A 216,110-nucleotide genomic window follows, 5' to 3' on the forward strand; every position below is an offset into this window, starting at 1 on the left:
TCATGCAACAAATTTGGCAAGAGAAGTCAGACATATATATCTGGTCCATGTCACATATCTCATTTTTTTTTTACAGGAACCAGCTTGAAACTTTCTATTCACTTGGGCATGAGTATTCTGCAATCAACAGTATTAGGAAGATGTTTCTGTTTAAGCACAGAGTCATCACGTTTAGTTTGGGATGTCTGAAAGATCTAAGGAGGAGCTAGTTGCTCAGGGCTTATTTTATAATCATGGATGAGACACTGTCATTCTCCCAGGGGAACTGGCCTGTCCTTGCATTAGGCTCCAGCATGAGGATGAGATGAGATGAAGTGCCCTCTGCAGGTGCCTGCCTCTGTCCTTTGACTGTAAACGGAATTGAAGTGACAAGTCAAACTTCGCTGTTTGACTTTCAGATGCCTGAGTTGCAACAGATATATCCTGCGCAAACAGGGTATGATTAGAGTGAAACATATAAAATATGTTGGAAGCTTAATAAGGCTTAATGCATTTCCAGATTTGGAGCTTAAAAAGCTGCAATGGTGTGTGTCTCCCTCCCCCGGTAGCAATTCATCTTGAGGTAACACAACTCTTTCTTTTCCATGTTTTCTTACCTTGCCATTCTATATTCCTGGAGGAACACTATTCTTCCATAGTTAGAAGAATTAATGAAAAATAAGCAGAGTTGTAGCTGAAGTAAAATGGGCTTTTTGGAAACAAAATGCCTGACTGCTGGCAAATTCACCTTCTTTCCAGGAATTTTGAGGATCATGTTCTATTTTAGATACAGACTGCTTGGTCACTCAGGGAACAATGCAGTATAGTCTTTACTGCACCATTGATATAAATACCAACTGTCACATCATACATTCTAAATACTGATTGTAATGACAAATAAATATTTCCTGAGGGGCATAGAGGAGGCCTTGGGATATGATGAAATGTTCTAAATAAAAAATTGAGGACAAATGTTAATAATCTCTAAATTACTATTATTTTTGTACCTCTGGCAATATGTTACTCAGCTGTAGCTGAAGAAAATAGTAATTTCTTTTTATTAAATGGCATGATTTTTGAATATATGTGTCTAAATCTTATTTGAAGAGTTCTCCAGAAGGAAAATTTTGAGCTGCTTGGGGGCATTTTTAAACTATGTCATTTTTAAGCCAGACAGTAACATGGTTTTATAACAGGTCACATGAGTCTGGTTCAGCCGTGAGAGAAATGCAGGCATGCAGTGGATGTGCAGGAGCTGACCATGGGTAGCTTTAGGCTGGAGTGAGGCTCAGTGTGAGGCTCAGAGAAAGGAGTGAGGCAGCTCAGGGATTGAGAGAGGTGAAATCATACCACTGGCATTCCACCACCAGCACCCTCCCCACCACGAAAGCTGCCCCCTCCATGTCTGGGTGCACCTCCTGGCCTGTAGTGTCCTCTCCCCTGTTCAGGGATGACTAGCACTTGCACCTCTTCCATGCATCCTTGGATTAGCTACATTAATATACACCCCTGTAGCATTAACAAAATATGCCTTTGATGATTCCCAGAAATAACGGTGGAGCTACAGGAAAGAAGAATTGTAAGAACTTCCAGGGCTTTAAATCCAGGCTCACAATCAGAGTTTGATGGAACAGAAGAGAGGTAAGCATTCCCCACAACACACAAATTATTAAGTCAACCAAGAGTAAAGATAGCACAATCTTCCTTCATTATACCCTAATTTAATTGTCACAGATTAAAGCCTGGCAAATCTGAACACAGATTCCTGTTGTCAGACTTCAAAGAGAGCTCCTGAAGTCTGCTGCCAGAATCAATGATCATCACTATATCCTTTTCTCACGCAGCATCTGTATCTTCCCTAACATTAATGAACGTTATTTTTGCATGCTTCTGAGCAGACTTAAAAAATACACCCTTGAATCACATTTCCCATGTGAGGGGAAAAATGAACCCTGCTACATTTGTTATTCTCCTCTAACAAGGATTACACCATGGTGTGGATACTAATGAGTGACTTGCAGTTGCCCGCCTCTCACTTTAGTTCAGTCCTCAGGAATATTGAAGTTGAAATTCCTCAGCTGAGATCATAACATGCTCTATGGATTAAATGTTTCAGACCTGTTCTTATAACAAATAATCAAGCTGTCAAGATTGCTTGCGATGCAGACTTGCAGACCTCTTGGGTCATTGTTGCCAAGGAGTAATTTTCTTTAAAGTAGACTCACTTGTCCATTTTATGAAAAAGAAAAACAGAAATAGTAGGTTTCAAGGAACTTGATGTGAATGATACACATTAATTTCACATCAATTTGCCTCCTCTATGTGCTTTTTTCAATATGCACTGTAATTGCTAATTACAAAGAGAATTAGGCTCCAGAGCTGAATTAAGGTAGAAAATACCTGGAAGAATTTCTGATGAAGCTATAACTGATGATAACCTTGCTTCTTGAAGTATGTCCATTTTTGTTCTCATAACTACACAATAGTGAAAAGTCAATTACTACTGTATCATCATTGTCAAGCAGAGGTCACAGGGACAATTTTCCTGTGTGCATATGCGTGTGTGAGTCAGTGTCAGAGAAGTACAAGAAAAATTAGTATCTTGACTCTTTACTGCCCTGTTGATATTCCCTTCAGTACTGCAGCAAAGCTAATACACCTTTATTCCTTTTCTATCCGCTTACGACTTTATTTATGGGGTGGCACATTTACTACAGTGCAAAATGCTCAAGGCTGGCTGTAGGCAGATGCTACAAATTAAGAGATGTGCATTAGGCAAGACACTATATACCCCTTTCCAAATAACTGATTTCCAAACCAGCATTTGGCTACTTGAAGGAGCCAGGCATTCAGTTAACCAAAAGGATCCATTGGATGCAGGTGGCTCGTTTCTCGCCATTCTGCCCACTAAGTGGGGAGAACAGAATTGTAACAGCTAATACAGAGAAACATATCAATTGGTTCCAGCTGTTCTCATTAGATCACTGTCTTTTATGGCTCCAAACACCAAGACAACCAAATCTCACTTCTTCAGCAACTAGCCAACATAAGCTAGGGAAACAGTCCAGAAAGGTCTTAAATTTTCCAGGAGGACATCTAGAGCAGCAACAGTGAAACTGGAGGAAATCAGCCACTGTGCTCCCATCAAAACAGAGATTGCTGCACTTTAAAGTCACACTTTCTGGAAAAAATTGTTCCTCGGGAAGAAATCAGATCACAGGATCAGACAATCTGCTCTCTGGAGTCTGCCAGAGTAGGTTTGCCTTCAGAGCATGGTCAAAGGACAAGTGAGATCAGACCTGGTGGGGGAGGCATCCCTGGCAACTCTCTGGAAGGGACAGTTCTGGTATAAGGGCATGCCATTTCTCCTCAGAGCTTGCTGAATGCTGGAAAGACCTCTGATATAAAGTTTCAGGAGTTGTTTTTTTTCTTGTTTCAAGCCCTTTGGTCCATTATGAAAGAAAAGACTTGGTACCAAACTGCAATTCAGGTTTCATTTGCTCTTCCCTGGAGGGTTCTACCTGCTGGTTTATGACTTTTTAACAACTTGTTTGCACAAGATGCTGTTAAAGTTCAGTCGACCTGTCATAAACTAACTGTCATAAACTTAGAGAGGTGCTGCCAGGGAGACAGGGCTGTTGGGGCAGGGGAATTTGGGTGGAGCCCACCTGTAAAAGGAAGAGGCACCCTGGTTAATACATCATTAACTTGAGAAGCCCAGTACCACAGGCTGCGGCAGGCACTGGGAGCCTGGCATGATGCAAAAGGAGCAGCAAATACAAACATGCATATTTCAAAAGGGATTTAAAGCACATACAGACAATGCAAATGTCTGCAGTGAAATCAGAAGTGTTCCTATACAAGGAATAGAAACCCCCAAATTTTACCATGTAATATAAACATCCATGCCCTGGAGGTAAAGACAGTTTCCCTGCAGTAGGTCTTTCCATACTGGTCTATTATGTGGCTGCTTATACTTCTGAGGTTCAGTTTACCATCAGCATAATCCTCCATAATTTTTACATATAAAAAAGCAATAATGTACAGATTTCATACACCCCCAACAGGAGCAGTCATTAAGCTCCGGATCCATCTTTAGTTCTCATTCGTCCTCAGGTCTCCATGGTTCTGCGAGAAATAGGTGAAAATAAATAACAAACTCATAATGATATTTCAAGTGTAAAATAAAAAATGCTTACAGCCAGACAGAATGTTTGGAAGTGTTAAAAAGCTGGATAATGGTAAGAAAAGAAACCAAAGGTCCTCCCTGTGTCTCAGCTTCTAATGTCCACCTAACAATTTTTACCCTGACCTACATTTTCTACAAGTAAATACAGTCACTTGCATTTTATCATCAAAATAGACATATTCAGAGATGACAGGAAATCTGAGTATGATTCAGTTAGATAAGGCAGAGAATCAAATACATGGGAAAATGGATATTCACTAGAATTACTCATAAAACTACTTGATAAGGTAGGAAGCATAAGTAACCTACCTCTGGTAACCCATAGCAGCTGAACATGACCTCTGCCCTCAGCTCAAAATTATCACAATTAAAATCCTTGTAAGAAAAGAAAAATGTGGTTTTAAAATGAGGAGACTCCAGAGGGAGAAATCTCTCAGTAAATCCTGAAGGGAAAAAAATGCCAGAAAAATTACAGATTTTTTTTTTCCCAAAGCTTTCATGCTTTCCCACTGCAGAGATTGTGTGACACCAAGCAGCTGGTTACCTCAAACTCGGTATTCATCCTTACAGAAGAGTCCGTTGTAAGACCTGTCTCATGCCTTGCCAGAGCACAGTTTATAAGCTAAGATTATTTTCAAACACAGGTATGAGCATTACCCTTAGGACTGAGTTGTGCTACAAGGTTGTTGGGAAGAAAATAAAAAAAAGGCTGGCACAGGACAGAGCCTTTGAATGCAGTGTCTCAGGAAAAGAACCGTGGGTGCTCCAGGAGCTGTTTTTCTCTCTGTGGCTCTCTGGCTTTTCTCCTCAGCCATCTACTTCAGAGTTAACTGGCCCCTCTACAGCTCAGACCAGTGGATATATTTGTGGGGGTGATTCCCCACCCATTGATACAGGGATGTGCTGGATGACATTTATCAGTTAGTTCATGCTAGTGTCACAGTGAGGGAATGACCTCACCTAGTGCCCTCACAAGGAATCATTAAACTTTAAATAACAGTGGAAACAAATATCAGTAAGAAAATAATATGCTCCAACATTGCTTAGTTATGGACGTATTGGAAAGAGCAGAGTACTCAGACCTTCGTGATGCTGAAGGCTCCTCTCAGAAGCTGAGAGTCCTTGACTTCCTCTTCCTTACCACTCCCAGCCCATCTGCAGAATGATCAGTGTAGCACTTGGCTGAGCTCTGAGCCATGTTATGGGAACAGTTGCCAGGAAAAGTTTTCTGCTCCTGTGGCTATCACAAGCCTGAGTATATTTTGCCAAGGAACAGAGGATTTATCTCCAGGCAATCAGAAATACTCCCGCTGAACTATAGACTTCGCCCACTGGGATTTATACATGCAGTGAGTGCTGCTTAGGGAGCAGAAGTTGTGCCAATACACACAGTAAAGGCTCCCCACGGCTGGCCTGGGACTGCCACATCTGCTCTTGCAAGAGCTCACAAGGAAGAGGCTGGCACGGAGCAAAGGACAGTGTCAGCAAAGGCTCAGTGAGGACAGGGTAGAAGAGGTGCGTTTCACTTGCTGTGCTGCATGTTTATGTGAGCTGGCAGCAGGTAACGCTCCTGCTCACCCTGTGGTGGCTGGCTGGGGCAGAACATGTATAGTGCATCACTCCACTGAAGCGCTTGATTGCCGCTGTGTTCCATCTTGTCAATAAGGGGGTTTGCAATTAGAATTCTAATGACATGATTTCAGTTTTGGGATCTGACCCAGGTTCTCCTCCAGTTAATAACACAGTGTCCGTTGACTTCACTGGCTGCAATACCACACTACAGATGATATTGTTATTACACAAAAATATTTGTGACCAGAAAGTAGGCAGGTAACAACTTTCCTTTCTGGATAAACACTGCAGTTAATAAGGAGATGAAAACCATTTCAGTAAACCTTTCTCTCTGTATTTGTCTTTTTCTTTTTCCTTTTTCTTTCAAACACAAGTGGAATCTCCGGGTCATGGTGATCACTGAGGAAACAAACAACTTCCTTGAAAAGAGAAGGTGCAGATTCACAGAACGAGTGTGGTCTGGCTTGTGGTCTAGCGTGGTGCCTGCCAGACCTACATTGGATGAGGCTGAAAACCCGCCTTCAATGTCTTTTCCAGAGTCCTTTAGGCAATCTTTGTAAGCGGTTCTTATTGTTCTCTAGATCTGAGGCTCAACCAAGTCATGCATCCCAGCCCCAGCTACTGAAGAGGGTGAGGCCTGCTCTCTGAGGACTAATTACCTCCTCTCTCTGACTACCAATCTGGGGAGGGAGTGACTAGAGGTTTATAAGGTGAAGATGATGTCTACTGCTGGCTGCTAAAAGGTGGTGGAGAGGGAGGGAATTCATGTCACCGAAAACTTTTGCTCTCCTTTTCCCAAGGCGCATCTTTGAAGAGGCTTGCATTTGGAAGTTGGGTCAACTCACTTGACTCAGAGCAGCCCAGTGTGCAGAGCAGGAGCAGTCACAAGCACCAGGAAGCTAGAGAGGCCTTCTTTATCAAAAGAGTTCTTTCTGACCCAGAAAGAGGATTAATTTCTGCTGCAGCGTAGCCCAATGAGCTCACCGTGCTTCCTTAAATCTGTTTTTCTGGGTAGAGTCCTGTGGGAAGAATATGCAAGTTCCACAGCCTCAGCTCTGCAGTTTTATTACAGCTAAGTCAAAACGCTGTGGTGCCAATTCTCTTCCATTTTTGCTAATTGTTAAAGGAAATATCTTAATTGTGTAGAAGAACGTGCAAGTGTAACATATGACTTATTATTGAGAACCCAATTTTTTTATGCACTGTAAAACTCCATCTGTCCCATCATCTGGAGTTGGCTACTACTCCTCTAGAACGCAAATGCAAATCAAGAATAATAAGTTTTAAATATCCAGTGTATTAACCAAAGCAGGGACTGATTTTATTTTACAGAAAGGATTGGAATAGCAGGGTCATTGCTGTCCTGTGGGTACTAATGAGGGGATTATTATGTAGGAGTTTCTGTTCCTGACATCAGATAACTTAATCCCCAAATCTGTGACACTGTGGCCCATTCTTATGGGTTGCATAAGTATCTAGGTCCACAGGACTTTTTACTACCTTTGGAGAGAAAATAGCTTGGTTTTTTCCTATCTATCTGCTGCTGATAATAAAGGGGTGTTAACATATATGACCGTTCTGGCGTACATTGGCAGGATTTGTTTTCACCAACTCAAGGTTTTTGACCTATTAAGCATTGTGACTTTATGGCACTTGGAAAGTATGCTTTGCAAAGAGGCAGCCTGTCGTGTGCTTGCGAGCGCGGCATTCCAGGTCTGCACACAGCTGGAGCATGAACCTGGCCCATATGCTGGTGCATTAAAGGCTGTGTTGACAATCATTCTCAGTGACTTCTACTGTTACATTTTTAGCCACGTAAACTCATTTATTACACATAGATTTTGATCAGTCATCAAGGGTTAGAATAAGAGATAAGCCAAGGAGCAAAGTGTATGATGGGTAATTTAGTCTCTGACTCAGCAAAACCATGTAACTTTGCTCATCTCTGTTCCCAGTTATGGCCTAAAGACAAGTATGTGCTTAAATGCTGCACCAAACACCTGCATTTGGTGTTTGCCAATGACATCAAGCTTTGTGGAGCAGTTGATATGCTGGAGGGAAGGGATGCCATCCAGAGGGACCTTGGCACGCTTGAGAGGTGGGCCGATGCCAACCTCATGAAGTTCAACAAAACGAAGTGCAAGTTCCCACACCTGGGTCAGGGCAATCCCAGGCACAGCTACAGGCTGGGAGAAAAGTGGATTGAGAGCAGTCCTAAGGAGAAGGACTTGGGGGTGTTGGTTGACAAGAAGCTCAACATAACCTGCCAATGTGCACTTGCAGCCCAGAAAGCCAACCACATCCTGGGCTGCATCAAAAGAAGTGTGACCAGCAGGTGGAAGCAGGTGATCCTGCCCCTCCACTCTTGTGTGTCCCCACCTGAATGTACTGCGTCCAGCGTTGGGACCCCAACACAAGAGGGACGTGAGCCTGCTCGAGTGAATCCAGAGCAGTGCCACGAAGGTGATCAGAGGGCTGGAGCACCTCTCCTGTGAAGACAGGCTGAGAGAGCTAGGCTTTTTCAGCCTGGAGAAGAGAAGGCTCCAGGGAGACCTCATAGCAGCCTTCCAGTAGCTGAAGGGGGCCTACAAGAAATCTGGAGAGGGACTTTTACAAGGGCGTGTAGTGACAGAACAAGGGGGAATGGCTTTAAACTGAAAGAGGGGAGACTTAGATTAGATATAAGGAAGAAATTTTTTCCTATGAGGGTGGCAAGGCACTGGAACAGGTTGCCCAGAGAAGCTGTGGATAACCCATCCCTGCCAGTGTTCAAGGCCAGGTTGGACGGGGCTTTGAGCAACCTGGTCTAGCAGAAGGTGTCCCTGCCCACGGCAGGGGGTTGGAACTAGATGATCTTTAAGGTCCCTTCCAACCCAAACCATTTTGTGATTTTATGATTTTCAGTCATGCATGTTGTATCAACTAGGTCTTTCTTCAGGAAAGGAAAGCAAAATTCATCATGGCAAACTTGGCCACTCCTGTTCTTTCCAGCAAACTTGTTGTGGGATGATGAGTGTGAGATAGAGCCAGCAGCATCTGCAGACGACAAGCAGGATGATAACAGTGGCCCTTGAAGAAATGTGAAACATTTCACTTGTTAATTTTTTACATACAGTGTACATCTCTAGAATAAAGCACCAGTGGTAAACAACAATGTTCATTCCTAGATTCAGAGTAGTGGTTTTTTAAGAATATGATCAATAACTGTAGAATTTAATTTAATTCAGAATTGGTTTAATGGATATTTTCCTCTTGTTTTATATGAAGCAGATTCAGCTTTATGGTAATGAAACCAGCAATAGAGAACTCTGAGACACTTATGGAATAATAACAAGATTAAGTGCAACTATGTATTGCATAAATCTTAGATTTTCAGAAAGACCCTACATGGATAGAGTAAAAATGTACTTTGATGCTCCAATAGCAAAAAATACAACAAAAAACCCCCCTTCTTATTTTTTATACGACTGCTGAAAAATCAGCCAAAATTGTCCCGCACCATGGGACTTCTGCTGGAGGAAGAGGCCAGGCCCAGATTTTCTGCCAAATCCTAGTGGTTATGAGGGCTTTGCTCCTTTTCCCAGTTCCTTCCAATCTGAGGAGTTCCAGTGTGAATCTCCCACTGGAGGCAGCCCAAGACTTTCTGTTGAGGCAGGAAAACCCATGTAGGTTATGAATTCTGGTGCCTTGAGCATCAAACACGCATATGCTGCAAAGAAAACAAGCGTGAGTGTCAGATCCAGTCCCTGAACTGTTCCCAGTGAATGGAAGACATGACCAGGGCTACTTCAGGACAGGCATAGAGGAGTGGGCAGAAGGGATCTCTTGTCTCTGGATCCTCCCAATGCCACCTTGCTCTCAAAGGGTAGCTCTGGGCATGCATGGCAGCAGTGCTGGGGGGCTACAAGGCGTAAAACAGATGTAGGTGATCCAGTCAGCTATGTGTGTCCCTATGTAATAAAACTACATACAGAACAACAAATTACTGGGAGAGAAGTGATATAGGTGGTATAAACATTTTTTCCTTGAAGATATAAATATATAATATAAAAGATAAAGATTCCAAAGTTGGCAAGGAGCAATGCACTCATTTTCCCCCAAATGAAGTGAGGATGCGCTGTGCACAACGGATGTGAATTTCCAGGCATATCCAAAAAGAAAAAACTATGACATTCCAGCTACCCACCAAGTAATTTGCTTCAGTGCAGTTGTGCTGTTATTTAAGACAGTTTGTCCACCACTGGGAACTACCCTGCTGACCAGACATGCTGATCACTGTAGGGGTGTCCCACCTCTCGTTTTGTACCAGCCTGTACCAAAAGATGTAGGAAGGACTTTCTAAGGAAGGAAAAGAGGAAAGAACTATCAACTTCCATTAGGATCCAAACACAACAGCATCCGGCCCATCCACCAACTCCTTGCTCTGCTGAGCTGTAGGGCTTCCCAGGACAATCCTACCCACCCTCTAGAATTTAAAAGCATAAGAATTGAACTGTCTCAAGTTTAATGGCAATGATATTCTTGCCACACAATGATATAGCGAGGGTTTGCAGGGATAAAAGAAAGACAAAGGGAACTCAGGAAGACTGTATAAATGACAACTTGGGTGCAATGAAACCATGAATGCAGGCAGCTCCTGCTGCATTACTGGCCAAGTCAGTGGCGGCTGCCCCTGGGTTAAGAGCAGCTGGGCTCTGTAATCCAGTGTAACTCTCACAGCACCACCCTGCCAGGATCAGCTGAGGACAGCAGCTGCTGGGGAATCACAGGAGGGATCACCAGGGTAATTCCTCTTTCCTCGTCTCCTTGTTTGCTCTGGCTGGCAGTGTGCAGAGCAGGGGCAGGTCTGCAATCCTGCACACTTCCAGCTCTGCTCAATGGTGCATGTTTGGGGAAATTAACCCAGCAATCAGGAGTGCAGAGGCAATGCAACTGAGATTTGAACTGCTCCAGAAGTCCTTGCCTAGGTGTGAAAATGGTGACCTGCCGCAATCCCTTCCTTTCCCTGCTGTCAGCTTAGCAAGAGCAGGCTGTAGCCTCAGCTGAACTGACACCATTCTGTCAGGCTTGGGGCTGTTTGGTCATGTACACTAGTGTCCCTAGGATGTGCCTAAAGACCGCTCTTTACTTGTGACTCAGAGGAGAAAGTATGCATTTGAGGGACTGTAATGTTCTTTGTATTGAATCTGGGTTATTTTTGACAGAGTGAAAAGCTTGTTATAAATTTGAGCAGAAACTGGATTGATTTGACCAGTTGGTCCACACTGCAAACACATGTATGTGGAAATTCCCATATGCAACAGCATCCCTACAGAGGGAAATACAAGCAGCAAAGAAGCATTTACAGTGGAGGGAAAAAAGAAATCCAGATGTAGCTTCCTAATTTTAAGGTAAACTCTGTGCTAGCTCTAATGTAAGCGCTGGCCATAGCAGGTTGGTTGTTTGTTTTTTTTCTCTTATTGAGAATAACTGGACCACTGTAGTGCCAAATCCCATCTTTCCCACTAGAAGAACCAAGCAGCCCTTGTAGGACTGCCCTAATGGAGAGGGCGAGTTTGCAGTTCAAAATCTGCCTTGACTCATGGTGATATGCTTTTGTATTTTCTTCTTTCTGCCAATACCGCTGTGCTGCGCTGTGCAGAATGAAAGAGGTAATTTAATATGGCGTTAAGCCGTGCACTGCCTGCAGAGCCTGTAGGGACGGTTTCATAGGGGTGCTTCTGTGGCAGCGAGCCAAAATTAAGGCAAAACATTATGCTGCAGCATGGATCCCATTTGGTGCCCTGCCTCCAGCTGCCTCTCGCAGGGTGAACCTGCTGAAATTGTGCAGGTGAGGGGGATGGAGCTTTCTCTGATGTTTCGGAATAAATTTTCAAGTGTTGTTTTCTCAGCGTGCCCTTTCTGCTTTCCAAAAGGAATCAGCAAGCACCAGGGCTGCAGCTTGCCATGGCTGCGCTCAGCTGTCAGGAGTGGTTTTCTTACGGGCTCAGGAGAGCAGGCAGCACTTTCATTTTGAGAAAAACAGAGGTGATTTGATTTTAGAGAGACTTCAACACTGGCCACCCAGCTCGACCCTTTGTGGAGAGATGATCCTGCTCTACTTGGAAAGATGAAAAGCAGAAATGCTCCATGGATTCGGGGCCCGCTATGTGCATTCCAGTTGTGGTTCCCACCCCGCGGCTGTCCCAAGTCTCATCTTGGGTAGGTCTTTTTTTGCAAAAGGAAAAAGCATCAGGAATGACTGTCAAAACAAGGCAGAGTTTTGCCTGCAGGAAGATGAGTGATGTTGCTGCAACCCACAGTCTGAATGCTATGTGAAATGCCAGTTAAAATAGAATTGTTTGCAAAAAACGAAGCACAAAGTTTTCCTAAATCCTGATGTTATTTACAAATAAATATTCCCTGAATAATAAACCCTGGGCACATATAATGTGTAAAATGACAAAAAAGTCAATGATCACACAAGCTTATTTTCTACAGTGGATTTTTGGCTTGCTCACTGTCCCAACTATTAAATAGAAGCTCTGTATTTCTGAATGTTATCAACAACTACCCTTTCCTTGACAAAACCATAAGAGAGAAATAAATCTCATAAAGAGATTGCTAGGCAGCTGTTCGCCAATGGCTAAATGCTTGCAAGAGTTACTCAGTATTATCTCTGTGTTTGTGCAGCTCAGCACTTGAGGAGGAATCAGGGGATCTCAGCTCAGCTTCTCCAGACCACCTGGCTGCCTGGCAAATTTTGGTGCACTTACAAGCATTGGATCCCTTTCTAAATGAGTTATAAAACCCAAATCCTTCTACATCAGTGCAGAAAAAGACCCGGGACATGTAAGGGTTGAAATACAAGTATATTTCTGTATAATCAGTGAATACATTTTATTCAGTAGAAAACTCTGTATGCCTATCATGGAAAGCTGCTACACAGTTTATGCTGTTGTGAAGCAGATCTTCCCTCCTACTATCCAACAAATATATAGAAACAAGTGTAATAGGGCATCTGGAAGGGGTGGGTGGGGTGGCAGCACTCACGAAAAATGCCAGCAGAGCTTTGGTGATGCCAGTGGTCCAGCAGCCAGCTGAACTGGACAGCAGCGTAAGCATAAATGCACATGTGCTGCCTGACTGCAGTGTCACACCAGTGCAGGGACACAGGAGGATGCTCAGCCCACCTCTGATGGCCACCAGCCAATGTAGCCCTGCTGACGCCAGGGATGCTAACAGCAGATCAGCCTCACGGTGCGGCGCAGAGCAGAACTATGCCTGAAGAGGAGAGCTAATCTTTGGGTTCACTGGGCAGCCCCACCAGCCACAGCTGCAGCCCCACCGTCACCTCGCTCACCATCACTGCTGACTTGTGTGAGCTGAATGTGTTTGTCAAACCACTGCTGGAGATGCCACATGACAAGTGAGCGCCTGCGGCTCAGCTTCTCCATCACTCCACATTGACCCAAGCCTGCGCCGCTGCCAGTGGGGCATGCATCCCTGCCCCATGCCTTGCATCAGCACCAGCGCTCAGGCAGCCACTGGGGACCCCCGTGCAGAAGCACACCCCACTCACTGTGCAATCCTCCATGTCGCTGGTGAGGGAGCCCAGGGAGATCATGTGGCCAGCGAAAGCAGGACGGTTGCAGCATGTTTGTGTGTGGTCATGAAATTGGATCTGCTAAATGAGAGCAGTAGCTCTCATTGTAGATCCAAGTATAGCTGTGAGAGACCTGGATCTACAATGGGAGACGCGGATAATCTGCCCAGGGATGGTGCGAATCCCCATCTCCAGCAAATTTAAAGAGCAGACCATACAAATCTCTATTAAAAAGGGTTAGGGTGGAGCTGAACCTGTCTTGGGACTAGATGTGAGACTGTATGTCTCTCCCAGCCATGCCTTCTATGCTAGGGTCCACCAAAATTGCCTGTCTTCACATAGACAGGCAATAATAATCACTGTACAAATAACTGTGGTGTGTTACTGTTCCCTTAAAAGCAGAGCTGCAAGAGAAGACTTAAACAAAGCAGATTTAGGTTAATCAAGTGAAGCTATGCTAGTCTCATGCTTGACATATGCATGCACTCAGGCATGACTCACCCTTCAGACAATGATTCATCATTAGTTCTTCTTGTAGGTTTGTGTGTCTTTTGTCCATCCTTGTTACAGTCTCTTCCCATCATCTCACAAGTGCAGTGATGATTAAAACAGCACCAAAATTAGACTTTTAATTGGGGCCTGCTCTGTGGCACGTGTGGTAAAGAGCAGAGAGGTCGCATGCCTTTTGTTCTGATGAGAAACAGGAAAGCAGGCTGTAGGTGATGATTTTGAACGGGGGAAGGAGGGAAGGAAAGAGGCTGAGACAACTGTAAAAGTGTTGATTCTGGAAGGACAATGTTGCCAAGCAATGTGATCATACATTTGGTTACTGCATAAGGAGCTGCAGCAGTGAGCTTGAAAGGAGTGATTAAAAACCACACGTCCTGCATAAAGGCATTCTACATTTTGCGCTATATTTTCTTTGCATTAGCAGGAGTCTGAAGAGCTGAGTTGTGCAGCTGACCTCCAGTCCCATGGCCCAGCACGGCGCTCAGCAGGGGTGCCCCAGCCTGTTTTCCCAGGACATTTTCTGCAGGTCAGGACAGGATGCTGCTTCGACCATGGCCGTGGCTTCTCCTTTTGAGGTCGGCAACTCTCTCCCCCACAGGAGCAAAGGCTCTGCAGTCTCTGTTCACCAGGACTATCACCATCACGTGCCCTTGCCCATCTCTTGTAAATGTGTGCGTCTGTGAGTAAATCTTACCCTCTGCACACACTGTGCTCAGATGCATGCTGGATAAGACATCTCTGGGAAGCTTGAAGCACATGTTTTGTTCCTTCCCCTGTACCACTCCTGTGCTGTGCATGCAAGAGAGGAGCAAGGAGCCTTCCAGGAAGCTGGGTAGAGGCTGTGCTGGGAACAAGCAGTTCTTCCAGGCCACCATATCACTTGAGAAAGACACTACCCTCTGCCAAATTGTTCTGTAATCCTCCACATGCATTTCAGCAGTAGTAAACAGAATAGACAACTACATCTCCTAATAGTGGAAATACTGAATAAAACTATTTTCTGTTTAGACAGACCCTGAAGACCACTGTTTTGACCGTTTATCCTTTGGGAAGTGAAATTTGGCCAGAAGAGTGAGGGTCGCCATATGAAAAGAAATAAAAGACTCTTCTTATTTCAAGCACCCGGGTCTGTTTGTGTAAGCAGAGGGTAAGAGTTTACAGTGGATTACAGGTCATCATTTGTAATGGCATTTGCTCTTAAATGGTTACCAGCTTTATTATCTGCAACCATTAAAAGCGGATTTGAAGGAAGGGATATTAACAGCAATGCCAGACTGTACATATGTTTCGTTTCATACTGTACAGTTCTAAAGAGAGAAATGAACTCAGCAATTTTTATTTTTTTAATCTAACTTCTACATTTAATAATATTTTAAAACTATATTACATGCCCTCTTTCCTTTTGTTCCACCTGTTTCCATTTTCCACTTCATTTTCTATTACAGTTTATGCCTGTGCTTTTGTGTGTCAAGCTTGTAATGTATTTCTTTAACATGCTTCTTTAGATTCCAGTACTTTCCCCCCTTAGAATCAGCCTCCTCTCATCTCTCTTCCTCTGCAAGGAAGTCTCCTCTTTCTGATTGTGGCTTTCTTTAGCTCCTTGTTCCCCATTTCTTTCCCATTTAATACATTGCTAAGACTTCTTTTTTCTTCCTTTTGTTATACATCTCTCTTAAGGTAGTGCGCCTCACCTCTTCCCCATCTCTTCTCGCTTCCTCATTTACCTGCTCTTTCAAATGCTCAGGGCTTCTCTCCTTTGTTCTCTGCTTTCCATCCCTTCCACTCTTCACCTCTCCTTGTTCTTTCCTCACCATAGCTTCTCCTTTCCCTCTTCTCACCCTCTTCTTTTCTCTTCAGTATTGCACACACTTTTCTGCCTATTTCTCTACTTCTCCCCACCTCAAGGACATGATCAAAGCCTGAGCACTCCTTTTCTGACTCCCTAGGGGTTATTGGGGAATTTAGCCGTTTCCAGAAGACCCAAAAAAAGGAATACCAGGAGAGCTGGTGGGATCTTCTTTGTATCGCTTGCGACCCAGGGGGATGATGTGACTTGCTGAGAAACTTTCCTCTCTAGATCTGTGGTATATAAGCGTGAGCAAGGGCAAAGGCTTCTTTGGTATCACCCCATAGCCTCCACAAGCGTCCCTTTTCACCACCTAGATGGGGATCTAGCCCTGGTCCTCTCCACCATGATTCCCAGATGGAGGTGTCAGGCAGTGTGACATGACAGGGTCAGTATGTCCACCACTTGCTTTGTGACTCTTGGTGTAAGAGATGCCCTCCCTTCCCTTTGGCATGGGCAAGCAGTAAAGCTGCTCCACGGCCACAGGAGCATGTGTGGTGAGGGAGGCAGAGGGCAGGCAGGGCAGGATGAGATCGGACCCCTTGCCCCATGTGTCACCTCCAGGTGGCTGTTGATGCCCCAGGCTTGTCATCTGAGGAGACCTCAGATTGCCTTGTGCTTCTGTAATGGAGATCTCGAAATAAAACCCACAGGTGTCTGGATGGGAAGGTCCCGGGAGGCAGATATGGGCTTCTGATGTTTGCTTTGAGCAGCACCACAAACACAGAAGACATAAACACGTTTTGGGAATGTTTCTATAACAATAGTAAGTAGTTATAAATAGAAAAGTAATTACTTATCACTGCCATGATGCTAAAAAAAATAATCTTTATCATATTGCACTGAAAAGCAGCCAGAAGGGATTGAAGAGCAGAAGGGGTAGAAGATGAAATGAGGCTGTGGAGAAGAGAGACAGTGGAGGAGATCAGAGACACAGGGCACCGCAGAAAGGTCTCATCATACCCCATGCTCCCCGTGAACTACTGCCTAGGACAGCATCCCCATTTAGCCAGTGCATGTAAGTAAAGGCTGAGCAATTACCGCAGGACTGAGCCCAGTGTGTCATGAAATTTAATTAAGGTCAACAGGATCTGGTGTCTGGTGGGGCCTGAAGAGAGCCCTTTCACTGCCTGCGCAAACCGGGCTGTCATTATCGGTGTCCCGGGGCAAACAGCCCATTAAAAGTCTCTGGAAACACTCCTGTCCCTCGGTGGCTTTCTGTCAGGCCTAGTGTGAATACTACAAATTAAGCAGAAACATGCAACAAGATTCCCTGCAGACTTTTAATTAGCCGTCGTGCAGTGGCATTTCCCATCTGCAGAGCTGCTAGTTGTGGTGGAAGTGCCAGTGAGGGGGGATGCTGAAAATGGCCTTTCACAGGGATCCTCCACCGGTCTGGTGGCATAGTTTGCTGTGAGCGGTGGACCCAATGCCATGCTCTTGGTGTGCTGGTGACCACAACGCCACTGTATGTTGTATGGCAACGCAGCAAGGTGCTGACAGCATGACAGGCAGCATTAGGGCATCATCTCCACCTTCAAAATAACTTTGGTGCTGCCACCCTGAGCAGACCCACTACAGGCACAAGAGCAGCATGGGAAACCCAGCTGCATCATGCTTTCTTCACAGGGAGAGCTGCAGTTGCTGCTCCTTGAGCCATCAGCGCTGCCTGTGGAAGGGCAGGATCCACTCCCTCAGGTCCCCCTTTTGGGTGCCCACCACCCCCTTCCAGACCAGGAATGTTGGGCAGTATGGAGCTGGTCCAGCTCAGCACACAGTATCACGGAGGCGAGCAAACAATGAGACAGGTCAGACAGCTGAAGGAGAAAAACCAGGTTCTTCAGAGTCTTTTTAACTTACAGGATCAATATTTGTGTAATATGTCGTACGACTAAATATTTTCTATAGGATTAAATATTTCTGTGCTGCTTTAGTGACTTCACTAGCCTTCAGTGCCTGGGGCTGCTGGTAATGAGTTGGAGTCACATACCAAGCTGAATTATTATTACTAACACGTTTAGATGCAGCCTCATACCTGATGAATGACACCTGCTGTGAAAAATGAGTGATGCTATTTTTGGAAGGTATTTATCTGGTGTTTGGAGGGTAGCTTTAGACGTATGCAATTCAAATGCATTTATTTAGGTAGGATAATGATCCTTACATTATCATATTCAATGAAAGTATGCCTACAAGTACGTGTTCTGTATGTGCTGCATGTGTGCAAAATGTGTATCCTAGATACCTAATGGCAATAGCAGATTCAAGCTGTAAATAAACTGGTAAGTCAAATGTGTGTTACTGGGCCCAGATCACCAAAATCAGGAGGAGCTTAGAATGGAAAGGAGTGCAAGACTGGATCAACCAGAGTACAGACAAACATTATTATTTCCTTTTTGGAAATTAAAGTGATATTACAGATTTAAAATTGGATGACATTTTGCACACCATTTGGAAAATCATGTTACAGATTTGCCAAGGCACTTACAGCTTAAAACTGCCTTATGGAAGATTTCTTGATATTTCTTTTGCAAATTGCAGGTACATTCCCCCTCTCCCTCCCTCCTTCTTCCATTGCCCTTGCTCCTTCTAATTATGCTCCACAAGTAAAAAAAATAAGCTGATAAAATATTTATGGGCAATATTTACATGAGCAGGTGTTTGGGTTTTTTATTGGTATTTTTTCATTTTTTCTGACTTGCAGGTGAAATTGGGAATTATTAGGGGCACAAGTGTGTTTGCACAATTGTCTTGCTTGATCCCTATTGACAGAGACATTACCTGAACAGTATTTAGAGTAGGCTTGAAGTGGGATTAAAAATGTGGCTTTTGTGATTCTCTTGAGATACTACCTTGTTCCCAGTAGTGTCACTTGCACATTCAAAACAAACCAGTTTGTTTTGTTTTCCTCTCTTTGTCCCAGGAAAAAGCAACCAACATTTCCAAACAGCCAAATTTGGGCTGTCCCAAGGTTTTGTGACAGGCACATGCATTGCTATCTCTGGAAATGCCAGCAGTACTGGTGTCAGCAGTGTTCTGCTCAAGGACAGATACAGGAAGCAAATCAGACCTGCAGTATTCAACAGGCACTATCCGGACTGCAGGCTGGCAGGTCTATGAATTAAAACTAGAGCAAAACCAAAGGCTAGCATGATTCCTAAACCTCTCCTGCACTTACTGTTTTCTGTCTTAGTCGTGGTGTGGCTCAAAAGCAGGGTATTTCTTGGGCAGGTACCTGTGCCCTAGGCTGTCTCTTAGGAGCAGCCAGAGCACTGATAAGCCAGGTCTGGGTAAAGCACTTGGGCTCCTCTGTCACCAGGCACACCAGAGTCTCTGACACTGGGGACAGGAGGGAGGGACCTGTGCTCAGGGCTGTTTCCCTGCCTTTCCGACTAGAGCTGCCTGCTGGCTTCAGTCCCAAGAGCAGGCAGGGTCCCTTTAACTGTAATGTGGTGTACAGGGTCATGTCTAGATCATCTGCCTGAGACCAAAGTGCTTGCATCCTAATCAGAGCCTGTACTTCCATGCTTCACAAACTGTGGGTTTATTCTCAGTATCTTACTTGGTAGCCTTCTTCATATGAATTAGAGTTGTTCATGGGCTGACACTCATCAACGTGCTTTTGAGATGCACATGGTACTCTTGCAAATGTGGTTTCAATTTTTCCCTCCACAAGACAGCTAAGCTTTTTTTTTTATTATTTTTTTTCCATCTGCATAGCTCAAGACAATCACTTCCCTCTTCTTAATTAACAAATTGCTTATCAGCAAAGCAAAAACTGATTTACTCAATTTTATTTCGCAATTTCTTCTCCTTAACTTCCAAGCTAAATACCTTACTTTACAAAACTCTTCTTTCACAATACCATAATGGTGTATTATGGGATCTCAGATTTCTCTAAACAGCCTTAGGTACTTAACACATATATTCTTTAAACAGAGTAATTTTACTCTTCACAGTGGGAAGCAGGCATCATTCATAAAGTTCCTATTTCCTCAAGAGATTAGCACTGACTAATGCTTCGCACAATTAAGCATTTTAATTTAATTGTATATATGAAATGTTGAACCAGGAGCTTTTCCAGACAGGGTCATGCTTTGAAAAACTGTAAAAAAGGCAGGTTCTTCAGTAAGCTAATTTCTTTAAAATGGTTCATTTCCCCATCCCACTCAAAATATATGGCATAATGTAGCATGTCCCAAAAGAAAGGGTTCAGTGAAAAGCTGGGATTCAGTGATAGCTTTAACACACGCACAAAGCCAGGAGTCATGTGGGAAAAACAGGGCATTTACACCAGAACCCAGAATCTGAGATCCCGAGTTTTTCTTCAGAGATAATGAAGAAACCGGTGTTCTACAACAAATTGAGTAATCTGTAATTTATGCTGTGTTTATTGGCACTAATTTCTCATGCTCATCTATCAGTTTCCAATCTTCCTCTCAGTAATCTGCATTCAGTTTTTCAGTTCATATTCCTGTTGCCTGCTGGAATTATCTCTTGAAAGTACTACTTAGTAGATTTATTAAATATTTAAAAGTATTTACTGTAAAATTTACCTGAAATTCTTCTAATTTTCCCAAGTTGCATTAAGTAATGTGTGAATAATAAAACAAACAGAAGTGTATCTTCTCCTTATTTTGTCACTAAGTAGCACAGTTACCTACCAAAATGACCTAAAATAATAGACCTTCCTCAGCATATGAACCAAGACATGTACGCACCCTATCTAGAATTGCATGTTAATGATGATTAGGGCTGTGCATCTTATTATGCCTGTATTAAAACTTGCTGTTAAATTTGATATCCTGTGATGACTAAAACTTGTTAAGGCTTTAAATTATTGTGAATTATATACAAGTTTTATGTAAACTAGTGGTTTGCAATAGCCATTTACGAATATTTCTCATTTCCTCATTCCTTAGAAATGAAAACTAAAGATACCACTAGCAATGAGTTCAGCTTTAGGGGGTTTTGTGAATGGGTGAGAGTTTCATACCTTGGCTCTCATGTGAGAACTAAACAAACGGAGAAAGAGACTCCAGTCATCCTCTGCCTTGCTGTTTCACAGGAACCCACAGCCTATGTACTAAAAATGTCTCAGCAAATCAAAGGACTTTGTTGGGGGAAAATCCAGTATCAAAGCTCTGAAGGTATTTTTTTCCCTTCTAGATATTTTATATTCACTACTAATGTCTTTCTACAGTGAGCTCTTGCTCAGGTTCCTGGAGCTGATGCTCATACAAACTAGGGTCTCTTCAAATGTTTGCAACTATTATAAACAGCATTTGTTCTCGTAGAGGCAGACTACAATAGACATTTATAAAATCTGAAAAGTGATGGAGAAGGTGAGTGAGGAGTAATAGTTCGCTATTTCACCAGATGCTAGAACAGGGGGGTACCTCTGAGAAACACATCTGAAGAAAACCCAGGGATTTCACATACAGCACATTTAAACTGTGGAGCTTACTGCTGCAGCAGTAGGTCTTGAATTTCTCATCCTGAAGAAATGCATGTTGAGGGGGTCCAAGATATGGACAGATTCTAAAAGGGTTTGAATGACTTTGTGGAGGAGAGAGCCCATTGGGGCACTACACGAAGTTGCCTGGATGCATTCTCCAGCATACAAAGTGCCCAAATGGTTGTCGATTGCTGAAGTTGTGATGGCACAGAAAGGGAAGGATCACTGCTTTTTGGACTGTCTCCTGACTGTCTGCATTGAAAAGTGTGTGTGAGGTTGGATGGACCATGACTCTGGTCTAATTCAGCCTCTATCGTAAATGTTGGTGGCATTCAGCCCTGCCATTTAAAGACAACTATTTCAGGTTCATATTCTTCAGATGGTGCATTCAGGTATTCTTTCAGGCATTTAATTTTAGTTCTCAGGAATTTGAAATTTCAAATATATTTCATCTATATAAAGCATATTCTGAAGCAATTTATTCTGTTTTGAGATCTGTCACTTCAATGTTCAATCTTGACAATATCAGAAGTCCTGTACTCAGGTAATACATGCAGAAGAAGGCTACACACCTGCCCAGATGGGTCTGACCTAATAGGTCTTATAGAGAGGGATTTAATGCTGATATGGATGCCTAAATTTAGTTGAATGCAATACAGATATCTGTATGTGAGACGTGTGTCTAAGCTTCCATCTGAGTCAATGGAAATTTAGTCAATAGGGAATATAATTAAGAGAGATAATTCATAGTTTTGTAAGGTAAACACCATTTACTTAGCTGACTTATCCCTGGGTCCACTGACTGTAGTCGTTAGATCTCCAGTGACAATTGCAGAAGCTTAGACACCCAGTTGATGTGTAGACACCTGAACTTGGAGTAGTTGATGGGGAGCTCAACTAATTCATAATTTCAGTTAAACCCCATACAGTTAGAAATAATTAATCTATGCTGGATAGATTAGTTATGTTTAGGAGTGTCAGATCTCCCCCACACCGACCATGGCTCTTCCTTCCAGGAAAGGAATGGTTGCTTCAGGAGAGCTTGGTTCTTTAAGATGTATACAGTTCATTGCATTTCCTTCGTAACATCAGCTAGGAGCTCAGGTTAAGATAGCTCTTCTTGGTACAGACAAGGACGGTATCTTGGCATCAGGAAGCCTGAGTAGGCTACCAAGTGAGTTCCTGAGGTTGCATGTAAGTCTTTTTTTTCCTGGCTTTTTAGAAGATTTTTTAAAAAGTGGATACTGCCTCTCTGAAAGGAGATACACCAAGACTATGTCTACATAAACAGCTTGCAATTCCCAGACGTATTGGAGTCATTGTCTGAAAGTCTCTCAAACGGGTCTCTTAAAACTTGAGTCCTGGCACTGACATTTGGCTCTGAGTGAGCATGGGTACAGCACACTGGACTGGGGTGCTAGTTTGTGGAGCTATTTGAACAGAGAATGATGTGGTCAGGACCCAAGGCTCAATCTGCAGTGCTTCCTCACTGTGCTGTGTTCATACAATGCTCAGCCTTCAAAGCTAAGCTTGTGTAAACAAACTAATCCACCAGAGCACGATAAGGTGCACCATCACATACATGAGAACTGAAAACAAACTGGAGGACATAGCCTAGCTGATTTTGATTATTAAACAAAAAAAATAAACACAAAGCAACACCAGCATGTGTTGCTCATTGAGTACTGCTAAAGGAGCAGTTGAGCTCATTGTGCTCTGCCCCAACTCACAGGAGGGGTTTCTGAATGCCCATCCATCTTTAGCAGCCAAAGACCAAGAGAGACAGGCTTTATGTAATTTGGCTGTCCTACATTTATCTCTACCTGGCAACGACTTTGTCGTGCTGGCTGCGTGCTACACGTTCTGTATCTCATCCCCAGCATTGCTCTCTCCACATTTAGAGCTGAGAACATAATGATGTCAGATCTTCTGCTCAAGGTCTAGCTGAAGGGAGCTAACGTCATCTCATATCTTCCCCCTAAACCACACAGAATCATCTCGCCTATTGACTCGGGCTCCATTTCCTCATCTTTAATTCCCAGCACAATTTATCTTTCTTTTCCCATCTTCTGACAACTTGTTGTTGATGCTGATTTGATGAGCAGGAAGACATGGGGGGAAATCTGAGGCATGGGGAGGTGAAGTGACTTGCCAGAGGCAATAAGCCAGCTCACTGAACTTCTGACTTAAGCTAATGTCTCCAGGGTGTTGGCAAACTGCTCACATGACTAAGACACACCAATACCCTGCAAACCTTAGTCCATACCTCCCACCAGACCTCTGTGCATCTAATCCCAGCTTCTTGTCCTCTACTTCTCTCAATGCCCCAGATGCCTGTCAATGCCCTCTTCACCCTCACTTCATGCCTTGCAACATGTTGTCAATACCCTTCTCCCTACCTGCCTTTCCAAAAGCTTCCTTCTTTACCAGGCAGGAAGGAGTGGCTCCATGCCATCTTTCCATGTCCATCTCGTATTGTTGCAATTGTACAACACACTCAGATTTCTGTTTGAATAGCAAACTGTTACTCAGCTTCCACTGTGAATAGCAGCTGCCTGGGGCAGGCGTGCTCACAGAAAAGATCTGTGCTTTCTATCTTTCTAAAAATAAATAATCAAAGGCAGGCAAGAGTCAAAAGCTCATCATGCCCCAAAGAGATGTCTGCATCTCCATGGGAGACTTCCAAATATCTATCCCAAGACAGAGTGGTAGGGGTAGGAAATCTGCAGATCAAAGGTTTTGAAAACATGAAGTTCTGTTTGCGTGATGCAGACCAGAGCTGTTTGCTCTTCTCAGAAGTAGTGATCAGGCCAGCACGCTCCTGCCAATACAGCATTACCATCAGCTTTTGAAAGCTGAATGCCACTGCTGATTGTTGCAAGCAGAGCTAGAGCAGACACTATATCAGTTGAAATGAAGCTTTCAGACCATGTCACTCACTCTCATAAAGCATCTGGAGATACTTAGGTACAACTTTGGAAAGCCATTTTAAGGCACAGATTCAATATTTGTGCTCCACAGCACTTCGCTTGAGGTTGTCAGACTAATCCCACAGTGGAAGCAGCGAGTATGGGCCACCACTGCAGGAGAGGCTGCTCGAGAACGTGAGGGCAGACATCAGCTGGGGGCTTTGGTGGTTTGCTTGGTGGAGCCAAGTGGGAAGCCAGTTACACTGTAAGGAGGAAACGTCAGGCAGAAGCTGAGGTCATCACTGCTGGTTTTCTATAGCGCCAAATCAGTCTTACTTAGTACTACCAGCACAGATCATACTAAATTTGTAAGACATAAAATAACACACCTAGCAAGGATTGTGAAATGAAAATGGAACTGGGTAATGATGATATTTACAACAGTTTTCAAGTAATACAAACATCTGAGTACATCCTTAAAGCAAGGAGGATATTTTTAAATAAACATGCTTCCTTCCTGCAAGTAATAGATTGCAATAGCAACTGGCAGAAGGATTCATCTGTTATTTTCGTTGTTTTCATGGTTTCATGGGGTTTAGCTTTAACAAAAATATTTTTAAAAAGGGAGTATATTCTACTGCAGGGAAATTGTCAGAAGATTTCTTTTTATTATTTTATTCTATTCTATCCTATCATCCATTTATTTTCTCAAGCTTAGAATATTTTAAAATATTTTCTTTTGCTGTTCAACTTTTCTGTGGTTGATCCCCCTTCCCCCTCCAGCATGGTTATTTTTTGTATACATAACTTAAATATAACCCCTCCAGAAATCTTAGAAGTTACATTGAACAAGAATATTTTTGTCTCCAAAGCAATATTCTAGCCATTGTTTTCTTTCAATAGAGCTGAAGCTGTAAAAAAGTTAAGACAAATTTATATTATTTTGATTTGGAATCAGCAAGGCTATTAAAAAAAAAAAAAAGGGTAAATGGGAAACACTGGCTTTGAGCTCATGTAGTGTACTATGAATCTCAGAAGATCCTAAAGGCACAAGAGCAATTGCACCGTATTAGCAGTTATTAGGGAAGGAAAACCAGGAACACCTATACAGATTTAGTGTGTGTCCACTTGGACTGCCTGTTGAATACTACATGCAGTCTTGGTCCTTCCCTTAAAGAATGTATAATGGAAAACATTCAGGAAAGAGCCACAGGGATGATCAAAACCATGGAGCAGTTTCCATACTTCAGCTCTTCAGCCTGGAAAAGTGATGACTGAGGGGGATATGGCACATGTCTATAAAACCACGAGTAGCATAAAGAGGGTGGAGAGGGACTGATTGTTCCCCTTCTCTTCCAACACAAGAATGAAAGCGTGACAAATAAAGCTAGCAGGTTCAAAATGAGTGAAACCAGATGGCTCTTCATAAAGTATATAGTTAAGCTGTGGGGTTCCCTGCAGGAAGATGTTGCCCATGGTGGTTACATGGGCATACAGGGAGCTCCTGAGCATAAACTACTGACGGCTGAGAGAGCACTCCAGGGAAGTGCATGCTTGTGCTATTCTTATTCACTTCCTCAGACTTTTCTTTCTGGTCACAGTTAGAGGCAGCTTACTTTGGTCTGGCTCTGCATTGCTGTTCTTATTTTTTTAATTGCTTCCTCATAGAACTGTCCCTTTCTTTGCCCTAGCTACATCCCCAGACTCAGCTAGGAATAGGGCTGTTATTGCAGATATGTCTGTTTGTAAAGAGGTGCTGATGTCAATGATTTACTGAAATACACACAGCAAATCTAATCAGCAAACTGCTTTGGCATTAAGAACAGGAAAAGATCGTAGGAGTGTCAAGAATGAGAGAGTAATTCAGTTATTTTAGGGTCTTACAACAACTGGCACTGCAACAGCGCAGCCTGTGAAACTCTTGTTTTTAAAAGAAAAAGTGTTTTTCCATGTGAAGTTACAGCCATCACAATACAGAGGATGGACTGCTGTCATCTTTAATCTATCCTGGCAGAAATATGTGCTTGACCAGTGTTAGCACTAAGAAGGCTGAAACTCACTCCTCGTCCAAATCACAAAGGTGCAGACTTCCCCTCAGAGACATACTTCCCACAGGGAGACTATAAATAGCCCTTTGGAAAAATATTTTGCTGTATTTAGCATTTTATTGAAAGCATTGTGTAAAATGAATTCTCCATTACTCTGTGCTGTTCATCTGCATGTAATACCAATGGTAATTGATTTTCTGATGGTGCGTGAACTGCTAATGTAAAACCTCTGCAGAAGACTTAAAGGTGAAATCTATTTGCCCTGCAGAAAGCCTACATAATCGGGTTTTATACAGGAGAAATACATCTTAAAGGAACTGGAGGGGACTGCAATTCCCGCATCCCAGTGACTGCTCCAACCTGTGGCTAGGAGGTAGGTACCAGCCCAGCCTCCCCTTCCCCTCCGCAAAGGTGGTGGCATCAGCCACGCCAGGTGACAGTTTAAACTCCTTTTATTCAATATTAAATTGCTCACACAATTTTGCACCCGCAACTCCATTAAACACATATTCTGCCACTTAGCCTGTGTGTTTAACAGCACTTAGCTGCTGCAATTTTTTTCTCTGTGCCCTGTTAATCCCCTGGCTGCCCACTGATCCCGCCTTCAGTGGTGTGGAGAGGGAGGACATTAGCTGCTGCACTGGGCTCACATCTGTGTGCAATTGGTGTAACCACGTCAGGATCAGGCCCTGCAGGCTGAAACAACTTGCTGCCTTCTCTGCAGATGCAGCTGAGGGCAAATATTGCCTACAGTATCTGCTGATGCTAGAACACAGCAATTACTTCTGAAATCTAACCTAATTACAGTTGCTGAAGAATTTTTCTCCATCCTCCCTGGCTCATTTACAGTACTCTCACATTCTCCTTTATGTCTCCTTTCTTTGAGTCAATATTTACCTTTTTAACACTTTCTCTTCCTCTGCTTCCTTCCCTCCTGCAATGCCCTGTGCAAGCAGAATAGCACAGCCTCTGCAAGCAGCCGCTTCTGCGTGCAGCCTGCCCTTATGACAGAGACCAAATGCACCTTCCAAGTTTTTACAGCCAAAGCTCTGACTTTGCAAAAGCAACAGAGCACCTCACCTGATTTTGCATTAGTGAAATTGTTTTTGAGGGGTTGGTTTGTATTTCAATGCTCTCCTGGGGTGCTCACTCTGAAATCAGAACCATGTTTGCATGAATATCAGGGAGAGGAGCTGACAGCCACAAAAAAAGAAGAGCAGTCTGTGAAGCAGCCCATTTTCATTGACAACACGGGACATAATCTAGCTCAAAGAAAAAATATTTTCTGAACTTTTTTTTTTTAACTGTATGACTATGCTTAAACTAAGAGTTTAAAACAGCAAAGTAAACTGGTTTTAGATGCATGATTTAACTCGGCAGGGGTTTTTTTATTGTTACCAGGAATTTAGCATCTATTTGGACAGGCATGAGCATATTGCAGAACACTTCTAGTGCCTCATTGACATCTAGCGCCTACTGAATGCTGCAGTTCAGGCATCACCAGTCAAAACATTCAAAGAGACAACAAACAGATGAACCTGATTTGGATTATTTATTTTTAAGTCAAGATCAATGTCTTTTTAAAACATGACAATAAAATATTTGGCCAGATGCACTATGAGGAAATTCTGTGTCCTGGATTTGTGTCCCTACCCCTGTGTCCCAGGGGATTGGAGCTAGGCGATCTTTAAGATCCCTTATAACCCAAACTCTTCTGTGATTCGGATTCTGTGATTAGTTCAGCAGGTCAGAACCAATGGTCCTAGTAATCTCCTCTCATGTGTAAGGACTGTATAAGGGAAGGTAATAAGAAAGATCTGAGCATGTATGCTACAAACATCATGTAACAAAATCTTCTTAGATGATATTTTAAAGGCCAGCAGTTAAATTCAGACTTACTTACACATTGTCTTGATATTGACAGTTGTTTACTGCTGTTACATGACAGAGCTGTACATGTGAAGGCAGATCCATATACCTCTGAGTTTGAAGACTTTTTACATTTCTGTTGTTATTTACCTAAATTTCACATTTAAATTTCCCATATTTTTACCAACGTGTGTCATTAGTAATAATAACATACTGAGCTTAAGGTAAGTGCAAGAGTAGAGTGCTGCACAGAATCAAAGCAAGATGAGAAGAATTTGAAATAGCGAGTGCATGGCGGTAAGTAGTGTAACTCCGAGGATGTGAGCAAAAACTGTACTCAGAAAAAAGAGGGAAGGGAGCAATTAGCAAAGAATTTGGAAAACTGCGGAATCCTGAAAGTAAGGATATATTCCAGGCCTAACCCAGCTCCTGCTGAAGTCAGTGGAGACGACAATCAGGCTGCCTGTTGTAAGGAGAGAGGCAATGGTTCACTACACCTTCCTGCTACTCATCCAGAGCTTCTGGTAGAGGCAGGAGGTCTTCGGGAAATCTGCCAAGAATTAAAATTTTTGTACCGATCCATGGGGATTGTGTCTTGCCAAAAAGCTACTACCGCAGTCCAGCATTAATGCAGTTATTTTTCTTAGTCAAGGTAACGTTGAAGACGCTGCATTTGCGTTCAGACTTCTCCCAGCTGTTCTTAATTCAATTGTGGCACTAAAACCATTTAGTATCTTCTGTTTCACTGGGACTTCCAGAGAAAAATAGCAGATCCTTTACTCCTGGATTTGAGTTTGAACTTCATTTTCTTGAACAGCTCTCAAAACTGAACAAGCTCCATCAGCCTAATTTCAGACCAGAGCCTTTCTCCCAGGTAATTTCTCCCAGCCACACCATAATTCTTTATTTGTATTAACCAGCACAGTCCCACTGAAACCAGGCTTTGCCATGAGATGTATTCCCATCCTGCTGCAAGTGAATGAACGGTCTTGTATGGGCCAAGAGGTGCACTGGCACAAAGGCTGCTGTCAAACAGAGGATAAGTGGATTGGCTTTTTCCCATATGAGAAGGAATTATTTCCACAGCCTTGAGCTTTGGCTCACCAGACTGGTACACACACATACAGTACGCCCTGAGGCAATAGAGTGCATACGTACAGTTCATGCTGCAGAACTGTTCTGCTTCCCAGGAAGGCTGTAAGTGCTCAGCCACAAGATTTGCAGGCAGAAAGCTTTAGGGCTTTCTGGGTACCTGGCAGCAATTTCTGCCCTTGCAGACATTAAGACTATTCAATGTTTAGTTACTAATTTTTCAACCCATGCCTTCTTCCTCCCCACTCCATGCATTAACCACTTCAAGAAAACCTGCAAACCCTTTTGAATAAGGTGAGAAAGTCCAACCCTCAGGTAGGTTGGACTAAGTTTTTCCATGAAAACCTTGGCAATGGATAAATTTTCAAAAGAGATCAGGTAACACTTCAAAATAGATCAGATTAAGGTATGCTCAAATCAGCAAATTTTGCTCTTCTCTTGTAATAACCATGCAGAAAAACAGTGAGTTTGGTTTTCTAGCTGAAGAGATCCTGAAGTCCCATCAGACATCCTACTCCAGCATTTGGGACAGCACCAGTAGGATGCATTTGAAGCCCATTTCACTGTGGCATGTCTCTGCCTTTCCCTGAGTTGGAGGCTGTGCTGCTGGTTGACAATGATGCTCTACCTCTCCCTCCCCCAGGAAGCTGTAAGCTACAGAATGGAAGATAACACTGATCCTCTGAAGACCATTCCTCTCTGCAGATATTTCTGCCAAAACTGGTTACAGAAGTGTGTTACCCAAAGAAGGAGGTCCCCACATCTGTCCCCATGCTCCCAGCAGCCCAGCTGGAAAGCAGCACAGGGCTCCCAGGAGCCATGGCTGGCGTGACTTCTTTGACTAACAGAAGCCACAGATTTGTTTGCCATGTTTTTGTCCCTGCTGCTCTCTCTTTCAGCATGAAAGGTAGGGAGACAAGCAGCCCAAGATCTGCTCTGCCCCTTAATTAATATTAATCAAATTAATCCTTGTCCATCTCCTTCTTACGTACTTGAAAACTTAATATAATGGTTTCATCCTCTGCAATTTGGTCAGCTCTCTGAGGGTCCTTTATTCTTATCCATCACATGCCTCTCTCTCACAGTGCCATCCCTGACTGTTGCAGCACTGTGCCATTTATGTTGATTAGAGGATGATTATTTGGCGGAGCCCTTTTCACTCCTACACAAATACTAAACCAGTGCAGGCTTCACATTTAAATTAAGGGCTGCAAATTGCATCTTATTTCTTCTCAACATGTGCTTGAGTCTGTTAAAGGTTAAAGGAATCAATATTGCACAGATAATGCGTATGCTTCCCGGTCTTGGTGGCCAGGCTCTGGCTCTGGAGCTCAGTGATGTCCCAGGTAGCTCCTTTGCTGACGGTTGCATCATGCGGCAGTGGCAGCACTGAATAGTTCGAATCCCTGGCAGCAAGAGAAAGCAAGCCAGCAGAGTTAAACCCAGGATGTCCGGTCTGAACTCGCACCCAACCCCACATCTCTCCCACAGGCTTGCCACAATGGAACAGTGGGGTCCCGGGGGAGTTGTTGTCCTCTCCTGCTCTTCCCCTTGGCCCTCCACCCTGGGAGACACCTAGCTTGTGGTTGGTGGCCCATTGAAAACCCTGCTGCGTCATTTCTGGGCTGTGAAGGTTGGCCAGCCTATTCTAGTCAAAACAAAAGGCATTGCGGCTTTGGATCACAGGCTCCTGGTGTCTGAAAAGTGGCTTACTGATATTTTGTGTTTATATCTGAAAAGTTGCTTACTGATATGTCATGATTATAAAACGATTTAATTCTTTCAAAGTGAATGCTGGGCTTCTTCCCTGAAGTTCTTCCACACGGCATCTAGTGTAACCCTTTGGCTAACTTCCAAACCAAATGCAGTATTGACAGTATTCGGTTATTTTCCATGTGTCACCGGCCCGAGAGAAGGGCTGCGTGTTTCAAGTGGCGGGTATTTCACAACGAGACTCAGGTATGCGCTGGGAAAAGCCTGCCTCACCCTCTACCAATCTGCTGTTTGTTGGCCTAATTAAAGTTTACACTGGTAACCTAGGGAATGAATGAAGAAACAAACCTTAATCAGCCTCACTTCTTCACTTCTGTGATGGAGTCCTTTGGAATTCACAGGGAAAATGTTAAAACGTGGTAGAGATGTAATTTTGTACACGCACCCCTGCGTCTCTCTGATTGCCTTTCTTGACGTGGTATTTTCCTCAAGGTAGTTGGTCTCCCAGCTTTTGAAAGGGTAGGGTTGTTTTGGGTGCAGGGTTTTGGTAAGTTTTCAAAAGGACTGAAGTACCAAATCGTGTGGTGTACATAATCATGGGAAGTTCCTTTTCCCTAACCTTACAAGGCTTGAAGATTTTATGTTATACTTCATTGTGCAACACAAGAAAAATACCTCAGGAACAGAAATGTCTTTTATTCCACTCCCCATGTATCTGATGCTTTATTCCCTCAGGCACTACTTGTTTGCCAAAGGATTGTTTAACCACTGTTTGACAATTTCCAAATGCGAAAAAATGCTGGGTTTCATCCAAAGGAAGGGAGGAGCTTTTCAAAGTTTTGTATTTAATCTTGGTTAAAAGTAAACAACTTTACCCTTTCAACATTAGTCATGCCTGTTGTATAAAGTGCGGTATAAAAGTGCTCAGCAAAGGAGTGCAACGTTTTTCCATACTTTGTAATTATGAACATTTGCATTTGGAATTGGATTGGATTGAATAACTGCCACGATGTGTTGTACAGCAGGGATAACTGGGTGAGCTGGGGGATGGTGGCAGTGGGAGAAGCGGCATGGCTCCTTGCTGGACCCAGGTAGCTGGAGCTACCTTCAGCCCACAAACACACACCTGGGGTGGGCAGAGAGGTCTCTGCTGGCAGGCATTTTGCAAGGATTAACGTGTCTTTAAAAGGAGGTGGAATGAACAGGGGGTAATGAGGACAGAGCCCCCAGCCTACCACATAAACTGCTGGCACAGTGCAGCCAGCCCCTTCTGGTGCAGTCAGAGCTAGCACCAGCTATAGGGGCTTTCCCTCCCCAGTAAACCTCTCTCTGAACAAAAAATGCATCTCTCCTAAAAAGCAAATACCATATCCTGTGGGGAGAGCCCTTCTGCAGGTGGAAGGCCAGAACCCTGACTACTCCAGGTGTTTCTACGGCACAGCAACGGGGACAGGGCGAGTTAGCCGGGTGGACACAGCAGTGCCAGCAAGACTCGGGTGCTGGGGCCGTGCGAGGACGACAGCAGGCAGGGGAAGACAGCTGGCGGTGCCGGCCGGGGCGAGCAGGACGACCGAGGGGAGCGGGACTTGGAAGGCGGCGGGGATACCAAGCCGTGCCCCCGCTCACCGGGCACCTCTGCCCTCCTTGGGGAGACGGGGCAACCCCGGACCCCGCTCCCCGGCGCCCTCAGAAGTCAGCAGGAATGCCCAACGAGGCGAAAGCAAGGCTCCGAATCAACAGCTCCTCCCAGGCTCCAGCACACTTCCTTATCTCTCACTGGCCACTTTACAGGAGGAGTACTAGGCAAAAAAAAAAAAAAAAAAAGAAAATAATGCAAAGTGGGGAATAAAAAGAATGACCTACTTTGCAACAGGGAAAAAAATAAAAAAAGAAAAAAAAGAAGAAAAAAAGAAAAAAAGCGCTCTCTGTCAAGGTTTTGCTCTAATTGCCGGTGCGGCGTTGCATAACCAAATCGGGAGCTCCTGCCTGTGCCCGGGAGGCCGGGAACCCACCCCTGGGCAGCGCGCTGCCGTGTCCCGCTCCGGCTCAGCTCCCGCGGCCACAGCCGCCGCCGGGGGAGCGAGCACGAGCAGGGCGCAGAGTCACCCCGGGCCGGGACCGGGGCCGGGACCGTGCGTCCCCAGCCCGCTGAGCCGGGACCCGCCGAAACGCCCCGGGAGCCGGCACCGAGCACCGGGGGCAATGCCGCTCGGGGGGCGGTGGCACCGTGGCCGCTGGCGTGGCGGGGGCTCTCGGGGTCAGGCTCTAGGGGCGGCCGCCGGTGCGGCGCGGGGATGTCGCTGCAGACATATGTAAACGCGGGCACGCTGGGGTTTGCTCCCGGCGTTGTGAATCCATCCTTGATGCGGGGCTGGCGTTCTGGTTGAGGGTTTTATTATTCCCCCCCCCCCCCCCCCGCTTCGCCTTTCGTTCTCTTTCCAGCTTCTCCTTTTCTTGGATCCTCGCCTGTCTCCTCCCACAGAAGGAGAGAGAGGGAGAAAAAAAAAAGGTCACGTATGTTTGGAAAAATATGTAGGTCAGTGGAACATTCCCTGCACTTGTGCACAGGGAGCCGGGGCGGGAAAGCTCCTTCGCAGCCCTCTCGCTACCCACCGCCCCAACCGGGCCCTCCCGGAGCCCACCGCGGGGAGGGGGGAGGCGAGCGCCGGGTTTCCTTTCCCCCTCCCTGACCCATTTTGCGCACCGGGCTCGCGTTTGGGCTCCCCCCCCTTCACTCACCCCCTCCTTCCCGCTCCCTGCCGAGGAAAGCGAGCGAGCGGCGGAGGAAGCCGGCGCGGGAGAACCGCCGCTGCTAGCCTCCGGGGCCGCGGCTGCCGCCCATGGGCGCGGGGCGCGTCCCCCCAGCGCCGCCGGCTGAGGACGCGGGGCGACGGCGGGGGCAGGCGCGGGGAGGCGGCGGCGGGCGGCGATGAAGGGCCGGCGGAGAGGATGCCCCCGCCTCGCCCGGCGGGCTCCAACTTCGCGGAGAACTACCGGCCCCGCAGCCCCCGCGCCCGCCCTGCCTCTCGCGGCCGCGCGTCCAACTTAATGCCCCAGCGGGAGCCCCAGCCAGCAGCCCCCCCGGCCCCCGGCCTCCTCCCCTCCCCGCAGCAGCCCGGGCTCCCGGCGGCCTCCCGTTGCCGGCGGAGCCCCTGGCCCCGGCGCGCGTGGGTCCCGCGGCGCCCGGGGCGGCGGCAGCGCGGCATGCGGCGGCCCCGCGCACCATGAGACACGGCACCGGCACCGGCGGCAGGCAGGAGGCGGGCAGCGTCCCCGGCTCCTCGTCGGCGAGGAAGAGTTTGCCGGCTCCCGAGGCCGGCCTCCTGCGCGGCTGGAGCAGCGGCGGCCGCTGCCGCAGCGGCACCGGCAGGCACCGGAAAAGCGGCGGCATCCAGCCCGGCGGCACAAGCACCGGCACCGGCGGCGGCTCCCGCGCCCAGGTGGCCACCGCGGACAGCAGCAGCAGCGGCGGCAGCGGCTCGGGCTTCCCCGCCGCGCTCCCGCAGCACCGGCACCCCAGGTAACGCGCGGCCCTGCGGCCCCGGCCCTCCCTCCGCCCCGCGGGGCGCCCGCCCGCGACACCCGTGTGACCCCCCGCGGCGGCGATCGGGTTCCGCTCCCCTCCGTCCCGCGGACGAACGCGGCCCTGGACGTGCCCGGCGATGCGCGGCGGCATCGCCTCTGCCGCGGGAAACTTTCCGTGGGAAGCGCGGCGCATCTGTCCCGGCCGGGCCGGCGGGGTCCGGCCCCTCTGGTTGGAAAAGCAAATTCCCCCCCAACCCGTCCCCGTCCCCGTTCTCGTCTTGGTGTGGTGGTCAGTTTCCTGATGTTGGGGTTCATTTAAGCTGGACTGGTGCAGGGTCTGGTCAAGGAAAACTTCCAGTAAGACCAGTGGGATTTTTGAATGGATGAAAGCTCCCGGTGAGAGCAGAGGTTGTGTTGTGTGCCGAGAGAGCTGCTGCGGCCCTGCGACGGGCTCCCGCTTGGTTCCCTGGGCGTGCAGAACGCGGGGAGACGTTAAATCCACGGCTGAGTGGCGACACAGGACTTGGGTCACCAAGATTTGTGGGGTGGTGTTTTCCTCTACGGTCACTAGCCTGATTTGTCAATTAACAAGAAACTTTCCTCCATACTCCTTAACCGTCTACAAGGTGGCAGCTTACTTTCGCTCAAGTGACTCCAAAATAATTAGCGGTTATAAGCATTACAGCCAGCAGAGGAACTTTAATCTTTTCACAGTGCTAAATCTCCAGAAGGGCTGTAGGGTTCCCTCGGATGGGCGCAGCTAACCTGAGCGCTCTGCTCAACAAGTGGCCGCCTCTTGAAGTAGAAAATTCTGTTACCCTGGTGTGAAGTGTTGATTTGTATCCCACCGTGGGTTTAGTTCGTTTTGTGGTACTAAATAATTAGTGCTCACAGTTTCCAGACCTAGCCAGCTCATCTGTTGATCTGTGTCTGATTCTGAGAACTGTCAGCTGGTGGAGGGCCCAATCCTGCATACATTCCTATAGATGAGCTGGGGCACGGAGTTGCTCTGCATGGATGGCCTGGAAGTGGGAGTATTTGGAGAATGTAATTGCCAAGCTGTGCGCTGTCTCACTGAACATGTGAAAACGAAGGTTTTCCAGAACCAGGTGTCTGACACTGGGGTGGTTCCTCAAGCTGGCAGCACTTCTATGCCCGAAGCCTGGAGACAGTAGGCTTGCCTAAAATTGCTTTCCCTCCCTAACAAAGGTGCCACCCTGCATGTAGATGTCACCCCACATATGTGCAGGATTGTACCCCACGTTATGTTTTGCAGATTATGATTATTGCCCCATTTGCTAGCCTAGACCATGCAAGAGCACTTGAAGGAGTTGTTATTTTGCCACTGGCAGCAATGTTTTCTACAGTTAGAATTACCTAGCGCTTTTCAGTACAATGTTCTGCTTTCAGGTGCTTAGGCATTTGCTAAGCTTAAACCTAGGCTGACATTTTCCAGGTTGAGTGTTTGCTGAAGACAGACTCTCTTTGGGAAGTTTCAGATGAAATGGTTCAGCTATTTCTGAGAACATGGTTAGAGGGAAATATATTCTTTGGCCACGTATCTGACGAAGATGGTTTAAGTATACATCATCCTGCACTAGGAGACCTTGATATTTCTTTTCCTGTGAATCTGCATTTTTTGGCTATGTTGAGAAACATTTTCATTGAGACTGTTGAATTCTTGTGGCTTCGTGTTTGGAGCCGGAAAAAAAGATACTTGGCTTGGGATCAATCTTGTGATGGGGGTGTGCCTTATGTTGAGCCTGTGAAAATCTTCCAGAATATGTCTCAGCTATCATTTTGTTACAATACTCAGGTTGTGTGCTCTTGGTGGAGGGATGTTGAGGGCTTGACCATTGGACTCACTGAAGATGCTCTCAGCGTGGAGCACACTGAACACCCCAGTGTTGTTAGGACCTGAGCAACTGCTCATCTTCCTAGGAAAAATGAGAGCACTCCAGTTGGTGCCTGAAGGGCTGTATGGACTTTCCCCTGCAGTTGTTCTTCCCAGATGTTACTGGTATGGTGAGCACCACAAGGAGGGGGCACTGAAGACTGTCTCGGCTATGTCTTTGGTGGCAGGGTGTGCCTGCTGATGCGGAGGCAGGGTGAAAAAGGAGGAAACGGCTCAATTTACATCCATGGTGACAAAAAATAGTGGAACTGGAATGGAGAAGTATTAGTGATGAAGGTATGGGAAAAATGGAGGGGAGGGACCTTGAATTAATTCAAAGGACTTGATGGGGTCATAGATGACAAAGCTTGGGAACAAGGTGCAGGGAACTGTTGATAGAGGTGGAAAACCCAGTCCAAGAGACGGAATGGTGGGCAGAAAAAGGTGATGAGGGACTGGTGGTAGACAGGAACAGGAGATCTGAACTTGCAAAAGCAGTGGTTTTCAGTCTTTCAATGACTGTGGCATGGTACTACCACTTTTTCATCCTTCTTGTCTTCCTCCTCACATCGCCTACTGTGTTCTTCAGTCCCTGTCTCCATTTCTTTGCCCCTCCATTGGTCTCCTCACAGAAATTGGGGTTGTGTCTTTGCCATGAGGAGCAGTTATTGCTGCTCCAGTCACAGACCTTGGACCTGGAGAGGAGCTATATCTTCATTGTGGAGCCCAGGCTCTGGAGTTGCACTGAGCCCATGTGTTTGTTCTCCTTATCCTCTACCCCACCATAAGGCAGCACCCAAAGGAGCAGGACCTGGCACCAGGGCCAGTCTCAGGCCTTAGGTCTCCACTGTAGTGTCTGCCCACCTTCTTCTAGCACTAGGTTTGCCATGGGCAGGATAGTAACTTTGCATGCCCCAGTCAAGTCTCGTGCTAGATTTTTATGCTGTGGACATAAAGGACTCAACCCAGTTGGTGACTGCTGCAGTAGGCTAGGGTGGGTTTTCCACTATTTAAAATGAAGGAAGAATTTATAGCTCAGTATATTAACGATACATATAAATAGTGAAGCTCCAAGGAATAAAATAGTATGTAATCATGTAACTGATGTTGTATTGTAATATGTTCATTTAAGGTAGGAAAATTATGATCGACAACTGATGGTTTCAATTTGTAGCTCTGGTATTCTTTAACGATAGGATGTTTTGCACAGCAAATGTAACAATTTACATAACCATTGCCTGTGTTTGACTCTAAGTTTTGAGCAATCAGATTACTTACATCACTATGCAGTTGATGATTGGCAAATATCATACTGTTGAAAATTACATTCAAATATGTATTTTATGTGTATTTGTTGCTTTTCCTTCTTTCTTAGCTGAATTTAAGTAACTTCCATTTGTGTTTATGGTTTTGCTTTCAGGGTCTTCAGGCAGATGAACTTGAGTCACAGATTTTGTAAAAGCATCATTATCTGTATAAAAAAGTCATTTTCCTAGATTGGGCTCAGCTTTCTGTTGATCCTTGATATTATTAAAACTTGTTCTTGAAAAGCTAGGCTGAGGCCATGCAAATATTTGTATTTTGGCTAATTTAATTCAGTCAGAAATCAGCATCAGCTGATAGACTGACTTTTTCTTTATGAGTCTGATTACCAAAGTTTGAAAAGGAAACACCACGTAATAGTACTTAAGCAGAATGCATAGACAGTGCTGGATTTGTCCATGTAGTGGTGCTTTTGTATTTCGCAGTTTTTCGGAGGGACTAAAACCATTACTCTTGTTGTGACCCTGCTATGGGCCACACAGGATATATATACCACCAGTACATCACCCACTGAATTCAGAAATGAGAGTTGCAGGGCAGGAAAAGCAAGGGGATGAGAAGGGATGTGGTCTTGTAGGCTCATGCTCTGAGTAAGCAGTTGACGAAGTGCAGACTTGGTTCACTCTCCACTCCTTGCATTTATCTTGTGGTGGCTCAAGGATGTTGGCAGATTAGGTTGAGGGATTTTGGGACGTGGCTTTCTTGACCTTATACACATGAATTCGATGTACGTTTTGGGGATAGAGAGGTAAGTGCTTTTTTTTTATGCTTCTCTTTCTGTGTCTCTTCCCCCTGAAGGCAAGTCATGAAGCACAACGCAGTCCAACCAAAATGTGTTTAATTACACTTTGGTAAAGACATTTCTGTTCCTTTGTCCAAGCTCCGTGGCAGAGATCAGTGTTTCTTGCATGTCGCCTGCCACGTTTGGGAGGAATAGCGATGCACCCCCAGTGCTAGTTTTAATCCTGCTTCAGTCTGAAAATTCACCTGTGGCTTCAGAAAAATAAAAATCTCATGGAAGTTAGGTCACTGGTGAGCTTGGACCTTTGTCACTTGGAAACAGTACTGCCACATGCTTTGCCTGGTACTCTGTCAGTACCTGGTTGGTGTTCCTTGTCCTCTCCTTTGCCTGCAAGCTCTCTGAGGCAAAGCTATCTCTTTCTCCTGTGCCTATGTAGCAGGTGGCATGCTCCAAGATACTCCAAAAATGACCCTGTAAATGGCGGGAACAGGGAGGTTATCTCACCTTCTCCTGCTTGGGCACAAGTCTGTGTAAAACAGATGGCTTTTTGCTGGCATGATTAAGATAGAAGGTGTATTTCAACTGTTTTACCACTGTTCTTCAGGATCTGTGCATAAAATAGAAGGTTTCTAGCCAAGAGAAATGATGATACAGGAAAAAAATCTAAAGGATGTGTATGTGTGCGTGAGATCAGAATGGAAATTTGGAAGGTCAGGTATGAAACTTCTTTGTCATTTCAAAGCATACAAGAAGTGTTAGCATGATAGAACATCATCTACTGGGACATTTCAGTCACCCTTTCTCTTTGAGTATCTTCATGTCAGATAAATGTAGTATGCATGTCAGTTGATGAAAGTTAATAGAACAAAGTATCTCTATTCATATAAATTCATTGCTACAGGTCACTGAAGGTGCAGAAGCTTAGATAAAATCTTCCATGGACAACTCAGGAGAAAAAGTGAATGCAATGCGCGTATGTAAGTGAAAAAAAAATAGTAACTAGAATATTAGGGATTATTTTTTAAACCGTGAAAAATAATAAAAAAGAATCCCATTATTTCACCATATAAGCTGTGGTGTGCTCACATCTTCAGTATCGTGTTTTGCTGATCCTCCCACCTCAAAGATGTGTAATGGTGAGGAAGGAGATTCAGAGGGAGGCAGCAAAGGTGATCAGAGAAGCAGAGTAGCTCCTGCCTGTAGAGTGACAATGCTGATAGAGCAGTGCAACAGAGAACTGTAAAATTAAGAAACCCTGGAGAAGGCAAACTGGGAATGACTGTTCACAGTCACAGGAGTGGAGGACATCAGGTGGGTGAAGCAGGCAGTTGCAGGGATGGAAAACAAAATGAGGTGGCTTTTCACATAGCGTGGTCAGGCTGCCGAGCAACTTACCACAGGATGTGGATGCTGAGAGGTTACATCAGCTAATGAGGTGACTGAATGAGTTCATGGAAGAGAAATCCATCAAGGGCTATTAAATACAAAACCACTTGCTTAGGAAGTTTTGAGTTGCAAATTCTTGGGAGCTTGGTGAGTATCCTGAGGAAATATCACCATTGATTTGCCTGTTCTTATACTCGCCCCTCAGCACCCATGGCTGGCCATGGCTGAGAGGGGGTGCCAGGCCAGGTGGTCCCCCAGTATCTGCTCTGTGAAACGAAGTGGGCCAGCATCTGGCTCGCCAAGGCTCCCAAGGCCAAAGGATCTTGGTGGCTTGCACCTTCACTGCTTAGGGTTGGCCCTGTTATAGCAGGTCTGCCATGGAAAGAGCTTGTTGGAAGAAGCTAGTTTGAAATGCTCCAAATCAGAGCTAGGGCATGAGCTAGAACTTCAGCGGTACTGCAAAAAGCAGGGTACGGTGCTCAGGCTCACTCCCTGGTGTCCTATTATTGATCTGTGGAGGCATGGCAAGGATAGACAGCCTTATCTTCTTGGGTTCAAGTAGGTTCAGAAAGCAATTATATTCACCAAAGCAATCCTACCAAGAGGCATTGAATACCAAGATACAATGCCTGGCTGAAGAGGTCTCCACTGGGAGGCTGTAATATTGCTACATGCCTGCCCTGCTCACACAGGCTTCCCAATCCTTTGCTGCTGTCTCGTGTTAGGGAGAGGGTTCGGGGCAGGGTGGTCAACTTCCCTGACCTGGTGTTCCTGTAGTTACAGTTTCATCTGTCTATATGAGACCAGGTTTTGAAATCCTGAACCGAGAATGTAAGGATGTGTGGGAAATTAATTTTCTTCAGCTATCCACTGCACTTAAGCACTAGTTAAAAAAATAATGTTGTGTTGACTGCTGTTTACTAAACCAGACAATTTGCTTAATCATCTGAAAGGCACATTTTAAAGCCCTGGATTGCACTTAGCATGGCTGTGCTAAACCAAACACTGCGTATTGCTGTTTGCTTAAGCAACAGTCAGAGCACAATGTATCTAAATAATAATCAGCTCATGCTGATTATTATTTGCTGTTTCAAGAGATCTACTTCTCTTAAAACAACAGCAACCATCCCGAACTCAGAAATGTCCTTCTGTTTCTTAAAATGTCTAGATGCTAACTGGTACAGAAACTCCAGTGCAGCACTTAATGGAGCTCACAACTGCCTAGCTGTGTATTTTTGGGCTACCTTATGTAATAAAATGGCAGGCCCTTACCGTGCCTGTGCAAGCGAGGTTGCATAAGCAGCCTGGGGAAACAACTGGAGCTCCAAGAGCCCTCCCGAATCCTGCATGTCTTGTTTGATCTCGTTTAACACTATTTAGTAAGCGATATTAACCTCTCCCCGCACCGAGGTATCTCAGAGCAGTGATACTGATTTAATTTCACTAACAGACCTCACTTTCTAGAGAAGTCATCAAACTTTTCAGTCAATTGAGCAGTGTGATGTCCAGGTAGCCTTGAATTTTCTGTAATCAGCACTCAATCTGGTCAAAAACAAAAACACATTAAAAACAAAACCTTGAACAGGAAAATACTTGTTTTTCATTTTCAGTTCTAATTTGGTAACCATTCTTAAAGTTCATCGATGATGTGGTTTGTTCTATCTTGGGATAAACAATTTATTATTCAAGCTGCTTTGTTGTTTGGTGTTTTTTTGCCTTTAAAAATAGACAATGCTGTTCAATCTTTGGGAAGAAAACCAGCACGAGATAATCGTAATCAACTTTAACAGGCTTACAGATGGCAGTGAATTTCTTTAAGCATAATTTTAGCCCTGCAAATAGTAGTAATTGAGTTTGATTATTTATTACTGTTTTGTCATTGATGAGCGGACCAGACTCTTTTTCTCTTAATTTCCTCTGTAAGGTGTGTCAGATTTTTAAGCTGGAGAGCAATTTTAATAAAGCAGCTCCCACCTATAATCTTTAAATCAACAGGTGGATGTAACCGTGCAAAACCTGAGAATTACTGGTTATCTGATTGAGTCAGCAGCTCAATGAATCCAGCTCTGAGCATGTCCTAGACTTATTGGTTTGGGTGGGACACCTTTCATTAATACGTCATGGAGAATTGAAATGATATTTCCCATATTATGGATAAGAATGGTATGCTTGCAAAATCTTGTCAATAATAAGCATTATTACTGCGTGCAACGTGATCAGCTTTACACGGGATATTTTTCTGCTATTCTTATTTCTCATGAAAAATATCTGCCTTGGTGTTTTTATTGGTAATTCTACAGATTTTACTTGTGGTATTTTGTCTCTTCCTGGTTTTGACATCCAAAACAATAAAAGGTTTTAAATTGGAGGCTTTGCATTAGACGTACCCACATTTCAGTTACACTTCCAGTGAGAGTTCCTTTAATTTGTGCTTATAAAGGAGAAAGCAGCTATATGAATTCTACATGGACTATTAAGGCCACTATGAGTTAGGCAGAATCTTCATTCTTTTCATAGATGAGAATCAGTTTTTTAATTTGCTTTATCTTTGGTTACCACACTGAGAAGAGTATTTTATTCCCCAGTCTACTTATCTTATGCTTCCTTTTCAATATATTAATACAATATTTAGGAAAGATACCTTCACAAAAACAGCCTAATCAAATAATAGTTCTGTGAACCAGATGGGTGCATTACCAACTATTTCAGCAAGAGCAATACTGATAAAAAGTAAATCATTCATAATCACTCTTGTGTTTATATTTTTTTACAAGAAGGACTGAAGAATCTTGCTTGTTTTTTGAGCTGTCACTGAAACCAATGGAAACTTTGCTGGAATAATTCTGGACCTTTAATTTGATTGTTTGCAAGGTGGCACAAGTCAGTTTTTTCATCTTTTATTCTTTCTTTCCAGCACAAAGGACTGATGTAACTCAGCTGGTCATAGCAGTTACATTTAGACCCCTAATATCCACCTTTCTTCGAAAACATGTAGTCTTTTTCAACAACAAAATATCTTGGTATATCTTGCTGTTATCCGAGTATAAGAAATATAGCTGCGTTTGATACTTACCCTGCTGTCCTCATTAAGGCAAAACTCCTACTGAAATCAAGGAGAGTTTGGCTGACAAAGAATTACTGACTTGAGCTTCTGAAAGTTCTAAACTTTCTCTGTTGCTTTTTGGTTGAGGTTTTTTTTGAGTTTGTTTGGTTGTTGGGCTTTTTTTAAATTTTATTTTATTTTTAATCTCACGTATTTTAACTGTTGTCTCTCCTTTTATATTTATATTTTTGAATCTTTAGCTGTCTTCACTAGGATCTTTTTTTATTTTTTACTTCAGTCAGGCCTTAGGACCTTCTACTTCCCACCTTGCCCTCTCCTCCTTTCTTCTCTCCTCTTACTGTCTCGCACTCTCTCTCAGTTATCTTTCTGTTATCCTCTCCTTCACTGACTACAGCACTGTAAAAAGTTGATATACATCATGCATGTTTCCAGGAATTTCATTTAGCTTGTTTAGACCCCTTCTATATACAGGTTCCTACATTCAGGTACTTGTGTTAGGGTGAAGCAGCAGTTTGTAAGATCGGTGATGCAGAGATTTATTTGCACAATATTAATCTCTATAATCTTTCCTCCTCTTCTGGATCCAAGATCCTCTTAGGATCTTGAAGTTCCTTTGAAGTATTCATACTGGGTTTCAGTAGTGAATTGAGTTTTGGGTTGATAAAATAAATATTTGGGATAGTATTACGATCAGAAAAAAATACTTAAGGATTTTGAAGTGTGTGTAAAAAGGGCTTTGTTGAGTGCAACAAAACTGGAAATCTCCAAAGAAATGAGGTTTATTCATAATTCTTCTACTGTGCAATGTTACAAGCTTAGAGCACATATATAATGCTATTGTGCATCACTTCTCTCATCCATAAACTAGGGCAGCTTTACAGAGTGTTTTAGGCTACGATCAATTCTGGGTGCCGTTCATAGCAAGGTATTTGAGGGGGGCACAGAGTGGAGAGCTCTGGGGTGCTATATATATACCATTGGCAGAAAGCCACTGTGAAGCCTTTTTGGGGTGTTGATCCATCTCGGTGGTTAGGATACATTAGGCAGTACCTTGTCACCTCAGGCACTTTGCTTCTGCCAATGACACACCTGATAGCGTTGGAGCGTTCCCTGGGTGTCCTGGCTCTGTTGGTGACCAGCACAACGGTTTGGTTCCCCTCTTCTACCTCTTAATTATTTGCATTTTTCAGATGGAAAGCATTTGGAAAGTGCCAAGTATTGTTATTTTCTTGCAAGTTTTAGGTCTTCTTTTCCAGAAGACCTAATTCATGCTTGTGAAAACAATAGTAGATATATGGCATCTTAATGTATAGTGTAGCATTTCAAACATGTCATCAGCTTACTGTTTCTTAGCATCTGGATTATAGAATCATAGAATGGTTAGGGTTGGAAAAGACCTAAAGATCACCTAGTTCCAACCCCCCTGCCATGGGCAGGGACGCCTCACACTAGACCATGTCACCCAAGGCTCTGTCCAACCTGGCCTTGAACACTGCCAGAGATGGAGCATTTATCACTTCTTTGGACAACGCGTTGCAGTGCCTCACCACCCTCACTGTAAAGAACTTCTTCCTTATATCTAATCTGAACTTCCCCTGTTTCAGTTTGAACCCGTTACCCCTTGTCCTATCACTATAGTCCCTTATGAAGAGTCTCTCTCCAGCATCCTTATAGGCCCCTTTCAGACACTGGAAGGCTGCTATGAGGTCTCCCTTGAGCCTTCTCTTCTCCAGGCTGAACAGCCCCAACTTCCTCAGCCTGTCTTAGTACGGGAGGTGCTCCAGCCCCCTGATCATCCTCGTGGCCTCCTCTGGACTTGCTCCAACAGCTCCATGTCCTTCTTACGTTGAGGACACCAGAACTGCACACAATACTCCAAGTGGGCTCTCGCAAGAGCAAAGTAGAGCAAAGTTTGATGCAGCCCAGGATACGGTTGGTTTCTGGGCTGCGAGTGCACACTGAAGCCGGCTCATGTTCAGTTTCTCATCAACCAACACCCCCAAGTCCTTCTTCGCAGGGCTGCTGCTCTGAATATGCAGACATACTTCTTAGAATAAAAGGCTAGACTTGCTTATTCTCCCTTACATAACTGAACACATTTTCTCTTATTATAATGGTTACAAGTAATTTTTCAGGTGTCCGATTGCCTGTTATTCTGGCAAACCTAAAATGTATCAAAAACTACAGGTTACATATATAGAGTAATTCCAGTTAAAAAGGCATTTCTTCTTTAATGCAATTTCTACTCGATTTTCTCAAACCCCTCCTCTTCCAGAGAACAATTTAAAGCACATCTGAAAAATAGATTTCTTGTTGTCGACTGAATGAGAAATTTGATCAAGATAGCTTTTCAATTTCCATTAAAAATAGATAATTTCTCAAAGGACGGAAGAATGTCGGTTCAATTTTTAACTTTGAATTTCACATTTTGTTTGCCTGGTCTATAATATATATATTTCGAAGTCCTAATTGGCATTAGACTTGGCATATTTCTTTGCATATTTTTTTCTCAGTGTGAAACTGTTAGAGGGTCATTGTGCTGGTTAATGAAAAAGAGGTGACATTCTTTGTAAAAGTCGTGAGTATTTAAATACCCTCCTATGCAAATTTTGTCTTTTCGTGGGGGGAAAAAAAGTTTAAAGAGACATCTTAAAAAAAAAATCCTTAGAAGTGCTGAAAAATGCAGGTTACATTCATTCAAAATCTAGATATCCAGTGGTGGGAGGTGATGACACATTTCAAATTTGCTACTGTATAATTAAGAGGGGATTCCATGTAGGAGATGTAAGCATAAAAATTGGGTATGGCTCTTCACAATGCTGCTAGTTTTGCAGCTTAATTCCTCAGTACTTTTCTTAGAGTGTATAATCAGTTACGCTTGTGCTGATTTAATCAATTATTCTTGTGCACAAACAAACAAACACAAACAAAACCCGGCTAATTTCAGACTGTCTTTGAAACATCAGGCCTAGAGATTTCACTTAGAGTGAAAGAAGCATTATTTTCAAGCCTCTAGAATGATCTTAAAAATGGCAAAGATATATTTGGGAACTATCATACTTCTGGGTACCGGCAGCTGTGTATCCTTATGCAAAAGTGGATTTGGCTGAAAGACCAATTCATAAATATTGTATCTGAAGATTGCAGCAAGCTTTCATATTTGCAAGAGATAATGTAAAATGTGCAACATTTTTTTCTTCACTCTAAAGAAGTTTCAGCTTAAACAGCTCGGTCTCCCAAATCTGATGAATAATGGCCAATGAACAAAAGTATCCATGGCTTCCTGAACCACAGGGGCTGGCGACCGTTCTGTCTGTAGAGGAGGAAAGGTCAGCCTGCTGTGGTCAGTCCCAAAGCCCTCCTGCGCGCTGCCAAGCTGTGAAGCTGCTTGGAGGCAGGAGATGTCAATAAATAACTTGATTCCTGCACTCTGTGACTTCCCATCTCGCGGTCTAGGAGCTTCCAAGCAAGCAACAGACTGCTCCTAGCTGCATTGCTTGGAAAAACCAAGTGGGAGATGGGGGAACCTCTCATTTCTCTGTTAAAAAAGAAAATCTTTTTTTTTTTTCTCCGTTTTTTCTAGTCCTCCTCCGCCTTGATCTGCTGTTTGGGGAAGTGAGGGGTGTAGTGGGGGAGGTAAGACTTATCTTTGATCTGATGGCTCCTTTCATTCTGGGCTGCTCTCCAGGAAAAACTTTTCCCCTTGGGGACACAGCATTTTTCATGGCAGAGGCTCTGTGAGAGTCTGTGGAAGATCCTGAGCTCGCCTGACATGCGCTTGGCATTTTAGCACAGATTCAGCAAAGCAGCTTTACTCAGGTAAACACTTAGGCACAGGCCTTTCGTTGCACATTTGCTCCAAATTTCATCTGAGTTTCTTTCCTGAATGTAGAAAGACTTAAGCACATATTTAAGGGCTGAGTAGGTCCCCGGTCTGACTCACGTATAGCACGGCGAGGATGGGTTGGGTGGAAAGGGAGCAGTCATGGCGGTAGCATGGCAGCTGAGAAGTGGGACGTACCATCTGAGAATCAGCACGCTACAAAGAGTCCTTGTTCTTCTAGGAGGCAGCTTTTTAGCTGTGTGTGCCCCCAAGAAGAGAAGTGGGCCCAGACGTTTTAATTTCACCTGCCCATTCGTTCTCCCATTTGTCTTCATTTTGAATTGCTCTGCATGGGGCTTGGATGGTCTGAAGCAGGTTTATAATTAAAATGAGTTTGGTTGTTCTGCAACCTCATGTTTGGCAGTTTTAAAATTTACCCATCTGGCACCCCAAAAAGAGGATGGTGTTCTTTTGCAAAATACTTTGGACAATCTGTATGTAAAGGCAGTGTTTGCTAAGTCCTCTGAGGATTACTCAGACTGCATGAGACACAGAAAGTTTCTGAAAATTATTAAGTATTTGTCAGCAGTGAACACGTACCCAAACCTTTTGGCTCTTTCTAGCTACTTCATTTGTGAAAAATGTTGATTCACAGTTCTGCCTGCAAAACTTAAATTGATTCAGGCACTGATGTAACCTTTTCTGCTTCTTTTGAAAATCTGAAATATGAATCTAGATTAATGTTTTGCAACACAGAGAAGGAAAGAGAAAGGTGCTGCAGCGTGAGCTCAGAAATGCTTCTGCAGGAAGGTCATTTTGGCAAGCCAGGTCTTGTCTGCTGTTAAAGGTCTTTGCTGACAGTAATACATTTCTCTAGCAGATACGTATTGTATGCAGTTACTTAACTGACAAAACTAAATTCTTTCCCCAGACAGAATGAACTACCCCAGCAAAATGATGCTTGGAGGGAGTATAGTAGAGTTTCCAACACAGGGTTCATTGAAGGTTTTTCCACATTCCTCACTGTCAGTGCTGCCCAAAATTTGAAATAAAGACTACAGCTAAACAGAACATGGATAATGGGTTCCAAAACCTCATCTGATGAATAGCAGTAATTGTTGCATTTCTTCTTGCATTTTAACCAGGAACATGGCCACACTGGAGGTCCTATGTTTTTCAGTTATCATAAGATAGGAAATGGCTCACTTTTTTTTCTGCATTTAATCTGGAGTTAATAACTTTTGGGGTGTTTCTCCCTAGTCTTATTTCCCAGCTACTTTACAGGTTTATTCTGGAGAAGTTTGTTTGATGTGAAACTCCTCTCTGCCAAAGCATGACACCTCTTGCAAGACAATTGTCTTAAAGAACAACGCAATAATTGGGGAATCATGAGACATTTCTGACATGAACTCAGGCAGCAGTGCCCCCATAGTGTATTCTTCCATTTAAGACTGATTTTCCATTGCTTTTATCAAATCTTACCCATTCCCACGAAAGCCATAGATGTAAGACTGCTTTAATCCGTGTAAGGCTCTGCTGTTACTGCAAAGGATGATCCTGCCTTACTCCCAATTCTGGACACTTATTTCTGTTATTTCATTTGTCCTGGACCAGTGGGCTTGAGCAGGGAGCCCATCTTGCCGAAATTTAACTTCTTCTGTGTGTGGATAGGTGAATTTTCAGTTGTTGTTTTCCTAAGCTGGTTTACTGTGCAGCCACATGAATGGTGGTGTTGGGGTCAAAGGAGGGATTTCCTTTGGAGCCAGTGGGGTCTTAATCCACTTTACAGAGTTTGCTGAACATTTTCTGGGACATGTGAGTGTCCTGGAGAAGTGGGGCTGGGGTTTGTTCTGAGGGGAGCTGGAAAGTGAAGAAGTGGAGGCAAGGATGATATCGACTGAGGGAAGTTGTACAGGTCAGGCATGGAGATGGTGAACTGGGGAGAAAAAAGGACCATCAGGAAAGGGAACACGGAGAGTGCATGGAGTAGAAAACAATGGCCAGCAGGAGAAGGAACATGGACAGTGAATGAGAAGCAAGTGAGACAAGGAAATTTGAGCTGCAGTCCATAGCAGTGAGGAGAAAGGAGAGAGGAGGGATGGAGAAAGAGCCCTAGTACAAGCTTGGGTAGGGGGGGTATGCTGTGGACAACAGAAAAAGAGTGTCAGGAAGGGAGTGAGCATAGAGCTGAGCCGGGGAGAGGGAGATCAGGGTGGCAACATGGTGCAGTGCAGGAGGGAGAAAGAGGCTGGAGGAGAAGTCAAGGAGGTCTTTGGGCTGAGCAAAGTCTGAAAGTGGTGTTGGTGATGCTGAGAGTTGTTTGGGAATTACCTGAGACTCGGAAAGCCAGAAATAAAGATGAGCACATGCTCATCCTAAAGTGTGGGGCTGGAGTGAGGAGTCAGAGAAGGAGCCATCAGGCTGGAGGCTGGGGGGACAGACAGGGGCTGCTCACTCATGCAGGCATCCGGGAGGGAAGCCTGGTGCTGGCAAGCTTGGTGCTCCTCTGCTGCCTCAAAGACCAGAAGGAGAGCATTTCATCCCTGCCTCTCACTGTTCCCCCTTGTCCCTACCTACAGCGGGACCCTATGACCGCTGCAGCTGCCACAGCTTGTTAGCTGAAGTGGCTAGAAGGCTGCTGATATTTTGGAAATGTCACAACAATACCAGGTAATGAGGTTTTCCCATTTTTGAAAGACCTAGTAAAGTCACGTGCTCATAGAAACTGCATTAAATGCTAACCGCTACGGATGCGAAGTTGAGCACTCAAAACTTAGGAAATAGTATAATTAAATCTGCCTGTGTAATTTTAATTTATTCACTTCCTGCATATTCATTATGATTCAGTACTTAATGATTTAATGATCACACTCTGATCAAATAGTTTTTCTATTTTGTTGTTGCTGGTCATTTTGAGTCAGGTTAATTCACTGGCAGCTCCTAATCAGTTCACTGAGTCGCTGCACAACTACTGACATAAGCTGAGGGTGAAGGGGAAGGATGTGACCGCTTTTGTGTCAACAATACTAAATTAGCCTGGCCCAAACCAGTTCTGAAATGGCAACATTAATCTCCATGTAGTAGGGTAATGACTTCAGTTTTATTAAACGTTGGCAAGACCAGGAGATTTTTAAGTGGGGATATCCTTGCTGCAAATGGCCCACACACTTGCAAAGCAAGGACCACATCATCTTTACTTCTTCACACTTTGGGTTGAGATCAAGAATAATTATAATTCCAAGGCAGACACCAGACTGCAGGCTTTCAACCAAAGTGGTTTGATAATGGTCTGTATAACCAAAAAAGGTTCTCTTAACTGGAAGAACTACGCAAGGCTTCCTGGGGGGTGCTGTCCCCAGACTGCTCCATAGGAAAGACAAGAGCTGAGGGTGGTCCAATGAGGCTAGCCCTAAATAAAATTTATATTTCCTGCAGCCAAATACGTGAGTCTTAATAAAACCCTGAAGACTTCAGGCTTTCTCCTTGATTATTCTGCAAAACTGTAGGTGCATTTACTGAGAAAAGCTTTTCTTAGAGGAGCTCCTCCATTTTCTTTTAAAATTATTGTTTCTTTAAGTTTGGGTCAGAGCAAAAATGGAAGGAAATGGAAGGAAAAATGAAGCTCGTGTAGCTCTACTGACTACAAGTGGTTGCCTACAAAAACAGGGCTAAGAAGTGGTATTTTTTGCACAACACAGCTGAATCATGAAGAGCAGTGCCAGAGTACCTACCGCAGGTAGGGAGTGGACACGATGAACAGCTGCCACCAACAGCACTGCCTAGTTCAATTATTTTAGGTGCTAACAGGCCCAAAAGATAATTTGGTAGAACAGGATGAGCACAACACAAAGATATTGCTGGGTTATGGCCACTTCCCTGATATCGCCTGTCCACAGCAGGCAGGGGAGATGGTGCATGGTGGCTGGCTGAGCTTTCCCAGCCGGAGCATTTCCAATGACTAGCTATTGGGTTCAGATCTACTTTGCACCAGGCAAGCAGTGACAAGCACATTAAGGATATAATTCTGACTTCTTTGAACTTCAGTGTGAGCAAAATTTTGCCTTTATGACCCAGAGGTTTGGGTCTGTGCTAAGGCCATTAGATGCTGTTTTCTGATGCGCCCCATTCTGTTCACCACTATATGCTACTTTGACTCAACACACATCATTTTATGGCCTCTTTATCTCTTTTAAAAAGGGGGTTTCATGGTTCAGCAAGCTTGACATAGTTCAAAGTGGAAAAAAATTGCATTTTCTTTCATTGGAAAGTATTTCCCTGGAAACTTTGTTTCTACTAAGTTATACAGCTAAAAAGCTATTTTAACAGATTAAATTTGACAAAGAATTTTTAATTTGTGGTTTGAAATGCATATAATTGAGAAATAATACATATTGAGTCCACAGTGCTGCTTTCTTGTTTGTTTTCAGGTATTTTGGCTGTTATAAGAACTGTTTTGGTATAGTTAAATCAGCCTTTTAAGATTTTAAATTAAAAATTCTAACTGGTTTAAATAGACTAATGAAGAATTTTTCTTACTAATCGCTAAAGTCATTTTTATGAATACCTCAGTGACATAATTTTCATTTTAAAGAACTATGCACTATTTTTATATCTTAGAAAATATCAGTTGTTCATGCTTAGCACTGTATAAAGCATCAGCAGTTCTTTCTGGTATGACTTATTTCAAGATTGTCAGTATGAAACCAAATTCTTGAGATCAAACAGGCTTTCTAATTAGTTTTCTGATCTTCTAATTACATCTTTTAGAAGCAGACTGACAGGCATTAATGAAACTTTTAATGTATATTTATAATTTACTCTCTACAAAACCTTGTGCAAAAGGAATTTTATTGTCTGTTCATATACTCCTTAAGCTAATGAAACACGAACTTTAAGAATATTGCTGTAACAACGTTGCTTCTTGCTTGCTGAGCTGGAATTGCATGTGTTGTTTTGTATTATATCTGTAATTCAACAAGGTATTTAAACTTGTGCTTAAGTTGGAAGTTATTTTTATTGTTGAAGTGTCTTGATTGCTCTCATGCATCAATGTCTTCATGAGAGTAATAGGTCTTGCTTCTATCATATATTTTTACACTTCAAGCCTATATGTATGCAAAATATCACCCTTTAGTTGTGAGTTGTTTAAGAACAAAGCTTTATGCATTTCTTTTCTGCTGTGCAAGACTGGAAAGCTCTGAAAAGTAGAATAATGTAAACAGTAAGAATAAAAATCTTTGTGGTGTCCATACGTCACATCCTGTCAGATTGATGCATTAACTTGCTGGATTGTGGGCTTCTGTCAGCAAAAAGCAAAGCAAACTGGTAAATTAAAGTTCAACCTGGTTTTCCATATAATTAAAATAGTCAGTAGACTTAAAACTGATGGAAGGCAGTGGACTCTGTTAAAAGAGCAGGCAGAAATTGAAAGCAAATGTGAGTTACGTGTTAGATAGCTCTTCAAGAGAGAGAGTCATTCTTTCATTTATCCTGGGTTTTGGAGACCAAAAGCTCCCCCATGGACTTTCAAGGGATCCAGTTAACATCTGAAGTCCATCTATTATAGCTACAGTAAATACATTGTTGTCATGGTAATGCAATGATCAAAGTCTCAGGGAAAAACTCAGGCATTTCTATGGTTCATACTGTGAAAGAAAGACTTGACAAGAAATAAAATAGAATTTATAAGCATTTAATTTAAGTTGATTTCGCAACCTACGATCATAGAATCTTAGAGTGATAGGAGAATGGTTTGTGTTGGAAGGGACCTTCAAGATCATCTAGTTCCAACCCCCCTGCCATGAGCAGGGGCACCTTCCACTAGACCAGGTTGCTCAAAGCCCCGTCTAACCTGGCCTTGAACACTGCCAGGGATGGGGCAGCCACAGCTTCTCTGGGCAACCTGTGCCAGTGTCTCACCATCCTCATAGTGAAGAATTTCTTCCTTATATCTAATCTGAATGTCCCCTGTGTCAGTTTAAAGCCATTCCCCTTGTCCTGTCACTACACGCCCTTGTAAAAAGTCCCTCTCTGGATTTCTTGTCGGCCCCCTTTAGGTACTGCAAGCTGCTCTAAGGTCTCCCTGGAGCCTTCTTTTCCCCAGACTGAACAAGCGCAACTCTTTCAGCCTTGTCTTCACAGGAGAGGTACTTCAGCATCATCTTCGTGGCCCTCCTCTGGACTTGTTTGAGCAGGTCCACGTCCCTCTTGTGTTGGTGTCCCAGACTTCAGGTGGGGACACACAACGGTGGAGTAGAGAGGCAGGATCACCTCCTTCATCCTGCTGGTCACGCTCCTTTTGATGCAGCCCAGGATGTGATTGGCTTTCTGTGCTGCAAGCGCATACTGCTAGGTTATGTTGAGCTTCTGGTCAATCAACACCCCAAGTCCTTCTCCTCAGGGTTACTTTCAGTCTATTCCCCAGCCTGTGTTTGTGCTTGGAATTGCCCCGACCCAGGTAGGACCTCGCACGTGGCCTTGTTGAACTTCATGAGGTTGGCATTGGCCACCTTACAAGCATGTCAAGGTCCCTCTGGATGGCATCCCTTCCCTCCAGCGTGTTGACCACACCGCACAGCTTGGTGTCATCAACGGTTGATGATAAAGTGCTGCGGGCGCACTCAATCCCACTGTCCATGTCGCTGGCAAAGATGTTGGACAAGATCGGTCCAGCACCGACCCCTGAGGAACACCACTCATCACTGGTCTCCACTTGGACATTGAGCCACTGACTGCAACTCCTTGAGTGTGACCATCCAGCCAATTCCTTATCCACTACGTGGTCCATCCGTCAAATCCATGTCTCTTCAGTTTAGAGACAAGGATGCCATGCAGGACACTGTCGAATGCTTTGCACAAATCCAGGTAAATGGTGTCAATCACTCTTCCCTTATCCACCAATGCTGTCACCCCATGGTGGAATGCCACCAAATTCACAATTTGCCCTTAGTGAAGCCATGTTTGGCTGTCACCAATCACCTCCCTATTTTCCATGTGCCTTCGCATAGTTTCCAGGAGGATCTGCCCCATGATCTTCCTGGGCACTGAGGTGGGACTGATTGGCCTGAAGTTCCCTGGGTTTTCTGTTTTTCCCTTTTTAAAAATGATAAGAATGATGTTACTAATTTTAATTTAAAATGAAACTATTTCAACTGAATTATGTGATTTTGTATAGTTATTCTGATATTGTTAGTACTCAGAATAATGCTGTCATTGTTACCTGGGAAAGGTGGCAGTTTTCCTCCCCAGATCAATTTCTCTTTTTGGGGGTTAAAATTAACCCAAATTGACCCAGTTGAGACTTGCTGAGACTGTGCAGAGAAGTCTCTGTGAGCAACTGTGAGGATTCACAGGCAGATCTACTGAGGCATGAAAAGTGATGTTTAACAATAGTCCACAGCTTATTTAAGTTCACTGTGCCACTGAATGCACTTAAATGGTGGACGCTGGCCCCACTTGCACCCTGGTCTGGCAAATGCCAGCGTGCCAGCCCCTGTCCTCTGCTCCTAACTATGCAGTTCTGCCAGTTGCCTTCTGCTATTGACCTAGTGAGGCTTTTGCAGAAGTCCCTTCAGCTCTCTACATCGGAGGGAAAAAAAGAAAAAGGCCATGTTTGGTTTTTTTTTTTTTTATTTGCCATATTATGGAATTGAACCAGCTGACAGAAGGAGCAGGGACCAGCAGGAAGGATGAGCAGGGCAGGAAAAGCAGGAGGGGAGAAAGACCTCCTGTGTTTGGTGGCCATGAACCATTTGGCTGTCCCACTGTTTGTGGCCTTGAGCATTCAAGATGCAGAGCCTGAACTGCTTGCTCACCAAGAAGGTAAAATGCATGTCCCCAAGTAAGTATAGGGTAGAAAGGTGGCTTGAAACCCTACCTTCCTCTGCTACTGCAGTGCCTTACTAAGGGCTGTGCTTAGGGCCATCTGTAAGGTAGGAATACAAAGCCCCAATCCCTTCTGCATTTAGGTAACAAATCTTTCCCTCTGGCTTGTGAATCCTACACCAAGGCGGCCTGCTTCCCCAAATTATATTGCATGGGACACCTGGTTCAGGCTTCTGATTTCCACTCCAGTAAGAGTTGCTTGAACACTTGGCCTGGCTGCCAAGAATATTACCTGCCTCAGACCCCTTTTCAGAGGAATTGTCTCCTTTGTCAGCATGGTCACAACATTTTTCTAGCCCCAGTCTAATAGTACTTGCGAACAGTGAATATCTCATTATTCCAAAGCTGTGTCCTTCACTTCCTTGGTGTAGCTTAATGGCATATACACATGCATGCCCATAAATCTTGATGGATCAAGCTGTGCGAGCCTTAGTCCCAGTGAAGGCAGATGACTCACCTGATGAAGTGCTCACTAGTCAAAGCAAAAGCTGCACAAAGGAAATCTTAAGTGTTAAAATAATCTTTTGTCAACAGGGACAGATTCTGACCTCCTTAATCACAGTGACTGCATTTTACAAGTAGTCCCAATGAATGAACTGAAATTACTTGCAGAGTAGTAAAGTAGCTCTCTGGGAGAAAGGGTACTGATTTCCAGCTATAGGTTATCAACCTTGTGTTAAAAGTCTCAATCCATTTACTTGATGTCTCATGGTTAATGTTCCATGACAGCCCTTTAATACACAAGAAAACAGCTTAATCTGAGAGAGCCCTCCTGGCACGTTATAAATTTCATCTGCATTGAAGGGATCATTGAAATTACAATTACAAAAAAGGTGTGAAATGTCACACAACGTGGTGATGGTCAAATGCTGAGCACTCACCGAGCTTGTTTCCTGGACACTGGAATAGGCCCACAGCTCATTGCCCAACGGCCTGAGATAAAGGCATAAATATGGAGGGAAAAGCAAACACAAGAGAAAATTCAAAGAAAAAAGTGTAAAACCAAAAAGTAAAGTAATAAAGGAGAATTTAATTTCCAAAGTGCTTGACTGTCTGAACAGAGTTGATGAGAGTATGGAAACCACAAGGGTGGTCTCCATGCAGGATTAAGGCTGCTTTCGTTGTATTTTTTTAACATAGGCAGTACAAAAATAAAGTACATGTGAACCATCATGCATGAGACCTGTATAAGCACTGTGACTGCTAATCTGGAGCCCTCCTTGGATTTTTAAGAAAATCCTTGCCAGAAAAGGATTGGTGACCTTAATATTATTTTATTCAACAGTTACTGTGTCAAAAAACAATTTAACTTTGAAGACCTAAATGTGAAGAAAGTACTTGTCTTGAGGATATTACTGCCTTATGCAGTTTTTGACCTAAACAAAGTAAATAGAAAAGTAGTTTTGTCTGGATAAGGACTTTATGATATGCCCTAGAGGAATTAAAACTCCAGGAAAGGAAATGGAAAAATCTAGGTAATGAAGAAAAACAAGTACTACAATTTAATAGCATTTTTAAAGTATATTCTTATTTTAGAACATGTGCTCAACATCTTCCCTTACTGGGTTTTTAGGATGTACAAGTAAGTACCAGATGATGTGTATTACTAAATCACAATGCAAAGATCGATAAATGTACCACGAAACTTGCATTTTTCCTGGACCACAGCCTGGATGTGAAAAAAAAAATATTAAAAGAGAACAAGGAAATTGAAGTATTACATGCATTTTTTTACCTCCAAATAGACCATAAATCAAGTGTACATAAGTTTTTCATCAGTCTTATGGCAGCACTTAGCTGTATAGTATATCAAGCATCTAAAGGAAAGACCATCACTTCCGAGATGCACTCCCTGTTCTCATTTGTAATTTATCCTGTAAAAATACAGCAGCAGAATGTTAATGCTCTTTGGTTAGGTTTTTTAAACTCAAGAAATACTGAAGTCAAAGGGACATGCTGAGTCTGACAGACTGATAATTTTTTAAGAATGAACTTGAAGGGATTTCAGAAACTCCTCTTACTCCTGCATCATTATCTTGTGCAATTCTTAATACATTAATTTGTCTGTCTCTGGTAGAGCCATCTAAGCAGAGGGCAAGCTAAATGCCAGGTCACATGTCTGAAGGAATAACAAAATAGAGGGTCATCATATAAACAAAGTAAAGGGGTTTTTTTTAAGAACGCAAAGATTTCTTTAATTCCCTTCAGATTATTGTCCATGTATGTTTTTGGAGGGGAAGAGAAGACTTGGTAGCCTAGGTGAAGAGGCTGAGGCCTGAAAGAGGAAAGGAGATTGATTTATTCAGGAGGGTGAGGAAGGGTGCATGAAAAAAGGCAGTAATAGGGTTTCCTGAGATCGTAGGGAATTGGAGAGAGGGAGAAGGGGGTTAGCCTGAGCCTGGTTCTTTACTATCAGCTGGCACATGTCAAGCAAGAAGTATTTGACTGGTGTTGATAACTCTTTTAAAATTGGGTTACTTGTGCCTTAAGAATTCCTGTTTCTCTCCATTGAGTGCAAAGGCAGTTGTGCAGTTACTGCTGCTGCCAGCATCTGGACTGTAGAGACCTGAAGTTAGGTGACATGAATCACAAGCCAGATGTATACAAGTTAGACCTTGTTACCTCTAACTTACTAGTTTGTTAATCCTTACAGGATCCAGTTTTTGCAGCCTGCCTGGTTTGGATATTGAGATAACAACAACGATTTTCTTGGGGAAATAAGGATTTTTTTGTGGTGATGTGTGTCTCTGTGGTTGTGTGCATACCTGTCTGTCTTTTGAACCTGCTGGCAAATTTGTTAAGTTTGAGAGAAGGGTAAAGGTCTTGAAACTGCTAAATTTCTTCAATTTTTGTGATGATACCTATCCCTGCAGACACCAGAGAAGCTACACAAGAGCTTTCAGGCAGAAACCAGTAGGACATCAGCTGGTATTGGTTTCACTGTTCACAAAACTTTATTTATTATCTGCAAATGCTTCCTTTTGGATCTGGATTCAGTAAAGAATTATGTGGCTCACATCTGCAGTGAGTCGTTCCACACCTTTAACATTGCTGTTATCTTGGGATTTAGGAGTAAAGGTGGTATGGAGCTGCTTGCTGCTAGTGCTTCCTTACAGTCAGCCGCAGCTGCCCAGCCTCTGCCTACAGCTGTCCTTAGCGTGGGTCCTGTCATGTCTAGGAACACCATGGTTTTGTACATTTGGTTTTAAAAGATAAACATATTAAAAAGAAAAAGTCAGCAACCAGGAAAAGAAGCAGGAACCATTCGGAAACTGGGAAAGGTGGATGGACTTAAGGCCACATTTCTTGAATTCATGGTGGTAGCAGTTTTGGCAGATGAAATATTACAGTTGTGGTTGCTCTGGAGAGGTTTTTGTGCGGTGACTGCACACTTCATCTCCTCTGGCCACAAAAGAAAGAATCACAAGTGAAAGGGATTACTAGTGGGAAATGCCGTATTATTTTCATAGGTCTAATAGATGATGTGAAAAAGTGAATGGTCAGGGAGAGCTGGAATATTTCTGAACACCGCAGCATTTAGACCTGCTCTTGGCTAATTGCTATTCTATAGATGTACAAAAAACCCACCCAAACAAGCTAGAAACGTGGTGCTGTTGATTACATCAGTAGGATCCACTGATCTGAGGACTCGCACGCAGACAGCCGGCTTCTCTTTGAGCTTTGGGGGCAGCCTTGCCTATGGCACACGAGCTGGGTGCAAGAGGAAAGGCAATCACCATGGAATGTGAGGAGATAGATAAAGAAACTGCCTGCTGACCGCCAGGCTCGCTGCTCACGGAGCTGCTGATAAATGTCACAGCTTTTATCTGGAAGGTCTGAGGTCTTCCTCATCACAGATTTGTAATTTTTCTCCTCCTCCACTGCGTAACATTTCAGAGCAAGCAGGAGCCGGCTACTCTGCTTGCCCTAGATGAGTCACTCCTCCAGATAAGCCTGACTGACTTCAAAACTCAAGTTACTCTGCGTTGAGTATAAAACGTTGAGACAGAAAAAAGCAGACTGCAAATGAGGAGGCGCTCCTGCCAAATTCCAATCCCCGTCACATAAAGCAATGCTATTTCATGTGTGAGGTGACGTGCTGTTTTGAACCGGCTTCAGCTGATTGTAAAACAAAAATGATGTTGTAATTGTCACATAAAGGCTCCTGACATAGCAGGGGAGAAGACTTCAATCTGTCGCAACCTGTTCTCTTTGAGGAAGAAAAGATGACTGAGAAAGTGTTATTTGGCACAGAACAGCGAATCAGAAGTAGAAATATAGTCCTCTATCATTTTTTGGATGCGTTTACACTTGCTAATATGCCACTCGGTGCTCTTAAAAACTCAACTCTTCATTCCTACCTGGCAGCAAACTGAGAATCTACTTTCCTAGAAACGTGCCAGAAAAATATAGCTCCTTCAGAACCAGAAGTTTCAGTCAAATGTGCAATACAGCAGCTCAAACAGCAATGGTTCACTGACCTGCAGGCAGGCTGCTCTCTGTGTGGGACGTCCTGGATGGGGAATTCCTGCACAGCCCCAGAGCAGGAAGATTGCCTTTGTGCTTTCCCAGCTCTACACTTCTAAACATAGCCAGCACACTGCCAGAGAGCTAGTTAATGTGGCAGACAGGGCTCAGACACGATATAAATGTGGGTATTCAAACCCTCAGAGTTTGGCTGTAACACCTACTTTATTATTAGAGAGGCTGGGAGGAGCGGGGAATGTCAGTGCAGGACCAACAGTGAACCTGCATAGGAGCCTCCTGAAGCAAAGCAGTACTGCTTTATAGCAGTGCAGTCAGGCAGCACCAGGCACCCATCTTGCCATGAAGGATAAGAGCTGGGGTTTTTTCAAAAGAATTCTCCAATAAGTAAAAAATGGAGTCACATTTATTTGATATTTTTCTAGAGAAGGAAGAGAAAGAGGCTACACAAAAAAGTTGAAAATCTCTTTTATATTCTACACATAGCCATGACCAGGCAACAGTATATCATGTATATGTGTAACAGTATATATATATCTTCCTGGAACAGAAGAACTTGCAGGACATAATAAACTTAGCTCTTCGGTCTCTGCTCTTCCTAATCCTGACCACAGCTGTACCCATAGCTATATGGCCCCCACCCAGCTGAGACAGTAATACCCTCACCATGTGTATCTTGTAGCACCCATCGTAACCCTCTAGACCCAAATGCTGATGACCCAAGGCAATAAGGCGTACCACACTTAAAGTTACTCTTGGCCCGTTACCCCACATAAACCAACTTCTTCTGCTTGGCCTTGGGTTAGAGAAAACTAAAACTAGGATTAACATTCAGGTTATTGCTAGCAATCACAGGGGCAGGAGAGTTCAGTTTATTGCTAGAAGACATCACTGGGATATATTTTAACACTAGATGAAGAGAGGAAAACCTAGTTTTATTGCCAGTTGAAGCCCAGCTCTTGGAGCTGTAGGTGCAGAGCCTGACAGCCAGCTGTGGAGGAAAGGAGGAGATGTTAGGCAACTTTTACACAGTGTTTGCGATAAGAGATATGGTCAAATTTTAGATGTGGAAATACTGAGAAATATGCCTGGATTGCACAAGGCCAGAAAACTGGTATGAAGGGAGTGCTGACAGGACCAAATGCTGTAAGCTGAATTTTGGCCCCATAAGGGCTGCTGCAAGACAGGTAAGGAAGTCTGGGGATACACATGGAGTGGGACTGAGTATTAAGAATTGCAGGGATGGGCAGTTCATTTTGCCACTGGATCCTACAACATCTGTAGGTGTAGAAGTAGATGAGGCAAGAGACAAGCAGTTTACATTTACTTTTTTAAATGTTAGGAGTGTTCAGGTGATAATTAAATGTAGGATTAGGCTTAGGATGGTGGTTACACCTAAAACCAGGCAGGACTGAGGTGCTCAGTTGGTCGAGCTAGCAGGGCCTGTTGGGCTGCAGTGAGGGCTAGGGACCTCTGTTCAGAGGTGGCTGTTTCACTGAGTTTTAGTGGCTTAATTTTGTTTGGGGTTAGGGGAAAAAGGATTTGAAGAGTTTAATTGATTTTTGGATTGTGTAAGGTGGTAGGATGGCAGCAGGTTCCCTCAAGGCGCTTAGAGAAGATCAGTTTTCATTTGGGTTTTAGGGGAGACTTCAGAAACTGAAGCACTCCAGCTTCACAGCCACAATTAATCCTCAGTAATTGGCTCATTCTTCCCCAGGCTTTGTCCCCACCCTACAGATCCAGTCAGATATGAGACTTCTATCTCAGTCGCATATCTAAACCTAACTTGAACATCAAACGAAGTTCACATGCCCTTGCTCACAGTACGAATAACTACCTGCTCTTCAACCCCAAAGCCAGCTGCTGCCATCCAGCCCTGCTGAACTTGCACGGTCTATCAGTTAACACTCCTGAAGCCACTGCTGCCCACTACCCCATCTGTCTTGGCTTAAACACCACCACCAAAAAAACAGAAAACAAACAAACAAAAAAAACACAACAAAAAAAAACCAAACCCAAAAGCCCTACCTCTAATGCTCACCCTCATCCTTGCTATACTCTAGCAGCCAAGATCTACTCTGGGGTTAATCACAAGCCATTTGCTCTGCTGGCATTTGTGCTCAGTCCAGCTCAGTGGGCCTGCAGGGCTTTCTAACATTGCTCGTATCATTCCCACTACAACATGGACACTTGTGCAGGACCCAAAACAAAAAAGCCTTTGTTCCAGCACCCGTGATGTTCCAGCCAGAGCTGTTGTTTGTAGGGTTGAGAAAACAGCGGAAGACAGGCAAGAACCCTAAAAAACTTTGCTAATGAGCATGTGTTGCATACAAATATAACAAAACATAGAAAGATGTAAGCTGCTTGACTCTCCATATCAGTGATTGATGCTCCCCTCATTCACTCAGAGGGAACAAGTCACTGACCAGACACTGTTCTCTTCAGTACCAGAGACACAGTCTCAAGAAATAGTTCTTCTTTCTGCTTTCTTAATGTGGGCCTACTGCCTTTAATAGTATTATTCCTGAGCTACCTGCATGCAAATCCTCATTAGCTTCTGCATGCACATGGCTCGTGCATGATAGGCCTTGACAGAACATGTATATTTGGCAAGATTGTGAATCCATACTTCTTTTCAGGTCACTTTGTCCTCGTTTTGTATCAAAGCTTTTCATATCAACAGCAGTTTCATTTCTGTAAACTAATAATAGCCCTTGAAAAATCCTATGTATCAGCAAGAAGAGTCCCCACAGCTGAAAATCAAATTTGAGAGTTTATGCTGCACAAGAGTGAGTGATGAGGAAGCATATGTATTGGCCCAGGCTAAGGCATAGCTTTGCGTTTGCACAGGGAGGCCTGTGGTAGGTTTTACCATTGTCGGTAACTGGAATATCAGTTAAATCCTGCGAGATCCTGTAATTAACAGCTCTTTGAGTCCAAACTCTATTTCTACCCCAAGCCACTAAACCTCAGATTAACATAACCTAAAGCACATTATTCCCATCCAGCCTTACAGCTGGTCATGCATTACCGTGCTTATGCTCTGCTGAGCTTTATAAACCTAACACTCGCTTTTCATCCCCATTAGTCCTTAGTCCCAGCCTCAGCGCCAGCCATACCATTAACAGACTAGAGCAACTCATCTCCAGAATAATAAATATCAACCTAGACTAAATCACAGCCCTGCGATCTGGAGGACCCAGACAAAGCTCTTCAGCTCCAGCTTTTCCGAAGCCAGCCACCATCTGATGCCATTCCCAAACTTGTATAAGTGGCCATGCTGGACAGCTTGTGCTGTCTTTGAGCCATGAACTCCTAAGACAGAAAGATAATCTGGGAAGCAGCTCAGCAGCAGACATGAGTTTTGTTTATGGTATCAAGCTTGTCCTTTGAAAATGCCAGTAGGGCATGGCCAAGGTGTGTTTTATTTTGCCTTTTAACTGTAGCCCAAGAACAGGCCTTGAACATTGTCCTATGTTATTTTCTAGTTTTCTTTATGCAGAAGTACAGCAGTAAATGCACATAGGACTCCAGAAGTGTTTGTGGATAAAGGTGGTTTTTTTTCTCAGTGCCTCATTGTAAAATGGGCACCTCAGAAAACAGACATATACGTCATGCTATTGTTGGTATTTTGGCAGTGCCTTTGAGAAAGCGGGAGTGCAGTTAGTTTAGTCAAGGTCATTAAAGCAGTTCCATTAGGATGATGCACATTTTCCTGAGCAAATAATTGTAGTACTATTTATCTCTAAGCTATGTTTTCACAATAGAGCTGAATCGATGTATCTGATTCCAGTTCACATGCATTCATTTTACTTACCAGTGGAAACTGATATTACCAGTCTTTGATAAGCACTTAATTCCTTCCAGACATTTCATTTAAAGCCTTTCAGCCTGATGGAGTTAAATTAGCAGGACTAACTACTTAAGAGAACCAAAAAAGTAAAACGTTTTTAGGATTAGATATTTGAGACAGGTTTACACATTAGCATATTAAATCCATACAATACAGGTGCTAAAAAGGGCTTCAGTTACTCCCTAATTAGAAGCAAATCTTTGATAAGAGCAGAGTGTGTGTATCTCAAGACACGGGCTCCCCTGTGGATGAAAGAACCACATTGCTATGCAGCTGCACGCCGTGCTGCCACTATGTATTTTAAATAGCACCATGATACGACCTTTTTTTTTAGTGAAAGGGATGTATTCTCATGTAAGTGGAAATGTAAATGTATTATTTTCTTCAGTTTGTTTATGAGCAGTAATCAGAGCTGCCTTGCTCTGAATGGTCCTCTCACTCAGCAGGACCATTTCCCTGATTGAAACCTGGGATCGGGAACTCACAGACACGGTAGTAGCAGGTCTCCAGTCATGCCACAGAGGCCAGGTGTAAAACAGCACCACTATATGGCTTTACCTTGGCTCTCTTCCTGGAAATTATGAGTCTGGTCGCCTTGACATCTCCTACCACTTTGGAGGAGAAGGCCCACAAAAGCTTTCTGGTTGAAAGGTATGAGCCACCTCTTAGAAGACCACCATCCTTTGCTGGTCTCCCAGAACTGAAAACCTGTGCAGGCAGTTCACATCGAGGTCACATCACCTCCTGGATCAGTCTTAAGTGATGATTACCCAGTGCCGGGGAAGAAGCAATAGGTTGTTTAGGAGCTCTTATTCTGGGAAACACCTACACCAGTGGATGCTGCCTGCAAGTAGCTTATGAGTTACATGCAAATGAGACACTTCTAATATGAAATTCTGGAATATATATGTATCTTCCCAGTAGTTATTTTTTACTGAAAAAGTCAGAAAATCTGAATTATTCCGGAAAGAGAAGGTGCATTACCAGTTTTCCATAAAACCATTGTCCCAAATATTTCTTTGAAACATACACAAAATATCTCTGGCCTTGGGTATTTTTAACTAAAATATAGCATTTTTCAGGTAGAACATGCTATCACCTGTTCGGCAGTCCTCTCCTTAATTCATATTTCATAAATAACATTTCGCCTAACCTCTGTTTAAATGTGCAAGGCCTGGATATGTGAGGATCTGGAAACCGTAAATAAAAATTTAATCTCTGCTCTCCATTCTCTCTTCTTTTTGGGGTTTTTTTTCCCCGCCCCCCAATACAAGGTTGGAAAACTTGGAGTAAGCTTGAATTGAATGTATTTGGGAAAGACCTTCCATTGGAATGAGCAGAAAAATGTGCAATGCTTAATATAAATGCTGAAATTTCACCCTTCAAAACATTTTCCATAAAATAAAGTATTTCCTATTAGTTTACTGTGAAGTCACTATGCTGTGTTAGCTGTATCATGCATATGGATGTTTATTTTCCTAACATTTCTTCTAGCAATATGTAGTAGCAATATGTTTGTACTGTATGGGTTTTGCATTATAGGCTTAAGTCTGCTTACATTGTTCCTCTGAATTATAGAATGAATCATAGAATGTTTTGGGTTGGAAGAAACCTTCAAGATCATCCAGCTCCAACCCCCTGCCATGGGCAGGGACACCTTCCACTAGACCAGGTTGCTCCGAGCCCCGTCCAACCTGGCCTTGAACACTGCCAGGGATGGGGCAGCCACAGCTTCTCTGGGCAACCTATGCCAGTGCCTCACCACCTACTTAGTGAAGAATTTTTTCCTAATATCTAATCTAAATCTACCCTCTTTCAGTTTAAAGCCATTCCATAAATCTTGTTAGTGGGTCAGTAATGGTAGTACTCTTGATTTCCATCTTCGTAGTTATTTACTTAGTCATTTTACTGCTTGAGAGATATGTCAACTAACAAGAAATGTCAAGAAGTACTTTATTTATGCATTACAGCTCTGTCTTTAATATTGGGAATTTTTGGTGGTGTTCAAAAGCCAGGAATTTTTTCATTTTTCTCAGATATATATCTGGCAGAAGTTCATATACACTAACAAAATTAGGCATAATAGAGTTCTTATTCATAAAGAAGTAAATAAAAATAAGATCTAAAGTGAACGGTGCAGCTATTTCAGTTTTCCCCTAAATGGGAAAAAAAGGAAAATCTGTTACATTTTATACATACAGACATTTCCAGAAAATTTAAGTCTCTTGTTAGGCTACACTTTTTTAACAGAAGTCGGATAGTGAAATATCCTTGACTCAGGATGGTAGGCGTAAAGTAAGTGTGGAATTAGGGAGGAGAGTTTGTGAACATAGTGTTGCTTCTGCCTTTCACTTGTTCATTCTTCCTTGTGCTGAGAAACAAAAAAGGGAAGGTCAGAGGGAGGAGATGGAGAAAGTCTCAGGATTTCTTTAGTTTTCTTTGCTGCTCCAGAAAAAGCTTTTGCAATCCAAGGAGCACATATTAAAGCAAAGAGCCAGACCACCAGTCAGCTAAGCTCATTTCTCAGCCCTAAAAGGTGCTGTCATAGGTGCGTGCTACCTCTGTCGTGAGGCAACTGTCCCCTTTTTAGTAATGCCAAAGCAAAAGTTTCCAAGTCAAAGCAAAGGCCAGCCTGCTCGCGTGCACGTGAAGAGCTGGAAGGGTGCACCTAAGGCTGGACATTTGGATTGGGCAGTGGTGGCAGCCATGGTGGGTAGAGCAGAGGGAGACAAAGCACTTCTGGAAATGTTTTGGTTTGGGAACTTTTTGCCCAATGGTTCAAGATAACATACCTTAAAATGATTAAATAGATAGATAGATAAATAGATAAATACATGCATTTGCATTTCTGTGACTTGAGTTAGGTCTTAATGCAATACTCCTAAGCATTTGTCCCTGCTATCCTACAGAAACAGAATGTACATATTTGAGCTCTTTGTGTGTTCCCTCTTTTCTGACTTGTCTGTTGAGTGTCATTCTCCTTAATCTTCTAAAGCGTAATGAATGCCCATCAGTATTGCACTGCAGGCTAAAGGAAGTTTAGGGGTAAAGGAAAAAGAATTGTTTCCATGGCACCTTTGTCCTGCAGGAACCTTAAATTTAAAGAAAATAAGAAATATAAAACTCCGTGGAAGGTGGTACAATGTCAGAGCACTTAGCTTCCTAGACCTTCTTGAGCTTTTTGCTATTCTGCTCTTTCTGTTAAGAAACAAGTCATCTCTCATATTTTTTTCTTTCTGAGAAGAGTCATGTCTGTTTGTAGCTGAGGAGCATCCAGCTTGGCTTAGTCAGAGGATGTTTAAGTAATTCAGATGTTGATTGGTCCCTGGTGCATAGGACAGATACTTCAAGCAGGCTTTGATTTACACCAGAGACCGACACCCAGAAGGAGCCCAGGACATGCTGCTTCTGTCCTGTCTTCACTCGCTGCCCATGCCCTCTTTGGCTGGCATGAGAGCCGCAAGCTGCTCTGAAATCCAAGGGCTTCCTTTCTCGCTCTGCTGTGGCACAGCCTTGCACTGGCAAGTGGGTTCAGCACCTCCACAAGGTCCCCATCCCTGAACCACAAGCCTCAGAAAGCAGGACAGGCAGAATGGGCTTACTCTCTCCCTGTGATATCTTACTGTTTTCTTTAAAACTTCACGTTCCTCCAAAATGGGAAAAAATATCTCATCATTCCCCAGCTCTCCTGAGGTTGCATGTTCCAGTGATGGCATTAACCACTTGCCTGACAGGAGAGAAGATACAGGCAAGGGAAGCAGTGCCTGGATTAGCTATTGCAGCGACCAAGGTGCTGAAGTTGCTTGTGCGTGCTTAAGTAATGGCAATGCTGAGGATAGTGGAGAAGAGTCCCCCAGGAACAGAACATGAACATTAATTATAGGGGGAAAATGTAATATTAACATCAGACTGCACACTACAGGAGATCCCAGTGTGACTATTAAAGGAAATTAATTACCACCTCTCTTTACCTTTCAGATCAACTCTTCTTTATAATGAGAATAATTCTTTCATTGTTACCACTAGTATTATCAACTGTAAGAGAATAAATTTTCCTGGTACTCCATTCACTGCTATTGTGCAGCTGTATGTTTTGAAAATAAGTACTTCCAGTGGATGCATTGCATCCCCTTCAAGCGGAAGTCCCACATACTAAGCTAAAGCTCTGTAAAACAGAGCGATATGCTAAAATACTCCTTCCTCTGCACTGGTAAGTATGAAATAGCATCGAAGTCATTCAGTGTGGCAAAACCAGGACCAGACTTTAGGAGGCAGCATGTCAGCACAGTGCAGGAAAACTCTTTTTCCCGTAACAGCTCCTCTTATCACACCAGCCACACACATGGCCATCATACTGGGTTTGTAAATTCTGGGATTTAGGATCTTTAGAAATAACTAACCTTTCTGAAGTAGTGAGACATTAATCCCTTTGAGGCCAAGTTAAAAAAAATAAAATTAAAGATTCTCAGTCTAAATTATTTTCCACATACCCCATTTCACTAAAATAAAGCAGTTAAAATCAAGGAGATACTCCTACTTTTTAGACTACTCTGGCTTCACAACTCCTGTTTCCACATCCCAGTGTATTTCCAAATATGTTTTGCATGAACTCACATGAGAAATTTTTGCTGGTGAAGTCAGAATTGAGGTCAAAACTGGACTAAAAGAAAGCTCATTACAACTTTAACATCCATAATCCACCCTGAGGAGAGAGATGAATGCAGTGAGCAGGCTATGGATGCATTGTTTCCATTGTACTCTTGATTAACTTATAATTCACAAGCGAGGGAGTGTGAAGGAAACTACTGACTGATGGAAGGTCACCAATTCCAAGAGGAAATAAATGATGTATAGGCATCCCATCCATCACTTTATTTGTGTAACAGCATTTTGGATTCTGTCTCTCTAGGGTAAAGCCCATTTAAAATCTTTTCATTTTTTTGCAAAGACAAGGCTGGAAAGCTTGTGTAATCTTGGTAACAAAAGAACCATATATAAAATCCACATCATCCCAGGGCAGCCAGTGCTTTTTTCCTTGAAGAAGGTGCTAATTCCCTAAATTCTTCATGATTGTCCGTTCATAGAGGCCAGTAATTATCATGATTCTTTCAACCCCACATGAAGATCTGCCACCACCCTATTATTTTCAGCATAATAATAATCCTAAACCTTGGTTTAAGGTTCACCTTTGAATTACAAGGGACATTGCTTCTTGGAAAATCCTGATTTTAGGCTCTCATTAGTATCAGGTTCCAAAATTCTGGTTTTAAGGAATATATAAATGTGTGCATTTCCTCCATCCACCCTCAGTTTTTACAGGAATAAATTTATTAATGAACAAAAGCTATACAGAGAAGGTACTGCATCAGTTACTCCCGTCCTTTGTAGAAAAGCAGATACTCCTCAAATAGGCATCAAGCTCCTGAACCATCTTTATCACATTGAAATGGAAGCAGTTTACCAGTAGCTAAGCCTAGAAAAAGTGACAAGAAATCAACATACTCTACTTGTAAAGTCTGTACAGAGTTTGGCTAAAATAAGAATCAAAACCAGAAAGTGGTCAGTAATACAGACATCATGGCCAGCCAGAGAAAAGTCCTTTGCATATATCCATATATTTACTTCTCTTGTTAAGTAATACCATGACAATAGGGCAGCCAGACATGAATGAAATGCTCTCACACTTTATTTTCTTCTACAGTTTATTGCCTAAATAATAAACACTGTGCTGCACAGAGTCAAACTGACGAATGTGGTCTTCTGCATTTTTGGTTGCTAATACAATTGCTTTGGAGCAGGTCAGTGCATATTCTCACTTTCACTTACTTGGGACAAATGCAAACCAAGCATACCATGAAAAATTTCATCATATAACATGGCGTCCAAAAGATGATGTATGTCTCTGCTGTGATATTTTTATTATGCCTCAGAGAAAACACATTTTAATGCACTGCTGCAAAAAGAACCATGGATCTTCGTGCAGTAACATGGACTAGCATTTTTTGTCACATAAACTGGCAGAACGACAAAAACGCATGAGATGGGACATCAGCCACATCTTTCTCAATGTTTTGGGTTTGGTTTTTTTTTGGTTGGTTGGTTGGTTTGGGTTTTTTTTCAATAGAAAATTTGAATTGAATTAAGTCCTCATGCTGGATTTGTAATAATGCCTGTTTGGAAGGACTGAACTGCTAGATAGAGAAACAAGGGGAAGCTGTAGAATGTCTGCAGAATCTTGAGGTGCAGAGGAATTAAGGCACAGTATTAAAATAAACGCTGCAGAGGTTTTCTTTGTTCAGCCTACTGTGCAACAAATATGACACACTATTTTTTGTGTGTCGTATTTACTAAAATAGTAAATTCTGTGTGGTTTAGTGGTGGACTTGGCAATCCTGGGGTAAAGGTTGGACTTGATGATCTTAAAGATCTATTCCAACCTAGTTGATTCTATGATTCTATGAAAAAATCTTCAGCCAAATTGCGACTCCATCACACCTACAGTATGCAGGGTGGCTGGAGCTGTGCAGAGCAGGCAGACTCCTCATCCCAAGCATGACTCTGTATTAGCAGGAAACCTCTTTATAAAAGGGAAGCAGCTGCTGCACTTAGTCATTCCAGCTCCACTTTAGAGTGTTTCTAAGTCGCAATTTCAGGTCAGTTTTACAGAGCTTTAGCTCCAGTCATTTCAAAGGACTTACTGTCCTTCCTCACTGATGTGAGTGAGAACAGACACTGGCCTCATTTCTCCATCCCAGTTGAAGTGCTGGAGGATGCTGGTAAGCAAATGGTATTTCCCCAGTACCACACCTGGATGGGGCGATGCCATGGGTGGAGGCAGTTCTCACAAGGAACATAAGCAGCTGGGAGGGCAAGTTGAATAGCTTCATGCACTCCAAAGAGGGAAAAAATCCAAACTGAGCCCAAGACAGTAGGTTTGATATTTTAAAAATAAGGAAACAGCAGATGTCTTCAAATGCATGGTAAGAGCAACAGGTCAGAGACTCGGCTTCGTGGTGATTAGATTTTCAGAGAGGAGAAGAAACGTCTCTTCTGAAAGTTGGCACAAAGCTTCAATCTTTTTTTGAACACTTCTTTGGGATGACAACCTATGATCCCTTTTGTTTGTTTGTTTGTTTTAATTCTTAAGGTTTCCACATGAGAGTGACTGCTTCAGCCTGCAGTTTAGTTCCTCAGGAGTAGACTAGAGAAGGAAAAGTGCTGGCATCTGTGAACAGGATAATACAGCAGAAAGGGTCAGAGAGCCTCTGTTTGTCAGGGAGCCTTCTTAATGCACCCCACCATTGACTCAAAGATAGATTGCAATCCATGGCATAATTGGCGTAATTCCTAGCAGCACTTGGATTTTCTTCCAAGGTTTCTTATCCAAGCTTTGCCCAGCCTGTTATTGCTTATCTGTATGATTGAAAGTCATTCTAGCAGACAGGGAATTGGAAAGCAACACAAACTAGCTGAAAGCTAGCTATGAATTTAGGAGCTGTGCTAGCCATTTGGAGATATATTATCTTTCTTTTTTCTGGGTAATAGGCAAGTTAGAACCTTTCAGTATTTCAAAAAGAGAGTAGAAGAAAATACCCCTGAGGACAGGCTGCCTAAGCTCTGATCCTGTATGTGAAGTCCAGTACCAATGTTTTTTCTCATGAACAAAGTAATTCATTCAGGTAAAAGAGAGTGAGGTTGACTTTGAAAATTAAAATCAATGCTTTAATTCAATACGCATACATTTACCAGCTATTGAATGGCATGTAATGCACTTCTACTGAAAAAAAGAAAATAAGAGCACAAGAAGACCAGAAAGGAGGCTTTGACAAATGTTAGGATTCTCATAATGATTTTTTGTATGTGTGTGTTTTTAAAGCAATACTGCAGAGTTAAGCACTGCAGATGATAGGGCATTATGCAGAGGGCGTAAAAGGACCGATGGTGTTTTTCAGAACACATATCACTGCTCCTTCTAATGCTCTGTTGTCACAAATATATGGTGATTAGCTATTTATCAGCGTGAAAGCACATCATAAAACATTCCACATGTTATTGAGTTTCTAATAATCTGTGTCACTGTGAAGATTAATACATTAAGTCAGACCACATAACTTCATGAAGTATCTTCTTTTGCCAAGATTTGTGTTGAGTTTGGCAAATGGAGGATGGAACACAGATGAAATGGGAACATCTGCTTTTGTTGAGTGGTCTGTGAAATAACGCACTTTTCACTCTGGGGTAACACTGTTTTGAGGTAGTAGTAAGAATGCATTGTCAGCATCAAAAACATCTCACCTGCCTGCTCTACTACTACAGTCCTCCTCAGAATGTGTTTTGGGACATGACTTATCTGTATCGGACCCTTGCAGATCTTTTTGCCATGTGATGGCACACTAAAGACCAGCACTGCATATCAAGGTCAACATTTTCAATTTTGGATGTCAAGAGTTCAGCACTTAAATCCGTGTTTACCCGTCTGACTAACTACCCTTCCAAGCATCCACACAGTCTTTCAGTTCCAGTGATTTATCACTACCTGTGTTTCGACTGATACTTACACAGACCTCCACTATGTTTACTGTCTGATACCCACCTAAAAGGTAACCAGTGTAATTACTGTTTCTGGAATAGATAAATAAACAAGTAAGTAGACCCAACTAAAGAAACAAACTGACCTTAACATTGCAAAAGGGGAATTGTTTCAAATCACAGAAGACTTCTGAAAATCCATCCACATATTCAGGCTAATTATGCTGCCACCACTGACTTAAAAACCCTGTGCTTGAAAATGTTGCCCTGAGCCCATTCAGAAATTCATGATTTGAAATGAGATTAATGATGAATCCAAGGGAAATATAACCTTCTCAGGTTAGAGTGTGACTGATGACACCCATCCCCAGTTCGGGGGGGAAGGTGGGAGTTCATTTAGATTGATTTATTAATGTTTTTCCCAGAGTCAGTAAAATACTTGATAATTAATGGCGCAGAAATATGAGTTCAGCTGAAATCCTCCATAAATTAGAAGTATTTAATTTAATAGTAATTTAGAGGATTTTGCAAAGTGCCAGAGCAAGATAACTGCATTTGCAGAGGAAGCAAGATTGAGAGAACTGTCTCCTGGACTGATGCAACTAATGTATCTTTATAGCCATGCGGGTCGAAATTCAGAGGCAATATTACTATCCTTTACAGCAGTATTTCCATGAAGAGAGAGAGAAAAAATATATCAGGAAAAACATTCTCTCGCATTTCACTCCTCGCTCTTTATCCAACTAAAAATTTACTCTGTGCTTCACAGTATAGTTTAAGACTCCTCATTATTTCTCAGGACAATGTCAGTTTTAAAATAGTCCAGAACTAGACAGTGAACCAACTGAATCATAGCTGCAACTGCGTTGCAGTTCATTCCAGTAAAATGTTTCTGAGTGGTAAAGAGATAAGAGCAAATCTCAGAATGCCAGCCTTTTAATGGCTTTCTATTCAAGCTTCCCTTGACTAACATCAGCTTAAACCCTTTTGGCCACCCAAGCAGTGGCAGCCAAATGCCAGTTCCTCATGGCCAACGTGTACATCGGGCTGTGGCTGGTGTAGCAGTGCTCACATGCTCCCAGATATCCAGCTCCAACACACGAGAGGTTATATAAGGCAAAGCAGAGTCTCTGGCCCAGGCACTGGATCTAGTACAATGAAGGGGAGTGGGGATGGTGTGTGATTCTGCGTGAGCAAGGCAGTGGGGTGGTTTCTTTCGAAGGGTGAGGGTGCTGGCCCAGAGTACCATGGGCAGGGGGGGGGAAGCAGGGTAGGGAGAGGCTGTTGCTGCCTGAGGGACAGAAAGCCCATAACTAGGTTCCCAAAATGCACATCTTAGCCCTTTCAGCTTCCAGGGGTTGGACCAAGGTACCTGTTTTTCTAGAAAACGGGTCAGTTAGTTAGACATTAATGGAGCAACACCAGAAAGGATGGGTGACATAGACCCCAATGGCACTGCAAAAGTGCTTATTAAAATTTCTGTGCTATTTTCCCAGGAATTTAGGGAATTTGGAGCATTTCACTTAGCAAAGGTGTTCTGGTTTTGGTTTTTTTTCTCCTGACCCATGTCCTTGAGAGTGAGGTGGTTAGAAACAGCAAGGTGGGAATTTCCAAAGGAGCAAGCTAAAGAGCTGGAACTGATACTTGGATGAGGATCTCCCTCTTTTTCTCATGCCCATTTGAAAAAGCCCCGCTCTGCTTTGGGGGATTTGAGAGACTCCCTGCTGCAGAGTTTAGGAGGACTGGAACATGTTCAATCATGGTCAGAGAGGATAAAGTGTACTTAATTCTCTGCACTTTAGGTGGTTTACATTGGCACAGGCTGAAAGGTTTAGAGTTCTGAAGTTTACACATTCACAAAGTCTTGGTGTTCAGATTTAACATCATGTACTTTTTTCACTTCAAGTAGGAAACAATAAGAACCAGTAGAAAAGTTTTCTCAGGAGCTTGCCTTTTGAAGTATCTAAAGGAAAGAGGATGAGGGAGGAAAAAAACATCCAAAGGGGCCAAATTTTTTTCTGTTTAAAAGCAAAAATCCCCAGACCCAAATACCCCCAAATAGTGTGGCAGTAGGATGAAATCATTTAAAGTGAAGTGCTGTGATATCAATTTTTATATTACCTTTGGCACAGTTTCTATAATTTTATGTCTGTTCCACAGACATTAAAGTTGATACAGTTTCTAGAGCCACCCTTCAGACTGCTTTAAACCCACCAGACAAGGAGCAGCAATAGCATCTCTGTGACCAAACATCCCAGTCGATCCTGTGACAACAGCTTTTTTCCTGGGTTCCCCAAAACTGCCTTCAGAACCCCTGTTTTTTATGTGGATTTTAGAAGCAGGACATGGGACTTTCCTTTTTGTCCTCATCTCAACCCATAGCCCTGTGATTTACCTCTCCCAGCTGCTTTACATGAGGCTGTGAACCAGAGGACCTGACCCAACCCCAGTCTCAGCTCCTTGCCAACTGTTTCTCTTTCTTTCCTCCTCTTTCCCTTTTTCCTTTTTTTCCCCCTAAATTGAGCTGCCCTAAACAACCTTTTTATGGTGACACTGGGTAAATATGTAAACTAGCAGACCTACAGTGAGCTGCACTGATGCTTCACTACTTGCTTAAAGCCAGATCAGATATGCCTACAAGATCTGCAGTCACAGTACTGGCTACAGAATAAATGGGATGTAAAATACCTTACGTTCTGCAGGACAGTTAATCCTGACTTTTTTAGACTTGCAGAATTCATGGTATATTGAGGGCTCAAGTCCTATTTTTCCATATGCAGTGCTCTAGTAATGGTCATGGCACTCTGAAATAAAATGTGATTCAGCATGAGAGAGATCTAAAATTATGTCAGGGTTTTTTTCCCTCTCCTAGTTTTTATCCTGGCAATTATGAAAGATAGGTAACAGTGTGCAACAACTCAGGCCTTTTGGGACATAAACACACACTTAGTGTGGCTGTATCAATGTTTGATGCAGATGGCAAATAAAATAGCAAGTCATCTTGACATTCTGACAGCAAATTTTCTTGCAAGTGGAAAAGAAAAAGTGCACATTCAGAATGGAAAGCAGCACCCATCATAGCCAAAAGATGCTTTCCTACCAATATCATTTGGCACAGAAGAGATATATTATTTTGCAGTTCTAAGTCACACAGTACATAAGCATGAGGTGAATCAGCACATCAGTATTTCACTGTGGTTTTCAAGAGTGTCTCTATTCTTTCCTTTCAAAGTTAATATCTGGCAGAGGCATGATTTGATATTTTGCTATGGGGCTTTCAATGACTTTTCTGAAATGCCGCAGTCAAGTGAATATGCTAAAATTTAAGTGCATTTTACACTCTCTGGACTATATCCTGCATTTAACCTGTGTGCAAGAGGACATTAGCTGGAGATTTTTTAAAATCTCTGTTTCATTTGGGTCAATAGGGAGAGTTTAAAGTACAATGTTAAGTAGGAAGATGCTGGTGTATGAATAAATACAAACAAAAGCAGTTATAGTTCTCTCTCATTTCCCTATTTCATCAGTTTAGAGCTACTTTTATGCTAATCAGCCCTCGGTCACTGGAATGCACTATGGACAAAAAAATCGAGTTTTTCAAGTTATTTCCTTCTGTAGGATCCCTAGGAGGATGATACCTGAATTCTGGAGCCAGATCAGTTTTAATTGATCCGCAATAATCAGATTCAGGATCAATTATAGACAGGGACTAATTAATTCAGGCTCTGCATTTAAATTGAACACACGGGCTAAGCTATAAAATTTGTTATCTTAACTGTTGTTCAGGATCCCCCTTTTCAAGTCATACCCATCTAAAGGGATGCCTGGGACAGGGGCTATTCCTGGAGCACCAAAGGAGAGCAAGGCTGGCTGCCTTGCAAGCTCCCATGCAGCACCGCTGTGCCACATCATGCAAGGCAGCAGTGTTGCACCACAAAAATAGAACATCTATCAATTACGGTTGAGGAGGCAAAAGCCTCCCTATAAAATTCAGACAAAATCTCCTGCGACTGTTGAAGCCAATAGCAGAACAAGTGACCCGAGGTGCAGTAAGAACTGATGAATCAGAGAATTTCCCATGCGGGAAGGCAGTATCGCCCTTTAAAGCTGGACTTCCACTGGAGAATGATTATGAAGAGATTTTTCCTGCTTCTGTACATGCTTTGGGTTTGTTTTCTTCATGTCTTACTTTTCGGTTGTTCTGACCCATAAGAGTTATCGTTGCTGAAAAAAAAAAAAGAACAGGAATGTGATATGCTCAGTACAGTAAAGGTTTGAATTTTTCATCTCTTAACATTTTGTTTTTCAAATCACTGTATTCCCAGTAGCACAGCAAAAATCATTTGCTTTAATGCAATTGCTAATAAAGATGATATCAACACAAACCTCTGTTTGTTCATATGTTAAGCTCATTGAATAAAGAAGCTTATCATTTATCTGTGTAGAAGCTTTTAATTAGTTTTCTGAATTTACTCCAGAGATTAATGGGCAGATAATATTCAATATATGCTTTATTGTTTTAATTTCTTTATTGAGATATCTGAATTTGTATGCTCTTCCCTCTTTGATCTTTTACTCTCTGTGCTAGTATATGTAAAATTTTTTGCTGCGAAGAGACTCATAAAAAAATTCCACTGGTCCTTTGCATCTGGATGGTGGTGGGTGGTTTATAATATAGGACACAGCAGTAAATTCTACTTTATCAGGGATTATAAACTGTGCTCAGAATAGACCATTTATTGGTGTCACTTGCTGGCAATTTTCAAGATTTCCAGTAACTAGTAGGGGATGTGCCTTTACCTGCTTGCATACCAGACAGTTTGTGAACTTAGGCATTTCTTTTTCATTGAGATTTCTTTTGACCTTTTCCTCCAGCTGCCACTTTTCCCTCTGGCCCTGACCATAGACTCATAGAATCATAGAATCACTGAATCATTGAATCATAGAATCATAGAATCATAGAATGGTTTGGGTTGGAAAGGACCTTAAGATCATCTAGTTCCAACTGCTCTGCCTATTTATGTGGTGCACACAGTCTTGTCAAAGTCCACATAGGCTTCTCAGGGAAGCGGCGGAATCACCATCCCGGGAAGCGTTCAAAAACCGTGTAGTTGAGGCCCCCAGTGACATGGTTTAGGGTGGACTTGGCAGTCCTGGTGTAATGGTTGGACATGATCATCTTAAAGGTCTTTTCCAACCTAGTTGATTCTGTGATTCTCTAGGGAGCCGTAGCATGTGGAGCTCAACCCTTGGGCTGTTCAGGGAAAGGGCTTTAAATCTGTGCTTCAAAGGGAGTAGCAGTGTCAGAGGCTTCTCTGATGGCAGCCAATGTCCACAGACAGCTGTCAGCCTAGTGCAGGGACTGTGCCCTCTTGTTGCCAGGAAGAGAAATCGAGCCCAAGCTGCTGAATTCATCTTTGCTCTTCTTCATTTCTTGTGCCTTGGGAGAAGGTGCACCTTCAAAGTGCAGATAAAAGGGAATGGAAATCCTAAGCAAAGAGTGCATCATTTTTATTAAAAATAGTGCCCTGTGTAAATATAAAGTTCAACATTATGGTTTTGTTGGCCCAGTAGGAGAAGGATTAAAAATGCTCATTAATGGCATTTAAAAGCAGGAGTTCAGTAATATTAGCTACAAAAAATATAATTATCATAATTAAGATTGCAAAGTACTAACGAAGCTCTTTAATAATTATCCTTTTTCCTTAGAGATTAATTTCGTAGAACCTGATTTGAATTTTACATCACACTGGCGAAACTTTATCACTGTAAAAATGGGAGCCACTGGTAGCACTTAGAGACTGACGACAGCAGCACTTCACACATCAGTGGGAATGTGCCAGCACCACAGCTGGAGTGTGTTTCAACCTGATATAGGAGGGAGTCAAGGGCATAAGCATTTGAGATTGTGCAAAATACAGGTGCAACCTTGGTCTGATGTTGTGTCTGAACTCTTGGCAGATCTATGGGCTCAGACACAAAATTGGGGATCTGCAAGTCGAGATCATTCACCCACAAAGAGCCATGCTGATTGTGTGTCTCTGGCCTCCTAGTGTCTTTAGGCTTGGTGGTACCCAGCCAAACCCTGAGCTGACTGCACCCTCCTGCCCTGGTCTTGTCAGAAATGACCTTAAATCCCTGTAGGTTACATGATTCACTGACAGCAAGATGTACAGAGCAATAGTCTGTATGGTCATAGGCTTGCAGGGTCCCTCCTGAAAAGAGAGATACAGCAAGTTCTCAAAATTAAATGACAACAAATGTCCATTTTCAAATATCTCCCCAAAACAGCTTTTCATGATTCATCTCCCCAGATGATAAAATATTTAGCTCTGCTGACAGGAATATGATAGTTACTATAGAGCAGAAAATTTGGAGTGGTGTGTGAGTTATAAGCAGATATGTTATCAAGCTGTTAACACAAAAGTGATGGGATTATTGGTGTTGATATCTGTATTTATTTCTTTATATTGTAAAGAGATTTTATTCCCTGTACAGCAGCAAATTTAGGCCACAGCTTTGCCTCTTGTACTGGGCAGCGAAGTTGTTGCTTCTTGCAGGGGTGGTCACGTTTCTCCCCACACCTCCCTCCTCCAGCCCCTCTCAGTGGCAGAGCAGCTGAGTCCCCATGGATGTCACCATGATGGGATGCCCGTAACGATGGAGAAGGTCAAGGAGAGTCCTCACTGCCTGGCTCAAGTCGCAGCCCACTCCTTGGAGCTGGGCCCACCAATTCTTGCTGATTGAAGAGACAAGCTAGGTCTCACCAGGGCAGGGAGAAGGTAAGAATACTGAGAGAAGACAATCCTTCACTTCAGGTCCTGCTCAACGGAGAGGAAGCTGCCACATCAGGTTAGGTGCCTAAAACTAGAAAGAAATTGGGCTTTGTGTTTATTTGCTGCCTTCCTGCTGAAATCTCCACAGAAAAGTGTGGCCGCTTATTTCAGCATCTTACCTATGGAGGGGACGCCATCGCAGCTGGTGTAAATCTACACGTTCAAAAACCATGTAGATGAGGCCCTTAGTGACATGGTTTAGTGGTAGACTTGGCAATCCTGGGATAAAGGTTGGACCTGATGATATTAAAGGTCTTTTTCAACCTAGTTCATTCTATGATTCTGTGAAATCGTGACATTTAATTTGACAGGACTGTGAAAAATCCAGAATTCCTTTCTGGAGTCAGTTTTTCTGCTGTTTGCAAAATTATTCCCAGGCCCAGAGCTTTTTTAAAAAAGAGTAATTTGGTTCTTTGAGAGCCATTCATAAATGGTTAACAAATAAACGAATGTGGGGGAATGAGACAAACCTATGCCAGCTCCTGGACATCTTGCTTTATACTCCAGTGCCACTATAGCCTGTTTAATTGGATGGAAGGGATTAAAAGGATCTTGTCAAGACTATTGCTGCCAGGAAAAAAAAAAAAAAAAGAGTGACTTTGACAATAGTCCCATCGAAAAAAACTGATTTTCTGCTGGTGTTGGTGTTTCCCAGGTAGTTCGTGCCAAACAAAACAGCAGTCCTTGAGTTTTTGACAAATAAATCTTTATAGTGTTATACTTGCATATTCTGCCAGTTTGCTTGTGCTGGCTGAGCATTTGACCATCAGAAGATCATAGGTCAGATGTTATATTATTCTACTTATTCAAATGTTTGCAGAAGCAAATAAGCTTAAACAGATTCTTACAAGTGAGAATACTTCTATAAGTGAGACCATTTTCAAGGGAAGATTTTAGAGCTAATACTTGCAAAATAATCTTTGCAGCTCTACCTCCACATTTTGGCCTGTATTTTTGCAAAGATACACATACATGAGGGACTTCTTATAGCAGTATAGAGTTAAGCACATGTTAAAGTCTTTGTACATTTGGGGCTTCTTATACAATGAGGATTAAAGTTTTATAAATACCTAAAACAGATTAAGAACATGAGAAGTAGAGAGAGAAGAATAACATGTTTTGCAGTCGTGGGACATTCTTACAAGAGGCGTTTTTCTTTTTCTTCTTTTGCTAATTCTACCATAAAGTGAACTTTTTTTGTTTTTAATAAACATCTAAAACTGACATGAAAGACACCTGGCATACAGACATACAATGTTAAGATGTGTATCTTGAATTCTTTTAGATGGCAGGTTTGTAAAGCAGAAGGGATGTCAGTGTAGGAGAGACAGTGCACAAGCTATGTGTAGCACAGAAGAGCAAAAGCATAATAAAATAGATTTCAGGAACATATATAATTTAGGGGACTGATATGCTGAGGGGGCATGTATGTTGCCGGTGGAAGCCAGCTCAGCAGATCCAGAATCAAAGGACAATTCAGGTTGGAAAGGATCTCCGGAGGTTTCCAGTCCACCCTCCTGCTCAAAGCAGGGCCAGCTCTGAGATCAGACCAGGCTGCTCAGGGCTTTGCCCAGCCAGGTCTTGCAAGCCTCCAAGGATAGGGATGTCACAGGATGGAGAAAAGTTTTTCACCTCTTTTTCAGTTTACGCCCATTATTTCTCACTCTCCCATCCTGCACCACCATGAGGAGTCGGCTCTGGCTCCTCAGTGACCCCATGTAGGCAATGGAGGGGCTGTTACGTGTCCCCAAAGCCGTCTCTTGTCCAGACTGAGCCAGCCCAGCTACCCCAGCCCCTCCTCATGAGCCAGGTGCTTCAGCCTGGACCACAGTGAGGGCTCTTTGCTCCCTCCAGTTAATCTATTTCTTTTCTGTATCCTGAGGGGCCCAAACCCAGGCACAATACACAGGATGTGGTCTAACATGTGCTGAGTCAAGGGACATAATCCCTTCCCTTGATCAGGCTGTGCTCCTGTCCATGAAGCCCAGGGTGCTGTTGGCCATCTTCATCACCACAGCACACCACTGGCTCCTTTTCGTTGCCTTTGACATGCCCTGCAAGTGTCAACTTTCAGTGAGCTTTGGTCTTCCTGCCACCATCCCTACACACACAATAAAGTCAATACAGAAAGACAGCACCTCCAGCAGATGATTTACCATCCCTTGCTACTTCGCTCATGCATAAGCTTTGACAAATGTTTGGCTGTGCACAAACTAGTAATGAGTAAACCTTTAGCTGCCCCATGCCTCAGTTTCCTCATTGAAATGCACCCATTAACTCCAGTGCACTGGCCAGGCTTTGCAAACCCCCAGCTTCTACAAATTGCATGTCATGCAGGGATGCAGGGGTCTGAGTGACCTCGTGCGCCCCATGACAAGCCCAAGTGCTTTGTCTCCATGGCGAGAGGGCTGCCAGCAGACCACTGCAGTCACATCCTCCTCTGTTCATCGCACGCAGTGATGTTACCAAACTGACCTACTTTCCCCATCCACCCACGGAAGGCTAATCCTGTTTAGCATTGCTGGAAGGGGACGGGCACGCAGAGAAGTGCTCCGAGTTATACAGATGGCAGTCTTTGCTGATTAATGTTAGTTTAATTTGTTTGCCTTTCTGTTTCCAGCCGTGCAAGGGGAGAGCGGAGCAGCAGTTGAACACGGGGATTCGCTTAGCCTGTTCACTGAAGTCTGAATAGCTTTAGTCATTCAGTAATAATAATAAGAATAGTAATAATAACAACAACAAGAAGGAAGATAATGAGCATGTATGTACTGATCTTCATGAGAGATCCCTAGCACTGCACAAACTTTATGCGTTGCTCACAAGCTAGAGATAAAGGATGCCTCTCACTTGTTCTGGCCACGCTCCAGCACAGCGCTGCTGACGTCGCTCCTGACTTACACTGATGCAAATTACACCACATCTGTAGAGGATTCATAGGCTGCACACCCTAAAATTCAGCCAGCACCAGGGTAGAGGGGGAAGCTGACTAGTAGCACACAGTAATAGGTGCAAGGTTTCTGACATGTGGAAAAGAATACCTCTTCCCAATGAATGGAAATACTGTAAAGAATAAAACCTGAATATGCTCTGAGCCTTTACTTCTCTTCATCATGGTCTCAGCTGCATTACCTGTGAGCATCTTCCTGCCATCTGTAGTTCAGAAGAATGGAGCATTTATTTATGTCAAATTCCATCATTTTCATTATCCGCATTTGGATTATTTTTTAATGTCTGTTTTGCTTTAAGCCCGTTACCATCTAAAGATTCATTGTACACATATGTATGAAACATGGAGAAGCCCATAAAGTTCACAAAGTTCAATATTTTCTCAAAAAAGTTTTCTTCTTTTCTTTTTTGGAAACCTCTAACAAGCTCTTCTCTAGCATAAACAAAATGTAGTAATCTACTGAATGCAGGAAGACTAAGCTGCACACTGTCTGACAAAAATAGTCATAAGTCTAAAGCTGGACACTTACCATGTTACTGGATTTTTCCTTTACTTGTTAAAACAGTAATTCCCACAATAATCGCGGCATTACATGACCCATGGTAACCGCAAACTGCCATTCTCCCACTGAAAAGTCACAGTCCCTTCTCAAATAACAATGTGTATCATCAGGAAAGTGATTTTTTAACTAGCTTTTCTTAAGTTTTTTTAAGGCTACTCTGTTTACTTTTTGATAAACCAATTTTGATTGCTACAGGTGGGATTGCATTGCATTTAGATATGGGCTCCGGCATCTTCATAGGTTTACACCTGAAAAATAAGGATGGAGAAGTGCAGTTCATTTGATGTATCTGGGAATCTGTTGATTTATTCTGATTTCTGTTTATACAAATCCTTCTGTGGTGTGTTCATGCCATAGCCTCTCCACATCACAGAGACATGGAACAAGGCGTTTAAAATGGTCAGACAGTCACTTTTTGCCTGTCACCCTGTGACCTTTTCTGCCACTTACCATTTGCTAATCTTTCTCTTTGCCCCCCAGCAGGGCTTGGAAGGGAAATACTTTACTTGTTAGTGTGGTTTACTTCATTTCAGAGCTCTAACCTTACTGAGAAGAAGAGGGTGGAGCTGCTAGCACCAAGCTACAAGTGGTGCTCCCCAATGTGGGCACGTGCTCCAGTTGTGGAGCACTTATGGGACAGCGCCATTGTCCAGCCACAGTGCCCATCAGACCTTGCCCATCATCGCCAAACAGGGGACCTGGCAGAGGTGTCAGCACCGCAACCCAGCCACGCTGTCCCCTGTGCTAGTGGGTGGCCAAAAACTGTCCCCTCGTCTCACACTGAGAGCCTTTGGTGCCTTCTTCCTTTGTCTTGGATCCTACTCACTATGCATAGTATGCTCTGCAAGGGCAGATCTGGCCTTTAAATCCTGAACCAAACACACGTGCATGCCTCCTTTATAATGCCAAGCTCTTCACTAACAGTCTCTTTCCTCGTCTTTGAAGAGAGAACCAGAAAGTAATTCTCTGTTGAGGCAGCACTCAGCATCTTACAGAAGCAATGCTCAGCAGAGATGGGCACTGGAGGCTGGACAGTGTGTCTGGAAGGCACATGAACATGTCTACCTTCCACTCTGTTGTTCTTTTTCTTCCCCCTTCACAAAGATAACAGTTGTTGGGGAGGGTCTGCCCAGGGGCCAGAACGTAGTTCAAGATCTTTCTTCCCAGCATCCCAATTTTCCATGCAACCCTTGCCCATCCCTTTCTGTGAGAGGGTTGTTCTCCAAGTGCAATATCATCATCTCTACTTAGGCTGGTGGTATTGTACCAGCATCCTAAGTGGTCTGAGGGTGAGGTCCAAGGGAGGGCTCAGGTGTATCTGCAGTGGGTGGGAAGCAACACCAAGGTATGGCAGGCAGCATCCCTCTCCCCAGGGCTGAGCGTGCCCTGTACAAGACAAGTGGCTGAATACCCCAAGTAGGCCTGTGGGGTGGTGGGCACTGACCCCCCACCATGCTGGAGAGGGAAGGGGAGGAAAAGCCCAGTCCTTTCCCCGCAGCTACCCAACACAGGCCAGAGGAGCGCAAGCACTCCAATTTCTCATCAGGCTTCCCCAGGCGCATATCAGGACCTCTAAAAACAATTTGTCTCTGATTTAATTCAGCTGTGTTAAATGAATATGATTAAAAATTCTTGTTAAATGTCAGGCTGATTTGTAGGAACTGAGATTAGCTGACCTCATGGCAACTTGGTGGGAAATCAGCAACTGATTACTTACATTTGAGCGTCAGTCATTTTATAGCATATCCATATGAGCAGTAGGGCAGGAAGGAGAGAAACCAACCTCACCCACGCAGAAAAGTGGTAGTTTAATTTGCTAAAGAAGCATTTCCATGCAGGATAAGATGATCAGTGCCAGATGAATTTTATAGTGCAAGCCTTGTGTCCACTGGGAATAGACTGTATCAAAATAAACATGTGCAACCTTTCTTCTGGAGAATCCATGGAGCAAGCTGGCACTCTGCCTGACTTCTTTCCCAAGCAACTATTAATTGTATGAATGAATGTGGGGGGGATGTTTGCGCTGTTCTCCATCTGATAACTAAGCCAGGGGTATAGGGTTAACAGTTTTAGCCAGTCTTCTGTTTCCATAATGTCATTCTTCCCTGCTTGTGCGTATGTGTCTTTCTGTGTGTCTGTCCAAGTACCACCCTGATGGGAGTACATGGGCTTTCTCCTCCTTTTTCCAGGTGGTTCCCATCTTTTCTAGTGATAGCATCTTCTCTCCTTGTTGATAATGATATTAATGAAGCTCCAAGTGTAACTGTCACTGTTAAATACTCCATTGGCAGGAGTTATGTGGTGGTGTTACCTTCAGGTTTCCAAACTCAACCAGCCAGAATTGCCTCAGAAACCAGGCACTGATAGGGATGAGAGAGTAGATTTCCAGTTTGCTGTTTGGGACCTCCCCAGCTGAGGGAGGATAAAGTAAAGCAAGCAGGTTGCTCTAAGCACATACCTTAGCTCCATGCTATGGGTTTCTCCTCCAGATATAAGCCAGCATCTGGTGTGGCTCAAGAGAGGGATGGCAATACTGCTTCACAGCAGTTGTATACTCTGCTGTATCTATTTTATTGAGAGCAGTTTTAATTTCATATGGTACATATGTACTGGCAAAAGCTGTTAGCAATGCTTACGATGCTCTGGAGATTTTGCCCTGTGAGCAAACAGAAGCGAAATGACAATTAGATATTGTCTAACACTAGCAACAGCACAGCAGGTCCGGAATTTCATGTCAGTCGGTGAGAAACCTTGTTTACTGGAAGCTGGCCATGGATTGCTTTACAGATCTAGCCAAATCCTTGCCAGAACAGACCAGTTAGACCTGTTGCTCTCTTGTAAGGGTAGAGGCTTTCTGGCAGTGTAATTCCTTGACGGTTTATAGGGTACAGCTCTAGGAAGCCCCTTTCCACTAGGTACATCTTGTTTGTCCAAAACAGCTGATCCTGACTGCCCCATCCATTCCCATCTTTCCTCAGAGCCATCCAGAAGTCTCATCCCCGTATTCTTTCTATTTGGAATTTGTTACAACCAGAGGAGTCCTTGGTGCAGCAGAGGAAGACCTTCAGGGATTCAGAGAAAGCAACTTCTGCTGACACTGCCCCATTTTGCTTGTTATACCCTAGATTCAACAAGGGTGCAGGCAACAAAGCATTTTGAGCAAAGGTCTAGTAAAGAAATACAGCAAAATCCTAAATGTTAACCCTTACTCTTGTTAACTGGTGCCTTCTTTATTCTTGAATAACATAGGTGAACATTTTCATTGTGATAGTGAGCAAATAACAAGAAAAAACACTGAATTTTAGCTCTACATTTTAGCCTGAATTATTTGAAAACACACTTGTTGGGCTAGCAGTCTGATTCTGGGATTGGGCAAATAACCACCAAAAGTATTTGTAAAACACTGATAAATAAAATTTAACTGGGTCTATAAATTTTCCTAGTCTAAAATATGGATATTGATATGGCTGACTTGGCTGTTTTGCAAGGCCAAATAAATATCTGAAAAAAACATTTAAAAATTACAAGGTATTATTCGTAATTTTATTCTGTGTAGTAGAACTCAGCAACTTAAATTTGCCAGTTATGGCTAAAAAAGCCAGTCCCTCGGCTTTCATATTTCCTTCATCAAGGAGCTGAATGCCATGAGGTAGTATCTTTACCCTCCAATCAGTGACCTGTGGCTTTAATTCCTCATTCCTCTGCTATTTGATAAAAAATTACAGGGTAGTTTCATATTCTTAGCTAAGTGTTGAGTAATGAGCAGGTGGAATATTACTGTAGGAGAACTAGTAGCAGAAAGACAGAATTTATCCATGTTCTTACTATCACTAAGTTTGCATTTCTGTTTTTTCATAAAATGTTCTTGAAACAAGCCTATTTATGTGTGACTCATGTGGAAAACACCATGGGCTTAAATAATGCCTAGCAATTAACTTCCCTTCTCTCCCCCTCCAATTTTATTCATGTCATATTTGTTAAGAACTCATTAAATGAGAAACATTGAATTTTGAAAGAGAGTGTTACCATTGCCTGTCATTACACTGCTGCTTTGAAAATGACGCATTGACAATCCAGGGTTTGTAGCAGCATTGTACTGCCGGTTTGGAAAATATTTGTGTGGGATGCAGCAGCACAGGGCTTTTGTGCCTGACATGGGTGCAAGGTGCCCTGAGAGGCTGCAGCAGCACAGGGCTTCCTCCTTGGGTTAAAGCGGTTACAGCTCAAGCATCGCTTTCCATAAGGCCATGGAGCAAAGGAGGGTGGGCAGTGAGCTGGCGCCAAGTGTTTCTGAGGATCTCAGCCTTCAGCTGGGCTGCTCTTGTGCTTTTCCCTTTGCCTTGCCTACACAGATTTACTCAATTACCCCTTTTTATTCTGCGGCTTTATGAACACGTCTTGTGCTCAGAGTACTTTTTCCTTACAGCTCAAAGTACTATTGGAGCAATTGGCAGGTCACAACATTTTGGTAAAGATTGGCAAAAAGAATGACAGGGATGGCGCAGTCCCCATTCTCAGTGCTGGCACTGCCAGGCAGATGGTCTGTCTGAGCTACGGGAAGGGTTTTTCACGGTGTGGCTTAGGCATTGGGATTTACGAGGACACTTTGAATTTGGGGTGCAATTCAGTAGAGTTACTATTGTCTCTTTTAGCTTTAGGTAAGGGCCCACAGGAGAGGACAAAGAGCCTGACAGTAGGAAGCTCCACTTGAGAAGTGAGAGGCATCGGTGATGCCATCTAATGCACTAGGGGTGGTTTTGGGGAGATTGGGGCACACTGAAAATTCCCTTTCAACTTGGCAGACCCTAGGGCTTATCCAGCCTGCAAGTTTGCAGAGAGTAACCTCCACAAGAAAAAATTCCCTCAAGAAGTGACTGTTTTTGTACTGTGCTGGCGCACCATGTTGTGCCTGGGAGCCTTGATCTCTGGCTGGAGCCCCTAAGGCTAGCGTGACGCTCAGAACTAACATTATCCACAACGGATGTTTCCTAAAATCAAGGACTGTGGCATAAAGCACTGCTGACACATTTATCTGACCTGAATATCATTGCTCTTATTAAAATGAAATAGAGCAACTCTGAGATTAACCTGCAAGTAGAGCTAACAGAATGACAATTCATAATGATTCTCGCATTCCTTCAACAGAAAAAACTGCTTAGACAATCTAATGGATGAAGATGAGAAAGACAGGGCAAAGAGGTGAGCACTTTTTCTTTTATAACTCTCTGTTTAACTTGTGATGAGCTTGATACTGTTTGTTGCTGCAGAAGCTGTTTGATCCATGATCAATTAATCAAAAAGAGAAAGTAAAATACAGCCAAGCACAACTTGCAAAACTGCCATGTCACAGATTCCTATTCTTGGCTACCCTTTAAGAAGAAAATAACATAGCAATGTTTTCTGTGGAAAATGTCAAAAAAGCATTGATCATTTTCTTCACATTACTGCACAACATGAGAACTGAAGAACCAACAACATACTCCTGCCACTATAATACATCATCTGAGCTTCCTGAGTGTATAAAAATGTGGGGCTTTTTTAGAGTACATTTTGTGAAAGATAACTAAAAAATTGGGGGTTCCTTTGCTATTATGGTGGTCCTTTATTTAGCAATGCCTATCTCACAGTAATAAAAACACCCAGAAGTTACCTTCAGAGCAGAGAAAGACCACACAAAGTGCTTGTGACAGCCCTAAACTGGCACAAACCTTCATTCACATACATTTTGCATTCCATCATCAAGTCCTGCTTGGCAGGAAATTGTTGTGAACACTTAGTGGGGAGGGAAAAGGTGCGTTTCAAGGCAGAAGATCCATGGCAGTAAAACTCCTAATAGCTGTCAGATCTGACTGGCATCTACAGAAAAGCTGTTTGGAAGCATTTGAGGTGGTTATTTTTCTGGATGCGTTATCGATACCGCAGTTTAATTGCTTTAGAGGGAGACATGGATTGCACACCTCCTTCCCCTTAGTTCCCCTCTAATGAGAGTATTGCCAGTCCAGGCACAACCAGTTGATCCAGTTTCATCTCTTTTGATTCCTTCACTGCTTCTTTCCTCCCTGCAGCTTTTTCTCCCCAATATAGGTCAACACAGGCTGCAGCCGAGCTCAACCATTCCCCTTTGCTTCCTCCTCTTAATGTGTGCGTGCTCAGGCTGCAGAAGGTCTGCCTTTGCTACCAGGAGCAAACTGCCTCTCTTTAGGCCTGCAAGCGGTGCCTACTGAGCCCAGGACAAATTCATGGCTCTTCCAAGCATCTCCGTGCTCATCCTGCAGCACAGCGGGAGGTGTTACCCTTCCCCAGAGCCCCAGGGTCAGGGAAGGGGGAAGAAGGGGAAGGGAGCCCACCGTAGGTTGCTGCTTGGCATTCTTAAGGCCTGATTATCTTCAAGATATCTGTGTGTTAATTGTTTTTAAAAAAATGCATTAAACGAATGCATATAGGAAAAAATAGGATCACACATATCCTCACTATCAACAATTGTCATCGCCATCTGGTATGGTTTTCATGCCATTTGTTCCTGGAGGGAATTTTTGTCGTACCCTGGGGCAGGACTCTATCAAGGTGGATAAAAAGTGATAACTTTGAAAATGAGAAAAGGAAATTGCTTCTTTAAATTGTAATTAAGTACATTTTGATTCTTATAAATAAGTCTAAATTTGAAATTAAGTTTGAAACCATGGGAGACTTCATGAAGATCTAAGGTTACTACCTTATACTAAAATCACTCAGATTTATTTAAAAGCTACAGGTTTTCTTCCAAAGCTTTAAAGAGAGTCAGACTTGGGAGAAGCCATTTGCTGAACATCTTGCTGTTGTGTCTTGAAAACTCAGGACTCTCATCTGTCCTGTGCCTCAGGGGAAATGTTTCCTTTGTTTTCTTCTATTTGGTATAAGGACTGGGTCCCTCAGTGCTGAGAAATGCGAGAAGACATAAAAAAGCCAAGAAAATTGTTCTCTTCTTTCATTTTCTGTGTTAAAAGTAGGTGAGATTGGAAATTTCTAGATGTAACTCTTCAGGGATGGACCAGGAGCTGGGTTTCTCAGGTTAGAGACACACACACACCCCCCCCCCTCCCATTTTACTATCTGCTGCAATTTTTTAGGCACATACAGGTTGTATTATACAGAAATGAGAAGAGGATCCATCTTCTCCCAGGGAGAGGCACCTGTGCTCCCAGCCTTTTGCTAAGTGTTTAGTATTTGGCCAAGCCATAGAGCTCTTCCTTTGGGACACTGGTTATTTTGAGCCCCATTCAGCATCAGCTGACTCCCTAAGGCACTACTTCACTCCAAAGCCCCAAGGACCTAAAATGTGGATATGAAGACACCACACTTGGGAGCATCGAAGACCTCTTTAAGGTCTTCTGATCTTCTGGAGATCAGAAACCATAATTTAGTTTTCAATTCCTTGATCCTAGATGCGGTTTATTTTGTTCTATAGATTTACTATTTTCAAACAAAAAGTATGCTTTGTGCACTTTTTTCTCTATTTGCTTTTCTTTTAGTTTGCTTCAGTAGTTTTTGTTGGGTTTTTTTTTTTTTGCAATTCATTGAATTCCAAATTCCAACCAAAACCGGCTTGAAGTGAGCCATGAGAAAGCACTTCATAAATGGATAATACCACTTGCCTTTTTCCAAAATAAATAAAATAAATATAAGAGAAAAAATAAATTTAAAAAAATAAATTTAAGAATGAAGGTATGTGGTACAGTTACTTCCTTTGATGCATATATAACATATCCCACTGGACAGCAAAAAGAAATATGAAATTTAATGTAAAGTCATATTTCATTGTAAATCAGCAAGACATAATGGCTGCTAGTCAGCAAGTATCAGTGTCTGTTTAAGATGATAAGCAGCAAATCTTTAAGAGAATAAAAATGGCTGTTTATAACACATGTTAAATTGGTGATTTTGACCATTCTGAATTCAGGCTGTCCTGTATTGCCTTTAACTCTATTCACTAAAAAGCCAGATTTTATTCATACTGTGCCTCCTTCTTCCCCTTGGATATGCTGTTTTGGTTTTTTTCTTGGAGTAGTGAAGAGGGAGGAGAACTGGGACAAATAATATGGAATTAAGACAGGGACTGGTTTGGCTTACTGTAAATTATATGCCCTAGCAGGCATATTATTTCCAAGCCCAGGAAATAATCTTCCAAGGGAAGTGATGAAAACTGCATTATTTAACACATTTACAACTGGACTGTACAAAGCATTTACAATTGTTCAGGGAGAGGTTTTCTCTTTTTTTTTTCCTCCCATTTTTCCTCATTTTATTTCCTTTTAAAGATTTTACTGTGATCACGAATTCAGATTTTGGTACAGCTATTTCCACTAGAGGAGTTTTTATATTTCCTTTGTGAATAAAATGTCAAGTGTTAAAAATAGGTATTTTATATTTCTGTCAAGGCATCTTTATATTTTAGAAAAAGCAACACTTTCCCTATAGACGGTTGGTGTTTTATTTTATTTTCAGGGCAGGAGATCAAGACCCTTTAAGCTTAAAATGAACTGAGGATTGAATTATGAGGAAGTAAAATGTTGACGTTCTTAACATCCCCTTGAACTGTACAGAAATAGGATAAGGCTGGAGCTTTTCACATCTTGTTCTGACAGCCTTTTGCACTGTAATAAGAACAGGCTGAAATCAGTCAGGCGGTATCCACCCAATCTCTTGTGTTCAAAGCTGTAAAATAATCGAGTGTTGGCTTCTATCCAATATATCTCCAGTGTGTTCAGGGTTGAGAGCAAGACAAACAAAAATTACCCCTCTGTCAGTAGTAACATCCAGAAGCCTCTGCAGTGATTTCTCTGCTGAAGTTTATTGCCATCCTGGTCCTTGGAGGGGATGTAAATGCTGGGCTAAATTCTGCTCTGATTTTCAGCAGCATGCATCCAGAGCTTATGAGGAACAGCAGAGTTAGCTGAGACTAAGAAACTCAGAGTGAAAACCAGCCTCTTGGCTTTCCTTTCCTGTCTACATGTAACCAGATTTTTAGATCTTTACGTAATTAACAAAGCAAATCTTGTCTGCTTGAGGACCTTTCAGAAGAACAAACACAATCCTTCTGGGTTATATTTATTTCTATTTTCACATGGCTACAGAAGTCGGGGTGATAACCTCCAAGTAGAATGATTGTTGTATTCATGGGAGCAATTCAGAAAATACTTGCTTGTGTATAGGTTGACATACAATTTAAAAAAAAAAAAAGTGCCCACACTGAAAAGATTATTAACAGTCTTAATGACAGTATTGTTGTGGTGCCAAAACACCCCGAATGAAATCAGGTCCTTTCTTCCTATGAGCTTTTCATACACAGCAGCAGAAGCAGGCTCTCTCTGAGGAGTCTGCAAGCTATACAGACAAGACTGGCAAAGAAAGCTGCAGAGTCCCCATTTTACACCTGAAGAGTCACGTCCTTAAGCGAGTTGCCCAGTGGCACACAGAGATTAGAGGCAAGCAGGGGACCCCTGCAAGCACTTCTCAGCCCCCAGGCTGGGGAACACATCCCAGCCTCAGATGTAGTCCATGCTGGGATAAGACATGCTGATGCCCTCCCTCCTGCTTGCCCTTGTCACCTTGGAAAGGAGACTGAAGTAGGTGACATATGAACTAGATGGGAGCTGCAGCAACCTCTACTCAGATCTCTGATCTTAATGACTGGAAGGTAACAGCCTGATTCCTCTCTGTAAGCCAGCCTGGAGGTAGCCAGAGGACCTGTGACCAAAGCAGACAGGTCCCTCTAGGTGGACCCAGCTCCAGTGCAATGGCTGAGCTGCAGAACTGGGGTCCCTCTCTCCTGTTAAGACTGCACAGATGGGTATGACCCATAGTTTTACTAGTCACCACTCTTCTTTATGGATGATTTTAGTGTTGTCACAATATTCTTAGTTCTTCTTGCTCTGAGTGCCTCCTCAGAGGTTGTGTAAACTTTCAAGATCCTGTGCATGCCTAGGAGATGGGCAGAGCTCCTTCACCTACAGGCTTAAAGCAGACCTGATGTAGACAGAGTGTCAAGCAGCAGAGCCTCCATCTCCCCAATGGACTCTAAAGGGAGCTCAAAGACAAGAGCAGGAGGTGGGAAGAGTTGCCTCCTATTTGTCTCTGCAGCTTTGCTGAAGGCCAGTGTCAATCATCACGTGTGGTACACAGCAACTTAATTTCTATGTGTGTGTGTTGAAAAGAGCAGGTATGTGGTGATTTTTCCTCTTGGTCTGCTCATCCTTTTTTTTCCCTTGGTCCACAGGGCTTCACGTAACAAGTCTGAGAAGAAGAGGCGTGATCAGTTCAATGTTCTCATCAAAGAGCTCAGCTCCATGCTTCCAGGCAACACTCGCAAAATGGACAAAACTACTGTGCTGGAAAAAGTCATTGGCTTTCTGCAGAAACACAACGGTAAGGTTTACTGCAGCTCTTCATGCACTTGCCAGGCGGTTACTACAATATCCTGTTTCCTCCAGTGATTATCAGAATGGCTCAAGGGGCCTAAAAGTGCCAACATAAGGTTGGGAGTTTTTTTCTGTCTCATCAAAAATGATCATTTGCAGGCACTGTGCTGCCCAAATCCATCTCCTCGGCTACTCTTCAGTTGAGGATGACTCTCAACCTGCTAGAGAAGGGGGCGAATAGCAGGAACCGAGGGGAGGAGGGCAGCAGTGCCCTGCAGCATGCATGAAGAAGAAAGACACTTTGAACAAGAGAGATTTGGGGCCAGAGGGAGGAGTCCCTTCCTTGAAACCTGCAATATTGTGAGCAGAAGAACAAAGCATTCGCCCCAGCTTCTCTGCAGAAAAATGCAGGGAAGCAGTCTGCTCAGCCCCCCTGCTCCTCCTCAGTGGACTGTGTAAGACTCAGTTTTCCAGTGAGCAGAAAACTCAGACCAGAAAGGGCCCGATTTTTGTAGTCAGATTCAGCAAATTGCATCCACAGATAGCTGACGTGCTTCACCCGGTTTGCGCAAGCAGAAGGTACGCCGCAGCGTGCAGTTGCAACAGCAAAGTTCGGCCTTGGAAGACCAGGAATTTATTTTTTAAATGCACACAGCAGTGACAGTTGAGTGTTTTAGAAATGTACCCTCAGAGAGGGCAGAGGAGATTTCTGACCCTGCTGATTTAATCTGCTTGGTCTAGTTTCTAGTCAGTGAGAGGAATGTGCACTGTGGGCTCCTTGAGGCATGGACATCCACCAGCAGCAGACAATTGAAACACTTCTCCCTTATAAATCAGGGCACTGGTTTACAATGGGGCTCTCTTGCTCTGTCCCTGTGAGGAAGAGGCTTTGGTGAGTGACCATGGGGAATGTCCCTGGTCCCACAGAGCAGAAAGGGGTCTCACGAGCCGATGCATCGCATTGCCTGGCTCACCTTTGCTCATTCAGCATCACACAGAGCTCACTGGAGAGCTCTGGGTGAAATGGAAGAGACCATAAAAATTCTTATATAATGACTCCCAACATAATGGAGTCATCAATGTCAAACTTATTGAGGAAATAATTATAGTGGTTCTGTTGTTAGAGCACAGTTTTGCCTTAAATGAATTTTTGCCACAGACAAAATGATTTCATCCAGGAGGTTACAACCAGGACATCTCAAAGTTTAATAATTGTATATACCTACAAAAATTGACAGTAATAACATACGGGGTTTTTTTCAGCTGCCCAAGGCAGAGTGAAGGAGAATTTGAATATGCTCAATCATAAAGCCAAGCAAAGAACAATCACAGAAGATCTGAATAAATGTAGATAAGTGTAGCTGATAGCCCAGATGATTTACTGCAAAAGGCACTTCATTTCTGGAAGAACAACTAGGTAAAAGAAAGCTAGCAGTCACAAATCCTTGCACAGTAATTGGGTCAAAATGTGACTGGGTTTTGTGCACTTGCTAAAAAAAGCAAATGTTGTCTATTTTTAAACCAGATTAGTAGTCACACAATGTAATACAAAGCATCAGCGTTTTTAAATGTTATCTTCAGCGTACTTTGGATCTGGTTCATTCAATCATATTTCCCTTTTGTTTAGTAGGCTAAACCAAGATTTTAGTCATAACAGAGAAGGAGGTCAATTTTCAGATTTTTTTTTCTTCATAAACAGCCTCGTTATTCATAATCCACAGAATCTCCCAAATCTCAAGTAATTCTTCTAGCAGTTGCTGTTTCATGTGTATCAGCTTTTCCAAGCTATGGATCTGCTGAAAGTATCCTATATTCTGAAACTATGTAATAAAAATCTGACAGGCTGATCTCTCTTTTCTTTAGTCTGATTTTGAACCTCCATGTAAGATCATGGGGGCTGTGGAGAGCCATCGTGCTATCCATGACAGCCCCCAGCAGTGCAGAAGGCGAGTTGGACGAGCTGGTAGAAGCAGGCAGCTGCATTTCCACTAATAAAGCCTGAACGGAGGCTTTGATTTCTTTATAGGCAATAATATGCACAGGCACTGGTATAAATTTGCTGTCTTTAATATCATTTAGCCATTTGCATTTATCTGGCCAGTTTGCCTGTGTGCTCCAAATGGGGAGCATTGGGTATTATCTGTTCTGAAAGTGTTAATCAATAGGATTAATTAACACGCAGCACCGAAAGGAGAAGATAGGCAGTGCTCAGCATCCTTTCACTACTAGAGCTGAATGAGGGAGCACTCTTGGAAAAGCAGAGAAACAAGTGAACAAAACCAGCTCAGGTCTCCCTAAATTTTAAGATCTGTCCCCCATAACCCTGTCTGACTTGGGTATAGCTAATGCTAGTGGTTGTTTTTGAAGGAAATGGCTCACCATGGTGCATCCATCTGGTTACCCCCAGTATGGTCCCCAGTTTGAGTGTGAAGCTGTGACTAGTTACCCCAGTGTGCCTCTACCCCCTATGGAAAGCCCTCTGGGAGCGAGCATTCTCAGGCTGCTGTGGGGCTAGGACTGGCCAAGAGCAGGGCAAAACCCCATGGTATCTGACAGCACAGGAGGCCCTCCCCTTCAGACAGGGTTTGGGATGAGATGCTGGTGCTCAATTCCCATTCCTACACTGCTATAGCCTGTGGGGCTGGCAGTAGGCACAAGAGAGAGCGGGGCCTGCAGCAGCGGTGTAAGGCTGCTTCAAACACTCATGCTTCACACACATTTTGGAGTGCAGAGCAATAGCTCTGCTGTTCGGGGTCACAGCCCTTTGGGGCTCTTCCAAAGGAGTTTTCTTGCTGCTCCCTATTTGGCACAGAAGCTGTAGGCTGAACCCTAGCTGTCTGGCACCCTAATTTTGAAGCTGTAAATTGTAAGTATCAATTTGACACGTGCTAATCTTTGCCTTGATTTTACTTTCATGCAAAGTGGTTTTATCTTTAGATCAATACCCAAACAAGGCTGCTTGAGGCCAACGGCTATAAGAATACAGACTCCCACTGAAGTCAGTTCAAGTTGAGCTGAGTAAAACATGAGGAAAACATTTCAAGATTGGGCCCAGTTTAGATAGCCATTACTGTCTCTGTATGTAAACCCATGCTTGAAAACTGCAATTTTTTGAATATAAAGATGATTTCTGTCTTTTCATAGCAACTCATACATAGTCTTGCAAGATACAAGTTTCTTTGAATTTAAAAAATTCAAATGTTTTATTTGTCTAGAAGTCTCAGCACAGACGGAGATTTCTGAAATTCAGCAGGACTGGAAGCCTTCATTTCTCAGCAACGAAGAATTCACCCAGCTGATGTTGGAGGTGAACATGCATATATACCTTTCCTAATTTTGTCTAGCAGTCATGGAAATGCCCATGCATCTAGAATAAAATGTCATCTGCGGTTCTGAAAGAGGAGGTTTCAGGTATTGCTGTATTTGACTGTCAAGCAGAGGTGTCTCTGGGGCAAGGGATTAGGGTCCCTACATCTTTTCACTCTTGACAGTGCCATCGCACCGTGCTGCCACAGCCTGCAGAGCCGTGCAGGGACTCCCAAGAAATGCATTCCAGCGGAGGGATTCAATTCAGAGGTTACATTTTAGTTTTACAGTCAGAGGTGAAGAAGAGGGCACACAGCAGTTTTTTCTCCTGTTCTTGGAAGGCGTTATTACCTAATATTTATGCAAGACTAGCACCTAAAAAGCAGCAGTGTCGCATCCCTCTACTGCTAGGTGCTGTACAAGCAGATAAAACCTGACAGCTCCTCTTGGTTTGATACAGTTAATACTTCCACTCTAATGGTTTTCAAGGCCCTTATCAAACACTTTTCATTCTAACAGGGAACAGGGTTATTTTGCAATGATAGTTTTTAAATTACCTTTAAATTATACCATAGGTGCTTTTAATGCTAGCTGGGATTTGAAGAGAGGTGACTCAATGGCATTTATGTAGGTTCAAGATGAAATGCAAATGAGCTGCTAAAATGCGTTTTTCTCTCTCAATAACAGCTAGAACCTTCTTTAGCAAGGATCTTCTCCCGTACTAAACACATGGAGGTTGCATGGTCCTGCAGTGTCCTCTGAGAGCAAACTTCTCTTCTTCCCACAAATGATGTAAACGTGGGATGCAATCAGGCTCTGGCAGCAGGCAGGGAGGAGTGCAGGGGAGCAACTTCACCCACCAAGGGGTGGCACAAAGCCAGGGCATATTGCTGGCCCCAGGGGCTGGCAGTCCCTTGGCCACTGTAGTTTGCTGTGATGAGACTCCCCTGGTCCAGTGTTACGAGATGCTTTGCTTTCATTGCACTGACAACCGCCCATTCCCATCTCAGTGTGCAGGAACTTCACATACATAACTCCTTCAGTCTGCACTGAAATATTTCCCTCAGATAGCAATAAATTGGCAGTTGTCTTGACTGGCTGGGCCTTTGTTGATTCTACTTGTATGCCACACAATTTTAGATTAAAACAATCGCTTTTAGTTTCCCAGCCTATAAATCACCTTCATGGTACTGTGATTTTCCATGCCCTTCAAGATAACATTGGGTATTGGGATGTCCTGTTGAGCTAGCTGTTCATCATTCTCTGCTTTTTTGCCTTTCTATTAATCTTATTTTATTAACATTTGGACAAGACCGCTTGAAGTTTTTCCCATCCTATTATTAAAAGATGGGAAGGGTTTTTTAAAGCACTAATTCAAAAGAATCAGAGCATAATTGACTGCGGTGGTACATCAGCTTTCTTGAAAATGGCCTTTTCTTATCCCACTGAAAAGGCTGTCATCAAATTACATAAAAGTAGGTATTAGGCTCTGTTTGTTCATGTAAGGACTGCCTCAATAGTTAAATCTTCGAAGGGGGATATGCCCTCTTAATGTTGGAAGGACCAGTTGCGAGTAAATAAAAATGGAATTATGTATGTGTGCATTAGCTTGATTTTACCACAGAATTCTGATGCGAGTCACTTTGTACAATTTGCATTGGATATGAAATAAAGACTTGATTTGGGGAAAAAAAAAATCCAACAACGTTCACCATAGTAACATGCACAATCCAGCTGCCTTGTAAAACCACTGTTCTCTTCTACGGGTTAACAGCTATCCTGCTTTTTTAGAAAACAGCTTGAATGTACTACACTAAAGAAAAACATATTCTCTGCACTTAGATTAACAAAATCAAACTAACTATAGGAGCTGAAGGGTTTTCAGAGATGCTAAACACGCTCTTCTACTGGGGTATAAGTTATTGACCTGCTTTTCAAAGGATTGTAGCACCAGCAGATTCCCATTGACTTAAATAGTTGCGGGTGCTCAGCATTCTCTGGAAAGAGGAACATATGTTTGTGTCTTTATTCAAGGCTTTGTGTTTTCCTTTTTTTTTTTTTCTTTTTGAAAAACAATTAGCATTTTCCAGTGCTCTCAGAATTCTCTTCCTTATTGAAGTCAGCAGGGGGGAAGGATGTGCTGCGGCGCACAGGATCAACTGCTAGTCTGACTTGGAGGCATGCCTGGGTTTGCAGTAAGGTTTTGTAACGCCATGGCACCCTGATCAGGCTCTTTGCAGTACACCTGTCTCCTGAACAGGTATCACCTCCACAGTATATTCAAACTCCGCTCTGATTCAGTTGTGCTTGCCATGCCCATACTGCTCAAATCCTGCAGGCAACACTGACTCCAGATAACCAGTGAACTGACAGGAAGGACCCAGACCTGCTCCACTTGAAGGCATTGGGAGCTTCACTAATGACTCCTTCATTACAACAGAAAGGTTTTAATATATTCCCTGAGCACCTACTATTGAATCTTAATTTGGGGGGGGAGGTCTGCTCAGAGTAGGTTGCTGTAGATCTGGAAATCTACCTAGATTTAACTTTGAACAACATTTAGCTCAAAACTTTGCAGCTCAGGCTGAAGAAGAAACTAATTTTGAAGGTGAAATTGCTCCTGTGCAGAGGATGGGAATAAGGCTGACATTCCCCATCAGTCCTAGGAGTGAAGGAGCTTACTGCAAGGTGGGACCAAAGAAGAAACTGCAGAAGGGTGGAATGAGTAATCTAATACCATGACCTTTAAAATAAATCACTCAATTAAAACCCAGGCTAAGGATTATTTGATCATTTGCATTGCTTTTACTTACATGAAAGCCCAGCAATATACAATGTTACATTAATACAAACTGAGATTTATGGGGTTTGCAGAGAAGTACCATTTTGAGATAGGACCGCATCCTTTCATCATCCTTTGATATTTACACAGAGCTCAAATGTTCATTTTAATAACTTCCAAGGGATCCAGTCTTAGTCATTTTGCATTATTAAAATGTGTGATTAATTTAAAAACTGAGACATGAAATGTTCCTGTGAGCCCTTTGTTGCTTCAATAGTAGGTTTTACTAGACTACAAAGAGTGCTGTAAAAGTTAAATCAGACTGTAAAATCAGAGAATTACTGTTCTGCAACTTGAGATAACGTTCCTACAATTCGATAACAATATGGTGCTGAAGTCAAACTGGTTTGATCAACACACAATGAGATGCCCTGTTTACACCACTCATTCCTATTAAAGCATTCTCCACTTCTCTGTTTTCCTTAGGCATTAGATGGCTTCATTATAGCAGTAACCACGGGTGGAAGCATCATCTATGTGTCTGATAGCATCACACCTCTTCTAGGGCATTTACCGGTGAGTAATGCTGTCATTGGCTTTTCTACTACACACTGTAGGATCAGACCCTGCATTTTTAGAAACAGATGTAAAAGGGTGGTGGTGGTGTGTTGTTTTCCTGAAAATGCAGTGAGGGGCTTTGTCCCTGCGCTATGTTGGCTGCTGCTGTTGATCAGCTCTGTTCTTTCTCCATCTGATTCATACCCTTCAGGGTTTTGTTGCTATGAGGCACTTCGGCTTGAATTGAAAAAGCTCTGCGGGAATACTCTGGCCAGGGAAGGGACAGGGTGACCTGGCTGATCTTTTCCATCTCTAAGCTAGCAGAGAATAGCACTACTGCTGCTGGCAGCCCAGAGAGGAGCTTGTTAAGGGCCTTATTCTGCTCCCAGGGAGGTAAAGGACAAAAACACCATTGAATTCAGAGCTAGACGGGGGCTCTTCCCGCAGCTCAGCTGTGCTTTCCCAAGAGGAGCACACCACGCTCCAGGGAGGAACTGATGCTTGGTGCTTGGGTCCAGCACATACAGCTTGTTTTATCTGCAGGCTGCTGGGTCTTGCTGTGGGAGACACTCCTGCATGTGCTAGCTTGGGCTGGAGGAGCAGGGGAGACGGACTGCTCTGAACCGTGTTCCTGTTGCTAAGGCTGCTCTAGGAGAAATGGCATAATAATTAAGGATTAATCCTCACACTCATTTTTAGTAGCTTGGTCTCAAATAAATACATGCCCAGGAGAAAAAAATAGCTGCCAAATCATTATTGTACCACCCCCCCGCCATGTTCTTAGGAAAATTGCAATTCTTTTTCTCTCATTTACTTTTTCACCAAATATGTGTTATGTTTTACACCCAGACAAATGTATTTCACACACGCTACCTTGCCGTAATATGAACAAAAATTATTTTCTTCTGAGACGAAAGGAACTTGATGAAAGGCGGCAGCTCCTGGTAAATGCAAGAATATTGCTATGCAACAACAGATTGAACTGAATCTATTTCAGTTTTTTCTAATCCACAATGGTTGAGAAAACCAGTAGCTGACTATTTTCTGACATTTGCCTTCACTTCAGAGGCTGAGACAGCCCTGTCCGGCATTCAAGGTCTTCATACACTTATCGATTTCCACGGAATCTCTTTGTCTTCCATGGTTTGGGGTTTTCATTGCTATCCCTTCCAAATATTGATTCTTAGTGGAGATGGTCGAAAGCTGTGGGGAAGTATTACTCTTCAGGAAGACACATTTCAGACCCTCTGCCTAAAACCTTAAGCTCAGAGTGAACATGGATGGGTTCAGGTTCAGAATTCCTGAGCTGGACCATCACAGACTAAATTGGTTTTCCCTCCTGAAGTTATGCCTTGTGTGATAATCTTGCACGGTATCCAGCCCAAAATGAGGATAGAGATGGGCATTAATTTTATTTGCAGAGAAGCAGCACATAGCAGCCCAAGCCAGAGACCAACATGCTGGGGCTGGAGGTGGAGCAGAAGTTCCCACAGATCTTCTCAGAGCTGATGGAATGATGATGGTTAAAAACTGCTCCACTAGCACATGCCTGCAGAATGACTGGGTGCATCCCAGAAACTGCAACTGAGCAAGTAATAAAGGCTTCTGCCTGCCTTTGGTTGGCATATCACTATGGCCATGGGCAGCTGAGTGTGCAGTTAGGTGCACACTGCGCATCGTAGCCCCATGCTGCCCTTTCCATATGTCTTTTTAAGTTTTAAAACTAATGAGAGTGCTATGTGGCTCTTTTTGTTTACCTCCAGGATCTATTTGTAAGCTAAATGCAGCCATGTTTGAGGGGCAAAATACCAATTCTTTCTCCTCTGGGGCTGCAGGGGAAAAAAATACTCTGCAAATCTTCTGCTTTAAGTACTGAAAGGAAAGCAAAACTGGGCAGAATGTGGAGTAGGGCTCTCTGAGGGCCCCTATCAAGAAATCTGATGTATTTTCTTTCATTAAAATCATAAAAGCCGCTAGTGCTGAGAACAAATATATCCAATTCTCTTTAATACAGCTTCCCTAAGTTCCATGGAGCGTTTTCAAACACAAACTTCTTCTGTTGTAATTCTAAATAGTTTGTTTTTACAAGATCTGGAGGCTACTCCTAGGGTTGGTTGATGTAAAGAGGTTTAGCTCACATAGTAAGATTGACTACAGTTGAAGTGAAGTGATCTCCTGGAAATCTGGTCACAACTCACAGCAGTTACCAGTTGGAGAGTCCTCCCTGTCCCTTGTTGCCTGCTTTGCTGAGTGCAACAGTTAAACACAGGCAGCAGAGTGACTTATTTCCATGCTACAGGAGGAGATGTAGCTTTTCCATACACATTGCTTGTCCGTGGACTCAGGCAGAAGGTGCTGCACAAGCTCACAGACTGGGAGAGTGGTGTCCATCTCACCCAGCTTTAGTCCCATAGCCAAGGTGTCTGCACTCGGCTCCTGCCCACATGGTAGTCCATGAAGGTTGGTGGGGAGGTGGCTGTGTAAAGGCAGAAGGTGAGCTTCTTCTGGGTGGGTTTTTCTCCCCAGGGGTTCCCCAGTCAAGCTCAGGCAGCTGCTCCGCTGTGTTGGGCACTATAGTCAAACATCAGGGTGGAAAAATCCAGGACATAGCATCTTATAGCATACAAAAGTTATGCATGCTATGTTGCTGTTACAGGGTAGCAATGGGCATCACTGCAGGTTGGTAGAGGGGCCAAATCCCAGTGCACAGAAGCAGAGCTATCTTTCTTTTTTGAGTTGATGGGAAAGAAGCCTTGGATCATTTGCAGCCCTCCACCTCTCCATTCCCATAGTGACTATGCTTGCTCAGTTTCCCTGCTTTTTTCACCTGAAGCAGGAATAACTCATCATATTTCCTCCTTACTGCCCCCCAAAAGCAATGAAATGGTGGGGAAGGAGCTCCACTTTGGAAAACGTTTGTTTTGTTGATACCACACAGATATTTTATCTATGCATCAAATGATTGCAGAACTTGGTGTATTGTATTTAGAATGGACCAGCATCCATGTATGCAAAGGTGGTGTTTCTTTCCTGCCATAGCTATCAGGGGCAAATACTCAGAAGTTTCTGTTAGCAGGATCCATTGATTTGAAGGTGCAGAGTAGATTCCAAGCTTAGCTTAGCAGCATAAATATGCATTAGCATAGTTCATCTAACCACTCTACCCACAGCCACTGTAATTTATCCACTTAGCCTGTCTCATTCAGCAGTGCTTTGTGACTGTGCCTGCCAGCAGGGCAGGACTGCCCACTGCAGAATAATTAGAATAATTAGACAAAGCTGCAAACTGTTCCTCTCCAACTGATGCATTTTTGTCTGTGATGACCAAATTTTGTCCATCTCTCCAGTCACCTTTTTGCTATGGCACCAGATGTCTGCTGTTTGGGTCTGGTGCAGAATTAACTCTGAATAGCTTCCCTGGCATTTCCTACAGCTCCAGCAAAACTGGACTATTTGTTTCCTTCTCTCTGTTTGACCTGTTGATATATTCTTGATTGACATACTGATTCAAGAATATTGTTGGAGTCTTGATACATACAACATCCAGACATTCTGTTCCGTGTGCTGCTTTACAGGTGTGCCTAACCTGTCCAGGAGGCAAGAGTTGTGAAACGCAGTAAGAAGTAGAAAAGATGGTACTTCTAACAGCAAAGACAGATGCAAACCAAACATTCCATTCTGAATATGGTACATGATGGCAGCAAAAATATAAATGCCAGGGCTCACAAATCAATGAATAGCTGGTGCTTGGGGCAGGAGGCTGCTTTGAGGAGTATGTGGAAGAGAAGTCTTTTGCAACTACAACTGCAGGTGTAGTCACAGGCCTCTGCAGCTACTACCTTGAACAGAAACGATGCTGCAGAACTGGTAATAGGTTTAGAAATGAGGCTTGGTCACAGTATGGAGACAAAAGGTGGTACATCGTTGGGTCACTGAAGAAGCAATAGTGAGTCCGAGGAGAGCTGGCAGCTCACATCTAGTGCTCCTGCTGTTACTGATAAGTGAATGGGAGATTAATTAACCTCCATGAGACTTGTGTGAAACTGGTTGATAAGTATCATTATCTACCACTTACAGGTCAACAGGGAATGAGAAAGAAAAATTCCTGTTCTGAGACTGTACCAAGAGCCTCGAACAGGACTCACAACTGTAGTTTCCTGTGAGGTGCTCTTTCTTCATATGCCCAAAATTGTATGAATAATGTACTTCATTTTGTGTAAATATATGAATATTGTATAAATATATATGAATATATATAGATATACATATATATGTAAAATAAATATGTGTCTATAAAATAAATATAGATTATGTAAATACAATTTATGAGATCTGCGTTTCTAAAAAGAAGAAGGACTTTTGTGGGTGTACTGAAGGTAGGCCTAAAGGGGGCCTACAAGAAGTCTGAAGAGGGACTTCTTACAAGGGCATGTAGGGACAGGACAAGGGAGAATGGCTTTAAACTGACAGAGAGGAGATTTTGATCAGATATTAGGAAAAAGTTCTTTACTATCAGGGTGGTGAGGCACTGGAACAGGTTGCCCAGAGAAGTTTTGGCTGCCCCATCCCTGGCAGTGTTCAAGGCCAGGCTGGACGGGGCTTTGAGCAACCTGGTCAAGTGGAAGGTGTCCCTGCCCATCGCAGAGGGGTTGCAACTAGATGATCGTTAAGGTCCATTCCAAGCCAAACCATTCTGTGATTCTATGTGTGTATACTTATACATATTCATACATATGTATATGAAAGCTTAATCACATACTGTATCAGTAGGATGCATATTAATAAAGTATACACTAAAGTCACAATAATTTTCAAGTATTCTTCACCAAGGGAATATTCAAGTGTAACAAGCACATGTAATAAATACTTAAAACTGAATAATCTAAAGTGATACATTATCGCATCAAGATAATGTATAAAGCATAGCACTCTGATTTTCAAAGTATATTTGATACATTTCATTACTCTAAACAGGAATTCCACTCAGAACAGCAGGCATGGTGGAAAGCAGAGGGAAACTAAAGTGCAATCTTAACGTAAATACATAAATACAAAATATTACGCAAATTACGTAAATGCATAAATAAATTATTTCGATTAATAAATTGCCAGTCTCATACAGGGCTAACACATCTTCAACACGACTATACAGTCTGATAGGAGCTGCTCTGATGACACATGAAGCTGTGTCAGTGTGCCAGCTAAGCCTGAGGTAGTCATAAGTGGAATGGATGTAAGTTAATGCCATTAGAGGGTCACTTTATCTCACGACTTCCTTCTGGATATGCTTTTCTAGCGTGAAGTTAGTTACCATGCTGAACACAGTGAGACCTTCCTCTTGGCAACCCTGTGACAGACTCTTTGTCTCCTCCACCCTGGGCCGGTCATAGCCTTTTGCATAAACCCATCTCCTCTTCCCATTCCCAAATCTCAGTACATAGATTTCAGACAGGTTCAGGTTCATGCCAGCTAACCGTGGGGCTGGAGACACCTGGGCACTCAGCTGATGGCTGGCCAGAGGGCTGGTGCCAATGGCACAATGAAGTCCCGCTCCCTGGGGACTAATTACTGCTGCTGCAAAGCAATGTCCAGAGTGAGGAGTCTCCTTCTCCCTGCTCCCACCTGCCAGGATGCTGGAAGCGGGGAGCAATGGCTGCTGCTCCAAGGGCACTTCCCAGGAGCTGACAGGGTTCCCTAAGGGAGGGACTGGATCCAGAACTGATCCGGCTATCGGGTCCGGTGGCCCAGGGTGACTCCCACTGCTCCTGCTAGTCAGGGTTTGCCATGGAGAGAGCAAGCTCCAGTGATCCACAACAGGCCTGTGCATGGAGCTAGTGAGCAGTACGGGGAGCCAGGCACCCATTTTCCAGCTCACTCCCACATTTCATCATTTAATTGTGTGGATATACCTGATTATCAGATGGTCTCTGAGAAACATTAGAGGAGCATCACTGAGTGCTGAGAATTAAGCTGAGAACTCGCCCATGGAGAAGTGGCTGCTCAGTTTGCCCAGCAGTTTCCTCCCTGTTTTAGACTTTGTCAAGAGTCCCTGGAAATCAGTGGGAAAGCTCCAGTCGACTGCCAGAGGCTTCATATCCACGTTGCTGCGCATCTCTGCAAGCGTTGCTCGTTGTGATATTTCTGTTTTTCTCAAAGGTCCTTTTTCTTTGCAGTGCGATGTCTTGGATCAGAATTTGCTAAATTTCCTCCCAGAACAAGAACATTCAGAAATTTATAAGATGTTATCTTCTTGTATGCTTATGACAGATTCTGCCTCATCGGACTACCTAAAAAGTAAGTTTTATTTTATCTTTCCCAGTAAATGAAAAAGCAGGGGCAGGATAAAAATTTTCTCTCACAGTTTCTTATGTCATGTGCAATATAAAACTTAGGTTCATAGCCTTTTAAAAAGATCTTGCCACCTGGAATGACCCTTTAGTTCTGTTTTTAAATGAAACTCATTGCCTTTATTTTCCTAGGCTAAGCCTACTTGCAGTTATGTTAATTATTGAATATCGTATCTTTTGAGACAGATGAGGAAAATAGGTTAGCTGATGGAAACTGAGAGTTCGCCTGAGACAAATCACATCTTAATTGATATTTCAGTCTGTTCGAGTAAGATGCTGTTCAGAGATATGCTAATGTGGCATACCTTTGGTTTGTATTCTAGTTGAAAAGTATCTGTAAAATCATTGTAATTATTTTCAAATGGAATTTGGTTTTTCTTAAAAACGGTTTTATTTGCCTCATCCCTATTCACTTTCGGAGGTAAGATACAGGAAACCAGAAAACACATAATAATGTAAGACGTACAGCTGCTTAATCTACTGCATATACAAAACCTGCAGCTGATCGCTAATATGCCAAAGTTAATTTAATAGATATTTTGAGGTAATTAGGCATAGTTTTCCAACAGAAGATGTAGAGCAGCTGTGAGTCATGCAAAGCCTAAATTGAAAAAAAAAGCTATAAATGAAGGATCCAGTTCTCTCCTTCGCAACACCGATGCTATGGCAGTGGTGAAGGTGGTGTAAAAGGAGGGCGAGTTATCCACAAAGGCTGCCCCTGAACTGTGGGCAGACCTGTGCACAGCCCTGAAGAACCTGCACCCCTGGAAGGTGATTCCTCATAGAGGCTCTGATCCTGCCATGTATAGCATATAGCACAACGGTGTAGAGGACTCTGAGTGGTAACAAGCTGCTCTCGTGCTGCCAGATGCAAGATTGGGGTTGGAAGACACCATTGGTTGTGTTTAGCTTTAATAGCATGTTTATTTCTTCTTCTTCTTCTTTTAACAATCCAGCTGACAATGAACTAGAGTTTTATTGTCATCTTCTGAGAGGAAGTTTGAACCCAAAGGAATTTCCAACATATGAATACATAAAATTTGTAGGAAATTTTCGGTCTTACAGCAATGGTAAGCTTTAATTGTTGTATAAATGTTACTTTAGCTGTGTAAAATAAAATATAAGTATTGCTCCATTGAACAAGACAGGCTTTTAACTGAAAAGACTATTTTTAATGTTACGGGATAAATTTTGCTTCACATGGATCTCGCTGCTGATTTTCAATAGCTGGACAAATAACATACCTATGAAGAGAGAAACTGTGTTAGTTGCTTTTGTTACTGCCCTTCACTTGTTAAAAGTGATCCTTTGACTCTGCATAAGCTTGCAAATAATGGCAGGTTCAGAGGAGTGTTTGCGCTCACTAATACTGTGTGCCTATACTCTACCTATTAACTAAATAATAAGCTTGCTACCTATCTGCTGGCTTACATTAAACACAAGTTCTGTACCAGAACTGATAATCTGCCAAACCTGCCCTCTCACTCTTCTCTGCAAACTCCATGTAATGGAGTGCCTGCACCCACCGCCCCGCACTGCGGTTAGGGGTCCCCTGCCGCTGGCATCGGAGTGGCTGAGGACACTTCCACCTACGTCCTTCTCCAGCTGCCATTTTACATTCCTCTCCAGCACTGCAGAACCCAACACTCTCAAAATGAGGAAAGAAATGCAGTCAGCATAGTCGCTAGCACGCCACAGTCTGTCTATGGGATGAAGGGCATATTTCCACGTTGCCCATTCCGTAACAAACAGATTGCTGCATGGCCATTAGTGTCAGAAATAAAATACCCTTTTATTACTTTCCCTTCCCCTGCCTACCCAAGTTTGCTTTAGTTACTTGCCTGATTGAACTCCAGAGTGGCATTTCCAAAGTTGCTGGTATTGTTCCAAATAGGTCATCCTCCGCAAAAAAAATTCGCCACCGTGCTTTCCAAAAACCACACGCCACACTGCAAGAAAAAAAGTCCCTGTCCCCATTTAACTTTCTGCTCTTGCTCCACATGACTAGAATAGAAACCTACGTGCAGGATGGAGATATGTATTTTTTGTTTGGTGCCATCTGATTTGAAGCTTTATTTGTAATAAGAAATGTAACTGCCTATATGCTTTCTAGTTTGAATGAAGTGAAATGTGGCTGCCTGACAGACGCACACACCAAGCTGTTCTGTTTTCTAGAGCAGAAACTGGCTTTCAGGTGCTGACTCATAAGGATACATTTCTACCAGGGGAATTTCTGATCCATTTTCTTCAAGGATTTTTCAGCCCTTTATTTTGGCATGACCTTAATATTGCCTTCTTACCTGTTAGGATTTCATATCCCAGCATTTGTATCACTGGCTATTTCTCAGAAGAAAGATAAAACTTGCATTACAGATATCTTCCCTAGATTAATGCATATAAACTAAATGGGAACATACTGATTTCAGAAGACACCAAATCATTTTCCAAAGACCCCAGCTTATAGCTTTCAAATAAGACATGTGCTTTCTGCTTCTTTTTTTTTTTTTTCCTCTGTGCCACCTTTTTCTAAATCTTCCACTTTATTTTGCCTCTTCTACTTTCTTCCCATCTCTGCTGCAGTCTGACCCTCTGTTCAATAGGGAGGGGATAGCCTTTGCCCCTGCTCTGTGAGATGGTGCCTCCTGGCCCCATTCCCATTTCCTCATTGCATAACCCAGCATCTTCCCCATCCTGAGTTTAGATTCCCAAGTTCAGTGCGGAGCCTGGTGGAAATACTTGTTAATCAGTGCATCCCCAGCACTGCTCCCCCTTGGCCAGGGAACACCCCCATGGCCCCCTCTTGTTTCCACACTCCCCCCCCAGCACACTGGCTCCTAATCCAGCCACAAAACCGCCTCCCAGTAAAAGTGGAAGGAAGTGTACTAGACTCGTGATGTAGCAGCAGTGACCTCTGTTTGCTTGGGAGCTGATAACCTTGGGCCAAGGACAGAGCGAGCAGCTGGAAGAGGGTGCAAACCTCCAAAGCGGCTGTTGTTAGCTCCACTGGGCTTCTTGCATCAGCCGGCTGCACCCTGAGCAAAGCATGAGGGCCGTCAGCTCAAATGAGTACCATATGAATGCAGCTGCCCTTTGGGCAGCTTTCCAGCCCTGGGCCTGGGGGCAAGGAGCTATGCTTTGGCAAGGGGACTTGCGGCATGGACACACCTTTGAGCATCTGATGGGTGCAGCGGTGGGCTAGATTCCCACCTCTGCTTGGCTCCCCACATCCCAGGACACCCTGTTATCAAGCACTGTCCCCCCAGCCAATGCACCTCCCAGGCTGTCACCTGCCAGATCTGCCAGTAATTTCTCTCTTCTTCCTCCCATTAAATAAATACCCATTCTCCAGCCATCCCCTCTCTAGGTGTGAGGCCAAGTGGGTGAGAAAGACAGTGGTGGGAAGGGTGGGGGGGGAGACACGTATCACTTGCAGGGCAGCACTCTTCCTATGTGCGTAGGATTAGCTGGCCCCAAATCCTGCTTTTTGGAGGTGTTTGTGAAGGAAGGAGGCTAAGCTGAAGATAAAAAAGAGTTAGCTGGGGGAGAAAGACAGAAATTGCAAATTAAGCTTAATTAGCAGGAGACGTTCCTTATGAATGTATTCAAGAATGTTTTTCCCTGTAGCTTTTCACAGCAGTGGAAGTGTGAGCATGTTTTTACACATGGGAGACTGATACAGGATGTTCTTCTCTAAATACAAATCTCTGCCTTTCCTTTTTAGCCACCCAATCCTACCTTTGTCTCCAATGGTTTGCTCAGTGTACTCTGAGGCCGCCCTGCCTGTACATTCCTGCTGCAGGGACACCAGAGCCTCTGTGGCCAGGGAAACTCTTTTATCCCTGGTCAGGCTGTATCCCATCAGGATACTTAACTATTCCGTTCTCATTAATTTAGGGTCATGGCAGTGACAGTCCTAACACCTCACTTAACCTTCACTAATGTTTTTAAGAACTGGTAAGTCCGTTTTTGCCCTCTGTAACAGAAATGTCACTAGCTTTATTCTACTTCCACATAACCTTTTATATAATATCTCCCTTGAATTATCATCTTCTTAGGCTCATTTTATTATTGTTCATTGCTTACGTAATGGTGGTGCCTGGGGGGAAGGAGGTCATGCATGCTGGGGTCCCAGTCACCTTGCCCCCTTCCATCCTCCCTCGTACTTTCTCCATTGATCACATTGTACCTTATGGCCGAGAACATCATGTAGGGATGGGTTTGAATGGATTAATTTGAAGGATTGAGGCTTAGAAAGCCAGTTAGGGGCTTAGCTGCTCTCCCTAACTTTAGTTGGAGCTCTGGGGCTTTAAAGGCCATTGTACTGAGACGCCAGAGAGATTTTTTTGTCAGCTAAAGTAGAACAAATACCTGATATCTACCAAGGTGACTTGTCACCAGGATTGCTGTCAGGGAGCCAAATCATGCATAACCTACATCGAACCCATGCTACTCCCCAAGAGGAGAAGTCACTGGCATCTTCCCCATCCCAGAAGGCACAGGAGATGCATGTGCAGCCCCAGAAATTGCCTGGGAAAGTTCACATAGGTGGCGGCATGTGTTCAGTCTTTTGGAAGATCACCGTCCCTAGAGCTCCTGAGCTCAGCTATAGCTGGAGGCAAAAGGAGCTGCACAGCCCAGTGCCAGAGTTAGCAAGAGGGTCCCCGCTTGGGCTGGTCCCAGGGATGGTGTGCGGGAAGCTGTGCTCTGTAACCACTGCTGCAAGGTCATTTCTGCAGCTGTATCTACACCAGGGATGTGACACGAGCCGCCTGCCCATGAGCGAAGCCTTCTTGAATTAGCTGTGCCCAAGCAAGAGCAGCCGACTGGAGAAACAGCAAAGTGAGCTGTGCAGAGTGACTGCATGAGTCACTGGCTGTGCTAAATCAAATACAAGAGATTTGATTTTGCATTTGGGAGGATTATATAATCGTCATTAATTAAACTTCAATGAGAAAAGCAGGACTCTAGCCTGACGTGAAGAGTCGGAGGTCCCTTGAGAGGAGGGGAGGTGTCCCAAAGGCCACTCAGAAGAGGGAGTTCCCTCTTTGCTTCTGTGAGAAATGCCTACTTGCTCTTAGAGCATAAAGTTTTGGGGGTTTTATTTGCAAATAGGAACTCTTTCCAATATTTTTATATATTTCAGGTTCTGGTCCTGTAGTCCAGATTTTAAGAGAGATGAATGTATGCAAACATCCGAGGGAGCCGAGTGCCATCACTGTACCTGTGAGGGTGGCGAGGCACTGGAATGCGTTGCCCAAGGAAGTTGTGAGTGCTCCATCCCTGGCGGTGTTCAAGGCCAGGTTGGATGGAGTCTTGGGTGACATGGTTTAGTGTGAGGTGTCCCTGCCCATGGCAGGGGGGTTGGAACTAGATGATCTTAAGGTTTTTTCCAACCCTAACTATTCTGTGAGTCTATGATTCTATGACCAGTAGTGGCTGATAAGGGACAGAGTCATGTCAGCATCACCTATGAATAATGCAGTGGCTCCCATCCAGTCTTGCCAGAGGGCTGATGGGGGAGGCAAGTAATAGAGACAACTCTCAAAAAAATCCAAGGAATGCTTAGCTCACAGTATGAAATGTCAAATTAAGTGAGAATAGATTATTTTACAAAGCTGCTTAATAGCTTACTCTGATAAGAAAAGATAAGGTGGGCTGGATTTATCCCTCCTGTGAAAATTGTTTGTACGTTTGTCAACAGAAAAAGATCTCTCATAATGATATAACCAAATATTGGCTTTGATATCCTATTTCTGAGGTGACATACTTGCTTAAAAACTCCTGAAAGGGACAGAGCCAGAGTCTGCCTTTCAAAGTGTTCACCAGTACAAAAAAGGACCACCAGCATCTTTACAGTGGCAGATCCATCCTTTCATCCAAAATGCCTGAAGTTTTCCTCTTGAAGGAGGAGATAACCGTTACATGAAAAGAGCTCCTGATCAAGTAATATAATTAAATAGTATAGTGGAATTTAAAATCTTGCATTTTTGTTCCCAGTTACATGGAAACTCAGGAAGCATCTGGTTACTGGATGCTAATAATAGCAGATACTCTACTGTTAGCTGATACATTTATCAGAGAAAAGAATAACCATCTAGAAAATTATTACGCTGAGAGGAAAAAAAGTCTTTTCACTCACAGAAGAATTAATTCATTCTGAATTCCTTTTTAAAAGAAACAGATTTATACAGAAGATACATCGATCTTGAGCCTCCATGAGCATATGCAGAGACATCTGATAAGAATAACTCAAACTGAAATGAATGTTTTGATCAGAATTAACAGCCACATATAATTATTATTTGCTATTCACAATATCATAGAAGCTGCAGCTATCAATCTGCAGTGCTTATGTTGGGCTCTCTATGGACACTTAAGAAAAAAGGCACTATTCCTGTCCTAAAGAATTTACTCAGGGTTCATATCAGCACAGAATGCTGAGAGGAGAAACAGGAGGAGAAAAGAGGAGAGAGTAGATCAAAGTAGACAAGTGATGTATGGATACCGTCACCGTTACTCATCTGATGCTACTGAGCGCAGTCTGGCTTGCTGCTGGCACTTTAGATTTCTCCATTATATATATTAATTGCTGAATATTCTCCTTTGCTGTGGTCTGAATGTATTTATATGAAACAGTCTTTATTTTATTCTGGTCTGTTTGGCTTGCATTTTTTGAAATCACTGCTCAGTTTGTTTGACAGTCACTAAGGCTGGTTCTTTAAACATTAACATCTACTGACAAAACAGGAAGGAGGGGTTTCTTCTTTCAAATGGCATAAATGAGAGGTTTGCTGTTATGGAAAGAATATGTTTTAAACAACCTAAGTTAAAATAAGATAACTGACCAAGCAACTGACTGCTGTACTATTATTAACTAAGCAATGTGGCATCTGGGGTTTTTTAACATGTTTTCATTCATTTCATGTGGCATGATTTGTATCCCTAAAGACGAAAATCTTTTCATCTATGGTAGTTAAGGGCTTGGTTCCTTATATATATTACTTATTTTTAATGTATTTTCCTTATGTCCTGGTCTTTTAAAAAAAAAACAACAAACACAAAACAAAACCAAGTAACAACAAAAACCCCTGTATATAGATGAATCAGTTTCCTTCTATCTTCTTATATGACATTTGCAAGTAATTTAATACCTTTGCAAAAGTATTTTGTGGAAGCTCTAAGAGTAGCAGGTCTGATAGCTAACTGCAAAAACTATTAAAATTCATGCTAAGGAGTATCAGCTAACTGATACATATGAGACAACTGTTTCATCTTTCTGGATATGTATTTAGCTTTGTCACACAACCTTCTAATGCCCTACTCAAGATATTTTGTCTAGATCATTTAATTGTGAATCATTCACCCAATGCCCACTTGTTTATAACCAGCTTAACATTTCACCAGGCACCTTCTGACAAAAGCACTCTGAGACGTGTATTTGACTTATAAATGTTAACATCACCAGATCCTCAGACTTCATCCTGTATTTTCCATTCCACTGTTTTTCTGTGGTGCTCTCAGAAAGTTCGCTACTGAACTTTGCTACTTCAAGATGTTGCGTGTTTTCTTTTAAAGAGACTTGGAGAATTAGAAAGTATGATTTTTCAGAAGGCATGCTTAATTTCTTTTTCATTTATGTAATTATCTCTTTTTTTAACTACACTTTAAAATTTATCAACAAAAAAGGTTGAAATTTGTTGATCAGCTGCAAGGGCAGAGCAAAACAGGCTGTGCAGATAGAGCTGTGGAAAGAACAGATACCAACAAAATAAATCAGGCAGCAAAGTAATTCAGAAACAAATGTCAGGGTTGGTTTTTTTTTCTTTCAGTTATTGTAGTTATTACTTTCAGATGGAGAGGTACACTGCAAGGTGGTGGCTATCTGCCTGCATCATCAAGGCTTTTAATGCTCTGACTTTGTCAAAGGCATCTGAGCATGGAGATGGCACAGTACCTGTTCAAAGTAAAGATGGATGACTTTCAACCAGGCCAGCTCTGTCTCATCTCTTTGGGCTTATTCATTCACTGACAAGTTCAACACTCCCTAACATTTTGGGTGAAATCCAGAACTGAAATTCATCCAGAATAGATTATTTACTACATAGCTTTCCTATACAATAATTATTACCCTTTTAGTATTGCATTTACCTCTTGGAAATATAATCCTATTTGTAAATGCCATATTCAGGGATGTATTCTGCTCTTTTCTGGGAATACATCTCAGGCCCATGGCTGTTTACATCAAACAGCTGACATAGAAGAGCCATCTGCTCTCCTTGGTGTGACTCGATCTCCACTCTATCTCCACTTTCTTCTGCAACTGGTGTCATTTGCAAGCCCATGGGTTCACTAACTAGGTTAACTTATCATACCTGTGGTTCGCAGGCAGAATGTGCTTATTTTCACATCTTAGAGCGCAGTCTGCTAGGCTCTAAGATACAAAAACATTAGCTACTGAACTTGGCTATTGCAGAGAGAAACCCCATTGACTTCAAACATGACAGCATATTACACAGGAAACTTGGAAGGAACTTTTTACAATGCCCTTAATGTGGGTTTATAGCAATCCCATTAATTTTTAAAAAGGTCTGACTATGAAAATCGACAGGCTTGCACAAAATAATCACATCAGAGATGAACCAATAACTCTTTACTCAGGCTTCTCCTGTTTCCTGTAGCTCCTAACTCTTTCTACATTTTTTACCATCTCTTGTATTAATAATCCCATAGAAGCCCTCATATATGCACATAACCCCAGGAGCAGTACAGGAATAGATATTCCTTGGAAGTCCCCAGAGCAAGTATGCTTTGCTGGTGAAAGGAGGAGGATTTTGCCCATATTTTTTATCTCAATATCCAGTCAGCCATGCTCTCCAGACTCAACTGCAAGAGAGGGCTGTAATGTCTGTGGACGTGCACATCTGTGCATCTCAAATGAGGAATCTTTCTTCCCCTTTTTGGCGCAATATATATTGTGCACGCAGTGGCCTAAACCAGTTAATCACAGGTGTGAATTCTCCACAGAGTACTTATTTTTTCTGTCTCATACCCTGTTATCCTTGTTATCAGTTACTGTTTTATATCGTTATTGTAAGGCTTTTAATAGGTTGAACTGGGTTCCAAAAGCACATGTGTAAATTGAGACTTCTTCCATCTCTACAGTTTATGCTAGCGATCTAAAGCCTAGTGCAGAAGTGCCCCAGAATAAAAATTGCTTGTTATCTCCTCCGCAGATGAATAGAGAGCTCTTAATTTTCACAGGAATGGTCATGTTTACCCTTGCTTTGTCCTGTGCAGAAGAGGCAAAGTGTAGGAAACTTCACAAACTTGGATAAAGGGACCTAACAGTAAAGAATATTAGCATTTATGCTTTTTTAGCATTAGATTAACTCATATTGGTGAACTCCAGCTGCTAGATGGGACCTTCTCTGCTCCCATGGGAGATAGTCAGCTGGGCAGGGCAAGAACTTGCAGGACCAGCCCAGTTCCCACCATAGCTTAGCGCACAGTTTTTTTCCGCTGCTGTGAAAGTAGGCTTACCATCTCTAAACAGCTCAAATTTGGAGGAAGAATTTGCATTCTGTTATTCTAACATGGGACTGTGGGCTAGCTTAAGGCAACACGTTCTTTTGGCAATGTATCTCTGTGGCAGGAGATGCTAGTGGGCTCTCAAAGCGACACAAAAGCCATGCAATCATGAAAGACAGATAAAAAACCATACACAAAATCTGTAACCACATCACATCCAGTTTTTCCTTCTGCCCAGTGTTTCCGGAGACAGCAGACCACCTGCCCGCTTGCCAGAAATGCCCAGCTCTGGGAGCCTGTGCCATGCATAGGGTCCTTTCTAGGGTGTCTTTTTTCAAAAGAAGGAGAACTTGAGCACACCGGGGACAGTTCATTGCTAGCTCAATGGAGCCTCACTGGTGGTGGGCCCCTGTGTTTTGCCACTGATGACTTGATGAACTCTCTTCAGCTTCCTCCCTTGACAATGTTTTTTTCCACTGCTTCATGGAAGTCAGGGCACTAGGCATGCTGCAGCATATGTTTTTTTCTTGGTGGTGAAAAAGAGCAATTGGGTGTGGGGGGTTTCTTTCCAGAAAGCTGGTTTATGCTCTTTAATACCATTTGGTCTTATTTTTATCAGGATTAACCTATAAGATTCATACTTGCAGTTAAGCTCTGATGTCTTTCTGCATAACATGACTGACTTGGATTTAAATATACGCATATCAGCTTTAAAAGCTTTTAGAGCACTTCTCTGAATAAAATTAATATTAGTACGCTTCATGTGTGCAAAATAGTCAGGGAGAGCAAATACTGTATGAGGCATGACTCTGTGTCCCGGTTTTTTCCCTACCTAGTGCCTAACTCCACTTGCAATGGCTTTGATGATGCTGTCCCAAGGGCTTACAGAACATCCCCAGGAAAGCAGATCTGCTTCGTTGCAACTGTTCGTCTGGCAACGCCTCAGTTTTTAAAGGTAAGTACCATTGGGTCCCCTTACTATACCCTGGGTCCCATTCATTTCAGAACTTCTCAAAATGCTTTCAGATGGGGTGACATGCAGAGTTCTTAGTTTTGCTAATTGAATGGATTACAGATATCACATTTCATGCATAAAAATCCAGTGAAGAGGATTACCAGTGCAAGCCAGGATATGCCGAAGCGGTGTCACTTCTGCTCCCCTTGCATGGGAGATGGAAACCTTCATTGCATTAGGAATTACACAGTCACTTTGAAATTGGCTTCTTCATTGCTGCTTTCTGTTCCTGCAATGTGACAGCGTACAGATGGCCACTGATGCTTTCGTTTGTGCACCTCGGTGTCTTCAGGTGACTGCTATTCCCTTTCTCCCAGATCCTGCTAGTAAGATAGCTGCTTCTGGAATTAAAGGTAGACCACACAACCTTGTTCCTGGCACTGTTGTCCTTAATTAACAAATGTGAGCTATGGCATCAGGTGTCCTGGCCTCAGAGGTTAAGAGACTTTTAACCTAGCTGAGACCTGGCTGATATCAAATCGCTGTTCCCTTGGCCTGGCTCCATTACTGCTCTGGGACTTGCAGGGCACTCTCAAGTGATTCATGGCCACAGCAGGCTACTGGGGGGCCCCAGTAGAGTCTCTTCTGTGTGAGTAAGAACACTTCCCATGAATCTTAACCACAGTAATCATATTAGCAGTAGGGGCTGGATTTAAGGTTGTCTGGGGACCCTGAAAGCAAATTCCCGTGTCTTTGGGTAGCTAAGATCTCAAAATAAACAGGGAAACTAAATGAGCTGCATGTGGCAATGGGCTGCCCAGTGCTAGTGGAGGAAGCAGCTGCTGAACCACCTGGAGAAGGTGTTAGCTGCCATGAAATCCTAGACACTGATCGCTTCAGTTCACCTGAGTGACTCACTCAACCCCTACTCTTGACTTCCTCCTCTAAAATGAAGGCCAAAATATTTTTCTGACTGGCTAATGAAGGCAGAATCAGTGTGTTGGTTGCACACAGCAATGTTCGCATATTGCACCTTGAATTTTAGGGTATGTTCTTGGCATCAGCATGTATTTTGGCATAAACTGTAGAGGGGGAAGAGAGGAATTTAAGGTATGCCTGAAGCCTTTTGCCTCTGTACAGCCAGCAACTTTAATCAACTTTGTAAGCATTGACATGTATCAAAGAAATGCTTCATAGCAGCGTGCCTCAGCTTGTCCTCTGCTCCCAAGAGGTGGTCTGTATGACTTCTCTCTCGTAGAGGGACAGCAGAGAGAGAAGTGGCAGTGGAGACATGGGTGGGTGTCACTGAGCCCACGGTACAGGGGGATGTGGCACCAGGGAGCAGGAGGACAGGCACATTGGGGGCCAGTGGGCAGGCTGTCCTTATAATGATGATGGAGACCCTCCTGCAACAGAGACATGGCACGTATGGTAACCCTGGATGCCACTAAATCCTGAGTGCTGATGCTGGCAAGTCCCAGGCCAGGGGCCTCCAAGTTCACGCCAGACAGCTCGTGGAGCTGGAGGTGCCCCTGCAAATTGCCAGTGGGAGAAGAGAGGTTGGCAGAGGGGAGCTGGGGCATGCAGCCAGCCCCAGCTCATGCACGAGTGTGCACCACGGTGCCATCCTTCCTCCCCTTTCCACCTCCACCCAACAACTAATCACCACTGACTGCCTCCTGATCCTCATCCGTCTGGGGCAAGGACGTCCTGCCTCACAGACAGCCCTGTGCCCTGTCTCCTTCTATGCAATTATTAATTATCATTATCAGAAGTGCCAAGGGCTTCTGTGAGTCTTAAGGGCCAGCTTCTTCACTCACTGGAGTGAAGTGCAAGGTAAAACCACAACCTTTCACCTGCCTGACAGGCTCCATGCAGGCTGCCTGCCTCAAAAGGCATGTACTCCTCTTCTGCTGTTGAATAGGAAGGAGAGTGTCCCCCTTTCTCAAATAGGGCTCAGAGGGCAGACATCCAAAAGGACCGGGCAAGGGTGGTAGGTATCTTTAGTAGCACAAAGAGTGTGAGGAAAGTCGTGACAAACCCAGATGGGACCAAGCACAGGCTGGATGCTGGAAAAGGGCATTGCTCCTTGGGGCTGTGGGCAGCACAGCCATCACACCCCAGGCACTGCTGCAAAGCCATGAAAACTTTGGCACTCTAAAGAAGTGTCTCAGCTCTTAAGTCCATGTGCATCACAAGTTCTTCTTCCCAACTCCTGCAAAAATGTTTGCATTGATAAATACAATAGATTGCTCTTTGGAGTTGCCAGAAAATGTGCAAATTCTCTGTTTTCTCCTCTTATGCACTGTGTATTTATAGCTAACAAAAGCTAGATGAAGCAGAACTCTCTCTAAGTCAGCTCTTTACCATACAGGAAATGTGCATCGTGGAAGAACCTCTAGAGGAATTCACATCACGACACAGCCTGGAGTGGAAATTTTTGTTCCTGGATCACAGGTTGGTGACAAGAAAAGCACTCCTGGTTGTGTTCGATGCTTGTCTACTGCTGTTTTCATAAGTGCAATTCTCTCAAATAGTGTTCCATTTCACATCTAAATCGCATGACCAGGAGGGCTGCCACCAAAATTCCTGCAAAAGCTGATGTTTACTATTTTACATTTAGTTTTGCATTTATCAGTCTTTTAAAACAAAACTACTCTGTTTCTCAGGCCAAATTTGTGATTAGCTTGTTCTCATTTCCTTTGAAAATATCAATGGACCAGAGTCTGTCACATGGCAAAATGATCTAATTGTTACACAGCTGCAGAAACCATTCTTTCCAAATCCAGCCATTGACTCTGTGTGTGCAATTCCCACCGAGTTATGGAGGGAAAGTCTGTGCTGGCCCGAGGCAACTGTGCTGGCAAATGTACAAAGCAACTGCCTCAGCATACCGTAGATAAGCTCTGCAGGCACCCAGAGGGAAGCGGCAGAGATGATCTCCCCTCCTATCCCCGTAGTCCCAGCAGATGATGGCTTCCTATCCCCTTGCTACGTGTTTTCCCCTGTGCAGGGACTGTGGGAGCCGCAGCAGAGCCCCTGACCAAGGAACAGCCAGAGAATGGCTCTCTCACAGCAGGTTCCTCCTGTGTGAAGGTCCCTGAGAAGCTGAGCTGCTTTCTACAACCACATTTTCCCTGGAGAGATGGGGTTGTCATAGCCTTGTCCTGGGAGGATAGTGCCTGCTGGCACTGCTGTGCCCAGCTGGGCATCCCAGTCACAAGGCAGGTCAAGTCCGGGTCCATTCCCCTGGGGTGGATAACTATACACCGATAAGCAAGAGCAGATCTGGGCTTTTTGCATATCTGTGTCAACATGCAGAACTGCTTATTTTGTGGTTTATGAATTCACTTATATTGTGCCTAACCGCAGAGCACCGCCGATTATAGGATACTTGCCTTTTGAAGTGCTGGGTACTTCTGGCTACGACTATTACCATATAGATGACCTAGAGCTGCTAGCAAGGTGCCATGAACACTGTAAGTATCACATTGTCCAGGTTCCTGTGGAGTCACTGGCACACCTCTTTTCAGTGAAATGAAATTTCAGTTAAAATTGTTTTAAACTCGGAAGCGGAGGTTTGACCCTTGCCTTGCACCTGCATGTCTTAGCAGAGTTGCAGCGGACTGGGGGCACTGCAGCTTGATCAGTATCTGGGCCAGACTTACCAAGCTCTGAAAAATACAATTTTACCTTCCATGTCCCCCGAGTAGTCAACAAGACTCACTGGATGGATAAAATATGCCAAATTAGACCCCGCTCTATTAGTAACGAATATCCAGGAATAGTTCAAGCAATCTCAGAGAAGATTGTATTTTGTAAAACTCTTGCAGATTATTTACCCTAATGTTGTTCACCAGATATTTAGGATTACCTGTGATAATTGAATATAGTCTATTAAGATTTAATTGAAAAACTCTTTCACTAAGTAAAGAAAATGAGGCAATGCGTTTCAAATATTTACTTATAGAACTGGCTGTACCATCTCAGCTTACCACTTGTGAGTGTCCTGAAAACATCCGGTCAACATTAGTTTTTATATGAGATTAAAATATAGAAAGGCTAAATATGTGTATGTTTGGGAAACCCTTGAAATCACTGGGGGGGGGAAAAGCAGAGATTAATTTTGTTGGTGAGTCTTTAAAACCTTCTATACTCCCCAGTTTAGTGCAGTTTGAATTCCTGTCAGTCTGGGAATTTTAATTTCAAATGACTTTTGTCTTTGCACAATGTTATCTCCTGTACTCACTTCATTCTGAACCCATCTGCACACAATGCTCATCTTTTCAAGCACTTTTATCCTGTACTTTTCTGATACAGAACTTAATATGATCACTCTTAGAAATTAATCCCAAATGCCTAATTAAGCAGTATGTGATCAGCACATAAACCAGAGTAAGATCTATGTTTAAACTGTAGCAGATGTTAATGCATTAGTGTCCAAATTTAAGGTTAATTGTACTGCACAGGAATGTACCATTCAAAGTGTCAAGAAGATACCTACTGATCTTTATGATTTTTGCTCTATCATTAAGACTGACAGGACCACTCACTCGAAAGGTGCTTCGACTCCTGTCTCCCTTGGGAATCAATGGGGTCACAGATACTTTTGTCACTTTTTTCACGTTTCTTGTCATTTTCACATCGGAAATCGTGCTACAAGCCGTGTGTGTGTTTTCTGCTGACAGTGATGCAGTTTGGCAAGGGGAAGTCTTGCTGCTATCGGTTTCTGACCAAAGGACAGCAGTGGATCTGGCTCCAGACCCATTACTATATCACCTACCACCAGTGGAACTCCAAGCCAGAGTTCATTGTCTGCACACACATGGTGGTAAGGTATGGAAAATCATATCAACCAGCAGGGACATAAAGGACAGTAAGATAAAGACATCCTCATGACTGCTAACACTTTCTCTTAACATGTAGTGACAGGAGAAGGGGAATGGCTCTAAGATGAAGGAAGGGAGATTTAGATTAGACATTAGGAAGAAATTCTTTACTGTGAGGATGGTGAGGCACTGGCACAGGTTGCCCAGAGAAGCTGTGGCTGCCCCGTCCCTGGCAGTGTTCAAGGCCAGGTTGGACGGGGCTTTGAGCAACCTGGTCTAGCGGAAGGTGTCCCTGCCCATGGCAGGGGGGTTGGAACTAGATAATCTTTAAGGTACATTCCAACCCTAACCATTCTGTGATTCTGTGATTCTATGAAACCTTACTTTATGCTAAGCTCGATTTTTCAATCATGAATTTAGCGGCAGATTAACTGTTGCATTTTTCAATTTTCTGCAAAAACAGAGACTAGACAGATCCCTTAACTATTCACTTCCTCTAATCCCTATGTTGTTTTTAAAGAGATGTGTGGAAGCTTTCCAGTGAAGTCATAAAGTGCTTGTAGGATGTGAACTTGACCTTTATATATACTTCTTTAGTATACTTCTTGACTTCAGCAAGATAGGAACAGAGCAAAAACTGAAAATTGAAACAGTCTCTCAAGTGTTATTCAGTAGCATTTGACTTAAGTGATTTTTCAGCTGTTCATTTAACTCATAAAATGTTACAGTAATTTGTTCCTTCGCTTGCTTAAAGTACATTTTATGAAATATAACAATACCATGTTCATACACAGAATTATGTTTTCCATTCAGTTATGCAGATGTTCGGGTGGAAAGGAGACAGGAGATGGGCTTGGAAGAAGTGTCCTCAGAGGTTGTGTCCTCAGCACTAAAGGTACAAGTAGAAAAGCTTTTTTCATGAATATATGTAGTAATCACAATTTGTTCCTATGTTAACGTCACTGAAGACTCCAGCATTGTCTTTCTGGGTGGATTCCCTCAACTTCAGAATTCGTTACTCACTTGAATTATTTTAACATAGATTGTGTAAATTCATGAAAGGATAAACCTGGAGATCAGCAGCAGCCACAGATTAAGTGGAACATGGGCAGGGACAATGTAAGATATCTCCACCTTTCCTTGGCAAGATACTACCGTGTAGATTCATTTGGGCATGTTTTGGCAATCAGCCTTCTTAGCTATATCTCACTGATCTGCTGAGGGAAGAAAGAAAAGCTCCTCCTCAGTGCAAGGCTGAGTGTCTCTCAGAGGGTGCAGTTGCTGTCACATCCAACTGAACACAAAAGATTCAGAAACACATCTGAAGGCACAAAATTACTATGGCAGTAGCTTGCTTTTTATTTCCAACTCAGTGATAGCTCTTTGTAAAATGCATTATTCAGATGGGAGATTGACACCTGTGCCCAGGTCTTCTGCTGGCCTACCTGGGATTAGTTCTGCTCAAGTTATTTTAGGCCAGCCAAAGAACTGGGTGTGCAACCATTGCTAGATGCATTTCAAAATGTGTTTACCCTGACAGATGCAATAGCTATTCCCTTTTTTTGTTTTGGTTTGGTTTTTTTAGGACAGTGGCGCCAGCTTGGATCCTGAACAGCACTTTAATGCACTTGATATTGGTGCCTCAATCCTTAGCGCTAGTCGGACACCTTCAGTATCATCCAGAAGCTCACCAAAATCTTCTCACACACCCAAGTCAGATCCAGCATGTGAGTGCTATTTCTGGGTTACTGCAGTATTTTTCAGTTACCCAGGTTATAGAATGTGTGCATATATACCACAACTGCTAATTTAACAGTTAGTTATGAGGTATCGATGATATGTGTTTGTCACTGACAATGAAGTGCAAAATCTGAAATGCTAACATACAAGAGGTAAGGTTCTAATGCAACCACCTGTACGCTGGAAAATGAGTAGAGGGACTAGCTGTGAAACCTGCTGTTTCAATCTGTTATGAAAATGAGAACTTCTGTTTTCAGATTTGAGGGCATCAGTATGAGCAATATGAGATCCTTCTAGACTTACATGAGTAATAACAGCCTGTGAGTGATTCTTTTCTGGCCAAGATTCAGGATGTTCCAGCCTTGACTTGGGCACACCTTATGCACTCTTTCTGCTCCCTGGTCTGGAAGAAAAGTCAATGAGCTAACCTAAATTTACAGTGATGTGAGCTATTTGAAGAGAGTTCCAGCTGTTTTAGCACAGTTCTTGGTTTCTTTTGCTCTGTTCATTGGAGCACAAAATCATAACCTGTCTCATTTACTTTTATCTTTGCCCAGACCCTCCTTATCAGTTTAATTTTACTGCCATTGAAGTCAACAAGAACAGCCTTGACTCCCACTGGCATTTAGCGAGGCCGTAATCATTTCTAGCCAGGTCTCATTGTAATACCCACTTCAAACGGGGATGATTTCCAGCATATGAAATCTCACTGGTACTTTTCTTGCAGCTACACCAACAAAGCTGATTGCAGAGCCTAACACTCCCTTGCCAAGAACACCGAGCGCTCAGCAGGATTTATCTGTGCACAGACTCAGTCAACCTACTGCTCTTCAGGTAACTTCACACAGAGTCATCAAAATAGGCAGACAGTGTAAAGCATGTGCCACATATGCAGCTTAGCAGTTAAAAACAACTTACACAAAAGCCATGGCATTAGAAGAAACCTAAAATTTAAAGGAGCCAAACTTGTAAATAAAGTTTTGGTTTGTTTTGTTTTAATCTAGGTTTCTTTGCCTTCTCAGCCTTCATGTGAGCTTCTCCCACAGCAGTTGCTGCCTCAAGCAACTCTGCAAAATCAGCCTGCACCTCTGGCACAGGTTAGTAGGGGATTTGGAAGTGGAATAGGTCACTTGCTTATCTCCTGATATTTTCTCCTTTTGGGGCTTTTAGGTTACCTCTTTAGTACCTGAAATCCCCAAACCCACCAGTTCTCAAATGCATAAAATATTGTGGGGAAGTAATCTGAATTTTACACTTGTGTGTCTTAACATCTATCTGCGTACCAGCATTTAGACCAGAAGCCCAGGTACATGTAGGTTCAAGTGCACGCACACATCTATTTCACAGGAAGACAAAAAACAGATGAAAAAGAGTTTTCAATTTTGCTTCTACACAATCAGATCTCATCAAAATCAAAGTCACAGACCAAAACCTAACAAAAGTACTCAGTCCTTCTAAAAACACCTGCTTGGCTGTGCTGATGCACAACTAAACAGCAGCAAAGGACATGTGAGTTCAACAAAACCCATTTTATGAGTGTGCCGGTAATGGTGAGGATGCCACTGAAGACAAATTCCTCCAGTGAAATCTATTAACCCATATCTCAAAAGGGGGCAATGGCCCCAAAAGCCACCTCAGTGTTTCATTTGCAGTGCATTTTGAAGAAGCAATTTGAGTACCAAGCTCCCATCACATTGTTCCTCACCTGTGGTCATGCCGTGATGATACACCCCATCAGCCTCTGATTTTAGGTATGGCATAATATTCCTGGACTTGAGCTGCTTCTACCATTGTTACCCTGTATTCCCTCAAAATATCCCAGAGTTTCTTCCATAGCATATAAAACATATAAAGTCCTGAGGATCCCTGATTTAAAATAACAAATTCTCATTTATCTTTTATGTTTAATATTCTTTTCACGACTCCACACCAGCATGCAGCGAAGAAACAGCATATCAATTATCTGCTCTGAGCATTCATTTTCTTTGAGATATTTCTCTCAGTTATTCATTAATGCACCTCCAAACATCAATTAGTTTATTTATTATAAACCTGTGCGTGTTTTGTTTGACGTTTTTCTACCTCCCTTTCTTCTCCATCAATGCTCTTTGTGAAAAGATGCTTTCTAGTCATTTACTGAGAGCTTTGCTGCCTCACATTTTCCTAGTAAAACACTCTCATGGCACTCCAGCTCCATTTCTTTTCCACCAAATTGAAGCACCATCCAGATGCATGGCCACTGGTTAAACCTCCTTGGGCAAGCTAAATCTTGATGAAAGAAGGCAGCCCTCTGGCAGCCCTCTTCTCGACTTGCAGCAAAGTCACAGCAATGCTCCTGGCAAAGCTCAAGATGGAGCTTCGTGTGGAGCAGGGAATTAACACCAGCATGTTGCAGCTCAGGTTGCTGATGCTCATGCTCCATAGCGATACTCCTGGGAAAAGTACCAAATCTACATGCACTTGGGTGATTTTCATGAACTGTTGTGAAAATTATGAAACTATTCTGTACTTGCCACCTTAAAATAATAAACATGTCAGCCTACAGCAAGATAATCCATTATTTAAAATATAAGGTGCCTGCAGGTTTTAGAAATAGTGTAGTGGGGTACCCTGCTGCCAACCCGGGAGGATGAGCTGCGCAGGGTGCTCCCCACTGCTTTTCTGCCACTTGCCCTCAGTTGAAGGTGACTGAAGGCAGGAGCTGAAAGGCAGTGTGCTGAGCCTGGCCATGCAGGGGGCTGAGGACACTCTGACGGATGTCTTTGTGGCTAACATTTGGCTACAGGGCAGCAGTGTGGGGAGGGACATTTTAAGTGGCCACAACTGCATCTGCCTCAGGCACCATCTGCTTGAACTTTTATTAGTTTTATTTTGAGCAAAGGCTGCGATGGTTTTTGTCTCCACTTAAATGCAGTTTTAGCTTCTACCTTGCTTGTTTGAAGGAGCAGACAGCACAGAACTAGATGTTGCCTGAATGTAAATGGTTTACTTTAAACCAAGTGCTCCCTATTAGAATATTTGTTTGTTTGCCTTCCTCATTGTAATAAATTAAAATCCCCTACAACACAGCGGATGTTGATGACTGAATAATAATTAGCACTAATAATCCGTTTGGGATTGTGCAGGTGTTATTCAGAAGACAGAAAGAACAAACAAGTTGTTCAGTGAACTGCAAAACTAATGAAACCTGGTTTCCCAGGGGCTGCGCCTTGCAAGGCTGGTGCATGGACCCAGCCTTTCCTGAAGGAGGAAGGGATGACTGGATCCCTCTCTCCTTTGCTCAGCTAAAGCTTTCATGAAATTACAGCAACCTGGTATTTTTGAGACTCTGACAACTCTGTTGCATGTCCGCAGCATTGGCCAGAAGGATTGAAAGTTGGAGAGTTGGCAGAAAAGAAAGCTTTAAAGGAAACTGAGCTAAAAAATAAATAGGGCCTCTTTTCTTTACCCAGCTACCTATTGTCATGAAACTTGTAGGAACAGAACGTCTTTGAGGTGTCCATCTTTTTGTTCATCACATCTGAAATGGGGACTATCCTGACAGACACAGGGGCCGTAGGTCCCCTGCCCTGCCCGCAGCTCCCCAGCACCCAGAGAGAGGGATTAACTCTGGCACCGTGTGGTGGCATCCACTGGAGAGAAACACCCTTCCTCAGGCATGGCCTAGCTGGCCTCTTTCAGATGTCCATCCTGGCAGAGAGGAGTCATAGCCCAGAAGTGCCAGTCCCTCTCCCTGGGCTGCACAGCCTGTCTGGACCATCAGCACCAGGGCACTGGCATCTGTCCGTGCCAGAACATCTGCTGACATGATCCCAAAAACATCACTTTATTTAATTTTTTTAAAGAAACCAGACTAGAATTACTGCTGAGGAGTTTTTTTGTCTGTGTTAACAAATCTTGATTAAACTGCTGGGATTATAGATATATCATAGGTTTAGTCTTCAGTGTTTGTATCTAGAAAGCTGGCACTTTTCTTTGTACAACACATTTCTCTGAGGATCTTAGGAATGTTTGTAAATGCCTAACTGAGACAAAGAGCAACGTCATCTGATGCCAGTGGCAGAGTTAAAGAAGTGCTGTGTTTTCTGAGGAACATTCTGAGTTAAGCTCTTTTAATTTATTATACAATTACAGATTTCTCCCCTAATTAGTAGAGCAGTTAATGATCTTGAGATAAATACTCTCTGGTGCAGGTCAATTTCTGTTAGTGTGTCATTGTACAAAAACAATAGAAGCTCTGTAATCACTGGGGTCATGCCTAGAGTTATCAACAAATTTGGGGGTTAGTGTGGGAAAGGGAAAAAAGCAAAAGAGAAAGTTCCTTGTCTTCCTCCGTAACAGCTTTGACTCTAGTATACCAGCTAATTGTTGTTGTTAAATGTATTAATACAAAAAGCACATGAAAAAGAGAACAAAAAGACAATACTACATGAATATGCTAAATGTAAGAAGGTGCTGAAAAAAAAATTAAGGAACAATAATGTAATATCAACAGCAATTATTCGTGCGTGCAAATTTGCAAAACAAATTCAAATTCAAAACTAACATCTGGAATGGATTTTGGTTCTTATTAAAGTATAAAATGATTTTTAAATTACTTGTTATAAAATTCCTTACATTTATTAATTGAAGAAAATTGGGTTCCTTTCCAAAAGTGTCTTCAAGGAGTTCACACAGCAATGAAAAGTCTACTGTCAGCAAGCCAGGCAGTTAAAATGAAGCTTTTGGCTAAAATTGTTTTTAATTCCTTTCTGATTGATAAGGGCCCTTTTAAAGACTTAAGAGTAGTCCTCACTAACAGGTCATATAGGGAGAATTAGGTTGCCTTTTTAAAAATTCCTTCTGTATGGTCAGGTTAAGGCAGGAATTAGCTGCATCTCATCTAAACAAGATGTTGCTACATAGCGTCATTCCATTCCTAAAATCAGGGTCCCTGGGACTCTTCAGAAACAGAATCATGCTACAACAAGAAGCACCGGCCGCCCCTTTTCGGTCACTTGTCCTTGTTCCGAAACATCAGAGGTTTCCACTCATCCACTCCTGAGTTTAATACCTTATACATGGACTAGAAAAAGAGAGACCCCGCTCTGACTTCTCCCCTTTAACATCAAATAGAAGTAACACAAACTTCCCTTCAGGAGCTTTGACACCATTTTTCTGCTCTATGAGAGGATGGGGTTGCAGATGACAGTGCTGCTGTTTGAAGGCAAAAGTGATGGGAATCACGGCACCAGAGGCCAAGTGCTCACATTATCTCCTTGGGCAGATGGCACAAGCTGCGAGCACTTGCAAACACCTCTGCCACCAAAGTGGGCTCTGAGGGCCTCTGCCAGCCACAACTGCATGTGCCACCTTAGCAGCCCTTCTTCCCCCTAAGCAGGATGGCCATGAAACTCCCTTCTACCTTGCCACCACTCATTGTGCAGTGACCTCCCAGATTGTGCTGGAAAGCTGCCCTCCACCTGGTAAATAGAAACAAATCCTCTGAAGTTCTCGTCCTTTCTCACCTAAAGGCCATTGGAGATTTCAGCTTTGATAGAGGGAACGTGAAGGTACTTTCAAGTATTTAACTTAATATTGTACAAATCAGACCTGTCACATTTATATTTCTCTAAGTAGCCAGAAATTTCATTTAACCATACAGCATTGCTAGCACTAGAGCACTCCATAATTCCCTTCTTGTTACCATTTTTGTTTTCCTGTTAAAAAGCCAGAAATGGTGTAAGCCAGTGCACCTCCAGGAGCAGGAAGGCGCTAGCACAGAGCCTGGAACAACCACAGGACTGGGGCATCGGTCTTGGGTGCCTCAAATACAGAAAAGCTCACAGATCTTTTGAAGTGTTTTATATTTTTCCAAAAACTGTTTTTTTACTTTGGGAATATGAGCTCATGCAAAGCAACTATTCCAAAACCCATTAAAATAATAATTAACTTTGGTGGACTTTGAATCATACCCAAGAACACCAAATAAAACTAAGAATTTATTGCTGTGTTAGTCCCCTCCACGCTTCTTGAATGATTCCCCTTTGTGGCAGGTACTGCTGCCAGTGGAGGCTGCACTTTCTTCTTCACCCTGATTAATGATGTCCATTTTATATTATTATTTAGAACAGCCTTTCTCCTACTGAGCCGAGCTATTCATTTTACATCACATATAAAAATAACTTAATGAGCATTCCTTTGTAGCTTGACTACTACTCAGCTGTAGAAATCTAGAAAATGTTTACTGTGGTCAGCTATTGCATGATGCTACAGCAGTAGTCATCAGTAAGTCATCAGCAAGTCATCAGCAGAATAAAGCATTGCAGCACTGCTATTTCTGTGTGGAAAAAGGAAAGTGTTAGTAAAACATGTCCAGATTATACAAGTATGCCATGCTAAGGGCTCCAAACTACAGTCTAACAGAAATAATGCACTCAAGTCTTATGAGGAATGGCTGAGCGAACTGGGGTTGTTTAACCTGGAGAAGAGAATACTTGGGGAGGGGGGACCTTATCGCTCTCTACAGCTACCTGAAAGGAGGTTTTAGCGAGGTGGGGGTCAGTTTCTCCTCCCAAGTAACAAGCAATAGGACAAGAGGTAATGGCCTCAAGCTGTGCCAGGGGAAGTTTAGATTGGATATTAGGAAAAATTTCTTCACAGAGAGGGTGGTCAGGCATTGGAACAGGCTTCACAGGAAAGCAGTGGAGTTGCTGTCCCTGGAAGTGTTCAAAAAACATGTAGATGAGGCCCTCAGTGCCATGGTTTAGTGGTGGACTTGGCAGTGCTAGGGTAGTGGTTGGACTTGATGATCTTAAAGGTCTTTTCCAACCTAGTTGGTGCTATGATTCTATGATTTGCTCTCCAGTTAAGATGCTCTTGATATTTTAAAGTAGCATACTCTCAAAAACCAGTCCTTCTGATAATTCCCTAACAGAACAGGGTCAGTTGTAAGCAGATCATTCTAACTGAAGTAATTTAGTATATATGTGCATAAAATCGAAAATACACAAGATTTATCTCTGCCTAGATGTTAGTATATTGCAAACAAACACGTCTTCTATTCCTTTGGCTGTTCTTTACAATCAAGAAACCAATAACTTCTTATAAAACAGTGTTTATTGAGGCCTGTTTGTATTGTAATGACTGATTTTCCCCCACTTTTTTTTTTTTTCTAGTTCTCGGCACAGTTCAGCATGTTCCAGACCATCAAGGACCAGCTAGAGCAGCGGACCCGGATCCTGCAGGCCAACATCCGATGGCAGCAGGAGGAGCTCCAGAAGATACAGGAGCAGCTCTGCCTGGTCCAGGACTCCAGCATACAGGTGTGTTACTGCTGGGAGAGGCATAGCAAAGCATCCTCTCTCACATGATAGGTGTTGGCAACTTAAACTTAGCTCCAGAGTCCAGGAAATCTGGACATGTGGAAACCAGCTCATTTGAATGAGGATGTTACCCTCTGAAAGCCTCTTGAGTAACCTATGCCAAGAAAGATTTAAGAGCTCTCTGAAAGAAGAGAAGGAAGAAATACTTCAACCTTAGGATGAGGAGAAGTTGGGTCACTTACAGTAGCATTTTAATAGTTTGTCTACTGAGTCTTCAGACTGAGCAGCTGTAGTAGAAAAACATTCAAGTTCAGACTTGCCAATGATTATGCCTTTCCAGTTCATCAACTTCCATCCAGTCACTGCTTGCTTCATGTTGGTATCACTCGTGCTCAGTATCTTGTCTGTGCAGCTCTTCCTTAGCCAACAGCTCTCCATTAGGCAGTGCTCATCTCTTTCCCTCACTCCCTGTTTTCCTGACCCTACCCCAGCCCAGATACCCCATCTCTGGCACAAGAGGTTCATTTCCTTGTCACATTAAAAAACCCCAAACCTCTGCTGATGATCATTTGATCACATCTGGGAAGTGTCTGAGTTTGTTCTTCACTGGACCAGCTTAAGCCTTCCTAAAGCTAGTGAAGCTGGCTATTCTGCCTCTGATACCTCCTACACAGAGCTAGAATTCACCAAGTACAGTATCTGCTTTGTACAACCTCTTCTGTCTACCAAACCTCAGAAATAATAGGAAGACAAGCTCTGTCACACAAACGAATGTCTCAAAGAACATTTTAAGCACAAGATGAAAACCTGGGACCTGCTGGAGTCAGTGGAATTTTGCTCCTGATTTCCACAGAAACAGACTTTCACCCATCGTCAGCATCTGTGAAGTGCAGTTTCACATATTAAAACAAATTGGGATTGTATGTTTAGGCAATTAAGGGATCACTGAAGCCAAATTAGAAACTTTGCCACCTAAGTTGCTGCATGTGCACTGCTGTTAGAAAAAATAGCAATGATGGGTCCCAAAACTAAGACTCCCTGTTCCTGGTGCTATATAAGCATATGAGTAGATGAGGTTTAACTTCAGTGCATTTCTTCTACTGGTTCTGCACTGATTTTGATTAATGGGAAGGGAAAGTCTCTCTGCAATTAACTGGCCTTCAGTTCAGAATCATGTCATATGTCTGAAAGCTATTATTGTTATTATGAATATCAAGAGACGTGATATTCTCACTTCCTTTCTTTTAATTGGGTGAAAACCATTACTTGCTCCTGGTGAAGTCTTCAACAGTCACATACACTCTTTTTTTTTTTTTTTTAATGTATAATTCAGGCAAAAATAGAAGATCAGAGCACATTCTTATATGTAGGAAACGGATCTTATTTTTAGAAAGTTGTCTCCCATATGCACTGAAGTGCATGTAATAACCCAAAGACCATGGGACAGATTCTCGGATACACTCATAGGGAGCTCAATTAGAGAGAAGAGGAGGCCCAGTGGGAAATGGTGGGTAGTTCTGTACTGCTCACCCCATACCAATTTGTAGCTCTGAGATACACCATTTGGGTGATCCTCTCCCCCATGAAGACTGCACCAGGTTGGACCAAGTCTTTTCAGACCAGTACAAGTTCTCTGGTGTCAGTACTGACCATTTCCTCGCAGAACTGAGAGGTAGGGGGTTGGAGGGCAGCTCAGAAATGCAGGGGCTGCACACCTGCCTGCGGGGGCAATGCTGGACAGGGAGGGTCATCCTCCATAGTCTGTCTGCCTTTCAGTGTCCTCAGAGCAATCAAACAAGGCAATGAGATGTGAGCGGTCACACTGACTCAAGGTCAGGGCCTTTTACTTCCCCCAATTTCTCTAGGTTGAATAAACAAACAAGCACAAAGAAATTACTGTGCTGTTGTAAGGAGAGAGAGAGACCAGGAATTGGCTTTGTCTTTATTTAGCTAGGGGCAACTCAAAAGAAAGCCTCACACTTTTGCATGAAGCACTTTTGTGACTCACAAGCAACGAGGAGTAAACTATTAAATCAGAAATCCAACCATGTGCTTTGCAGCATATATCTTCATCATTCAGGGAGCTGGATGTCTGCAGACATTGATCTGTGTCTATTATCAGAGGTACAAAGCATAGTAGCAAACAGGTGAGATTACTATCAAGCACATTTCTGGTCTCTTTAATATTCTGTGAGGAAGAGCTGTAAGCATGGGGGAGTGCCGTAGGCTGCCTGAAAAGGGGGAAGTGTTCTCCGGTGTTCTCTCATTAGCTGATTTATTAACATATCTTCCCCACTGGTTCACTCACTTCCACACAGAAGTGTACAGGTTGCTCTGTGGAGAATTAAGCCCCATTTCCACTTCCTTCAGGGATCTTCAAAACTGCAGTACCGCAGTCCACCAAGAAACGCTTTCCCAACCGGACAGATGTTGAGCACAGTAGTCTGCGTCAGAAACTATTTCCAAGAGCCTTGTGTGATGAAAGATGAAACTAGCAGGAGGATTGTGGGCCCTGAACAAAAGTGTTCAAAACCCCATTAAATCCCTATTACTGCTTTTCCTGACAAACGAAAGTGTGAAGGAGAAGAGCAGCAAGAGTAATCTCAGAAGTCTGAAGGATGCTGCGTCTGCTCCAGATTTGAACAGTCGAGCTAATGAATTGTGGATGGGGAGGAAGGCAGAAGGGCGAGCCTGATCAGCCTGCAAGAACTATAAATGAGACCATTCACAGCCACCCATCATTTGCAAACCAGTCTCCCTTCAAAATCCATGAATCTCAGCTTCCCAGTGCTGTGCTTCTCATCTTCACGTATTTTACATAAAGAAAGAGTCTTGATGCCTGTAATGATAAGCCCGAAGGCTATAATGCCCTGATTATCCAAAGGACAGGTAGGGTCAGAGAGCAGTTTTCCTCATGATGTCTTGCCAATGTGATTCACCCATTATCTGTGTAGGGACCATCAATCTTGGAATGAGGGGGCAGCAGTGTCAGAGGGTCCCTCCCCTCCCTTGCTGCTTTGCTGCTTATGTTAACAAGCTGGCCAATTAACAAATATTTGTAAGATGCTTCACTGACCTTGCAGTCCGCAAAACCAGCCATGAGACGTCATTAGCAGCAACGCAGTTAGGGGGCTGCTAATTTACCCACTTGGATTTGCTTAGACTGGGCAAGATTTCATTCTCTATTAGGGGGTTTCTGTTGATACTTAAAGCTGACGTATTTCAGTGTTTCAGGGGAATTCAGGCAGGACTATCACAAAAGAGGCACATTATGAAAAAACACAGTTAAATTTTGTACAAATGAAGCATGTTCTTGCTTTTAGGCTTAGGTAGGCAAGTAGAAATTCTGCGCTTCTAACCTCTCTCAGGTTAATTCTTGTTTTGATGAGGCATCTTGAGTTTTCTAGTTCCACAGAGACACAGGTTAAATGGCACCACTGCTTCCTGTCCTCAGCTTGTTTTTTCCAGGGCATTTATATTCAGATGGTAATAATGCTGCTTTGGCCATTATAATGGAAAAGAGAGTCCCTAGGTATGAAACACTCAGAGCCCTCTCGGGATACGAACACATGAACAAACAAAATTGGTTTACTGGGATAAGCGTGGTTGTAAATTTAGAGTGTGTTAGCTGCCAACCATTAACCGTGCACGTTCCTACCCAGTGGCACACTCTGGTAATTGCAAAGTAGGTTACTCTGCTTTCTTTCAAGGATAAGTTCCTTAGCCTTCATCTGCAAGTGAGGCATGCTCACAGGCAGGTCCCTGCAAAGTCAGTTGTTCACTGCAAGTTCACACACTGCCTGACGTCCACATCGATAGATGTTAATTTTGCACTGGATGAACTCAGTATTTCTTCAGCACTGTGCAGCACTGTGCACAGAATCAGGAAGGACACTTGAGATAATCTTCCTAAAGACCTTAATTCACAGTGATCTGGCCAGTACCAGTAGGCTTATACTCCCCATCACATTTTTGTAACACATTATTTGCTTTACCAGTTTTGAACTTTATATCAAATGTTTTATAACAGGTTTCATATCAATGCCGATCAGTTTCATTGCTAGACCTAATCAAGCGAGTTCCTTTACTAAACATGTCCAAAGCTTAGCTTCTATATACAGAAAATAAACCAGAAAATGCATTTTCATAATTTCTGTCTTTGATTTATTCATAATAAGACCTATTTACTTGGCAGAAGTTGTGAGACCATCTGTCTTTCTGATATGTAATGGCTCCAAACTCAGTGAGCAGTGTTTTTAAACGAAAACACTCGGAGCTAGTTTCAGACCTGCTGCGAGCAGCCCCAACTCTGTTACTTGACCCATTTATTTCTACCAGACATCTTTGAGCTGCAGTTAGCCTACAGCACCTGAAACAAGCCGTTGCTTTGGGTCCATTAACATTTCCCTTAATTGCCCCCCTCTCCCAGCTGATTAATGTAAGCTTTGACTGTACCTTTTTTTCTGAGTAAAATCTTGTCACACAGAAATGAATTTTTAAAATTATCATATTTAAATAAAAGCTGTGTTTTAAAAGCTAGATAAGTAAGTACAAACATGATGGATCAACCCACACTTATGCATAGAAAAGCAATGCATTGTCCTTTGGAGAAAGGAATGGGGGTTTTTTCCAAGAAAAATTAGAGGGGACATGATAGTTTAGGGAATTGTTAATATAGCAATAAGCTGCAGAAAGGTGTACTAATTATTGGGCGTACCTCAGCCGTACCGCTAGGTATGAGACTGATGGATGAATAATGAGAATAATTCTGATTCTAATTTCATTTAAACCCTAAGTAGCTCCACTTAAATTAATGGAGTTCCACACATGTAGCAGTGGTGTGGAATCAGAATCAGATCCAAAAATGCCTTCAACTACGTGGGATGCGTATTTCCGTACAGCGCTTGGTGCAAGAGGCTCGGTTTGAAATACTGCAAAGACAGCTTGTAGCATTAATAATTCATAGTTTTAAAAGATGCCTTTTTCCACTGTACAGCTATAACAAAAGAAATAGCCCCTAGAAAGGCAAAAATTCCCAAGCCCTGCAACTTTTAAAGAAGAAAGCTTCATCATGCAATGCAAGAATGGAGAGTATATCATTTATAAGAACATTTACAGAGGAGCTGCTAGCCCTTTTGCACAAGTCAAATGCATGGCGCAGTTAGGAAGAACATCGGGTGACAGTTACCTGACAGGAAATCAGATAAATGACAGTGACTGTCTGTTTACACATCTTTTCAATGATAAGGACATGGCCATTCAACACGGAGAGCTCTGGCCTGCCTGTGGCCTCATTAAAAACGTCCGACAACCCAACTGCATGTCAGGTGTTGAATTTCCAGAGACGAATTCAAAGGCAGCCCTGTCTGAAAGACAGGCTGATTTTGTTGAAAGGAGAAATGAAAGGACTGAAAAACCCTGGAGTTACTCTCTTCTCTTCGGTCAGGATGCCCCAGAACATGGTGAATGTACAGTGAACCGCTCTTATGAGCGCTGTGGCTGCCCCCCAGAGAGAGGACTTGCACCTTCAGGACACACTGCAAGAGTAATGGATGCACCTGGAGAACAAGAAACCAAGAAACTAGACACAGCAGAACTGTTAATGCAGGAAAGATAGGTGATTTCCAATTACAGTAAATGCATAGTGAATCCAGAAATGTGGTAACTTCATTTCAAAACATATCTTTGCATTTAATTCTGTCACCTTTGTTATCAAAGATAGCTGTGCTATGTAAATAAACCCTCTCCCCTTCTTTTCCAGATGTTCCTACAGCAGCCAACGGTGTCCCTGAGTTTCAGCAATACTCAGCAGCTGGAGCCACAACAGCTACAGCAGAGGAGAGGGGCCATTGCCCAGCAGCAGCTTGTCCCCAGTCCTCAACTTCAAAGTCAAATTGCGTCTTCACAAACAGTGAACCAGCAAGCACTGAGAGAAGCAAGTGTGATATCGAGCCAGGTAATAATTTCTTTGAATAGAGAAATATTTATATGCAAAGAAGACACCAAGCTGTTATTAAGCAAGCAAGTAAAAGCATGTCAGGCCTCCAAGTGTGCCTTTGCCTTTCCTTCCCTCTTCTCTTATATAAGGGCAGCCTACATAAAGGGTCTCCTTACAGCATTTACATCACCTTAAAATTCTGTTTAAGACCTTGGCTGGGGGGTTACTTGAGCAGCTGCTTCAGCTTGAAAACTGAGCAGGGGAGCATGCAAAAGGTGCGGATGAGTTACTGTTCTTCAGTTGATCCTGAAAGAAACCTGACCGACCACACTGGAAACCAGCAATAGAGGTGTCGGCAGTGCGATCTCTCAAAATAAGCTTTACCCCGGCTTGCTTCTTAAATCCAGTTGGATGCCACCAATGTAGCAAAGCCTGTCTGCTGTGGTGCCACACAGGTGGAATACATTGAGATTTGTGTGAGACCTGCAGGTTGTGAGCATCACAGATTCCTGCACGAGGGAATAGATTTCAGCCTCAGTCAGTAGGAACTGAGATCTGTGAAGTCCAGTAGCTTTGGCAGGGGATATTTTTATTTCTTATTGATGGTTTCTCAGCATTTCCAGTGTTTGCTCTTCCACCCACCTGTTGTACCTGCCTTCACAGAAAACTTAGCTCCTATTTCTGCTACTGGAGCTTGCAGCAAATATAGCTGCATCGTTATCTTCAGACCCCTCAGCTGTAGCTTTTAACCTCCTATACACCTGTATTACAATAACTCTATGAAAATAAAAACTGTATCCGTATTATAACCAGAAAAAAAGCCAACTTTTTTTTTTTTTTTCACTAATAAGGTTTATTCCCATCATTGGGCTTTTACTGCAGTGTTAATCACCCCTAACTTTGCCTGTGCCTTCATGGGGTGTCATCTGTCTCCTCAACTGCCTGACGGCACGGCCGGGGCAGCTTTGCTTTTGCAGCGCTCAGGTCCCAGGAGTAGCACAATCCGTGGGGAAGCTGTGGGTGCGGAAGCATCGCTTCTCGTTCACTGAGAGCAGCCGGGCTGACGCGCCGCCAGGCATTACCGGCGGTTACTGCACCGTCCCGGCTCGTGCCTCTCGGCTTTCTGCGCGCAGCGGTCACGGCACTGCTCGAGTTCTGCTCTCTGTCTTCCCGCTCTCTTCCAGGGCCCGAAGGCGCCGCGCAGCGCGGAGCTGCCGCCGACGAGCGCGGAGCTGGCCTCGGGCGGCGGCCGCCCCCCCCGCGCCGCGCCCCCGCCCTTCGGCGCGGCCCCCGCCGGCGGCGGCACCGCGGCGCCCCCTGCCGGTCCGCCCGCCCCCGGCTGCAGCCACGACCAGCAGCTCAGGTACGGCCCGACCCTGCCCGGCCCCGGGCTCGGCCCCGGCTCTGGCCGCTGCGCACGGGGAGCCCTGCTGCACCCGGGTTGGATTCGGCCGCGCTTCCTCCGGCCTCCCAGCCCCAGGGTGGTGGGTGCCTCCGCTTTCCCTTTGCTGTCTCAGGCTCCCCTGGGTGGGTGGGGAGGATCCACCTCAGCATCCAACGAGATGTGGGAACCCAAAAAAATTACATGATGATACTCAGAAAGCTCAAAACACAAGCCGTTCCCACCAACAGGAGCAAAAGAAATCCCGCTCTTCTAAAATCCTAGCAGTCAGCCTCATAGCGAGGCACCCACATCACCGGGGAGGGCATGTGCTGCCCCAGCCCCCAGTTTGCAGTGCTCAGGATGTGCCCAGCACAGCCAGGAGCTGAGGTTAGACCTCCTCATGCTTAGCCCTTGCCGTTCCTATGAAAGCGCCCTTTTTCTCTCTTCAGAATGTGGAATTCATGTGGTCCTTCTGTTACAGCAACGTTGCTTTTTCTTTTTTCCACACACCAGACTGTTGCTCAGCCAGCCCATTCAGCCCATGATGCCTGGGTCCTGTAACGCAAGACACCCTTCAGACCTCAGCATGGCGGGATCCCAGGCTAAGTATGTGACTTGTCAAAGATAGAACATCAAATTGCTTTTGAGTGGAAATAAGCCTTCTTTAGTTAAATGACTAAATGTTACTGTGCTGAACCTGCCTCCCAATGTCAGGGTCAGCCTTACCCTGACTGGTCACACCAGGAAGGATGGCAGGAACACAGCATGCCAGTGGCGTTTTAACAAGCCAAGGCTGGGGGAATTTTTCATTGAATCTTCATCATAGAATGGTTTGGGTTGGAAAGGACCTTAAAGACCATTTAGTTCCAACCCCCTGCCATGGACAGGGACACCTTCCACTAGACCAGGTTGCTTCAAAGTCCCTGTCCTGGGTTCAGATATTTCTTTAGGTAAAGGAAACTGTTCGGTCTCTTTGCTACAAATTCAATCAGGTTAAATTTTTCTACCCCTCATATTATGCTTGCTTCAGTGCTGGAGCTTCTCACCCACCAAGGTAAATGTGAGAAAGTAAGTCAGCCTTGGCCTAGTTGAAATGACTGGCGCCAAGAACACTCCTTCTGTCTGGGCAGTGAGGCACTGGTGTAAGGCCAGCGGAGCTATGCCTAACCTACACCAGCAGAAAGAATCAATAGGGTGCTGCACCTGAGCTCATCTTGGAAAAGCTGCTGAACAAACCACCTCAGTTGTTTGTCTCCTCAAGAGTCAGATGAAGGAAGCAGGAAACATTGATTGGAATATGCATATTCTTTATTTAGCTGGTTTTTGTTGCTGTACTTAATCATGAACTGCTAAAATAATAGGCAACTGCTCACATATCACTACTTTAAAAGTAATTCTGTATGTTACCTCGGGAAAGTAGCTATTCAGTACTTTTTTTTTTTTTTAAACATCACTATTGCCTTTTAAGAGTATCTCAAGTTACATTTGTCAACCTTAAATACACAGCAGTTTAGATCTGCTTTTAAGCATCTCAGTAAAAAAGGCCTGATCTGCAAAGACACATCTCCCAGTTCACACAGACTTTGTGACTCACAGGACCCTTTTTTAGGAGCTCACGTCCTAGTACGAGAACCCAAACTGCAGCATTTCTGACTAACCCCTAATGGTGAACAGCTGTTGAGTGAACACACGCCACACTATGATCTCATCACCCATTAGAGGACAAACAGAATGAGGCTGGGTTGGCAAGAGCTCCACTGTGGTTCTGCCCACAGCCTTCCACAAAACAACACATATTTTAAGTTCTGCTATGCAAAAGCAGCCTGGCAAGAAGAGCCAAGTATTTTATTTCTGTCCCATCCCGTACCCCAGAGGACTTCTAGAGGCTTCTTCAGTTACTACAATGGGACCCTCCAGAATGGGAAGTGTATTTACTTCTCTCTCACTGCAGTTCAGAGCTCAGCATATTAATACAGAACCAAAGGCCATTTGGCTTAATGAACCTGCAATGTGACTGCTGTGGCTGAAGAGACAACTTGCATCAACCAGAGTTTTTAATGAATCTAAACTGTAGTCTGGATTTGGAGGTGAGATGTATTGTGCCCTCCAAGTTCAGCTCATGCACAGAGTGAGGGGAAAACATTGCTGCCAACAGTGCCATCATTCATATTAGCAGGTCCCGTGAACTGGAATCCTTTATGAGGAATTACTTAATGAAGACTAGGGACTTCCATCCCTACCCTAAGAGAAGACCTCTCAAACCTTCAACAGTTTGTTCTTGATTGTTTCGCTTCTTTCTTCCACAGGTATTCCCAAACCCAACAAATCTTTCAAAGTCTGGAAGTGCAGACTTCCAGCAGCAGCTCTCCAATCGTACTGATGGGACAAGCAGTGTTAAACCAAGGGTTCGCCACTACACCTCCTTCCCAGCCATCCTCTCTGCCACCTATGCAACTCCAGCACCAACAGCATCCGCAACAACGCTACCTGCAGGTAGGGTAGGACAAAGAGGGCCCCAAACAGGGCCTTAGGTTTCAGTGTGAGCCTGAAATTAGAGATACTGAAACATGCGAGACACTGATACAGTGCCATGTAACCCTTCCAGTATAGCAAGGGAGCAGTGAGAACCGTCAGAAGATTTAAAAGCAAAATTACTGATTCTGTACATTGGATACATAATCAGTTTATCCTGGATATATTTAAAGTGTATTTCTAGATGGAGAAAATTTCTGCCTTAGGATTTATTCTGTACTGTTTATTCGGTATAAAATTTGCTTAGTTTACAAGTCAAAAGATGATTTTTAATTATCAGCACTGACATAAAATGAGATCTGGATCAGGTATCTGGATTCCTGCAGTAAATTAATGTATTTAAACATCTCAACTCCACAAGGCAAAGAAGATAAGCTGGAGCACATTGCCTGGAAGAACCAGGTGATTTGAAGATGTAAAAATACTTATTTTTTGACCTAATTCAACACATTCTAAAGGGGAAGGGGGAAATGAGCTGTCTTTATTAATTCAGAGGAGGTGAACTGAGTCTGTAAAACCTGATCACATATCCACTGACATCATTGAAAGAGTATCATCAACCTCAAATGATTAAACTCTTGTTATTGAAATGAAATCCTTATCATAGCTTAGAATTAGTGAAAAAACTATGGGAGATGCCATTCCCAATAAAAGCATCTGCAAAATTCACATTGATTTCACATCTGCAAGCTCACATCTTACTGTAAACTCACAAAAAGGAAGGGCTAGAAGGGACAGTGTGAGGTACACTGGGATCCTCTGTTTCATTTCTGTTTCATTTCCATCATCCATCTGTGTCATTTCTGACACGTTCGCCCACCCTGTTCCTAAACAGGCTTTTCAGGATAACCTGCAAATCCTAGGCAGTGCACTCCTATTAGAAACCTTTCTCAATGCCTGATTGTAATGTTCTTTGTTGCTATTTATGTCCATTCCTTCTAGCATTAGGTAAGCTAGCCCCACACGAAACAGCCCCAGAAATAAAAGCCAGCAAACTAGTAGTATTTTGAAGCACTCTGTACATTGAGGACGAAGAGCTTTAACGTGTGAAAGAATCGAACACCACGATGAATTTTATTTTATCTGTAGGTGCAAACACCAAGTTCTTTGCACAATGAGCAACCTGATTCTTTGCTCCTGCCACCTTACTCGCCACAGCAAGGAAATATGGGGTACCACCAGACACAGCAGCAGCAACAGCAGCAGCAACAACTAACATCAAGAAGAAGCAATAGCTTACCAGAATCATCAAATTTACCACAGCCACTGCGATAGAGTCCCAACAGCACGATCAATGCACGATTAGCTTTAACCAATGGGCACATGGGGCAGAAGAGAATGACTTTGTACTTCTTTTGCACAAGCATTTCTTGCAAAGCTCTATGACAGAAGTACGTCACAGAGTGCAGACTGCCACGGACAATGCATTTGCGGCATGCTGGATTCGGTTTGTGCTGTCTCGTGAGCACAGTATGTACTGAGAGAGCAAAATAAAAAGGAACACTATCCTGTGCAGCCTCCATCCTTCAGGGGTGCATGGGAGGAGGCGTTCAGTCTTGGCGTGTCGCTCCGAAAGCTATCTGGCAATTCCAAAAGACTGTCGACAGACTCATGAGGTACTTGGCCTTCACTGTTTCAGTTCTTCTTTTGAGTATGAAAAGCACTGCGTCAAAGGTCTATTGAGGAGAGAACAAGAAATTATTTTTATTATGATTATTGTTATTATTTTGCACAACTGCACAGAGGACAAAACCTAGGCACTTTCTGTAAAGAGGAGTTTGTTTCCTTATTCTTGTGGCCAAATTAGCACATCCAATGGAGGAGAAAGCCCAGTCGTTGGTGAAGATGGTCTACAGCTCATAACCCTGGTTTTAGAATCTGAAGAGTATTATGCAGCTTACCCTAACTGTTCTTCATTACTGAAAAACAAACAAAACACCCCACAACCCACACTGGACTGTTTTCTATCTGAATTGTGATTGCAAAGGAAAACTCAGATTGTGAGCACAATCATGCAACTCTCTGATAGTATAGCACGGATCCTTCTTCAACCTAAACTTTCCCACTGCAAGTCTCTGAGAAATATGCACTGTGTTTTGGCCCACTGACTCGGGATGCTGCAGACTATTACATATCTCTTTCATTATAACATTTAGGATTGAATTTTCCTTTGGGGGAAGAAAAAAAAAAGAAATGCACTTTTCGCTTTTTTTGTATGTTTTCTGTTGATATGTTTCTAAGAAAGATTTTATGTAATTATTAAATAAAAAGTAGTGTATTGTACAGCTGTTGTAATAATGACCTATTTCTATATAAAATAAAATTATATGGAATTATGTGGAAATTATTTTGTATATGAAATATCAACTCATTTCACAAGTATAAAGGTTGTGCTTGTGCTTTTTTGTGAGTGGATATTTTGTAATAAACTAATGAATTAGAAATGTTTTTGTGAAGGGAACTACTGTTTCATGCGATATACAACTCAAACTATTATTTTTTTTTCCATTAATGATGGACAGTTGTCTTTATTTGTAGAATAAAATAAAATAGCCAAAAGGCTTTATTGCAGGACTTGCACACATTTTCCTCTGGCTGTTCAACTATGTGATTAGCTTTAGATTTTTAATATTAGCCATAGCCTTGCACGGTGTTTGGCACCCAGTTAGCAAAAACAAGTATTATCCTATGGGATCTTTGTCATGGCACAGACGAGAATGGTGGCTCAAGAAGTAATATTAGCTGCTAGTCAAGATGGCTCGTTTTAAGCTCCTTTAGAACTTTAAAAGACCTTGGACAGCTCTGCACTTCCAACCAGTTTTAGATTAGGACAAAACAGGTGGTTTAAAGAATGGTTTGACCCAGCACATGCCAGGGCTTTGACCCATGTCCAGCTTCAGTGTTTTAAGATATCACTGTCCTGAGTTTTGTGATGCATCTCTGCTGGAACTGCTACCATGCCCACACTGTAGACAGTCTAGTTTCCCCTTTAGCACCCCTGTGCAGGCTCTTCTTCACGTTAAATTCAAATGTACTGCAGGATGGAGCAGCCAAGGTACAGGTCTGATTTCCCTCTGCTGACTCTGCGGCAGAAGCAGCAACCTCCAACACAGAACCAGGTAGATAACTCAGCACAGCAGTGTTTACATTCCCTGTGGCAAGGCTGAAAGAAGATGGCCCTCAGGGCAGCTTGCAGTCATCCAAGCTACTGTTAGCTTCAGAAGGGTGCAGACCATGCTGCCCTTCCCACCATATCACATGTGGGTGTTCAGCTCTGGTTTTCATGCCACAGAGGAACAATTGAGGTAATTGGATTGGGAGAAGGAAATGGTAAAAGTAAACTTTCTGAGAAACTATAAAGGTTCATGTGCCCTTAGTTCTGAAAAAGCTATAAATCTCCTATAAATCTCCTGAAGAAAACCCACTGGCAAAACGACTCTACTCCTTCCACAGCAAGACTGGCTGGTAGCACTCATCAGTACACCTGTGGTTCAGTCCACATTGGTTTACTTCATTGAGGGAAGATGAAGGAATCAAGTATTTGGTTTCTGAAAAGTGTTTAGATATCAGATTTGGTCTCTGAGAGTGTTTCTACTGCTAACTTTAGTACAAGTCTGAGTTAGCCTGCTCATTGCTTGCATTCAGTGAAGCAAGAGTGACCCCACCAGATGAAGTTTAAAAAAGCTAAATAAACCCTAAGGTGCTTCCACTTCATGTCTGATGGAACCTCTCTCTTTCCTTTAACTATAGGCAAACCTAAGCAAAGGCCAGCTGGCTAAGTTAGAGGCTAACTTCATAAATTCCACCCAATCCTGTGCGGGCTTATTCTGTGAAATGGGAGAAGAAACCTGTAGGCCAACAAGTGCACACGGGGAAAAGGTAATGAAGGAACATGAGCACCTCAGCAGTAAGACCAGTGGAAGAAGCACTTCCACTAGGATCTCAACTATGATGGAAGTCACAGGAAGAGAAAATCCCTTGAAGAATTTAGTTTACTCTCAGGGATAGTTATAATACACCCACATTTCTTCTGATTGCAAACAGGGATGTCCAAACCAAGCTCAGCCTCGGAGCAAACACTTGTCTTTCTAAAACCATCAGTACTTAGGCTGTTAACAGGGAGTAGCTGTAAATAAGGTGGGGTTGCCATCTAATAAGCTGGCTTATTACACTGTTGCGACGGATACAGAGCACTTGCAGGAACAGATTTAGGTCAGTACCTAGTTTTTCACACTCTGCCTCATTTCATTCCCGTACACGCATTCTGGGTTTGGATTATTACACTTTTTCCCTGTTGCACACATAACACAACAGAGCTGGGCTGTTGTTGTGCTTCATTATAGCCAAGACTAAGCTTGCTCGGACACACTCTCTCAACTTGGGGCATTCGTTCTCCCTGGCCTGCGGCAGGCAGGGCAGCTGCCGCAGCCACTGCAACACCCGGCTTCTGCCTCAGGAACAGGAGCTGCGGATCTGAACAGGGCAAGCTGCTTGCTAGAAGCACCCCACCACCACCCCACGCTGAGCTCCCCATGCAACGCCCCACCTAAAATAAAGATGCCTGAACAGTGATGGCAGATAGGCAGGTGGCCACCGAGGGACCGCCGGTTCCTCGCTCGCTCCCTGCCTCAGGGATATCGGCTCGAGGCTCCGGCAGAAGCAGCTCCCGGGTCGGGAGAGCCGGGACCAGCACCCCAAGCATCCTCCGGGACACCCCGCTGCCGCTCCCCGCTACCAGCGGACGGGGAATGGGCCAACCTCTAACCGCTCCCGCGCATACGCGCCGCGGACAGGCCGCCCCCTCCCGGCGCCGGCGCAGTCCGCTTCACCCGCATCCCGGAAAGGCTCCTCGCTCCCACAGTGCTGTGCGCGCTCTTTTCCGGCCTGTACCCGGGCGGGGTGAGTGGCGGCGGGGGGCCGGCGTGCTGAATCCGTGTCCATCTGCCCTGCAGACCCCGCCGCCGGGGAGGTCCTTTGCCTGGCTCGGCGTGGAGGGCGGCCCGGTGCTGGAGGCACCGAGCGGCGCCTCTCGGCGGTTTGCGTTCGATGGCGCTGGGGCCCATCTCCCTGTCCGCCCCCCTCCCTCCCTTAGGCCTGCGCTGAGGCAGGCAGGGCGCGGGCTCGGGGGGGTCCGCGGGGGTCTTGTTGGGGGTTACGACCCGTGGTGAGGGAGGGGGAAGCTGTAGGCTGCCGTCAGACCCTGGAAGAAGCCTCTCTGTCACTTTGTCTCCTTTCCGGGACGGGCTGGGCTACCCTCCTGGGTCGCGTTGGAGTAGGAAGGAGCTTGGACATACAGAAGCAGGACGGGGTGGTCTCGGGGTCGCTTGGGTTTGACCAGGAGCCCAGTCTTCATAGGATGCGGTCAGGTAGTCTCAGATCTGTTTCATGATCCTGTCAGGGAGATGGAAGTAAAGCACTGGTGTTGCTGAAAAGTTGCTGTGTGAAGTGTGTGATTGATGCGACCCCCAGGATGAATTAAGCTTAAATTTAAGTTTCTGAATGTAGGAATGGTGTGGCTTGTAAGGAGGTGGGGATGGCGGGAGGGAAGGTTTCAGGGGAAAAGTTGGGTCTCTGTTTGATGCGTACATGGATGCTTTTCAGCATTGCTCAGATGGCTCCCGCAAAGAAGGGTGGCGAGAAGAAGAAGGGACGCTCTGCCATCAATGAGGTTGTAACTAGAGAATATACCATCAACATTCACAAGCGGATCCATGGCGTGTAAGTTATTCTTTTTATCAGTGGCACGGGTCTTATATAAAGCAGCGTTTGGAAGTGGGTTCAGTTGATTTTAAATGGCAGAGAACAAATCCTTACTGGCACTCATTCTAATGTGTGACAGCTTAGTCTGTTGTGCTACTGTTGTGTCCTGAGGAAGCAGCTCTGTACCTGTGCAGACCTCCAGTTAGCGTATGGCTTTTGCGAACAAGCATGTTTCTTCTTTTCTGGGTGTTCGTGGACTTAATTTGAAGTCAGATCTATTTATCTCTGTGCACAGGTTGTCATCTTTCCCAGGTGAAGTTTAAAGTTTAGCCCACTAGAGTAAATTTTAGAAATTAAATACTGTTGGCATCAAATGATTGGCTCTGTGCTTATCACTTAAATTGTGTGAGATGTAAATTGGTGTATGACTTGCTTTAAACAATACTTGTTGTGTGCAGACAGGTGTAACTTTTTACCTGGCAAAATGTTGAACTTCATACAACCGTGTAGTGGTAAAGTGCTTGGGAGTACTTGTTGAGAAGCTGCATCTCCCTTTGGTTCTCTTTGTATGCGTATGGCTGCAGTCACGTGGAAGAAAACTATATCCAAATCAAAACAATTTGGTGAAAATGCTGAAGGTGACTTAGAGAGAAACGAGACAGAATTGCAAACCCATGGGTGAGGCTGGGAGGCAGTTGCACCTTTAAATGACAGTAAGATGTTCTGGCCTTGCCTGTTGATTGCTTATGGCAATTCAGCCTATTTCTAATACTGATGATCCTGCTATCCACTTTTCGGGTTATCCTCTTCTTAGGCATGAAGTACTTCGGGGTGCAATCCTTGTTGTTTAATGCTCGTCTCAGTTGTAATCACTTACACACTTCTGATTTCCAGCACTAAATATCAACAGCAGTGTGCAAATAATACTAAATAGAACCCACTGTGGGACCTCAGACACATATGATACATATGGCACAACACTCAGTGCAGCTGTAACTTTTAGTGTGAATGTCCGGTCGTGCAGAATCTGTCCATAACAAGCATGAGACAAGCTATACTTGTAAAAAACCCAAAGCCGTTCTCATGGTGGCGTTGCTGCAGTCCTGCTAATGTGGAGAAAGTAACCCATCAGCAGCCTTCCAGGATCTGAAGGGGGCCTTCAGGGATCCCAGAGAGGGACTCTTCATTAGGGACTGTAGTGGTAGGACAAGGGGCAACGGGTTTAAACTTAAACAGAGGAAGTTCAGGTTAGTTATAAGGAAGAAGTTCTTTACTGTGAGGGTGGTGAGGCACTCGAACAGGTTGCCCAGAGAAGTAGTAAATGCTCCATCCCTGGCGGTGTTCAAGGCCGGGCTGGACAGAGTCTTGGGCGACATGGTCTTGTGTTAGGCATCCCTGCAGGGGGGTTGGAACTAGATGATCTTAAGATCCTTTCCAACCCTAACCATTTTCTGATTCTATGATCAAATACTGTTTAGCAGAAGCTATTACTCAGAATAGCATAATTTTTGTTCAGCCATTTATTTCAATACAGATACAGTTCTTTCAAATTTATGTTACTGTTTTTCTACTGCTTTTCTCATCAGCTTGTTATTCCGAGTATTTGTGAAAGCTCTGATCTCTAAAGTAAAATTGCGATAAGTTTTAATGTTAGCATGTTGGAATAAAACATCTGGGAGATCTTGCAGTTGTAAAATTCTACTGAAATTACTCTACATATAATGTTCAAGGCCAGGTTGGACAGGGCTTTGAGAAACCTGCTCTAGTGGAAGGTGTCCCTGCCCATGGCAGGGGGTTTGGAACTAGATGAGCTTTAGGGTCCCTTCATATTCAAACCATTCTATGATTCCATGTATGGTTTCTGTTAGGCATAGATATCTATCAGAGTAAAGGTCTAGTCATGTTATGATGCAGCTTTTCCTAAAGTTAAAGAAATGGCTCTTGTATTTGTCCCAGGGGCTTCAAGAAACGAGCACCACGTGCTCTCAAGGAGATCCGCAAATTTGCGATGAAGGAAATGGGTACTCCTGATGTTCGCATTGACACCAGATTGAACAAAGCAGTCTGGGCTAAAGGAATAAGGTAGGTTTCTGCAACTTTCCTTATTGGGTGAGGAAGAACCATGTAACTGTGTATGTGGAGGTACAGGACTTGGAAAAAAAAGGGTATATGACTTCCAGTATTTTCATATTATTTGCAAATGCTTGCTTTCTTACAGCATGCATGCCAGGCTAAGCTTTCTGTCACCTCTGTGTTTCTGGTCAGCTCCTTCAGCATATTTGTAGCAAAGCTTTGGTAAACTCTGGAATTGAAAGAACTTCCTCGTACCTCTAGTAAGAATAAAGCAAAGGAAGGAAGGAATGTGGGCTTGGGGGAGAAGGCAGGGGGAAGGAAAGGATTGGACTATTGTAATACTGTAGTACCCCAATCCATGTTGCAGCAGACAGTTTTTAGAAACATGGCTTTTTAGTGATACCTGCAGTCCCAGGATAAGTACCTGGGATTTGTGTCATGTGTCTAAACAGGTTTAGGTTTCAAAGCATGCTGAATTGATATTGAAATATTACAAAACGAAACAGTGAGGTGTGTTTTAAATAGGGCCATTAATCTTGTTGTGGGAGTACAAATGCTAAGTAGTTTAGGGGGCAGAAACTACAGTGTCTGTTAAATCACTGCTACAGAGGCAGCTGATCTGGTGTTTGACATGTGTGAAGATGGTCCAAAAGGACTCCTTGTGAGGAGTGGGATGTCTTAAACCATAGCAAAAGATTAACTGATAGGGATTAATACTGCGAGTGGTACACTAGATACACGTGAAGCCTTGTTTTAAACCATTTCTCCTAGGAATTAGATTCCCAAGTCTAGCCTCTGACATATTTACAGTCCTTTACCTGGAGTTGTGTGCTTAGGCCAACCCTTCCTTCAAAAACAGAGTGGGAAGGTGGGACTACGTTACTGGGCCTTATGGGCATGGGTTCTTTGTCCTTCTTGTTGAGGTGTTCCAGTTCATAGGCAATGAAGAAGTAGCAATTGAACCAGGTGACGGTGTATCTTCAGAGCTTAGTAGTGTGGCTATTAACCAAGACTTCCTTACATTAGCTGGTAGAAGTGCAGTCTGTGGAGGAAGGAGTTCTCACACTTGTCTTCCCAGTGTGAAAACTGCAGTTTTCACTGGTTAGAATAAATAATGTATGCAAAGCAAAATACCTTCCTCTGGAAGGATCAGGAGAGGCTAAAATCAAGAGGCCATCTACTATGATAGTGATCTAAGTAAAGTAGTGAAAAATGCTTTTGACTTGTTTCAAGAAGGGAGTAAATCAAAATCATCTTAAGTGAATTAGTTGTGTTTCCACACACTTTGTGAAGAGGAAATGTTGGATCAGTTGTATGCCTGTGAATAAGATCTTGGTTTAGGTCTAATGCTCACTAGAATTGCCCTGTGAGTTCTGGCAGACAGACTGGACAGTACTCTTGACAGGGCCCCAGGCTTTCAAAACAGATTGCTGGGAGGGTGGTTTCCTCGCTATAATCTGTTCTAGTAAGAAATGTTAGTAACAGCTGCTTGCTGATGATCCACACTCTGCTTCATGATCATCTTCATAGTATATTTCCTGGATCAGTAGTGGACAGAAGATCCACTTCTGACTTTATGCTCCCACTGGATTATAGATACATCTTATTCAAGGCTCAGTTAAATTTTAGCTGCTCACTTTAACAAAACTAAAAAAACAAACCAAAAAGTTCGTCTAAGACAAACATTGCAACCTCTAAGGTAAAGGATTTTTCTATTGTCATGATGCTGAGATAGAAACGGAATTAATTCATCATGTCTTTGCACAAATAGGCAAAGCTTAAGAATTTGAAGGGGGGGGGAGAGTAATCATGGAGCAAAGAACTTTTCTGTGGATTATCAGGTTTCTGTACGTACTTTACTGAAAATTAATCTGTTGTCTTTATTTTAGGAATGTTCCTTACCGTATCCGTGTGCGTTTGTCGAGAAAGCGCAATGAGGATGAAGATTCACCGAACAAGCTATACACACTGGTTACCTATGTACCAGTCACAACATTCAAAGGTGAGGTTGCATGCTGTCTCTTTTCCTCTGTGCTATGTTTTCTGAGCAAGTAGCAAAGTGGGACAGCTCCTCTTGCAGTGCAAAATTCAGAGGAAAAACATGCTGAAGGGGCCATACTGCTGGCTTAAACTAGCTCTACTGCAGAGAACAGGGCTGCTAGCTTGCCTGATCAACATTAAAAAGTAAATACAGGCTTTAGTGAACTAACCATGTCAATTTTGAGAGAATAAAACCCACTAGCCATAGTTGTTAGGGTAGTTTTAAAGTTTATTCTCCCATATAAAATCTCTCATGTCAAAAGCTCAAGCAGGTTGAGCCTTTTCTGCTTGTCATCTGAGAAGTCTCTTATTTGCAGAATTATTTTAACATGAAGCTTTTGGTGAAGTACTTGCCTATGTAGCATACTCTTCCAGAAGGCGATCAGCAAACTAGCTTTGAAACTGTAGCTGCGCTTTCTTGTGAAGACTTGCGTATACATAAAGGGAATCGTCCTAGCAGTAGGTGGTGATACACTTTCTTGTTTTGCAGGTCTACAGACAGTCAATGTGGATGAAAATTAAACTGATTTTCATTACAATAAAAGGATAAAAAGAAAGTTTATTCCTAAGTTGGTTCTGTTATTGCCCAGTCTCTTCAAGCTCTCATCCATGAAGCATTGAGTTGAACAGGTGACAACATCGTAAAGTATCTTGCTTTCTTTAGGCTTGTGTATAATGGTGTAATTTTCTTAATTAAAGGTACTGTAGACTTCTGTTAGATACGGAATAAGGAAGAGATGTCAGTGTTCCTGTGTGAGTGGCAAAGTCCTAGTGGTTTTGTTTCATTCCTGTGGGAATAAAGAGCCACTACACGGCTATTTTAAGGACAAGTTTGTTTAAAAGAAAAAGAAATAACAACAACCCCAGCCCCCAGAATTTAGATTAATACTTCATACATGTAATCTCCTGTGGTTAAAGTAAACTTGTGTATTTAGTCCCCCTCTGGTCTCCTAGACAGAATCAGTGAGCTTCTCTGAAGCAGGTCTGTGCTCTGCACTGAAACGCAGCCTTCCAACCGGTGAATTAATTGTGAGCACGCTAGCTCAGGGAATTGGTTTAATGAAGTAGAGACCAAAGGCACTTGCTTCCATAAATCAATAAATACTGTTAATACAAGTCTAGTACAAAAAGGGTTTATTGAAAAGTGCATGTTTTCACAGACCAACATCAGAAGCACAGTCCATGTACACTTAACATTTCAGCAAGACATACAAATTGGAATACAATCAAATATATTAAAATAGTTTCAATTACCAGCATTGAAACAGTTTTCAGTATTAGTGCAAAAAAGGCAACCCAAACAAACTGCAGACAGTAGCTGAGAAATGTTTTCCCCCGTTAAAAAAACAAAAAAAGGACAACAGGAGCCAGCCTCTCCTCTCCCAGTGCGGAAGAGGGCTCAGTGTCTTCACACTGTAGACAGATGTTTCCTTTGACATTCGGAACAAGAGTATAATTAACAAATCAATGGCACAAAACAAACCTATACACCCTTTAGCTTTTAAAGCTCTTAAACTGAAAACCACAGACCAATAAATTGTTTATCAAAAGTCCACTGCTAACTGAAAGCCTTTACAGTATGTGCTTTGGCATTACTTCAGTGCATTTCGGTTTTGATGGGTTTGCTATGACTGTGTGTTTAGTTTTGTATGTTCCCCCGTTCCCCCCGTGACTGGCAGCTCATTCCGTTTGTTTTGAGACTATATTGATTTAACTTTGCATTTTCAAGTTTTGGCTTCAGTTCTAAGGGTTTTTCAAAGAAGTTAACTAATGACTGTTCAGTCAAGAGGGATGCTAAAATATGTTCAAAAGAGACAGTCCAGTCCCCTTCAGTCACAGGGGAGGTTTGAGAGTCTTTGTGAGGGGTCTTCACAGTGTCAGTAAAAACAGCATCCTGGTCTGAAGCAGACGCCTCGGGCTGCAAGTCCTCAGTGAACTCGTCTGATCCACTCCCCAGGCTGATGCTTCTTTGTCCTACTTCTCCAATCTGAAGTAACAGTGTGGTCACAGTGGCAATGGCTTGATACAAATCGTTCTCCTCTGGATCTTCATGAAACATGCTATACAAGGTTTTGCAGAACTGAATAAACTCCCTCTGTAAAGGATGACAAAACAAACTACTGAACAGCCAGGTTGTAGGTAACTAAGCATAGGAGTCAGGCGAGGGCACAGTACTGCAAAAGCAGGCAGAATGCCATGTACATTTATATGCTCATTTATAAGTCCTCCCTGCTTTTAAAGAAATGCTAGTGAAGGGATTTTAACCCACAGATACTAGGAAACCTTGTTGCTGGAAATAAAAAGGGAACAGAGCAGAAAAGCTTTTTGCTGCCTTGATAAAGAAGCTCAGGGCCTCCCAGATGTCCAAAGGGCAAGTGAGATACAAGGCAAGGGGTACAATCCATTACTGGTGGGAAACTAGTGGCTGTTACAAAGAATGAGTTGCAACCCAAGCAGCCATGCACAGGCCTGCAAGCAACTTCCCTTCCGCTGCTTCTCCCATCTTTCCCCAACTCTTCTACTAACAAAATTCAGACATCTTCCCTGCCCAACCCCTTCCTCTCCTTCCATTGCTCACCCATCACAGATGATTATCAAGCTAGAGAGGATGCTTCCATATCCTGTTAGGAAATTTGTGAGTCCCCAAGATTCATACAATCGTAGGATGGCTAATTCAGGGTGAAAGGGACTGCAGGAAGTAAGAGTCAAGCGATGCCTTTATAAGAGATTATGTGTCCCTGCTGAGCTGACAGCTTAGGTACCTGCCATCCATTTAAACTTTATTTAGCAACACCAGCACAGAGGGGTTCTGGGTATAGCCCCATCTTTCTTCACATGTCTGCACATTTGTTTTACTAATTCAGCACCCTTTTCCCTGCAGGTTTTGTTAGACCAACAGCATACACAGAGCTCTACTAGCATTAGGGTGGAGATGGTAAGATGATGAGAGCCTCCAGCTGTTTTTCTTATTTCATGCAGTTCTACTTAGTGTTTGGCTAAGACAGGGCAAGTCTCAGTTGGTAGTGGACTAAGAAAGAAGTTATAGCAATCTGGTGGAGAGGGGGCCAGGAAAGACAGAACAGCAGTATTCATTCTCAAGAATTCTTTGTGTTTAGGAGGAGGGCTTTTTCCAGGCTGCATGAGCCTGTTTTCCAGCCTGTTATGCTGTGGGTCAGTGAAATTCTTTATATTCACCAGCCAGTCTGAGCAGAGGGAGCTGCTAGAAAAGTAGCTCAGAGCCCTTAAACACCTGCTCTCTGGATGAGAGGAGCCCCAATCCTCTACATCTAAAGGACTGAGTCTACGTTCAGGCTGAAGTTATGCTTTCTCAGAAAGAGCTGCACTGTTGTATTCAGTCGTTGCATTTTTGAGTACTCTCCATTTCTTTAAAAACAAACTAAAGCCTCTAAGGCACATACCTGGCTCATTTTTGGCAATTCTTTTTCAGTTTTTGTATCTTTTTCTTTAGCGAGATCCTTCAGCATCTGCTTCAACTGCTTCTGGTAATCTACTGCATCGCCTTTTTTGGAGCAGACACAAAAAAGAATTAGTTTTCAAGTCACTGGAGTAAATTGACATTTCAAAATAAATCTCCAAGAGCAGAGATGATACAGGGTTAACAAATGGAAAGTTGGTTCTCCTATATGGACACGCATTAGGGAACCATTTTGGACATACCATTTGATTTTCCAATGACTAGTGGTCTTGAAGTCGACAGCAAAGGATTCTTCAATGGTGACTGGCTGTCTCGTTCGTTCTCTGTGAGAGCTATCCAAAAAATAGTGACAAATGTAACGATTAATCCTTCAAATGCTGCATAATGGTTATTTATGCTTTTTAAATTTACATATTTGAAGAAAGCAAAATAATTGGGCCAGCATGTTTTTAAACAGTACTTCATTAAATCCTACTGTAAAATGATGTTACTGAAGATAAGGCAGACTGGTGCTGCAGTGAAAATCAGAATTTTGCCAAGAATGGCACATTTAATTAAAAACTTTGCACAGAGAAACTACCACGGAATTTTGTCACCTCATGAAAGCTGGATCAAGATGTGATAAAGAGATTTCTACTGTACACGGAGTACAAAGCCACCCAAAACCACTGTTTCAGTTCACATTTTGCCTGGAAGTGCTCTCATGATTTTATAATGGTATAATTGGCTGCAAATTATCTCTGAATGCAGCAGATGTGAGCCTTGACATTATATATCTATAAATTTAATCCAAAAAGGTTTTGACTGGAGTAATTTTTAAAATGCACATTACAAATGCACATCCTATATGCTCCCAGCTGAAGGAAACAAGATGGGGTTCTTCATTAAGAAGCCTTTTCCTAAAAGCTTTAAGCAAGAAATTCTTTTTGGAACCTGAGGTATTCCTTCCCTTTCAGAATTCTTACCCGGTGGGATATGCAGCTTGTATAGTAACTTTATCTTTTCATTCATTTCTCCATTATACATAACATCTGCAAGGGAAAAAAAAAAGAACAAAAGGAAGTGGGACCAGAGCATTTGCTTCCACAGTTTAAAATAAATCAGGCATCTCTGTGTGTACAAAAGAGAATTGTTTGTATGGACAATACACTAAAACATATGGCCAGTATATTACATTGGAATATTTTAAGTTGTGCCTGTCAATGAGGAACAGCAGGTGAGAGCCATCTGGTTTGGTCTTTGTTCTTGTCAAATAGACGGGGAGTATCTAACACTATGGAGCTTCAGCATCGGCTAAAAATACCAAGGAGGATGGCAGGGAATCTAGCAAAGGCTGTTTGCTGCCATAGATTTAACAGCAATGTGAGAGGGGAGAGGCAGAAAACTCCCTTTGGGGCACCATATTCTTAATATTTCTCCCCTTCATCCCTTCTTGCTCTTCTATAGCACAAGCCCAAAGGAGAAAACTATTTCACATGTAATATAATTGATCTGTTCAATGACCAGTAGAAATCAGATTTTAAACTTTCAAGTGCACCGGAATACTGTGAAGGACTTTTTTTTTTTTATTTAATTCAAAGTTGCATCCCTCTAAGAATCAAAATCAAATAACAATGTAATACAGGGTGCCTTGGTTCACATCAGAAAGTTCTAAAAAGCATAACTGGTGCAAATACGGATTTACTGATTTTTACTGAAGCTCTGAATGTTGATAGGGAGTTTTTTTTCACTTGGGATCAGGTAACAGTTATGATGTAGCACTTTCTTCTTCAGCTGGATTTTGGGATGGGCAGCCTCATCTCATCAGAGCAGCTGGTGGCCTCAAGACCAACTCTAGCGCAGCTCTCCATCCATGCTGGCCAGATTTTTTTGTTCTCCTTGTTCTGAACATACAAGGCAAAGAGCAGTCTGTTGTGAAAGATTAATTCTTCACGAAGCAGTTACAAAGAGGTATACTGAGAACAACAATCCCGTAGAGAGGATTTCTTAGCATTCCATGCAGACCCAAATGATTTTAATACACAGCCTTGGGCAACATGGTCTAGTGGAAGGCATCCCTGCCCATGGCAGGGGGGTTGGAACTAGGTGATCTTAAGGTCCTTTCCAACCCAAACCATTCTGTGATTCTATGAATATTCAATCCTATCCTTAGGCTGTCTTTGAAATCTAATTAACTTCAGGTGATTGGAACACAAAAAAATTAGTAGAGATCACTGACCAGGCTAATTACAAGCCCAAGAAAACCATCTGCCTGCATCCTCCCCTGCCAGCTGAAAGGCATTTTATACATCCATGTCTCACCCATGTGCCAATCCCCCGCCATCCCCACCTCCCAGCCCACAGGGAAGCGGATACCTAAGCAGCTGGCAAGCCCCTTGAATTCAATCAGCCTATCCATGTTCTCATCCAGGAGCCTGAAAGTCCTTTGGGCGAGGACATCGGTGTGCTCCCCGCAGGTCCAGGGCGAGACCAGCCTGTACAGGTTGGCGAACTGCTGGGCATCGATGCGGTACTGCTCAGCATATGGTCTGCTGGGGTCGTGTCGCTCGTTGACTGGACTCGTTGTTTCCCAGTAACACCTTATCAAATGTTCCCTCTAGGAGAAAGGAGAGGTGGGAGAGGTGGAGTTGTTGTGTGCACTATCAAGAGTGAGTACAACCAGCAGAATAAGGCTTTGATTTGCACCAAAGTACACTGGAAGTGCTCAACATTCGCTTTGTGTGAGGTGTTAGAATGATACCAAGTCCATTCCTGTGAGAAAAACCCAATCTTTAATTAAAGCAGCCAAGTGCTCTCACGATTTCCAATGGATAATTAATAAATTGAAGGGAGACACAGCAGATTCTTGGAAGAAATTCACTGCAGACTCCTGAAACTCTCTTAGCCATATCTGGCCCAAGATGTCTCTAACCAACCAGAGGTACAGGGGGTCGGAGCAAATCCAGCGTAAGCATTATGCAGGCCTGACCTGCTCGCTCATTCTCCCTCAGACCTCTCCATTTGGATACCATACCTATTAGTCTTCCTTTAGGGACAGGCTGGTGGAAAACAACAAGTCCTAAGAAAATGAGCTGTCCCAGGGGAGCAAGGGAGCTAACGAAAAAAGGAACCACCACCAAGAAATGAACTGAGGAAAGGGGAGGAGTGCAAGCCAGTCCATGCTTAAAACCAGAGCAGCAAGGAGCAGGAGGGAAGCACTGAAGAGCAAGCCCCAGCAGCATCATCTTACAACCACTAATGGAGGGAGGATACTGCTGCTCTTAGCCACAAAGCTACGTAACTAAGAACATACCACAGTCATATTCTCAGTACCTAGTATTTATGGCTATGAACAATACACAAAAGAAATGGTCCATTAAGGGTGATAATTACATGCTTGGACCTCTAAATCAAGTATAGTTATATAAGCTTAGATGTCCCTGTCTCCAAATAACTTTTTTATAATAATTATTTCAAACATCAGCTTGACAGAAAAGAATGGAAATAGAAAATGCTTTTAGTTCTAAAAAAAACTTAAATTAAGCCATTAGAAAATATGGAATCAATAGCAAAGACACAAGTTTGAGGGGATTTTTTCCCCCATGGAAAACAGAGTCTACCTTTAAAGAGCATTAAGAGAGCAGGATGTAAACATACTGCTGAGCAGAGTGAGCAGAGCTACGCGTTTAATTTATTCTGCATGTGAAAGTTACCAGAACCGAATTTCTTATGGACCCTTTCCAAGCAACAAGTTAGAAAGGAAACTAAAGCAATTCTCTTTTGAAGGATCAGTACATTACTGTTCCTCTTTTAACAACTAGGCAGCCACAGAAAGGACAAAATGCGAAGATCCCACCCAAATAGTACCGCTGTGGCAGAGGACACAAGGTCCAAGGCAGCACTGCTCCAATAGGTGCATCCCCTACTTGTCAGGGACACCAACCTTGAATAAGTCATACAATTCCTCTAAATCTTCAGGAAGAATCGAAACATCTGGGATGACAACTCGGAGCTTAAAAATAAAGAAAATCATGTTAATGACAATTCTTCTCCCCCGTCATCACTGACATGGGCAGGCTCATGAGCCCCATGGGGACTGTTTTTATGTGGTACAGCTGAAAACCACAGTATTGAAAAATCTTTGCAATTTTTCCCCCTTCTTTAGGTTCACAAGTTGGACAGATCTATGAAAAAAGAAATCCCTCAAGGGCTGTTAGAAACAAAGACAGGAAGTCCCTAAGCTACAGGTCACAGGAGGCCAGGGAAGCATCGCATGGTGCTTGCTCTCGTCTGACACTCTTCCGCGGGGCATCTGCCTAGGGCCGTGGTCAGAGACAAGGTACTGGGGCTGGACGGTTCTGCCATTGTTCCTACTGTTTAAAGCCTTCATAACGTTAATGCTACCCTAGAAAATAATGCATGTGGCCACAAAAGTAAAACCAAACCCATCAGCATCACCAGGAAAGAGCTCTTTCCAGACTCAGTAATGACTCTTCCCTTTTTCCAGATCTGGTGGTGCCTTTTACAAAACGAAAGCCATTTGCCTCGAGAGAGGAGATGTTAAGCTACCTCAGTTAAAAGAATACCCTACTCACCACATTTTGCTTGGTTGTGTCTTCATGGCTCTGCAGGACACGGATTCGGTGTTTGTAGCGCATATGCTCTATCTGTGCCACAGAGTGGTCTCCAAATTTCTACATGGGAGGAACAGCAGTTTATTAGTTTTATAGGATTTTGTGATGATATTTGTGTTTCTTATTTACTGGAAATCCAACTTTTAAGGTATTTAAAGTATTTTATAAGGAAAAAGCATACTCAGTCTTTAACTGATCTGTCAGTGTAGGTATTTATACCACACTTAGCCTTGTGCATTTGAGCACTTAGTCAAGGAATCTGTAAAATGTGTATTAACTTTCAAAACATCCATGTTTAATTTAACCTTTTTTCTTTTTTAAAACTCAAACTTAACTGACCAGTCAACATGGAGCAGTATTTTACCTCATAGGAGTCATGAATCAGGTTAGCTATTTCAGTCACTGGAGAGGGTTCTTGGTCGTCGCTGAAGAATGCATGGTGGTTACCAATAGGTGGCAGAGGGCTTTCCTCATTTTTGACATGCTCTAAAAACCTGAAGGGAAAAAAAATAGAAGCAACACAGATTACTCTGCGCTTTGCTTTTCTCTATATAAACAAGCAAACAAGTCTTATGGCCCAGACTTAGAAATAAATTGGGTTTTGGGCTGCTAGGCTTTTCAAAAATGCTTTCATGATTACTCATCTGAGGAACGGCAAACCAGCCAAATAACTAAATGCAGCCCAAGGAAGAAAACTTTTGTCTCCTTGAAGTCTGGAGCAGGAAGCTCATCACTCTAGGGAAGGCACAAAGAGCAGCAGTAAATACTGCACATTGACGCAGTCAATGCATGTCTTGGCGCTGCCAGGAAATGTCACAGGACATCTGCTCGTCCATGTACAAAGTCCATTGTCTAAAGCAGACACTGAAAGCAGCAGCAGCAGCAAAGCAACACGGAGGGTCTTGCCGGTGCCTACAGAGTCAATATCACAATGGCACCCAAAAGCCTGTTTTATGGCAGAATGGTCCATGATGGAAGGAGCGCTCCTGCCCAGCCATACCTGCTCAGGATCATCAGGGCCTGCCCATCATCCTTGCTGTTACACAGATCCACAGCATTGGCTTCCAGTATAGCTAAGCCCAGCTGGAAAATGGCTTTGATCCCATCATAGAAGAAGCAGTCCACAACATTCACAGCACTTTCCAGGGGCATGATGCTAAGGAAAAGGGTAAGGAACCACGAAAGAGAGATGGAAGCTAAGGCTGTCAGGTCCTTCATATGTTCAGCCAGCTCTGGAAGTTGCTCTTTTATAAGCTCTTCAAACACCGACTGGTCTACCTGAGCACCTGCAAGTCAGAGAGAAACAGCATTAGCAGGACTGACACAGGAAAAAATATTCTTTAAAGCTAATGATCGCTGTCAACTATCAAATGCAAGACCTTCTTAAAATTTAAACTGACAAGATACGCACACATCTACAATGAAAAATCCCATTTTCCTCCTGCTGTGATCTCAGCCCCAACCCTCATGTCCATAATCCTTACTGTCCAACTTCCTGCAAAAAGACTGTGTTGATTCTCCTAAATGCCTTTACAGTGCAATGAAATAGTAATAGCAGAGCTGTTGGTTTTGGCTAAAAGAGCACAGAATAATAAAGTGCTAGCAAAAGTGATCTTAAAGTGTTTTACATTTCAACTTGGGATCTATGTATTGAAAATAAGACGTTCCTCTCTAGGGCATGTGCTCGAGCAAGCAGGCAGTGGAGCTTTTGTTCTAAGTGAAAAAAATATAAGATGGAAATCCAGATATGGCTACACACACTAAGCAGGAAGAAAAATATTTACACATAAATACATGCACAGATATAAACATATACTCATATATATCTATATATAAAGAACAAAGGATTTCTGCAATGCCCGGATACAAGCTTTCCTAACTGTCCCAACCAGTCTTTCCAAAAGGAGCAGATCTGGGCTCTGCTTTAGCTACTAGCTCAGTCCTGCTTTGTCAGCAGCCATTGTAGAATCAATATAGTTTCGTATTGCTGAAGTGGCCTGTGTCTACAAACCAGATCTGCCACATCAGGGGCTTTAACTGAAAACACTACAAGTTAAAAATATTCCCAAGTACAAAATGCAGTTAGCTTTTTTTCTTTCCTTTCAAGTTACTTCATTTCTTTCTCATAGTCCATATTCTGCTGATACTAGGAGACAACTTTAATTACTATGAAATTCCAGAGACGTATATACCCTTATCACTCAAAACTTCTGGGGTCCAAAAGCAGAATATAACCTAGACGACTCGTGGCAGCCAGCCAGCATCTTTCGGCTTTGCATCCAAATCATAAAAAAACCCAGCTATGACATTCCTCTTAGAATTTCGCACATCAAGCCACAAAGAGCTTCTGCTGGTGACTGAACAAACATTACAGCACCACAAATGAAAAATAAGTGCCCAGGGACATGCAAAGAGCTCTTGAGAAACACATCAAGCATGGTGCTTTGCTTTGAAGAGAAAGCCTTCTCACGTCATAAATAAAAGGGTAAAGAAAATAGAGGAGAAAACAGACTGAGGTTACTCAACAGAGGGCACTTGTTTGGGGTTTTTTTAACAAGCTTAATAAAAATAATTTAATAGCCATAGTTAACATTGATCTGAAAGATTGAGCTGGCTTAGGGGTATTTGAAGGAAGCCAGAGACATAGGCAGACACGTATAGGAAGATCATTCCAGACTTAGGCAGCACTGGCAAAATCAGGGGTTTAAAAGGAATGTGTAGTGCTGTCCAGATCTTTCATAGATCTTATTATAATTAAGGGTTGACACTGTAGATGAAAGTCAAGCAGGTGTATGCAAAGTGACTTTTATGCCCACCTTTTCATTAGGCTCCCAGAAACCACGAAATCTGAGCAACTGAATCTCTAACATATTATAGCATGAAACCATGATGAGGTAGAAAAAATACCAGGGTATCCATTTAAAAAGTGATGACCCAAAATGCAAACTAAATGACATCTCCAAGACTGAAAAGGCAAATCAGAGAAATTAAATTAGATTTTCAGTGTTTCAAGAATTATTATATCAAGATGATGACAGTCTAAAAGATAGAGTAAGACTGACTGCTGGTTTATGTAGAGGATGGAAAAGCTGTGGTAACATGAGAATAGGATATGCATGACCTTTGCCACCACTCTTGACCCAAGTATAACTCATTTCTATCTTTATCTGTTTATAATTTTCTCTATGCATTGCAGAAAGGAGAAGGACAGAGGGAATCCCTGAATAAGGATATAATGAGTGTCATCCCTGCCTGCAGGCTTTTCCCCTTTACAAGCAGTGAAATGATGAAAACACTTTTGAAAAGACAGATTGGTCATAGCGGGCAAGGCTGAAGGAAGAAGATGGTCATGTAACAAGAAGGCTGAGTAGGACTGAATTGCCTACATTTTGAGAGCAAAAATTATTAAAAATAAAATAAATAGAAGATTTTGTATGTCATAAAGAAAAGGCCCAAGAGAAGATGCAGCTAAGAAGGCCTGTTATAACCAAGGTCATTAATTCAGTAGCTGTTTTGACTGGCTGACACTGAAGAGGAAAAGCACAGTGACAGGTAGCAAGGTCAGAGATCACCCGATTTATAGAGATCAAAATTTGGACAACAGTGTTGGCAGTGCAAAGAGGAAAAGTTGGGTCTTGGAAGTATTATGCAGGAAGAAACAATACAAAATTCAGATAAAAGCTGATTGCAAATCAAAAAAGAAGGTCAACTGAAATGCAAAGCCAAGAACACTAACTCAAGCAACAGGAACCAGAGGAGGGGCAGGGTGAAGAAGATAGAAGCACCGATTTGGGCACACTAAGGTCTAGGGTAAATCGAAGCTGCAGAAATAACTGCTTAGTGAAGCAACCATGCTGCAGAACTACACTGCTGCTATTCGACTACGGGGAGCAGGGGAACTTCTGACCTGAAGTCCCTGGCTCTTCACACTGTCACAGTACTCTTTCCTTTGGGTACAGAGGACAAGAAAACAGAAAGACAGGACGACAAAGACTATCAGCACTCAAACAATGTAGGCTGTAGCCATGACAAGCAACAGGCAAGATACAAAACCAAAATTAAGTACAATTCAGGGCAGCGATTTGGCCAGCCAAGTGGCATAACTCAAGGTTGGGTGTGGAGAATGTTACTTAAGGGCAATAACCCAGCAAGCACCAAAGTTATCAGTAACTAAAGGCAGGCCGATGATATCTAGAAATGCACAAGGACAGATAAAGCTATATTTCTTTTTTAATCAAGGAAGCAGAGAGACAAACATGGAAGTAAGTCATTGAGATAGCAGTTTAAAGTCACATTTGCAAACAAGAACCAAAATGCTGACAAGAGGGATAGTTACAGTGCCCAATCCATAACTGGAAAATACGAATGGCATTCAAAGCACCACGAAACACCCTAAGCACCCAGCTAACTTTGGAATAACTCTGCTTTAACTATCCTTATCTGCCAGTTCAGTGATAAGACAGTAATTGCAGCATCATAGTGTCAGGAGGGAGGTATAACAATCCCATGCTCCAAGCAAAAGATTTGATAACTCAGATGTCTTCTCCCTCTCCCCAGGCAGCACGAGCGCCCACACCATTTCTAGCTCCCAGAACCACTACTGCCAGGGATTTCCTCCTGTCCCCACCTCCTAACTGACCCTGATCCCTCCCTTTGCTACAGCGATGGTGTAACAGCAGACACTAAAGAGTAGCTAAAGAGTTAAGAGGAGGTAAAGGTTAGCATTAAAAAGAGAATAAGCTATCAAACATTTGTGTAAGAAAAGGAAGTAAAGCAACTACAAAGAACAAGAACTCTTTCTTGTATGCATATGTGAAATTACTGCCTCAAGCTGCTCAGCCCTTCTCTTTCTGTGCCAGACTTTGCACAACAGTCTTAAAAATAGTTGCATTGCAAATAACAAGAGACATAGCACATGCAGTAGAAGGCACGCACTGCAGAAGGACTGGGCTTTGTTCTTAATGCAGCATCTCACATTCAGAGGGTTTTTTATCAGCCCTCATTACAAAGGGCCAGTTCAGGTGCAAGTCTGTATTACTCCAGCAGCCAGGCAACTCAGACAGGTCAGATCAGAAATACCTACCCTAGCAGATCTTTCCTAGATCTTAAATAGCTCATCTTAAACAGGTTCATCTTAAACAGCTTGAGCCTCCAATACTGAACACTCATGCCTAACCAAGACATGCAAGCTCTTCTATTTTTACCTGACAGGCAAAAGCGTCACTGCCTTCTGACCAACAGGAAAAAAACAAAGACAAATTGTAAAATTGAGCATGTATTTATAGTTCTTGCAGTTCAAACCCTTCAAACCAAAACCAACCCTAGCTGGAACCTGAGCAGCCACCGCTGCTGTCCACACTGCACAAGTCGATGGACCACCTCACCCGTGGGTTCTGGATCTCAGGAGACCCTGAGCATTTCACTCACCCCAGTGCCATTCAGCTGCCCCTTCCCAGTTAGCAAGAAGAGAGACACGAGCTCACCTATCACTCGGTGATTGAAGTAATCCGGCAGCATTCGCTCACACACAGCAACCAGCAGCCAAAAGGCTTCTTCCTCTTTGGCATACAAGAGCAACACGGAGGTCAAAATGTTCATAGACTTACAAGGGCAAAGAAGAAGATGGGATTTGTTAGGGAGAGCAAATCCTACTGACAAAAGCTACATTGTGGCTATTTTTAAAAAAAGAAAAGTAGCCTAACATGATGTAAACTGACAGGAAAAGAACCACCAAAAAACCCTAAAACAGCAAAACAGCAAGAAAAAGGTAATAGACAGCAAACATATAATTGCAACCCACAGGCATAACAAGTTTTTCAAGCTCATGTACATTGCTTTTCATAAGAGCAATAGGAAATAATGGAGAAAAGCACAGTATTGGATTTGCCCAAATAAAAAGTAGGCAACTGATTGACAGTGTAAGATGTCTCGGGGCTGCTTTCCCCTCCTTCCTGCATGACCAGTCTGATGTCAATCAGAATTCAGGGAGCTGAACAGAAGGTAAAGTTATTATTTTAGCTGGCCAGCTGGGCAAAGTACTTTTGTAATTTGTCATCAGTTTGGGAAGAAAGAGGCAGAACTTCAGTTCCTAAAACCTCTGCTCCAGTGCTCTACGGGAATCTCATCTATGCAGGCCAGTTTACTTTGCACTGTCTCTAAGTATTGCGCAAGAAACACACTTTTGAACAAAGAGAAGCATCAGAAACAACTTTTTTTCTCTTCTTTAACTCTAAATGGAGTTTGCAAAATGCTGAGGGAATATTTGAGTTAAGCCAAAGCCTTTTGTTAAGCCTATGCACTTGTTTTTCAGAGTAAGTTATATTTAACAGCTAAAATTATGTCTTTTCATAGCAAACAGGACATTATTTATCAAAACCACCATTAAAAATACTCTCAAGAGTACAATAAAACTGGGAGAGAGGAAAGAGCTAAAGAAGCAGTGAGCATTATCCTGCTGGGGGTTTTTCACCTGGCAGTATCCTATTCTGGGGTTCCTGTGCGCGTACGCTGTGAGCACCCTCCTCAAGGCAGCTATCCCTGTCTCGCTCTGGAAGGCCGGGTGCTCAGGAAGCGAGCGGTGGAGGTCACGCTCAATCTCCTCCGTTGCCATACAGCACTTGCCCATGGACGCCTCCACCAAATGTACATAGTAACCAGGATGCGAGGCGAGGTCTGTCACGGCATCTAAAGGCAGCAGGAAGAGAGAAAGAGGAAAACACAAAATGGATTAGGATGATGCTAAACTTGGTGTTGTGGGAATTACTGCCCAAAAGGATGTAGGCAAGATGGTTTTCCCCAGGGTTTGTGAATTTAGCGAAATCTCCAGACAGTGAAAGAAATAAAGTCCTAACAGAATACAAAATAAATATTAGCAAAGCTTACATGACACAACATCATTCAAAACACCTTAATACTGACATTGAGCAGGAAACTTCCTCAGCAGAGAGTATTATTGGGAGAAATGTACTCGGCACTGCTCACACCCTCCAAGGAGGAAAACCACCACTTTTTACAAATGTTTGAACATGTCATATACTGGATTAAGGACTAAACTTGAGATCATATTGTAGGCACATTCTGGCTCTGCCAGATCTGTGTATGAAAAAGAGGGTTTTTTTCCATCTCTAGTTTCTATTTCCCCTCCCAACATTGAAGAAGAAGCAGGAGCAGGACTGCTGACTTTAAGATGCCCTTATTTTGCAATAATTTGATTAGCCTCGGGTTAAATCAATATTTATGCTACAATCTAATTACTGCTTGAAGATAAACATTATTTTATGCAACCATTATGTTAATTTTAAATTATGCGGATGAAGAAGATGTTATTTCAGTTCTTCTGCACATTATGTCATGTCATCTTGAGATAGATTTTTTTACAGATCTACCTAGGTACTTCCTTGCACTTATTAGTTCAGTTCAGGTCATCTCTCTCCTATAAGCAGTATCATAAGCTCCATGAAAACCACATTTAATTGCCCTTGGGAGATTTCTTGCCTAAAGGTTTTGCCGTATTAAGAATCAGACAATGCCACCAGATAACATTTCTAAGCTTGCCCACCTGAGAAAAGCAGCCAGAGTTTGCCTCTTAAGGATTCAGGGATTCCCATAGCAACAAGTTTTCTGATCTTCTCTGTGCGAAACATGCACACAGTTCTGCCATATTCTACAAAATGGTCATCCCACAGGCTCTCCTTGATTTGCTCCCTAGACTGGGAACAAGAAGATATATTTTAAAAGAACAAATCACGTGCATGTGAGAACTGGTAAACAGAAACATTCTGCTTATTAGAAATTCCACAAGGTATTTCCATTACCAAAGGAAATGGGAAGTTTGCTCTAAGGACTACAACTTTCCCCATTTTGCATATTCAATTCACCACACAGGGAGAAACAAATATAAATATTCATGAGAAAGAAATGAGGAGGGAGAAGAAAAAACTCCAAGCAAATGGAAAAGCCGTTATCCCATATCTAATTTATCCAGCCAATACACAGTTCATTTTACTAAAAATGAGTATCTGTTTGAATGTCACCCCAGATTAAAAAAACAAACAAAAAAAACCCCAAACCACCAACCCCTACAACTTCCCCCAAATGTTACATACCTTTCCAAAATCCAGGCCCACTATTCCTGATTGATGGAAGTCCGACCTTAGTGCTTCTGCATTGAGCAAATAACTGCTGTCCTTTCTACATTCGCTTCTCTCCTTGCCTTGTGAAGCCTCTGTTCCCAGATGCACAGGCTCACTGTCGCCGAGCATGCACGTGGATCCAAAGGCAGGACTGTTCTGCAATGCAGAATCAAAGTGGTAATGACTGAGAAGAGGCTAAGAACTACATCCTCAACTATCTTCAACACACAGGTGGGTTAGCCTTTGCCTTTTGCATCAAAACCTTTCACACCTTTCAGGAGGAAATGCCTTACTCAAGACCTTATATAAATTCTCATTCATTTGTACATCAGGAAAAGGGCTGTTCCTATGGAAGAGAAGTTGTTAGTAAACTCTAAGAGTCCTTGATGACAAGCTACCAAACAATCCTCTACTTCAGTTAGGATATGAAAACAGAATCAGAGAACAATTTAGGTCAGGAGGACACACACCATCTTTTTCTACCCCCTGCTTAAAGCAGGGCCCCTCAGACCAGGTTGCTGGGGGCTGTGTCCACTTGCATTGAGTACCTCCAAGCAAGGGGAATCCATAGCTTCTCTGTACAGCCTGGTCCAGCTCTGCCCACCCTTGAGGGGAAATCTTTCTCTTTTCATCTATTTGGACTTCCCCTTGCTACATTTTGGGACGGTTGCCACCCATCTTTCAGCTGGCATCTCCAAGAGGTCTCTGGCTCCATCTTCTCTGTAACTGCCCATTAGCTGATAGAAGGCAGGCTGAACAAGTCCTGCTCCCTCAATGTCTCCTCACAAAGCATGTGCTCCAGCCCTGAACGTCTTTTAGCCCTTCACCAGCCTTACTCCAATTTGTCAATGCTTTTCTTGTGTGGAGAGGTACAGTCAAAACTGAACTCAGTACTGCTGATGAGCCTCAGAAGTGCTGAATGAAAGGGAACAGTAATATCCCTTGACCTGCTGCTTACAATCCTGCTAGTACAACCCCATACACTCTTGGCCTTCCATGACATGAGCACACTGCTGACTTATAAAAGCTCAACCTGTTGTAGTCCACCATGACCCCCTCCACCTTTTCCACATGGCTCCTCTCCATCTTCCAGCCCCTCCTGTTGCATGGGGTTACTCTGCCAGGCATCGCATTTGCTTTTGTTGAACTTCGCGAGGTCTCTGTCAACGTGTTCCTCCAGATCGTTGAGGAGTCTCTCATCCTGCTCCCCACCATATGCCTGCTCACTGCAGGGTGGATGGAGTAGATGACCTTTAAAGGTCCCTTCCAACCCAAACTATTCTGTGATGCTATATTCATCGCTCCCCCCAGCATGTCAATCACAACCATGTTCTGGGTGCATTCCATCCCATCAGGCAGGTCTTTTAAGAAGGCATCACACAGCACTGGCCCAAGATCAACCCCCGAAGGAAGACAGGACAATGGACCAATGGATAAACACATTAAATTCATAATCCTAAAAACATCCAGAAGTTCAATACCTGGTTCTTATTTTGCAAGTTGTTAGAGTGCACTGGGTTGCTGGAGTTCACTTCTTTTAGCCTCTGGAGCAGATTCTCCACCAAAGTATCCCGGTCCTTCAGCTCAATGAACTGAAAGGCTGTCTTGCTCCTTATGCTAACAATGATGGGGTTAGGGAGAAGGCTTGTGTCCTCCATCTTCTCTATACTGATTACCTTTTCCAGAAACATTACAGAAAACACATTATGCACCACATCCACTTACAGATCTTCAAATATTCTACATGTACCAAAATGTACACACACATATGCACACATGCTTTAAACATGGTTACTAGAATCATAGAATGGTTAAGGTTGGAAGGGACCTTAAAGACCATCTAGTTCCAACCCCCCTGCCATGGGCAGGGACACCTTCCACTAGACCAGGTTGCTCAAAGCCCCGTCCAACCTGGCCTTGAACACTGCCAGGAATGGGGCAGCCACAGCTTCTCTGGGCAACCTGTGCCAGTGCCTCAGCACCCTCACAGTGAAAAACTTCTTCCTAATGTCAAATCTAACTCTATCCTCTTTCAGTTTAAAGCTATTCCCATGTCCTGTCACTACATGCCCTTCTAAAAAGTCGCTCTCCAGACTTCTTGTAGGCCCCCTTTAGGTATTGGAAGACTGTTATAAGGTCTCTAGGTTTCCTTGATCAGACACATCCTACCACCTGAAGATCATGGTCTCTTTAGAAGCTCAATGCAAGCACCAAAAAAAGTATCCCAGCTGCCTTTTTTTGGTTTTGGTTTTGTTTTTTCTTTAAATGACTTTGTGGCCCACTTCTGGAGAATGGGCTGAGGGGAAAGATAAGAAAAGAGAGTATGATTAAAACAAGATTTGAAAAAGCATCAACTTGATCACATTCTGGGGGATGAAGAAAATTGCTTTCATGCTTTTGGAGATGGGGAAAAACAGTTGTTTTGTTGTTTCTGATTAAGCATGTAACACTGTTCACTTAGTGTTTTCTGTTTCTGTAACAGTGGAAGGTAAGTTGCTACAGTTAGAATATCATTTGGATGTTACTCCGTTATTAGCTGAGGATGAAAGGAAAGTTTTAATTAAGAGATCATAACAGCCTTGTATCCACAGCAGATCAGGCAGGTGTTTGCTGACAGCTTCCTTCTCCTTTTCTACTCCCACCACATTCCCATGCACTCTCCCTCCATTTAAATGTCTCTGATTTCATGTAAATTTGGCAGCTCATCACTGCATCCAGAACGTCCCCTTTTTCTCTCTGCCCTACAGTTTGCAAAGTATCCACAGGTTTGCTAGAGTTTGCCTATGGAGGGAAAGCTTCAAAACTTCAAGTGTTGATCCCAGGCAAGGATGCTTTTATAATGCCAGAATGGGCCCAAGCTGAAGTCTCCATCACATTAAGCTGGATGTATGTGTTTGTGGAGCTGGGAAGGGAGCCCTGTGTGAGTCTTGGACTGAGCACAGTCTGCTTTTGCAGTGCTCTGTCCTGCTGCATTAACTGTCTGTACTTCACTTTGAGGATCATGTTGAATCACCTATATTTTTAGGAACTCATGCCCTAATGAATCCCAGAACAACCTGTACAACAATCCCATAGGCAAGATACACACAAGCATCCTACTCCATCAAATGATAGACTGCAGACAAGTCAGGTGACAGTGGATGCTTACAGCAGAAAAGGGCAGATAAGAACCTTAAATGAAACAAACAAACAACTCTACCTCTCTAAGTGGGATGATAACATTGCAGCAGCCATTTTCTTTGCTGGCAAAACAGATATAACTGTCTGAAGTATACATCCTTCCTGCTGTGTGACAGCGACTAAATGGCGTCCAGAGAGAACAGTCTACAACTTCATGCAGCTTCTCCTTCCTGGGCAATCTGAAGAAGGCCCGAAAGAATTCATTCTGTGCTCTGGCTTCAAGATCCCTTAAGAGAAAACAGTGAGAGCGAATCACAAGACCCCGAAAGCCAGGACATCCAGTGCAAGCTTTGCTTTTCTTGTTAGCCTCACCAAGAGTGAGGGATACAGAATAAAAGCACCATGCACAGCAATTATTGCCTATGTGAGCAGACTGATAAAAGACTGACTTTGAAATACAAAAAAGAATCATTTTCAATACTTGCTTGTTTAACAATAAGGTCAAAAGCAACTACTGTGGTGACTAGGAAAGGACACTAATTTCAATTAGCTGGTTTGTTGGAGTCTTTTTAATTATTATTTAACCATGCATTTTCTATGGCTGCTGTATGACTTTCCAGCCTCAGAGTTACAGATTTCAATGCCCAGGAGATAACAAAATTTTTCATCTGATGAGTGTACATTGAGCAACAGAGATGAGCTTTATGTTCCTTGTTTCCCTTCCCAAGAGCATTACCAACATCACCCCAGGGATTTGCACCTGCATCCGAAACTAATACATTTGCTCAGTGAGTAATTCCAATGTCATCAGTAATAAAAGAGTTAATGATGGTGGTATTTACAATCATCAAACCTTTGAATTGCAGAGGTATCAGCCTCTTACAGCCCCCAGAACAGTTGCAAAATGCAGAATGGTTTCAGGTCACTTAAAAGACTCAGCTGAGAATAACAGCACCAGTTACATTCAATTTGGACTTGGCTTCCTTCCAGTCACCCATCCGCATTTACACGGAGAGAAAAAGTTTAAATAAATTAAGCTTTCATTACTGAGCTATGCTTATACAGACTTGGCTTTGGGGATATTTTTTTTTTTCCCTCCTCCTTTTTTAATGGAGAAGTCTGCAGTAATTCAAAGATCTATGCAATTACATTATAAACAGGCCACAGCTATTAGCTCACGAACAGCAGCTCCAGAAACATTAGGGCTTAAATTCTATCATTTTCTTTACTACAAGTAAATTTTTCCAAACATGATTCACCTTGGGGGAATTAAAAAAAAAAAAAAAAAAAAAGAAAAAAAGGAAAAAAAAAGCTTGACTTTGTTCCATTGAAAGAATTTTAAGCGTGGGCTGAAGTACAACAGGGAGTGGTACCTTGGTGTTGTAAATCCCCTCTCCACTCCCTCCCTAGCCCTCCTCTTCTGCACATACTTCCCCCTTACCCCAGCCCTGCTGTTTAAAAATAAGATGAGACAGAGGAAGCCTCTGCTTCAGTAAGTAAATCAATTGTTTGGTTTGGGGTTTTTTTATTTCAGTTTAATCCACAGAGAAATCTAAAGCCATGTGAAACAGGGAGGAAGACATTCCAGAACAAACCTAGACCTGTGAAGGGAGGATCTGTAGCTGTGACCAACAGAATAGACAGAACGCGCTCGACCAGCATTCGGCTGCTGTTTCCTTCTCAAGCATTATCTTCCTTAATAACATTATCCAAGGAAAACAGACAAATAGTCTCCTGTTTTTCACACAGAACAAAGAAAAACCCTCTTTGTGAAGGAAGACAAAAAGGTTGCTCCCGAGTTAAAATTCCACAGAGAGAGCAACTCTGATAAGTGCCCGCAGCGATCTGCTATTGTGACAAAGCTGGATCAGGATATGCCTCCTAGTTAACTCACCACTAAAATATTTTCCATTTCTGCACAGCACAGATGAACGCTGCTGATAGCATCTGCAGTCAGGTCTGGGTAGAGCTGTGCTCCCCTGCTATTGTGCTAAGGTAAGACCCTCCCTGCATCTTTCAGTTGCAAAAATTTTTATACCTTTATGTGAAAAGAGGCATTATATGGAAGAGTGGGACCTCTGTGGAGGCAGAGATTGTCTGTTATTTAGGAGGTGACTGTTTCTAATGCTCAAAAATCTGCAGTTTCTGGGTTTTCAGGATGTTGCTGCATCTCCTGGGGCTGCAGGCTCCAGGTGCAGGGCTTTTCAGACAAGAACCCACAGGTTTTTAAGATGAAGAATAAATTTCCTATATGTAAAACTAAGTAAATTCACCAAGCACTGCACCTATCCTAACTGTACCGGGGGAAGGCTGCCAACCCTAACATCCCTGAACTGCCTGTCCCCCGGTGATTCATGACACAGGGTCACAAAGGGCCACTGCAGAGACCACACCACAGCCAGGGCTGCACAGAGACAAGTGCTGAAACAGGGGCCAGCCGAAGCAAGGGAGCCTGGAAAGAAAATATGGTAGCATGGGGATGGAATGCTGTCAGCACCTTCCATTGTGGGCTCAAACAAGAAGTTTTACTAGAAAGTGGCACACCATGAAAATATTTTCTGTTACGCAGGCAGATTCTAGGGCTTAAAGCAATTGCTTCCCTTCATAAACACACCCAAACAAAATTACAGCTGGTTTAAAAAAAAAAAAACCCAAACCAAATAACAACCTATAACTCAAAACCACAAATGAAATTAGCTCCTAAAACAAGACAGGCAATTGTTTAAACATGATACAGCAAAGATGCAGTGACTGGCCCATATCACCAGGTCCCACAGCTTCCATTTTGAGTTTCACAATACCTCCAACACCAAACAGTAACCTGTGCTCAAACTGTCTGAAATTTTCTCTTCTAACTTCTCAATTTCCATGTTGGTTTGGTTTTTAGGTAACACATGCGCCAGAAGAATAAAAGACAAAGAGATGCAATTGCCTTGTTCCTTACTTTTCAGAAAACTCAGCAATTCTTTTCAAGCACAGTTCCCGACTTGCATGTTACGGGATCCTGGACTGCCTCCAGCTCGAGCACTTCAAAGTGAATGGCAAGTCTGAACTGTGATAACTCCCTGTGTGTGACCCCTACATTACCTTCCAAGAGTTTTAAATTAAAGGAAATAACACACAAGACTAACAAAATGCCTAAAAGTATCAGCACACTTAAAATTATGTCCTCACTGTCAAATGTTTTTCTCTGCTTTAGGTCTAACAGAAGTCAACCTGGCAAGATTTTAGCTCTGCTGAGTCACTTGCCACCTATCTAAAATCTTACCAGACTGGTTGACCTCTTGCTTTTAGAAACCAATTACTAGACTCTTCTTGTTATTCAGACTCCAGAAAGTCACAGATTTTGGAAATAACACATCCAATTATATACATCTTGTTTATTGGCAGAACTGCCAAATTCGTGTGGCAAGAAAGGCTCCTTGTAAGCAAGCCAGAAGTTAGCTGAGAAGAGCCAACATGGACTTCTCAGGAGACATGTAAACTGAATATCATTCCCTTATGTCGCAGGAGCACTTGACTTCTAGATGGAGGAGATGCAATGGATGTTTTAGCCAAAATTTATGAAAATCTTGTTTATTTCCTAAAGTAACTAATAAAACTGGATTAAAGTGAAAATTGTTGTACCAAGCCAGTTGAAAAAGAGTACCCCAAAAAGCAGCCCTCGAAGGCTCCCTGCTAAATTGGAAGACTCAGGGGGTCTAGCTTCCGTTCAGCATCTTCATCAGCAATCTGCACAATGCATCAAGAGATTGTTGTTATTAAACTTGTACACATTGTGAGACTGGTAGAGGCTAATGAGCAGAACAGGATCAGATTCAAATTTATATTCATAAACTTTAGGGATGGTGTGGAAATAAAGCATTACATGTATTTTCAGCTGTACATCATAAGCTGTATAAATGCAGTATGGAGACCATCTCCACTGGCAGCCATTCAGCAAAAAGAAAAGATCTAGGGGTTACACAGGATAACAAGTCGAGCATAAGCCAACAGCCTCATGCTCACAGGAGGAAGAGGAGTACTGCACTGGGCTGCAGAAGTGCATGGCCACCAAGATGCAAAACGGCAGTCCTGGAGATCATAGAATACCAGGTTGGAAGGGACCTCAAGGATCACCTGGTCCAACCTTTCTTGGCAAAGCATGACCTAGACTAGATATCCAGCCAAACCTTAAAAGCGTCCAATGTTGCTGCGGAGATGGTTGTGCTGATCCTGCTCTGGTCAGCACTGGCAAGGCATCTGGGGCAATCCTTTATCCCACCACCCCATGCCTGCAGCCACATAGGATAAGTGATGAATGTCCAGAAAAGAGCAAGCAGAAAGGCTAAAATCAGGACTGATAAGAAAAACCTGGCTTAACTAGGGCAGTGCAGTTTAAACAAGAAAAGATAATACAAATACACAAATGGTTGCTCTAAAAAAAGAGAGAACACCTGAACTCCTAAATACTCGATAGGATGAGAAATAACAGACTCAAAAAGCAGCACGAAAGATTCAAGTTGGACTTCAGAAAGACTTTTCAGTGATAGGACACTGAAGTATTGGCATGGATCCTGATATTTCCATTACTGGAAATCCTTAAAAACAGGTTAGGCTATCATCTGTCATGAGTGATACAGTCCAAACCCGGCCCTGGAGGTTTTTAAAAGATGTGTAGATGTGGTGCTTAGGATCATGGTTTATTGATGGACTTGGCAGTGCTGGGTTAACAGTTGGACTCGATGACCTTAAAGGTCTTTTCCAACCTAAACAATTCTATGATTTTGTTAGGCAGATGGAATGAAAGCAAGTTCTTTCTAGTTACATCCTCCTTGTTGTTCAAGGTTTACAGCGTTCTCAGATTCCTTCTCTGAAGGAATTAATAAGACTGAAGTGACATCTATGACTCAAAATACTTCAAACAGTTTCTTTTCAGCTTAGATCAATGTTAAAAACCCTCTTTGCCTTCATATGAAGAAAAGCCGTCCTCTCTGGCAATTCACAGTTAGACATGAAGAAAAGAAACCAAAGGGATTAGAGCCTGGAGAAACCTATCATACTTTTGAAACCTTTCTGACACCAGCAAGAGAGCTTTTAAATTTTGGTTTCTGCTCAGGCCAATTTCCTCTCTGCCTTTGAGGAATGTAATGGATATTCCTGCATCCTGAAAGAGATGGAAATAAGAAGCAGAAGAAAGCTATAGCAGAGATTTTAGTGACCTTCCTATTAAAAAAGAAAAAACCATTACCGTCTGTTTCCAGTAAAACTGAATGGCACATAAATATATCTGCAAGAAATGGCATTGTAATTATCAAACACCTCAGCTTTACTTTCCTTTTTTATGGCAATTAACTCAATTGTCATTAATCTCTTTGTAATCCATTGTTCCAAGCCTTACGCTCTTGCTAAGCCATATGAAAACTTGTTTGACTCTGGCCGCTATACAATTTGTGTCACAGACTGTTGGCGTAATCCCACTTCTACTGGTCAGCAGGGTGACCCCAAGAACCTCAGGAACTGCAGAAAAGGTTTCTAGTTTTCAGGATGTAGAATATGCAGACCAAGACAGTATTAAAAATGCATTTTTCAAAAATAAATATACCAAGACGAGCCTCTTGCAAACAAAAGCCTAACAAACAAAAGCAATCTACAGCAGCTTCATTAATTTGACACAGCTGGAATAGTTCTAATGATTTGCGGATTACTGCTTTCATTTTGATAGACTACTATGTGCTTCCAAATCACGCACAAGAATTAACAAAGACAACTATTAGGGGGAAAATGTCAAGAGGAAAATAGTTGTTCTTGTAGTACTAAAATTGCTTCAGAAAAAAAAGCGGCAACAAAAACTTCACACACACAAAAAAGTTCAACACCCTCAAAACATGTCAGCATCAAAAACCAGTTTATCCACTATTCAAACTACAGTCTTGCTTAACCATGTTACATCAAAGTGGTTGCTGAAGTGTGACAAAGGGCACCAGAAACAGCAACTTATCCAACCACCACCTAATTCATGCAGAGGAAATGGGATTTTGGCATCTTCCATGTTTCCATGTTTTCCCTTCTGCCATCTCGAGCTACAGCACATCAGCGCAGGTTAGAAAACATCTTGCCCAAGAACTATACAATAAATATATTTTTGTCCTTCCTTCTCCTCTGCCCCCCCCAACTTCTTTGAGTTGGAAGGAAAGTGAGGAGAAAACCTGTTTGAATAGATGTGTGGGATGGTTTCTGTTGCTTGTTTGCCAATAGTCACACACCTTTTCAAAAATGCCACAAAGTACTTAAAGGTTGATTCCCTGAGAGCCTCCTCATTACAGCATATTACTAAGCTCACACTTTTCTTTGCAACAGTAATTTTAGTTTCTTTTCATTAGCTAAAGTACATAGCCTGCATTTCTTGGGCCAAAAGCCTAGCAACATCCAGTTACATGTACATTGTAAAAACAATAGTAGCTCTTGTGTTTAAAGGAACCATGGCTGTGAAGAAACAAAAACCCTGAAAAGATGCTTATGCCTGCTCACCACTATATCACCTCAAATGAATTCTTTGACGACATCATGGATGAAATCCCTGTGTCAGTGATTTTCCTTATCGTGTGTACATATGAAATTGCAGAGCAAGTGCATTTTAGTCTTTTAAACTCCATCATGAAACCTTGCAGAAATGTTTAGCCAGAATGTACACCCAACACCACTGCAAAAATGCCCCTCGGAAACAATAAAATGGCTACTGGACATGTCCTGGATTTTTGGGAAACAATACCACGCATTCCATATGTTTTAGCCAGGAAGCAACATCTCGGTGATTCCCTTCATGCCTCTGGCAGCAGGGGAGGAAGGAAGAGCAGGCAAGGGTATGATTCAGGAGGGAATAAGCGCTCCATTCACACCCCATTCAGAAAAGAAGCATTTTAATCCAGCACCTCAACCCTGATGCCCCAGGCAAATTCCAGTTTGGGCTATTCCATCCTGCCCACCTAAAATTCCTCTGTACAGTTTCCCTTCCCCTTTCCCACAACAGCAAAAACATAGAGTTATGTGTTGTGTTATTAGCAGACAAATAGTTATCAGTCTTCTACCTGAAAGCCCAGTGCATTTCTGTAGTGGGAGAGGAATGCAGAGATGCATTTTGGAGACACAAAGGGTAGAGCTGACAATAACATATTAACCTGTTGCAACTGCCTGCAGGGTTTTTAAGTCCAATAACTGCTTGCTAAGTCAGCTATAGCAAACACATTGGTGGGAAATTCCATGTTTCAGATACAATCAAAAGCAATAATTCTGCAGAACTGATGGCTCCAGGAGAGCCTACACATTGCCAAAATTATAAACAAAATAATGATGCTCTTCATGGAAGATGGAAAATATCCCTTGCTGCAATCTACCCTTCCACAGGGAACGGTACTTTTAAAACAAACAAATGAAAAACCACAGTGATGTTTAAGGGAAGACTATAAAACTTGCACACAAGTTAAAATGCACCTATTGGATACACCATAATACATTATAAAATCTCTTTCGCACCCAATTAAGTAAAGCTTTGAAATGTTACCCAGCAAACACAGCAAATCACAAAGCTCACCACTGAACCTCTGCTCAGACAACAGTTTAGCTCTTTACCTCTTGGTAATCTGAGTAGGATCCTGTAGGCCTGGATCCAGTTCAAAGATCTCATTATCCAGTAGCCTTCGGAGTGTCACATCTGCCAGTTGCTCCATGACCCTGAAAGCCTCAGTGATATTGAGGAACGTGGAGAAGTCACGCTCTTTATTTGGGGTGGTGACGCGGACCGTGTCGGTCATGAAGACATTGGAGGTTCTTTCCAGCTTCTGGACCTCAACCCAAGGAATGACAAGTTTCACTGACCAGAGAAAAAGGCAAAAGTGGGTTGGAAACTCTGCTTACATTTTTCAGACTTGGGAAGCCTTTGGCAAATTAGGAATGAAATGCAAACTTTTCTGAAGAGGAGAAAGACCCATTTTTGCAGACAAAGCCCAAGCAACAGCTGAAATGCCTGTTACTACTCTACATTTGTTCTCTTCCACTCCAAAAGACTGTCTTTTTCAAAATCTCTCCCTCAAAATTTTACCTATTTTCATATGAAGTGCTGGACAGGGGAGTTCTGCCTTTGCAGAATACCTGCCATACGCTGTGCTCCTAACTCCTTTATGAGTCATTTCTGCAGCCTGCTTCATTACTACCAGAAGAAACAGTTCATTTCAAGAGCACGAAGGTAACAGGGAGAGGCTTTGTAATCTCCTAGAAATAAAACTGTAGGCAGGTAGAAAACAAATTACATGCATGGTACTTTAACTTTTATTTTAAAATAAAGCTAACTTCCGTACACAAGGAAGCTTTTGCACATGGACATTTTTATAAAGTTTAATTACTACTACAAACAGGGTGTTCAAAAAAAAAAGCTGCCTAGGCTTTGGGATCTTCCCATTTTGGATACTTTTTACTGAAAAGGTGCACAGCCAAGTTTGTCCTAAACATTAACTGTAGTCAGACTTGTTTACAGAAAAGAAAAAGTGTAGGACACTGTTCTCTATACTTAAACACCGCTGAGTCATATAAATACAAACGGTAAAAAGAATCAGCTTATTTTAGATAACCACTTCAGGATGTTACTTGCCCCTCTCATACGAATCTCTGGGTTGAAATTAGGCTGAAAGGACTTTAAAATAGATTAAATTTCTTCTTAACAACTGTTGGAAGCTTCCCAGGATTCTCTGTGCCAATAACTTCAAGAACACACCCCCTAACATCCCTAGCAGGTCTCCTGATGCCAATAAAACAATAAAAAAGGCAGTAATAACAAACATTGTCATATATATATGACACATATCCATGATCATTAATTACCTATGGAGCTACCCTCAGCAAGTTTTCCATACTACACGAACCACAGCTGTCAAGATTATTTGCAGATTACATTTTTTCTTACTTAAATAAAGCACAGCTGCGTCAACATGCACAAACTGTTGCGAATGGTCATAAAATCATCTGTACCAGCACAACCAAGGGAAGAAAGATTAAATAGTGCCATAGCAATAGCACTATTGTTCGAGCAGGTTGGCATCACATAGGCTCTACAGTGTTGGTTACAGAAACAGCACAGCAGACTGTAAGGGGCCCAAACTATTGATGAAAGGTACAAAGTCTTCAAAGTTTTAGAAAAACACAAGTTTAATTAAAAAATATGAAGAAACCTTGGCACACCCTTTCAAGAAATCTGGTGTTCTAAGCCTCTGAAATCCTGCAAATACTTCGAGGCTGAGATAAAAGGGGACTTGTGTGGAAAAAAATGTTCAATGGTGTTTATGCTCGCATAAGCCGTAAGTTAATTTTATGAGAAGCTGAAAACATTAAATAAAACAAGGGGAAGGGGACGACTTGCCAGAAGCAGAAGACTTAATGCTTTGCCTATAAACAGATTTCAGTCGAAAATCTGGGGGGATTTTTACAAAGTTAAAACACATTTAAGAAATAATTTTATTGCAACCCATATATTGTTTTTTCTTTCCTATGCTGTATTGAAGAATGCAATAAATGTGATTTCTTAGCAATATTTTCAAGAGTGGATTTAACCAGATTTAATTTCTGATTGCTACCTGAAAAAAAAAGAAGACAATGAATCACTCATTCTACATATAATCAGCATCAGCTTCTCAAATAGTAACAACCAGAACTATAGTAAATCTGGATTATTCGATGTAATACAAGTATTTTATAAATGCGACAAAACACTGGCTTTGAAGCAGCAGCAATTTGCTTTATCAGAATGGAGGAAATGGAAAGCATGTCAACATATAAAGCTTCCCACTGAGCTATGGAAGTCTGTTTAACAAAAATAAAAAAAAAAAATCCAGGTTTTTATTTCAGATTTCCATGCAAATGCATGTGAACACAAAGGTAATGCAACTGCCTGCAACAGAGAATGAGCAGTGTATTTTCCACAGTCAAAATGAAAAGTTGCTTTTGTATTTTCATATTGAATTATTATTAAAAGAAATGAGAAGTGATTACTTCTTAAATAAGACAGTTTGATGTTGTACTTCCAGTATCATCTAACAACCTGTGGTATTGCATAAGCAATATTTTTGGAATAATATAAAGGGTTCTCTCTGTCTCCCTCCTCTTTCTCCCATTATCTATCATTATTAAGTATTAGTTTTGCTTTGTGTGCTTTTGCAGACTGAATATATCAGATTTAATGAGAGAAAGCCTACAAGAAGAAATCAGTGAGAAAGGATATTATTTAATACTAACCAGAAAACAAGATTAAACAAGAACTCTGGTGTCTAGTATGTATCAACAGACTCTATTCCAGTCTTCCCAGCAAAACTCAACTTTTGTTTTTATACGGAATAACAAATATTTTAAATCTAATTCTGCCACTTTTTGCAGATACAACAAAATAATTGGCCTGAAATAATACAAGGGGGAAAAAGGACCTCTAACTCTAAGCATACCTTTGTATGTTTCAAGTCTTAGCAATTACCAGTTACTGTCTTTCTTATCTTTACATTAATGTACTTTATTCTTGAATCTACAGTTTTGACTAGTCATCCCAATGTTAAATCCAGAGAGTAAATGGTAATGTTCTTGCTATATTTATAGCAGTATAGGTTTATATTACTGTCCTTGCTGAAGTTCCAGCAGGATAAACAGGGCTTAAAATGTGCAGTTCATGCACAATCTTACTAAACAAAGAAATGCTATAGAGTTTAAATGGCTACATTCCTTTTTACCATCTAATATCTATTCTGACAGGCTTTTCATAACCACATAAGCCTTTCTCTGTAGAGGAACACCATGATCAAAGTCTTACAGCTTGCTGAACTGTCTGAAGGTCTAAAAACCCCAGGACACGCTCCTTGTGACCTTCCTGCACTGCTATTCAGAAGCACAAAGGAATCCCCAAATTGCTGTTGTTTTCCCTTAAAACCTCTGAATTTTCACCTGGCTCTCCAGGACACAGCCCTGTTATGTTTCCTGGGCTATTTTCAGGTAGGCAGCTGGCCCCACCAGCCCTTCCCATGCTGCCCGGCAGCAACGACTCTGCTTCCTTGCCTGTGGGAGGGACCTGTCCTCACTCACATTTTTGGCACTAAAAGTCTCTATTTCAGAATCTGTAGAGATCTGTTACATTTTAAGGCTGCTTCACCATGGTGAGAAAAAGAACCAGATAGCAGCTGTGTCTGCATGCCTCATTTTTATTACAGGATTCTTACTAAAATATAAAGGCTGAATACTAAATTAAACAGGATCTTTCAGCTGAACAACAAAAAACCCCTCAGAAACTAAGTTTCAGAGGTGAAACAGGCTTTTCATAAAAATCCTAGCTATTCTTGCCTTTAAATATAGTTATATTTCTAACTCTCCCCAGCATTAGATTTCTTACGCATTAACACTTACATTCTTTGCCCAGGAAGAAGGAATAAAAGCAGAGGTGATTGATGCTCAAATAAAGCCAGCCTTGCCGAGGAACTTTTCCTTTCCAACAGCAACAGGAATAATAGGTGATCAACTTCTCTGCTTCAGGGAAATTAAATCTGGATTCAAATTTCACCAGGGCTTCTCGGAACTTCTCGGGGTCTTCCTCCTGCTCGGCGAGCTTGCTGCTCGTTTCCTCTGCAATCAGTGCCTGAGTCCACAACGAGATAATGTATCAGGATAAAGTTATGGCGCTCACACTCGAGCAAGTTGCTACAGGCTTACCCATTCAAATTTTAGTAACACAACTCTTTCTTAGAATGAAACTCAAGTTGATTTGCAGTTGTCACAAATGGAGAAATGTCTGTGGTGTTTGCATCTCTCATAGATTCTGAATGCTTCCAAATCAAGATTTCTAGGGCCTTTTTTTTTACTATAACTTTTTCAATGACTCTGGCAGAAACATCTATTTACAATTTCACTGTGGCTTATAATTGCTGTCATTTGATGTATACAGAGCAAAGGTAGAGTAACAACTGTGCATACTGACCAGTACTATTTTCCTATGAAGAGGCAATGCAATGACATCTGTCAGTAATTTGTAACATGTTTGGAACCATTAAAAACATGGTTTCAAGAATATCTACATAAATATAATTGTTCAGAATTTTAATAGCGGTATTACAACAAAGGAGTTGAGTATCATTCAGACGAATAATCTGTACATTACAGCACCTGATATAATTTGCAGTTACCAAGCAGTCCTACTATGCCAAAAGTCTAGAGAAAGGCAGGGGGTCCAAAACCTGGATTTAACAATAACTAATGAAATCTGAAGAATTTAAAGTATGTGCTGTGCTAGGTAACAGGCTGCCATAGCATTACCAAGAGAGATTAATTGTATTTGAGCCTTTCAATGCCCCTAGACAAAGTGCTTTTTTTTTAATAAAGCAGGATAAACACTAAGATTTGCATGATGATGTTTTGCCTCTCCAGCCCCTTCTTCCCCAACTTCAGAGCCCTCTGAGATGACAGCAGCAGGGTTGAAATTGACCAAAACCATTATGTTCCTACAGATTTTCCAGACCAATACAAAGGGGGTATGGGGGAAGAGCACCTCATTAAAACTCTTAGCAAGGAAAACCTTGCAGCAGAACCTGAGGTACAGAGGCCACCAGCAAACCTTGACCCCCACCAGCCATCACTGAGCTCCTCTTGGAGCTCCTCAGGACACCAGGCTTTCTGAGTTTTACTGCGCATGCCATTATTATTTTAAATCTGGTCCCTAGCCACCAAATTCCTTTACTTTTAAAATTCTTTAGGCTTCCAAAAGGATGCTCATTTCTGCAAGCCTGTGTCCAGCCATCACCCTCACTACAGTGCCTGGGATGACTCCCATATCCTGCAAAGTCACCATCAGTTTCCATGCCAGATCCATACGATGCAGGTGACATTGCACAAGGGCCTTGTCCCCTGTCCCTGTGCTGCGGGGACTGTGTGTTTAAAACACGACAGGAGGAAAAACTGAGATACAGGAAGGGAAGGTATTTAACATAATGTTTTGGAGAAGGAGTGGAACTGAAAGCAGATGCTGAAGAAAGCTCAGCTGTACATCACAGGGAAAAGAACAGTGAAGTTGGAAAGGGATGGCTGGGACGAAGATCAAATTAGGTACTTCAGTTCTGAGATGTTCCCAAGGTAATGTGGTAAAGATGCTGGACACATCAGGTGCAACTGCCACACAGAAAACCAATAAATAATGTTTAGGAGGACAAAACCAGGTATGAATGACAACAACTTCATGGCATTATTTCTAATAAGCCACATGTAATCATGCAGGGAAGGGTGAAAGTAAGGCAGTTTCCTTACCTTCACTTTCCCTTTAACAAAACTAACAATATCTTCTTTATTGTCAAACACAGACAAAGTATGGAGCAAGTTTTGTTCCAGCCATTCCCAGTGCTGGTTTATCTCCTCTGCAGTGGCACCTAGAAAAGCAAAAGTAATTTATTGAAATTCACCCTATGAAATAAAATTGAGAGGAAGAAAAGAAAGTAATACAACACACTATTTCATAAATTTATTATGAGAAACTGAACTTTCAACCTCAAAATTCTTGGTAGCAAACAGGTCAAAAAGGTCTCATTCATAGCAGTATAGTTAGAGAAAAACAAAAACCTCATTGTTTTACAGAATTAGTGCTTTTAGTTTTACCTTCTCAAACACTCTCAGCCAGAAAATGCTGCATTAAAAGTCAAAGCAGAAAAAACAGCAAAACTTCATCCTGAGCTGCCAGACTGTAGCTTATTCTGACACGACGTTCCTTAAGCAGCCACTACAAACCGTTGATTTACGTCCTGTTCGCAAAAGTCCCTGATCTTCCTTTCTCCCTCCCTTGGTATACACACGCATACACACACACCCCCCACACACACACATGCACACCCTTTGAGAGTAATATACATGGTCATAACCTGCATCCTATTTGAAAAGCTCTCTTAAGTACCTAAACATAAAAGAGTTTGGTTCAGCAACACCTAAAGGCTCTCAAGAGCAGTTTGGGGAAGAAATACAGTGAACACAAAATCTTGGACAAATACAGATTTTCAAATCTTTAAGGCTTCCTTCTCTAAGGATTTATCTGAGGGTTTTGCTGCTGTTGTTTTAAATTTAATGTGTTCACACTACCTCCAGAAATAATATTTGAGTCACCACCTATTTGCTTTGGCTCTTTCTGTTTTAAACTGAACTGTCACTGAACAGTATGATGACAGAAGAGTCAGACCAAGACAGGCAACTTACAGGACAATCTGGCCCCTCCAGATCTTAGTGGAGATTAAACATTATAGGTGAAAAAGTAAAGGCAACAAAAGTTGCTTTGCCTAATGACTTCCTAGTGGAAGGAACGAGAGACTTAAAAATCACAGATGAATATAATACTAAAATTATTATTCAATAATCTCAAATAGAAGACCCATTTTCTCAAGATTTTATTTGTGTGTACAAATAAAATCTTTTAGACATGCAACATGTTGCCTCACAACAAAAAAATGATATATTTAGCTAAGGATTTTCCACTTTCCCCTGCTCTGTTTTCCATACAGAATGCCAACTGGCAGGGAAACTTTCCAAGCTTTAACTTCCTTGACAGGAAGGTCTTGTGATGGAACTTCATAAATATTATTAATCAAGGTCAAATAAAAAAAAATCATGAAAGAAGAGACACTTAGATGCCCTTTAGGTAAAGTAAACAAACTGTATCACTGGTTAAGAACACCAGAAATACAGTAATTTTATACTAAAATGGCTGCACAAAGCAAATACTGAATTGAATTTTTATTTATGAGCAACCTAAAAGATACCAATAGTATGGGAGTGCTGGTGGGCAGCCTCTTGTGAAATAGGCCATGAACAGGACGCTTTTCACAGCAGCATCCACACTGTTCACACTGCTCTGAGCCTGGGCTCTGGCAGTCGCCTTCTCCCACAGGGGTTCCTTGCTCCTCTTCCTGTGCCAATGCTCTGCACAGCATTTTATTCCACCTTTTACCGACCTTCTTCATGTGCCTGTGCCCAGTGTATATTCAGCCTAACCACAGCCTCACTCCTCTTAATCTCTTCTTTAAACCCACTCCATGCCAATCCCTTTGCTCTCCCTCTCCCAAAAGCTACTTCACTTGACTGGGACTTGGGTTTCTGTTTTGACCACAAGCCTTATGAAAGGAAAATCGTCAGTGATTCTACACTAAGGCTGAGGTTAACCTCTTTTTTTTCCTGTACTGGTATAACATGATTAACCATTTGGATTAAAACATCTCTGCCAGAACAGCCGTGCTGGCCAGGGACCAGACTTCCTAGCCGCCCTCAGAGATTTGCAGAACTCTGTAACACAGATCTGACCCTTACACATATATTATCATTTAAGCCTACAGCTCCTGGAACAGAGGACTGCCAACATACAATTACAAAATGTCATTTTAATTAACTGCCTAATGACATGATGGCCATCCCTAATGAAGTTACACCAGGAGACTGGCAGGAGCTCCTGGAACTGCTCCTTGTCCTTGCTATATTATACAGCAGGAACCTTAATTTGACTCACTGCTTCTTCCAAATACAGTAACAAAACTCCTAACATCCTGTTTGATCAAAGCACCTTACTCAGACAGGGCAGAGCTGGGCAAGCAGCAATGGCCACTTCTGCACAGGGAAAGTCCTTCCAGCTTTCTAAGAAAAGGGTCAGGGGATACTGTTCCCCCAATTCCTGTTGCCAGCACCAGCCAGAAACAACTTCTGCTGCCATAGTTCTTCATTTCCGTGCAGCTCTGGCAACCATGGATGTCCTACCCACGCAGCATACAAAACAGAGCCCTCTGCTTTCCGCTCTATTAGTATAAACCTCATTTTCTCAGGGCTGAGCATCCATTCAGAAGAGCCAAAGAGAATTTTAGAAAACATTAAAACAGATAGATAGTTTTATCTCAACAAAATCCTTAACCATTCCAATCAGGCAAGTTTTTGATTTGTAGTTCCTTTAATATAAAAAATAACCCCTATGGACAGTAAGAGGGTGAACAGGGCAAGAATCAGCCCCAGAAAGGAATTTACATATATTCAAATGATCAAAAAGCCCACGACAGCAACACTGGGTTTACTTTTCCAGTGAAAGCTACCTGACTTCATAGGGGACTGAAAGCCTCTGATGACTGTAAGCAGGAAGCTCAAAATTTCTCCATGAGATGGCATTGTTTAAATATAAAGAGGCTGAGGCAGGGACAGATGCAATTGCATAGAGCAATTGCAAAATGAAGAAAACCTAGCCACAACAAAAATAGCACAGACTTTAAGCAAGCTTCTTCACACACATCTGGCACAGGGAAGAATTCCCAGTATTAATGGGCAACATGCAGGGGGATCTCTGCTGAAATAAGGAAGAAATGCTGAATGAGCTTGTACAGAGGAAGGGGGCAAAAATATAGATTGCCCCTTCCATTTAAGGGACTTCCATGCCAAACACTATCAGCAACATGTCAACACTTACATCAGATAACTATTTCACGGCTTGATCTATGTAAGTAAGGGTAGGGTAAGGTAGAACATTTTCAGTTGGAAGGGATGTACAATGGCCATCTAGCCCAATTGCCTGACTACTTCAGGCCTGAACAAAAGTTAAAAGCATGTTGTTAAGGGCATTGTCCAAATGCCTTTAAACACTGACAGGCTTGGGGCATCGACTGCCTCTCTAGGAATCCTGTTCCAGTGTTTGACCACCGTCTTGGTAAAGAAATGATTCCTAAAGTCTAGTCTAAACTTCCCCTGATGTAGCTTTGAACCATTCCCAAAGGAAAACCTGCTGTAAATTTCAATACTAGGATTTCATAGGCTGGAAAAGAAGGGATAAGAACAGCCCTGCAGACTGGCCAAGCAAGAACAGATTAATGGAACAAGAGCACTCAGATGGCCTTTACTGTGCCATGGCAAGGTTGCTGCAATTCACATCCTTATCACTTTCCTGAAGATGAGCTCGACTTTCAGAAGTTGCAGAAACACTGCAAAAGGGATTAGTGCACAACAGACCAGGCAATTAGACATTCTTCCCTGACAACTTTGTCTCCTAAATCATGTACCATCTTCCAAATGTTCCAGTTATATTTCATTATAACCAACTGCGATAAGACGTTTCACAGTAAGCAAGTGAAAGCCTAGACTGGCGAAAGCCTAGAATAAGTAGTTTCTTGCTGTAAGGAACTATTACTGCTGTAGGAAAAGATACGCTTATGAACAGACCCACATTACTTTGCAAAAGAGAGAAAATTAATACATAACACCCTCAGCTAAACAAGCTTTCTATAGAAACTTAATGTTCCTACTTAACACTTTTCCATAGTTCCTATCTGCAATTTCAACCAGAGATTAATTTGGTAGCAAAACAAGCTATAGGAAATAGCTTTCCACACACACAGTACTAGCTGGGGTTACCTTGAGCTTCTTGGACATGCAGACACTGACCATGCTCAGAATCGGTTTGGGGTTTTCCGTCTGTGACTCACCAATAGCTATGGCCCAGTAAACTTCTGATCCATTCAATAACTCACCACATGCAATGGCAGAGTAAACCTGTGAGCCTGGAACTTGGAGTAAAATTCGAAACGGAGCGACACGTGCATTAGAGTCTAACACAGCGTCCAGGGCACCAACCAGGCGACCTGCAAACGAAAAGAGGGAGGGAAGAGAATTAGCACCAATTCTCACTTCTGTTGCCGGCAAGTCTTTTCATGTCTGGAGCCACAAAATTGAAATACAGAACATAATGATAATGATTATTCCCCATTTTGTGCTGTGATTTACAGATGCTCAAAATGTGAAAGGCAAACCAGATTAGAAGATCAAAAGCACATGGAGTTCTTTGTGTTTCCGGTTTTGCTTCATATATATGTATATAACCACAGAATTGAAGTAGAAAGACCTGAGGGCACCTTAAGAAGTTACCTCTTCCAGAGTTCCAGCTCTGTTCTGAAACTGAATATGTAACACCCATGCCATAAGGGGTGTCTGCCTAACCTGTTCTTCAAAACCTCCCACAACCAAGATACAACAACTTCCCCAGCGAGCCTCTTCCACTATTTTCATTAAGTATTCTTACAGAAGAAAAACTGCCCCAAACAAACAAGTCAACCACTACAATCTTAAACTTTCTTACTGGAAATTAATCCTGCCCCCTGGAACACAGAGAATAATTAGCCACAGGCATTTCTGATGTTAATGCTTGACATATTGAAAAAGTATCAGCATGGTTGCCCACTCTTTAAACAACTTCTCTTTTTCTAAAGAAACCCAAATCACCTCATCTCTTCCTTATGGATCATATTTTTCAAACAGATCATTGTTCTGGAGCTTAAGCTGGAATCTCTCCAGCTCATCTTTAAGCACAACACTCCAAACTGGACATGATGCTCACTTCTAGTGAAGTCTTAGCCATAAGGAGAGTGGAAAATCTCCTCCTGTTTTTTGCATACACACCACTGTATCCAAGAAAGCTTTCAGCAGCACCCCACTGTAAATTGGCATTTGACACAAATACAGGCAAACTCATTTTAGAGAGTTGGAGCAATTGCTGCTCCCAAAAAAGACTTTCCAGTCTGGAGGCCAGCTGCAGTTGCTGGCCTTTCTTGTAATCCACTTATATACAGCCCCCCCGCCAGCAGGCAGAACCAAGCTATGCATGAAAAAGTTATCCAAATGCCATGATTTGCAAGCTGGCATTTTAAAGTAACTCCAAATTGGTTTACAACACCTACAAATAGCAATTCAGGAGCAGCTTTATATTCAGTTCCCTTATATTGTACATCCTGCAGAGACACAACCTCCTATGGAGAAGGATGGCAGGCAGTGGGGAATGGGTCTACTATGTTTGCTTATGTCACTGGAGTATCCAGGAAGTTTTCTGCAATACTACATTTTCCCTTTGCACATGTAATTTTTCCAAACTGTTGCATTTTTGTTCCTTCACCATTAACCCAAAACAAAAAGAACGAGTCTCAGCCTCCAAAAGTTTCACCAGCCCTTGGCATCACATGCAGTTTTTAAAATTACATTCTCCAGTCCATCACCTAAGTGATTAATGGAAACAACGAAATAAGAGTACAAAGAAACTTACACCAAGTACCTCCTCTTTGCATTCACATGCTATTGATGATGTTCTCAAAGCCAAGCAGAAGTTGGACACAACATGTTTTAAAACCATACGTGAGATAATATTCAGCACCAGTTTGCTTCTCAGCTATAAATATATCCAGATATTATACCCATCTATTTAAAATGGAAACCTGAATTTGGAGACCAATAGTATGTATAATATCAGAAAACACTAAACACTGTCCTGTAACTGCAAGAAAAAGACACAAAAATTCATTCAAATATAAAAGATAGCAAATTATCCGTGCTCACAGAAAACTGAGCACCAACTTCAGCATGTGGTCTTCAAAACCGCTGGATTAAAGCCCATAAAATAGCATCAAATGATGCAGAGAACAAAAAAAGGGTTTAACTTTCAAATTTCAAAATACTTGAGACATTAAAAGAAAGCAAAAGAAGAAGAAATTTCTGACGTGCTGGGCATGTTTTCTCCTGATGATAAATCTAGGAAAAAGATTTCGTTTTCATTTCACTAAAGTCATGGAAAAAAGTCACCTAACAGTAAGTGCTACCAAAATCCCCAGAGAAAGCTTAATGATTTATGAAATACTTTTTCTTTTTTTTTTTTTTTTCCAGAAATCATGGGGGAAAAAAAACTAAAACACATTAATGTAGCTGCAAAATTTTGGGTTTATTTCTTAGCCTATGCAAAATTAATTCCTTTTTCTGTTCCTGAATAACTGACCAGAAAAACCAATTCCTCTTCTCACTGTTTACTTCTGCTTACAATTTCTATTTTGCTTACCAACTATTAAAAAGTTTCCTCCTTGAACTGTACAAAGAAAAAAATCACCTCCCTTATCTAAACTACCCACAGCTAAAATGTTAACTAAGGATGACAAAGAGGAGCTGGAATTAAGAATCAAAGAGAAGAAATAAAGAGCAAGGTCACTGGGATACCTGCCAGAGTAAAGCCTAAGTGGCCTGGTCCCCCCACTGAGGGCTTCACAAGGGTGCAGCAACCCCATACCTAAATCACTCTCAACCAATGCTGTCGTTGATGGGGTGTTCCATCTTGTCCTGTCCCACCTCTGCCAGGAGGGTTTGCTATGGGGTGCTCCAGGAGGGACATAAGGACAGCAGGGGAACATAAACGCGAGTACTGCTGAAGCCGAGCAAGCACCAAGCATGAGTCCTGTCTCCATGTCTGGGTCTCATCCTACCCCCTGGCAAGGCTACCAGCCATCACTGCAGGCTGTGCAGAAGTCCCCCTGATCATCACCTTAGTTTTCCCCTGCCAAACACAGAGCAGTAATCTGATTTGTCAGGAGCCCATGACTGTGATCTAGCACCCACCCTTCTGCAGTGGTTCAGCTGCACATGAAGTTGATCCTTAAGTGCCGAAATATAAAGGAGAGACTGACAAGGGCAGAGGGGGAGGAAAAAGGGAATTTCTAACAGTGCATTTGCAGGAGCATGGAAAGGATTAAACACTAATAAATACACCCAGGCCTAACATGATAATTTAGTTGAAACTGTAGTAGCATGAAAATTACTCAAACTAGAGACAGAATTTTTCCAGTGAGTTGCCTCAGGCTCCTCTGGAGTAACTTTTGAATCACGACACTTGCGTTAGGCTTCTCACTGAAGCATGGGAAAACAAACAACTTAAGTTCCTGAACAAATAAACAAAAAACTTCACACAGTACACTGATTTTGAAACATGCTTTGAAACATACCTAGCTTGTGAGCAAGCACCTTTCTAATAGTAAGCTCTTGTTCCATGGAAGGGGCTTTTATAAAATAGGGTCTGTTTATAAAGTAAAAGTGTCTCTGACTCTCAGGTACATATAAATTACATAAAGGGTCCCTGGCTCACATGTTGATCCATTAGCATGCCTTCAGGAGGATGCAGCAGACCTCTTTCATATCACAGGCAACACTGAAACCATCTATACTACAGGACAGTCAAAAATTAAAAGGAAACAGAACAGGGTGGCGGAGGGGGGGGTGGGGAGGGGAAGAGAAGAACTGCTACAGTGGTTTCCCTCCCAGAATTCCCATTGTTTTTCTTTTTACTTTATATGGGTCAAGATTTTTGGGAAGCACTTAAAACTAAGTGCCTCTTTCCCTTTAACAAGCCACTCCACCAACTTCTCGTCTGCTTTTTGACCTCCCAAGATGCGTAAGTATTTCAGGAAAGCAGTTAACTGTACAGTAACTGCACTAAGGAAAGCTGCAGACCTAGGTTTGCAAAGCCTTCTGCTAAAGACCCCTGACAGAACATGGCAGGTTCCTCAAAAGGTACAGGTTTCTTCATGCAGAAAGAATATTCCCAGGCTAAAATTCATATTCCAGTGTCAGGTGTAATGCATACTTCTGAAAAAATGGAGGAGAGGACAGAAGAAGTGGAAACAGACACACTTCTACAGAAATTATATGCTTCTCCTCAGTAAACCAGATCACTTTAGCTGTAAGCTGGATTTCAGGTAGAGGGAACATCTCTACTTGTACTTTTTCAGAGGTAAGTCTATAAAACAAATCTGGAAAACTCACCACAAATCCCACACTCTACTTGGTAGTTTTTATTTCATTGAAACATCTACTTTTGTGCATATTGTATTGCTTCAATACTGGAAATTGGAATACCTCCAAGTAAAACAGACTATTGCACTTCTAATTGCAAATCCATTTTTACCAAATGTACATACTTATTACAGATACAACAACACAAATAAACTGAAGTATAAAAATTAGCAAGGAACCATTTCAAATTCTGCAACAGGTAGGGAGTGCATCCCCTTTACAGAGGTCAGCCTGTAACCAAATGGGACGCAAACAGGACATCATGCACAACAAATTTGTTGAGCTTTTCTTCAGAGAAAATAAGAATAAGTCAAGGATATTTTATAACAATTGGGTTCTCAAATGACCTATCACAAGTGCACCACTCCTCACCTTTAAAGACATGGTTCCTTATACCCTCACGGAAAGATGAAAGGTCCCATTACAAGTTACCCTGTGTCATGTTCATAACTAATCTAGAAAAAGGAACGTGTTTACAGTAAGTTAATCTAGCACCAATTTCTCCTAAGTGTACCTTATCTTTCAAACTCAAGAATGCAGGCTCCTTACCTGCATCAGTGTTACTGAACCACATAATATTTTAAAACATGTTTAAACTTTTGAGACAATGGGTAGAGCATGATTAAAGCTGAACTCGAAGTAAGAACTGGAACTCAAAAACTACCTAATATTTCCATCTTTTGGGACAACACTCAAGAAACGATCAAAAGCCCTAACAATTATGCCTGGCTCAACATCACATGAATTAAGGCACTCTCTATATAGGGCAAGATGATTTCTGCTTACCTCCATCATATTTTAAAGGCCTTAAAGGGAAATTTTTCAGAACTACTCAAATGCCTTCCCATAAATGAGGTGGTCACTTCAGCAGTTAAGCCATGCTGTAAGGCACAGGGACTTGTACTGATCACTTATGAGTTCAGGACCAATTATTTAATGAAATCCCCAAAAAATAAAACAAAAAGGCAAAAAGCCAAAGCTGCTATTCATTTATGTTTGTGGGGTTTTTTTAATTAAATGTTACCTTTGTAGTTTTAACTTTGTTTTTAAATATGGTATCACATCCAGGATCTTTTGTTCAGCATGAACTCATAAATTCATTACAAAGCAGGGAGGAAAGGTCAATGTGTTATCTGCAATTAGCTGGTAAGAAATTCTGATGGCATGTTTAAAACCTGGGGAGCAGCAGGCCAGATGTACGCCTGGAGGTACCTCTTCCCACCCATGTGCCACGGCCCTGAACCTCCCAAATCAAATGCTTACACCACCTCTCCCAAAACCAAAGGGGTCACACAGAAGACAGAGTCCCATCTGTGCCTCCAGCACCCTGGGGAGCAGCTTTAGCCACTGTACAAGCAAACTGACTACTGCAGAAGTTTGAAGCAGAGAGGAAACTGTCCTTCCACTTCTCCTTGGTCTACTTGGAATAAAGACTTGAGGTTTCCATTGCACCTCAGAACAGCACAGGTGGACAGATGTGCAACAAAGTCTGCCTTAAGAATATCTGCCAATTGAACCCTTCCAGGAAAATAGGCAGAGGACCACCACAGTACCTAGACCCAAACCAGTGCGCCAAGATGCTCAGCTCCTCCAAAGCTGAGGCTGCTCTCAGCTGCAGGCACCCAGCACATCCAAAGTCAGAGAAGTGGGGGCACCGTGTGGTCCCTAGGTACTGTAGTGACTCTTGCTCTACAAGGCCCTGAGAGAATGCTCACCCATATTGTGCCAAAGACCTGTTTTAAATACTCCTACCCTTTTTTTGAGACTAGGTTATTTTTGTAAGACAAAACCACCAAATTGAGGGATTTATGACTACAGCCACAGCCCAGTATTCTGTCAGGCTCTCACCTCAGTGCAAAGCCATGAAGCATAAAGCACGCCTCTGAATTCATAGAATCACAGAATGGTTTGGGTTGGAAGGGACCTTAAAGATCATCTGGTTCCACTGCCATGGGCAGGGACACTTTCCACTAGACCAGGTTGCGCAAAGCCCCATCCAACCTGGCCTTCCAGGGATGGAGCATCCAAAACTTCTCTGGAAAACCTGTTGCAGTGTCTCACCACCCTCATAGTGAAGAACTTCTTCCTGATATCTGATCTAAATCTACCCTCCGTCAGTTTAAAGCCATTCCCTGTTGTCCTGTCACTACAAGCTCTTGTAAAAAGCCCCTCTCCAGCATTCATCCTCAGGAGCTCACTGCTGTTCTTCACTGCTGCTTGCTACTTCTGCTCCTCCATCAGAAAGCTGGGGGCTGAAATTAAAACAAGCCCAGGAAGCAAAAGCAGCACTCTGACAAAAACAATACTTCACTCAAAGGGAGAAAGCTGGGAAGTGCTTTCTAACTGTACAGGTTGCTTCCCAGCTGATGCAGTTTCGCAAGGAGAGTAAATAGCTGCAAGAGGCACACTAAGCTGTTCAGGCATGATAATTGGGAGAAAAGAGCAAATCAAACAATTCAGATGATCATGAAATAAAGTTGAGGTGTTTTTTTTTAGGACAGTGAAATGGAACTAACAGCTTCAATAAAGCAGAATTAATCTCGGCTCTTTGAAGCAGAGAACAACTCCATATCCTGAATCCTAATTACAGATCTTCACATAGTTTCCTCCAACTCACAACAATTTGCAAACAATCAGTCTCACAATAGCCATGGTGCACAGCAATTAGCCACGCTACAGGAGGCAAACAAACTGTCTGAAGAGCAGCCCACCATCAGGCAGCAGAACACAGGGAGGGACACATGTATGTACCCATTCCCTGGCCCCCACTATCCTTGTGCTTCAGCTGGAGCAGAAAGGTGGTTTTCACACCAACCAGGATAAGCTCAGTCTGCCAAAATGGCATTCCCGGGATGGCACCAAATAGCACGGGTTGCTCGCCTGGCTACGCAAGGCACCTCAGGAACTCTCCATAGGACCAACATCCTTCCTGAAAAAGGGATGGAAGGGTTATGAACCCGGGTCCCACCAGGAGCCCTAACTGGTGACCACAACCCTGTGGCTGGCCCAAGGCAAGACCCAGAGCTGAGATGCACTGAGGACTATCACTGGCTTCACCCTCACCTCTTACAGCCCTGCCAGAGAGCACCATTATCCCACAGGCGCTGGGCATTACAGGCTGGCGTGGAGGCTTTTGAGCCACACCAAGGTAGGATACAGCCCAGGACAGCATGAAGCTACTGCTGGCCAGTGGTGGCCCCCATCATGAATGTTTGGGGACACCTCTAAGTTTTTCATACCATCTTGATTTGATTCCTCTAAAAGTTCAAAACTCAGATGTCTAACAGGACGTTACCTTCACCAGGGCCTCCCTAAAATCCACGTTTTTGCTGGATAAAACCACCGTCAGTTACGCAAGGCCACTAACAACAGCAGCTTTACACCAGCCACACTGTCTTCACTGAGTCCTGCAAAATTATGTAAACAAGCTTTGACACAATACAGCACCCATGAGAAATTATTTCTTATTAGGCTTCCCCCACCAAAAAAAATCCCTGCAGAACTTATTTGGGCAAATACATAGGAAAAAGGATGGAAGACTCCTCCAAGGGCTGTAGGAAGGCTGTATTTCCTTTGTGATGATAAGGGATCACCACACTTGAGATAAGCACAGTCAACATTAGATTTCCGTATAAAGACTTAAGGCTCCAAGCATTTATTCACTTGGGGAAAGATCAACATTCAAGCCTTACTTCCAACCTTACTTCCAATATAGGTTTTGGCAGACCAAACACTGCCACTAGGTAAGTTGATTTCTGATGAGTTTGTTTTTTCAACCTGGCATGTAGAAACAAATTGAAACAAATTATTTGATCATTATTCCTTGGTTCCAGTGCTTCAGAGAGGCCGGACATGAGGAAAGAAGGGGATTTGGGTCATTTCACCATGGACATCAGTGTCCTATGGTCCCCATGACCCCTGCATCCCTGGATGTGATGGTGAGATCCTGCTCCTGCATCAGACCACCGCGTGGCGAGAGAAAGACCACAACAAGGAAAGAGAAGTGAGTTGAACCATGCACCCACTCTCCTGAGATGGTGGAAACTGCCCTGCAGCCCTGGAGCACTGGTTACTTCTCCTTGCCCCTGCTTCCCTATGGGCCATTTCCCCAGGCAGGCACGCTGCCAGGGCAAGGCTTTCACAGCTGCTTATCTCAGTCCTCTGCCATCAGTCCAGGTCAGGCCAAGCCTATTTTTATAGCCCTGAAGGTTGCACAGCCAAATGCTTCAATTCTCACGTTACAAGTGAAAATACCTGAAACTATTTTCCACCTGACAATGGATGAGAAGGTGGGACACAAGCTGCTGCTGCAACCCTGTAAACTACCCAGACATAGGGCACTGCTTGGGGCAATATACGAAAAGTCTCTCTCATTTTCAGTCGACGCAGTGTCCAAGGCCAGGCTGGACGGAGCTTTGAGCAATATGGTCTAGTGGAAGGTGTCCCTGCCCATGGCAGGGGGGGTGGAATTAGATGGTCTTTGAAGGTCCATTCCAAGCCAAACCATTCTGTGATTTTCCTGCCTTTTTCTGTGCCATTTGGCCTCCAGAACATGAAAATAAAAAGCCATCACAGCTGTTCACTTGACTAGCGTTGCACAGGCTGGTGACCAGTCCCAAAGGAAAGAGAACCATGCCCCATGTCTCCATATACAGGTACATCCTTCCCTTTAATATTAGGATTTATCCCAATGTTAGCATTTCAACACAAGCACCTGTGTTTTCGGCTTATCCATCTCAGCTTGGCTCTTCCTTAGGAGCTAGAAACCCACCCCAGAAAGGCAAGCAGAGGGAGCCAGAGCAGCACACACAGTTCAGGAGGCTCGGGGGGCAGGAAGTGGGGTGTCTGGCTTCACAGGCCGGAAGCCTTGCCCTCCTGCCGCTATCCCTCCTTCCTACTCATGCCTCTTGGCAACACGCTGCAATGGAGAAGCCACCCTCTTGGGAAAGAGCTTATAAGCATGCATTCTCCTTAAAAAATGTTACAGTAAAATAAGGAGATAAAAAAATAAAAGGGGAAAAAAACCTGCCGATCTGAATTCCAGTTGTGGGCAAGGCTAGATAATATTTTGACAAGATTCCAAGCTTTCAGTAGAGTATTTGGATTTCCCCCTCTCCTTGTGCAAGGCTTCAGAGAGAGCTCTTCCTTAAGAAAACAAAACTATGCATGCAGACAGTGAGCATGACCAATATCCTTTATTAGCATCATTACTGTGGCATCTTCCTCTCCACAATCTACTGCATTTAAAATAAAGGCACTTTTTTATTTTACTTTTTTTTTTTTTCCTCCAAACAAGAGCTCAGATTGAGCCTTTATCAGCATCTTGTTTTGGTATCTTGGACAAAAAGACAAGCTGTTTTGAAGGCTGTATTAGGACAGATCTTTTAATATGATTCTATTAATGTAATACTCATTTTGCCTTTCACCCATCCAAAAGGTAAAAAAGATTTTGGAGATACCAATTTACATTCTCTACAAAAAATTCAAGTCTTCACCACATATTTGACACGCCCTTGCTACAATGTAATGAACAGGAGCAATCTAGACCCTATCTAAGCCACAGGAACCCTCAAACCTCTGTGATTCCCTCACTGCCTCTCTCTGAAATATAGTCTATTATGAAATTATTTACCCAGACTCTTGGAGATGTACAGGGCTACTAAAAGCTGACGTATTTCCAATGATTACAGTAGTGTTTGGACTGGAGAGTATGAAAGAGCAGCAAAAGATCTTTTGCTTTTTTAATTTCCAGAAAAAGCCATTATCAATAGCCATTTTACTGTATGCATTAAAAACTAAAATCCAGGCAAGGGGAAAATAAGGATGAGAGCTCTTATCATGTAACTAGACCAAGAACTAGAACACAAACAAGAGGTGTTCTAGAGATCAGTCCGAAAGCTATCACCATGGAAGAATTTATTTAGAAGAAAAAATAAAATCCTGAGATGGGAGTTTACTCCCATTGCTGGCATATAGCTTGAGGAAGTGTATTTATCACACATATCACATTTATTTTTATTAAAGGAATAATAAGGGTCACATTCATATACAGAAGATGCTTCTTTTTGCCAGTGTATTATATTTAAAGTTGTGAACCATAAAGGTTTATAAGAGACGAAGGAGAAATCAATTTCTTTTCAAAATGTTCATCCTCTGTGAGTTGCAAGCGATGTAAACCCACATCCAGCTTGGAAAGTGCCCTTTCATCCAGCTGAAAATGAAGGCTGGGAAAATAGTAAGGAGAAATGTCATAACTAAATTAAAAACACAAGTAAAACAGGAACGAGACATAATCTTTATTGATCTACTTCAGGCAAGTACTCAAAGCAGCACCATATCTCAAAAAAAATAAAGACAAAAAGCTGCTTGAAACAAGAGTTCATTTTAAAGTTTTATTTAACCTTATTTTAAAAATGGAAAATTTACAAGTATTTAAAAGAATCTTAAGTGGGTTTTTATGTACTAAGAGTGTGTGATATGAAGTACTGTGTAAATAGCAACTGCAAAGCCAGCTGCTTGGGAATAGTGGAAAACTATGCTCAGTACAGTGCTGGTGATGAAATCATTCCTAACACCTCCCAGAACAAGTAGTTTTGCTGTCAAAACGCACAAAACTACTCTAATCAGACAGGAAGGTGAATGAGACTTTCAACATTCTCTAATGAAAACTGAAGTATTGATTCACTTACAGGCTAAATCATCTTGCAGTATTCTACCATAAGGGATTTGACAGTATTTTTTACTACTGCGATGGCATCTCAAGCTTATCATTAATATATAACCTCAGAACTAAAGATATCAGCAAGTACCAAATCCAACCAACTTTGACCTGTTAATCATGCCTACATCACAAGCCTTTTAGTGGGGATAAAGAGGTCTCCAATTACGGTAAAAAAAACCACAACAAAACCCACAAGACCAGAACCAACAAAAATTGCTGAGCTAAATAATTTTTTTAAATCTATAACTTAAAATTAGTTTTTAAATTAGTTAAAAAAAATACTTCAGTTTCTATAAAATATTTCTAAAGCATTATCTGTTTCCTTCCTAAGTCTCTGACCCAAAAGAGCTCTGAAGTAGAGATCCAGGTAAAGTGCCTAGCTAAACATTTACTTGAAAAGCATATCCCCTCAGGAAGACAGAAACTGGGATGATGCTGGTGAGGTAATGAAGAATTAAACACAGCGTCCATCATTTTTTTGTACCCACTGCTCGCAAGCCCAGCCTGGATTCAGTAACCGCCCTAAGACCCAAATTAAATAACAGTAGTAAATATAGTCTCTTTCTTACAAACATCTGCACAGAGTCTGACTGAAACGCAGTACTCAAAGAAACAGATACAGAAGAAAAGAGCTTTTGTGTGAGAGATCTTCTGTAGTCCATCCTTCAGGAATTAAATCCACATAAAATATACTCTCCAGCTGTGCTAACTCACTCTTACATAATGGACAAAATGCCCTGGTAAGGAGAGAAGCATCCAAGAAGAAAAAAATACATGCAAATATGAGAACAGGGCTGTAAAACATTTGCACTGAACCTACATGAGGACGTGCTGTAGTAACACGCATGGGGGGCAGCTCGGGCATCACACCCATCCACTCTGTTTAAAGTCAGTCACGTCACAGGTGGTCCACTGCCCCATCTACACTACTTATGAAACGTGGGAGCTTTGTTCTGCTGATCCCACACGAGTCTAACACAGCCTGAGGATATACAGCCTCCTCCTCCTCACTGGAAGAGCTATGAGATTCTCTTTTACCATGGCACCTGCTTTCATGCATAGGATCTTCACATATTTGAATCTTCTACCTTTCCATCAAACATAACTGCAATGGCCAGGGCTCAAGTTACTAAAGGGAAAAGAAGGCAGATAGGGATATTGTTCTCTCTTAAGCTTTGCTTCCTCAGTAGGACAAACAAAATCTTCTAACTTATGGCTCTACAGCTTGGAGGACCATACTCTGAAATATGGTAGTGCTTAACTGCCCTTTGTATCTGTCTGTTTGGAAAAGGCAGGTACTAGTAAAGCGTCTCTACAGCCATGTAAAGCAAGAATCGGGAGTTAAGCTTTGCACTGAAAACAGCTACCAGCAAAGCCCAACTGTTTCTCAGTGCAGGTCTCCATTTCACTCATCCCAAGAAAAAATTGGGGGGAAAAAAATAAGCTATCCATCTATCTCCAGATAAGCTCTGTGCTCCCCCACACTCGCTTTTTGGTTACAGGACTCTAATTTCTAAGCCCTTTTAAATACAAACATTTCCAAATGGTTTATGAGACTGCCAGAATTTACAGTTCCCTTGGAAAACATTGCCTGAGACAGGAGCACTTTTCCTTTGCCAGCCAAAAGAGATTTGTGCAAGCCCGTGCACTGTATATTCAGCAAAATGATTCACCTGAAACTTAACCAGAGAGAGAAGCAGTTTGTTTGGTTTAAGCTTGCAGATTTCTGCAGTGGAAAGCTCAGGCACGAGGAGTTAACATTCGTGGATCTGAACCTCATGATTGTCCTGGACCTAAATCAAGCAGCTGTAAACAGCTATTTTTAACTCTGAAAATTAATCCACATCGTCCTTACAATCACAAAAGACTGGCCTATGACTTCCACACAGAGAGCAGGGGAAAATATGAGCATAAACATTTAACTCACTGGCAAAACTTTCATTAACTATACCAGGGCTGGCACTTCAATAGTAACACGGTGATAACATGGGATCAACCACGTCACAATTAAGTTCTGTGTTCTTTATGACTCCACACTAGAAGAAGCTCCAGCAGACAGCAGTATTATCAAGTGGCAAGGGTCAATGGTTCAGGAGCAAAAGGTTTTAATAAAGTAAATACTAACCGTGGTAATGTAGCTTCTTAAACTGCATAAAAAATACTGCCTTTGAAATACCTGACCATCCTTTCAAATATATGAGCCACCATTAAAAATCCTGATTTTTAAAAGGTACAAAACAACCTTATCTGCTTTTAAATAAGAATTACACCGTTAAACTGTATTATTTCTCCAAAGTATTGTCTGTTTGCATTCAGATACTAATGTCTTTGAACCAAAAGTTTGGCCCAGATTCCTTACTCGGTTACTCTATAACATCAACGCAGCCTAACGCAGTGTTCTCACCAGTTATTCACACGTCTATATCGTTTCGAGGGCACAGCACGATCCTTCTTCATATGTATCTGCTTTACTCCGCATACCTCAAGTGCCACACGGCCAGACCGTGCTCGCTCTCCAGCCACATAAACCGGAGTATGATGAATGCAAAAATAAGTCGGAATCCACTTTTCCACAACGCTGAACTGACAACCCCCTCCCCGTAATATCTGTATTGGCCAAAAGCTGTAAGTGTACGTATGACTCACATTACATATAGGGGGGGCCGTGCCTCAGCGCAGGTCGCAGCCGGTCGGGGGGGGGGGCACAGCCCGGCTGGGGTGCCCCCAGCAGTCCCCCGCACCCCTCCGCCGAGCACAGCGGCCTCGGCCCGGTCCCGGCTCGCGTTTCCGCGGCCAGCCCCGCGCGGACTAGCTCACCCCCAGTCGCGCTTAAGAAAGCCACCGGGAGGCGAGAGGGGAAGTAAAAATAGAAGTGGCTTTCGCGGTGCTGGAGGCTGCAGAGGCACGAAGCTGCTCCCGAGGCAACTAGGAGGGAGCCAGGGCCGCTCTCACGGCCCGACCGGCGGCAGCCTCTGCGGAGCGGGGGGATCCACGATGCCCCTCGCCCGCCCCGCGCTGCCCCCCGAGCCGAGCCGGCCAGCCCAGGGTCCCCGCCGCGGACCGAACAAAGAGGCCGCTCCCGCGTCCCACAGCCCGCCCCACCGGCGGGTCCCCCCGGCGCGGCCAAGTTCCCGCGGGGCAGAGCGGAGGCAGGGGGGGACCCGCCACCCGGCCCGGCGTCCCGCCGAGCCCCCCGCGCCACCAGGTACCCGTGAAGCGGCCGCCGCCGTCTCCGTGGCCCCGACGCCGCTGCAGGATGAAGTAGCCGCTGCTCTTCTGCGTGACCCACAGCTTGAGGGCGTTTTTCAGCAGCACCTCCTCGGGCTTCAGCCACATCTTCCCCCGGTTCGGAGCGCCTCTCGCACTCTCTGTGTCCCCCCCACCGAGCCCGCCCGCCTTGCCCCCCGCCCCTCACCGCCGCACCGCGCCCCGGCCGCCCGGGTCACATCGCCCCCCGCGGGCTGCGCGGCGCGGATCCGGCTCCCTCCGCGCGGGCCCGGCCGCCGGGGAGGAGCGGAAGGCGGAGCCCGCGCCCGGGCCGCCCTCCCCGCGGAGCCGGGGGTTTGTGCGGTGGAGAGCGCTGCGATCCGAGCCAGGCACCTGGGGAGAGGGAAAGCTTTGGCTGGAGGGAGGGGGGGTCCCGGTTGCCCCTCTCGGGGGTGCCATAGCGCCCCGAGCCCCGCACACAGCGCACTGGGGTTCCCACGGCACCCCAGCGTCCCGGTGTATCCTCAGCATACCGGCACTGCAGCCATCCGGTGCAGCGGATTGCGCCAGGATCGGGCCCCCAGGTCTGTCCAGCCTGTGTAAGCACGCTCGGGATGTTACCCATTGCGGGGAGGGGGAGGAATCAGCCCCACATCCACGAGTCTGCGGCCCCGCAGAGCCCCCTGGGCTGGCAGGCAGGAAAGGGTGCCCGGCTTCCCCGGAGGAGCGGGGGGCAGCTCCGCTTTCCTGCTTCCTTCAGGATCGGAGCCTGAAGAGTGAGTGAGCCCGCAGCTACTTACTTTGATGTCTGAATCTGAACGCTAGTGCTTGAAACTGCGTATCTCAACTGAAACGTCAGAATCCTAATTTTACTCTTTTTTCTTTTTACGCCTCTCATTTAAGGAATAATCAGGCACTGGTTGAGCTAGTGGTGGGATCGTTTTCAAACCTGCAGAAATGGTTACTGCTGCAGCACCTTCATATTGGTAACACTCTAACGTTGTATTTTGCATTTTCATTAACCCAGATTGCCATTAAAACATAAAAACTTTCTTGCAGTCAAATGCTCTGCTTCCAATTACAGCAAATATTAAGTAATTTCTTGATAACTGCTGCAGCAGCAGGCTACTAAACCTCACACACACCTCATTCAGATTCAAGACCTCAGTCACTGTGGGTTAAATCACATCCTCATAATTTGGCCAAAGATCCCTCTGTGTAGAGAATTTTGATTAGGGAAAACGTCCTGAGCTTCACCTTACCAAGCTCAACCTCTTGCTCCATGAGTTGTGAACTTCCCGACTCTTTGAAAGGGACTGATGTTGCAGTGTGCTGCTCAGCCTAGCCAGCAGCAGTCATTAACTGGGAATTGGAAGGTGCCCATGTCGACCGGTCTCCAGCTGCCAGTGGGAACATTTAGCAGGCAAAATTCTGTACCCAGCTGCAGTCTAGTACACACTGTGTGATCCGTGTTCTTTACAATTTCAAAGTAAAGCAATGATTTCATTTCCATACCTAGAATAGCGAGTGAGCATTGTGAGCATACTAGTTGTCTGGTACAAAAATAAAAGCTGTTAAAAGGAGAAGATGGACATCCACATAACAATGTGCTTAAAAATTAATGAGAGTGTAAGAGGGAGTTATTTTAAATGTTCTTACAGGATAAGAATAGCTCAGAGGTTTCCCCTGCCCCCAACGCAATCCTCTGAAGACATGTAAGTCTTGACAGTTTATGTGTTTGGTCAAGTGAGATGGCGAATATTTCTTCTTTTTTTTTCCCAGATATTTGAATATTAATTTCTGTTATTGTTTTTGCAGTGGTTTTTACACTCAACCTTGGTTATTGGGCAAGGTGATTCGAGACATAACTGAGAAGAGGACCAAGCAGATTTGCTGCTCTCTGAGGTGCTTTTGCACTCAAGAATTAGTGAAAGAGTAAAGCCGTCTGCTTCAGGATCCGGTGTCATGCACACCTACCTCTGTTACTTGCATCTCCAGGCACGCTTCTGGTTGAACCCCACCAACAGTACTCCTTCAGAGCCATGCGCTTTGTAACCACATCCAAGCTGCCCCAACAATCACTCAGTCAAAATGGGATCATTCATGTTTTTTATATAAGCAGCTTTTCCAATGCATGGAACTGGTGGAACATAATTAACAAAGAACCTCTGAGAAATGGCTTCAGAGGGGGAAAAGGGAGGTGGATGAGATGAAGGAAAACTGATTCACGACACCAAAGTAAACCAAAGCCCTTTGTAATATACGTTGTAATAAACACACCTACTGAAAGTAGGAGCGTAGTTCTTTTGCCACGTGGCATTTGTGCACAGCATTCCCTGACATCCCAAAGAGGCTACAGTGAGACGCTCGCTGCCAAAATGCCTGTGAATTTTAGGATATCACCACTCGCACTCCCATCCCCTGAGGATCTCCCTTCCCACAGAAGTCAGCAGTGAACCTGTGGAGCCACTTCGAGCATGAAGCCGTTCAGCGTGCACCACGTCATTGATGCTGCCAGTCTTTGACAGGGTCAAAAAGGCTTGCAGAAAGAAGTTGAACATCTTTATTATGTTATTTAACCAAAAAACAGCAAAGCAAAACCACCCTGCCTGTATGTGTCTCATCACCAAATGACGCAGTTTCTTCCTGCCAACTAGTCTTTGGCAACAGCTAACAAAAGGTTTATGTTCACGGAGAAAGTCCTGCAGCAATGTGCTGGCTATTTCCACAGGCAGCATTTGAACAGGATTTGGGTGACCAGAGGATCTCCTGTGAGGCAATAGTTTTATAATTCTGGTGACTAGAGAGGTAAATAAAACCAGAGAGGACAGGAATCTAGTAGATTGTTAGTCAAAACCAGGGTGCTGTGAGAAGTTATACACTTCCTTTTATATGTCCTCTGACAGAGTATAGAAAAGATAGAACTATCTTACTCAATTGCTTGAAGGTACTTAAGGTTAGTAAGCAGGAAAAAATAGCTTTAGAAAAAAATAAGATGCTTTTGAAAGGAAAGAATGGAAGGAAAATGAGGTTTCTGGCCTTATGCCAGCCTTAACATGCACTCTGAAATGATCATGTTTGGGTTATTTATGACGCTGTGCATCTCCTAGATTTCAGTACCAAATAGCACAAGGCTGGGAGTCTGCCGTTCAGACTACATTAGAGTACAGCATCAGTCATACCCAGAATAAACTGCAGAGATTTTGAGCATCTGTGAGGCAGAGTACAGACTGCACAGGGTGCAGGGGACTGTCACAGGGAAAATTTTGCTCTCCCTTCTTGCCTTTGTCACTGACTGCCTTCCTAGGCCTGGGCATGCCCTTTAACTTCACACTGCTTCATCTTTTTCATCCAGCAAAGACATATACCATTTCTATTCTGGATCTCATCGAGATGCTTGGGGAAGGGAGGTTTCTCATGTACATAAGATGAATGAGGAATGATGGAATGGGCCACGGTGGTCCAGGCCTCCTTTGTCTGCAAAGGGTCCTGAGCCCCCTGAGCCTACATTGTTGGGGGGGAGTGTGGAGAGTGGTAGCTGGCAGTGCTTGAACACACTTAGGAGAGCGTGCAGTGCTCTGGGATAGGCTCCAAGGGCTGCAATCACATAGTTGAAGCTGACACATGTATGGGCAGCCACCAAAACAGGTTTTTCATGCTCCCCTCGACTCCCCCAACCTCCTGTAGTGAATTGCATTAACTAAACTAGTAAAAAACTAACGTTTACTGAAGTGTTTTGGATAGGTTAGTTCTTCAATCATGTTGTGACTGTAGAAAACTAGGGTGCAAATGGATGTCCTGGGTTGGGGGAAAGAAAAAGGGTGATCTTTCAGGCAGGAGACTGCAGAGAGATTTGTTTGCATTTATCATGAAATGAGAGCCTAAAGATGGAGCTTAATTTATTTATACTTATAACAAAACATTAGCTGGAATTTGGCCAGCACTCTGCAGGTGCACAGTCTCATCATCTCCATGTTTCCAGTTTTGAGTCTTTACCTTGTGTCAGTATTTGTGTCTGAAAAAGCCCTAATCAGTGAGCTAATTCAATTCCCAAGACACAACTGATCAAACTCCCAGATGATCCTGAATTTGGATGTATTAGAGGCAGCAGTGAGTGCAGAGAAGTAACGCGTAGAGTGCTAGGGAAATAATACGTATTAGTGAATATAACATCGGAAATTCAAACTGCTGGCTAATGCACTGAGGGGGAAAATAACTAAAATATACTATTCCAGGGGACAAAAAAAAGACCTCACGGAGATTAACCAACAGCTGCCGTTTTCAACCCTTTATTTTCTGCAGCCCCCAGAGTTTTCCACTATGGCTTCAGCCTCCTGTAGACCAGTTGTCAACTGGCATCAATACCTTTGCTTTTCTTAGTGGCATTTCCCCTAGAAGCCACCCGTCACTGCAGAGGTCCTCAGCCCCCTGGCTGAAAACCACTGAGTACTCTGACAGCAGGGAGGGGATTTTTCTGAAGAACTGAAGCCACAAGTCTGCAGATTCTCCATATTGATGTGTAGCTGGGTTTTGAAAAGACCTTATCTCCCACCTACACTAAGTAAGGAGCAGATGTGGTGACACACTGGGTCAGCACCCAGCAGCAGCCTTAAGCCCTCAGCATGCTGCTCCAGGCACCAACTCACCCTTGAAAGGACCCCCAGGACCCAAAATTCCCCACTGCTAATACTGCCATGCTTTCCATGTAACATAGGAATATATATATTTCCTGCACTCTGGAGACAAATCACAGACCACGTAGGTAACAGTCCTCCTCTAGAGAAGTCTGAAGGGACCATTCTTGAGATTTCATATTAATTTCAGAGTACTTCAGTGCTTGAATGATGTAGATCTAGTGGAGAGCGTTTAAGACAAGAACAACAGAAATTATTAAGGGTTTAAAGATGACTCGTGAGCTCAAACTGGATGGGTCTGATCTATGTGTATCTCAGCTGAAAGTGACAACTGAAATGAAGCACAAAATAGCTGCTTACAAGTACCAGTGAGTTAAACACAAAGAAGTTGATGTATTTATTTGGTTTAAAAAACAATTCATTAAAAGCAGTAAGAGATTTTTTTTTTTTTTCAAGAAGGAAAGGTTAGATTAAACACTAAGCAAATCCTGCTGACCAGGAAGTTTTTTACTGTGCTGAATAGTATACTGAGGGACTAGCGGCATTTTAGAAATAGCATAAGATGAATAATTTTATATAAGATGGAGTTACTTTCTAATGTAACTCTGCAATCAGAAAGATTAGGCAACCAAGTAATATGCCCTCTGCCTCCTATGCCCAACTAATGACTTTCTTCACTATGAGAAATCCCTCACAAGAGGGGATTTTTTAAGATGCTTTGAAAGGCTCCTCTACAAGGTTTTTCACATTAGACACCCTCCCAGACATTGTTCTGTTGGAAAGGGGCCATGTTTGCTTCTCACTTGCAGAAAGTCTACTTCAAATTTGGCAGAAATGAGAGGACCCAAAGGGAAATCACGGCAATTCACACGCAGCTCCCAACTCCTGGCAGCATGCCTCCATTGAAACTACACTGCAAAGGCCCCTGCTGCCAGACATATCAGATCCTAGGAATCTGCAGAAGCAATCCTTAAACTTAGATCTTTTAAATAGATTCAAACACAAGATGCATTTGGGTTTGAAAGGATCCAGGAAACAGCAAAGGCAGTCAAAGTCTTCCACACCGAGAACTCCTGTGGAAACGCCTGAGCATTCTTGGCTGCATTTCCAAGTAATTTAATCTTCATCGTCTTTCTCCGGTAATGACTGGATTGCAAAACCCAGTTAATGTTTATGGGTCCACATGTTTTTGCCTTCCCACCTGCTCTAGTAAAGTAACAAAACTGTTACAACCTGTAATTAATTCCAGAGGTTTCACTTGTTATCTCTGATTAAATTAATGCCTGCGTAATAATAAAGGTATAAGAAGATACAACATACTATCAGGAACAAGTGCAATTAAGATACAGGCAACACTGTAAAAACACATTAGAGGTCTTGACTCACAGTTTTATGCAATAATATTTCATGTCTTTTTCCCTGTCAACAACATTATAATGTGCATTTTTATATTTCCACTGGCTGAACTCATTCAAGTACTAGGTCTTTTGATGAACTATTTAGGACAGCGATGTCCAAAATGTTTGTGCTTCTGATACCACTTCTTATTTTACTTCCAGCATCACTCTCCGACTTCCAATTGCAAAACCCACTTCTGCAATTTACGACTGCCAAACCTCTTCTGGGAATCACAGAGTTTCTGTGACACTGGAAGGGCTATCACATTTCAAGGTGTTTGACAAACATTTCTTAAGACATATATGTGGTTTAAGGCACTAATTCTCTGGCTTTTTTCTTATCTCACTCAACTTCCAGTTCTCCAAAACACTAGAGGAAAAAACAGTCCCCTAGCCCCAAACTCACATACAGCAAATCCCTACAGAGGATACAGGAGACAGAAGGGAAACCCAGGCAGGGGCTTCAAGGCCACTGTTTCTGCAAAGGACGGCAGAGGAGTGTGACCATGACTTGTCCTGCCATTCATTTAACAATCCCACCATCACCACCAGCGCTCAAAAATGTTTCTGCACTCTGCCAGAGTTAAGTCACAGCTGCTTTCCTCTCCACCTTCAGTAGGTGCAGAAGACCTCACTTCATCACAGCTTCCCCAAGCCTATTGGTAATGACCTTGGGAAGCCAAGAGCATATACTGTTGATGACTTCTGGTATGATGGAAAGAAGAGGGTACTTCTTATATTACTGCCCAGGATACCCTCCATGTCCATCCTCCAGAGACCTGACCCCTCATCTCAGAGGCATTTTCATTCTCAAAGACATAGCTATGGATAGACCCCATCCTCTCAGGACTTTTATATATTACACAGTTTGACACTGAAATAAGACACTAAAACTATTCTGGTACAAAAGGAGAGGAATGCCCAGCCCTAGATAAGAAACTGCATTCCAAGAATACCATTTATTTTGGGCATGGCATAGTTGCTATACTGTACTGGGAATGGAAAAGCTGGCCTCCTAAAATACATTGGGACGCTTTAAGGAGAGCGAAGCAAGCAGCCAGCGGTTTTGATACCTTTTGGAATGTAGTGAATTAAACTTGGTGATACGAGCTCTGGAACAACAGAGCAAATCAGCAGTGCCAAGAACAAAGGTGGAAGAATCAGAAGTAAAAGTGCAAAGGGTTCATAAACTGTGATGTGGTGAAAAGCCCAGAGGAGAGAGGACAAAACTTCCTAAACAGAGGTTGTGACCTGCCCATTTCCTAACTGCAATTTTCTGTAGAGCAGTGGTGTTTCAGCAGTGAAAGCAAATAACCTTGGTAGGAAAAAGGTATTGCTGCATGAACATGCTACTGAAAGCATAGCTGCTAGCATCCACTCATACTAGGCAGTCTCAAAGGAAGCCTGAAGTGGAATGGCCAGTGTTAGCAGCAGCTTCCTCCAGGGCTGTTTCCTGATCTAAAATCCTCATGCTAATTCATCTTCCAAGATCAAAAAGACTTCAGGAGTCCAGTTAGGTGTTTTTAGGAAAACAAACCCCAAAACATATCCAAAAGTACACCAGCATTGTTTATAGTACCCCGTCTTGTTTCCATATGAAGATGGGCAGTTGTATTTTTACCATAGCTGTCTTTTGCTGGATCTGGGTATAATCTGCCTTAGCTAAAAGTATGGCCTAGGAAGCTGGCAGAATTTCCATTTTGCTTTGCTGCACTTGGAACCAGAGGTTCTTGTTGTTTTAAAGATTTCCTTTAGGTGCTTACCCTGCTTTTCTTTGAACAACCATCCCCACGGACTATTGTCCATGCAGCCAGTAAGAACTTTGGGAATCATGAAATAACCATGTCTTTTTCTCAGTCAGAGATGACTCAAGGCACACAAGAGTTGCAGAACAGACACACACGAAAGTATATTATCTCCCTTAAAGTTCTTATGGTGTCTATCCTGCCTATATGGGGCCTGATGCTGTACTCCTGTTCCATGGGATTTCTCATAACCCTGAGCACACAAGGACCCTATGGCCAGCTTGAAGCCACATAAAACTCTACTGATCTCCATTTTCCTGAATCCTGTCCCCCTGTTTGACAGCTGTGGAGAGCTGGCATCTCCCACAACAGGGCTCAACGCCATGTTACGACCTGAGCAGCATCAAGGTGAGCATGTCGGGGCTGCTGGTGGTGCTGGTGGTGCCAAAGCTGGGCACTGCAGGGTGGCAGAAGGCGTAGGAAGGAATCACCATTTCTGCTCACCTCTTGAGGATTTCAAACCACTCGTGGGGAGCTGCAGCTGCAAAAGTGGCAGAACTGTGTCACAGCACAAACCTAATTGTCACAGAAGTGTCAACGCTTTGAGACAAGCTTTAAAATGTGTATGTGAGTGCCTTTAAGGTACTCTTTAAGATGATTTTTCCTGGCAATTTTTTACTCATTTTTGTGTACTGAGGATCCCCAAAGGAGCGTTTCTGTTGTGATTCCTACATCTTCCCACTGATCTGCCATGACAGTCAGGGTTATTCTGAGACTGTACTTGGCACATTGCGATAGCGCCTGGTAGGAACTGTGCTGCACATGCCTAGGACTGGGTTTGAACCTGCTCTCTTTGATCAGTACTGCATTTCTGGTTCTACCTAACTGCTGTATTCTGTTTGAAAGCTCTGTGATTTCCTCCTGTTTTGGCTGCTGGCTGATTTGAACATGACACCTGCCGTTTCAACAGAACTTGGAGGCTTTTTCACCACCCATGTTTTTGCAAGTAGGCAAGCGAGATGTTAGTCTTTGAAACAAACAAGGCCACAGAACAATTAACATTGGAAATGCATCATTCTGAAGACATAACTATATCTCTCCTTTCTTTTTAATTATGCTGCTATGAACAAAATTTGTGGCTTTTTTTCTTTTCTGGACTACCAATTCATCCAGTTCCTAATGAAGTCCTGTGTTGTTTCTCCCTCGTTTCAGCGAAGCTGGTAACTACATACACACCCATGTTTTCCGTTCGTTTCAGGAATAAAATATTCATCACACACTTACAGAAATGCACCCAAACCATCTGCCTAGTCTTTATGGGAGATGTAGAAAGATTTGAAAACATGCCCTGCTTCCCTTCCCGTTTGCATGGATAAATGGATTTACTTGGAAGTCTTTTCTTTTACTCTTTGTTTTACCTTGTCCTTTTTATAAGTGTCTTAAGCCCACAAAGTCTTTGTTTCCATTCTTGTCATGGTGCAATAGTAACCAATTGGGATGTTTTTAGATACCTATTTCGCTCATAAACTAGTCTCTCCTTATATACTTTGGGAAAACCCAGCAAGCCAACACAGCCTGAATTTTCAGAAGCTATTGCTGCTATTGAATGTGCAGGTTTAGACCTAGCTTTGCAGAAGGAATCAGCATATAGTTGACAACAATAGCAACAGTGAAATCAATCCCTTTGGAGTTCTGGTGCTGAGCATCAAGGAGAGCTCTTAAAAGTAGTTTCTGCATTTGAAAGCTTTGGACTTAAGCCAGAGCTTTCATCTCCTTATCTATGAAAATGGAATACAGCTTAAATACCTCTCCAACAGCTCATGAAGCTCACTGAAAAGCACTGAGTATTACTGATTATTTACTAATTCCTATTGCCTTGCACCTTCACATTCCTTTCGCATGTCAAAGAAGAGGATTTTGCACCCAGCAGAACCAGCAAAACTTGTAACAGCCTCCGCTTTCCTCTCTGCCTTCCCTTACTGTAATAGTCTTCCAGTATCCCCTCTCCAGATTCCCACATTGCCTTTACATCTTCTATCCCCTCTTCCCGCAATGCCTCCTGTCTCCCCTCCTTCCAGTGTGCTCCTGGACTCCCTCCTAAGGCCTCTGTGTTGAGGTTGGCTGGTCCGACACAGCTGCAGAGTGGCCAAGAAGTAAGAGCATGAAAATTGGTTAGACTTGAGAGACCTAAGAGCAAAAAAGAACTCAGACTCCATGGCAGAGCCCTTCTTCTCCTCAAAGCTTCCATCTGACGGAGCTTGTACACCTCCATCTTTTCCAGGCCTCTGCCTTTCTCTGTCCTTTGGCTGAAATTAGCCACAGGTTTAAGAGTGGTTGGGAATGGAAAGGTTAGTACAAGACAGAGTTGGTTTCTTCCTTTGTTGGTCAAGTAGATGTTTGAAATCCTCTGAATGTTCAGATCACAAATAAACCACACTGAGCAAACTCACTTTTCCTTGTTGAAACTATTTATCTAAGTACACTATTGACATTTCTCTGTGCTCCTTTTTGCAAGGCTGTACTCACAGTGGTAGGCGTATGTGAGTTGCTCCATTCATGCTACAGATTAAGTCTTCTGAAGGACACAGTGGCTTGTCTTGGAATTGCTTATGTTCTCCAGCAACAAGCCTCAGGACATTAATAATAAAAAACCATTTTCAGAAGCATTTTCATCCTTTCAAACTCTCCTGTAGTAGCTCTCAGCCCACCTACCTTGTGCCAATGCGACATAAAGTTTAATCTGCCCCGGCATGGCCTATAGAAGCTGCAGTAACTTCTTCTGGCCAGAGGAAGGACGTTGTAAACTGTGGAGCTTGCTGGGGCATGCCATCTTCTAAAGACAAAGAACGTATCTACAAAAATACAGGAACACGCACATCCATACAGGCACTTGGTATACCTACATGGAGAAAGCAGTAAGCTAACAGAGGAACTGGAATCAAGATAATTGTGTTAACTGCTTTGTCCTTTTTTGGCTAAGAAGCAGTGCTAGGACCCAGGAAAACTGGTGTTTTCAGTTCTGCCATGCATTTGCAGCTCTGGCAAGTTACACCTCTGCCCACTTCTCTCTGTAGGACTTACCCTGGCTTACATATGTGGGTGTGGACACCCAGACAAACCAAACTTGCCCGAAAGCACACATTTGATTCACAGCTCTATATGCAAGTCCACCCGAGGAGTTTTAGGAAGGTGGTTAGGACTTCAAAGCATCACCGGTATAAACTACCTGAGGAACTGTTTCACCACGTGCTGTGGAAAGATGTGTTTGCCTTTCCTCAACTCCTGCTCACACATGGACCTGGTCCATTATCAAACTACCAAAAATAAAATACTTCTGATTCAGCATTTTCTCCCTTGTGTCCTCTCCAGCTGCTGCCCAGGCATGGATCCTGCACCAGTGAATGAGCTGTTCCTGTTTTGGATGGTGATGTTATTTCAGAAGGATGCACACGGAAGGCCGTGGCCATGAAGGGCATTTCAGCAGTGTTTCTTTTTAACTCTTACTTGATGGTGATAGCTCCTGGCAAAGAATGGTGCTGCAGATGTAGCAGAATGGAGACAGCTGTTGTTTGCTTCAGCCCTTGCCAGCTGAGGTCTCTGGTGCCACAGGGTTGTGAAATTGCATCAAGATCTGGAGTAGGGGTGATGAGCTGCAGCTACAGAGGTATTGCGTAGGGAAAACCGCCTTCGTGGAGCCCTGTTGAAGAGCGTGCTCTGACCCACAGCTGCTGTTATGCTGTTATAAACCATGGAGGACCCAGTACAAGAATGGGCCATCACTACTAACTGGGAGATGGCTGTGCCAGGCTTAGGTAACCATTTTCATGTTGATTAGACAGCTCTTAATGCTGTGATAGTAAGATGTTTGTGCTGTGGTTGCTGATGCTAAACCACAGGCTCCGATGGCTAATACATGTGAAATAGTAGCTGGCTGAGGGAGAGCGCACTTTTCCAACTACACTGACTGCATGCATCTGTCCTTGGGGTGATCTCTGCAAGAAACACAGGAATGATTGGCAGTCAGGGACATAGATCTGCAGATGGTGGCTGATCACAAGGAAACATTTATGGATACAAGCATGGGATGCATAGTGCATGAAACAAGGATCCTGAGGAAAGCTAGGGTTTTCCCTTTGGAAAAGGCACTCAGTTTATTTCTGATAATATACTTACAAATAGAATGTTTCTGTCCATTATTGCATCATTTGACTCACCTCACCATCTTCTGTCCTGGCATGCAAAGTTATATGCTGAGCTCAGATCATCTGATGGGGAAAAGAAGGCTTAATTATATATTAAATACTCACAGAATGGTTTCAGTTGCTGAAGGCAAAATGGATCAGCCTTCAGACTTGTTTGCATGCTAGTGTGCTCTGTGTCATTTGTGTTAACACAGCATTTTGCCCCTTCACAGCTCCTGTGAGGGTGTCAATTAAGGATGCCAGTCCTCTGTGATAGGCAGGGACAGCAAGAGAAAGCAGGGGTGCCACAGGGTCTCGTATCTCTGTACTGCAAGAGGCAAGCTTGTGTGCATCTTACTTCGTGTATGTGAGAGGAAGACTTTCATGGTGTAGGTACTTGACTCTTCTTCCTTTCCCATGCACTCCAAGGCCAACCATGCTTAAAAAAAATCTAGATCTGTGTCCAAAATCACTAAGCACTTGCAGGAGAACAGGGAAACCTTTATTTCCCCTCTCCCCTTTCCCTAGATTCCTGCCTTGATACCTTATGTATCTTATGTATGCTATTCTGGTTTTTTGTTGTTGTTAATGGGGGAGAAGAAAAGAGAATTTTCTTATTTAGATTGTTCATCACAACAGGGTCACTGCTTTTGTGGTATTTTTTTTTTTTATCTCATCTCTACCCATTCGCCTGTTCAGAATTCCTAGCAAGACAGTAGTTTCCAGACACTCGGATACTTCAGATTTAAGCTTGAAAGAGTTCGAGAAACAAGGCACTCAGGTACAGAGAGGAAGGGTAGGGCAACTGAAGAAAAGGCATGTCACCAACAGTGTTTTAAATACATTTTTAGGGTACTGACTTGTTGGAATTCCCTAACAGAGGCAGATGCTTCCCAGAACTATGACAAGACACCTTATCTCTTTGCTAAAAAGATGTTTAAACATCTGCTGGTCAGCATATTAGTGAACAGCGAGGAACTAAAGATGGCTTAGTTTCTTAAATGATCTTACCAATTTCTCCATTAAAAATTCTCAAACATCACAATAAGGATGTTAGGAAGGCATTAGCAGATGTCAGACCAAGTTGGAGAAGTTGTCCGAAAACCAAAACCACTTTTTCTTTCACCTGTGTGCCCTTCTCCCATTATGTGGCATCATGGTTCATATCTCCAAAGTGTTTACGTGCTTTCATTGCCAGTCAGACTTCAAATACAAGTTACTGGGGACAATGCTGTGATGCTGAAATAGAAGAGTATATATGTCACAATGGAAAAAGGAACGCATGTTTGCTAGGCTTATAATCTTAGCTTTATCTTCAGACTATTTACCAGGCATCTGGACTGTTTTCCAGACATCACTGCAAACACACAGGTAGAGTAAATAAATAAATATGCTACATACTTCCCGCCAACACAGGAACACACACATGCTGCTCAGGGCTGTATCTTACAGCAGAATAGGCAGTGGTCAGGCAGCCAGGGGACAGGCTGGGCTTCTGCCTTGGTCTGAATATACTTGGTCCATTCAGCAGCTAAAAGTCTCCCACAGTGACACTGGAAAATTCCAGACACTGCCCATAACTTACTATATGTGCAAATCTGCACTCTTCATTTGAGACAGCACATGCACTTGCAGTGGGGTTATCAACTGACCAGTTAGATGTGACCCTGTCCCTATTTCTCCAGTGTATATTATTTTCCATGACAGGAATTGCCTGGGAAACACCGGTCAGGTAATGGCAAAGGCAATGAGGACCACTTCTCTGGCTCTGGCTTTGCATTTCTTTTCAACCATGTTCCTTAAGCCACCACTGAGAAGCTCCCCAGAACATGACCTTAACATTCAGCCCCTTCGGGATATAAAGAAAAACCCCAAGTGTGCTCTGACCCCTGCCTCCTACAATCCCACTCCTTCCCTTCCCCTGTGCCACCTCTCTTTTCCCACCCTGAAATACTGCCAAACACCCAGGAGAGCTCCTCCAGAAGTACCTCTGAACTGCCATCCCAGACCCTCTTGTTCTTCCACCATGCATCATGGCAGTGGATGGTTACAGCTATGCACAAGGTGACTTTCCAGCCTACGTGCTGAATTCAACCAGTACTTACTTTTCCAGTGAGGGAACCAATAAAATCTCTCCTCTGGCCCAGCCACTGATTTTCATACAACTTATGTTCATTTAACACTTTTGAAATAATAATTTTCTGTCAGATCTGGCTGGAAAAGATTAATGGTGAGAAGTGTATGGGGGGAGAGAAAGGGGGAAGGGGGCTCATTTGATAGACAGACAAATAGACAATGTGATTGCATCAGTCTCATTTCCTTAGGAAACTAGGCTAAAAATAAAAGGCTTTATTTGCCCCTGGGAATAAAGCAGAATGCCTCTCACATCTTTACAAAACATTTGTTTCTATGTATACTTATAAATAGTCAGGATGAGAGAGGAAGTTTGCGCTGGATTTTGAGCAAAGAATTAAAAGGAAGAGCAGGAGGTGCATGGATTTCAAAACCTGGGATGCTTTTAGGCATATAACAGCACAGGAATGAATGCAAGGTCTTGTACACCCATGCCACATTACCCATGTGTGTACATCACTGGCCTGCAAACCAACTGCCTGTTGGGCAATTTTTCACACCATTGCAGAATGAACACACTTTTTCTGCACCAATGATGGATGACGTGCTTTAGACAAAACCCATTGTGCACTCTGAAGTCAGCAGACTCTATCAAGTATAAGTGAGCAACACAGAAATTGCTATATTTCATTAGATTTATGGTCTAGAGATTCCTGTCTGCCGGTGACCAAGACTAGATACTTCAGAGGAAATAGCCCCCAAAAAGGTCTCATCCATCATTAACAGATTGTGTAAGCTGAAGAAGCACTTTTACACCTTCTAATTTTCTCCTTTCCCACATTAACTCTAGATATTTTCTTATCTTTGAGAACGTTGTATGCTTCCCTACAGTCTTGGCCTCAGTGATAGTCTGTGGCAGCAAATTCTTTTTATGCATGCAGTATATAAAGTGCTTTTTTTTCACACGACTTGAATTTACTACCTTTCCGTTTCATTGAACTGGCAGCATTGTGAACTTGGGCTTTTATAGTCATACTTAGCAGACAGGGAACAAGGTATTTCCACATCCTCTAGAAACTTCTGATTGTTGTGAGACACAAGTGCCGACATGACATCAAAAAAAGAGAATGGTCTGTGCAGCAGAAGCCAAGGGGGACTTCCCTCCTGGCGGTTGGCAGAACAGAGTGGCTGTATTGTCCGCCTCCTTTGCTTTTGCCCTAGCTTTTAGTTTTTGCTTCAATGGCCTATGCGCAGAAGCCACTTCCTCCTGAGACATGCTAGAATTTCCATTTACAGGGATACTTTGCAGTCCCAACAAATGCAGTACTGAGAACTGTCACTAGAGGCAGTCCTTGTCCTGAAGAATTTGTGTTTAAAATATGAAAAAACAGCACAGTCTGGGAAAAAGGGACACAACTCCACTGGAAGACAAGAAAAGGAACATATATCTTGCCTGCAGGTATAACTGGGGCTCTTACCAGGAGCTGGCCTCAAGTCACCTTCAAACTTGATCTTACTTCCCCAGGGGATGGGATTGATCTGTCCTAACTTAGAGGTCAAAAATGAGACATCTGAGCTCATCGTTCTGCAGCCCATCCACCATCAACTAAGTGAATTATTACTTCCAGAACTAGGATATGTTCATGCGACCTATCTTAAATAAAAAGACAACAGCCATTTCTTCTGTCTTCAATTACACGCATTTGAGATTTCTGCTCAGACTGGTTTAAAATCCATGCTCTGCTCCACTGCTTTCAGCAGTTACTCATTACTACCACCATCTATTCAAGATAGACTATTTTTCCCCATTTCCAAATTTGTCAACCAAATGAAGATGGTTTTCTTAATCATCTCTGTCACTAGCTAGAAGTCAGTGTCTCTGATATGGGCAGAAATAGAACTTTACTTACATTTTAATTGCAAAATATGTGCCTATGCCTGTCTTAAGCACCTTATTTGTGAAACACATTTGGATTTCTTAGGAAACCTCTGTGAATCGTGTATCTTTCAGCCTAACTTGCATGCTGGGAACTACTGCTCATTCAAAAAGCATCTTAGACTTCAAAATCACTTACATACTCTTAGAAATTTTGCTTTTGAATTCACTTGCATTATGATCTTGAAAGAAAAGCACAGGGATTGGGAAAACATCTGAACAAAATGGTAATCA

General features: G+C 43.0%; 3 protein-coding genes across 10 annotated transcripts; 2 read left to right on the forward strand and 1 right to left on the reverse strand.

Annotated features, from left to right (window-relative positions):
• Positions 1 to 34,022: 34,022 nt before the first annotated feature.
• On the forward strand, positions 34,023 to 141,800 carry NPAS2 (neuronal PAS domain protein 2). 4 transcript variants are annotated; one of them, XM_030476149.2, is made up of 21 exons: positions 34,023 to 34,290; positions 86,769 to 86,822; positions 91,876 to 92,024; positions 95,233 to 95,324; positions 98,592 to 98,681; positions 104,837 to 104,957; positions 105,967 to 106,080; positions 115,375 to 115,493; positions 117,868 to 117,950; positions 118,866 to 118,972; positions 120,182 to 120,329; positions 121,136 to 121,217; positions 121,908 to 122,049; positions 122,790 to 122,896; positions 123,067 to 123,159; positions 129,220 to 129,366; positions 135,128 to 135,322; positions 136,489 to 136,667; positions 137,202 to 137,294; positions 138,995 to 139,181; positions 140,163 to 140,397. In XM_030476149.2, the coding sequence occupies exons 2-21, from the start codon at positions 86,791 to 86,793 to the stop codon at positions 140,166 to 140,168; spliced, it is 2,286 nt and encodes a 761-aa protein (XP_030332009.1). In that variant the 5' UTR covers positions 34,023 to 34,290; positions 86,769 to 86,790; the 3' UTR covers positions 140,169 to 140,397. The 4 variants fall into 4 exon arrangements, with proteins under 4 accessions (XP_030332009.1, XP_030332008.1, XP_030332010.1 ...); XM_030476148.1 differs by having other exon boundaries at positions 34,024 to 34,290; positions 140,310 to 141,800; XM_030476150.1 differs by having other exon boundaries at positions 34,213 to 34,290; positions 123,085 to 123,159; positions 140,310 to 141,664.
• Positions 141,801 to 144,020: 2,220 nt separating this feature from the next.
• Positions 144,021 to 149,595, forward strand: RPL31 (ribosomal protein L31). 4 transcript variants are annotated; one of them, XM_030476154.1, is made up of 5 exons: positions 144,021 to 144,119; positions 144,822 to 144,938; positions 146,877 to 147,002; positions 148,883 to 148,995; positions 149,524 to 149,595. In XM_030476154.1, exons 2-5 carry the CDS (start codon positions 144,832 to 144,834, stop codon positions 149,553 to 149,555), a joined length of 378 nt encoding a protein of 125 aa, XP_030332014.1. In that variant the 5' UTR covers positions 144,021 to 144,119; positions 144,822 to 144,831; the 3' UTR covers positions 149,556 to 149,595. The 4 variants fall into 4 exon arrangements, with proteins under 4 accessions (XP_030332014.1, XP_030332016.1, XP_030332015.1 ...); XM_030476156.1 differs by having other exon boundaries at positions 144,027 to 144,324; XM_030476155.2 differs by lacking the exon at positions 144,021 to 144,119 and adding an exon at positions 144,133 to 144,586.
• TBC1D8 (TBC1 domain family member 8) lies at positions 149,588 to 200,218 on the reverse strand. 2 transcript variants are annotated; one of them, XM_030476147.1, is made up of 20 exons: positions 199,913 to 200,218; positions 185,857 to 185,967; positions 181,631 to 181,749; positions 179,744 to 179,972; positions 175,943 to 176,183; positions 168,414 to 168,621; positions 166,696 to 166,890; positions 165,188 to 165,370; positions 164,641 to 164,791; positions 163,552 to 163,766; positions 162,566 to 162,683; positions 158,083 to 158,368; positions 157,447 to 157,576; positions 157,044 to 157,142; positions 156,392 to 156,460; positions 154,825 to 155,065; positions 153,435 to 153,500; positions 152,712 to 152,801; positions 152,453 to 152,553; positions 149,588 to 151,128 (listed from the first exon to the last, which is right to left on the reverse strand). In XM_030476147.1, exons 1-20 carry the CDS (start codon positions 200,037 to 200,039, stop codon positions 150,673 to 150,675), a joined length of 3,435 nt encoding a protein of 1,144 aa, XP_030332007.1. In that variant the 5' UTR covers positions 200,040 to 200,218; the 3' UTR covers positions 149,588 to 150,672. The 2 variants fall into 2 exon arrangements, with proteins under 2 accessions (XP_030332007.1, XP_030332006.1); XM_030476146.1 differs by having other exon boundaries at positions 185,812 to 185,967; positions 199,913 to 200,201.
• Positions 200,219 to 216,110: the final 15,892 nt, after the last annotated feature.

Source organism: Strigops habroptila, chromosome 2, assembly GCF_004027225.2.
Source record: "Strigops habroptila isolate Jane chromosome 2, bStrHab1.2.pri, whole genome shotgun sequence".
NCBI lineage: Eukaryota > Metazoa > Chordata > Aves > Psittaciformes > Psittacidae > Strigops > Strigops habroptila.

Excerpts from the sequence above, each read along its gene's own strand:
- NPAS2 (XM_030476148.1), top strand. The coding sequence starts at position 86,791 with ATGGATGAAGATGAGAAAGACAGGGCAAAGAG. Across the intron at positions 122,897-123,066 it reads GTCAACCTACTGCTCTTCAG|GTTTCTTTGCCTTCTCAGCC; the intron begins GTAACTTCACAC and ends GTTTTAATCTAG. Across the intron at positions 123,160-129,219 it reads AGCCTGCACCTCTGGCACAG|TTCTCGGCACAGTTCAGCAT; the intron begins GTTAGTAGGGGA and ends TTTTTTTTCTAG.
- RPL31 (XM_030476153.1), top strand. The coding sequence starts at position 144,799 with ATGCGTACATGGATGCTTTTCAGCATTGCTCAGATGGCTCCCGCAAAG. Across the intron at positions 144,939-146,876 it reads CACAAGCGGATCCATGGCGT|GGGCTTCAAGAAACGAGCAC; the intron begins GTAAGTTATTCT and ends TATTTGTCCCAG. Across the intron at positions 147,003-148,882 it reads GTCTGGGCTAAAGGAATAAG|GAATGTTCCTTACCGTATCC; the intron begins GTAGGTTTCTGC and ends TCTTTATTTTAG.
- TBC1D8 (XM_030476146.1), bottom strand. The coding sequence starts at position 200,039 with ATGTGGCTGAAGCCCGAGGAGGTGCTGCTGAAAAACGCCCTCAAGCTG. Across the intron at positions 185,968-199,912 it reads CGGCGGCGGCCGCTTCACGG|GTCGCCTGGTTGGTGCCCTG; the intron begins GTACCTGGTGGC and ends TTTCGTTTGCAG. Across the intron at positions 155,066-156,391 it reads AATTGTATGACTTATTCAAG|AGGGAACATTTGATAAGGTG; the intron begins GTTGGTGTCCCT and ends CCTTTCTCCTAG.